The sequence below is a fragment of the Pelecanus crispus genome, chromosome 8 (assembly GCF_030463565.1).
Source record: "Pelecanus crispus isolate bPelCri1 chromosome 8, bPelCri1.pri, whole genome shotgun sequence".
Lineage (NCBI taxonomy): Eukaryota > Metazoa > Chordata > Aves > Pelecaniformes > Pelecanidae > Pelecanus > Pelecanus crispus.
In genome coordinates, this window is record NC_134650.1 from 3810036 (window position 1) to 4093334 (window position 283299).

At 46.3% G+C, this 283299-nt stretch overlaps 9 protein-coding genes across 16 annotated transcripts; 7 read left to right on the plus strand and 2 right to left on the minus strand.

The window, feature by feature from the left end:
- Positions 1 to 22771: 22771 nt before the first annotated feature.
- Positions 22772 to 35222, minus strand: SAR1B (secretion associated Ras related GTPase 1B). 3 transcript variants are annotated; one of them, XR_012831252.1, is made up of 8 exons: positions 35182 to 35222; positions 30277 to 30350; positions 26618 to 26737; positions 25741 to 25806; positions 25074 to 25177; positions 24779 to 24910; positions 23172 to 23358; positions 22772 to 22993 (listed from the first exon to the last, which is right to left on the minus strand). XR_012831252.1 is itself a non-coding variant. In XM_075715224.1 (7 exons), exons 2-7 carry the CDS (start codon positions 30332 to 30334, stop codon positions 23242 to 23244), a joined length of 597 nt encoding a protein of 198 aa, XP_075571339.1. In that variant the 5' UTR covers positions 30335 to 30350; positions 35182 to 35222; the 3' UTR covers positions 22772 to 23241. The 3 variants fall into 3 exon arrangements, 2 of the variants coding, with proteins under 2 accessions (XP_075571339.1, XP_075571340.1); XM_075715224.1 differs by having other exon boundaries at positions 22772 to 23358; XM_075715225.1 differs by lacking the exon at positions 35182 to 35222 and adding an exon at positions 34622 to 34772 and having other exon boundaries at positions 22772 to 23358.
- Positions 35223 to 35636: 414 nt separating this feature from the next.
- Positions 35637 to 61305, plus strand: SEC24A (SEC24 homolog A, COPII component). Of its 2 annotated transcripts, XR_012831246.1 has the most exons (24): positions 35637 to 35709; positions 41283 to 41804; positions 44116 to 44283; positions 45980 to 46057; positions 46378 to 46544; positions 47155 to 47327; positions 48374 to 48476; positions 49296 to 49422; positions 50061 to 50170; positions 50556 to 50668; positions 51369 to 51487; positions 52131 to 52186; positions 52507 to 52713; positions 53044 to 53164; positions 53758 to 53916; positions 54440 to 54613; positions 55021 to 55131; positions 55519 to 55694; positions 57132 to 57269; positions 57940 to 58044; positions 58185 to 58277; positions 58857 to 58960; positions 59367 to 59737; positions 59891 to 61305. XR_012831246.1 is itself a non-coding variant. In XM_075714945.1 (23 exons), exons 1-23 carry the CDS (start codon positions 35637 to 35639, stop codon positions 59479 to 59481), a joined length of 3312 nt encoding a protein of 1103 aa, XP_075571060.1. In that variant the 3' UTR covers positions 59482 to 59871. The 2 variants fall into 2 exon arrangements, 1 of the variants encoding a protein (XP_075571060.1); XM_075714945.1 differs by lacking the exon at positions 59891 to 61305 and having other exon boundaries at positions 59367 to 59871.
- A 3388-nt stretch (positions 61306 to 64693) lies between these two features.
- On the plus strand, positions 64694 to 70241 carry CAMLG (calcium modulating ligand). Its single transcript, XM_075715481.1, has 4 exons — positions 64694 to 64859; positions 66359 to 66813; positions 67497 to 67562; positions 69229 to 70241. The coding sequence occupies exons 1-4, from the start codon at positions 64694 to 64696 to the stop codon at positions 69418 to 69420; spliced, it is 879 nt and encodes a 292-aa protein (XP_075571596.1). The 3' UTR covers positions 69421 to 70241.
- Positions 70242 to 72910: 2669 nt separating this feature from the next.
- Positions 72911 to 98310, plus strand: DDX46 (DEAD-box helicase 46). Of its 3 annotated transcripts, none has more exons than XM_075715100.1 (23): positions 72911 to 72958; positions 75704 to 75892; positions 76172 to 76312; positions 78212 to 78329; positions 79226 to 79391; positions 79701 to 79852; positions 80177 to 80290; positions 81927 to 82092; positions 82464 to 82584; positions 82938 to 83113; positions 83559 to 83680; positions 84483 to 84561; positions 86384 to 86466; positions 87236 to 87400; positions 87765 to 87927; positions 88841 to 89034; positions 89607 to 89744; positions 90420 to 90569; positions 91233 to 91430; positions 92039 to 92257; positions 94367 to 94511; positions 95211 to 95284; positions 96061 to 98310. In XM_075715100.1, exons 1-23 carry the CDS (start codon positions 72942 to 72944, stop codon positions 96106 to 96108), a joined length of 3138 nt encoding a protein of 1045 aa, XP_075571215.1. In that variant the 5' UTR covers positions 72911 to 72941; the 3' UTR covers positions 96109 to 98310. The 3 variants fall into 3 exon arrangements, with proteins under 3 accessions (XP_075571215.1, XP_075571216.1, XP_075571217.1); XM_075715101.1 differs by having other exon boundaries at positions 78212 to 78317; positions 91233 to 91412; XM_075715102.1 differs by having other exon boundaries at positions 78212 to 78317; positions 91233 to 91406.
- A 5555-nt stretch (positions 98311 to 103865) lies between these two features.
- C8H5orf24 (chromosome 8 C5orf24 homolog) lies at positions 103866 to 114706 on the plus strand. 2 transcript variants are annotated; one of them, XM_075715175.1, is made up of 3 exons: positions 103866 to 103899; positions 112329 to 112758; positions 114666 to 114706. In XM_075715175.1, exons 2-3 carry the CDS (start codon positions 112332 to 112334, stop codon positions 114704 to 114706), a joined length of 468 nt encoding a protein of 155 aa, XP_075571290.1. In that variant the 5' UTR covers positions 103866 to 103899; positions 112329 to 112331. The 2 variants fall into 2 exon arrangements, with proteins under 2 accessions (XP_075571290.1, XP_075571288.1); XM_075715173.1 differs by lacking the exon at positions 114666 to 114706 and having other exon boundaries at positions 112329 to 112922.
- A 7333-nt stretch (positions 114707 to 122039) lies between these two features.
- TXNDC15 (thioredoxin domain containing 15) lies at positions 122040 to 125978 on the plus strand. The gene is made up of 5 exons (XM_075715142.1): positions 122040 to 122091; positions 122224 to 122663; positions 123523 to 123686; positions 123892 to 124022; positions 124863 to 125978. Exons 1-5 carry the CDS (start codon positions 122040 to 122042, stop codon positions 125057 to 125059), a joined length of 984 nt encoding a protein of 327 aa, XP_075571257.1. The 3' UTR covers positions 125060 to 125978.
- On the plus strand, positions 125066 to 150895 carry PCBD2 (pterin-4 alpha-carbinolamine dehydratase 2). 2 transcript variants are annotated; one of them, XM_075715143.1, is made up of 5 exons: positions 125066 to 125128; positions 130124 to 130255; positions 132433 to 132528; positions 148914 to 148994; positions 150453 to 150895. In XM_075715143.1, exons 1-5 carry the CDS (start codon positions 125066 to 125068, stop codon positions 150546 to 150548), a joined length of 468 nt encoding a protein of 155 aa, XP_075571258.1. In that variant the 3' UTR covers positions 150549 to 150895. The 2 variants fall into 2 exon arrangements, with proteins under 2 accessions (XP_075571258.1, XP_075571259.1); XM_075715144.1 differs by lacking the exons at positions 125066 to 125128; positions 132433 to 132528 and adding exons at positions 127006 to 127107; positions 128226 to 128276.
- A 935-nt stretch (positions 150896 to 151830) lies between these two features.
- CATSPER3 (cation channel sperm associated 3) lies at positions 151831 to 164207 on the plus strand. Its single transcript, XM_075715610.1, has 9 exons — positions 151831 to 151949; positions 153677 to 153735; positions 157206 to 157438; positions 160968 to 161144; positions 161531 to 161671; positions 162060 to 162182; positions 162796 to 162800; positions 163227 to 163388; positions 164204 to 164207. The coding sequence occupies exons 1-9, from the start codon at positions 151831 to 151833 to the stop codon at positions 164205 to 164207; spliced, it is 1023 nt and encodes a 340-aa protein (XP_075571725.1).
- Positions 164208 to 191697: 27490 nt separating this feature from the next.
- PITX1 (paired like homeodomain 1) lies at positions 191698 to 198294 on the minus strand. Its single transcript, XM_075715468.1, has 3 exons — positions 198132 to 198294; positions 194931 to 195136; positions 191698 to 192237 (listed from the first exon to the last, which is right to left on the minus strand). Exons 1-3 carry the CDS (start codon positions 198292 to 198294, stop codon positions 191698 to 191700), a joined length of 909 nt encoding a protein of 302 aa, XP_075571583.1.
- Positions 198295 to 283299: the final 85005 nt, after the last annotated feature.

A 283299-nucleotide genomic window follows, 5' to 3' on the forward strand; every position in this document is an offset into this window, starting at 1 on the left:
AGCAGAGCAGCAAGGCTGCCAGTCCTTGTGCCGCGTATTCCCAAAGACAGCTTGAGCCAGGTGCCACCCCGGGGGGCACAGGAGTCCTCGACACCCGCAGAGACCAGCACACAGCCCTGGGGTGGGCCAGTGCCCCCAAAGGGCTGCTTCTGGCAGCCCCTGGGGAACGAGCTGGTTCCAATCACCTTTTTAAATCCCCATACAGCGAGCACCCTCCGGAGCAGCACGGAGCCGAGCAGCATCGCTGCGCAGCCAGGGGCAGGACGGGGACAGGCGTCCCCTGCGCCCCGAGCATCGCCTCCTCGGCACCAGCTCTCCCCTAGCAGCAAAAGGCACCCGTGGCCAATTTTTTTAGGCTTTCTGAGGCGCGAGGATGCCGAGGCATCGTCAGCCGCAGGGCAGCAGCGCCGCCGTTTATCGGCACAGCGAAAGCCAGACGCGTGCCGAGCCATGAGGACTTTGGTCACTTCTCCAACCTGAAGCCTGCAAGCGTCTCCCCAGTCCTCTGCGTGTGCTAGACAACAGCTATAAAACCGGCTCGTATAAATACACCAGGAGGAAGAAGCACTATAAATAGCCCAGCTCCAGGAGCGCGGGCTGGGAGCGGCGTGGGCACAGCACGGCGCCGGCATCGGAGCCGAGCGTGTGCCGAGAGCGGCCGTGCCTCCCCCGTGCCAACAGCAACCGCAGCCGCCTCTCAGCATCCCACCAGCCCACCTGCGACGCGCGCGCAATATTTTCCATCCCAAGCATTAGAAAATAGTCGGTGAGGACGAAGTAACTGCCCCACCTGACACCAAGGGAGATGTCACTGCCGCCTCCGGCTCGCAGATGTCTTTTATGGTTGGAAAACATGACCTGAGCTTTGAAACTCGGCAAACCTGGTCCTCCCAGCCCTACCAGGAGGAGAAGCTCTAGTGGGAAATACCCTGCAAAGGTATTTCCATCCAGCCGCCTTCCATCCAGCAAAGGCGAAGCTGGATGGAAGGGAGCGGGAACGCAGCTGGTTTGGGAGCAACCAGCCAGCAGCACGTGCTACAGCGGTAACTAAATATAATTATCAATTGAAGACACCCTCAAGCTGGGAAAAGACTTAACTGCAGTGCTGATATAGATTATTCTCAGCATCGGTGAGTGGTTGCAGGTAAACTGAAAATCTCTTTGGAGCATTAAGTGTTCCCGCGGCGCCTAGCAAGAGGCGAGCAGGAGGTGGCTGCTCGGGCCGTCGCATTCTCCGAGGAAGAGGAGGGAGATGCTTCGGGACGGCGTTGGGGAAAAGCCCCGGAGCAGCGCGGGCGGCAGCAGTCACGCCGCATCAGGAGCGGCAGAGCTGCCCGGGTGCTTGGCACGGCACCGACAGCTCAGCATGGCGTGCGGCATCCCCTGGAAACCCAGCTGTGGCGCAAACCTGCCCCACCGCGTGGTCTGTCAGCCGGGATTGCAAACGTCTGGCGAGTAACTTGCCTATAAAGTCATTTGTCCAGCCTGTCCCTTACAAACCGCCTCCGCTGAACAGCTCGCCGAACGCTGCTGGGAGCAAAGCAAGGAGCAGAGATCGGCTTTAAACCTCAGAGGGATGATCTCTCCAAGCCTGGCCGAGCTCTACATACTTTCCAGCACTTTAAAATACAGTTAAATTAGCGTATCTAGCTCAGTCCACTCAAAGTTACCCAGGCTGAGCAGGAATGTGAACCCCGCAGGTGCCGTTCACGGTGTTGTTCTTGTTCTCGCAGACTTTGGTGTGAGTTACCTAATATTTAGATGTTGAGTGATTCCTTATTCAACCACGCCATCTTATCTGTGTGACACAAATCTGCAGCTGTGATATTTCAGGGTTATTGCCTTTGCAGCATCTGTAATGCCAGAAGGATGAAGAAAGCCAACATGTATATGGGACAAGGCAAATACGCGCTGAGTATTCGGGGTTGTTCTACACAGAGAGAAAAGATAACGGATGTTTCCCATGTGATGAGTATAGCAGTTGCAAGGGGAACATAAGGTTGGCTCTGGGTGTTTTTATTGCTCTAGCCCTCCCTGCCCGCCTCCCCTCTGGGTCTTGGCAGCGTCTCAGCAGGAAAGCTGGAAAAGGACCCGTTAAATGCAGGGCACAATACGCCAAACCACCAGGAAACCCAGCAAAGTCTGTGCTGAAATGTCCCTTTTGCAGCTCTGCTTGCAAGGTCGCATTTGGGTTAGGTGGTAACTAACAGGAGAGTGTAGAATAGAATAGAATCATCGAATCGTTTAGGTTGGAAAAGACCTTTAAGATCATCCAGTCCAACCATTAACCTACACTACCAAGTCCACCACTAAACCAATTCAGGAGAGAGTAGCAACCCCCACACCTCCTGGCTTGGTGGCTGGATTATTTATAATGAAAGTAAAAACCAGGAATCATTAAGGTTGGAAAGGATCTCTAAGATCATCAGTCCAACCATCAACCCAACACCCCCATGCCCACTAAACCATGTCCCAAAGTGCCACATCTGCACGTTTTTTGAACGCCCCCAGGGATGGGGACTCCCCCACCTCTCTGGGCAGCCTGTTCCAATGCTTGACTACCCTTTCGGTGAAGAAATTGTTCCTAATATCCAACCTAAACCTCCCCTGGCGCAGCTTGAGCCCATTTCCTCTCATCCTATCGCTAACTACTTGGGAGAAGAGCCCAACACCCCCTCCCTGCCCCCTCCTGCCAGGAGCTGCAGAGCGATGAGGTCTCCCCTCAGCCTCCTCTTCTCCAGGCTGAACACCCCCAGCTCCCTCAGCCGCTCCCCACCAGCCCTGTGCTCCAGACCCTGCCCCAGCTCCGCTGCCCTGCTCTGGACACGCTCCAGCACCCCAATGTCCTTCTTGTGCTGAGGGGCCCAAAACTGGACACAGCATTCCAGGTGCGGCCTCCCCAGTGCCGAGCACAGGGGGACAATCACCTCCCTGCTCCTGCTGGCCACACTGTTCCTGACACAAGCAATAGTAAGAGTAATAGTGAACTGCTCGGCTTTCATGGTGGTTTTCTCGGAACTTCTTCAAAGAGAAGGCAAACTTTGGCTAAGGTGCCTTAAGAGCAAAATTAAATGCACTTTTGAAGGCCTCCGCAGGAGGATGGTTTTGGACGGGAACAGGGGGTGCAGAGGCAGGGAAGCTCAGGGGTGGGACGGGTGCGTTTGCAGCCCCTGGCAGAAACGCCTAATGCCCCGATAGCCACCAAGACTAAAACAGAGGCTGGACGAGATGCTGAAAAATGTTCCTTCATTTTGGGGGAAATGACCCAGATAAATCAATGGATTTTTCTTTTTTTCTCCCCTTTCTTTCCTCTCTAGTTTTTGTCCAGCACCGGTGATGCCGGTCTCTGCCAGCAGCTCTGCTTTCCCTTCTGGGTGCAGAAGGAAGAGGCCAAGACACCAGATGGGAGCACGTCACCTTCGGGATAGCTCATCACCAGCGAACAGCCCCAGCCGCACCGTGCGCCAGGCCTGGCTCCTCCGGGACCGTGCACGAGCGAAGACGGAGGGTGCCTGTTGTATTAAGAGGAGGCTGAGGGGAGACCTCATCGCTCTCTACAGCTACCTGAAAGGAGGTTGTGGTGAGGTGGGTGTTGGTCTCTTCTCCCACGTAGTTAGCGATAGGACGAGAGGAAATGGGCTCAAGCTGCGCCAGGGGAGGTTTAGGTTGGAAATTAAGAAAAATTTCTTTACGGAAAGGATGGTCAAGCATTGGAACAGGCTGCCCAGAGAGGCGGGGGAGTCCCCATCCCTGGAAGTGTTCAAAAAACGGGTAGATGCGGCACTTGGGGACATGGTTTAGTCTAGTCTACCCTTGATTGGCTTAGAGTAGACTTGGCAGTGTTAGGTTAATGGTTGGACTGGATGATCTTAAAGGTCTTTTCCAACCTAAACGATTCTATGATTCTATGATTAATTGCAGTAGGGACTCTGGCTTTTTCCAAACTCTTGGCACCCAGGGACTGCTAATCTGCAGGGAGTACCTTGGGCCTGGCTGCTTTTATGGACTGTGCAGAGTAAGAGCAGATTTATTGGACTGGATGATCTTAAAGGTCTTTTCCAACCTAAACAATTCTATGATTCTATTTCCTGAATGAAATATTAACCTCTGTGTAACTCTCTGCTTTCTAATGAGGGGACATAGGATGCTATTTACCAGCTTATAAGACTGCTCGCTGGTTTTTTTTTTTAATACTTTCATAAAGTCTTTGGCATAGCTAAGGATTCCCAGCTCCTTACAATTAAGCGGACAACACCGCCCGCTTGGGCAAAGAGAATTACCTTGAGCTAACGAACGCGTGGCCGAGCGAGCGTGAGGGCAGAGCTGCCTGCCAGCCAGAAGGAAACGCACTTGGACCCTCGCAAAAATCACATTTCGGCCGATTTCCCAGTCTGAAGGTAGCGTTTCCTGGCTGCTGGAGAAGAGATGGGATGCTGGGGGCTGGCAGCAATGAAGCCATCGTGCATTTACATAAACTCGTTTTGCATTTTTTGGTTTCTGTATGTATCAATGAAAAGGATACGCTGGAAATGACGGAATCAGGGCACGGGGAAAGGTTTGCTGACTGGGGCTTGCGTGGATCTGGAGGGCTGGACCGCTGGGGTAAATAAGCGAGGAATTAGCTCGTTACTGAATGGCAGGAAAGAACCAGGAGCCAGTTCCCAGCAGCGACCGAAACACCTCCCAGACTCCACCGTCGACTAAACCCAACTCGAATGAGCTTTCGCAGCTCTCTGAAGGTAAGCGGCAGGAGCGGAGGTCTCGCTGGCAAAACATCTTCGTCCCCTGCGCTTCGCTTTGCGCCTCTTCGCCTTTCCCAGGGATGCGCATGGGGCCGGGGCCGCGTCCCCGCCGCGGGACATGGCACTCGTGCAGGGCTGTCCCTGCCTGGATGCTCCCTCGAGCTGGTACAAGCGGAAGCGCTGCCGCAGGCGGCAGTTTCGTCTACATTTTGCTCTGAGATTTTGACTCATCCCAACCTGAAAGTCAGAACGAAACTCATGGTGGGGGGGGGGGGGGTGGGGGGGCTGAAAGACCGAAACCTGGGGGAGGCTTGCACCCACGCCCGGGAGCAGAAGGCAGCGGGGAGGCTGGGGAAGGCCGACGCTGGCTCACCGCCCGGGACCTCCGGCGGTCAGCTCCCCAGCCCGGCCTCCCGTGGGTGCTGCAGCCCCTTTTAGGATGCTCTCGGACCCGATCCGAGCAAGAGGGCTGACAGGCTCAGCTCCTCCGTGGAGGAATTTGGTTTTCACCCTGTGGCACCATCAGATGTAAGGGAGGAAAAGGCCGGACTGAAACGCTGCTGCGGCTGATCCAGCCCCAGTCCCGCTCCTCTAATGACTGGCCCAAATTCCCCAGCCTGCACGCTGGCTCTGTCCCGCACAGCTGAGCCCCGCCGCAGCTCGGTGCAGCTCAGCAGCACGGGGGGATGCCCAGCTCCCGCTCCAGCGTGTGCAATTATGACCCCAAATTATCAAGGCAGGGAACATCACATCTCCTTCCAAACCGAGACGAGGAGCCAGCAGCGCTGCCTGTCCCAGCCAGGGCTCAGCCCCTGCCTCTCCGTTCCCCAGGGCTGCCATCTCCCCTCGGCGCGGTTTTGGCACCTTCACCTGGGGAAGGGGAGGGAGGGGAAGGCGTCGCTCGGCGACATCGAGAGCATCATCTTCCCCGCCAAACGCATGAGTCACCTCCGCGCCGCGCGGCCGGTGTCAGCCCGAGACCCAGGATCCCAGCGCTCTGCCCACACGCCGCCGAAGGGAGCCAGCCCGAATGAGCGCGCCTGGCTTCCCGGCAGCGCTCGGCCCCCTCCTTCCTTCCTCCCCCCGCCGCCGCTTTCAACAGCCACCAGCTCTGCTCAGAAGGATGCTGGTTTTCAGAAAGCTTTTTTTTTTTGCTTTTTTTTTTTCTTTTTTGCGGTCAGCCTGGGCCAGCTGGCTTCAGAAAGAAAAGAAATACGAGGCTTATCTCCCCTCTCCCCAAGTCACAGGCAGCTCTCCAAGCAGTTTGTGTTGGGTCTGATGCGGCGGAGAGGGGCTTTGCTCCAAGAGTTTCTCCTCACCGCTGCACGCACGCTCTGCGCTGGCAGCACGGCCTTGCTGAGCGCCTTCCCACCCCTGGCAGCGGGGACAGGGATTGGGACAGGGATTGGGACAGGGATTGGGACGGGGACCCCCGAGGCACACCGGGATGCTCAGCATCGCTGCAGCCTGAGGACCGTCAGCTTCCCCGTGCTGTGCGCGTGCAATGCTCTTTGCTTACTCATGAAAACAGCGTGAGGACGTTACCGCAATTATTTTACGATTTCTCAAGTTGAATTTGATGGCAAAGTGGCACTCCAGCCCTGCAGGCAGGCGGTCGTGCTGCAGAGCACGCCGGAGCCATCGCTGCTCCTCCAGATGACATGGGGTTGTCCCTCTGCATCCGTCCTGGTGGGAGCTAGGCTGGACCTGGCAAAATAAATCCATAAATAAATAAAACCCTCAGAAAAAGCAACACTCAGCCTGCTGCAGGGAGCGTTTGCTCCAGTCCGCTCCATCTCGCCCAGCCCAGCTGCTCCCGGGATGGACAGGAGCAGGAGTGACCCAGAGGGATGGGGAGGGGTGCACGGAGGAGTGCACGGAGCAGCGGCTTTTGGGGTAGGAGCACACGGGAATTGCTCTTTTCTGCAGGAATACGAGGCCCCAGCAAGGTCACGGGCAAAGCTCCCTTGGCTGCAGCGGGGCTGGCGCTGATGAGCACCAGTGACACCGTACCTGTTTGACCGCCTGTTAAGCCACCACCCTCGCTCCCTCTCCAGCGCCTCGCGAGAGGCGGCACGCCACAGCCACGCTTTATTTGCTGCCGCCTTGAAGACCGGTGGCATGACCCTTGGTCACTGTCACCTCTCCTGCCTTTAGCTGGGAAGACCAAATGACACGGTCATGGCCCAAAGTCCAGACGTCTCCTTGGTCGGTGCCTTTGAGAGACGCTAAAATGGGCTCAGGGTCTGTCCTGGTGAAAACCCCGCCAGGGCACGCTCCAGCCCGGGCACTGCAGCCTCTGGGCAGATGTCCCAGCACCAGGGAAAGCATTTTTTGGAAGTGCAGTGCCGCTGGGCTGGTTTGAAGCTGCCACAGGGATCACACCAAGTGCCTGCGGAGCGGCTTCATTCCCCTGGGATAGCCCAGGAGCAGCTGAAGAAGCCATCCCAGCGCCCGCTGCGGTGCCTGTTGGAGGGGCAGCTCCGCCGCGGCTCCCAGCGTCGGCACTTCTGCTGAACACCACATCGCTCTGCAGCTCCCGACAGGAGGGGGGTGTTGGGCTCTTCTCCCAAGGAACCAGCGATAGGATGAGAGGAAATGGGCTCAAGCTGCACCAGGGGAGGTTTAGATTGGATATTAGGAAAAATTTCTTCATGGAAAGGGTGGTCAAGCATTGGAACAGGCTGCCCAGAGAGGTGGGGGAGTCCCCATCCCTGGGGGCGTTCAAAAAATGGGCAGAGGTGGCACTTGGGGACATGGTTTAGTGGGCATGGGGGTGTTGGGTTGATGGTTGGACTGATGGTCTTAGAGCTCCTTTCCAACCTCAGTGATTCCTAGTTTTACTTTCATTAAAAATAATCCAGCCACCAAGCCAGTAAACATGAAATCGCTCCTCTCCCCTTAACTGGTTTAGTGGTGGACTTGGTAGTGTTAGGTTAATGGTTGGACTGGATGATCTGAAAGCTCTTTTCCAACCTAAACGATTTGATGATTAACCATTGGTTCAGCAAACGATGCAGCAAACCGCAGGGGAAAGGTGGGGAGACACTGAAATTTGTGGGCTCTTGTTAGGTACAAACGCTGCTTGGCTGCATGGCAGTTATTTACCCACGTGGTTTATGCAGAAAAATCGTGCAAATAAATATAAAGCAGCACTTGCTGCAGAGACTGAGCAGAACCTGCCCGATGGGAGGAAGAGCATCCTGTTTCGGCCACCCGGGAGCTGCCGCATCCCCCGGCTCAGAGTTACGCAGCTCGAAAAGCACTTTGAGATCTTTTTCGGATGCAAGCTGCGGGCAGCTCGAGCCAGAGGGAAATGGGTGCTTTGAAAGAGAAGCTGAACTCCTTCTGGAAGTAATTGCAGGCACTCAGCGCGTCGGAGCAGCAGGCACAGATGGAGGCTGGGAATAATACAGTAATAGCCCGAGCCTGAGCAGAAGGGGTTTCTATTAAGTGCGATGCTTAAACTGGAAATTTCCCACAATAACCTGCAATACCTCTCTTCGCCTTTCCTACTGCGGATGTGAACCGCAACGTGAAATGCCTTTAAAACACAAACACGGCCTAACACCTGCTATAACGTTTCCTATGCCGCTCTTGCCGAGAGAAAAACAATAACACAAGGCCGGATAGCATCAGCAACCACCAAAAAAGCAAGACTGTGGCGAAGCTACCGGGTTAAAGAGCATCTCCTTACGCAGCTCCCACCTGCAGGCGCAGAAGCTTTTCAGGCGTTACGGCTGAGCGTCCCACCAGTGCCAGCATCCACGTCGACCTGAAATTAAAAGGGTTTTTAGCCTTATAAGAGTATATTATAGGCACAACGGTATCAAATATCTTATAGGCACAACTGTATCGAATATCTTATAAGAAAAACTGCATTAATAGAATTTAAGGTTGAAAAATCCAATTCCACATGGGAAGAAAGAGAGGACTTGACTCATGCCCTTTGCAGCCATGACACATGGCATCGCCCATCACCAAGGCTCAGCCTCGGGGTGCTTGCAGAGCAGCGGGGTCCCTGCACCCACGTGGCAGTGGCTCATCCCGGGCAGGGACCATCCTCCGAACGCTGCTTCCAAGGACATATGGGTTCAGAGGGCCACCAAGAAGCTGGGGTATACATCAGTGGTTTGAATAGTGGCTTTTTTACAGCTATTTTTGCATTTTGCTGGTGTTCCTGGGCACTGGGAGCCCTCCTGCTGGGTGCTCGGGACCCGTGAGGGTGATGGAGGCTGAGGGTTTCCCCATCGTCCCACCTCGGGCCAGGCGGGACTGCAGGGAGCCCAGCTCCGAGGACAGCCACTGCCTGCACCGCGAATCCCCTACGTCCTGCACAAACCTGCATTCTATGCTGCAACGGATGAAGAACCGCTGTTCTCGCGGCCGTCTTGCATGGAAATTATTCCTCGGGAATTTCCTGCGGTGGGGAAGGGAAAAAGCCACCCAAATCTGGGCAGAACACCTCAGAAGCCCAGTCTGCAGCGCAGCCTCCACCACCCACGCAGGACCCCTCTCCCCGACCCCCTTTTCCCCCCAGGATGCCAGCACCCATCCGCATCCCACAGGCTGGTGGTTTTTAACCAAAGGCCGCTGCAAACTAGACTGAGATCACCAGCTCGTTTTATGTTAGACACTAAACAGACAGGAGATGATCACTTCAACTTAATTATATAATAATTAAGCCCTCATATTCCTGTCATCTGCAACTGTCGACGGCAGTCTGAGCGGAGCTGCTGCTCCGCTGGAAGAGCCGTCACTCATCGCTGCTAGCTTCTGAGAGGTGTCAAAATAGGGGTAATTCTGCCTGCAATGCCAGCTAACGGCTGTAAACAAGCGCTCGTGCTTCACTTCCGAGCTCTGCCGCGGAGCAGGCGCTGGGGCCGTGGGGATGGAGGGGTCCGGCTCACCAGCAGCGTGGGATAACACCCCGGAGCGGTGCAGGGAGCGAGGCAGCCTCGAGTCCCGGCGCAGGGACCCCGCGTCCCAGCGATGGCACCGGCATTGCACCCCCGTCGAGTGAAACCACCTCCTTGCCTCGGGCGAGCAAGCTGCGTGAAACACCCGTAGTATTTAAGCACGTTAGTAGGAAAAGTTAAATACAAATTGGCACGTGCTTTTCCCTACAGGAGCGGAAAATGAAGGCTGAGGAAGGAAACATGGCTTCATTTACTGTTCACCCAGAAGCAGATACAATTCTCGGAGGTGCAGCCGAGCACGGCATCCACTCCGGCGCGTGTGGAGAGCTGGACGGGCTCCCTCTCTGCCGGAGGAGACAGCGAGGAGACCACGTCCTCTCCCAGCTCCTCTGCTCACCAGGCCTGACCCTGCTCAATTCCTGCATCGTCCGCAGCTGAACCAAGCACGCTGTGCTGTCTCCCCTCTCCTGGGAGAGCCGACAGCCCAGGGGGTCTATACCTAAACCCAGGCTTTCTCCTTCCCCTTTGGCTGCCTCCCCTCCTGGCCGAGTCACAGCATACACACATGGCTGTAACTACCATTTTACTATTATTTAATTTTCACAAGCACCATGTACAGCTTCCAAGGTTTCATTTAGGATTGCCCTGCTGCCTGTCAAAAATCCGGCTACCTTTGTAGTTTCTGAGCAAGTCATTGCCATTGCTCCAGCAACACCCCAGCAGCTAATGGGCAAGCAGAAAAGAAGATCTCATTCAATTAAAGCAATGATTAATTTTTGCAGGAGAAGTAAAATGACTTCGATGGAGGGGTTTCCTCACCCTTGGCTGGTGCTGCTCCCGCATAGCACCCGAGCTTTTCTTTCTCAGCCGTGGCCCAGCCATGCTTTAACAAATTCCTGATTAATCACCCTGGGAGGCAGCCGTGACTCGTTGCCTCCTCCGAACAAGTGCCTTCCTCACCCTGCCTCGCAAGGAGCCCGCTGACCTCTCAGCCCTGCCTGCAGCCAGCACAGCTTTTGGCTGTTCCTTGTCAACACAGTCTGATTTGGCGTGGCACACAGGGAAATAAAAGGCAAACCGGAGAGAGAGAGAGATCCACCGCGCTCGCCGGGATGCGCCGAGCGGTGCTAGAGGGGATCTCCAAGCAGGGGAGGCAACCCAAAACTGCTGTGAGTAGAGACAGCTTGATGCTGCTGGCCTTCCTCCTTTATCTGCTCCGTCCTCGGAAGGGGATTGAGGATGGGGAGGCTGGAGGAGGGCTGGCTCGCGGCACTGCCGAGCCCAGGGCAGCCACGGTGTGATGCTGCTGGAGGTGGAGGTACCGGGATGGAGATCCCGAGTGCCCCGTACAGCTGGGGTTATCATCACCGTGGGGATATGTCCGCACGGAGCAGGTCGCACTCCCCGTGCCGCTGGAGCGTGAGCGGCCAGCCCTGCCCCGAGCCGTCCCCGTGGCCCCGCCATGCCGAGCCTGCTCGCTTGGCGATGCCACCCGCGGCTGACCCAGACAGCAGCCAGGCATCACCACGGGGGAGAGAAGAGAGATCCCCAAACGCAGGCAGACACACACAGAAAAATGCAAAAGCAAATTTGAGCAAAGCGGCTTAAATCGGCATCACAAATGTGACTTTTTGCATTCACGCACTTTTGCGAGGGAAAGCCGTTAACCACGTTATTTTTTCCTGGGTAACTTATCAGACAGAATCGCTGCTCTTTGCAAAGGTGTGCTGGCCCAAAATAGATGCTCGTCTGCCCTTTCTTACCCTCGTGTTTGACTTTCTATTTGTCTTCATCAAGCAATTAAGCGAACAGCTGCAAAGGACGTTTTGTTCCTTGAAAGCAACGCGCTCCTCTTACACCAGCTCCACGCACCAAAGTTCTGGAGATCATTGCACAACTCCCTGAGCTCCTAAAAAACATCAATGTTGAGAGGTTAAAGATTTTAAAGCCTGCTGCCACCTATGGATGGAAAGCAGTGAGAGCAGGAAAGCTGCCCGGGGGGCACGGCTGGCTGCAAGGAAGGCTTGAACTCCGAATAAAAGCCATCGGTAGCGGGGAGATGCCAGCAGCCCTGGCAAGACCTCGGCTTTCTCCTCCTTCAGACAAACTCAACAAGGGACAGGACACGAAGGGCTGAGGGAGAGTATTGGGGAATTTGCTACCCATCTCGTGAATACGTGTAGTACAAGAAAGGAAATAAGCCATTTTTTTGGTTGCTGGATTAATCTGATTGCTGGATTAATCTGATTACAGTGTTTTTACTGATGGACCATAGCTTGCCCTCCCCCTTCACCTAATTGTTTTGATGCAATTAAATCCTTCCAAAAAAATTGTACGTATTTGCATTCAGATTGTTAAGGTGATAATTTCTGCAGGAAAACTCTACAGAATATTAAAAATTGACATTCGTGGGGCCACGGAAAGCGCAGAGCAGCCTATTCCACCCTCGCCGGAGGAAACGGGGTTATCTCTAATAAAGAGGGCACGTTATTTGTACAGCACCATACCTAGCAGCGCTTCCAGTTCACGGAGGAGGCTACCCCGCGGCAGGGGAAGGGGAAAGGCCAGGCAGTATTTTCTGCAGACGTGGGACAGGAGCTCCAGCCACGTACAACCACGCGCGGACTGAGACAGCTCCCACCCCGAGAGCATCCCACCTGCGAGCGGGACCGCGCGGCCATGCTGCCCTCCGCTCAGCAGGACCAACCTTCTACCTTAAATCGGGCAAATTGAAGAGGATAGGGAGGATGATGCAGATGACTGACTGCAACCCAACGTTATATGAGATGCTGTTATATGTACATCATCTTTAATGCTCATACACATGGTATTCATCTTTTTTTTCCGCTTTCTTTATTGCATCTTTATCTGTGTGCCCGCTCCAAAAAGGGAATGCTAACTGAAAGCTGGCACGGTCTAATCCACCGGTCTCAGGCATCCACCACAACCACTGCATTAATCTTTAGGAAAAGATACTTTCAACACAGGGTTAAAGATGTCCCATTATTTTATTCCTTTTTGTATTTTCCTAGGCTTCAGCTTCTTGAAAAACCTGTTTTTCTTTTATCCTGAGTCATTTCGCATGAAGAAGCTATTGTTCTAATCTGTGACTCATCAAGTTTGCAACACCACTTTCCAAACCCCTCGGGGGCACGCGGGCCTCGAAGCAGGCAATGGCAGCCAGCCTTTATTTACCAATAAACAGGCACTTCATCGCTGCATTGACTCATCACTATTGAAGCCTCATTTTGTTCCTACTTCCCAACCGTGAACCAGGAGCGATCATTCCGTTCATTTTTGTAATCGTTTTTTACAAAGAGCATTCACACGAACCACGTCTTACTGGCAGTCTGTCTGCTGTTTTAATACAAAAACTGGTAAGGGGAGACAAGTGCCTAAATGCTAGCGCTGAAATACCTGGAAATATCAAGTTTCCAGAAACCAGCCTGCCACGAGGCAGAAAACACAACTGCTCGTTGCTGAGACATACCTCGTATACTAGAATTCATGGGGGAAAGGAGGCCACCATCCAAATTACCCACTTCACTGAAGCTCTTACACACGGATTGTAACCGTATCTTTTTGAAATTCAAGTCCAAAGGAGCTCTTTTGGAGCCAAACTCCCCTCCACCACCCAGGGATACATCGCCCCCGCCCGGCAAATGCAGCGCCAGCAGCAGCATGCGAGGGATGAGCGAATTTTTGCATGAGCAAACCCGAGCCTTTAGAGTTTAAAGGTGCCAATGAAAGGCTTGATCCCACTTTTCTTACGCACCTAGACCTCAGCAATTTTCCTTGTGTACTTCTGCTACTGAATAAGTATCAATAAAACCAAAGAAACTAAGGAGTTTGGATGCATTATTTCTTCTAAATCCCACAGTTGTCAAGCCTGAATGACACTCAGCACCTTACCCTAAATATATGATGCTGCACTTTCTTGTGGGACAGGAATCGCGGCTCAAATCCCCCGCAGCCGCAGTGCCGACTGGAGGCAGATGGAGTGGTGTTTGCGGAGAGCCCGCTGCAAGCTCGGGCAGCGCGCTGCTCCAGCAAACTCTCACCATGGCTCAGTTGGGTTGAGATTTATCTCACGGGCAGGAGGATTCCACAAGACATGGGGCAGCCATAACGCTACCAGCAATATCTGAGGTGGGGAGAAGCGCAAGAACATCACTTGAAAACCAGTGGGAAGAATAAAAAGAATGTCCAGACCTACGACTATGATGATTTCTGTTAAGTGCCCCAAAAGTGGGTTGCACAACATGATGAGCTTAACATGGAGCATAAATTCCTGGTTTTCTCTGGCAGCAAATAGCCTATTGATGAAATTTTACATAATTTAGTTTTTCATAGAATCATTTTCTGGCCTTCCTACTCTTCTATGCCAACCGTTTCTTTGTTTACTTTTAGAAGGCTGGTAAGAAAACCATTTGAGAGCCATCTCTAGCCAAATTTCCACAGCAGTCACCAACGCTTCACCGCTGACAGAGCTGCCCAGCCATGCAATATGGGGTACGACTGTAGTTTCACAGGGGAACAAACTGAATTTAGGGCTTGGGGGTTTTCTTTGGCTCTTGAGTAGCAGTAACATGCCAGCCTGGGCTCCTGATGGAAACCTCGTCAGGCACAGCTTTCCGCCAAGGACCTTTCCTGTACTGTAGAAGGCTTGTGGGGGGATGCTGCTCCTTCCACTTCACCTCATTTTTTAGTCCTAGCACAAAACCCCACAAACCTCCTAAAGACCAGGACTGGGAGCAGATCATTCCCTAGGGAGATATAGAAATACAGGCTAAAGGGAGCAGGCGCAGGGTTGCAACGCATGCCCTAGAGGCTACATCACGCAGGAGAGAGGCGAAGGCACGTACTGCTGCAGGAGGTTTGGGGATGTTGGGTGTGAATGGAGGGCCACCACCTGTTTTGGAAAGGGCTGTCTGCTCAGGCACTTGCTGCAAGGAGGCAGGAGTATCAATTGCCTCTTCTGCAAAATAAGAAAACCAGGAATTAAATAAATCCAGGATCCCACTGGTCTTTTTTTTTTTTTTTTTTTTTCTCCATGCTTTTGCTCTCCCTCCTTGCATGACTTTTTCACCCAGTCCCCAGGATAGGCTCTGGTTTTCCTCCCACTTGCCAGCACTCCTCTGCCTGCACAGGCAGGCAGGCTGCTGCTTGTCCTGACGAGCTCCTGCCCGGTGCAACCCAGCACTCAGCCCGCTCCCTGCCCGCTCACCCCCCGGCAACGGGCTCCGGATCCCAAGGGGGCTGCCTGAGCCTCCCCACAGCAGCAAGCTACGCCGAATATGGGTGCTGGACATGGATACCCTAGGCCAGGGCAGACTTACGGCCGCCCTGGAGCATGGGGGCATGAATTAAGCATCTAGGGTGGCGAACATCACTGACCTTTGCACCTGGGATGCAGGCTCAGCGCCGGAGCCGATGCAGAGCGGAGGTGCCAGGGACAGTCCCAGCGAGCGTGGGTGGGATGCATCTCCCGGAGAGGAGCAGCAGCAGGGGAGGGCATGGCCGAGGCAGGCTCCAGCAGAAAACTCAGAGCAGGACCAGCTCCTTGCCCACCGCAGCCTTGTACCGGGCAGGTCACCATCAGTACCACCTAATGAGTGCAAAAGCAAAGTGTACATGACCCATTTCTCCCGCATCTTCACATTTTTTTTTTTTCCCTTCTTTTACAGTCTTGAGACACTTTTTTTTTTTTAATTTTGCAGAAAGGATCCAAGTCTGTTTCAAGATGAATTTATTTCAAATCTGGACTGTAGAAAAGAAAACACGGGGTTTTTTAGTGGCTTTTTTTTTCTAGACGCTTTGTGAAGCACTCTTATGTTCACAAGGCTTGTAAGATATTATTACAGAAACTCACAGCACCTTCCCTCTTACCTGGTAACACACTGGGTGGTTTCTTTGCTTTATTGCTTGACCTACTTCCCTTTCAATAAACATCTTCCAGCAGCATGATGTTCTGCAGTAAGTTCAAATTCACTTTGTACTCCCAGAGAGGGGCAAGTCCAATGACAGTTGACCAGGTCAGACAAGGACTTCACCAGCACCATCTCCACGGCGTGTATTTCATAATTTCATGTTTACAAAGACATAAATAGACTCCATCCCATGGTCACATGCATGAGGATCTGTTACACATTCTTCACTGCAGTCGGACTTGCAGCAGGTCTGTGAACTTCAACCAGCCACAGTGACTGTAACTTTTTGTTTGTTTGTTTTCCTCATTTCTCACCCCCAAAAATAATGGCGAACAACATGCGTAAATCTTTTACTGATTCTCTCTTGCACGTAAATCTTTTACTGATTCTCTCTTGCATCCTGCCTGACAACAGCTCTGAAAACAGAAGCAGGATTTCTTCTTTGATAGAGGGCCCCCTTACAAATTTCTTCCCCAGGATTTTAAACATCAAACCGTTGAAGAAAAGCTCTCCCCAGAACAGCCTGGGGAAAAAAAAAGTCATATTGTTTTTTAAACTTAGGAGGCAATTCAAATTACAGATTAGGAAACAAAAGGATATAACAAAGTGGTAATAGCAGATAGGAGGACTAGCAGAGAACTAAAAGAAAGACTATAAATCAAAAGAAGTTCTCTTTACAGACAAGTTTTCAGGTACAAATGCCGAACCAACATAACCTTCTTTTGGGGATGTTCATCGGAGCTCTTCAGAGCCAGCTGCCACAGAGAGCAGCGAGCAGAAGCAAGTGGATGGGACATGTTTTCTAAAAATTGCTCGAGTAAACATCTCATTTTGTAGGAACACCCAAACTTCTTTACACCAATGCTAAAAGCGTCTCGGATGCCAGTAACAAAGCCTAAGCTCTAAAAAAGGCAAACTGTATTATTAGCTCTGCCTCCTCCTGTTCTGCCTAAACGCTGGCTCTGCAGGCAGCACCCAGAACACCAGCTGCTCTCCCTGCTGTAGCTGCACATCTGAATTTCTCCCACAGTATCTCCTGTAATTATTTATTCACCAGTAAAGCAAAAGCTTTTAATTTTCTCTACTCCAAACTCCTCCTGAATTTTTTTTAGCCTTTAAAACGTATGAGCAGACTTTCACTAAACGCCCTCTGCAATTTCATGCTGATGTAGCTCAGTAACATTTTGAACAGATTTATTTTAAACCTCTTGTTTGTGTATATGTATGTATACAAATATATTTATGTATTATAGATATATCACATGCACACACAGAGCAAAGAATAGAAGAGTTAAGTGGCACATACAGGAGTCTTCCTTTCACAGCTCAAATTTATTTGAACTTAAACCAAAATCCTGCTCAGAAAGCAGAGAGAAAATAGCATTTGGGCACTGGGGCTGGCACCAAGTTTAGGCTGAACTCAAAATCCAGCTCTGAGTGCCAACAGGCCCGAGAGAGCTCAAAACGTGGTTAAGTTTTGCAGCTTGTGCTTATCTGGTCAGAAGTCAAGAGTCAAGAGCCTTCAACAGGAGACCTCAGCTTTGTCCTTGGGAACAGTCGACCAAGGATCAGCAGTTTTCAGTGACTTAGAAAACCCAGCTTAATTGTAGGATACTGGACCGATTTCAAAATAACCTGACAAACGCTGGCGTTACCACAGCATGCACCGACTGATTGAAATACAGCTCCTATCACCAGCTAATTTCCCTCTCTCCCCTTGGCTTTCACAAGCACCAGCATTTCCAAATACCAGCCCCGGGGTCAGCCCACAAACAAGCTGTGGCAGAGCAGCATTAGGAGCCCCGTTCGCAATCGTTCTCCCTCCCACCTTGCTGGCAAGGGGACATTTTTCAACCCAATTAATTTCTCCCTTCCTCCATTGCAGAGCCAGGAACTTTCAAGCATTTCCTAGAGACGCTTGCGTAATCCTCACGGCAGACCCCGCGCCGTGGTCCCCAATGCCGACCCCCTCCTCTGGCCCTGCTCGCTTTGCTGCTAGCAAAGCTTTTAGGTTGCAACAAACCTTTAACAAAGATTTTTAACAAACCCTAGCTTAAATCAAATTCCGACCTTCCTCTCAAGAGCTGCGTTCTCATGAAAAAGCAGCTTATAAAATTCTGACCTTCCTAGAAGAGCCACGTTCTCACGGAAAAGCAGCTTCCTTTGCTCAGAAAGCCTGCATGCTACGAAACCTGAACCGCTTCAGATCCTCCCGAGAGGGTAAGATCAGGTTCCCCTCCTTCGCTCAGTGTCCCCATCTGCACACACTCCTGCAAGCACCAGCACCATCCCTTCCCAGAGCAGCAGCTTGTCACAGTACACCCCTTGTCAACAAAGCCTTGACACCTACTCCTGGCTTTGGGTACTCAAGTGTCATTAAATTGCTGAGATCAGGTCTCCAAGAGCTCACCTCTGCCCCACGCTACCGCCATGGGTTGGCTCCAGCTAGCGCTGCTCCGGGGAGTTAATCAAGCCAGTCTGACAGCAAAGTACCACCTTTGCAGGGGAGGAAAAAAAAAAAAATCTAACCAAACAACATAAATTCTTATTTACCTGTGCCAAAAGCAGGCATTTGGACCCAAATACTGAAAGAATGCTTTTACATTTTCTCCTTTTACAAGGATAGTGTTTATTTACATCGCACATTTAGGAAAGAGAATCAGAAATTACAACTAGATCCAAGCTTTGCACCCGCTCCACACATTGCAAGTTTTTGTGCCGTTCTTTTAACTTGTCTACTAAATATTGTCACAGTTGGGTGCAACACAGGTGAATGGTACATGGTTACGGCAGCTTTTTTGCTACGAACACAGGCATACGAGAGGAGGTGACCCAAAATGCCATCGATTTACACCTGGTCTGTGCAGTATCTTCAGTAGCCTGCATGTGATGAAGGCTTCCATCTTCTCTCTAGGACACTGACAAACAGCGCCCAGGATAAGGGAGGAATTGCTTCATTCGATGTTGCTGGTGGTTGTTGCGTTGCTCCTCTTATTCAGGCAGTCACCGAGTACAACCTAATCCCTCCAGACCTCACTTTCTTCACAGGGTAAACAAAACCCCTCTGCCTCACAAGGATGTTGAGGCAGCATTAGCAGGTAGAAAGCTTTGACATCCTGGAAAAGCATCAATGGCTCTAAAATATTAGGAGTTACCTTACCATGATGGGACACGTGCCATAAGAAATGGGGTCATAAGAAAAATGGATATGGTTTTGTAATCACTATTTTACCGCCACTGCTCACCACCAAACAAATTTCTAATTCTAGTTCAAAAGCAGTCAAGTAAGAAATAATTTGAAAAACGTAAACTAAGGAGAACATTAGGAGAACATACTCAGGACTGGAAACCAGTTCTCTATCACAGCAGGTTAATACACTTTCCCCGTGGGCTGTGTCAAACAGGGTTGAGTGCACTCAGTTTGATAAGCACCTAAACTCAGCAGCAATCCCCACTCGATACAGTCCCACCAACACTGCAAATCCTCGAGGGCAGCTGGATTCTAAGACACTATCATTCACCTCCAAGATCAGATCCTTCCATCTCATTTTAAAATAATTGCAACAAGGGAAATGTCATCTTTTCCATGCTCAAAGAGTTTTCCGAGTAGAGGATTTGCTTCCATGCACACATGAACAGAAACCCTAGCAAAGAAGAGACTGAATTATTACTATACCCAGCTGAAAAAACCAAACTCACTACTAGACCACATACTAAATCAGCACACTTTTTTCCTGGTTTTGATAATTTGACAAGAACTACCTGTTTAGAGTCCCTTTTCTTCAAACTCCCAAGTCAGATTTTTATTTTCTATTCCCGACAGCTAAATTTCAAGCATGGGATGGGATAACATGATAACAAACACCACATTAAGAACATGTTTAAGAACACATTCATCTTTAGCTTTTCTTCTGCAGTTTATTATATAAATTATGCTTTTAAACATTCAGAGCACTCACATTTCAAAACAGAAAGTGTTAGTTCCACACTGAGATACTAGTGCAAAGAGTGGTTTATCTAAGTGCAAGATACATGTCCCCATTAACAGCCAGTGGATCAGGCTGTTTTTAATATAACTAACAATGATGTTACTTACACTAAATCTAAGCATGTTGTAGTTGATAAAAATACTGGACTTTGGTTGGTAACAACCGAATACTCTGACAGTACAAGCAAGAGAAGAACAATTTGCCTTCAAGCAGACCTGTGAATTCACTGGGATTGGAGAGCACCACCATCATATTTATAACTAAAGTCAGGTCAGAAGAAAATGGATGCCAAATGTTCTATTTGATGTTCAATTCTAATTATTAAAATACAATAAAGCTCACATGCATGCAGGTATTGTATTCCAGGGAATGCCACAGGTCATCTCTGGCACATCATAGACAGTACCTGAACACTGAATACAGAAATATTAATGAAATATTAATGAAATAATCTCTATCTGGCAAGAGGATAAATGAGAAAGCTCAAGGATCCTTCCCATCTCCAATGCCAGTAATTGTCGCTGAAAAATTTATTAAACCAAGACTGAAATACAGCAATGCCTCTCAGTTACACAGTACATACTAAACCCCAAGTTTCATTAAATCCAAGCAAAACAGATCTTATTCAACCCACAGACGCTAGCATGTGGGGTCACTGCAGTGAAATACAGGCCACTTTGTCAGAAGTAGATATGAGTATCTTAGAAATCGGCATTCATTTCTCAAAGAACAGTTGTGATGTAAAAACAAAATGAGACACTTCATAAATAACATCTTTATTAATGAGTTTTCTTTTTCACATTCCTTAAAGTGATGTTTAATTGAAATCTGCATAGTCAAGGAGTGCAAAAAAAAAAAAGTCAGACCCAAATGTGAATGTTGCTTTTTTTAAGTTAAGTAAGACTGGTCACAATCATCGGAACAAGCAAACTCCAGAAATAAATGACCGGGGAGATGCGGAGAGCATGGGGATGAAAAGCACCAGAAAAAACTCTCACCGGTATATTTACCTATTAATGAAGTCTTCACACAAAGACACACAAACACCCATTCACATTCATGTGCACAACAGAACGTAAACTACAGAAGAAAGAGACTTCCTCTACCAAATGAAATGAAACAGAGCAAGATTATTGGTGTCTTCAACCAAGTGTCGATCAGCTATTCCCACAACGGGAACCATTACAATGCCCAGGTGGATAAGCACAAGGTCCAGATTTCTTCATGCCCCCATTACAACCACATTTAAACTAGCATCCTACAGTAGGAAACATGAAATCTGAGTAATTCCATAATACTAAGAATTACTCATAACACACACTTTCAAAGGAGTATCACCTCCCTTCTTTTTTAATTCTTAATACTATCATCCCTTTCCTTACTGCTAACGTTATTCACGGTTGGAAGAGCGGGTGAAGAGGACCTCTCGGTGCCCACGTAATGGCTCAGCCTGTGGAAGCGGTCTGCAGCAGAACACCTCCAGCTTCATTTCCATAAGCACAGGCAACACAGTCCCGAGTCTCCCACATCAACACCACAGTGTGACTGCAAGTAGTATTTTTAATATTTACACCATCTACTGATGGAGCTGTTGTTCTCTGCATTATAACCATCGTCAGAAAAATCTGGGGAGGCGGGGGAAGAGGCATGTCCCCTACATAATGGCTGTAAGTAGTAAAGACTCACGTATTGTCTACATGCTGGTGAGAGGCCATTTCTTACCTCCGGTTTTGACTCATGCAACAGAGACACTGCTCTACCGCTGAGCACTAGTTTAAATGCAGAATTCTTTTATGTTGGTCATTTGGAAAAGCTACCCGATACCATCACTCTGAACTTTACCATGCACAAACTAGGCTTAACACTTCGCGTACGACTGTGCAGTAATAAACTTCAGTTACAATTTACATTAGTTAGGTTCTGAATTATTCATCTTATTCAGATGCACAGTCTAGGACTGTGGGGAACTGATCATCAATATTCAATCAAACAAGTTCAGATCTGGGCAAGAAATGTCTCATTTATTTGCTATGAGCCTATAGGCTTTAAATCTGAGATTCAAGCCCAGCAGGTCAAGAGAGAAAGTTATTTGTGACATCAAACCAGTCAGACATACATTTGTTGCCATGGATATTGGAAACATAAGGCCTAAAGTATTTTGGAGAAGACCTACAACAGCGAGTAAAAGTATTCAGTAAAAACACTTGCAGCAGTTGGTACTCTTACAAGGGGGAAAACAAACTACACAGTGAAACTCAAATCCATCGCGGTGAAATGGTGACTCCAGGGCTGAAACCCTACCTGCATTCAACAGATCAGAGTAAAACATGTCCAGCACATGGAAACAGCTCCCCAGCAGTGTCAGCCAGCACCAACAAGACATTGACGGACATATGCTTCAACACCCCGTCTTCAAAAACAACCTGCTTTCTCCTCGGGGAATTAATACACTCAAAGACAGGGAAAACACAGTCAGAAGTCTGGAAACAAGGACCAAATTTTACCCCACAAATAAGCCACCTGGGCAGCCAGCAGCTGCCACACTGGCTAGGTTTCAGGGCAAAACCACAGAAAACAATTCATCTTGTCCCAGTTCAAACCACCAAAAATAAAATTGGCCGATTGGGTGTGGGCTGATAAATTTTCACAAACAGCAAGTGGCAACTTTTTTTTCCCCCTGGCAATTTCACAGGCAAATCTTCTGGTAGACCCCAAATCTAATTAAATTAGGAACAGAATATTTAGTGCAGTGGTATTCTTAATTTCTTCCGAAAATCCCCTGTATTTCTTGTATCACTTCAGGGGTTTAATTCAGGAGACCAGTAGGGTTAAGACCACTTTTGACATTAGTTCAAGATTTACATTGGCACAGCTGATTTGCATTATTTGTACTTTTTAAAGGTGGTGGTTATAAGGGCATTGGATTAGATTTTTCCTTTATTAACGCAAAATCCTAAAACAAATGCAATTTGGTAGTCTGAAAAAAACCCCTTACTCCAACATACAATGAAACTACTTTGTGGCCTTCTGTGTTTCAGGAAAATATCCCACATACTCAGATCATCAGGCAGCCTTGCTAATTAAGACACATTAAAATGAAACATTTTCCATTGAAGTTGCCAAAAACTGGATTTAAATTTATTGCATGACGTTGCATAAGAAAGTATATTATTGAAAACCGTAAGGCATCATGCAATTATCCATCAGCTAATTATTTATTATTCCTTGAAAGATGGTTATATACTCTAAAGTTATAAAACCAGTTTCAAAAAAGTACATAAAAAAATTTAACATAAGCATTAAATATCTTTCACATGTTCGTAGTTTTTAGCTGTTAAAAAGTGCATTCAAACATACTGTACTGGAAAGTTGCTCTGACCAAAAACGGTGCTGGAGACTTGTTAAATTAAAAGCTGCAAAAGAATGTTGCATGGGATTAGAAAGCTCACAGGTTGCAGTACTTAAACTTACAAACTTGCTTGAAATAATTTTTCAATCCTCACACTTACAATTTAGCATATGTGATATAATTGGCTAAAAAGGTATATTTTTTTTATAAACTAAACAGTCAAATGAATTCAAGTTACGTACACTGAGTGATCAAATAAGGAGCAGACTTAATATTCAGACACAGGACAGAATGTACGATGCGATTTTGGCATTAATCAATGTACTGTGCCATCCAACGGAAGCCTTCCCCATAGCCTTGTCTCTTTAGCACGCTGCACATAAACACTTCTAGTGGCCTTGCGTTCAATTCTTTCAGTGGTATACTGCCCTGCAGAGAGACAGAAATGTTCCAAGTTACAGTATTGTTATAAACAGACAGCTACTTTACAGGGACATTGGTTTCTATGGAATGCCATTGTTTAACTTGTGTTGGATACTGGAATTTTAGAAAATAAATTTATCTAACACTTGTACATGTGACCCTAATCTTAGTTACTTGAGAAATACACTGAGCATGTTTTCATATGCATCCACATCTGGAGAGGGTGAAGTACCTGAAACCAGAGTGCAACAGCAAGCGTATGCACAGAGAATCTGAGAGCTTATACTCAGTTTTCAGTCACAGTTCCCTGCTCTGTTCCCAATACCTTTCCAGCCAGATTAAGAACATTTGCTACCAGTTGTAGGACTGACCATAGCAAGAGTGCAAGTTGCTTGCTCGCCAAGATCAGCACAGTGCATTAAAGCTGTTGCTCAACTGGAGATTCACAACAGTAGTCACACTTCATAGACTATGTGTTGTAAGAACCAGGGCAAGACAAAAAAAGTCAGTAGTAACTCTTTATAGGTCGTTACACCTATCCTAGAACTCACCTGCGCAAATTCTCTTTCACATGGAAAACACAAAGGTAAAGATTTGTTTCTGCTCAACGTAAACTCTGATGGCACTGAACTTTAAGGGAAGGATCTAAGAGTAAATACTCTTAGAGAAAAAGAGGAATTACAAGATCAGGCGCCCTCCTCAGCAGAGCCACACTGCTGGTCATCTAATGGGAGCTGGGATGGCTTTGTCCACTGCAGAGAGGTGCCCTTTCAAGGGCAAAGGACAACGGAGCAACTTGTTTCTACTGCCCTGTATCCAAACGCCTCCTATACGTAGTACACTGTATTTACTTTAAATTAAGAAGAATTGAAGCATTAAAGAGCCATAATATAAATCTGCCTTGTTGCTACCGATGCCAGTAGGAACTTCTCTTTTTCCCTTCACACCCTACAAACTCAGACTTCCGCAATGGTGTAAATCTATGTCTAAGCTTTAGGTAAACATGTTAAGTAACAAATTGTACCAAGTCTGCACTTTAAATGAGAAAAGTCACTTACTAAGATACTTTAACCAGTTTTCTCTTATAGCTCTCACTAGAACTATGGCCTCTGAAAACTTGCTCATCCTTTTAAAGTACTGCATAGGAAAGTTGAAGTACTAAAAGTTATCCTAAGTACAATTAAGTTTTCCTCTGGAGAAATGTGGCATCAAATAGGACGTGAAAAAGTTGTAGCAGAGATGTATCTAACACACAAAAAAGACTCCACAATTCATTCATTCCATACACAGTTATTACGTACCAAGTACTTAATAAATTAAAACCCGTTTATTTTGTGTAGCTGGAGTGAACTGAAGTCAACACGCAAATAAGGCAAACAAAATCCCTAACAAAAAACCAAAAGCCGCCAAAAAAAAGGAGCATTACCTTTCCTGTTGTCTGGCCATACAGACCAAACATCTCTCGTAACCTCTCTTCACTAATAGCTTCAGGTCTGTCAATCTTGTTACCAAGAATTAGGATAGGCACATTAGCAATAGTTTCGTCTGTCATTAATGACTACAAAGGAAAGGAGAAAGGAGGAGAGATTAATTTAGAATATACAAGGGCCAATTGCTACTGCTCATGTCCAGGTGGCAGCAGAGCTCTGTTGGATACTGGGAATTTGAGCTTATTTCTTAGAAGTTAAAGTTAAAACTTTCAAAAACTTATTTAAACTTACATCAAGTTCTTCTTTTGATTCAAGCAATCTTTCATGGTCTGCACAGTCCACCAAGAACACAATGCCATTAATCGCAGGCAGATAGTTTTTCCACACTCTGCGAGCTACAGGGAAGATGTGAATTAAACACAAAAGGAAATTATCCCAAAATTCAGAGCAATGCACATCAGTAATTAAGAAGCAACAGGGTTTTTTTCTGAAGTCTCTTAGCTTATATTGCCAGTCTTTAGGATGCAATTTCATGTTTTACAAAACTTGAAATAATGGAGCAAAAGCATCGTTCCCTTTACTGTTATCACCACTCCATCTATCCCACATACACACTGATGTACTGAAACTTTTTGTGTTTCCCCAAGAATTATGTCAACAAAGGTAAGTTTGAAGCATAGAGCTTAAGGTAAAAATAAGTGATTCAAAGTACAGAATCCTCTTCAAAATACAGGTATCAGTCAAAAACTTATGCTCTACTGCAGCTCTTGCCAAATTGTATTTGGGATTTGTGATAAATGGTGGAGACGGACAACAGAGCAGTGAACCTTTCTTTTATACTGTCAAAGCAAGCGTGGGAAGTTGATCTCTGCAGCATGATCATATTTCTGATCTGAAACAAACGGACTGTAGCCAACTCTAACTCAATTCAGTGAACTGAGTCAACATATTCTCTTACCTTGAGCATGTCCGCCCAGATCAAAGGTAGTGAAAGTCATGCCAGCAATTGTCAGCTCTTCTGAAGCTAGAAATACACAAAATCATGTTCTCTGTGAAGATTATGCAGTGCATTAGAACAGTCTAACCTTCTAGCATGTAGATTTTACTTTCTGTCTTGGGTCTTTTCAGTATTTTGTTATTCAAGAAACAAATCAGAGAAACACATTTTCTCTCAAAATCAGTGACACGTTTGTTTAATGGTTAACAGCATTTTGCTGTTAAAACACGTGCAAAATATCTACAATGCTACGAATAGCAGAGAATATTCACATGTTATTTATCCCTACACATTACACAAACAACAGTTGGCTCTGGCATCTGGTTTGCCACAAAGATGGCACTTCATATACGATACTGTCCAAGGTTTCTCCTCTTCACATCCTTTCCCAGTTTCTCACCTCCTTTCTGGACTTCTCCAATCCACATTTTTAACCTGAGTTGAACTTTCTCCTTCTGTGAGGCTACCAGGATTACAATTACACAGCAACCTCTGAGCCAAAAAAATCAAAACCATGTACAGAAATGCTAATTTTCCAGCTGCACAGAGAAGCCACTCCCAAACACTCCAAGCCCCAATTTCCCACAGCTTCAGTAATCTAGACTCTCAGCTCCATCATTCTGCTTGTTACTCATCAATTACTTTTAAATATACCTCACTGAACTAACCTATACACATTTTTCTGGATATTACTTGAACTATCTACAGACTGCTATCCCAGAAATTCCTTTCTTTTTTCCCCAGTCACACCATTGGTCTTATGATGTATAATCAGATCCTGCTTTTCCTGCAATCCTTTAAATACTTCCTAGCTATGGACCCAGCAATATTAACTTACTGGGGTGTAACGTGGGGACGTGTTGTCCCAGCCTGTCATCTTTGAGCATGTGCAGCAGTGTAGTTTTTCCAGCATTGTCCAGTCCAAGAAACACTAGTTTGCCCGATTTCTTGTACAGTCCTAGAAAAAAAGAAGGACCTGCTGATTAATCAGTTAAATTGGTAGGAGTTAATTTCTAGCACTAGAGATGCTTTTGCTCCCAGGAGCAAAGTGTTACAGTCACGGTACAAAATACAGACCGGCCAAGCTCCGCCGCACTTTATCAATGCCCTTTATCTGTGTTCTACTCGTACAAACTACATTCACACTTGCTCACGTGCCTGCTGCACTATGTGTACCACACACAGCTTATGTGACACTTTGTGGGGGAGAGACACACAATTGATGGAAACGTGTCACTCGTGTAAATGCATTTACACCATCTTAGGAAAACCACAGCAAAACAGGACTAAATGTTGCCAGTGCAGCCTACTCTGCCCCAGCAAAAGGACAGTTTTGTTCACAGGTGATGGAAAGGGGGGCATGCAGGTACAATGCTGACAGCGGCCTCTAAAATACGGACCATCCTGAACCTGAACACAGGGTGTTTTGTTCAGCTACCTCCAATTATGACAAAAATCTTGTTCGAGGCAAAAAAGAAAGTTGAGACCTCAATGGGTATATTAGAGAGAAATTAATTTCAATGTCAACAGTCATAATTAGTATATATGTATGAATTCTTTTATGTTGGTTCATGTATTATTTTGACAAAAAGTAACATTCACCCAAATCTCCAGGTCAATTATATGGATATATCCTGAATAGCATCATCAGGGCAATTCTTATACACTTGCTGTCATATGATAATGCTTTTGTAACAGGAATAAGAAGTTTTATTTTCACCTATTGTCATCTTCATAAAAATGCCTTTTCCCCTTTTTCCTCTATTTGTAACGCCAGTAAATGCAAGAGTTGCTGTGAAGGACAGGAAGGATGTGTAAAACATGAACACTCTATTTTCTTAAGTTTGAGGTTATCAAGGAGTGATTCTCTTAAACCTGCCAACACTATATCCTATGCCAGGATTATTTTTCAATGCTTCAAACTGATTGACACTCAAAGTAAAACATTTTTAAGACAAATTTCATTTAAAAAAAATAAATCACATACTGTACTGAAAAACTACTGAAGTAAGAGTCTCTTAGCTTTGACTTTAAGGAGAAAATCTTCCCTTACTCCCTCTTCAAAGAGCTGTGGCTGGATACCACACAGTGCACATCTCCTTAGGAACCAGTACTGACCCACAGCCTTCAGGAGTGCTGTAGAGGGCAGAACACTTGCAAAAGAGGGTGGGAAAAAATATGTATGTATGTGCTGAAATTCCATCTTTTTAAAAGCAAAACTAGGCTCTGTTCCTAACAGAATTCTCTCTTCTTTCTGCAAAAGAACTGCAAGATACAGCCAAATATTGTACTGTGGGAGTTGTTAAGTGACCAGGATCTTTTACTATATAACGTCATAGTATTGTGGTACGTTGCAATATGCTGAAGAGAGTTTATTTTACCACCATGCAATGATACAGAAACATTTTGTGAAGTACATGGTCAGATTTTACTGTTAAAGCTCAGCCATCCCAGCCAAGCGGCTGGTAGCCATCCAAAGGGCACACTGACAGCTGCCCTGGGTCCCTCCGCATGAGGAGGCTAGCGGGCAGCAGAGCAACCAGTAACAGCAGTTTCTGGAGCCTCCTTTTTTTCAACTTGTGTAATGTGTTATCCTCATATATGTTTTATTTGATGGGATTTTAAGCAATGCTGCTGCACAGTGGCTACTCGGACAGCCCCGTTGATGCCGCAGCATCACGGGCGCACACGTGCCTCTGCCTGGCCGACCTTTACACTGCTGGTGTTTGCTCACCTCTCCCCCTGCCTTTAAGCTAATCTCTGGGATCGCATTCCAGCATGCCAGGTTTTGTAACTTGCAGGAATGAATATTATTTCATATTCCTCAGCTTATTTCATTAATGAACTTTATTACTACAGGTACTGTAGAGTGTCTTCACAGTTCCTTCAAATACAACAACTCCAACTTCCCAAACTCACCTTCTCACACTCCCAAATATATATAACTACTAAACTACAGAGTAGAGGAGAAAGTATTCATGTTTACAGAGAAAGGAGTGGACATTTTCATATATTAATTTATGTCACAGGAGAAACTCCAGTTCACACTTACCTTATGAGTTGAACAAAACCCTACTAAACCACAGTAAAACAATAATACTTCTGCCACTCTCAGCCTGGACATCCAGGAGCCTTTGCTCCCAAATCAGGTGCCGCTGCTTTCTCCGAAACATTTCACACTTCCCAAGTGTCTTTCATAGAAACACAGGACAAGCAAGCAGCAATACTTCAGCTATTAGCTACACCAAGACCAGAGTTTGTTTATATATATATATAAAAAAAGATTCTTTGTGCATTCTAGAAGTATACATGTGCAAAGATGTATTCCATAAAGTGATCTCATCAGCCTGCTGACAGGACAGCACAGGGAACTGCGGGGAGTTTCCCAGATATTATGATTGGCCTTTTTCAACTATAAATGTAAGTGAGAATGAAAAGGGAAAGTTTTTCTTCTAGAAAAGGAGCATATTGAAAGTAATTCTCCTTCCTACTTCAAGCTCCAGTATCTTTCACCAGAATTAGACTTTGCATGCACAGGAATGGGAAAGGAGGCCAGCGTGCAGTAATCACTGCTCGGCTAAGTAAGAGGAGATAAGAAAGATTAGTCAACTTAGTTAAAATTTCACTGGCTAATATTTTGATAGTAGGTCAAGGGTCTAACATTCAGTGAAAAAGTTTAAACTTTCAACTGATAAAAGGCAGGTGGCACAGCTTGCCATGATTCCTTAATCTCAAATGCTTTTTATCCACTTCAATAAAATCCTTCAAACTTGTAAACTGTGCCTTTTACCCATGTGATCTGCAACTTCTGTTCCTTTTTCAGTATCCTAACATTCCTTTTCCTCCTGGTTGGTTTGTTTCCCCCGCTACCACACTTTTTTTTTCCTCCTGTTTTGCACAAGCTAATATTTCACCTTGAATTGATAATAGATTGCAGACTCTTTTGGCTAGGGAATACTTTCCTGAGGCCCTTCAGCAGATGCCAGTGAAGTTTCACTCTGATTTCAGTGACACCAATCACAGAATAACGCACTGCTGAACGTGAGCAAGGCCTTCAATATCCAGCACTAATTTTTTTGCAGACAGTTCCTCATATTTGGATTCTCAAGCGATACCCTCATGTGCAAAAGAACTGAGCTAAAATAACTGAGTTCAGTTCTTTACAGCAGCGAAAAGAGAAACTCCATAAAAGTCAACTGAATTACACCAGCTTAAATGTGTATGACTGGGGGACAGGGGGAAAATCAAACCTATTATATTCATTAAAGAAAATACAATTTTTTTCAAGAGGTTAAAGGGTTAACATAAGATTGAGTGGAGAGCACACTCTGGCAATAGTCAGTACAGGTAAATGAAACTTTTGTTTGAGTGTTACTGAATATACACCAAAACAAATATTATTATTTAACCAGCAGCTATGTTTGAAGATAACAGAGGTGAACAGACATTTTATACAAGAATAACAGAAAGGAAAACCCCCAAACAATAAAAACTTACCTAAAAACTGTAATACACTGCTGAAACCACTGTAAATCCAATCAAATATGAAGGACATATCTGAATCTTATAGTCTGAAATAAACAGAAAATATAAAGCATTTAAGATCTGTCAGAACAGCACATTAAACACCGTAAGATATTTAGAGGTAACAGAAGTAATTCAAAGTCCTAGGTGAAAAATAAACAATTTTATTCTGGTAAACTGTATCATGGACCAGTTAAGTGACCCCACAACACATTAAAAAAAAATTAGCGTAGAAATGGAAAACAGAATCCAGACCTTGTAATTCAACAGCAAAGACCTTTTCCTCCCCTTGGAAAATGCTACGTGGACACAAGTCTTTGCAAGAAGTAAAAATAGTTTTATCTTAAGTACAGTTTGGTGGAGGTGTGTGATGTTCCCCTGAGGATTTCAAAAGGGATCTTCATATAAACTTTTAAACTGGGAAAGAAGTGGCACTTGTGAGAGGGCAATAGAGGGGTGTCAGTGCAGAGCCAGTGCTCCAGCCGCCCTTGGGAGCTGCTGGGGTCTGAAGCAGAAGCGATAAGAGAACAAGTTTTGTGAAATTGAATCCAGAGAGGTTTCATACCAAATAAATCCCTATTGCCTGCACAGAACCTGTCTGTTTGGCTTGTAATGGGAAACAACTACTTAGCACAAAGCACCAGAATTGCCATTCAAAGACCATGACCTCCTGTACTGTCCTGCACAGGCTGCCACAATTTACACCTTAAATGCAAAACTTATGTTTAAAAAGGGACTCTAGAACATCATATTTCCCACCGAATTCCTTCAGCTTAGATTCAAGAACAGAAGGTTGGGCTGAGAGCAGCCAGGATGACTATAACCAACGCTCTAGCTGCGCCATACAACCGTCAGCCAACTTCAGCAGACCATCGCAGGCAGGACACCAGGATGAAGCTCTGCTACTCCACAAATATCCCTTCTTTGTGGTATGGTTAAAAAAATATAAGGCTGCTATGCTCGTCCCTGGGAAAGAAGCAAGTGGCCAGGATGGATTGCACAGACTGATGAATGCGGTTGTTCCTGCCCCCCAAAAAAACCCCTCTGCCACCAAAGGCAGGGCTGCTTCCAAAGAAGCGGCCACGGCGGAGGTGTCGGGATAGCTTTGGCACACCTTGAGTGCCCAGGAGGACAGGTAGCACAGAGGAGCAACCGCCGCTACTGCCAAAGCGATGCTTTGGGGCGCAAGAATAAAGCCATTACTAGGTTCACTGCGCAGCCACGAGCGATTAATTTCTTAGCTTTCATCTTAATTTCCTCATTATCTAAAGTGAGGATAATCACACTGAAAGCACCAGTTTGACACAGTGAGTTAGTATCTAGCGTGAAAACCTCTTGAAAGACTGAAGGGCAACATCCTTAGAAGCGTTTAGCCAGCTAATTCCTACTGGAGCATAACCCCTGCTAACGTTGGGGGATGTTGGAGCCCGACTACCCTGGAGAAACCGGACTGCACTGCTAAGTGCAGCTGGCAGAGGCATCCACACCACTGCAGGCTGTCTTGCCGTGCTCATTTCGTCCCTGCAGCAGTACCTTGGTCGCAAGATGACTTTAGGGCAGCTCTGACCTGGAGCACAGAACACAGTAGTCGAAACACAGGTCAGAACCAGCTCAAAATCCAGGCATCTGTCACAGCAATTACACTCATGGCAACGAACAGAGTTTCTCCACTACACGACAACAGGTATATCACAGAAAGATAATATGGATAGAGGAGGAAAGAATATTCTAATTACGTTTGCTTGTACTGGAACAACATCTTTTCAGTCCATATTTGCATCCCTGGTTGAAGACGACAAAGCGCTAGGAGTCCTTGGTTTCTTCGTTACTAACCCTGAAACCCTTACCCACATCCTATGTTACTCTGAACAACCGATCAGCTGCAACAGGCACAAATTTTAAGAATGCAAATCAAAGATGCTTGTCAATGCGTAAACACCCAGTTACACAACGTCACGACTGAAACTGTCCCTTGCATGGCTAAAAAGCAAAGGTCAAGAATAAGCAAACACGGCAGAACATACACGTCAGCAGATTTATTTATTGCTTGAGCGAAATACCGGTCGAGAAAAGCCTCTATGGGGCTTAGAAAAACCGATCGACTCACATAACCTGCAAATCAGGGCAAACAGTGTGCTCAGATTACTGAAGTGAGAATAACTTCACAGCGTTTAGTTATATTAACCTTTTCCATCTATTAAACTTATGGATAAAACAAAAAAAAAAGCTTTATGGATTACAGAAAAGACTTTAAGGGGCAAGATTCAAATGATTCAAGTGAGAACAGGATTACTCTGCAAACACAGCTGAAGTGGCATTAATATAGGTTAAATTTCCATCACCACAAGAAAAGCAGTGTTAGAAACAGAGCTATCCAAACACAGCCAGAACAGCCTCTGTATCAGCTGGCAGCGCTTAAAGGGAAATACTTTTAAAATGGGGAAAAAAAAATGGGCAGCTAATTGTAATGGCACACTGGTAATATCTGAATAGAGATATTAAATCTACTCTTATCACATCGGAAAAAGTAACTACATAATTCACAGCAGTGTCAAATCACAACATTAAAAAGCCACAGTGGCTCCGCATTGGCAAGAGCTGTTACGCTGCTAATGTGTCCAAGTCAGAGCTACACCGAGCTACGGGGAGAGCTGAGGCTGCTCAATACATACGGACTCAAACCCTCACGCCCCTGTTAAAAATACCATAAAAGCAGAACAACAAAAACTCTGGCAATCGCTGGTCATGAGCCATGATGAAGACAAAAATGCTATTTTAAGGTTATTTCAAGGGAATCCTTGAAAATAATCAGTGGCAAGCAGACATAAGCTTTTAATGAGAAATTGTACTGGACACAAGACAATCTTCTGATACCATCTATTGCTACGGACATCACCAACTTGCTCATGCCTCCTTAACAAAAATATGAAAGTTAATTTTCTAGCATCACATCAACAACAGGTGGCTATCACTTCAGAACGTCTCCAACAACCCTGGCTAACGTTATTTCATCGGCAAAGTATGGAGCCCTGTGAGCCGCTCTATAGACCAAGGAGATGGGTTTGCTCACTGGAAACCACATCCGACTGTGGGGATGCAGAATTCCCACCCTGTGGCTTTGGTAACATCTTGAGCCAGCCTCCTGAAGGGAATGTCGCTGACAGCAAGGACTAGCAAGCAAACTCACACTTACTTCTTTTATATTCTGAAAAACAGGGAACTTTTTCCCCTACTCTTGACCTGCAATTTTCTAGCTAAAAATCCATCGTTTCACTTCTGAACCAGTTAGAATAGCGCTTACATCCAAAGTCTGTGAAACTTCAGATAAGAGAGGATATCAGGCTTTTAAAGACAGTTTTAAATCCCTTTACGGAATAATTAGGAAACAGAAACCAGCGACAGGCAAGCTGAACAGCTCTTGCAGTAACTGGACACAGGCTGCGCCGGGGTGGGTACGGTCAGCAAGAGCTCGGGAAGAAACCTCTGCCCAACCTAACGCACCAAGCCCGCACCCCAGCCCCAGTGACGCCCGAAAACACCACTTGGCAGCAAGAGCTTCAAGTCTACTGTTAAGGGTGTATCTGCAGTTTTTCAAGTGGGATCTAAACGCTACCACTTAAAGGTATAACTTCACATACGGTCATTTTAACATTGTAAAATGTTACCACGGACAACAAAAATCAAAATCCCTAAGAAACTTGATGAATAAACTGATATCTGCCTTCTACAGTTTATTCCATGATACAATACAGTATTTTAAAAGTTGAGGAAAGGGACAGAGTTTGAAAATGAGGTAACAGCATAGATTTTCTTTGGGTATTTTAATCAGTTTTTTGATAGCAAGTCATCTGAGATTACCAAAAGAGTAATCATTGAATCATAGAATCATTTAGGTTGGAAAAGACCTTTAAGATCATCCAGCCCAACCATTAACCTACACTACAGAGTCCACTCTAAACCAGTTAAGGGTAGACTAGACTAAACCGTGTCCCCAAGTGCCACCTCTGCCCGTTTTTTGAACACTTCCAGGGATGAGGACTCCACCACCTCTCTGGGCAGCCTGTTCCAATGCTTGACCACCCTTTCCATGAAGAAGTTTTTCCTAATATCCAACCTAAACCTCCCCTGCCGCAGCTTGAGCCCATTTCCTGGCCCGTTACCAATTGGATTGAAAACAAAGCTTACCTATTGCACGGCACAGGACTTAAATTTAGTTATACCTCACCTTTTACCCTGAGACAGCCTATTTAAATTTAGCAAAGGGCTTAAGCACATCTGAAAGAGCAAAGGGAAGAAGACAGCACCGCAACACACTCACGAATCCCTAAGGGCAGCCGATGCAGCGGTCCGGCTCCCAAAACCCCGTGGATAGAGCACACTGGCAACGCAGGGCCTACCGCAGCAGTTTACTTAGTTATTAAAAGATGGTCTTAGATGTCGTAATTTCTGAAGCAATAATAACACTTTGAATAAATCCGGACAGACGGGCACAACGTGCCAGAACGCAAGGAGGCTGCGGAGCGCGGGTGGGCTGTGGGGTGCCCCTCGCAACGCGCCCCTCAACAACGCGGGCCCCCGGGGGGGCAGAGCCGGGGCTAAAGGCGCTGCCGGTGCCCACGGAGGGCTCCCGTACCGGGCGGCAGCACACGGGCCGGTGCCCCAGCCCCGGGGGAGCCAAGAGAGGGGCCTGGGGGGAGCCCCCCCCCCCCCCCCCCCCCCAGCTCGCTGCCCACGGACACACGCAGGCCGCGGCCTCCCCGGGACCCCCGGCCAGGCCCCGCCGCGGGCCAGAGGCCGCTCCCGGCAGGGTACGAGGGCGGCCCAGCGCCTTGCGGGGCTCGCCCGGCCCCTCCGCCGCCCCCCCCGCCCCGCACTCACCCGCCGCTGCCGAGCCTGAGGTGCGGGCGCTGCGCTCCGCCGGCGCCGACACGCAACCCCACGGCTGCGCCCCGCTCCGCCCCCGCACGGCTCCTTCCGGGCCCGGCCGGCCGCGTCGCACACACAGCACGGCTGGGGCTCGGCGCTCCGCCCGGCGCACGGCCGCGGGGCCCTGCCGGCACCGCCTCTCCCGCCACGGACCCACCCGCAGCCCGGCCTCGGCCCTGCCCCTGTCCCCTTTAAGGCGCCAGGCTCCGCCCACTGCCGCAGCGCGACGCTCCCGGAAGTGCCACGTGTACGCAGTGCGCCTGCGCGCGCCGCCCGGTAGTTCCGGTGCGGGGCCGGCCCTCCCCTCTTCCTCCTCCTCCTCCTCCTTCTCCTGCCCCCCCTGAGCTGGGCCGGGCGCCGCCAGACGGGCGGCACCGCCGAGCCGAGCCGAGCCGAGCTCCGCCGCCATGGCCCAGCCCTCCAGGCCCCACACCGGCTACCCCAGCCAGAACGGCGCCGGCCAGCAGCCCTACAGCAACGGTGAGCGCGGCGGCGGGCCGCCTCGGCGGCGGTGGAAGGCCGCGGGGCGCGGCCGCGGGGCCTCAGGCGAAGGCGGGGGGGAGCGGCTGCCGCCCCGCGGTGCTTCCCCCCCGGGCTACCCTGCGCCCGTTCTCCCCGGGGCGGCGGGGCAGGCCGCAGCGCAAGGGGCCGGGGCCGGCGGGGAGGAGCGGGGCCGGGGGCCGCGGGCGCTGCCGGTGCCTTAAGCTGCTCGACTTAGAGCCCGTAGGAGCGGGCGGGGTGCGCGGTGGCCCCGGGGACAGGTTTGCGTCCGGCTCTAGCAGCGTCCTCACCGCCTCCCGGACAGCCGGGGTGCCGAGGGGAAGAGCGGCAGATTTAGGGAAAAGACAAAAAAAAAAAAAATAGGGAGAAAAAGGGTGGGTAGCGGTGACGGACTGCTTCTGTCGCCCCCGCGGGAGCCTCACCCGGTGCGTGCGAGGACACCGGTGGCTGCGGACCGCCCCGCCGGGGCCTCCCCGGTTGGGAAACGAAGGCTGCGGGGGCATCGCCGTGCCCGGGAATGGCGGCGAGCTCGCCGGGGAAACCGCGGAATAAACCTTCGCTCCCATCTGTTTTCATGACAGGAGTGTCCCTGAGCGTGTTTCTTTTGCGTGTCTGGGCTCGTAGCTCGATCCAAGCGCCTTTCCGAGCGCCCGTGCCTGTGCTAACCGGGTGAAACGGGCGGCAGGAGCCGCGCTGGACGTGGCTTTAGCCCGCATCCCTGACGGCGACGGCGCCGAGGCAGCGGTCTGGGCCTCTGACCCTTTGGAACGCAGCTGTACATGTGGCACCCTGCTTATTGCTGCGGGGAGGGGACCTGGCCGAGCGCAGGCTGCACCGCCGCCGGACTTTTTTTTTTACTTATCATTCACGTAAAACTGATATTATCTTGTTCTGTGTGCTGCGACCTGGGAAAGTCTTGATGACTTGCTTCCCCTCAAAATATTTTTTTTTTAAACAAGATATTGAAGGTGAAACTGAATAACTCACTAGCTGGCCTTGTAAGCTAGGAAGAAAGAAATACAAGGCGAGCCTTGTCTCCGTATCTGTTTTCTTTGCAAGTGTGGAAATCTGTGCTGTTGGATTTCCTGATTTCACATATACAGATGGCATCCTCTGTACTCGGTTCCTTAATTATACACTTCTGTGTTTCAGTAGTTGTGCTGCATCGTAAGCAATTGAGTTACGATGAGATCGTTTGATTTTTCTGCTTTACGTGTAATTAAATGGTTTGACTTGTCTTCCCCCCTCCTCCTTCACAGCACGCTTATTACTTTTCCTCAAAGTCATCTGCAAAATGACATTTTACAAACAACTGTATAGTTGCTTATAGGGTCAAGAAAGTGGGAAGTGTATGAATAGTCTGAAGAGAGAGCCTCTATTCTGGAGAGCTTAGGGTCTAAGCAGAGACTGTAGAAAGAGAATGTCAGCTAATGGAGTAAGCGAGTGGGATGATTTACAGAGTGGGATGATTTACAGACTGGCATTGCTTTATGTCTGCTGATTTCCCTGTAGTTGGATTAAGCACAGGATGGAAGTTCTGGAGAGGCAGTCAGAGGAGGAGGAATTTTAGGCTACCCAGCTGTCAGGTGTATGAAAAATAAAGAACTGAAATTTAGAGTTACGCAAATACAAGGTAATAAAATTAAACAGTTGTTAGGGTATGTTAGAGAGAAGGTTTGGGTTGCTGGCCTTTTGAATAAGTTAGATTATTCAAGTGTGGACTGTTCTTAGCATTGTTTAAAATATATGTTGAGAAGGTGCTGTGATCCTTGATCTTTACAGTAAAAATAAAACTTTTTAAAAACAGTCTAGAGCGTACTGAGAGCACTGTTGTGATACTTGCAGTGGTCTATGAGGAAAGCAAGCTGTCAACAGAATGATAAATTGTTATATAGCTGTCAGCTCTTCCTCTCAACTTGTTGCTTGCTTTACTGTTTGCAGGTAACTCCCCGAGCTTGCGTGTCCAGCGAAGGCAGTAAATTGTCACAGCAGCACCATGTGCTGACTGGGAAGTTTTTAGCACGGAGCATCGGGTTGCTTAGCAACAACCTTCCTCTGCTTCATTTCTGTTTTCCTTCTAATAGGACCGGTACTCTCTGTTCATTTAACTGCAGGTTACTAATTTGCTTTCCAGGTAATAGATCTGAAGTTCAAACAAGAAGGAGAAACAATTCGTTTAGACCCATTTTGCTCTCCTCATGTGATATCTCAGCATGGCACTTTGAGGTCATGAGATGCTTTAGGAGCTGTTGGGTTTGGTCATCGCTCTGTGTGCTTGGAGACTGGCGGGTCAAAGTCAGCCGAAGCGGGCACTGGTGGTGACCGATCCCATGGCAGTGGGGTTGGGAGGCAGCTTTTTGGTGTGTTTATCCTTGTGTCTCCCTGGAGGTTGGAAAGGTTGCAGCTGGTGAAAGTGATGTACTAAATAACTGGAGTAGGTGATGCTGAAATTCTGTATGGCAGAAAATGTGACTTGAATCCTAGACTCCCGTGCTAATATTTTGACCGCTCATTTTATAAAACCGTCAGGCAGCCTTCATCTATATTCTGGTGCCATTCCTGATCTCTTAGAAATGTTGAATGACCTTGTGTTCCTGTAGAGGCATGTCTTTCGCTGTTAAGTAGGTGGCCTTTCTTGTATTACTAACTTATTTCTGCTCCGAGTGTCGGTGGCTTTGCTGCCGTGCAGGTGGTCCAGCTCTTCAGTCTACGCTGAATTCCTTGTTAGTTCCTGGCGTCATGGAACAGTGCAGGAAACCAGCAGCAGTGTTTGGGGAAAGCTGGAGAGCCTATATGCTCTCTGACAGGCCTTAGTAAAGAGGTCAGGTCAAGACAGGTACCTGGCAGCAGCAAAATAGCGAGTTCTGAGAAGTCTTGGTGGACTGTGAAGCCCTTTAGAAAGGGTTTGCACCCCTCAGTGCTGTCGCTTTGGTTTTGTTGGCAGCTTTACGCAGGCTTGTCTTGAAAACATGAACTGCGCGTAGGTTATTGAGACTTTTCGTTGTGCTTCTGACTTTAAAAATAAAAATTGGGAACATTGTGCTGTGGTGAATTTGATTTTTAAAGCAAAGTGCCATGGAAAATACCAGGTTGGTCAGTTTTGGGTCTCACCTCGCTTCCATTGCTTTATCCTCAAACTTATCCCTCCAGCAGGGAAAATGGTGTGTAGGAGAGCAAGCCAAGTACTCTGATTCCTGCCTGGGCTACAGAGGCATACTCAAAGGTGAATAATCAAGTTGTGAAATTAATTTGCCTTTGTTCTGTATTTTTCATGCAGCTTATAGTAATGTTGCTATATCAGTGTATGTGGTGATGCAGTCAGGAGGCCTGGCATCACGTAAGAATTAATCATTCTTAGAGTTAGCAAGTTTAATTTATGACGGATTTTGTAAATCTATTGTTAAAAGCCCATCCGATAGGCTGCAGGGTAATTTTTGAAGGTGAGTCATAATTGTTAGCATTTTCCTGTTTGCAAGCTTTTTGTTTAGACACCATTGCTTTTAGAGAATTATTACTTACTAAGATTTATGAGCAGCATTGTAAGGACAGTAGGGTATAACTGGATTTCCTAGCTGAATGATAAGTAGCACATTGAGATTAATGGGTGGAGAATAATATGGTACGTACTTGTTATGCACAAATAACAGAGGCAGTGAGGATGAAGTCACTGGCACTGTGGTACTGCCTTGGCTGTGTAGTTAGCGTGGATATGTGTGATACTCTGTGATGCAACAGCTGTCTGTGAACCGCAGCCGAAGGCTTTCTAGGCAACGAGGAGCTGAATAACCCATGTGGTATTTGTCCTAACTAAGTATTTCAATGTATACTGTGTTTAGCTTAATTTATTGCCAGAAATGCCCAAGTTCAAAGTTATTTTAACTTGGAAATGCGAACTTCCTCACCTTTTGAAATTTAACTAGAATGCTTCAATAGGAAACCTGCTGTCTTTGTTTTAATATGTGAAATGCTGTGATTTCGTTCTGGCAGCAGCTGTTTCTGGTACTTGTATGGTAAATATATATCCACTCTCCAAGCTAATCTCTCTGGCATGTTTTTGAAAATTTAAGTGGTTTCTGGTCTGGAAAATTAAGTGCTTTTGTTTATCTGGGTTCAAAAAAAATTGTCCAAATCTTAACTAAATCTGGAAATCTGGAAAATAGTACAGGGTTGCAAAGAATAGAATCTTAGCTCTAAACAATGAAGAGGATCTTCTCTGCTTTCAGATGTTTAATGGTGTACGTGGAATGTCCCCAGTATTCAACGTGTGTTTAGGGGGGTGTGGGGAGCCACAGTGCGACTGGCTGAAATAAATGATACAGCATTGGAAAGCGTGTTAGTAATTTCTAAGGAGTCGTGGCTGGCTGTGGCACGCATTATCTGGTGTATTGTGCTCAGAAGGATTTCACTTGAAAATTTATAGTCTCCCTTCAGAATGTCCATTTTGTGGCAACGGTTTGAACAACCTGTAGTAACTTTCTTGATGGAGCTCTTATCGCACTGGAAATCTCATGGTATTCTGTCTCTTTGTGTTCCAGTGTAAAGCAGAAATCTGATGATGCTGTTGCCAGCATTGTTTACTGTTTGGAGAGTTATTAACCTTATTAACCTTTTTTTCCTTTTTTTTTTTTTTTTTCTTCAAACGAGTGAAACTTAGTTCAGCTATACCAACCAACAAATACATAAAAAGCCAGGAGGCGTGGGGTTGCTACTCTACCCTTAATTGGTTTAGTGGTGGACTTGGTAGTGTAGGTTAATGGTTGGACTGGATGATCTAGGTCTTTTCCAACCTAAACGATTCTATGATTCTAAATGATTCTGTGATTCTAAAAAGCACCATTAACCTGTGAAGTTTTATTTTCCTGATTGGTGAATTATTTTATGATAAAGTTACCCTTCATTGCATGTTCGTGACCAGTTGACCACTCACATGAGCAGTATGTGTGTGAATAGTTCCCTTACTAAAATTAACTGCAGAAACTTTCATAGATTAACTCTGACACTTGAGAAATAGCATGGTGACCTATGCTGAAACTGGCTGTTCGTGTCTCTGCCGTAAGCCTAAAGTTTAAGTCGGTGTCAGTCGTCAAGTGGAACCGAGTTATTACGTAATGGATGCTTCCACTTTCGGTCTGCTCGCTTGTACTGCTGCCAGCTGTGTGGGAGAGCGCTGCGCTTTGGTCGGCTTGCTTTTGGGTGTTTCTGAAGACAGAAATAGTATTGTGTGTGAATTACAGGCTAGGAGGATGGATTGCGCTCAAGTGCTGGAATGCTTAGTGGTTGCGAGGCTACTGTAAAAAAAAAAAACAACCAACACCCCCCCCCCCTCCAAAACCCCAAAACCAAAGATCTAAGCGTTGATAGCAAAATACTACCAAATTCATGTCCCCTGCAGCAGTACTTCTGCCACTTACACCTGATTGTTTTAAAAAAAAAAATGGCTTGGAGGCTAATAAAATCCTAAGGAAAGAGATTCCCAGGAACATCTCTTTATTTTCAGAAGTGATACATGACACTGACTTTCTAAAGGGTTTATTGTGTCTTTTTTCTTCCAGGTCCTGTTCAAAATCAACTGATGCATTCATCAGATGGCCAGGGATATAGCCCTTCGGTTCCAGGATCATATTCGCATCAGACGCCGGCGAAGGTTCCTCCGCATCAGGCTGCTGGACAGTATAACTATAGTGGCTCTCAGAATGTTTCTCCACTAAATAATTACCAAGGACCCGGGCAGACTCTCAATAGACCACCAGTGGCACCTTTCTCCGGGTCACCAGTACAACAGACAGGTCCTGTTCCACAAGTGCTGCCGCCTGCGTTGCAAAACTCAGCTGCTATATCATCTGCTGGTAGCTTTCCTCCTGGAGCTAGCCCACCAGTGCTTTCAAACTGGCAGTACAGCCAGACTCCTGTGAGTCAGCCGGTTGGGTCTCAAACAAGCCATTTGGCTCACGTGACGGGGACAGGGTCAGCTCAGCCACCGTCGTCGTTATCAGGAAATACAAATCGTCCAGCAAGTTACCAATATGCTGCTTCTCCGGGGGGTCCTCCACTTCAGAACAGCTACATGAAGCCAGGTAACCAGAACTTTTTGATATTTTGCCAATGCACGTTTCTCAGCGTCCTTTTTTTAAAAAAAAAGAATATAGAATTTCCTCTGCAGCAGCATTTTTCTTGTGGAGCGAGGTTGTCAAAGCAGATACTTTGAGAAAATGCACATCACAAATACTGGGGTGGTTTCTTTGGATTAGAAATGGAAGTTCTGTGCACAGGTCAGGCATTTCAGCTGGCTGAAGCAGGTAACTCCGGAATGGTGTCTCGTTGTTTTGGGAAACTGTTTGTAGGTAATGCTGTTTCTGTGACCTTCACCGTTCCTTGGGGCGGCTGTTGGAGCATTGGCGTGCTTCGGAGAGGGGACTTTGGGACTTCACGGCTGAAAAATGTAGTCCTGTTCAGTGAGCGTGGTCTTTCACAGTTTAAAACTTGTTAGCCTTTCTCTTAATCACTTGATAAAGGTAGTTCTCGGAACGGCCTCGGTCAGGTTGATGCAAATAACTTGAGCACAGCCTGGAAAGAAAACTGAAAAGCATTCTGTGCCATTGAAATAGAGGCCAGTTGAATGGAAGGCTTCCTTCCTCCAAACTTGTGATTTTCACTATCTGATAATAATTGTCAGTCTTTAGAAAGTACTCTGAAAGCATGAGATGCAAAGAATTACCATTTCTGTGTCAGCTGCTTGCCTGCTGGTATATGCAGTGGCGAAAAGCTTTTCTAACACTAAATAGCTCTCTTGTATAACTTGTGATTATTATGGAAACAAAGTTAATACTCACGTTTCTCTTTGCCAAGCTGCTGTTTGTTGTTACAGAGGTTTTTCTAACCATCTTTCTGAGCATGCTAATAGGAGTTACATACGGAAATACTTTAAATGTTAAAGCAAGTTTTTTTTTTCTCGTGAAGTGCTTTTAGACTTATTAGAGATTTTTCTTGATGCTAGATTTTTGTTATATGCCTGACTAATTTTGTTGCGATATTCAAACTGTCTTAAGCTCAAAGAATTTATTAAACTGTTTCTGGCAGTTTTTTGGAATAAACAATTAGTACTTTGGAATTAGTGAGGAAAATGATGAGAAATTTTGGGAAGTGGCATATGAAATAAGAGTGAGCATCTGGAATAGGAGAATTCTTATATCCATTCGACGGTGAATCCTCTTGAGCAATTTCCCTGGTAGTTTTTGTACAACAACAATCACTTTTAAAATGAATTTAGCTCATTTTGCTGATCATGCTCATTCTTAGAACAAAGGTCTGCCAGCTCTCTGCCTGTGTTGCCAACTTTGGACAGCCTCTCAGACACAGAATCTCTTCCAAGCTCTGATTGCAGTGTTGCCTGCATATAGCAATTATTAATTAGCTTTGCAGTATCAAACTGCAAACTAAGTGAACAAACAGATAATCACTGGATGTGATTTTTTTTTTTTCCCTTCCCCTCCTCCCTTAAATGTGACCATACTGTGCAGGCTCATGAAGTTGCATATTTTGTGTGGTGGGGAATTTGTCAGTATACTTTTGTGTATGGCTTACAGGCTTCTGTGCCATGTTGAGACCTCGTGATACTGGGCAATTTGGCCTTATCTTTTGAAAGGCTAACTTTTATATTAAAATACATTGGTGTCTTCCTAGAGTTAAAGGGCAGTTATACTGGCCTCTGGAATAATAGGGAACAACGGGGTGGAAGTACTCTTAGGATTTGGCATTATTTGAAAGGAAGAAAAGCAGTTGGGTTTCTAAATGTCTTGGCTTGAGAAAGCCCTAAAATTTTACAATAGAAGCAATTAAAAACTTTCCTGTGACTTTTAACATGGAGGGTTAAACATTTCAGAGGAAAACACCTCACACTTGCACAGCAAGTTTATTCAAACTGCACATTGCTGATGCTTTCCCAAGTGAAATATTTTTCCAAGTAATTTTCGTAGCTATAGAATCTGTACATTGCTGTTTTGCATCAGATTATTGAAGTGGAAGATGCGCATCCTGTCAGAAGGAATCTGTTTAGACTCTTACTAGTTCATTATTCTCTGTCTAATATGGGGCTGTACTATAAAGTCCAGACTTCGTAGTTGAAGTTGGGATGCTTTCTGTACCTCTAGCAACAAAAAGCTGAAAGAGATCATGGATAATACCTACAGGAACCCAGTACGAGATGAGCATGACAGAAACAATCTGAAGTTGTGAAACCTTCTACGCGCATGTTAGGATTTGTGTATCTTATGCTGTTTATCATTTGAATAAGAGGAATAATTGGAGTTCAATGTGTATGTTTTTGTAACAAAACTTTTGTGACTTTTAGCTGGGTTAAACTCCTCCTAAAAATAACTCTCTTTACAGGATCTGCACCTCCACCAGTGACTCAGCCTTTAACTCCACTCCACCCTCCTGCAAGGCCACCTTTAGGACCTCCGCCGGTTGGTGGTCCACCTTTAATTAGGCCATCAACGCTGATAGCAGGACCACCTAATACACAGTCTCTGCTAAATTCAGCTGCAAATCGAGAAAGTAAGAAATAATTTGCTCTTTTTGTTGAACTTGAACATTACAACCTGCTCTAATATGCAACCTTTAAAGTCAAATACACTGTTCTATTAGACACTCAAATAGTAAAATTGATACTAATACAGCAAAATTTTATCTGAAAGGAGCAGGTAAGGACCTGGAAGGAAGGAAAATATTTCTTGTTGACAGTTGTTAATAAAAGAAAAATAATTAACACTTCAAAATAGATTTCTAAGTGCTATTTAACATGTCCATGTCTCCCATAGTTGCCATCTTTTTTTATTATTATTCTATATTTATTTTATTTTTATTTTAAAATGACATTGAAATTCCAATTTCTCTGCATCCTTGACTGCTGTGGAGGACATAATCTGTGTATAACTTTCTGTATGGTTTTATTCTGCAGGGAAAGCTAAAACGTGAGCCCTGCAATTCCTTGCCTGTTTACGTAGCTGTACCTTATTCTTCCCTTCTGTGTAAAATCACTGAAAAGCATACCTTGGATTTGTTCATTTTCTGAAGGTTGTTAGCAGAGGCTGCTAAGCGTCAGCTGTTGAAGACAGATATCTGACTTTCTCCTGTGGGCCCTGCACAAATACGCCATTGTTTAAGAACTCATCAGGGCTCTGTATCAAACAGACCTGCAGTTGTATTGCATTTAGTGCCCATGCTAGATGGGGCCATGTGGTAGCTGGCAGTTTTATTTTTACATACGTAGTTTGTTCTGTCAAAACTGTGGGTTCCTTGCATGTTCAGATTGACAAGTTTCTTGCATGTGGTAGCTGTGTGAGTACAAGAATAGTATATGCAGATTTAGCTTAGTTTTGAACATATGAAATGCATTAGCAACTGCTTTTACTTAGAAAGTCTTTTCTTCATAATGAAGAGAAACATTTCCAGGGCCCTGGAGAGACAGAAATGTTTAATCTGTGAAGTAGGTTCACCGCTGCATACTAGTGAGATTCAGTGTATAATGTAAGTTCTTTTCATTGGGTCATCTTTGAACATTTTAATGATAATAAAAAGTAAATTGAGTACCTCCTTCTCCTTAGCAATGCATAATTGGTTTTGTATATTTAGACACAGCTTACAAAAAGCGGTCCTTTGGCAGCGCTCTCTCAATGTCAAGGTTTTTCTTATCTCAGCTGGAATTTACATCTTGACTGGTATGTGACCGTATCAGAACTGTTGGTGTTTGGTGAACAGTACTGGACTAAGTGTGTAAGTGAAGGGAATTTGGTGTTTCCATGAATTATCAGTGGAAAAAGTTCTTCAAGGAATGCAGTACCTTAATTCCAAGGTACTTTGAAAACTGCAGCTGCTTACAGACACCTCCTCTGATGAGGAGGAAGTGTTCCCTGACACTTTGCTGCATATTAGCTTGGAAGTGATGGCGAATACCTAATCTAAAGTAATCTTAAAAGATCATTCAATGCGAAATGTAGCGACTTCTGTTTTCCTTGAAAAAAGATTGTGGGATTTTATGAGTGTCCTTTGTTGAGGTCATGTCAGCAGAGGAAGGGTGTGTGAGAGGCTAAGATGTGTATTTAATTCGGTTTTGCCCCGGGACAGAAACAAAGTAGGTGCAAACTATACTAATCTTCATATTCATCCAGCAAGTAGGATTTCTTCACAGTTACCTCATTACAACTTCTTAGTAACTTGTGAAAATTTTTACTGGGACTGTCTTTCTTAACAGGTGATGCTACATCTGCTGCCAGTGATGGGTCTGTGGTCCAAAACAGCTATGATGCAATAGAAGGTGGTGGCCTCATGGGTAAGGCTTTGGAATTAAAAATATTTACTATTACATAACTTTTTTTAAGAATCTGGGAAAGACAGAAGTTTAGGCATTTATGTACAAACATATACTCAGTTCAATGTCCATCCTGAAACTATGAAATTGGAAGCATTGACAATCAGCATGTCTTTGCCCTTAAGTATGGTAAAGCAGTTGAGCACTTTGCAAAATTGACAGTTGTCAGTTGTTCACACTTAGAAACTAAACAGTAAAGAGCCTTCCTGCTCTATTAATGCATTGAGCAAGCTGCAGTTCTTCAGCAGTTAATTTTAAGTATTTGTCTGCTCTGTCTCTAGCAACTCCACATCCTCCTCCTGCACCCCCGAATCTTAAGATGAATAGAAGTGTTGGGTATTCTTACCCTACCTTACCTCCAGGCTACCAAAATACTTCTCCACCCGGAGCACCAGGAATGCAAGCATCCGCTTTGCAATATCCGGATGGATCAAAACATTTCCACCAGGTACAGGTTGTTTGGGTTTTATCTCAGTACTACCCGTGGCGCGCGTGGGTAAGGAAAAGTGTCGATTGGTGCGTGCTGTGCATCTATGGGGTGCCGCCTCTGTGGTTCGCTGTTTGGTGCGCCGTTTGTTCAAGATGATAGATGTAGCCTGAAATGAATGCTTTTGCTGACGCCTTGGTACCAGTTTGGAAAAGCTGCGTGCCAGCTCTTTCTGAAGTGTTCTATCCTCGAATCTGTTCAGAATGTTTCTCTTAAACTTTCAGCTGCTTTTGGCATGTTTTTCTTCCTCAGATTGCTATTGTTAGCTGAAGTATTTGCTTTTTTTCCCTGAACTTTCAAAGCGAACTGACCAACGCTTTTGGCAGCCGAGCCTCTGTATTTCAAGAGCTTTTAGGCAAATGTATGCTAATTTTTACCTCTATTATGTTACATGCCTAAGTCCAAGTTTACGTAACAAGTAGTATTTCTAAATGTATCATCGTAATACAATGGCAGTTAATACACAAACAAAACAAAACAAATTGAAAGGGAAATATGTTTGCTTTTTAAATGAACTGTGGGTTTCATCCAAATAATTGGTGTTAATTTCTGTAATTCTATTTGACTCTAGCCTGCTCTGGGCAGTAATCACTTAACTGCATCTATGGGTGGCCTGAGTCTACAGCAAGAAGGACTAAGACCTGTGAATCTTCTTCAAGAAAGAAATATCCTTCCCACGACCCTCTTGAAGGCTCCTGTCCCAAACTTGCATGAAGACATCCAGAAGCTCAACTGTAATCCTGAGTAAGATTATCTATTTGCTATAATCCATCAAAATAAGTGAAGTATACTTTCCTACTTCTAAACATAACTCTTCACAAAATATTTCCATAATTTTGTGAGTAGAAAACATTGAGAACGGGCTTCACTGTGTTATGATAAAGGTGGCAAGTGGTTTAAACTTTGAAATGAGGAAAACTATCGGTGTACAAAGTACAAGGAAAAATACATTGCTTGCAAGGCAGCTATAGACAGGTATAATACAAAAACTTTACAATATAGTTGGCAATGAGTATGACTGAGAAAAGATAAAATAGGAGTTAACTCACTTGAGTGAGGTACACCAAAAAAATTGTGAACGCAGAAACATGAGTGACCTCTGTATTGAAAGTAACCATTTAAAACAATGGAGTAAATGGAATGCCAAGCAAGAGGCTGGCAGTTGGTTATTCAAGTAATCACTCTGGGGAGACCAACCCAACTGTGTATAACAGGTACTGCTGGTTTGCGACCCTTTTATGATAGATAAGGGAAATAACAGTGTCTTTGTGAAGTTGTTCATGCAAACAAGCTGGGCTGGATTTGCAAAAGTACTCCGCACATGTGCACTTTGGAAACCACTGAGTTCTGACGCCTCTAGAAATTACTGTGGGGTTGTTTATATTTTTGTGTAGTTTTAAGACAACTTTTTAAACTTTGCTGCTTCAGATTTGTATATAAGGCCACATCAAAATGGTATTGCAAAATAACACTTAGTATATAAAGATTTGGTGCAACTTTGAACATTGTTAAGCTTAACTTTGACTTGAGTGACTAAAATGACACAGAGTTCTGTATAAAATAACGTGTATAAAATGTGTATAAAATAACATAAGAACTCAAAGTACGTACTGTGGGTCAAGCTCAGACTAAACCAGAATGATTTGACAGAGTTGGAGAAGACCCTTTATCTGGAAATGGAAATTCACCATCACCAGCTCTAGAAAAATATAAAGGATGCTCTGTACTACTGAAATCATCATTTTTTTAATCTGAAAGCCTCTGAAAATAACCCTTTGTCCTCCATGTAGGTTGTTCCGCTGTACCCTGACTAACATTCCTCAAACTCAGGCCTTATTGAATAAAGCCAAACTTCCTTTGGGGCTCCTGCTTCATCCTTTCAAAGACTTATCGGTATGACAAATATTCAAAACATTAAATGCTGAAATATCAACAGTGCCTTTATTAAAGTCCAGAGCTGGACAGTGAATTATAAAAGAAGGTCAAGTACATTGGCTGATCTTGGCCCAGAAAAATTATCCTGGTAACTGACATTTCCCTGTTCCATACAGATCATTGTAATTTTTCTGAATTTTTTCTCCCTACCGGTTTTGAACCTTCAAGCCTCACTTCTTAGTCAAAAAAACCTCCCAAGCCTCAAAAAAAACAGAAGCTGAGAGGCAGCACAGCATTTGGACTGTGACAGAAGGCAAAACATCTAAATTCCAGTATTGCTTAGATAGCTTTATCTTGTCACATATCAGTTGTAGTTATTGAAATCCTATACCAAACCTAGCACTAATTCTAAACTTAATTAAGAATTAACAAAGTTAAAGGATGTCCTCAGATAGCCAGGAAACTTTGTGAATTTAGCAGTGCCTCTTTTAAACATTGTTATTTTTCACAATTGAAGTAATTTTTCAAAGATGTGGGGTTTCTTCTGATTTTTGATCTGTATTGGGTGTAGGACTTGGTCTTAAACCATCAGTGTAAAATTCAAGACTTTAGAGGCTTGAAAAGGGAACCTACGCAGTCAAATAGGTTAGAGCTCAGTTCTGACCGGCCGTCTTATTCAGGAGTTGGAGGAGTGCTGTGAGGATGCAAAAATACTTCTTCCTTCAACAAGTATGCTTTGTCTAGCTAACCAGGAAGCGCAGTGTAGATAATGCTGTTATCGTAGATGAATAGCTGTAGTGTGGTGATGCTTTAAAACAGGAAGCTTTTCTTTTCCAGCAATTGCCAGTGGTCACTTCAAGTACTATTGTGAGATGCCGCTCCTGCCGGACATACATTAACCCTTTTGTCAGCTTTCTAGACCAAAGGAGATGGAAATGCAATTTGTGCTATAGAGTGAATGATGGTAGGTTTTAAATGTGCTTACTGCTTTAAACTGTTAAGGTTAACCTTTCCCACCTTGGCCTTTGAGACTGTAATACTGATAGCCATATCAGTACTAGGGTTCATAGTCAGTCATGCTGGGGCTGTGAGACATGAGAAATGTTTCCTGTGGGCAAAGACAGTGGTGTCACCGATTATAGAATCATAGAATGGTTTGGGTTGGGAGGGACCTTAAAGATCACCTTGTTCCAACGCCCCTGCCATGGGCAGGGACACCTTCCACTAGACCAGGCTGCTCAAAGCTCCATCCAGCTTGGCCTTGAACGCTTCCAGGGATGGGGCCTCCACTGCCTCTCTGGGCAACCTGTACCAGCACCTCACCACCCTCAAAGCGAAGAGTTTCTTCCTTGCATCTCATCTAAATCTACTCTCTTTCAATTTAAAGCCATTACCCCTTGTCCTATCACTACATGCCCTTGTAAAAAGTCACAGTGACATGGTCTCCCAAGGTACCCTAGCAGGTGATAAAGCAGCTGCCCTGCCTAGCAAGTTCTCCAAGAAGCGCTGCCCGACAGGCACAAAAGAGTTGACGTATTTGTTTTAAAATGCAGCTCGGCTAATACTAGTGTGAAGTAATAATATATAAACTTATCTGCATAGTTCCTGAAGAATTCATGTATAATCCTGTGACAAGAGTTTATGGAGAACCTCATAAAAGACCTGAAGTCCAGAATGCTACTATTGAGTTTATGGCTCCATCTGAATACATGGTAAGGCTTTATTTACTTTTAGTTATTTGCTCCCTTTGTTTTATTTCCAGAGGGAACTCAGAAAAAGCCTTGTTATAAAACTCAGTAGAACAGTTGCTGCCTCAAGGAGTGTATCTGAGAACTCTTGGGAAGAACTGCAGATAGTTCTTCATTTCTAAACATTTACGATGTCAAAGGTTTTCTGTATTTAGAATATATAGGTGTTTGTAGGTCTTCTGGAAGAAAACTGTGGTTCTGGAGTTACCCAATAAGAGACAGATGCATTCAGAAGTTCTAGCTATCATCTGTGTGCTGTTTTAATAGAGTTTAAACTTGCAGTGGAATGAATAAACCCAACCTAATAAGTGTCATTTTGAAAATTAAAGGTAATCTTTTCTTTGCTCAGCTACGTCCACCTCAACCACCTGTGTACCTCTTTGTGTTTGATGTCTCTCATAATGCAATAGAGACAGGATACTTGAATACAGTCTGCCAGACCTTGTTAGACAATCTTGACTTGTAAGTACCTCTTTCTTAGACTCTCCTATTTCTGTTCCTCTTATGAAACTTGTGATAGACATCAACATGCCAGTATTTCCTGTCTAGAAGAGAAATTTCCTAGCGTTGGCTAGCAATGGCCAATGTTATATTAAAATGTAGCGTAAAGCTGTAGTCTTTTTCCCATCACAGCTGCACCGGTATAAAAGGTAATTTTGAGGCTTGTTTCTCAGTTTGGTTCTTTCCTATCTGCTTCACTAATCCCAAAAAGGAATGAACATCATGTTTATGATGTCTTTTGAACTGTATTTTTCAAATGCTGAAATTTAGATAAGTATTTGCTGAAAGGAATGCATACATCTAACAAACTTTTCATAAAATATATGCTGTTTGAACTTACATAAATGCTGCTTGGTATTTTGCAGCATTTGGTATTTTGTTTCTTCCTTTTCTTCCATTTGTTATTACCCTCTTAAAAAAATTATTGAGAGTTGCTAGGTGACTCTACTATGGGCTCCGTTTTGGGGGGGGGGGGGGGGGTTGGGTTTGGTTTTTTTTTTTTTCCCCCCCTCCAAAATGACAGTCAAGCTGTTGCAGTGTAGCTGCTAAGCTAACTACTTGGTAACAACCTTGGACAGATGCACTGGATGTTTAAAAAAAAAAAAAAAAGCCTGCAGAAATGAAATTTCATCTTGCTGAACACCATATGTCTCATTTTTAGGCTTCCTGGGAACACTAGAACAAAAATAGGCTTCATAACATTTGACCGCACAATCCATTTCTACAGTCTTCAGGAAGGTCTCTCTCAGCCTCAGATGCTTATAGTGTCAGATATTGAAGGTATGCAGAAATAAATTCTGTGATAGTATCTACTAATGACTGCCGGTTTTGACAGCCTTTTTAAAGAATGTATCTGGTGGGAGTTTCTAGATCAGATCATTGGTGTCTCTAGTAAAGGCTTTAGAAGTAGCATATGCCTGTGTTCATTTATGAAGCCCCAGATGTCTGAGCAGTGCTGTGGCTGTTCATGACTTAAAACATGAAGACGGCCTTCCTAACTTCTAGTTTAACTTGTACAATTATCTAGATTTCTCTTATGATCCCAAATACTGATGCTTGGTAAATTGCTATAGATTCTGTGGTGACTGATGCTTGGTGCTTGTTCTTCGGCCTTTAGTTTCAAGTCACCTTTCACTGTATGTTATAGGGCAGGGCAGAATGAACACTAGAAAATCTTCACAATGCATTTTTACGTAATAGTCTTGATTATCTTTCAACCCTGTCGATTGCTAGTCTAACGTGGCATTCTAGCCACAGGTATGCTTATGAGGGGAAAAAAAGAAATCCACTTAATTATGTTTGTATAGGTTTACACGCTGGTGCTGTATTCTTTTTTCAGTAGGTATAATGGTTGGCAAATACAATTGGGGGAAGCTTGATGTGTTTTTAAAAAAATAACTTAAATGCTTCTTTTTCCTTCCAGATGTATTTATACCAATGCCAGAAAACTTATTAGTAAATTTAAATGAAAATAAAGAGGTAAGAACTACCTTAAATAACTAGTGACATTCACATAGTTTGGAATATGCTTGATAATTTCTGGATTACTTAATGCACTTTAACACCTACAGTTTAAATGCCAAGTCTGAGGTGGAAAAAAGAGGTCTTTTAATTTATCTGTGTGACTAAACTTTTGCCAACCTGAAACAAGACAGTACTTGACTTTTGCTAGGGCTTTTTCTTTACTACCTCAATATTAGAAGTGTTAATACATGTTTATGTATATTTAGCAATCAGCTCTATAAAGAAGAAAACTCCGAAGACTCCTAGTCTTAATACTTTTGTTTTCTCAATTGTAGCTAATTCAGGATCTGTTGAAGACCTTGCCACAGATGTTTACCAAGTCCCTGGAAACTCAGAGTGCTCTGGGGCCTGCATTACAGGCTGCCTTTAAACTGATGTCCCCCACTGGAGGTCGAATCTCTGTCTTCCAGACACAGCTTCCATCTGTGGGAATGGGAGCACTGAAGTCACGGGAAGAGCCAAACCAAAGAGCAACCGCAAAGGTTAGACAAGCAAAAAGGTTGAGAGAACTGACTACCCTGTTCTGTACGTGTAGGTGGTTCTGGAGTTGCCTGTTCTAGGCTAATTTAATGGTTCTTTTGTTGAGCTAACCTTCCTTTGTTAAAGTAGCAGAAAGAACAAAGAAGAAAAAACCCCAAACAAAAAACCCAAGCACTATAAACACAGATTAATATCTGTTTGTTTTTTTTTTTTTAAGATACCGCTGTAATCAGTGATGAAGAGTCAGTTGTTAGTGTCCCTGCAAACAGGCAATAAATGTGTTAATCTTTTTGAATTTGCTTGTATTTTGTAATACTCCATTGTATTAACAGGACATACATCTGACACCATCGACTGATTTTTACAAGAAGTTAGCCTTGGATTGCTCAGGGCAACAGGTTGCGGTGGATTTATTTCTTCTTAGTGGACAATATTCTGACTTGGCTTCTCTAGGTAAGTCATATTAAGCTGTTTTGGGGTGTGTAACTCTTGTACTTTTGGCAAATACATAGAATCTACATTAAAATTTAGTATATGAACCTAATTTGAATGAATCTAGTGTGTCAAATGCAAATTCATCCTTGATGAGCAGTGGCAGTGAATAGAATGTAATCTTTCAGTCTTTCCTGATTTAACCTAGCTGTTTTCATATTCTCCCTTAGTGAGTCAGTATTCTTGTGATCCTGGTATAAGTGGCTGAAATACTTGCCTTCTTTTATGCCTTTTAACTTAGCTATCAGTGTAAACATCTTTAAAGTAAGCTTCATTAGCATTTTACTTATTTTTTTTTCTCCATTTAACCAAACTTTCAAGTGACAAAGTACTGTAATTTCAGGCCAATGGAAAATAATTTCACACCTGAAACTACATACATACTTGAACATACAGTTGTGTTACATCTATGTCTCTGTATGCAGGTCTATAACTGTGTAACAGAGCTATTTGCAGGTGTGAACAGTTTAATAATTAAAGGGAATATTGCATTCATCTGGTATATTTAAAGACCACAGCAGCAACTCTACCAATGTATGTTGTTTTTCTTTCAGGTTGTATATCAAGGTATTCTGCAGGTAGTGTCTATTACTACCAGTCTTACCATCATAAACACAACCCTGTCCAGGTGGAGAAATTGCAAAAGGAACTGAAACGATATTTAACTAGAAAGATTGGGTTTGAGGCTGTCATGAGGATAAGATGCACCAAAGGTTTGAACACCATTTTTTGGATTTGGTGGGGGGGCGGAGGGGAAGTGTGCGTTTGCTGTTATTTGGGAATGTGTTGATTGGTATTTTGGCTGTTATGTAAGCTTAACTGGTTAAAAGACAAAGATTAGAAAAGTAAAATTCAGTAGCAGGAATCAGACCATTTATTGAAGACTGTATTTGCAGTATCTTCACTGGCATCTGAGTTCCATTTTACAATGGTTAAAACTGGGAATTTTGTTGGACTGCTATTTCAACAAGGGACTGTTTTTTATAGTCTAGAGACTTGCTACTACTCTGCATTGATTTGACTTCCAAATTCCTGCTTTCTGCTACGCTTTGTGGATTCTATGGATTAGTTGTCTGTTTGGGATATTTACCTTTCCTGAAGATACTTTATTTCATTGAAAAGGATCTTAACATTCTGATACAGAGACATCTTAACAGTGATGGCAGGTATATAAATGGTATCTGTACTTCACGACTATGAAAATAAAATTGATTCAATACAATGCTTATCTTGTAGGTCTTTCCATTCATACTTTCCATGGAAACTTCTTCGTACGATCTACAGACTTGTTGTCATTACCCAATGTAAACCCAGATGCGGGATATGCTGTGCAAATGTCAGTAGAGGAGAGTCTTACTGATATGCAAGTTGTTTCTTTTCAGTCAGCTCTCCTGTACACATCCAGCAAAGGTAAGATATACAGGTAGTGTTAGCTGCATTAACAGCACAGCATTCAGACAAGTCTTTTTGTGTCCATTTATCAGCCGCAATTCAGTTGTGTTGTTACACAAACTATTTTATGTAATATCAAGATCACAGCTGTGATGTCTTACTGGGTGTTGTGGATGTTATTGCTTCTTCCAGACCAAGATGTTTCTTGGGAAACTTAGTTCTGGTCTGAAAACAGGTAGACTTAACCCAGAAACTGAAAACTAACTGTTTTTAAAAGCTACTGGAAATGTCCTGATTTGCCATTTGTATGATAAATTAGATTAAATCTTAAATCTTTTTTTGCTATTGAGTAAACAGTGGCATTTCTTGTATTGTTTCATAAAACAAAAGTTATGTTTGGAGACTATAATTTTCTTTCCTTCCAGGTGAAAGACGAATTCGTGTCCACACTATGTGCTTACCTGTGGTAACAACACTGAGTGATGTCTACCTAGGGGCAGATGTGCAAGCCATCACTGGGCTGTTAGCCAATATGGGTAAGCATGATACGAGCATGTTTGGGTAGGTATGGATGATATCCCTAAAGCTCTGAGCAGTAATGCTCTGGGAAGTAACATCAGAAGAAAAGATTCTCTCTTTCCAAGAACGCTTTCTAAGTTGCAAACCGAAGAGGTGGGGGTTTTTTGATGCTTGGCTTAGGGAAAGTATCAGCATAGTTGTATGCAGTCACCTGGACTTAGTCTTAGTTTGGTGCATCGTCATGGGCCCCTGGCTTTTTTCGGAATCACTTGTCTTGACTGTGTAGTAAAAGCTCATTAAGATGCATGGAAGTACTTGTTAAAATGAGAAAAGTTAACCTATGTGACTGTATTTCTACCAAGGGAGGAAAAGCCTCTTATTTGAGCTTTGTACTCTCTTTTTAGCTGTGGACCGATCAGTTTCTGCTACCTTGAGCGATGCTCGGGATGCCTTGGTCAACGCAGTGATAGATTCTTTATCTGCTTACCGTTCATCAGTCCTAAGCGTTCAACAGCCCGGTCTCATAGCCCCCTACTCACTACGGCTCTTTCCGCTTTATGTACTGGCGCTCTTAAAACAGGTAAGAGTTAAAAGGAAGCCGTGCAAGAGGATGATTGTCTGTTTGGCACGTCAGCCTGAAGTAAAAGGACATTTCTTTGATGTACAAAATAGCATCTATTTTCTCTTTCAGTATTTTTGTAGGACTCAAAACAGAGAAGTTGCTTAATTTAGATAATTTAATAAAACCAGCCTTCCTGCAATTTGCCATTAGGCTACTGAGATATTTTACAGATTTGAGAACGGTCCTTCTTGCACAGATAAAGCTCTCTCAAGACAACAATTCCATTTTTCTGCACCCCAGAATTTGATGACCTGAAAGGTCAATGTAGAACAAAGCCTATTTAAATTGTTTCTCAGGCCTGAGTCGATAACATATGATTTTACAGGTTGTGAATGTGTGTTTTTATCTTGGGAGTCTGTTACGTTATGAAAAATGGAGGGATTTGGAGGATTTTATGGAGCAAATGTATCAGGGTAATAATGGACAGGCTTTCTGCTCTTGCCTGTGGAGGAGAGCCACAGGGGATAGCGATGATGTTTAAAGAATGTCACTAAGGAGAATGATCTAGTTGAGAAGTTGGAGTTTAGAAGTGTGTATAAAAACAAAAGTGTAAGCAGTATAAGCGAGGGAATAGGAAAATATTAAAGACAGTGACTAGTCTGGAGAATGTGGAAGGGTACTGGTAGAGTGTTTTTTTCAAGAATCTGATTTTTGTGCATTTCTGGAAATGTAGATCTGCACAGCAGTCCAGTGTGGGTTAAGAGAGCTACCTGGCTGGCTGTTCTTGCAAAAGGTGTAAAGCATTTCACAATATTTGCTCAATGTACTTTTTTTGATTGGATTTCCCAGAACTTACACTAGAAGTCATTTTAAGTGTTGGACAAGCTGCCTTCCTGTTCTAGAGAGAATTTGCTGATTCATACCTCTTGATAAGGAATTAACCAGCATGTTCCTACTAGTCCCAGTCAAGTGGGAGGAGCAAACCCTTGTTTCAGTTACAGCTGGGGTTTTTTTGTCCCAACAAGCCAGGACTATATGTTTACTGTAAAAATCACCTAAGATTGATTGTTGGAGCCAATTGTAAACCGCTCCAATATTTGTTCTTTTAAATTCCATCAAGTTGCATTTTTGAGGTATATGTTAGAAGAGATGTATTTCAAGATGCTTTCTTCTCGGCTGCAGTGCTCACTAGAAAGCATTGATAGTGCTCAAGGTCACGGCAAGTTCTAGAACTCAGAAATAGGAATAAGGACAAATGTATGATTTGTGTGTGAAGCACTGAAGAGAACTATGGAGAAGTAAAATAGCAGTGGTAAAGAACCATATTTTGGGAAAATACTTATGGCTTAACTCTAAGACTTTTAAGTAAGTTAGAAATGGGCAATAGATGGTGTGCTAAATTCTCCTTATCTCACTTTGCTTTCGTGGTCAAATTAAATGCCTGATTGTTTGCAGAAAGCATTTCAAACTGGGACGAACGCACGCTTAGATGAACGCATTTTTACCATGTGTCAAGTGAAAAACCAGCCCCTTGTTTACCTCATGCTTATGACACATCCCAGTCTGTACAGAGTTGATAATCTCACAGATGAGGTGAGTATTTGCATGGCTACGTGGTCTGTTTGTCTGGTCCCAAAGACTTGTATGATGTGAAAATATTTTTGTGTTAAAAATCTCACACGTTTTCCAGCTGCATAGCTAAAATTTACTGTTTCGTATTTTCCCATTTGTTGCATTTATGCATTTGTTATTTGGGATTGGATTGATGACTTATGCAGACAAGCTCTGCTCTGGCTAAGGACAGATGGGGAAGGTTTTGACTAACATTTCACTTTTTGCCTTGTGTCATTATCTTGCACTATAAATCACATGTACGTAAAGACAGTATAACATATGTTTTAAAATTTTGTCCCTCTGTAGCTTTCTTTAAAATGTCAAAGTAGTTCTGTGAACAGCGAGAGAACATTTATGGAAGAGCCTGAATAATTTTAGAAATCGCATCTTTTATACATAACAAATCTGATATTCCAGTTCTAGAACTAATTAACTAAGATTAAGTTGATGAAGTACGCCCTAAATAAAACATTAAGAGATTTATTAGTAGATCATGCACTTGAAGTACGACTTGAATTAAACTGAGGAAAAGGGTCCAGCTTCAGTATGCAGTGTAATACATCCTATTCTTATTTAACCTTCTATTCTCGCGCCTCTTTCAGTGCATCAAGATGTGAACCGCTGTTTTTCGTTTTGCTTTTTCCTTTAGGGAGCTCTTAACATAAATGATAGAACTATACCTCAGCCACCCATTCTCCAGCTGTCAGTGGAGAAGTTGAGTAGGGATGGTGCTTACCTTATGGACGCTGGCTCTGTAAGTTGTGCGGTGGTGGTGATTTTAAAAAGTACCCAAATTTACTGGACGGGTTCTTTCCGAGAACTCAAAATGTGTAGGAGACTGCTGAGGTGTTGTTTTACGTTGAATTAATGTTGTTATTGCTGGGTATCTTTCAGGTACTGTTTCTGTGGATTGGGAAGAACTGTGGGCAGAGCTTTATCAGCCAAGTCCTTGGAGTTCCAAATTATGGCTCGATACCGCAGAATATGGTACATGCTTGCTTTGCTGTACACCAGTCGTACAGTGCCACCAGAATATTATTTTCATGAGAACTAAAATACCGCTGTTCAAATATTAGCCCTCTAGTTATAAATCTATACTATAAAAATACACTATAAATCCACAATCAGGGGAAGAAAGAATTTCTGTTACCTCTCTTGGAGTTTCTCCAGGCTAAAACTTTATAGATCTTCCCATGAAAGCACAGTAAGAAGAGTCTGGCAGTGATTTAAGTTTCTCAGAACTGTGGGAGCAGACTGAGAATACTTGGGAGTAATAAGGACAGTGCGTTAGTGGGAAATCCTTTGGTTTCTGCAGTAAAACGGGTATTGATCACAGCTCAGCCGTCACTATTCTGACAGCCGACTGCTCATACCAGTTTAGTGCATTTGACTGTTTCAAGCCCTTTCAGAGGAGACTAGACTAAAACTATACATCACAAAACATATCTGTCTGGGTTTCCTTTATACCTGATTAGGATAGAGTTGGGCTATTTTAAGTGTTCCTTTTACTGTTGTTTTTTTCTGAAAAATACCATGTGTGTATTAATGATACCCTTTCCCTCTTAGACACATCTCCCAGAACTTGAAACTGCAGAATCCATCAGAACAATAGCTTTCATTTCTTGGCTGAGAGAACAGAGACCTTTCTTTCCTATACTATATATAATAAAGTAAGTGGTTTTTAACAGTCTTTCTGCTTTTTTTAGGGCCCTCTTAACAATAAATATTTGGATAGCATATACGGAACTTTCTTAACAGAATTTTTAACAATGGTGCATGCTGTGCCTAACAGATTTGACAACAGATAGGACTTGTTATGAGTTGCCTCCAGTTGGAATTTCCACAGACTAAAAAAGACCAAATGTCACAGAACAGTCTTTAGTTAATGGTGGATAAATGAAGTAAATGCTGATAAGTGCATTTTGTTGGGATGAATCACAAAGGCTATTTGAGATCCTCTTTTATATGTCCTTAAGCTGTTGACTTGCCACTTGACCTGTAAGTTTATTAATGCATTACACTGTAGATCTTGACGAATATTTGTTTCACTCAAACACTGATATTTTCATTTTTAAGGGACGACAGTCCACTGAAATCAAGTTTTCTGCAAAATATGATTGAAGACCGAACAGAATCAGCCTTATCATACTATGAATTCCTCCTTCATATACAGCAGCAAGTGAATAAATGAAACACTAGCCTTTGGCGCACTTCTTTAAGGAAAGATTTTGCAGTAAAGAACGATTGTGCTTGTAATACCTTCATTAAATCTGTGGCCTGAGGCAGTTGATGAGAAGTTCTCACTGTGATTTCAACAAACTAAAGCAAATAAAGGACCACATCTGAGAATCAAATGTGCAACTACATAATATTGTACCTTAAAAAAAAAAATCAAACTATTGGAACTGGTTGAGCACCTTTAATTTGCTGCAAATCATGTTTTTACTGTAAGTAGTTGCAGCATGAAGTACATTTACAAAGGCAATACTGAAAAGGTGAAATACATTTTGTAAAATAAAGAGTTCTTTGTTCAAAATGTATATTTCTGTAACTCTCTGCATTTTTTTTTTTTTTTTTTTTTTTTTTTTTGTTGCTGCTAGATATAAAACCTCACAATACTGATCATGATTTGCAGGGAAATTCTTTCTAAGTGCATCCAGTGATTACAGACAGAGCATCTCAATGTTCAACTTAATGCTTAAAGTAGCAATGAAACAACTGTTCATTGTGAAATGAACAAATACTTTATGAAGCGTAGAATCCAGTGCTTGGATTGGATTATGGCTAATAGGACTAAAGGTAAGCTTAACCCCGACAAGATGGCTGAATTTGTTAAAGCTTTTAAAAAGTTGGTATTCTAATTAAAAAATAGACTGGGGAGGAGCGGGCCCTAAGTGAGACACATTTTAAAAAGGCAGTGGCTGAGTCAGCAGCAAAAGTAGCCTCAGGTAGATGGCCAGCTTTGGTTTTCTTCAGTAAAAGGAATAGTTTTAAACTCAGTTTGTGAGTGGTGTGGGAGGGGAAGGGCAAGAAAAGTTATCTTGGATTTTTTTGTTTATGTTTAGTAGACTTTTGGCTCTTGTTTACATTAACTGAATGTTAGGCCCCTAAAATCTAGTGTGTTTCTGAAGCGAGTTTGTATGATGGCACTTCAGACCTAATGTTTCGAGACAACATTGAATATTCTGATGTTAAAATTGGAAAAGAAATTATTTTTCCAAAGACAAAAATAGTATATTGCATTTGAAGAGTCGTTTATGGTTTGAGACGCGCTTGAAGTTTTAATTTTTTTTTTTTACTGCAGCTGTGTAATAAGCCTAGGTCCAAAGCCAGTGTGCACCAAATAAAAGCTTTAAATAACTCTCAGATCCCTGCCAGAGCTACAGATGGAAGTTGACATTGGACTTGAAGTGCAAATTTATATAGACAAATATTTAAATCATTTTATAAAAGTGTATTGATAATTGTTCTGTTTTGGAGATTAAGCTATCACGTAAAGAGTGTTTAAGTTACTGTATCCCTTTGCCCGTGGAAATGTTTCATATGGAAAAATCTTGGTTTGCTTTTTTGTTTAATAGTGGTAAACTTAAAGGTCTTGCAAAACCTGCTTCCTGCGGCAAGTAACTTGAACAGCTAAAACACTTGTAAGTGGTCAAACGTACTGTGATTAGGCTAGGTAACTTGCATTTTGTGACAAATGTCAAAGGCCACCGTAGGGTAATCGTTTGCTGTCATTTCAGGCTGTAGCTGTACGTGATTGTCAGGAGTTGCCTTACTTCAGGGGAGGAGTTTCTTTGGGGAAATTGTTCTTGTCGCTTGAGCACAAGAAGCTAAAGTTCAGAACAATGTCTAAAATAGCATGAAAAGACTATTATAGAACCAATTTAAGCTTCCCTGTCTGCTGTCGCCATAGCAAACAGGAGTATATTTACTTGAACAGCTTTTCAGAGAATTGCACAGTTTCTAGTCATAGTGAAGAGATTTTTTTTAGGTTTTGACAGTCTGATTTTTTTGGGGGGGGGGTGGGGGAAAGGGGTCTCTTCATTTAAATCATAAATGGAAGCTATGCACTTGCATAGGTTATGACTTAAAACTCGTGTTTTGGGTATATTATCACTCAGATGTTGAAAATCATCCCTGCATCTAACAGTCCACCCAAAGTCTGTTTCTTACTATGACTGTATTTTGCTACTATATCCTTTTTTTTTTTTTAAAACCATAAATGTGGGAGACGGCTTCATTGCTTTATGTACACCAGAGTAATGGCTAAAGATGTCGGTCTTTGTGGCAATTAGCAACTTTGAATTACAGTCCCTACGTTTTACAGAGCAAAACATTATAAAAAGAATCAGACAAACCCTCTTGAAGTTCTCTTCACTTTGGAAGAAATTCTGTATTGAACTTCATTAGTGTATTCCCTCGCAGTGGGAAAGGCCTGCTGGTTCACCGTGTATTGCTGTAAGGGCAATGCAGGACTCATGAACACACAAGCTACCTATGATGTGTCATTTTTACCTACAATTGAAAAATGAGGACACTGAAGATGAATTAGAAAAATAGGCAAGAGTGGCTCTGGTACTTAGATCTCAGCACGACAACTCTACCACTGCAAATGTACTCTATTTTTCTAGTTGAAGACTTTTTTTTTTTTAAAAACTATTTCCATATTTGACACATAGTGTTCAGCCAACATTGTTACCATCCATTTTACTTTGCTTTCATTATCGTTTTTAATTTAATATATTTGAGTCTAAGTCCACATAGACTGTGTTGCAATAACTAGAATGATTTACTTTCTTTTATTTAGAACTAATTTCTTAACAGAATTTAATCAAAGATGCAGAATGGCTGTTAAATAAGGGACCATTAAATGTGATTTTAAGGTTCTGTTTACTATTATGGATGCAATCCTTATAGTAAATTTAATTTTGTAAAGTCGTGTATAATATTGTAATATTAAATCTTTGTTTTCTGAACTCTCAAACATTTGATCTTCAGTATGAAGTTAAATCTTCCCCCTTATGAATTTGAGACAGGATTTACTTGTCCTCCTTTTTACAGTTTGTAATTTTCACTGTTTTATTCCTGTACAAAGTCATTTGTAACACATGCAAATGCTTATTTTATCTGTGCTAATTTATCAGATTTGGCTACTCAATAAAATTAATTGAAAGAACTCATGCAAGTCCATCAGTCCTTTCTTATAAATAAAACTAGAATAATGTATTTGATCACTCGAGATAAATACCACGTACCAACAAGTGATAAATTCTACTTTTAGTTAAAACGTAATATTTAGGTGATACAAACTGAGAGGGAATTTGAGAAAATTAGTTCCAGCTGACTCCAACTTTTCTCCTGTCCCTGGCATTTTTGTGTCCCTCCAGCGCGTGTCTGTCAGTCAGCACTGTCGTTCAGCCCTACCTTGGGGTCTGTTCTTCCCGTGAGCCCGCAGCGGTGCTGCACCCCGCCGTGTGGTACCCCGCCACCTGGCTGGAAGCTGGTCTCGAGAGCCAGCTGACACTGATGGTTGGAATTTAGCCTTCAGCAGTGTTCCCAAGATGGTGATCAATTTTATCGTAGGTAATCCTGTATCTTCATTTAACATCCTATTTTTTTCAACGCCTTTTTGTAAAAGTCATTCCATCTTACGCTTGCCAGTTTTTTTATGAGCTGTCATCGCTGCTGCTTCTGGTTCATCATATATAAGTTAATGCATGAGCTTGGTACTTTGACCCCTGTATTTAACAGTTTTTTGAATACAGCATTCTGTTGTTCTCTAAATCACTTAGTATCGTGGAAATACTAATTGGACTTGTCAGCACAAAGCTTTTCCCTAGTGCACATAACAATCTCTGTCCTGTTGCTGAATTTTACGACTCCGGCTGGGGCTCGCAATTCAACAGGCAGCCACCCTAGCACTGATCTTCGGAAGTCCGAGTACAGGATCTTGAAGCCGAGTCCCGCTTCTAATTGAAGTGCCTGTGGCGCAGTCTGTGAGTTAAGGAGTGCAAGTCGTTCAGCGTCAAGGATGTTGAAGGTAATTTGTTGGAATTACTGATGGGAAGTATCCACATCGCTGTCTGCATTTGGTTTGGCTTTCAGGTACTTTTCCTATGCGTGTTACCTATGTTCAGCTAAGGGAAGAACGCTGTGGCCCAGTTTTATCTCTTTTTGTCACACAAGTAGAGGTGTGATGGTCTTTTTATTGTACATAAATATGAATATTATGCCAACTGTACCTTGCTGGAAATAACTGAAGATGTGCTCTGTTATGGTGATTCCGGAATCCTTGAGAGGTCCTTGTTCCCTTGTTTTTTGCCTCAGTATGCACAGTCAATCCCTTCAGCTGTATTGACAGCAGCGCAGCGACACCACACTGGGAATGCGATTTGGGAAGCCCCAACAGTCCCCTAGGCGGCCTTTCCCTACGTTGCGTATCCCTTTCACGTACACGTACATCGTTCGCTGGCACTCCAATAAACAGCATATTCTCTTCCCTCATTCGGAGCGTGCCCAGGCAAATTAACTTCCTAAATTCAGCCGTAGAGCAGCACTAGAAGCCTTTTTTTCTGACAGAAAATCTCAAGACGTGGCACCACGCTTCCTCCTCAGCGCGCGGGTCTGTTCTGTGAGAGGAGCGTGACGGGGGCTGGCACCTCGTCGTTTAAACGCTGCGCGCTGGAAACGGAACCGCTCCGGGAGCTGAGCCTTGCGAACACCGCTGATGTTCCGCGGCTTTCGCACGGTCACAATTTTAACCTGTTTTCCTAGTTTAGAGTGTTAGGTAAAGACTACTTTGGTTAAAACGTTGAATGTTCGCTTATTCTAATACTTGAAGTTTCTATATGGAGCACTGCTTTCCTCTCTGCATGATACGGAAAGCGTCACCATCCTGTGCTAGTTTTTACACTGCGTCGTTGGGCAGCTTTTCCTCGCCGAACGCGAGGTGGATGTGCCAGGCTCACCCAAACCCGAATTTTAAGCACAACAGGGAAGGAGCTGGCCAGCGCCGGCGCTCGGAGCGCGAACTCACGTCGCTGCTGCGTCGCTTTTCCTGTAGGCACGGCCAGCCCCTCGCCCTGCCTCAGGCTCTCAGCGTCCCCCTCCTCAGCCCCCGGGGCCGCTGCCGCCCGGCGGCCATCGCCCCCTCTCGCCCCTTCCCGCCTCCCGCGCCGTGATGTCACTTCCGAGGCCGGGGCGGCCATCTTGAGTGCGGGCGCCGCACCGTCCGAGAGCGCGGCGCAGCGGAGGGCTCTCCCCGCGCCCCGCCCTGTGCTCCTGCCCTTACGCGAGATGGCGGCGCTTGCTTCAGCGGTGGGGCGGTGCTGGCGCCTGCGCGCTGAGGCGGGGCGGCCCCATTGTGCGGCGCTGAGGGGGCGCCGCGGCCTTTCCTGCCGGGGATGGAGGACGGCGGCGGGGCGGGAGCGGTGCCCGCGCCCCCGGGGGCCCCCGCCGGCCTCTCGGCCTCCCAGCGCCGAGCCGAGCTGCGGCGGAGGAAGCTGCTGATGAACTCGGAGGAGCGGATCAACCGCATCATGGGCTTCCACCGGCCGGCGGCGGGCAAGGGTGAGCCCTGCGGCGGGGCTGCGGCGGTGGGAGGGCTCCCGGCTGCGGGGCCGGCGGTGACCTCCGGCTGCGGCCTCCTCCTGCGGCCGTACCCGCTCCCCGCAGCCTCCCCCCGGGCGCGGAGCGGCGGGCTCCCGGCGGCTGCTGTTTGTCCCCTCCGTGCGGCCCTGGGTTTCAGTGATGCTCGGAGCGAAGCACGACCTTCTCCGGGCCTCGAGAGAGCCGCCGGTAAACCCCCTGTGTCATCAGAAACGTGCCGAGAGCGGGGCCTGGGCCTGCTGCTGCTCTTGCCTGGCGAGCAGACAAGCTGTCATTGCACTTCAAGTAGTTTTTCGCAGTTGCAGAAACCGTGAGCCTCCCCCCCGTTTTCATTCAGTAACGGCTTGCTTTCATAGCCCTGCTTTTATATCAAAGTTTTCTCGCATTTGGATAATAACCAGTCGTTGGATGTTCGTGGTTGGCACACAGAATTTTCTTGCAGATTCCTAGGCAGGTCATTTATATTTCTCTGCATGCTTCGAGGAGGCTGGCTGCCTTGCCAGGAAAGAGTTCTCAGATTTCAGTTTACAAGGATGCCCATAAGCCATGAATCAGTCTCTTTTAATACTGAAAAACACTGTTTAAGCATTGGTTCTCCCTCCCTGGTAGGACCAGACCTGTTCTGCATGCCTCTCAGTGTGGTTTTTGTTCTCTTTCTCTGTAAGATGAGGTCTTCAGGTTTAAGACAGAGCAGGCAAACGCTGCTTTTCCTCTGACAATGCAGAAGAACAAGCCGAAGCACACTTCTCCTATTGCCTGCTTATTTGTCAGTCTTTACTGCTCCTGGGTGATTCACTTTCTGTAAATCTTCGTCTGTTTTTTTTATGTTGCTCCGTGCATTTGGAACATCTTTCCTCTTGTGCGTGCAAGTGTTGCTGCTTAAGGAAGTCCAATGTTTTCTTTTTTCCATCGCTGACTGACAGCTTCAGCTTCCCACCTGCATGGCACAGCTTTCTGTCTCGTGTCTGTGCCATTTCCAAAGAGTGCCCTGCCATGCAAAGCATGTGGTGCAGGTGGGGTTCTTTGTAGGCTGCTGGAGGGGATATCTCCCCCTTGGAGATATCTTAGAGTGTGCCAAGTCCAGTTGTGTAAAAAGATAATTTTGGTGAAGCTGATGAGCATTTTCAGTCTGGTCCATGCTGTGCTCTTCTCTTTTCATTGTCATCATCTCTGGTGTAACCTAAGTCTTGAGTATAAACCTCTCCTTTGATATAAACCTTTCCTTTGATACACAAGCAGGTTGTGTATCAGCTGAGCCCATTTCTTTTTAAAATGGGATTGCTTGTATTCAGGTATGTCAGATAGCTTTGTGATTAATAATTACCACATGTATTAATCATAAATCTGTGTTTTCACTTTGGAAGCAGAGACATCAACCCAGGATGCCAGTCCAATGTGGCTAAAGTGTTGTTCCGCATACCCGGTGTGCATAACTCTGTATTTTTGTTTCTCTTCTTTAGACGATGAAAGTCACACAGAATCAAAACTTCAGCACGAACAGGATAAATCAAACTCCCTTCCCATTCCTTCGGTTTCCAAGCGAATTGTGCTTGGTGATTCTGTCTGTAATATGGCAGGCATGGCTGACCATGCAGGCAGCATGGTAGACCTCAAAGGGGATAAGGACTTGTTCAGTAAAACTCCAGAGCTTGTCAATGAGGGTACAAGTGAGCTCCGTCACCGTAACAGAGGGGAACTATCATCTGAAGCTGCACCACGGCCACCTAGACATGGATTGGACCAGTACTTATCCAGATTTGATGAAGCTCTGAAGCTGAGGAACCAGCTGATGAATGAGAAGCCAAGCCAAGAGAATGGGAATGCAGTGGAGGAGTTTGACTCTTTCCGCATTTTTAGATTGGTGGGATGCGCTCTGCTTGCCATCGCAGTCAGGGCTTTTGTGTGCAAGTACTTGGTGAGTTCAGGGAAACAAACAATCCTATTCTGTTTTGCTAGTTTACTGCAAACTGACTGTGAAATACTCTTTTATCTAGGGCTGAAGTCTATCAGTAGTGACTGAGTTGGGAACTTGAGGCACTCTTTGTTTCCAACAACTGGATAAAACAGTGTTTGAGGAGCAGAAGCACTGGAATAGTTGTTGCAGCTTAAGTCCCCTGCAAGTTTATTCCCATCTTTGTGAGCCTGAGTCAATTGCTCTTCTAGTTTGGAGTCTACAAAAGAATAATAGAGTAAGAACAACAATAGTTGTCCCAAGATAAGCAGATCCTACTCATTTATCAGTCTTCTGAGCGAAGTAGTTCCTCAATATTCCAGGTGTCCGCCGGTGCACGGCACAGAGGAGCGTGGCTGGTAGGGCCTGCCGCCTCCTGGATCAGCGGGCTCCTTTTTACACGCTGCTGCGTGCTTCTGCCATTTCAGGGTTTTAGGCCTAAAGAAAATAAGGCAGAACCTTTTTTTTAACATATAACTCGTCTACTTAGGTTTGTAGTATTCAAGAATACTGTTGCTATTGTCCACAAATGATTTTTTTACCTACCTAATTTTCTTCTATGACTTGGGAAGCATTCAATTTCTGTGTTTTCTTAGCTATTACTTCTGACCAAGTTAATTTTCGTATATTCTTTTCTGTTCCTTCAGTCAATATTTGCACCATTTCTTACTCTACAACTTGCTTACATGGGACTGTCCAAGTACTTTCCAAAGGTAAAATATTGTTTTTAAGTATTGGATTAATTTGAAATGTTTTAAATTTAAACTTGTGCTTAGATTGTATTGTTTTAGGACCAATGCATGCGCAGTATCTTTCCCTTGTTTGAACTGTAGAATTGAGAGTTACCAAATGCTGATAGTTTATACTAGTTTTTAATCTTCCCAGATTTAGTCCAGATCGATTTTAGACTTGCTTTGAAAACGTGGACTAGCAACTTGTTTAGCTGTAGCCTAATTAAAAGCACCTGACCAGGAAAGCCAGGTAGTTCTTTCATGTATTTTAGGAAACTTTTGCTTTTCTCCTAGACCACGCTCTTCTGTGGTTAGTGTTGGCTCTGTCAACAACCGTTTTGCATATGATACCTGGACAAAATGTGAGAGGATGTTTTACAAAATGACACAGTCCTTGGGTTTTCAAGGGCTCTGCATTCCATTGCTAGTATCAGTTTGAAGGGCAACTTGAAATGAGACGTTTATTTGTGTGTGGAACTTGCTGCTTATTAGCAAGATTTGCTCTATCACTTGCTTTATATATTTACACCAGTTAATTGTGCTGAAGTATTTGCTTGGTTGATGATTTTGTCAGGTCTACAGTGCAAAGTGGGATTGAACGATGCTCTCAATCCATAGTTAAAAGGGAACATTTGCATTTTAAAAGGAATAATAGATTAGCTGTAGAAAATCAGAATAAATCAGCGGTGCTTTTGTAGTTAAGTATGTAATTGAAAACTAAACTTCATAGTAGTCACTCTAAGCTGACACAAAACAGTATAATTAGCTTTAGACTTGCCCTAGCTCATCTGCTAGATCTTTTTGATCTTGTTTCTGCTGTTTTTAAAATCGGCTCTTCAGCGTCAGAATTTAAAGAGGTGGTTCATTTCCACAACTTGCTTTTACTGCACTTATACCCAGATGAGCTCAATCAGCTTGTTATCCTTTATTTTTCTCTCATGAAACCTAGAGAGATTCTTGAAAGCTTAATTTAGATTGGATTAAATTAAGATAACCAGCAAGAATCATCAAATTACCAACATTTTCAGCCACTATCACCTTTTCCTGCCTGTCAGACTTTGCATCCTCGGGATTCGTCATCTTAAGGACAGAAGAACAGCTTTCAAAAGGGTTTTGGGGCATTTCTGAGTTCAGAGGATGAAACTGTCAAATGGTGTCCTACTAAAATAGAAAGGAACAGTCGGTTTTCAATTTGAAATCATTTCTTCTGTGTTAGAAAAGTAACAGTATCTTTCGCCAAGTAGTGTGATGAGATTAATCCTGTTCTGCCAGTGGAGATGCCTGGCTTGGCTTCTTATACCTAGGTTGCCCTTGTCTGGGACTCTTCCCACTCATGCAGAAGCTTTACAGCCTGCTTGGAGTGCCGGCGTGAAGTAGACATAATATCTGTGATGAATTTTATCTGCTGTTAACCAGCCCCTCGCTTAGCTCCAGTGGATTCATCACAGCATGAATCTGTAGCTAGAGTAAGTGGTGTGAATCCTGGAGCGTGTCTGGAGAGAATCAATCCAAACCTGCTACTCTTACCGATGAATTTGGAATGTGTCTGGCTGTGTGTGAAATTGGCACAACATTTGTGACACGTAACACAGAATTGGATTATAACAGAAGAACTAACATAATACTGGTTTTTTTTTTTTTCTTTTAGTGTGAGAAGAAGGTGAAAACGACAGTACTAACTGCTGCTCTTCTACTGTCTGGAATCCCCGCAGAAGTGATCAGTCGCTCCATGGACACCTACAGCAAAATGGGAGATGTTTTCACAGACCTTTGTGTCTATTTCTTTACTTTTATCTTTTGCCATGAACTTACTCTGTTTTTTGGTTCCGACGTACCATGATGGCTGTAGAATTCAACGCAGTAGTTACACTAAAGCTTTCTGGACTGTATTCCTGTAACGTCTGGCTGTGCAGAGAGGTTTAAACCTTCATTAAAATTCTTTACCTGTTCAAATGCTTGAAAGGAGCCTTAAATCCAATCATGTTGGGAAAGGGAGAGCAGGGACCCAGACTGCCAGTTGTATTGGTTCAGTTTATTTAAATACTGTGTCTGCCTATTACAAATGTGAAGAATAGGATGCAAGTGTCAGTGGATGATTTATTTGGTTTAGTTAGATTCCCTTCTCAGCCTCCTTCATAAACATTAACAAAGCTGCCTTTGTTTTCAGTGAGAACAAAGAGAATTCCTTTCAGCAAAACCATATATATATTTATATACATCTCTCCAGTATGACTATAGCTAACAAGAACTGCTCATTTTGTGGTGGTCCCGTTTTTTTAAGAAAGCTCTAAATAAAAGAAATCCCTGTATTCTGTTGTTCAAATTCAGAATGTTGAACCAAGTAGCTGCTTCTGGCGAATGTTGGTGAAACATGCCACTTTGTTGTCCTAATCCTTGCCTTGCTAAATATTATTTGTTGTGATTGTGATTAATTTCATTTTATGATGATAGTGCAAAACACCTAAGCAAAACCAATAACAAAAAAGTCCTGCTGCTTACAAAAGTCATTCATCAAAAAGTAGGAAGAAATAAAAATGTTAATCTCCCCTGTTTGTGAGTTTCCAGCAATCGAACCCTAGTGTAGCTCATTCACGTGCTTTCATTCTGATGCCTTTTTTTTTTTTTTATTTTAACAGTTCACCTCATGAGGGGAAAGTTGTGTATCTTGACAACCAACCTGCAGTATCAAATGTTTGCTCTAGTATATGTAAAATTTACAAGGGAGCTATTTTTTTTTTTCTAGCTCCTTGCAGGATTGCATAAAGACAACTTTTAATATGACATTAATTTTGGCAGTTTGTGTCTATTACCAGACATTTGCATGTAAACAGGATCTTAATTGCGGAGGAGTTCTGCTCCTGCTGTGTAATACTACAACCCAACGGTATAGAGTCTTTGATTCCGCGGAGCTATTTATGTTAACATTTTTGGTGCGTTTCTGAAATTGCCCCAGTGAAATCACAGCAGCCATTTCTCTTTAAATCCTGTGTACTACAAGTGACAGTGAAATAAAAAATAGTGCTTTGAGTTGACTGCTACGTGAAAATCAATGTACGAAGGGAGAATAGCATTTTGTATTTTTTGTTTCTGTGGATGTCCAGCCACATTGGTGAAAAGGAGCCAAATACAGATGAATCCTGTCACTGGGTAAAGTAGCAAGCTAGCCAGTGCTCTTGTTTTCAATCTCCTAGGAATTTTGCACAGTGAGAGGAAGGAAGTGTCATTCCAAATAGCTTAAATGCTGATAATATGTGAAAATTTCTATTGAAGCTAAATTTGGTATTATTTTTAAGTTTTCTGTTTAGAATCTGGACTCCCAGGTAATCTAGGCCAATGCCTTTTTTTAGCATAGGGAAACACCTATTTATCTTGCTGTATGTCTGCAGGAATTTTTTTTAAGGGAGCAAAAGTGTTTGATAATGCCTCTTCAAAGTAAATAGCCCTGCTTTCTGCTTAATCTTTTCTGTTACAGCTTCCTGCTATAACTTTAGCACTGCATTTCTGACCCTAAATTAGATCTATGTTTGTTTGTGGCATGAAAACAAGAAGCTTATGTTTTGATTTGACAATTTTGGTGTTTTTACTGATTATTTTACAATGAGTATCATGTTACAGGTGTCCGGGGCTGGGCTGCAAAGGATTCTGACTTAGGTCTATTAGCACAAATATTTATGCAGAAGCTTTGACTTTGTTTATCTTAGACAGGGATTTCAGCAAATTGAAATAGCTGTCATTTAAATTAAGGTTGAGATATGTAAATGATGAGTTTGCTCAAAAGTTACACTTGTTCTGACTCCCTATTTATATGCCGGAGCATAATACAAATAAATTGCAAAAATACTGTGTACAAAAAGCAACGGCTTTTTAATCCTCAGCATAAAAATTTTAATCCTAATCAGCTAAATACTAAGGAAAGAGCTGCCCCACCTGCTGTACGTTCACTCAACCCCTTGCACCGTCCTTACACGCAAGGAAAGGCGAAACGGGTTTTCTTCTCAAGCGGTGAAAGAAAATCTTGCTGCGAGACCTAACCTGGAACTTTTCAGCCCGTGAACGCTCGTTTTTGTCTGACGACTCGGAGGAAGGCTGGAGGAAGCCCCCCGGCCCTTGGGAGAGCGGCGCGGGGCCGGGGGAGCTTGTGCTAAACGATGCTGCTTCCCCGTTGGGCAAGAAGTGGATCCCTTGTAGTCCCTTTTTAACTTCTCTCCGTTCATGTACATAATTCTATTTAATGTTTATTGCCAAACTGGTTGTTTTTCTATTAAAAGTGGATTTGTTACCCCCTTCCTCGGCGGTTTGTCCTGGCTTGGGAAGAGAGGGCAGTGGCGCACCGGGAACGCCGCCTGCGCTGGGCAGCGAGCGCAGGGCCTCGGCCCCGGCACTTGTGATGAGCGGGGCGGCGGGCAGCTGCCTGCTGCTGCCCCTTTTGGGGTGCTGCCCATTTTGGGGCGCTGCCTGCTGCTGCCCGCTTTGGGGTGCTGCCCGTTTTGGGGCGCTGCCCATTGGTGCCTGTTTTGGGGTGCTGCCCATTTTGGGGCACTGCCCGTTTTGGGGCACTGCCCATTGGTGCCTGTTTTGGGGTGCTGCCTGCTGCTGCCCCTTTTGGGGTGCTGCCTGCTGCTGCGCATTTTGGGGCGCTGCCTGCTGCTGCCCGTTTTGGGGTGCTGCCCGTTTTGGGGTTCTGCCCGTTTTGGGGCACTGCCCATTGGTGCCCGTTTTGGGGTGCTGCCCATCGCTGCCCGTTTTGGGGCACTGCCCATTGGTGCCTGTTTTGGGGCACTGCCCATTTTGGGGCACTGCCCATTGGTGCCTGTTTTGGGGCGCTGCCCATTTTGGGGCACTGCCCATTGGTGCCCGTTTTGGGGTGCTGCCCGTTGCTGCCCGTTTTGGGGCGCTGCCTGTTGGTGCCTGTTTTGGGGTGCTGCCCATTTTGGGGCACTGCCCGTTTTGAGGCACTGCCCATTGGTGCGTGTTTTGGGGTGCTGCCCGTTTTGGGGTGCTGCCCGTCGCTGCCCATTTTGGGGTGCTGCCCGTTTTGGGGCGCTGCCTGTTGGTGCCTGTTTTGGGGTGCTGCCCATTTTGGGGCACTGCCCGTTTTGGGATGCTGCCCGTTTCTGCCCATTTTGGGGCACTGCCCGTTTTGGGGCACTGCCCATTGCTGCCCATTTTGGGGCGCTGCCCGTCGCTGCCCGTTTTGCGGCCCTGCCCGGGGGCTGCGGCCTCCGGCCGCCAGGGGGCGCGGGCGGCGGGCGGCGGGCGGAAGCGGGGGGCGGCCCCTTCCCGCCGCGCCTCTCCTCGTCCCGGGCGCTGGGGCGCGGAATGGCCGCCGCCGCCTAACGCAGGGACCGCGCCGCCGCCGCCATGGGCCGGGAGTCCAGGTGAGGGCAGCGGGGTGTGTCGCTGCCGCGGCCGGCCTGGCCCGGCCCACGCCGGGGCTCACGGCCGCCTCGGGTGGCGGCGCGGTGCGGGTGGCTGCGTGGTGAGGGGGGGAACAAAGGGCGGCGGCGGCGGGGCCCTCCCGGGCGGCGGGCACGCTGAGGGCCGCGGCGGCCGTCGTGGCAGGCCCCCGGGGCCGGGCCCGGGCCCGGCGCGGGAGCTCGGAGTTCGTTCTGCGGGCGGGGCTGGGTGGCTCGGGGCTCCGGGCCGGGCTTCAGGGCCCCGCCGGGCCGAGGCGCTGCGGGGAGGCTCGGCGCTCCCCGGGGGGCTGGCAGGCTCCGCTCCGCCGCCCTGAGGAGCCGGCGTGGGCCCTGGCCCCGTGTCTGGAATCGCGGGGGTCGCGGGGTGCGAGCGCCTAGTTGGGGTGCCCGGCCTTGGGTCCGGAGCGCCGGGGCTGGCAGGCACGAACCCCCGGGCCTCTCGGAGCCCCCCCCCCCCCCCGGGCCTCTCGGAGCCCCCCCCCCCCCCCCCGGGCCTCTCGGAGCCCCCCCCCCCCCCCCCGGGCCTCTCGGAGCCCCCCCCCCCCCCCCGGGCCTCTCGGAGCCCCCCCCCCCCCCCCCCCCGGGCCTCTCGCTGGTTTATTTTAAAATAATAACAATGGCGTAATTAGCCGGGTAGGCTTTTTTACCTGGATTAGACGGTTTTGCTTGTTGTTTTTAAGTTTATGCAGGGTCACTTATCTTTTGTCCTCTCGCAGCGTGTATGAACGCCTGATTAAGGTGTTGTAACCGGCTCAGCAGTAACGTGATCGTGTGCTTGGTGTGTTTTGGGTCAAGCCTGTGCTGCCGGCTGAGTTGGAGCTGCTCGCACCTTTCGGGCTTTAAACCAACTCCGTAATTTGCAAGCGCGGTCGTGGCATATGTCTGTGTTGCCTAGTTTAATGTAACCGTCAGATTTTAACACCAAAACTGTAACGCAACGGGCGCCGCATGCAGTTGTCCCTACCCTGTAACAGCTTCCTAGATCCATAACTGAGATATATGCTGAGAGAGGCAGGCTAGTTGAAATTTTAACAACCGGCTTGGCTTCAAATTAGTGATTCAGTGAAGAGCTGGGCACTCCCGTAGATAACTCTAAATTAGTTTCAGACTAGCTGGGGCAGCAGTTGTTGCCAACAGGACACCGTTAGCGACTCAGGCTGCAAAATCTCTTGGGAACTGAATGCCAAACTGCTGGCACTCAAGCTAGCGGGACTCCCTTGCTTATCACAGTACAGCTTCTCATAATGACAAGTCTTTTCCTGTTTGGGCTAAAAATAATGTTAAAAGTGGGTTTAAACTTGTATTAATTTTCTGGTTTAATACCTACGAAAAGTTTGAAAAGTGAGGAAATGGTAAGAGGGTGAGAGTGGGTGGAGATGGGTGGGGTGGGCTGCATGTGCTGGAGCTGATGTAAAGATATGTTCATCAGATTAGGGCTTTTGCAACCTGCAATCATATACTCAGCTTTATTGCACGCTGTAGAGGAAAACAAACAAAAACATTTTTAGTTTTCTAAAACTAGAAGATTAGAACGGGGGAAGTATGGAGCAGATCCCGTGGCATTTTGTGACAGAGATGGGAAAGAAATGAGATGGATCTAACGCTGACAGATGTTCTTGCATTCAGTTATACTGCTGGTAGGCAGTGTATGGGTATCATGCTGCTACTGTACTGATTCCAAATGTACATGGCACCTAAATATACCAGAGTGCTGAAATAAACTATATTATTTTTAGTGCCGATACCGTTGTAATACAACCCTGGGTGGCAATGATGGACGGGAAAGAAGGAGGTGGGCGGCTTGAGGTCTTGCCTTCTCTGCTTCTTCCTGCTTCCCCAGCCTGGCTGCTGGGCTTGTCGGGAGAAAGGGTCTGTGGGTCCTGGGCTACAGGAGGGTGAACAAGGGAACTATTCTGGCGTGGTGAGTGAAAATCAGGAGTCGGAGGAAGAGGAGGTGGTCACAGTTGAGGTCCCTCTGTGGCTTGTACACTCAGCTGAAGAGTTTCCTAGAGAATTCCCAGCCCTACTCTCTCCCACGGTATGGCTGGGATAAGAGAGAGCATTAATGAGGGGGGAAAAGGAGACTCCCATCTCCATCACACACCCCTCAAGCCTTGCTAACTTCTTAAAGCTTCTGTTGTGATGTTTGATGACGTTATGGAATTTCTTTCAATGTCAGCACCGTAAAGGCATTGACCATTCCTGTGTCACGTATGCTCAGGGGTTTATGTTTCTTCGATTGCAGTTTGACAGCTTTTCCATTGAGCAGAGGTATAATTTACCTAGCTTACCTGGATAAAAATTATATATTGTATACAATGCAACAAAGACCAGTTTTATTTGTTCGACAAATTTTGAGAGAGTTTCAAAGAGTCTTCGTCTTTTCCTATGTATAATGGAAAACAGTGGATTTCTAAAAAGGAAATTGTTCTTGATGTTCTAGTGTTCTCATGATGTGCTTATAGTAGCACTCTAAAACCAAACCAAAAATATGACCGAGTAATCCCTCTAATTGCATCATCGTTAGGAGTATACGTATATTAATCAGTTTGGCAAGATGATTACAAATGTTTAGAAATTTAAAAAATCCAAGACATTAAGATAAATCATTCTTTTTGGCCTGTCCACCTAAATATGACAAATATCCTTTAACTGCAAATTGTTCTCACGCTCACGTTCATCTTTTTCTGTGAATTTATGATGCAGGCATTATCGGAAGCGCTCTGCGTCACGTGGACGCTCTGGTAGCCGTTCTAGAAGTCGTTCTCCATCTGACAAGAGAGGAAAACGTGGAGAAGACAGACGCTCTAGAAGCAGAGATCGAGAACGTAGACGTGAGAGGTCACGCAGTAGGGACAAGAGAAGGTCTCGATCGCGTGACAGAAAGCGTCAAAGGTAGGACTTATCAGTTCCAGTCAAAGTAGGTAAAAATGCCTGTCATCTGAAGATTGATGTTCTTCTGCTATAATTAGTTACTCTGCTGCTGTTCGTGATAGATTGTACTGTGCTTAATGGTTTTGCTTATTAAATGGTTTCTAGCTGCTGGTGCTGGAGTTTGTAAGCTCTTAGTGGTCTTGATGATTGTTGGATTCCTTTTACGACCTGTTCCTCAATAGCAGGCTAAAATTATACTATGTTCACATGCTAAATAAATAAAATTTTGTTCTATGGCAGACGTTCAAGAAGTAGAGAAAGGGAACGGAGCCGAGAGAGGAGGAGATCCCGGAGCCGAGAGAGGAGGCGCTCCAGAAGCAGAAGTAGAGGGAGACGGTCTCGATCCTCCAGTCCAAGCAAGAACAGGAAAACAGAAAACAGGTATTTGTGTTCTCTAACTACAATCAATATCGTAGCGACAAAATACCGTGAAACTATTGGTAGCGTGGAGGGATCATCAGGCAAAACTATGCAAAGCTTTGGTTTGTCGAACAAGCAGAATATTATGCGAGTGTACTGTTACCATCTTTTCCCATTGCTTAATGTGTCTAACACAGTTTGTTGTGAGAACATTTCTGTAAAAGAGGAAGATCCAAGTTGTGGCAGCTAAAAAACGCAGTTAACTTTAAGACTGAACTTCATTCTGAAAGTTTTGTAGCGCTTCATTGTTATCTCAGGTTCTGGTATCAGTAAGTAACGTTTTGTGTCCCAGCATGTATGCCCAAATTAATAAAGTACAGGTGCTCTCTAGCACAGGCATTACGTTGGAAGTAAAACTTACTTTGAACTTGTAAATTACTGGAGAACAGAAAGTTTTAGTTACCAGATTTGCTCCAGTGCAGTGCTCTCAGTGATGCACTATATAGTCTTCTTTCTCAAATAAAGCACTTTATTTCTTTGGAAACATACAGGGCTTTAGAAAAATACAGGTAGGGTAGCAGCAGGGGATCTATAAACAGCATCGTGGTGACATCTATAACAGGAATTTCTACACTGTTGTAAGTGCCACTGGTTGTACCTGAACTCAATGTTTCATCCATTCCTTACACAAAAAGTGTTCTAAAGAATGTAAGGCAATGAAGTTCGGAATCTGCTTTTTTTAATTATGTTTTTGCAGGAAAATAAAATACATAGTGTAACTCTTCAGAGAAGCTCAAGAAGTCTGCTTTGGTAAAGCCACCACCTGTTTATCTGCTTTCTTGAATTCTGTAGGTGTGCTTAGTGCTGCAGTCAGTATAGATTTGACAAGTACTGGTCTTAAGGGTTTACAATTGAATAAACTGTCTAGTAAATAGACTTAGTAAAGAGGTGAACCTTTTAGATGTTGACTTTAGAAATGTGTAAAAACTTACCACAGGTCGTGTTCCTTTCAATATATTTTAATGGAATTTTCAGATACAATTACAAACAGCATATAATCATGCTATATTGTAAAATGAGTGGGAAGTCTGTAAGTTGTAGCAGCAGTCTGTATAAAGAATAAGCAGGTTGATGACAATCTAGAAGTTGTGAGAAGCTGGGATCACGAAGTCTTTTGGAATAAGTGTATGCTTTGTATTAGAATAGCCCAATGAAAAAGGATTAATGACATTTAATTGGCTAAGGTGAATTTTACATTTATTTTCATGAGTTAGCACATGTTTGGTTTGGATGCTTTTATTTTGCTTTTTTTTTTTTTTAATTGGAAGCAAATAAGGATAATAAAATCAGTGATAAACGGGGTTTGTATTAAATGCAAATCCACAAGTTACATTTGAGTTACATAAGTAACTTTTCCCAGGGAGAGGTGTTTTTGTCTTTCAGCCAGTACTGTATGCTCAGGAGGACGTTCAAATTTCCATGGCAAGATGCTAGATCACTTTACCTTTCTCTAGAAATTCAACAAAGAGGAAATTTTTAGTATCTCTTTTCTAACTGCTGTCTTCAAGGAGGTGTAAAATAAACTGCAGAACCACTAGAGTATCAATTGCAAGTGTTCTGGAAATGAAGTCTGCAACTTCCTCCTGTAAAGAAATGAGAAGAACAGAATCAAAGCATGTGAATCGGTGGATTGCAATAGATTCTAAATTTCTGGTAGTTAAAGGGAATATTTCTATGAAATGGAAAGATTCTTTGGGAGTCAGTGTGCAAAGATTCTTTGGGAGTCAGTGTGCTTTGTAAGGTATTTGAAAACATAAACTTGTACAGGGTGTTCATAGTTCTGTTTCTATCCAGCAGATGTGTATTCCTGCCCTGAGAAAAGCTGTGATGTTCTAAGAAATCTTTGATCTTACCTTTCAGATCAAGATCTAAAGAAAAGACAGAGGGTGTGGAAGTTTCCAAAGAAAAGAAAAAAGACAAAGAAGACAAAGAAGAAGAGAAGGATAAAGATGCTACCACAAATACCGTGGCCACTGAGGTAGAAGCTTTTAACACTTATAAATTTAAAAGATAGAATTTAAACCAGGAATTAAGTTAGCCATAGATTACTGCATTAACAAAAGAAAACCTGTTCTTAGAGCTGGACAAAATCCCCACTGAATGAGAGAGTATTCTTAGTAACACAGACTCCTGTCACAGGGTATGCTTCCAGTTCTTGGCATAAGAAACATCCTTCTCATTTCAAGATTTCGAACTACTTGGACCGCAAACCACAGACAAGCATGAAGGATCTCTCGTTTTTCACACATTAGGTGTCAGTGAAGGAGCTGAAAATTTTTTCTGGCCTCTGGACGCAGGCAGCAATCAAAGAACAAAGGGAGAGGGAAGCTCACTTTACCTTGTTCCATGACATTAAAAGATGTACCGAGATGAAGAATTCCCAAACCAGCAGTTTTAGCTAACTCTTCTAAACCAGCGTGTTGTTACTAACCCTCCTTTGTTAACAAGCGGCTGCACTGTCAGTTAGGGCTCCCCAGGCATAAACCAGTCACAGGTTTTTTTTACTAGAAGGACTTTTGGAAGTAGAGGGCAACATGATAATTCTTTAGTCTTTTATGGCTCAATGGCTAAAATGAGTTGAATCTCACTGGTGTTACAATATTTTTTTTTCTAGTAAATACAGGAAAGTTTAATTTGCTATTATCTTAAAAATTGTACGCCAGCTACTATAATGAAAAATAAAATTGGAAACTGCATTTGTTACTTGAAAATGTTACAGTTGATGTTAGTATTTTGCATTTACTTCTGTTGTGATAGGTTTGTGGATGTCCAGTCTTCTATGGCATGCTCACACAACAATTACATTTGTTTGAAGAAGCATAGGCTAAAGCCAGTGGCCACTAATTTTCACTGTTTGGTTGGTTTTTATCATAGAATTTTGATCAGAACAAATTAGAAGAAGAAATGAGAAAACGAAAAGAAAGAGTGGAGAAATGGAGGGAAGAGCAACGCAAGAAGGCTATGGAAAACATAGGAGAACTGAAAAAAGAAATTGAAGAGATGAAACAGGGGAAAAAATGGAGTTTAGAAGATGATGATGGTATTTAACTTTTTATATATAACAGTTAAAATACTTTTGTTCTTACTGATATTTTTATTACATTACCTTTAAAGCATTTAATTACTTTTCAGAATGTGAACTGTAAAATAACAAAGCCTAAATCTGGTCATGGCTTCAAACGGTTTAAGATACAATTGGGATTAACAAACTGAAGAGAAATTGTATGAGGAAAAATGATACAGTAATAAAACTGGACTGTGGTTATTTGGGTAGACTAATAATTTAACACACGTGAGCGCTTTTCTCTTTCCCTGTCTGTTTTATTCCCATCTTTCTTGCTCGTATTAGATGATGAAGAGGAAACCGCAGAAGGAGAAAAAGAAGGCAATGAGGTTGAAGATGAAGAGTTAGATCCGTTGGATGCTTATATGGAAGAAGTAAAAGAAGAGGTCAAGAAGTTCAATATGAGAAGTGTGAAAGGTGGAGGCGGGAGTGAAAAGGTAAAATCACTAAGATTTCTTATCTTTGTCTTTTAAAAATAGCTTTCTTTTAATATCAAAATAGCTTTGAAAAAAGAAGGCGGGAAACTGCAAAAAAGTAAGAAGTAAGTTAGATGCACTTAATGCCTGTTTGCCTTAACTTCAATTTCCTGGTGTTTTATCAAGCTGTTGTAGCAAGCATTATTCTGATAAAATTTCACTGAAGGAAGTGGAGAAAAAAAATCCTGCATAATGCATTCAGAAGTACGAATATTCTGTATCTTTTATACAGTATGTTTTTTGTTTTATAGATAGTGCAATAGTTTTTCTTAACTGTTTTTGTAGAAATCTGGACCAACTGTTACCAAGGTAGTAACCGTGGTGACAACCAAAAAGGCAGCTGTGGAGTCAGAAAAGAAGAAAGGGGAGCTCATGGAGAATGACCAGGATGCAATGGAGGTAATGGAAATGTCTTGTATTTGTACTATGAAAAGGCAATGTGCCTCTTATGAGAGGCAGGAGAATGAGGATAGTCCTGGGATTTTTCCATCTCCAAGGAGATAAACATTTAGTTATTTAATTTGCAGAACCATGGTCACAAGATTTTTGATCTTAGACAGTTTCTTGTTACTTGTACTGGTTTTTTTTTTTTTGTTTTTTTTTTTTTTCCAGAAATTGCCATCACAGCTTTATTGTTCAGAGGCAGTTATATACAGATGAGAACTGAATGAGTGCATCAGGTTGTCTGGCTTTGTAATTGTTCTTAATATGACTGGGCTGGCATATGTCACATGAAGTGTGTGTTCAGTTCATGTGTCCAGGTTACTGAAATTGGGCAGGCAGTCCTGGCGATCCTGTGTGTGAATGACCCACGAGCTAGTATGAAGTGTTTACATATGCAGCTGCTCAGTCTGCACGTTCAGTCGCATGTATCTAATCTGAAAAAAATGGGGTTTGTGTGTTACATTTCTGCTGAATTTCTTTGTAAGTATAAATATATTAATTTCCAAAACACCTGTAAGTTATGGATCTCAAAACACTTCATAAATCATAACGAGACAGCTCTTTTGGCACAAATGAGAGACAGATGTTCTTATTTTACAGTTTAGGAAACAGTAGAAAGGAGTCTGATTGTGCCTAGGGCTACAAAATGTTATGCCAAATCGTGTTCTAGTAGACAGCACCCTAAACCAAATTTATAAGCGTTTTCTGTTACACTGGCTGCAAATAACAAATGTGTTTTAGTAGGAAGAGGTGGTACAAGTAGATAAATGTCAGCTGCCCTCTCTGGATCTGGGTTCAATGAATGGGTAGATCTCCCTATAGTCTTTACAGTGTGCAATTTTTTGCATGTTGAGCGGTGGCAGATCGGCACGACTATTGAATTTTAACAGAACAGCGCTCTGGGATTCTCACGGAGCCGTCTTGCTTAGTGATTGGACCTGAACTTCTCAGAATTACCCTTCTGTGTCCAAACTGCCTTCATAAAATGCTTTCAGGAAAATAGGAATCCTGAGTACTTAATGTGGTCACATGTAGTGTTGTAGGCCTGAATAGTTGTTAAGGGTAGGGCTATGTTGCTGTCCAGGAGGTCTTGGAGAGACAGCCTCGCCCAAATCGTGGACTGGATACCCTGCTAGTGCTGTAGCTCAACTAGGTCATGCTAAACTCTGTGTTGCTGCAGTTCCGGTGTTAGTAGTAGCCAACTAGTTTAAAGCTGAGTTGGGTGCACCTGTCGGAGCTGTGACTGCAGCGGGACACAAATCTGTGGTATGCTGGCTGGATTTTTTTTCTTAGTCTTTTCCTACCTCTGTTGTATGGCAGTGATTATTTCTGAACGACAAGGCTGGTAGTTATTATTCATAAAGTCATGAAAGTGATATGGAACACGGTGAAAGTTAAGGTTTGGGACAAACTGAAAGAAATAGATGAAAGAATAATAGGGACTCTTAAATGGAGAGCGGGTTTTCAGTATCTGGCCTAATAAGGTAAGGAGTAACCGTTGCTTCTGAGTAAAGTTCCTTTAGAAATGAAAAACCAGAGCCTCTCAGAATACCGTTCATACTAATTTACACACAAATTATAACCTATACAGTATTCCTCAGAAGAGGAGGAAGTTGATCTTCAGACTGCCCTGACTGGCTATCAGACCAAGCAGAGAAAGCTGCTAGAACCAGTGGATCATGGAAAGATAGAATATGAACCTTTCAGGAAAAACTTCTATGTTGAAGTACCAGAACTAGCTAAAATGACTCAAGAAGGTAAGGACAAACAACAACCAGAACACCTTGGCTACTATTAAAGAAAAGAATGACAGATTTTGATGTGCAAAGAAACAGCAAATTCTTCTAGAATATAAAGAACATTTGGAGCAACATGGTATAGAAAAACACTGAATCGGTTAGATTGCTATTATTGATAACTTCATATAATTATATGTGAGGCTTTGATTGAAAAATTTACCCGAGTCCTTTCCACTTACCTCCTGTATTTATGTGTAACAAGCTAAAAGCTGTTTTTCTGGTGGTGTTAAAATCAGTATTTTATGTTCAGGGACAGATCAAGAATATTTTGACGAAGGTAGTAGAGAAATGTCAAGTTTGACTCTGTTGTAATATAAACTCTGTTTCAGAGGTGAATGTGTACAGGCTGGAGTTGGAGGGTATTACAGTCAAGGGAAAAGGCTGCCCCAAACCAATAAAAACCTGGGTACAGTGTGGTATTTCCATGAAGATTCTCACTGCCCTCAAAAAGTAAGCACTTTATGAACTATATCATGCTTGATTTTGCTCACTGTGTTCTGTCGTAAGTGTATGGGAAAAACCTTTTTCTTTGTGGCGTAATGCAACGTGTCATGTTTGTAGATGTTACATCTATGGCCATCAGGGTGTTTATCGCTCAGTAGTGAACTATTGTTACGAACTATTCCTTCTGCCATTTGTATCGTGCTTTTGCTGCTCATTTTTAAGCTGTGCTTTTTGAATGGCACCGATATGTATCTGTAAATATGAATATGCAAATTTTTTTAGCATGACTTTGTGATTCACATCTGTCAAATCCTATTTTGTTCTTAAAATATCTTTTTTTTTTTTTTCCTTTCTTTAAGACATGGCTATGAAAAGCCCACTCCCATTCAAACCCAGGCTATCCCAGCAATTATGAATGGACGTGATTTGATTGGCATTGCTAAAACAGGAAGCGGAAAAACTATTGCATTTCTGTTGCCCATGTTCAGACACATTATGGATCAGAGAGCGTTAGAAGAAGGAGAAGGTCCCATAGGTACAAAGCTTTTATTTTCAAAATTGGTATTTAAAGAAATGAAAACTCAAGCATACGCTTTAGAAGGGTCTTCAGTACTTCTCTTGGTTATAGGGAGGAATGCTTACTTACTAATGTCCATTAATGAGTGGCTTTTTAAAAATTTAGTTAATGATCACCATGCTGTTTAATGTTGTTTGTGATCACTGTGCTATCTAATGTTGTTTCAGGAGCACTTGCATGTCTGTATATCTGGAAGGGCGACCTTACTCATTTGATTTTGAAACTTTGGCCAGAGTTCCACCCCATCCTCATACTGTCTCAACTCTCTTTTTCTTGAAATTACGTATTTAAAAATACATATAAGTGAATTATTGTAAACATCACTAAAAAAGATTAATTTTTATCGTATAAATAACAACATCTCTCATATTACAACATATGATGAAAATGCTTCGCTTTTCAGCTGTCATTATGACACCTACTCGCGAGCTGGCTTTGCAGATTACCAAGGAGTGTAAGAAATTCTCAAAGACACTTGGACTTCGAGTTGTCTGTGTTTATGGAGGAACAGGAATCAGCGAACAGGTACGCAAAAGACGTGCCTTCCTTGTCAAATAATTCTTGAACTTTATTAGCTAATGTTACTTTTGCAGTGAATTTGGTTCCTTTCCCAGAAATCCAGTACATTTGCAGTCTTCGTTATGGATTTTCTCTGCATGAATGGTAGTAATGCAAAAGCTTAAGCTTTTGCACGTAACTTAAACTTAAACATACTGATCTTCTTGAAAATTCTCAAGTGTGGTCCTTAAAAGTTTCAGACTGTTTCTTTTTATGTATGTACTGAGCATGGCGGTAATTAAACTATTAGTGCGATGTGATACTTTGAAAGTTAGTGAGAAGATATATTTTTATGCGAGTTCTCCTCAAGATAACAGAAGCCAGAAAATGTTAACTTTGGTTTGTTGCATTACCAAATATTACATGTTAGAGTAAGTTAGAGACTAATTTCAAGGGGTCCGTCTCCACCCCCTCCCCCTGGTTTATGGAAACAACATCTGTGACTGAACATGGCTTATTTAGCATCAGTTGTCCCTAATATAACATGTGACATTTCTTACAAGCCCTTAACTGTATAGAAGTCATATCCCCATTACAGCTACTTCCAGTGGTAGTAACTTAGGTTGTCAGAGGTTAGTCTTGTGGAAAGCAAAGTTTTCCAAAGACTTAAAGAAATTGCTAAGTAAAATCTTCACATAAGCAATTCGCATTAGTAGACAGCTGTATTACAGTATGTTGTTTCCTTTTTTGCAAGGTGATACATGTTTTTTAAAAAAAACCCACAAAGCCATAAACCACTAATAATTTGTTTCCTATGTTTTAAAATCAGATAGCTGAACTCAAAAGAGGTGCTGAAATTATTGTTTGCACGCCTGGACGTATGATTGACATGTTAGCAGCTAACAATGGTGAGTAGAAAACCTTTTCCTACGGAGAATTTTTTTATATTTGTTGTGTAATTCTAACAAATTCAAAAGATCATGTTTTTTGATAAATGGTCGTATGGAATTTTCTTATATCTCTTCAGGCTGCACTATCTAGCTATTGAGAATATATAGCACTAATGATAGGTTTAATCATATATCGTTTTGACTTTTTTGGGGAGGACAGGAAATACTACATTCTTGAAGAGTTTCTGAGAATGTTTATCGTTGTTAAAGTGTGCTGGTCCAAATTTTTTAACTTCAAGTCCTTTAGATAAAGGTTGTATAACAGTTGCTTATTCTGTCTGCCCATTGCTCCTTTATTATTGTTAGCGTAGCTCAGCAGTTACCCGCTTGTACTTAAGAGCATCTGACTCTGCCTTTATCTGTTGGTTTTAAAAAACAAACAGACAAAGAAGCCCTCCCTAAATAACTCTTTGAAAGTAAAAGAACTGACCTTACATCAAATATTCAGCTTGATTAAACTGAGACACTGCAGCTTTAAGAGGTTTTGTCCTAGTGTAACCATTGCATGCTTATTAGATAAAGTTTTATTATTAAATTATTCCACATCAAAACCTCTACTAAACTGTTGACATTATTTAACTTCTGTGGAAAAAGTACCTTCAAGACATATAGAACTGGGCTTCCAAGACTTAAATCGTCAAAGGTAGGTACATTAATGCTGTTCCCAAGTAATTTTACAAAGTTATTATTTGGGGATGAAAGTGTTAAGATGTTAAATAGTTATGTAGGTTTTAAGAAATGTTTATTTTGTTCCTTAAGTATGAATTCCGTATCTTAAAAAAAAATGCAGTGCTAAATCTCTAAAAAAATAATTTGAGGATTCAGCTACAATTTGCTGAAGCTGAAAGGACCAAATTCTACTGTAGTTTGATAGGCACAAGTCTGAGCGATAGCTATAGAAAACGTGAAAGATCTGTTCCGTTCTGAGAGCATTTGACAGTGTCACTCCACAGTTGTTTGGAACTGAATGTGCTCACATGTTTATATCGTTTGAGAATATGATTCCTAAATCCCTTGAGTTAAATCCTTCTCATGAAAGGGAATTTCTTAGCTATTTGTTTGGGAAGGGTGCTAATTATCCTGTCCATCATAATTTCAAAATGTTCACAGACGTACAACTTACTTATTTTTGTTTCCAGCTGTCCCAGAGTTTGGGGTGGTTCTTAATTTTAAATTTAGTAGTGTTACTGGGTAGGTTTTGATCTTTGTGTAATCATTTTGAAAAGACTGCTTACTCTGTTTTATGCGTATTATTAGCTGTTACCTAGAAGTAGTGTGATTATCCTCAAAGAGTTATTTCTAGCTCCAAGGAAGCATTACAGATTATATGTATAAAAGGAATTTTTCTGAGGCTGCAACAGTTAGCACTGGACTTTGCCTTCCACACATGCGCTGTAATCTCTAATATGTTTTTTTCTAGGTGGCGCTGTCAGATAATGGCTGATGTGGCTCCTTGCTTCATCTCAGTCTTAGTTTTATGATGTGTTTTGGCGAGGGCAGTTTTCTGAATTTTACAGGTTCTTCTGGCCCTCTGATGGTATGCAAGAGAAGAGTTTGACAAAATAAAGGGCCTTGTGCATACTTACACATTTCCCAGAATGTATATGTGATTAAAATGAGAACATTAAAATTCACATTTAGTGAATTTTTTAAAAAATTAAGTAATGTCTTTGTTAGAAGATAGTGAGACTATATAACATTTAAAAAAAAAATATTCCTGAGGGAAACTAGATTTCCATTTGATTTTGTTTACCATGTGTTTTTTCCTCTCCTTTCACAGGTCGGGTGACAAATCTCCGCAGAGTCACATACGTTGTACTTGATGAAGCAGACAGAATGTTTGACATGGGTTTTGAGCCTCAGGTAATTAACGACATGAGCGATATTGCCACAAGACGTTATTTTCCACTTAAAGGGTTTTGCAATGCTACGTTATTATTACATTGCCAATGAGCGTTCAAAAAGATGTGCTACATACGGACAACAGTTTAAACTGACTCTTTAATTTTTCTGTTACCCTCACATGCTTTGTTTTCAATAAATTCTTGCATAGTTTAGATTTTTCTCCAATATATGTTTTTGGGGTTTTTTTGGGTGTTTTTTTTTTTTAACACACTTGTTTTGGATACTTGTGGCCATGTTGTAGCCCTGTGTAATCCCTTGGTGCAGGTGTCATTAGCAGCTGTAGCCTGCTTATAAAGTCTTTGACATCTCCTGGCAATGTCCTGCAGGAGACAGGAATGAAATGTTGGAAATGTTGGTGACGAATTACTTGCTGGCAGCTTTGGACATCCAGGACTCTTTCAGTTGTCATCAGGCTATATTGTCTTCCAAAATTAGGAAAACTCCCTTATTTCGTCTCTTGAGCTGTAGTGTCTCTGCTGCATGTGTTAAGATTTCTGCTGGGCTGTTGCCGGGTTGCATATTGCCACTCAACGTCCTTTCGAGTCCAGCAGGCTTTGCCCGTCTCCCGGTGCCAGCACCTAGGTCCCGTGAGCAAATCTGTAAAGAAATGTTTTGTAGTCTGTGTGTAGTGCAGATACCACGTAACTTTAAAGATGACAGCACTGTATGTGTATGGAGTTCACTTAACAGCACTTGGGTATTAACAGGGAATGTTCTCTTGAACCAGGTTATGCGCATTGTAGACAACGTCAGGCCTGATCGTCAGACTGTCATGTTCTCTGCTACTTTTCCCAGAGCTATGGAGGCATTAGCTCGGAGAATCCTAAGTAAACCTATAGAAGTGCAGGTTGGAGGCAGAAGCGTTGTCTGTTCTGATGTGGAGCAACATGTTGTGAGTATCGCATATCTGCCTCGCTTATCTTCTTGTTTGCTTGCAAAAGGCTATTTCCAGCAATATTGAATATAAACCAATATACCCACAGAGCTTTTTTTTTTTTAGAAGTGTAGTGACCTTATTAAACATGAACTCAGAATAAACTAACATCCTAATCTGCAAATGCATTGCAATGACTTGGTTTTTAAAAACTTGGTTTTATACTACTAAGCTGAACAACAGTTTTGCCACTAGCTGTGGAAACAGCCTGAAAAAGTCATCTCCTGTTCCTGATTTTTTTTTTAATGCACCCTGAATGTGTTTAATGACTTAAGATACAATTTATACTCTTTCTACTTTGCTTTTGTATGTCTTTTTCCAGATTGTCATAGAAGAGGAGAACAAGTTTTTGAAGTTACTGGAGCTACTGGGACACTATCAGGAGAAAGGATCAGTTATCATATTTGTAGATAAACAAGAACATGCTGATGGGTTGTTGAAAGATTTAATGAGAGCCTCTTATCCTTGCTTGTCTCTTCATGGAGGTAATCTGCAATCTTAAGTATTTATATTAACAACTCCAAACTAGAATGTTGGTATTCAGTAGCTACAAGGAGAAGTTACTTAGTTTCAATTATTATTTCTTCCTAAGCAGGCTTTGCTTTATAATTGGGAAAGATATTTGTCTCTTATTTTGAATTAGACATGATAGTTTTCCATAATTGCTCTTTATGGTTCCCAGTGAGATGTCATCAGATGCCAAATCTTGTCTCTGTACAACAAGATTGTTGCTGAGAGTTAACACCTCTCAGGGAATATTACTAACTACTTGCTATGGTAGAGTAGTGAATGCCACTGGGGGAGTATTGTATGATATTTTTACTTGAGATTCCACAATAATAGCAGCTGTTGTCTCACTTTTCTGCCATCAAGTAGTAATATAACAGAAGTAGTTTAGTAGCAAGAGGAGGAAATCTCTTTAGAGTGTTGTCCATCCCAGAGTATTTTAAAACTTTCTATATATAATGCTCTTAAAAATACAGTAACCAATAAGTACAAAACCACCGTTCATTTAGTGCAACAATGGAAGAGGGAAAAATATTCTCGTTCTTCTGAGACTTCTATTGCCTTTAGAGAACAGACAAAGCCTCCAGATGAGGTCTCAGTTGAATATAAGAAGTAAAATAGAAAATCCTATTAAAGAAACTTTTGAGGATCTTGGTGTGGGAAAACATCTTTTTGTAGTGGAAAAATCCAGAATAACAACACTTTTCATAATAGACTAAGAGATTTCTTATTCCAGCTAATGTAAGTTGCCTGTAAAAGTGTGAAAGTACTGAAATTTTATTTGCATAGGCTTTCGGTTGGTTGAAGTTGAAGGGTGTTTTGACCTGTGTACAAATTCTTTTGGCTCGAAGCAGAGCTTGATAATTACCTGTTTTGTCTGGTTTCTTTCAGGTATTGATCAGTATGACAGGGACAGCATAATTAATGATTTCAAGAATGGAATTTGCAAACTTCTGGTGGCCACATCTGTGGCAGCAAGGGGCTTGGATGTAAAACAATTGATGCTGGTGGTCAATTACAGCTGTCCCAACCATTACGAAGATTATGTGCACCGAGCAGGCCGAACTGGACGAGCCGGCAATAAAGTATGTATAATCAGTTGCCTGTTTTGGTTATTACTGAATTTTTTTCCTTATTTATTGCTTGATCAAGGTATTCCCAAGGGGATAGCTACAGAGGGAGCAGTTTACATCATTAGTTGGAAGAGGGTTTTCCTTTAGAGTGCATCTAAGGTTTTTGAGTGATCATGTGTAAAATACATTCTGAATTTTAGTATTGTGAAAGTTGGAACTTACATGTTGTTCTGACGTATGAATGTTCTTTTAAATCCCATTTGTGGCTGAAAGTTTGGGTGTTTTTCACTGTTGGAAATGCGCCCTACTGAATTTATAAGATTTTTATTTTCCAAACTTTTAACCGTGACAAGATTGAAAGGAAGGACTTCAGTTTGCACCATCTGTGGTTGATTATCTCTGTATCAGCTTCCTGGGAAATCACATTATTCATTCTACATTCCCACTAAAAAAAGTTTATGCGTCAAAATCACGGTTACTTTTGTTGTCCAGAACATCATCTGCGCAAGGGTGCTTCAGTAAATTTAGAGATAAAGTGTCTTTAGAGATTTTTCTTTATTATCTTTTAAATTAATTTTGACCAGGGGTATGCATATACGTTCATTACTGAGGATCAGGCACGGTATGCTGGTGATATCATTAAGGCTTTGGAATTGTCGGGGAATCCGATTCCTACTGATTTGGAGAAGCTCTGGGCTGACTTCAAAGACCAACAGAAGGCTGTAAGTAATTCTTTCTTCTGTAGTGGGCTTTGGTGTGGGTTTAATGCGTATGCACGTGGGTCCAGTTGTATAGCATACATACATGAGTCATCTCGCTGATTTCATTGAGAACACATACGTGTGCTTAGGTAAGTGTGTAAGTGTTTTCAGGATTGGGTCTTGAATGTCATTTACAGGACTGTTCTTGAGAATTTAAATGCTGTTAATCTCGTATGTGATAGAGAAATGCCTGCTGTATAAGGGGCACTTTGGCTTTTATCAAAATTCACGTAAAAGATAATGAAGTTCTTTCACAGAATTTGTATTATTATTTCTAGAGCTCTCGCCATCAGAGGATCTTGCTCATGCTGAGAAGAGTGACTTTGGAGTTTTTCCAATATAAAAACTGGAGGGTTTTTTTTTACTGCATTTGAAAAGCATTTAAAATGTATACTTACAGAAAATCCCACTACTGCATTGTTTCTATCTGCTGAATTAACATAGCTTTTTTTATTACGCTTCATTGTAAAATACAGTTTTTAAAATTTGAAGAGCTTTTTAAATGTGCTAGGATTTGCTTTTTAAAATCAATAACTTCAAAATTATTTTTATAATTTTATAGTTATTTTATGACTATCAGAATCGGGATTTTAAACTTCTAAGTATGAAAGTGTATGTGTTTGGTTTTGTTTTCAGGAGGGAAAGTTGATTAAAAAAAGCAGTGGATTCTCTGGCAAAGGTTTTAAATTTGATGAAACAGAACAGGCTTTGGCGAATGAACGAAAGAAGCTACAAAAAGCAGCTCTTGGCTTGCAAGATTCAGATGATGAAGATACAGCTGTTGATGTAAGCACCTGAAAATAAGATTTAAGTTGCTTAAGGATTTCCAATACAGTTGTTTTTTCCCCAGTAGGTTACATAACATGTTGCAGAATGCATGGATTTTGTAACTCCATGTCCCACACTGCTGACTTAATTAGTTAAATTCCATGAGTAGATCTGTATGTATTCTTTTATATCAAAGATATATAGCTCTGAAGATCAAGATCCATGAAGATCTTGAAAGTCTCTTTCTGACTGACTGGTAGTCTATACTTACTATATGTAGTTATGTAAATGTCACAGAAATTCTTTTCTTTGTAATACTAACCTTGCGTAAATGAAATAGGACGATTGCCCTCAATTACAAACGTGTTTTTACTTGCAGTGTTTTAAAGACATTCATAGTAGCATTTTCTATTTCTAAATCCTTATCAGAGTCCTTTCTAAATGTTTGTTAGGCTCCTTTTCATGACCCTGAACATAAACACTATGTTAAAACCTTTTCCTGGTTATTAGATCATCTGTTCCTTTTGTTAAGCTGTAGTTCTGGGCAGGCTTCTACCATTTCTACAAGATTTAATTTTTTAAAAGCATGTAAACTAAATGCACCTCAGTGTTTTCTTTCCTTAGGATGATAAGACTATCTAATGGTAAATGCAGTGATCTAATAATTGTTATTTTCTTTAGATCGATGAACAAATTGAAAGCATGTTCAATTCAAAGAAAAGAGTGAAAGACATGGCAGCACCAGGAACATCAAATGCTCCTACACCATCAGCTGGGAACGCGGAAAAACTGGAAATTGCTAAAAGATTGGCTTTGAGAATCAATGCCCAGAAGAATCTTGGAGCAGAGGCACAAGTATTGGTCCCCTTCCACTTTAAGGTCAGACTCTTTACAGAGCAATTTTTTTCTTTTTCTTTTTTTTTTTTTTTTTTTTTTTCCTTAAATAAAGGTTATTTGATTCTTTGTTCTGTGGCTGCCATTTTATTTAGTGTCTCTGCACACTAATAACATGCTGCATTATTTAGCTCATTTCTGCTGGGCTAAGTCAGTTCTAAGTTGCAGGATTTGTAATTGAGCTAATATGATAATAAGATTTAATACAGAATGGGAAATGCTTTGTCTGTCCTGGCAAAGAGTTAATTCATTACTGATAAAATGACATAATTAGGTTTTGTCAGCTTTAGCAGAGTTGCAGGACATCTTTCTCCGCTGAAGCATGGGATATACAGTCCATTTAGACTTAGGTTAATGTGGTCGGGAATGTCCAAAGGTACTTTGAGCTGAACATACAAAGACCAGTAAGATCTCTTCTATGCAGGTGTGAGGGGAGTTATCAAGAGGAAGGAAAGAAGAGAAAGAAGTTTGGAGAATGTATTTGTTATGTGGACAATTATATAACACAGAAAACTTTAATGAAACCCTTGTTGGTGTATCTAGGACTTCTTTTGGCTACCTTGTTCTCAGCTTGGACCTGGTTTTTTTTACAGGATGTGATGCAGCAGGCTACAAATGCTATCCTGAGAGGAGGCACGATTCAAGCTCCTACTGTATCTGCCAAGACCATTGCAGAGCAGCTGGCTGAAAAAATCAATGCTAAGCTCAATTATGTACCCATAGAGAAGCAGGAGGAGGAGAAGCAGGATGGAGGACAAAACGAATCCTTTAAGAGATATGAGGAAGAATTAGAGATCAATGACTTCCCACAGGCAAGTAACTGTTTTGCTATAATCAAGTGTAAATGACCATTATTTAACAAAGGCTATCTTCATAGCTTAGACTATGATTATAGCAATAAAATATTTTGTCTCTATTTCTTATCATACCTAATTGAAATTACCACATTATCTGTGACTACTTCTCAGTTTATAGATACACAATGTTTTGGACGTATTCCAGAGTATATCAGGAAAACAAGCATTCCTTATCATACAAACATGTCTTCACCCTCTGCCACTGACTTTTCTCGTATCCAAATCTTTGACACTGTCTGGCATTTTATTTCAAAGGCCATACTACTATGACTGATACGGCTCTTTTGCCTTTTTTATTACCTGAGTATTTTTGCTATTCAGAATACTGCTGCTCTAGTCTACCTCATCTGTTACTTTTGAGGTTTTATCTTGCACGGTATCAAGCACAAATTCCTTGTAGTTATCTTTGAGGTTCCACCCAGGTTTGCCTTATTTTATCAAGTTGTTGTGTTACCCTTCCTTCTCAGAAATCCTCTTAATTCTTATCCTTAGCGGTTTCTCATTCATAGAACATGTTCTAGATTTTATAATTTTGCTAAGGATCCTTCTAACCCTTCAAGGATACGCTTGCTAGGTACAAAACATTGCCTGCTCATAATGGCTAGACAGGTGACCATTCTGTTGTCTGCATGCGTGTGCCTGCAAATAAACAAATTGTAAATCTTTAGATTTTTTTTTTTTTTTTGTAGACCTGCACTAGAAAAAACAGCTCTCTTCTGATCTTCTTTTTGTTCTTCAATATTTTGTAATATCTTCTCGGAAACACTGATGCCTATATAGCAATTCATCAGTGAGAATCGTCACTGCTCATTATGTCCCTGGAAAATCTCTGTAAGGGAGAGGGACTCATCTTGTAACATATGCACATGCAATACTGAACGCAGTGCAGATCTGAGCTGACAGAGTTAGAGTAAGATAAAATGATCACCTAAAGCAAGAATGACAGCTGACTGTGTAAGCTGGTTTTTATAGAAGTGCTACACAACCATTCCATACCATCATGTGAGCTGTGAGATACACACAGGGTAACCTTCCTGATTGTGGGTGCAGTCACTTCTGAGAGTCACATTAGCGCTGAGAAGGTACCTCTTGTAGAGAGAATACATAACAGGCAAAATTTTGGTCCAGGAACATACAACTTGCCTTTAGAGGCTGTATTCCAAAGTTGGCTTCTGGAAAAGCAGTGGTTTAAGGTAGGATATATGGTAGGTTTGCTCAACTTACCAGAACTGAGAAAAAAACAAACAGGGACTGGAAGGGATCGTTCTTCCCGTCAGAAATAGCTTTGCCTTCACGCCAGGGCAGCATGAGCTTCTCCGGTCTTGTCCTGAGTCCTCTAACTCTGAATGCCAGACCTCACCACGACAGAAAAATGGTCTCAATCTACAAGTAACTGCCAACAATCTACTAGATACTTTCTAGTAATTTCATTGTCTAAATTAATGGGATGCATTTATCATAATGAAGTATTTTTGAGGGTATTGTAGAGATTTGGGACAATTTTTACCAGGTTCTGAAAAACAACTGACAGTGTTCATTCCTTAGGCTTTATTTATGGAGATTTTAAGGTTTACTTATTTTTGTCTTTAGCTGATGAACTTTGCAGAAATACACAGCATTTATTTTGTTAAAGGGAAGTACTTGCAGCCATTAACGGTATATGTTTGCCCTTGAAGTCTGTTCCTGTACAAGAAGTGCTAAATAAAATACTTGAGTGCTGCTTCAGAAAATCACAAGAAAAAATTACAAGTTTTAAACTTTCAGTGTAGCAAAATGGAAGGTCATTTAGAGTTCTTGCTTCAGTAGTGCTATGCATTCATTCTGTTTTCTCCTGCTTCTATAACTTTATCTCGTTGACACAAGAGGCAGATTTTTTTAAATAAAGTTGCATCAAAATAACTGGCTAAAATTTCAATATATGTTTTTAAAGTAGAATGCCGTGACTGATTTTCTTTCACAGTGTAGTGGTTGTCTTGTTTGTCTAATATGTCACCTAACCTTTGGACTGCCATTTTGTGTGATGCCTTTCTCCTTGTTGATCCTCCCATGTCCTTTACCTTGCAGACTGCCAGATGGAAAGTTACCTCCAAAGAAGCGCTCCAGAGAATCAGTGAATATTCTGAAGCTGCTATTACAATCAGAGGAACTTACTTCCCTCCAGGCAAAGAACCCAAGGAAGGAGAACGAAAGATTTATTTGGCGATAGAAAGTACGTATTCTTTTTATAGATGTTTCAATGAAAGATATGACTCTAGTTTTTTAATTAGACATGGAATCTCTGTAGTCAATGTGTCTGGATGCTCGGTTACAGACCCACTGTAGTTACTTTGCAAATTAATATAATCACTAAAGAAACACTTGTTTATCTCAATACACTTTGTCAAATGATTCATAGGGATCACAGAAGTGTGTCTCCTGAGAAGACTGTCCCGCCACAGAACAACAGCAAACGTGTGTGGAATTAGTTTGGAGGAGAGGGAGAGAAAAGGGGGGGGGGGGGGGGGGGGGGGGGAATACCAGAATAAGCACAAAGATGTCTGTGCCAGTGTGAAATAAGGAAGAAAAGGGAATTGTGTGGGGTTTGGCTGTTAAAGGTGGTAGAGATTACATCAACTACTACAACAGAAACATTGCAGATCTCATGATCGTTGAGTAGAGTTTTTCTCAAAGAAACCTCTAATCCTAGGTATTTCTGAATAGTGTAATTTATGACTGGTTTAAGTATCTTCCTTAAAACAGAACACAGTCTAGCTGTGGCAGTCTATACAATACTAGAGCGTTCTTCAGCAAATAGTTGAGGCTATTCAGCAAGTTTTACAGTGTTTCTGAAAATAGCCAGCAGTGTTTATTCTGTAGGCTTCATATAAAGTGTTTAAGATGGTAATTTTTTTTTTTTTTTGGTCTTCAGGTGCCAATGAACTGGCTGTACAGAAAGCAAAGGCAGAAATCACACGACTTATAAAAGAGGAGCTCATCAGATTGGTGAGTGAAATATCCGGAATGCAGAGGGAAAGTGCCTTAATTTGTGTTTTATACGTTTGATTTCTACAAACGTTGACACTCTGGCATACATTTTTATTAATATCAGGGACTGGAACTTACAGATCTCAAAACCACTGTTTTGTTGAACAGCCTAGAAAATATGTTCCTGTGTTCAGTCAGCCAGACACAGGGCTATTATCCAGCCAGCAGATGGAGATAACACATTAACAGAGCTTTTTCACCGAAGACCCCTTACCGAGTTAGGTCCAAATGCATTTCCTAATTTCAGCACCAGCAGGCAGGGGGGAGGAGAATTATTCCCTTCATTTTAATACTTTATATGTGTTGAGAGATGTATTTTGCCGTAGCTTTACGGCATAGCCAGCTAATAATCAGCTGTGTTCAGCACGGTCTGTTTTCAAGTAAGATATTGTCTTGAGAAATCGTGTTTTGAATTCTCTGGTTGAAGAAACCCTGGCTTTCTCTAGAATAACCTTCAGTGCTGCTACCTTAGACTTGACAGTGTCTTTGGCTTTTTCTCCTAAGTAGCCTTTCAAATCAGCAGTCAGTTCCAGTGGTCTTGCTGAGCCATTATTGATAGCTTTGTTTCTTTTTCAAAATTGTTGACCTCACCATAAAAATGTTTTCCAAGGGAAGGAGATTGCTGAGGAACTGCTTATTCACATGTAACGTGGATTTATTGTTTGTGGGGTTTTATTGCAATTCGCTTGTCCATTTTCACTTTTAACTGTGATTATTCTCTCCTTTATTTGCAGCAAAATTCATACCAACCAACCAACAAAGGAAGATACAAAGTTCTATGAGTATTTGGAGTTACCTGTCTGCCAGTGGCTGGTGCGTGAAACTTTGTGGCTTCTGTTGTTTTTGCTGTTTACACTGCTTATTGTAAATTAAGAATTTTTTTATTTTGTCTTTGCGGACATTTTTTAACAGAAAATTGATACTTGCTGAAACATCCTAATCCTCTCCACTAAAGTTATCAGTCTTAAAGCAGACCAGTTTTGGCGGAGCATGATTTAATTTAAAAGTGCGGTTTATATACTTTTAATCATAAAGAATATAAAATAAAACAGATTTTAATTTTCCTGACAGACTATACTGTTAAGTAAATTAAACAATGTTGGGATTTGTGTTGGAAATTGTTAGAATGTACCTGCTTCATATTGTGGGGATGGTTCACGCCATATCAGTTTATATTGGAAAAATGACAAAACACCAAAATAAAGGCAGGATTTTCTCCTGATCCATAGCATCTCTCTGGCTGGTTCCGCACACATTCGTTCCCTGTACAAATGTCCCCTTAAGGTCAGAGAGTCTTGCAGTGATCAGAGTAGAGAATTTTATCCAGAAATACTTGAGGTCTGGTTTTAAGATCTTCTTATCCTTTTCACATCCCATTTTGTCTCTATCATCCAGGTAATGGAATAACTCTTTGGGGTTTTTGTAAAGTGAAATGTTTTGTAGTATGAAAAGTTTTCTTGTTTTTTTTTCTAAACATCAGAATTTTAGGATTTGATTTTTTTTCTTTTCCCCTCATTCTTTGGCATAAGAATGAAAGCCTGTTTAGTTTAAAAATGAATTCTCAGAAAAAGAGAAACCTCTTTTGTAATGAAATATGACTTTGTCACTTTTTTATAGTGTTCTTATATACACGTTTAATGTGATCCCCCCCCCAGGGTTGTCGTCTTTATTACTGTTAGGACATGGCTTTAAGTAAAAATGAATAATGATATTTATGAGTGAATTCCACAAATATTGACTATCATTGCAGTCAGTAAGCTATTGGGACAGGCAAGACCTTTCTTTTTGAGGTCTCATCCCCATAACCATTAGTATGCACGATGGACACTTACTACTCTTAAGCATTTAAATTTCCTGTCTACTTATCTGGAGCCTAAGCGGTAGCAGTTTGAATCGTCTCATTCTAGCAGCTGCAAGACTTTTCAAGATGATGACTTGCAAAAGGACTTTTGTAGAAAGCTTTTCTTACCTGACACATTGAGATGTGTCATTTTAAAACAGCTGTGTATATACTGCTTTAACCCGGGTGAAGACAAATCATACAACCTGCATCATGGCTGTATAAATTCACAACTTCTGTTTCCCAACTTCAGGTAATTTTAATGACTATTTCTGTTTACATACAACTGTCTGTTACTCTAATGTCAGTGTACCTCATTTGCAGCTCATTTGCAGTACAGGAGAGGAAAGGAATGATTATACCACCGTAACAGTATACGATTAGGATAAGAACACCCAATTTGCCAATATTAATACACTGAGTAGAACAAAGAGAAGCAGCACAAACAATAACACTTCTCAAAATTTAAAAAAGAAATCTCAAACTAAAGCCCTATGGTTCCCTTTAAATACATCAGGTTTCCTTCTGTTAAGAACTGGGTTTTGATAATGCTTCATACAACTTGTTCATTGAATTGTCTGACTTTTGACAGTGTGCTCCCAGAACAGTGACAGGTTTTGATGTGTTTAATGAAGAGCACTTTCAAGTTTGGACAGTCTGACACTTCACTAAAAATCTTGTTTCAAAATGTTCATATATATATATATATATATAGGTATCTCCTAAAAAAGGCATGATGGAGACATTTTTGTGATTTCCAGCTTTGCACTGTTGGATTTCAGAGATGCAACAATGTATAATCTTTAACTTCCTGGGGTTTTTAAATGCAATGTCAATATTCCTATGTTTTTTAAATTCCAGCAAAAATAAAAAGAATTTCAATGTATATTTTTCAGAAACTGTCTTTCTGAATAGCTCATCTGTTTTCTGCACTTACATTGCTTCTGTGTTTTTTTGCTGTGCCAGTTAACCTTGTACTTTTTGAAGGAGGGTGACGTGCAGTAACTAGTGCTTGCGTTTTTCTGCTAGAAATGCAATGAGGTGCAGCTCAGGCTCAGTTAAGAAAGCTGCAGTGAAGGTGTTTGGATACATGAAAAGAGCAGCGAAATGCATATAAGCCAGAGGAGGAGAGACTCTTGAATTAACGAATACACAAGGAAAAAAAAAAAAAGTGGAAACGAGAATACAAGCTGGGAGAAGACACAATTAAGTAATGAAAAATGTTATATTTAGTTCTTTCCAAGTGTGTCCATGGATAGAGACAAGTTTTTTATAAACATCAGAGTTTGGCTGCTTTCCAGGGAATCTGCCCTGCATGGATTCCTGTCACCAGTTGTTGGAAGAGCACAGGGATGCTGTATTTCTTGGGGCTTTTTTTTTTTGATACACTTAAACAGAGCTTGTTCTGTTACCTGCCCAAGGTGATACACTGCCAGCTTTCTAGGCTGCCTTATGCTTTCAGTGCTTGAGTACAGTGGTGTTTTGGGTGGGTGATATGAGCATTGGATACTGGATCATGAATGAGTTTTTGCTTGCGTTTCGCAGTAATGCAGCCTTGTCGCGCAGTGGTGGTGGTGAGTGGTGATGCTCTGGGGGTGTTGCTGTTCTCAAGGAACGGGACACCGGCACTTCTAGCTGGCAGCGAAGTAGGAGAGAACTGCTGTGTAGGTGAAGGTCTGTGAATCTGGAAGAGATGGTGAACGCTGGGCGCGGCTGGAGGCAGACAGGGAGCCCGGCATCACCGTTTTCCATGGCCCCAGCAGGTCTGCGTCGGAGGTTAGGGGAAGGAGAGCTCAAGACTCGACCGCAGCCCTGCTGGCTCCTTCGTTCTCAGTGCAAGCACGCAGCAAAGAAAGATTCAAACAGCAACAGTCCTCACCACACCGTGAAGGGTTAATAAGCTCTGTGCCCTAGCCAGGAAAACAGGAGCTGAAGACTAAATCCAATGTTCTGTACGGGGGGAAAAAAAAACTCACAGCAAGATGAAAAATGTCTGCAATCACGGTTCAGAATTTTATACTACCCTAACTATTGCACATCGTTGCTACCCCTTGTTTTGTTAAATAGGCAGCTTAAGGCCTACTTTACATGTTAGTCTTTATGCTGTAAAAGTTGTAACCAAGATGTAATGTGTAGATCACAGCCTGGCGTGTTCTGTAGCTGTTCCCTGTCCTGGCTGCTTGAGATTTTACTTGTACAATTAAAGCAGTGCAGTCTATTTAATGTGCATTTGGCTGCTAATTGAATAAAAGATTCTGAGGCTCAAAGTGCCACCTGTAGGAGCTTTTCTCACTCAAGTCTTCCAAGTGGGAGAAGAAAAAATGAAGATTTTTAAGCAAAGCTTTGTTAAAATTCTGCCATTGTAATAGCCAACTATAAAACAAACACTAAAGGCTGGATTTGGGATCTTCCGAAAATAATAAGCAGAAGAATGCTGGAGTCTCAGGGAGGGTGTGCATGTTGGTATTTCAGTCCTTCAGGCATGTTTACATTCGTAAGAAACAGCTGTTAGTTCAGCGAAACTAGGGACAGGGTTAGAGAGACAGGTCTGTGTATCTGCACGCATGGAGCCTGCGTAGCTTGCCAGAATCAGTTTTTAATTTTCTGCCGTGTACACGTACTGTCGACAGCACATTGCTGAACACCTCTATTAAGAAAGCCTTTTCTAAATTTGCCCGAATGCCCTTAAATAGGCCGGTGAGTTTCTTCTCGGTGTGAACGCTGGTGTAAACCAGCCCGCTCGCAGCGAGTTACCGGTGAAGGTCGTGCGCAGCCTTCACTGTACCCGAGCGTGAGCGCCGGGCCCTGCGTGCGCGTTCTGGCTGCCTCACATGATGCTCGAGGAATGCACTTTCCTTTGATTATTTTTCTTGACCCAGATCTCTTCCAAATATGGTCTCAGCTTAAACAAGTTTGTGTTCTTACAGCTCGGGCGTTTGCAGAAGAAATTCTGGCTTTCAGCTAACTGTGGCTGTATGGGGGGAGTAGAGGCGGAGAACAACCTAAAAATGTACAGAGAAAAGGCACACAGCTGGACTCAAATTTGTCCCAAAATGTACATTTTGTAAAATGTTTATACAGTGCTAGGCAGGAAGATTTGTTTTCATAATTTTAGCTACAGTGGAAACAATTGTTTTTAAATAAGTGACCATTAGTCTGAGTGACTGCCACCCAAACATTGCTTCTCTGAGACTTCTCATCTGAAACAGATTTAAATATTTTTCTTTAGTCAAACCGAGAGATACAAAATTGTCAAGCTGACCAGCATAAGCAGAGGTAAATTAATTAGTATCTGAGAACTAAGCGGTTCTAGTGAGCTAAAAAATTATTAATAACCTGCTGTGGAGTGAGCATATGATTCTTAAGTTATTTTATACTTTGGCCGTTCTAACTACAAAGTTTATCATCACAAACATGTTTCTCAGAACAATAAATAACCACTGGGCAACTGTTCTGAAACTAACTGCTGAGCAAGGAAAACGTTACACTTGACAAAAATCCTTAATCTTAACTAAAACGTACATTTCCTCTGCCTGTGCATGTTAGCAAGCAAGTGTATTTGCAGAAATTGCTCCAGTAATTCATACTTTGATAGGAGGTCATGGCACTTACGGTCCTGAATCCTCCTGGCTTACTCGGCATGCTGTGTAGCTGAGGACCGGGGAGAAGCTCCTGCGTTGGCAGAAGGAGGAATTTATGCTTTTAGCCCCTTCCTCTCCTTGAAAATTTAGATCCACCGGTGAGATGTCCAGTGAGGGAGAAGGAGAATAGGACTTTGCAGCCTGGATGTAGGGAGGGGCAGCATTTCATTGCATCCCTTACCATACAGATAATTAGTTGTAACCATTTGTTATTGCTAGTGAGAGCAATCCTTTAGAGAAGGGAACAAGGGAAGCAGATTCATCACCTGACGAACGGCCGTGCTTCAGGCCCTGGGGAGCTGTCACAAAACAAGGCAGCCGCAGACCAATTTATCTTTTGTTTGGTTCCTGTTCTTATTAGCGCAGCGTGCAGATGAAGAAACCAGACCCCATTGCTACCAGATTAATATTTGAGCGCTGTGGGCACCGGAGCTGGCTCGTGCGGCGCGGGTTTGCCTGGAGCACGATACGGAGCCGTGACAGGGCCAGCAGCCGCACGGAGGCACGTCCAGCTCCAAGGTCAAGCGTTTACATCTCGCTCTGCCGGCGATAGCCTCGACGACAGCCCGATTCAGGTTTCACAGCGTCTTGGGATGGAACCTTGCGCTGCTTCACGTTACAAGTTCACTCCTCTCTATTATCTGACCACTTCTGCGTTCTGTCGAGATCACGATTTCTTCTAGATAAATCAGGAGCCTGAGCCCGGCCTGACTTCCACCACCTTCCAGACTAAGACAGTAAAAGTTAAATAACAGGATACCAAAGACATATCGAACTCTACCGCTTTTGATTGGCAGCAGCATTTCCAACAAGAGTTAGAAACAGCAGAAAGATGAGGTTCGTAAATAAACTGAATCATTTGCTAAATTAAGCTAAATAAATGCTGCTTTTCCCTGCTGCTTTCTTATATTGCAAATGAGGATTCCTGCATGCATTAGGAAGCACTGGCAAAAAAACGAGCCGTCGTCTTGGCAGGATGTTTCACAGCAATTTTCGGCCCAAAGAGCTCCAAGTATTGTAGAAATGGAATATCACAGGGTTGGAGTACAGCAGTCAGCTCCCCAAACAACAGCAGGAGAGGCAAATATTTAGAAAGACAGAATTAGCCATTTGTAAAAGCTGCATGTTCTTTTTGCCTGGTCTTTCTTGCTTTTATTTTCCAAGACCTCATCTGAATAACACAGAACACCTTTCGGACTCTTTCAGATGTCAGTCATTTAAGGACTTAGGTGCTCATTTAGACCCTGCGATTTGAAGGTGTATGTGCTACCGTCTTATCGATGGCCCAAGGGTGCTCACAGAGGGCAGGAAGGTTTGGATAGAGTATACAGTGACACTGATGCTGTTACAGTCATTAACAAATGTGGATTAAAAAAAAAAATCTGTTGGTCATAGCCTTCCACAGTGGGCTGTCATATTGTTTCACTAAAACTGACCTTGACGACAGGAGGTCAGGTTGTGAAAAGTGCTGGGCACTTAAAATTCCTGTTTCTGTGGGATCTCTTGAAGTTGCTGTTCCCACTTGAAGCCTTTTTTATAGTAAAGTGCCATTGCAATACCTGCACTCTTACTCAACGCTGTAGAATGCAGACGGATGAAATAGGGCAAAATCTTTAATAGTCGGCGGTACTTCATTGGAGCTGCTGCTGTAAGACACGAGTGGCTAACGGTAGATGGACTCGAGCCCGCGTGTTATGTTGGAAACGGCTGCCGTCTTCATTGCAGTGTCAGCAGTGAAAGAGAACTAACCTAACACATTATTTTAATACGGTCCTAAAGCTTGATTCTTCTGTAATGGATTGCAGCGTGTGTACTTTTGGGGCAGAAAGTGTCGCACCCCCCATGCAATTGAAAGTAATGGAAACACCAGGAATCCTGATTTTTCATGAACATGCTTAACCCTTTGGAGTATTTCAAGTGTTGAGGATGTGTTCTAGGGAGTTATTTTACTGCACGATAAATCAGGGATTTATCCTTCAGAGCTGGAGGTGAAGATGGATGTGAATAGTGATATTCATGAGGTGGAGAAGAACATGGATGGCGGCTAGTGATGTTCATGAGGTGAAGAGCATGGCTGGTTTTTACTTTCATTATAAATAATCCAGCCACCAAGCCAGGAAACATGAAATTGCTACTCTCCCCTTAATTGGTTTAGTGGTGGACTTGGTAGTGTTAGGTTAATGGTTGGACTGGATGATCTTAAAGGTCTTTTCCAACCTAAACGATTCGATGATTCTATGATGACGGCCCAGCGCTGGCCCTGCTGCTCGGCAAACGACGAGGCCAGGCTGAGGGAGCTGGGGGTGTTCAGCTGGGAGAAGGCTGAGGGGAGACATTACTGCAGCCTTTCAGTACTTAAAAGGGGGCCTGCAGGAAGGATGGGGACAATCTTTTTAGCAAGGCCTTGTGACAGAATGAGGAATAATGGATTTAAACTCAAGAAGAATAGATTTAGACTAGACATAAGAATTTTTTACAGTGAGGGTGGTGAGGCACTGGCACAGGTTGCCCAGAGAGGCGGTGGAGGCCCCATCCCCAGAACCATCCCAGGCCAGGCTGGACGGGGCTGTGAGCACCCTGGGCTGGTTAAAACTGTCCCTGGCACTGCAGGGCTGGGCTGGGCTGGGTGGGCTCTGAAGGGCCCTGCCCACCCAAAGCACTCCATGATTCTATGAAACGTTCCTCTGCTCCCCTGTCCTGTCACATCATGCTCAAGGCTGCTGCGCGCCGACCTGCCCGGCAGCCCTGCCTCACCCTAGGTGGGAAGCAAGGAGGCCGGCCTTCACCCTCAGCGCCCCCACCCTCTCCTCGCACCTCCGCCGCCTTCCCGCCCAGCCGCCGCCTTCCCGCCCGCAGGACAAAATGGCGGCGGGCGGCCGGCGGGCGAACGCCTGAGAGGCGGGAGGAGCCGCGCGCCGGCCCCGCCTCCGCGGCGCGGCCCCGCTCGGGAGCGCGCCCCGCCCTCCCGCCCGCGCCCGCCGCAGCGCCGCTCCCTGCAGCTGCCCGGCGGGGTGTGGGGGAGGCGGCCGCTCGCTCCCGCCCGCCCGGCCCGCCCGTCCCGCCGCCCCGCAGGCCGCCCCGATCCCCCTCAGGTAGGTGCGGGGCCGGGGCTGTGTCCCCCGGCCCCTTCTCCGCGCGGTGGGAGGTGGCGGGCGGGCAAGATGGAGACGCGGCCGGCGGGGGAGGGGAGCGGAGCGGAGCGGAGCTCCGCTCCGCTCCCCTCCCCCGCCGGCCGCGTCCAGCCCCGCCGCTGAGGGGGATCCCCCGCAGTGCCGCGGGAGGGGAGCTGCGCCATCGCCGCCCCGTCCCGCTGCCCCCCCCCTCCCCTCCTGGGCCGCACCCCGGGGCCTAGGAGGGGTTTGGGCCAGGCCCTGGTTCTTCCCACCCACGCCAGACAGGTGACACGCGAGGCCAGACCCCCCCCCCAGCACCGCCGTGACCCCAAGCGCGGCTGTGGTGGCAGCCGAGGCAAGGGGGGGGACTGCGCCCCCCCTTTGTCCCCTCAGCTGGCCCTTGGCCTCCTCAGGTGGAGCCGGGCCCCTTGCCTGGCCTCCCCGCTGCGCTCGGGAATCCCCAATTCCCTTCAGCACCCACGGCTCTCCTTGCGTGGGGAGAGCGGATACACAGTGCTTTTTCCTCGGAACGTATTTAGCGTGTGGAATCTTAACGCGTGCCCGCGGTCCATGGGTGTATTGCCTTGACGCACCTAAGCAGTGCATGCCTTCGTTCACCTGCGCGTCAGGGTACCCTCTGATGTGTTCCTTCCGCGCCCTTGCCTCCGAGCAGCACGCGTGTGAACGACGTATATACTCTTGCAGGTAGTTACAGATAGTTTAGTACATCCTCATTTGCACATAGCCCTTCTGGGGTAATTAATTAGTGAATAGTTGCGCCTTTAATTTGCACGCGTTTCTCTCTGGATCTCGCTCTACAGAAAGTCACGGTTATTTTGATCCACGTGGTTTTTATTTTTGTAAAATGAAAGAGTAGGAGGGACGCTCGGTTAATACATTTCTTAAACTGTGGTTTATTTCTATTTCAGTCCTCAGATGCCACAGTTTCTCTTACAACTTTTTGTCTGTACCCGTATCCTTCAGGCTTTAGATGCAACCTCAAACAAAAAAAGTCCCGCGTGTTTGTCCGCTGACCGCTGTTGAACAGATTCAACAAGTGGATTGTGTCTTTCTGCAGTTTAGCATAAGTACGCCGTCGTGGCTGCGTTCGGGAGTGTGGGCAGGTACCCGGAGCCTTTCGCACTGGTCCTGTCGCAGAGAAACGCCGTGGAAGCGCGCATCAGGAAGGAGATGTTCGATCCATCTCTTAAGCTTCAAAATCCTTTTTTTGGGAGGAGGCTAGGGAGAGAGGAGAGGGTAGGTGAGAACACCCACTGAGATGAATGAGCACCGCGTACCTCTCCGAGCTATTGTTCTAGACTACAGCGCGGTCTGTTCCCTGGGGAGAGGAGCGGGTGGGCGAGAACACCCACGGAGATGAATAAGCATCTCCAGCTCCCCAGAGCTGTTGTTCTAGGCTGTGGCGAGGTCCTCTCCTGTTTACCTGGGAATAGCTCCTTGAGGTGAACGGACAATTTCACAAACAGTAATAATCCTTTCTTTATAAAGATCTACCTCTAGCTGCTCCATCATTCATATGCATATTTGGATTGCCTTGAAGTTTGGTAATTACAGAACCACAGAATAATCAGGGTGCAGTTTCACAACCTTACTCCTCTAAGCCAGTCTGTCTGGCCTGATGACTGCCTTGCGTCTGCGCTGCCCCATCCCCAGCTCTGGGTTGGTTTTTTTTTTTTTTTCCCTCCCAATCTCCATTCCCTGTTCTCTGTTTGGGACTTGTCATACGCTTCATTCAGGTCTTCTAAGTCCATTAAGTTGTCGAAAAGTCATCTTTTCAAGGTCTGGTTAGGTTTTTAAGTAACTGGGACCAGGGGAGGGTGGGTCAGCAGCAACCAGCGGGTAACGTGGCTTAAGCTGACCTGGGACCTCAGTCTGTCTCTGTGCTTGTAATGGAAATGCGTTCCATTTCTGTTCCTCTTGCCTCCATGTCAGCCAACTGTTGCTTTTTCTTCCTTGTTGGATTAGTTTTCACCTGGGTCGGATCCCCGGTGTTGATTTGTCCTGCTCTTGCACAACAGTTAGTGTTGGCACAAGGAGCGGGAATGTGGGAGAAGAGGAAAGGGCAAGATTGTCCTATTCAGAAAAAATGCGGTTTCGCTTGATTATGAAAACAAACTGTCAATTGTGTCAGTGTAACTGGAGGTGCACAGTTAATTAGATCATTGACGTGATCTTTCTTAATTTTTGTGAAGCTGGCTTAACCCTTTCCAGTGTCATATTTCTCGTCATTACTGGTTATATGATCTTAATTTTGGGGTGGGAAGAAGTCAGCTGACATTCTTGCTGATGTTGGCATCTAGTGAAACTCTGTCTTAGATACGACTTGTTTTTTAAGGTTAGGGAGCATAACAATTACTTGTTTGCCTGGTTGTGCAATCAAATCGTGAATGATCGCTAGAAGTTCACAGCTTACTTGACGCTTAGCCTAGCTAATGCCTGACAATATCTAATCTTTGTGAGAGCAGCGCCGATCTCTGTCTTTTAACATGAAGATGGTGCTCAGGCTTTGGAGAGCACTGTTCCTCCAAGGGTTTCCGAGTCAAAAGAGTTGAACTCCCGAAGGCACAGAGATGCACCCAGGTTGCAGCTCTCTGGTAAGGAGCAGGAGTCGCAGTCCCCTTGCGAGGGAAGGCTCCCCCTCTGCCTGGCACGTCTGGGGAAGAGGAATTTGAAGGGGGTGGGTATATCTGCTCCAAATAACTCTTCCCTTAACTTCCGTCATGTAAGAAAATGACCCTGGGTCACCAGGGGAAGGACTGTACTTGTAAGTTCTTGTATTGCTTGGGAAACTCGTCATTTCTTAGTCTTTTTGCACTAAGAGTAATTGAGAGAAAAACTGTTTTCGGAATTACATTTTCTCTTCAATTTGCAATTCTCACGTTGTCATGTAGTAGCTCTAGCAAGCCACTGCTGTAAAGAAACTGTTTCTTTTATTTTGGCTGGTTTTAATATATTCTACCTAGTGTCAAATTATGAGAAAAAACATATTATGCAATCAGCTGCGGAAAGTGCTTCGTGAGCACATTTTTGAGAAACTGGTTATCTAACTTCAGAAGTAGATTAGATTTCAAATGTAGGTTCAGGTGTTACGGTGTGTGTTGTGCCACTGCTAGGATTTCATACTTAGTATTTTAAAAATATTTACATTTATGGGAATACTCAAGGTAAGGCGCAACATTGTGAAAACACGCAGTTACGGGTTTTTAAAAATGGGGTGAGGCCCTACTTTAGCAAGAGTTAACGTGTAGAAAAGGAGATGACGATAAAAGGGACACTTGAAAAACATTTAAATTAATGTCGTTCATTCTTTTAACAGAGTGATGAAAGTATTTCTCACACCCGCTCTCTTACGAGGGAAGAGCAGAACCAATACCATATCTGTTGCAATCTCGAAAGGGAAAATATCGCTGCTGCTGAACTCCCCCCCTGCAAAGAAAATGAGCCCTTTGGTATTCCCCAGGGCCTGCAGCCCCTGTGCCGTCGAACGTGGCATAGAGCGTTCTTTATGCAGAGACCTTGAACAGAGCTGGTCCTGTGCTCCACTCCGTCAGTTTTAATTGGTAGAAGCAACGCTCAGAGTACTAATGCAGAAATAATACTTGTAGCTGCTTGTGTTTTTAAGTAGTACGTCATATACTTTGTGTGTGTTGGACGATGATGAAAATGTACGGCTGCAGCCTCCTACAGCTCTGTCAATACTGTTGGAACTATTGCAAGCTCAGCAGGGAAAAACTTCAGAAAAATGAGTGGGTTTTATATACTAACCCTCATGAAAAGCAAAATTGTCCCTGTTGGCGATAGGAATTTACCTTTTCTGGTATTTTTCATTTGAAAAGCTGTAATATACATGTGCTTCCAGTTTTGTTCAGTTTTGCTCTGATTCAAGTGTGTTTTACCAAAAGTCAAAGGCACTTGCTGAGTCGGGTCCATTTTGGTGCTAACCAGGCTGTAGTTAGAGAAGGGTGAGACCAGAGCAGTTGCCTGCTTCTGATGGTGGAATTGATTATTCTGCTTAATGCCGGAAATGGGTCACAGGTCCAGTGCTCAGTGTAAAATATTTAATGAGCGAGTGCCTGGTCCGGCTTGCGTACTTTCTCTGCCCGTGAAAGTTTTCACCTTACCTACGCTGGCAGCTAAATTCTGCCCGTGAAGAAGGCAACGGGCATGATGTTTGAAAGCTAAAGACAGCATTGTGTCACAACCCAAGAGGGTTGTGTTTTTATGTAATGGGAGTCGAGTAGTTTTGATCTTAAAATTTTGTGTAGTGAACAAGACACAAATGGTGATTTTCTGCATAGTTTCAAGCCTAGAGAGAGATGGGCCATGCCAACAGAAGCCTTAGCAGTTATAAGCTAGAACTGTGCAGTATGTTAACCTGTATTTAGGGATAAAAGGATGCACTCTGTCTGTCCAAAACCTGTAATATCACTGGAATTAGGTGAAATTTCTTAAGTTCTGTGCTGCGTCCATATTGCCTATAATACGGTTTCTGTTTCATCTCCCAGCAGCAGAAAGCAAACGATACCACACTTGACTGTCAAATACAAAAAAATCTTAATGACAGCCTCATACATGGTGTATTGACTGACCAGTAGCCTGGCTGTCATCTGAGGAAAACAAAACTTCAAACTCGGCTCGCTAGTGCTAAGGCAGGTTAACTTTGCAGGTACTCAGGAGAGTGGCAGTGCAGCTGTGCTTTAAAAGGAGGGGCCGGTACCATGTCCAGAAATCCCCCTGCAGCAAAGCTTTGCAGATCCCGGGTGGATGGTCCTGTTTCTTTCTTTATTTCTAGCAGTGGTGGAGCTTCCGCACTTCATTGCATGGGAAGCTCTAAAGCTGCCTCTCTTTTCCCAAAGCTAGCTTATCCGGTTGTCTCCTCCCTTCCCTGGCATTTGTATAGAAATAAATTACCAGATAGAAAAGGATCTATACAGAAAATCCTCTACAGCCACTTTCCAGTAAAAATCTTTTTGAAATACGACTGAATTTCATTGCTACAGTGCCTCATCTTAACTATTTGTTTACAAGCAGACGTTCAACCAGTCAGTTGAAGCGGTTTAAAAACTGATTTAAGTAAACTGTTGCAAATACCTTTTACATATCTATTGACAGGTTTAAAACAAGTAAGTTCTATTTCACTGGAAACTTTTCTGGCCAGTTTTATTTAAGAATGCTTGCACACAAAGTTGTGTGTGTTTAGCTAAATTGCATAGCCAAAGTGTGATTTTTAAATTGGCATACCTTTGCATTTTATACCAATTCTCATTTATGCTGCGTATCTCCCTGCCAAGAAACCTGCTTCCACTCTACAGATAAGCTCACTACATTCTTTTATTCCCTGCTGTAATGTGAACGAAGTGAAATTATGCTGGAGATGTCCATGTTAGGGTAATTAAGCTCAATTGCAATTTCCTTTTTAAAACTTTTTGAAAAAAAAGTCTTAAATTAAAAAACACAGAATATAAACTTTGGCTACTACTTGAAATTTTCATGGTTTGATGAAAAAAGGTGCAGAGAGGAAAACAAACAAACAAAAAATTTAAAAAAAAGTCCTGTTGGCAGTCTTCCACCAAGATTGTGTTGGGGGTTTGTTTTTGTTTGTATTTTTTTTTTTTAAGCTTCCTCCTCTTGTAAGAAATTCTAAACAGTTACTGATTTGTACATCTTCTTTCATAAATTACAATGATACTGGCTGTTGCCAGATGGAAGGTAAACTAGCATCAGCCTGGTTTTGTACATAAGGTCAGTGTTGTCGAGAGCTCTCAGGGACGTTCAGTAGACGTAAAACAAATGCATATGGTGATGGAGCTCCAACGCTTGCTAGTTACAGCAGGATATATTCACTGTTTAGGAGTACCTGTGATGGACCTCCCCAGGAAAGATGGATGGCGTCTGTAGGAAAAATCCCCCTGACTGTAATGAGGAAAAAAAGCAGAGAATAAGAATGTAACATTAGACAGGAACAAGCCTGAACGGTGGCTGGTCTCCTGAGAAATACCAGGGGCCCTCACTTTATTCAGCGCTTTCTCCCTGGTCTAGTGTGTCCCTCGGATACTGGGCCGCTGAACTGATCCTTCTTTGTGGCAGTCGAGCTTGGAGCGGCTTTTTGGGGCTGAAGCCAGTATTCCTGCGTTTAAAGTGAGTACCGAGACAAGAATGCCGCTAACCGCTCCAAGTGTCCTCGAGTGCATCAACAAACAGATGAATAGCCTTTCAGAGCCGCTGGGCTTACTCTCTCGGCAGCAAAAGTACATTATCAAAACCCTTATGTTTGCAATTACGTATCATGAAAAATCTCAGGTATTTTTTGCGGTATTGTGGGCCCTACTCTAGTGGGGCTAAAGGAAGGTAACATTTTTTTTTGACTGCTATTTGTAGAAAACCTTAAGCTTCCTTTTTATTGCTGCACAGAAAAGTCTGTCTGGTCTCTTGACCTGTAGCTTACTTCCTTTGTCCTTTGCTAAGCAGAGGCTTGCTAATTATTCTTTGTTGTTTCGTTTGCTAGTCAACACCTGCACTAACAGCGGTTTCACGTTTGTTCCATTGTACCGCATTCAGCACACCAGAATTGTAGCACTCGGATAATCTCTGCTAGAACCATCTAATACTTATATTACTATCATAATTTCGCTATTTGACATAAAACCATATTCATCTATTTGCACAAGAGTAATGCATACACTGTAATGGGCATTTGACAAGCCAAAGTAAATTGGGTGTTAGAGCAGGGAATGTATCCATTGTAATCAGAAGAAAAGGGCACAGGGATTTACTCCTGAGTAAATAAACCGGCTGTGCTGTATGCTTTCTCTCTGGCTCGGAGGAGACGTTCATAACTGCCAAATAAATTCAGTAATCAATGGTAGAATTTAAGTTGGGTTGCTGTAGGTGATATTCCAGAGCTACTGCAGGGAAAATACAATAAATCTTCCAGACCTTATCTACTAGAGAAATTTACTGCAGGAAGAAATACTTGGTGTCCTAAGCATGACTGTAGGTCACAGAAATACTCTGATGTGCCAGATATTGATTGGCTTAATCTTGTCTTCAGCATGGCTAAATATTATTATCTTAAACTGAGTATTTGCAGCTCATTTAAGTTGTAGAACCAATATAGTTGAACGGGTGAAAATACCATCCTGTCGCTCCTTGAGTGGCTTGCTGGCTTCTTACGGTATCGCCACTATTAAGAAATCTGAGGGAGTATCTGTGCAGTTGGTGTTTAGAAGCATCGATACTAAGAAAGTTTAAGAATGCCAGCAATGCTGTTAATTGTTGTGATTCTGCCCTGGTACATATGCTGCAGGGATTTGATATGATGGATATAAGCATAACCAATTTATTTAGAAAGTATCGCTTGTAATCGTGACGGTGACCATATGGGGTTTCTAGCAGCTGGACGTCAGTTTGTCCATTGGAACCGGGGTCAGCCTGCCGTAATGTGCAGTGAGAGCTGCCCTTCTGCCATCCTGAAGATAGGGGTTTGATTCTTCTTTGAAGTAAACCTCTGTAAACAGAGCACAGCTCAAGTTATTTTTGTCTAGCGAAAAGAGCCAGCTCCATAAAAGAGTGGTTGACCTTCATGGGCCACGTTTGTTTTCCAGAATATTTGGAGATGTGTTGACAACGTGCACGTCTGTAACAGGAGACGTGTTGTTTTTCCCAAAGTTGTTATCTCGGAGTTGGCATTACCAGCAGTTTGTACCTGCTCTTCTGAGTAGGACAGCAGTGGCGTTTCTGCAATCTAGCATCTTTTACTTTGTAATAGATTAACTTGGTACATCTGCTTTCCCAACTACGGCACCATTGTCTTTGCTGAATGCCTTACCTGTTTCTTTTCTTTCACATTAATTGTGACAAGAAATGACAAAACTGATTAGTGTTTTATTACTTTGCTGCAGTTAAACAAAACAAAAAATCTTTAGGAGCTTATGCCTACTAAATCAAGAGAGTGATAGCGTATTTTTCCTTGGCTTACAGGTGATAGTTAATCTTGCAACTAGAACGGCTGGAATTTAGATGAGATTCAGTTAGGAAGGTTTTGAAATCGCGGTGGGTGAGCAGATATTATATATCCTAGTTGCTGAAATGCTCTTGTTCAGTTCATTAACGTACTTCTTCCCTAATTATACCTATCCAAATAATACATAGTTTAAATTGTAATTTTTATATGTGTAAAGGTTCCTATGCAAAACCTCAAGTGAAAGATCAATAAAACTTTCTGTTTAAAAAAGTAATTTACTGACATCAGTACTGTTTACTAAAACTAGACAAAGCAGTTTGGACTAATTTTAAGAACTCAGGTAGCTTTTGAAAGACTCTCACTTGTGGAATGCTGGAGTATTATTATATATTGATACGTATTTGTCTCCTCTTATTTTTGGTAGAAAATGATGCACCCTGTTGCCAGCGGCAATACAGCTTTCTGTGGGACCGGCAAGAGTTCTTGCCTTAATGAAGACAATGTGAGATCTGCCGATCAGTTTGACTTGTATGCCACGCAGCAAAGTAAATACAGCCACGCAGTCAGCCACAAACCGATTGCATGCCAGAGACAAGACGGGTTGAACGAATCGCACTTGCAGACCACAAGTGGCAGGAATATAGAGACAAAAGACGAACTAAAGAAAAAGAAAAACCTCAACCGATCTGGTAAACGTGGAAGGCCGTCAGGGACCACAAAATCAGCAGGGTACCGAACCAGCACAGGTCGACCCCTGGGGACCACCAAAGCAGCTGGATTTAAGACAAGTCCAGGCAGACCCTTGGGTACAACTAAAGCAGCAGGATACAAAGTCAGCCCAGGCAGACCTCCAGGTAGCATTAAAGCTCTATCACGGCTTGCAAATCTAAATTATACTTGTGGCAGTGCAGCTTTTCCCTATCCTATGGTGCATAACAGAGGAGTACATGCTGCTGGTGAGACCAGTAGCAAAATGAAGCAGCCTAATGAATGAAAGGAGGGAATTAGTAACTCCTTACTAATCCGCTTTACTCTGAATTTTGGCATGTTTCTTGCATTTTGTTGTAGTGTTTGCCTAAGTCTGAATTTCTAGATTTGATTTTTATTCAAATAATGCCATAGCCTACGGGTGCAATTCAGTAGTAACTTTGAAAGCAATGTTGCGAAGGCACTTGTTTAAAGGGGTTTTTGTTGGTTTTAAATCATAATTTATAAGAAAGTTTGAAGTGATGCATATGCCTTGGTGTCGATACTTAAGTAATGTCCATGTCCCTAGTTTTACGTTCAATTTCTGGTAAATCTAGTTAATGTGGTTATGCATTAAATAATTGAAATAAGGAGGACAGAGCTAGCTGGCTGTTGGTTCATGACGTGGCCTATCCCACAATAAGGAACTTAGCCAGATGAGTTCTGATGTGATAAGAAAAATTGATAAAGAAAGAAGCAAGCTACATTTTCCACTTCTGCAGGAGCTTCTACAGACCTCAAATAGATACTTAAAAAACACCCAAAAAACCCTCAGTCTTTTTCTAAAGTGCTGATTTCAGGTGGCTTTTGTTTCTGGAGTTGTAGCAGTTCGACAATTTCAACTGATGCTCCAAAAATATTTTTGAAAATTTTAAAGAAAACTGAGCATTTGTACAGCACGTTACAGCTTCACAGCGCCTTATTAATACAAGCTAATTTGCCTTTAGGTGATAGCTGTTCTTTTAGTTACGCTGTTAACAGGATTCTGCTGTGTCATTTTGAAATGCCTAATAGTACATACACCAAACCACAAATAATTCTTTGAAATTTGAAATATTTTATAATAAATTAAGTACTGTTCGTTCTAGTTACGCACTTGGTTAATATTAAACAGTATGTTCTTAAATCTGTAAATAGCTATTTACACTGGTTTTTGCCTTTAAAATCTGTGCTTAGGTGGCAACAGTTTAATAGCTTTTAAAGTATTAATCTATAATGTTTACAAATTAAACTTTCTAAATAGACACTGTTGCCAAGTTTTCAGACTCAGTTTTGCCAGATATTCCTGAAAATACAGTTATTTCATTGTTTGACACTTACACTATATTTAAGTTACAGAAGCTTATATATCTACCAAAGGATAGATCAGGAAGGATTAGGAAGTAAAGGAAAATCACCATTTTCATGATTTATAAAAAGCAAACTGTATAGCTGATGCAAACAGCATGCAGTTCACTGCACTGCTAGACCCCCCATATGAAGTGATTAATCTATGCATGCAAGCTGAAAAAAAAAATGTTGTTGGTTAACTATAAGTACCTTTCTTGGCTCCAACTAAAACCTTCCCTCCTTCCAAAAAAAAAGTTCAATTTTTCGACTGGGTGTGTTTAATTTTTTTTTAAGTGTGAGAGAGTGTGTGAGTGTGCGTGCAAAATAGTTTAATCTAGACTTCAAAAAAAATCAGTCCTCAATGTTGCGTATTGTTCTAAATTTATTTTACTGGAATTAAAGCTTCCCCACCCCCCAAGAAAGTTTACGTTTAAGTTGTTTCACGTATGATATGACATTATGATAAATTTGTAGCTTCAAATATCGGGGGGGAGAATATATAGTTTGCAGATTTGGGGGATCTGAAAAATTGGGGTTAATTGAGCTTGTGCTGAATGAGTAATGATGCTGATAACTTTTGTTAACATAAATGCTAGTCTGGCCTGCTGTCATTTAGATGAGAACTCTTGATTTCAGTGATGACAACTTAAGAAACAGATGTCATGTTTCATACCTTTTTTATCAGGAAAAAAGCAGCAAGCCTTCAGGTGTTCCAGTGATGCCTAACACATGTTGAGCTGGACTTTATGCTGTACTTTACAATAGGTGTGTTGAATTGTTTTGGGGGAACTGTGTATGCACTGGCAACTAAGACAATGAACCTCAACTATACTGGATGGCTCCTTAGTCAATAGATGAACTAATGGCAGCTAAACTGCTACTAAAAAATAGTTTCTTCATGCTGAAGCTATGAAATCCAGTTATACGTTCTGTTCCTCAACAAACTCGCAAGTCTGAAATTTAGCAATCTTTCTCAGAACGATGTAACTTCTGACACATGCAAAACGCTAATGTGAGTTAATTCACCCTCAGGATCTGTGTTGTATTGGCTGTTTTTAATCAGATGATTTTTCAACAAAAGACTGCTTTAAGTTCTTCCCTGAACTCAGCTGGGAAAGCAGTCCTCTTCAGCTGAATGTAGTAACCGCAGGAGTGTCGCACCTCGCTGGCAAGGAACGTGTTGCATGTCACCGCTGTACCTTGGCGAAACTCCACTTCTTACCTCCTCCTGTTTATCCTGTTCGCTCCCGTTCCGTTTCTCACTTGTGCATCTACTCGATGGTGCTGTGCTGTGTGTCAGGAGATAATGCAGATGTATTGCTGTTCTGCTAGTATAATGAATTTTGTATTCAAGTATGCTGATGAAATAATGAAATCATCTAAGCAATTTCTGTTCATTACAGTGTTTATTAATTGTATCAGATGGAATATAATCCCAGTAAAAAGCAATTAACGTTGACAATTGTGAAACGATGAGCATAAAGTAGAAAAGCCTTCAGAGAGTCTAATGGGCTGCTTGGCACTCCAGATTTAGCGAGGAGAACAGAAGCGCGCTGCCGGGCATTTCCCAGTTCTGGTTTATTTTATATCTGACTACGGTTTACCGGTGCCGTGCAGTGAGGGGAAGAAAAAAGAAGTTAGAGATTCCGAGTGAACTAGAAATGGAATTTTCAAATACTTCTGCTCTTCCTATGTCTGATCTGCAGAATACGTTGTGCTTTTTTCAACACTTTTCTTTCCATGGCAAACACTGAAACAGCATGTTAATGCCTAAACTTTATTAGCACCGATGGGAAAACTGGCCTTTTCCCCCCATAGTATGAAAACATTACTTGTAAGGTAAATTGCTTATTTTATATTATATATTATAATTCAGCTATTCATAAGCTAGGATCACTGTTGCCTGTTAACACTGTTCAGAAGAGCTACATGTCAAGTTTGTTTTTTAATAATTTCTTTTAATTATCGAGTTCCTAACGTTTTATTTATACATAAATGAAATGTATTAGCTTGCTATTATTCCTTAATGATGCTATACGAGTTCACTGTTTAATATACATATAGCAACTACTATTCAGTTTCTGATTAAATTTACTTAAACTTTAAAACCAAATAATTTTGCTACTATAAAGTCTTGCACTGGACATACTCAAGATGCTAGCACCATATTTCGGCAGGAAAAAATCAGATACCATCAGAAGTGGCTAACTTTGATATCAAAGATAGTATTTTTAAAATCAGCAGTTAGCTTTGTCATTGAAGCAATGTTCTTTGTATCTCGGATTTAGTTTAAACTAATCAAAATAACTGTGTATCGAGAGCCATTAAAGATCTCTGTTCTGAATGACTATGTTTTCATTTTGTCTGAAAGATCTTAGAGTTCAGTCAGGACAAAACCAAGCCTTGTCAGTGAAAAGTGATGTGTCTGTGAAAAGACTTACTTGGAATTACAATAGACAGAGTAATTCAGATGAGAACTTAACTCCCTCCCCCATTTTTGAAGAGCTTTAAAAGGCAGAGCAATGTGAAGTCATTTGTCCGATGGTTTCATTAGCTGTGACTCTGCTACTCTTTGTTATATGTATAATAATGTTTCACGCTATCCTTAGAGTTGACAGTTAAAACACTTGATAACAATCGTAAATACTTTGAACTGCAGACTTCATTTCTGACCACAAAAGAAGTTTATTCTTCTCTATTTTAATGCATATATTTTAACACTGCTTAAATATATTTATGACTTTAGTAGAGACTAGACCTTGTGATTTTTTTTTCTTCCGAATAGATAAATCTGTATTCTGAAATTTGAACCACTTTCTGATACTTTAATCTTTCATCATTTGCTTTTCCACAGGTTTACTTCGGGGGAAACAGTAATCTGTTAAATAACTAGTATCAGCACCCCATGCTCTGCTGTAAAAAGCCTGATTAGATACTGTGTATGTTTTTATGTCCATGAACTTGAGCTACTCGTGTGCAATTAACGTGTATGGGAATGGAGTAGTGTTCATGATCTGTATTTACATCATCATATGGATGTATATTTATTAATAAAGTTAATACTTTAAAACCTAACAATTTTTTCTCTGGGCTTTTTTAAATATCTTACAAATTCTGGCTGAAGATGCCTATTGACAGCATTACCAGATCTTCTTTCTCTCTTGTGAACAGAAATGCTGTTTGTTCTCCAGCTGTCTCGATGACACGGTGTTAAGCGACTCGAACTGGCGCTGAAATGTTTTGGTACACCTTGTACAGATTTCACTTAAAAATCTGTCGGTTTGTCATGTTTGTCCCTTGCCTCCCTGAAGTGTAATTGAATCTGGCTACAATAGACTGAGTGTGTTCGTGCCCCTGTGGACTTCAAAATGCACACGGGAGTTGGGAGGCCACTGTATTGTGTGATTTTGAAATTGAAGAAATAAGCCCACCCTTTCAGTATACTTTGCTTTCTGAATTTCAACGTGAGATGTCTATTGCTTGTTACAGGCAAGTCCCATATATTTGACTTAAGGCAAAAAGCCCGTATGAATTGCAAGGTATCAGAAAATAGCGGAACGTTGCTTATTTTTTAATAAATTAAAAATGCTGCTACAGTAACTTAATTGTTTGTATCCTTTCACTCAAATATGAGAAGAGGGGAAGAAAGGAGTTGTAGCTCTGTACGTATAAATAGTAAGCTGCTAACTTTTCTTTCCTCTCGCACATGGAAATCAATTTGAGAGTACTCGTAAACTAAACTTTTCATGGAATGGTTGTCATTATTCTGTGATGAATAAGATGTATTTATCCCTGTATTCTAGCAACATTTCAATTTATCTTTGTTGGTAAAGTGTGCTCTGCATACTACCCAACCCCTCTTTTTTTTGTTTTTTTTTAATTAATCTTTTTATCCTCTACTGAAGTTTTTCAATAACTTCGGGGGAAGATGGGCAGTCCTACCTACCAGAAGCTGCAATCTAGACTGCTAGGTCTGCATCCTCCCCTTGCTCTCCAGCACCCTCTGTTTTCTCTTCCATGTACTTTCACAGGCCCTGAATATATCTGGGGTTGAAATGTTCTAAATGTCACTTGCAGTTACTTTGCAGACTTTTAAGTTGCTTTTACGTGAAAAAGACATTTGATGCCTTTTTTGGGTTTGGGTTTGGTTTTTTTTTTTTTGTTGGCCATTCTGTTCATTCTAAATATTTGGCTTTCAAGGTGACTGGGCATGTGGGTATGTTCAGAACAGAGTTTGACTGCAGTCTGCTATGTCCTCATCTAAAAATCAGTTCCTGGACGTGATTCCTTGAGCAAAGTGGATTATTTTCTTTGTTGTAATGAAACCTTAAGTATTAGATACTAAGTCAGTCATAGATTGTATCACACAAGAATACAGGCTCTTCAGCTGCGTTGGAAGTTGCTTGACTGCTTCCATGGCTGTTGTGTTTTCTGCCATGTAACAAACTGAACGATAAAAGTTGCAATGCAGTCTGTTCCCTCGATACGCTCTTGGTGTGCGAGGCCGGGTGCAATTTTGGATGCCGGGACCGGTTTATGATTTATTCATGCGGACAGGCTAGCAGTGTTGGGGTGTCAGCTATGCAAGCTGGACATCTTCAAGGAGCCTTTAGGATAGTTACACCTTTTAGTAATTGCATTTCTGCGTATGATGAGACACCAAGGCTTGCTTTGGGGCTGGAATGGCATTTTTCTGCTTTTGTACCTCCTCGGTGCGATCTCTTCAAGTAGCACAAATAGTACAGTGTGAATTGGTGATATTGTACCTATTAAATATGCCGGCAGAGTGTGGTTTTGGACCAAGACAAAGAAGATTGTTCGGGCCAGTTAGTATTTAAAGCTGTAACGCCTAAAAGTAAAGGACTGACTTGCTGCCTTGCATTGCATACTATTTTTATCCGGGTTCTGCCTGTGGCTCTGTGTTTATTGTTTAACATTGAAGAGAGAGGTGCGGCCTGACCGTACAGAATTGGCAGCCCAAAAGCTCCTGCGTTCTGGAGCTGGCTCTCTCCCAGGTTCCCGGCATGGCCCAGGGATGGCAACGTCTCCTTTTCCCCATCGGTAAAAACGTGGCAAAAATATCTGCTTATCTTGCAGGGTTGCTGGAAGGAATCATTAGTTAACAACTTTTAACTACTTTGAAGCTGAAAGATGTTGTGGAGTTCTTAAGTGTTGTTTAAATGATCTGAGGCAGATAAATCTTGCCTTTCATGTTGTTTCTTTCATACCACAAAAGCTTGTTCTAATTGGTGAAAAAACATCACAGTTACAATTAGTGTAAGATTGATTACTTAGAGTAGGCCTTTGAGATGTGTATAAGACTAAAATGTGTATTTGCTGCTTCGAGTGGTCGTATTTTTAAATAAAAAATATTCAGCTGCAGCCATGTGGAGAAAACAAAGATTAAAGTCACACATCCCAAATATAGGTATACATTAAAGTTGCCCGTGCGACCTCAGCCTGTGAGGACGTGTCAGGATTATACAGGAGTGGAAACCTTGGTCTCAGAGAAGGTCCTGGCGTTGCCTCATTGTCCCAGTCCGTGTCCTCTTCCACTCCTTCTCTTGCTGTGAAGGAGCTTGTCCAGTGGGACTGAAATCTGGGGAGGGGAGAAGTCCAGCTGCTGAAATCTAAGATGCGCAAATGACCACCGAGTTTTGGTGTTTATTCACAGATGCAGCGAAAGACTCCTGTTTTGCAAATCCTCCTCTTCGCTAAATTTCAGCTCCTTCCCTAACAGAGAGCGCTTTTCTAATGCGTCCAAGATTTTTTAATAGAGGCAAAACAATGTATTTTTTTACTAGCCTTCTTCCTGAAAACAGACATTTGGCATTAAAAAACAGAAAAATGTAAGCCACTGAAAACAGTTTTGCAACAAAACTGGCAGGCAGTGTAAGAAATGTGCCTTCTCTGTAATGCCTAAGCACTGGGATAGTACCTTGGTTGTGAGTTAGGTATAATAAAGCCTGACTATCTGTAATTCTTGGGAGTTCATTTGTGTTCCATTCATAGATTACTCATAGCCACCATAAAAAAGAATGCAATTTTGCACAAACCTTTTGACCTGTGTTATGGTAGGAAGAATATTACGTTAGGATTAAATCCACAGAAGTGTCTCAAAGGGAGGTATGCTGCCGGAAAGCTGTGTGTTATTGGGAAGGGTTGGAATATCGTCACCTGTGTGCAAGATCTGACACCAGCCCGGGCCGCAGCAGGTGAGACGCCAGACTGACGGCACAGAGCCCAGAGCTGTGTGCAATCCTTGGCTAGGAGAAGGAAAAAAAAATTGTTTTCAAGTTGAAAATGACGCTTTGTCCAAACTCAAAGATAAGGACAATTGGGAATGGGGCTGCTTTTTACTGACTAGCCCGCACCGGCTTGGATTCCTTACGTCCGTTTGCTTTCAGGCTTGCTTGCTTGGTCTGTATCAGCTGGTCTAATTAAGTATTTTCTATGTGTGAACCTCATGTTTTATATCTTTATAGACTTTTATGTCCTTGATACGAATGCTTATGCAAAATGGACTTTGAAAGAAAAAAATTTCCAAGCAAGAAAATGTGTGCTACAAGAAAGGACAAAGTTGGAGAAGTGTCCCGTAGTAAAAACAAAGACAAAAATCCCATTTCTCTAATAAAGCTGCCACCCATCTTCATTTATATGCATGTAGAGTGTTTTCCTTGCTTTTTTTCTGGTGTCTATGGTTCAGCTCTTGTAGCTCATCATTCTCACTCACTGACAGATGCAGAGTTTTGGCAAAATCTGTGTGCGCTGCTGGCAGTTGGAAGAAACATGGTAAAAAAGGGGGTATCGGCACTTGAAGTACTATGTGTGTTTTCAACGTGCCCCAAATAGTCCTGAAGCTTCACTATTAAACTGAAAAGCAAGAACTAATTCTGTGACAGGAGGAATATTACCTTGTTGCCTAAAAAGAAATAGCAGAGTATTTATCTCCCCATTTATCTCGCTTTTCAGCTTGGGAGCTTTGGTGGTATGCCAATGGACAGGAGCTCATCTTTTCTTTTTAGCTTTAAAAAATACACCTTTCGTTCACAGGCCTTTACCCTTACCCCAGCCTGGCTGTAGGTTAAAGTTTAGCTTTCATGTGCAAACACATCCCAAACTGAACCTGTGCATCTCTATAGCGGGTGGAAGCAGGCAGATGTGGCCATGGGGAAGTCCTGGTCACAGCAGGCCCTTGGGGCTGCGATACCGGGCTATAACAAAACACGCTTTTGGAATGAATTACAGGGTGCGTTCACGTGTCCTCTCAATTACCCTTCAGTCATTAACACCCTGTCAAGTCCTCCGGATGACATTTCCCTCCTCGCAAGAATTTTCGACCGGAACTGATTAAAATCAACAGTGAAATGCCTGCCGGCCTGCAGCACATCAGCAGACCGCAGCTTAGCCCGGGCAGCGTTGTCCTGTCACACCGTCTCGTACCGTTGCCGGTGGACTCGGCCCTGGGCTGCGAAGACGGCGCAAACGAACCCGTGTCACTGCCGTGCTGGGGGGTGAGCCGGGCTGACAGGAAAAAAATTGGTTAAAAAAACCCCACTATTTGTATTTAATAGTGGCGGGGACTGGGACCTGAGCTGAGTTCTGCCCGTTCCCCTGTACTGCCCTCTGAGCCCCAGCAGCTTGCTGTCCCCTCGTCTGAGGGTCACGAACGCAGGGCTCCATGTGTGGAGCTCGCAGAGGAACGCGAGCTGTGGCGATCGTCACCCGCCGCTGCGGCCTGCCCTGCCGCCCCGCCTGGAGGCCTCCCGCCGCAGAAATACAAACAGGGCGGGCGGAGGAGGAGGAGGAATAGCGCAGGCTGGGCGCAGCTCGCCCTCCCGACCGCAAAGGAACAGCGCCGGTCCCCGGGCGGAGCCGCCGCCCGCCCAGAGCCAGGACAAGATGGCGGTACGCTGCCCTTACGGCGCTACGCAAGCACGCACGCACGCATGGCGGCGGCGCGCCGGAAGCGGAAGTGGGTCAGGGCTCCGGCGGAAGTGGCCGTTGTCCGGGGAGACGCAGCGCTGCCGGGGCCGCCGGGGCCGGGGCCGCGCCGAGGATGTGGCGGCTGCTGCTGGCGCTGGCCTGGCTCGGTAGGGCCCTCCCTGCAGGTGAGGCGATGGCAGCCGTGGCGGGCTCCCGGGGCCGGGCGGTGTGTGTGCGGGGGCTCCCCGGGGCGGGCGGTGCGCGGGGAGGCCGGGGCTTGGCCGCAGCGCGGAGCTGACCTCTCCCTCCCGGCGCAGGAGCGGTGACGGAGCAGAGCGCCGGCGGGCAGCCCCGCTCCCCCGGGGGCGGCTCCGCGGAGGGCGGTGGCGAGCCGGTGCGGTACCGGACTGCGGAGATGGCGGACGCGATGCTGGGCAGCGGGCTCCCCGCGCAGCAGGCCGCGGTGCTCTCGGTTGTGCCGGGGGAGGCGAGGGACGGCCAGGCGTCTGCCGTCGCCAAGGGGGCTTGCGATGCGGCGGCCGGAGGCGATGCGTGCGGCGCGGGGAGCGGCCCTGCGGCTCCCCCCGGGCAGGCGGGCAGCCAGGGCCGGGAGCAGGCCGTGCTGGAGACGGTGCTGCCCGCGCCTGCCGAGGAGTCGAACAGCACCGACAGCGCCAGAGCTCCCAAAGTGAACTGCGAGGAAAGAAACATCACCGGTATCGACCGCTTTACACTCCAGATCCTCAACGTGTCTCAGGTAGGCGGATCGCCCGGTTCACTCCTTGGCGTGACCTCGAACGCGTGAGGCTGGTGCACGATGCCCTGTCAGCACCGTGTGTGTGTTTGTTTCAGCGTTGGACGTAGTGAACTTCCTTGCGTAGCATCCTCTGTGCTATCGAAAAGAGGAAACCTCTGAGCAGGGAGGCTTTTTGTGTCATTCTGAGCAGAAAAAAATGGAGATACAGCTCGGCCCACATGCCTGCGTCTCTCATCTGTGTGCCTGCACTGAACTGTCAGCTTTCATATAATCATAGAATAGTTTAGGTTGGAAAAGACCTTTAAGATCATCCAGTCCAACCATTAACCTACACTACCAAGTCCACCACTAAACCAATTAAGGGCAGAGTAGTAATTTCATGTTTCCTGGCTTGGTGGCTGGATTATTTTTAATGAAAGTAAAAACTAGGAATCATTAAGATTGGAAAGGACCTCTAAGATCATCAGTCCAACCATCAACCCAACACCCCCATGCCCACTAAACCATGTCCCAAAGTGCCACGTCTGCCCGTTTTTTGAACACTTCATGCTGCATGGATTAGTGTCTCTCTCTGAAATTGTTAATGGTGCTTCCTGCCCATACCAGTGCCTATTTCTAGCTCATTTTCTTGTAATGATTATGTGTATATCTATTTTTAAGTAATAAACTTTTAAAACAACCTTTAAAAAAAGGTTAAATACGCTTCTCCATCTGTTTTAAAAAGGTTAAACAAGCATACAGCTACATGATAAATATTGGCAAGTATCTAACTGACTGCAGAATGATGCATTTCTATGTAGAATTTAACTCTGTTAAATATATAATTGTCCGTGTTTGTTTTTCTTCTGCTTTCTTGAAGGACCTGATGGAGTTCTTAAACCCAAACAGCAGTGACTGTACATTAGTCTTGTTCTATACGCCGTGGTGCCACTTTTCAGCCAGTCTGGCACCTCATTTTAATTCTTTGCCTCGAGCGTTTCCAACTCTTCGCTTCCTGGCGTTGGATGCATCTCAGCACAGCAGGTAATTTACGCTTCCTGTGCTCTGCCATCCATTTATTTCCATTAGCAAGTTGTGTGTTTTAAAAACAGGAGTGATTTTTTTTTTTCCTTATAAAGGGATAGTTTCATTTAGTAACACTGACACTTCCTGTATCGTAACTATTTTTGTTTCTTCCTCCAGTGGATTTCTTTTCTTTCATGCTTTGTATTTGCTTTATGCCCACCAGTTTATCAACTAGATTTGGAACTGTGGCTGTACCCAATATCCTCCTTTTCCAAGGTGCTAAACCTATGGCTAGATTTAATCATACAGACAGAACGCTGGAAACACTGAAAGACTTCATTTTTAATCAAACAGGTACGTAAATCAGCCCTGATGAGTCAGTAGGAAGAACAGGCTGGCTTTTAGCCAGTTTAGTTGTTTGTTCTTTAAAATTAATTTCACGAAGAACCTGAGAGGACCTGGCAGAGGTTTCTATAATCAGTTGCTGTAATGAGCTGGATTTCAGGGCGTGCTGAAAGCAGAGACTCATCTGGCTGCTGTCACGGAGTAGGGGAGAGCAGGGGGCTTAGCCAGAGAGGGTGCTAGCAGGCTTGAGCACATCTTTCTGCCCAAATACTTAATTTGGGAGTAAAGGCAGATGCACCTTGCGATCATTGCCAGGGCCATGTAAGGCTGACAGCAGCTGGGGGGAGAAGATGATTTTGGTTCTTGTGCTAGAGGAGACAAAAGGATTCCAGTTTCCATGATGTAGCTGGCCACGTTGTGAGCTCGGTGCCAACCAGCTCGCTGGTCCTTCTCTGCTTCTGTAAAGAAAAACAAAACCAAACCAAAAACACGTGTAGGCCTACGAGGGCCTTCGTTAGAGGCCAGAAATTGTTACGTTTGCTAATACAGCAGAAATACTCAAAACCTCCACAAACAAAAACCCCGCAAACTTAACACGAGGCTGTGCTGTGGAAGGACAGAATGAGCCTTCTCCTGTTATGAAAATGTACATTTGCATCAATAGCCTTTTTTTTTTTTTTTTTTTTTGCATAATAAACTGTATGCTAGACATATGTTAAAATACACCAAAATTTTAAGTCTAACAGTACATACGCCTTAGTCTGAGAAGAGGAACAAAGCTCCAAATACAACCAACTCCTCTGTATTTCATGATTATTACTGGTCTTGATCAAGCGCTTGCTTTTTCAGGTATAGAAGCTAAAAGCGACGTGGCTGTGACCGAGGAGGACTGGGAAGGCCCCCTGCCCAGCGTTCTGACAAAAGGCATAGACTGGCTGCTCCTGTTTTCTTTGCTCTTTCTGGCTAGCTTTGTCATGTATGCTACTGTTCGAACGGAGAGCATTCGGTGGCTGATCCCGGGACAGGAGCATGAACATCAGGAATAATCCGAGATGCTGAAAATAGGGACAGAATTTCCCACTTATTGGAAAAGTGGGAATTTGTATGGACTAGAAGTATGTAAGAATGAACTGATGAATTTGTTGGTCGTAACTTATAATATTGGCTAAAAATCTGCTTTATTTATCAACTACTGAACCTGTAAAAAGCAAATTTGTGGCGATTAACGCAGTAAGTAAACAAATACGAAAAAGCGTGAACTAAAAAAGTATTTATTAAGCTGCTCTGATCGGCTTATTTTTTCATGGACTTTAATGTAAACGGGTGATACAGTTCTGCTTTGCTCTTCCGAAGAGAAGAGCTCTTCTGAGCTTTGTAGGACGAGTAAGGTTTTTACAGCCCACTGGCCTGTGTGCGTGGCACTGCTTGGCACAGGAGCAGAGTTGCTTCTGCTGTGGCAGAATCCGAGGTGGTTCTTTTCCAGATCCTACAGACGTACAAACTAAAGCCTCTACATGGATGATGTGGTAAATACTACGGAATTACGACGTGTTAGCCCACGCAGATGATACGTGGCTTTTGGCTCATGTCTTCCCAAAATACAACACTTTAAACGCTGGTGAATGGTGACGTTGCTAAATTAGTTTGAGTGTCAGTAAAATGAACTCTGAAGAAAAAGATGGTTTAAAAAATAAGGTGCTTCAAATGAGTTTATTGTGTACCAGCAATAACAATTCAAAAGCGTGTTGTACAGCTCTTGACAGGGTGACTATTTCGCACCTTTGGTGCTGAGGTTAGATGCTGGTTTTCTTGTTCACTGTGCTCTGTGAGTTTTGACTTAGTGGCAGTTCTCGTTAAGATTTAGAATAACTTCCAAAGCTCACCTCATCGTCTGTGTGTGTATACACACCTTACTTACCGCATTCCTATAGAATTAAATTGTATTCATTGTCCTTACTCTTTTTTTTAAATAAACCGGGTTTTTAGTGTAACCTTTTAAGTCACTTTCTTACAGGATTAAAGCATGCAGCTTCTGAAGTACATATCACCGCCTAAATTAGCAAAGCCAGTTTTGGGATTTATTTAAATTTCTACTAACATGTTTGCTGGTTGCACAGTCCGCAGCTGAGGCTACGTAAGGAACTGATACGGGGTTTAGTTACAATTAGCATGGAAGACTTTGAATAAGGTATGGACTGGTACGCTGTATGTTTTTTTTGATTATTTGATTGCGTAGCATTTCTACGTGGTGGAGGCTTGCCATAGTACCCCGATAGGAAGCTTTAGAGTGCAAATTAAGCTTGGAGGAAACGGAGACAGTCGTTAAGATTTATTGTTTGACAAAGAGCTCGTATCCCTGCGACGCAATTCTTCCCGTATTTTTCTGGTGGCCCTATCTTTCCCCTTTGGAAAGCTGAGGTCCTGTATTATTTCTGTGTGTTGAGAGGAAACCGCGCTGATAGAACTTTGGTATTACTGAAGATAAAGCTAGGGAGTATTTTATTAATAAAGAGTCAAGGTTTTGAGCGATACATTGGGGCATTCCTGCCTCTGCCTCAGGTTAGTTTGAGAGGCCCAGGGCTGGATTCTCCCCGGGAATCACCTCGGTACCTCGGAAGAAATGGTGATGTCTTGAAAAAGGGGGCCGCCGCAGCTCCGAGAAGGGACTGTTCCATGGAAGCCCACCCCGCTCGCTCCCCTCTACAGAGAAGCCACCCACGGACCCGGCAGGCGCGGAATCACGGCGGGGCTGGGGTTGGAAGGGCCCTGCGGGGCTGCCCTGGCCCAAGCCCCGCCACCGGAGCTTCACCTGGGCCACCTCGGCTCGCCCGTCCCCGGGGTCGGGGGCCGTGAGGCGGCAGCGCCCTCCCGCCCGCCATTTCCCCGGCTGCGGCCGGCGGCTCCTCCCGCTGCCCGTGCGGCGGAGGCGGGGCGGGGGCGGGGGCGGGCGCGGAGCCATGCCAGGCGGCGGGGCCGGGGCGGGCGCGGAGCCATGCCAGGCGGCGGGGCCGTTCTGCGCCTGGCGCTGCTGGGAGGGCGGCGGGCGGCGGGCGCGGCGCCCCGGGGAGCCGCCGGCGGGAGCCGCGCTGCCATGGTGAGGGGCGCGGCGGGCGGTGGCCGCCGGGGCCTGCGGGGCCTGCGGGAGCGGGGCCGCGGGGCGCGGGCTGGGCCTGGGCGGGGGGGGGGGCACCCACAGCCCCGTGTGGTCGGGGCGCAGCCCCCCCCCCCCCCGCGACCAGCCCTGAGCTGGGTCAGTGTGGGCTTGGTAGCGTCAGGTTAATGGTTGGACTGGGCGAGCTTAAAGGGCTTTCCCAACCTAAACGTTTCGATGAAAACGCTGCCGGGCATTTCCTAATTCTGGTTTATTTTATATCTGACCGTAGCTTACCGGGGCCATGCAGTGAGGGGATGAAGAAAGAAGTTAGAGATTCCGAGTGAACTAGAAATGGAATTCTCAAATACTTCTGCTCTTCCTGTGGCTGATCTGCAGAATACGTTGTGCTTTTCTCAAAACGCTTTTCTTTCCATGGCAAACGCTGAAAGGTCAACTTGGTTTTAATTAGAGTTTGGGCTCTTTCCTCATTAAACCACCCTTTTCCCTTTTTTTTTTTTTTTTTTTTTTTACAAGAAGCTAATAATGAATTGCATGCGCAGGTGTAGACCCTCACCCCCGAATCATAGACTCACGGAACGCTTCGGGTTGGAAGGGACCTTTAGAGCTCATCCAGCCCAACCCCTGCAGTGAGCGGGGACAAATATTTTGCACTAATTTTTTTAACGCGATTAACGACTCTTCCCCTCAGCTTCTTTGAAATGCACGTTACCGATTACGCAGGTTAAAGCCGCCGTATGATAATAGCGGGTCAGGTGCCGCTGTCTCGTGTGCCCAGTCAATATTTGCACGTCGGTGCCCACGCTGCGCGTTTCGCCCTTTCCGGGGGGGTCTGCGCTGCGCCCCGTGGCGCGGTGCTGTTGGGCGCGCTTGTGGCAATGCCGACGGCGTCTCCCACCTTCCCTTTTTCCTTTTACAAGCAAGTTCCCGCTGCTTTCTGCTACGTTTCTGAACCTAGTTGTGATGCCTTGGAGGGGCTAGCTTGGGACGGGGCCTTTGCAACCTGTTCCAGAGCAAAATGCTGCGATCGGTGTGCTCCGGGGCCTGCATCAAACTCGGTGTCCCTATTTCTATTAAAAACTGTACGATGGAATTTCAAGTCACAGCGTTGTGTCGTCAACGCCTGTGCGTGTAGGCGAGGCCTGGGGAAGGTAACTGCAACGTCCCTAAAGCGAACAGAGAACATCTCCGCCGCCGGCCGGAGGAATGAACTTTGCGCTGCCTCCTGGTCACAGTCCTGGACTTTGCTATCGCAAAAAAACCCCACCCCCACCATTTTTTTGCAAATTAACCTACTAATTTCATCTCTTGCCAGATAAAAGAATACATTTCAAGACAGCCGATAGCTTTGGCAATTTTTGTATATGCTTGGAAAAAGAAGAATGTGAGAAATTCGTGCCTGCAGCTGTGGTTATAGCAACAACAAATCCGGTATTTGTATTTTTGCAAGTCCAAAGTTGTATTTGAAGCATGAAGAGCCTAAATTAGTTCATTATTCCTGCTTTTAATATTAACATAAAGGGGAGACTCAGACTGTACATCTGCAACACTTGGACTTGGCAGTGTTTGGTTAGCGGTTGGACTCTATGATCTTAAAGGTCTTTTCCAACCTAGAGGATTCTGCAATTCTATTTTGGGACCTGTAGAACCCATCTCTTGGACCGGACGTATCCAGCTGAACATCAGCGGTGGCAGTGATGCTGTTAGATTGATTTACGCCATTTGGGGGTTTTTTTTGTCCCTTATTATTGGTGAAAATGTTGCTGCTTGGCCCTCCTGCATCTTAAAACCTTGCTCCGGTCGCACTAATTGCGTTAATTCCAGCTCTGCTCGGGCTCGCAGCCCCATCTGGTGGCACTGGGGCTCCTGCCGGGCTCTGTAGCCGAGCTGCCAGCACTGACTCTCAAATCAAAACCAAAAAAATACCCTGAGCTGCTGAGCTGGCGCTGGGTACTCGCAGACCTGCGGTGTCTTAGTGAAGCTCTGGAGCAAAATTGCTCAGCCCCTTTCTGGAAGTTTTCACAAAGCTGTGCCAGCTGCTCATAGAAAGACGAAAGCAATCTGAATTTTGCTTTTCTGGGAAGAAACGTTCTTCCCATTAAAGCATCGCATTTATAACATGAGTTTGAGACTCATCTGTGAGAATACACCGTCTAAGTAATCGCTCACGCCCTTAGTCTCTGCGTTTAGGAAAAATATCAGACCTCTTCCAAACGCTCCGTAGAACTTTCCTGTCTCCGACCTCACGCACGGTTCAGGCACTGATTCAGATATTTAAGCAGAGCATGTAATCTGTTACGTCTGTGCTCCCAGTGCTTCACAAGGACTCCTTTTGCTTAAAAGAAGACACGTTTAAACATACGTGCTGTGCAGAATCTAGCGCTTACACCAGTAACTTGTAATGTCTCATAATTGTGTCTGTATTGTCAGTTTTTTTCTTTTCATTGTTAGTTAAAAAGCTCTTTGTTGCTCGCTGTCTTTAAATCTATTCCTGTTTTCTTAGGAACAGCAACATACAAGCTATGTAGAATACAATCTCCTATTTTCCTTCTGTCTTTTAAATTACAGATACTAACCTGATATCCCTTTTAGCCTTGTAATCATACATTCAGTGTATGATGTAAATACTCTTACATGGCAGAATGGAATGTTTGGAAATTTCAGTTGTTACAGCGTCTGGGTAATTCAGATGCAGAAGGGATGGGTACAGGTATGCTGGTGACCATGTTTGTTCCCGTGAAAGAGCCTGTCACTCTTGGCTAGTTTTGTAAAAAAGCATTTAGCTGAACTTAATCGACCAAACAGAAATGGTGTTTCTTGGCTGTTTTAAGTTATGCTGGTCTGTGAAATTAGTAAGAAACCGTACAGTGAATTCTCCACCTCTTTACTTTTCTACGATACATAACCACAAATTAATCGTGCGGTTTTCTTATTGTTGTACAAAAGAGAACCTCAGCCTCACTCGTGTCATGTTTGTGTTTTTTTTTTTCCTCAATAGTCTTCGCAGTCGCACTGGTTGACAGCAGAGGAGAGGAACCAAGTTTTACTTGATCTCAAAGCTTCAGGCTGGTCTGAGTTAGGCGAAAGAGATGCCATCTACAAAGAGTTCAATTTCAAAACTTTTAATCAGGTAATTATTGTTATATACCACTTTTAATATGAAGGAATGTAATTGCTTTAATTTCCATACAATCCTGATGGGAACATATTTATATTCAGAAATTTGGGAGTCTCCTTGTGGGGCCAAACCCTCTTGGGTTTGCCTCGATGGATTGCTCTCTGATTCTGATCTCATTAGATGGAGTAAATTAATTCTGTTTCGTAGCTGTCAAGTAGATTTGTTCTAATACTACAATTTCTTGATTATAATACTGGGGTCAAGGTCAGGGTTGATACTATGGGATTAGACAAATAATATTTGATCCCGATTCCCCCCCCCCTCCCCCCCCCCCCCCCATTACTATCACTTGTAAATGAATGCTGGAAATACTTAACTGATGGACAGTGAGGTTCATTTTTGTCAGGGAAAAATGAGAAACATGGATAAATATAAGAACAGAAACTTTTGGCAAATAAGGTGGGGAAAATATGATACGTTTCACCTTCTGAGCGGAAGACAGAGTTCTAGCGTATTCTTGAATGAATCCTGGTAGCTGATCTCGCAGTGCCTTCGGCACGGCGGACTGCTGGTTAGACCTCGTTGGGTTTTTATTTGGACTCAGGATCCTGAGCCATGTCTCAAACTTGCAAGAACACGTCTTGGACATCAGTTACAGACTTGCTTTAGAAATACTGAATTTATTTCAAGATCTGCGGTCAGCTACGTTCCCCTAAAAAATTGGCTTCTGTGGGAATCGTGACATTGCTTAGAAAAAAGTCACGTTCCAAAAGCATGCATTTCCCTTCTGTTTTATTTCTGAAGGAGAGGTGAGCGCTTTCTTGGCTGGGAGAGGAAAGCCAGGGTTTTGTTCGGGCGACGGCTCTCGCTGAGCTGGTTCTTTTCCTCGCTATGGGAGGGACGCAGCGAGCTCCAGGCTTCAGGAGGCCATGGGTTTGTTGGTGTGTGTAGGGACCAGGAGCTGTGCTGTGAGCTGTTTATTTACATGGCTATGCCTAAACCCAGACCAAGATTTTTTAGGAAGTCACAGTGAGCTAGATAAACAACAGTTTGCAACACTGGCTCCTTTTTTGCTGTTTCAGACAGTAGTTGGCATGGTAAGGAAAGCCCAGGCAGTAGAGAGAAGGTGGGTGAGGTGCTCCTGGCCCCACTGAGCTGGGTGAAAGCAAAAGAGAAAACAAGTGCAGAAAAATCCAGCTCACGAGCAGGAGGGTGCTGGTCCAGGGACCACGTCCGGAGCCCCGAGTACATTTCTTCCTGGATTGTGCTTCAAACGGGAACATTAATACAGAACAAATAGAACCGTATCCAATAATTCAGAGGTCAACGAAGGAGGGAAGCCCGTGAGAGGGAGCTCACCTGAAACCTTGGTGAGACGTGCAGGCAGCTGGGAGCTGGAGCAACCAGGAGAGACCAGCACGTTTGACATCGATGAGATAGAAGTAACCCTTGGAAGAGCTGAGATTTTTATCCTTTGTGCTTTGAATATTCATGAAACGGTGTCTCTGCCGGGGCATGGGCAAAGTCTTTGTTGGTTCAGCACAACTAGAAATGACTTTTTTCCCCCCCCTGCCCCCCAAAGTTAATTAAAAAGTGGTTTTGCCCACTGTAAATAAATAGGTCAATTTGATCAGATGGGCGTAGGCAGTGTGCCAGCAGGCAGGTCAAGAAACAAATCATTGTGCTGCACCAGCAGATACCTGGAAAACCCATCGCTTTGGCAAAAATTTACAAAGTTGCGGTTTTTTGACTGTGTAGATTTATCTTACAACATAGGTAGATATCCATATGTCTTCCTAATTTAAGATTGATGAAGCATATACCGGTATAGGAAGTTGAGTATATTTAAATATGCTCATTAGTAAATGATGAAGTATACATTTATACTTCTAGTACATGTCCTCTTAGAAAGGGTACTAAAAAAAAACTTCCACTTGAATTGTTTGGGGGATATTGGTACAGTCTTTTTCATTCTTGGTTGCCCTTCATGGGTGTCGGGTAAGGCAGAAATGAAAGCAGAGGTTGGAAATTGGCTTCAAAAGTGAACTTTCTGTGCCCAGGCAGGAGAGCAGGCTCGGCGGGTGGGTCCTCTGTGCAGCTCTGCTTGGGTCAGGGTTATATGCGAATATCTGAAGGCAGAATTTCACCTGCTGATTTGCAGGACCTGGCTGCAGTGTCCCCATGTGCAGTTGCGGAGGGCAGAAGCTGTTCCTGTTACCGTAGTCCGGGAAAGGGCTCAAGGTACAGATCCCGAGGGGATGTTCAGAGCTGGTATTAGAGAGCAAGTATTTGCCTTTTGATAAATTGAAGCTGAAAGTAAATTAAAATTATGGACGTATGCTTATTGATGCTTATGTTTATAATGACTATTAGCAAATATTGTGTTTATTACGACCTAGGGAACAAATGACAATAGCGGAGTTATACCTATGTTGTACTTTGGGAGAATTTAATGAAATGAAAAAAAATTGAACTTGTAGGTACAACTTCTTTCATTTCACGTAATAAATACTCTGTTTACGTTATTTAAAGTGCGAGTATTTAGTAAAAGTCAGAGCACCGAGAAATATCATTTCCTTGGTGATCTTCCTGCTGCCCTTTTACAGATGGTGTAAAATCAGGTGTGTAAAAAAAGGGAGAAAAAAAAGAAAAGTAGTTGAGCTGACATGAAAGGTATTTCAGATTTATGTTTTGCAGATGATATTGGTATGATTAATGTATTCGTTGCTTTTTTTTTATTGCTTCTCGCAGATAATGTTCATGATGCATGGAAAATTCTGTGGCTTTAAAATCTATGCCAGGTTTACAAAGTCTGTGTATGTCAACAGATGTTAAGAATATAAACACAACTTTTATTATAAAGTCGTGCAAATGTGTAGACATGAGCTTGGTTTATGTATATTATTTTCAGCATGAGAATGAAATGAAACTTCTGTGAAACAAGAGTTATTTAGATTCCTGCAGCTTTCAGGCTGAGATTAGCTTGGTTAAAAGCCATCAGCAACGGGCTGCCTTTGTAAGGCTGACAACCTAATGACACTTCTGGCTTATGGAATTAGTTTGTAACCCAGAACTTGAAAGCGCTGGTGCTGTTTGTTAGTCTGAAGATACGTTTTCATGAAAATGGGCTTTGGAGGTACAGTTCTCTGAAGCAAGCTGGAAACCAGCCTGGGGTCGCAGCTGAAAGCCCTTTGTGAGTTACGTGGCTGTGGGTGCCCACCACGCACTGGTCCCAGTGTCCGGGACTGGGCAGCGCTGGTGCTGCTCCGTGTTCCCGTTGCCTTTAGCGTGAGGCTCCTGGTGGGTGGGTATCCTGAATATTTTATAAAACATAAAATACACCAACAGTGGGAGGAAAAAAGAAAAAATGCAAACGCAACTGAACCGTAGAGGAGAGCACCTTGTCTAGAAGAGCTGCGCTGATCGCACCGCTGCGTCCGTTCCTCCTTACCTACACCTTGCAATTGCCACGCGTTATCGCTGCTGTTGAACTGCAGGTGGGCAGCGATGAGTTAAAATCGGAGTCTTTTACCCCGCTGGGGTGCAGTCGCTCAAGAGCTCCCTGGTTCAGTCGCTGTCCTGGGGAGTGCGCGCTTGGCGGAAACCTCTGACCACGAGCGAGGTCTCGGAGAGGAGGTGGGCTCGGACCACTCCATGGCAGCTCTCAAGCCCTGCCACGCGTCTGGGTGCTGGTGAGCCTCCGTAAACCTCACAGCCACGTCGGGGAGCTTGTTCAGGGCCTCTTTCCCTGTCTGCAGGGAAGAGAAAAGCAGCTAGCGAGGCTTTGGGGTGACTGTAGCATCAAGAAGCCACCCTCTCGTCCATTCGTGTCTGCGTGCTACTGAAACAAAACATTGCTCTTCCAGCTGTGGAGCAAGCCCCCTGCTTCTAGCCTGCCCAAGCAAAATTCAGAATAGAATTTTTCAGGATAGAAAGCTTATTTACACCTCCAGACCGTGCCAGTAACTTCTGAGCTTGCAGAACGATAACTGGGAGGAAAGAAGCTGCAGAAACGTTAGGACTATTGCTAAAAGTTGGTCATTGAGGGAGGGATGGGTTGCTGAGGGCCTGTATCTCAGGTATTTCCTGGGATTTTCTCGGCATTTCAGGTCAGTACACCTCGGGAGGGGTGATCCTGCAAAGGGGACAGACCTGGCTTAAAAATCTGAATTTCCCCCAGGTTCATCTCGAGCCCGGTCCCGGCTGAGCAGGCGGCTGCGAAGGGCTCCGGGTGATGGGCGCTGAGCGCTCGCTTTGGGTCCCTTACCCAGCTGCTCATTTTCACCAAATTTGCAGGAATGTCTTAACTTTGAGACTTCCATGTCTCTTGTCAAAGTTGGTTGGATTTGACCAGAGGGTTTAAGGGGCAACTGCCTGTGTGATTGCATTTCCTTAGGTAATCACGCAAAGGCAGAAAACGCAGTTAGGAAATTACAAAGGTGGGCATGTTTGCTGATGGTCAGGTTCAGCATTTACAGCTGCTTTCTTTTATAGGGTGAGTTTTTAATTAAGGTTGGTTTTTTTTTTTAAAAAAAAGCTTCACGTAGGAAGCCTCCATAAGACCTCTAACGTCATTTTTATAAAATGACAGGAAATCAAATGCTCGAAGAGTTTCAAAAGCTATTTTAAATACGTTTTGTGTTTTGGGGCTACAGGACACAGGCGAAAGATGAGCCTGAGCAGAGCGGACAGTAAGGAAACGCTTTGGAGGACGGTGTGTAGCGAGAGTAGAAGCATATGTGTTTCGTTGCAATTGTGGGCTCTGGGTTTTTGAGAACTTATTTAAAGATGTGCAAAAAATCTAGAATGGTTAAATAAATTATTATTCTCACTTTGCATTTCCTTTCCAAATTTTCTAGCTTTCTTGCTTGAAATCCAGGGGAAAAAAAAAAAAATATCAGACAGAGCATGGTATGGCAGATGCCTTTTTTCTTCCCCTGATTGAAATGCCAATTATTTTCCTGTAGCCGCAGGGAGACGTGCTCAGATTTGCCTCTTTAAATTGATCACCCTTGTTGGGATATCACAGTTAAACATCCGAACAAATTTAGTAGGGTGTGCAGTGAATGCTCTTTATTTGTTTTGATGGTGGTACTTGGTGCCAGTCCCTGTAATGTAATCTGTGTCGATACTTCTTTTTTCTGCTCCCGGCACGTTGCTTTGTCTTCTGCGTTGATCAAAGATTGGAAAATTTGTTTTTATATACGTAGGCAGTGTATTTCATTGCCACTTTATGTACTTAATCTTTTGGCTGTTTGGCTGAAATACATCCACGCCTTTTACGTATTGAAAACATAATATCCTTTAACCTACAATCTGCAGAGGTAAAATGAATTTTATGTTAAATATTCGGTTGTGGACCACATCTCCAGCTTTTTATATGCCACAGCGGTCCTGTGGATTTTTTTCTTCTCCATTGTCTGATAGTGAGGTCATTTTCAGTCCTCTGAGAAATTTTATTCCCAGCCAGATGCGGGCCATATATTAAAAGTAGCACCTGTGGCTAATATCACAGCAGCTTACCATAAATTTACATGGTAACTAGGATTATATCTGTCAAGACTGTTAAAAAATGTCTAGATTTAATTTGATTTCCAGTATTGAAGGAGCTCTCCAACATTTTGCTTCATAACTATATTTTAAAAGTTAAAATCACTCCATTGTTAAGTTTTATAGCACTCCCAGTGCCCATTAAGTTGATTTGTTAAATGGGGGTCAGAATAAAGCAAGTTGGCTACAGGAGGATCGGAAACCAACCCATTTGTGACAAATTTAGTCCTCGCGTGTGAATCTTCTCAGAGCCCGGGGACTGATTGGATTCAGGTGCAGCTTATGTCAGTTGTGTTTAACCTCAAAGCCTGAGCAACCTCAGCCCCCGACTGTCACTTGTGCTAATCAAAAGACGAAGCGGTTTTCATTCGTTTGGGGGGGAATTGCTATTTTTAATGTAGTATCGGTCTGCTTGCTCCCTCTGCTAGAGGGTTGCATTAGATTGCCTGTCGAATGAAAAGAATTTTTTTTTTTTTTTTATCCGCCTAGGTAGGTGCTGGTTTTCATATAGTCTTTCCTAAACTGCTTCGTTTTCCATTATCCTTTGAGTCCTCTCCCATATACTATGATTTGTGCACCTGCAAAGTTATGAAAGTATTTCTTTTGGTAGTTACGTTGTTCACTGACTTCCCTGCGTTTATGAATACAATAACCGATTTACAATAAATCAGAATTATTTACGAGTGGATTTACAGAGTTGAGAAAATCTTTGTATCTGAAAATAATGAATTTCTGGCATATCTGCCTGTTGACATTTGCCTTTATTGGAAACTGATAGTGAAGTTTTCAGGACTGGCAGAGGTTAACCTGCAGGCTGAAACGGAGTGAGTGAACTGGCTCAAGTGTCTCGGAGCGGAGCACAGTAAAAAATATATGATTCCTGGATGGTCACACCTTCCTTGAGTTTATTCTGGTGATTGACTGAGTAAATTAAACGCTCTCGCCTCTGAGTCGGCGGGTCAAGGTGCAGCTGCGGGACCTGGACCGGGTCCACCTGCCCGCACCGCTGCCTGGCACTGCCCGCGGCGGGCAAGGAGCTCGGGGTCTGGGTGAAAAGAAGGAAGTTCTGGGGCTGTGGCTTGTCGGAACGCTTCTGAGTCTCCTTCCCTGGCCTTGGAGGAGGAGGAGATGACGCTGTGCCCTGGTCAGCGTGTCCTCTTTCCAGTGATGCCTCCGGTTACCTGGCAGCCAGCGGTGGGAAATTCTGCAAAGCTAGGAAGTCCGTAGCAGTGGAAATATGTAATGGGGTTGTGTCTAGGCAGAAATTAAATCCTTGGTGCTGGGAGTTGCGAAATACGGGATTTATTTTCTCCTCATGACCAGTGTGGCTGGCGGGGTACAAAACCATATGTAACGTCAGCCGGGTGCTCCAGAATATTTTCAGACCAATGTTCTGCACTTGGCAACATTTTCCTGTTTGTTTATTGAATAGAGTTGCCTTAGTGCATCAGCAGCCTCTTACGCCTTTTAAAAGTCCTTTGCAATTTAGCCTTTGCTCATGTGCCTGGGAACCGTCGTTTTGTCCTTCGGTCCCTTTGTTACAACTTCCCTGTTGTAACGCATGTGAGAAATTCACGCCGGATAAGTCAGGCAGGCGATGAGCGGCGATGGCTCCTCTTCGTGCTGCGGGGCATCTTCTCTTCGGCCAGGGTCTGCGTGTACTGATCCCACCGCCCTCACATCCCATCTGCTCGTGCAAGTTACAGTACCGGTATCGTCGCGGCAGTACCACCAGTATCAGGCTGCCAGGATTATTTAAAATGTCACAACGTTAATCATATTTAAATACAATTAGTCATGTTTCAATTGAAGACTCGGAGTGGGCGTGTGTCCTTCAGCTCTAGTGGAGGTGAAATGCAAGATGTCCCATCTCGGGTGTCGTACAAGTTGCATCAGTTTAATTTTTCTCGTGACTTAACTGTAATCGGGGATCCTCATTTTCTTGATGAGCCGAGTCATATTTCTCCTTAGAATAAACCATTATTTTATTGTTTATAATTATTGGGGGCGGTTGTGTTTCTAATTGCTGAGTTTGCCCTGCCGAGTAGACCTGTTGTATCTCCGTTTAAGCAGGCCACTGCTTAAATCTGCCCAGCTGACCTTTGGGCTGCTCTCCAGTTGGCTGTAATACAAAAGCTTTCCTTAAAAGATGGATTTATTATCACTCAAGTAAAAATTATTACAGCATTTGCCTTATGTTTGTTGCATGCATTGATCTGAAAGTGCAAAAGAAATTATTTGTCAAAATGCCTTTTGGATTTCACAAGCTGTCTTCTAGATTTACAGCAGAAGAAATGTTTCTCCTTTTTTTTCAGCTGCACAAATTGATTGTTCACTCTGAGTTAAACAGAACAAACGTTCTATCAGCCATGCGGGAAGGGCTGCTGTACATTCGTACTGAAAGAGAGCAAATGTGAGCAGGTCAACGTGATTTTTAACTACAGTTTGGGCTCTTTCCTCGTTAAACCACCTTTGGAAAATGAATGGAAAATTCAATGGTTTTGAATTCAGTTGGACACCTTCATTTGGGAAAGTGTAAATAAGACTGAGGTTGCCTTTTATGAAGAAGATGGTCACTCAGCATAATTTTTTTACCTTTTCAGTTAAGGAAACCTGGTGTCTTGCAACTCTTGATGCATTAAAATTTATTTTTGTGGGGGTGCTGGGAAGATGCTGATTAAATGCAAACAGCACATCTCCCTGTCTTGGTTGTTTAACCTTTTGCATCCCCTCGCTTTTGGAATAACGCCTGACCTGTGTTTTCAAACCATTAGTTGCCTTTTAGGCTAGCAGCTCTCACTTTCTTGTACTCCCTTGAAGGAGACACACGCTTTGGGATATTATCCTCTGCAATTGTAATTAAAAATGGACTCTGGCTGGCAGAATAAACTAAAATAAAACTACAACGCCCCTATTTAAAAATTAACCATTACTCGCCAAAAGCACATCAAACCCACTTAGCGGACATCCGTTAATCCCGCGGTGAGCCGTTTCAGGCTTTAATGCACACTGTTTTACACGTTAAGGGTTTTGAAGTCGCGGGCCAGCGCTGACCTTTCGCATCTGCTCCTCTCGCAGTAGGAATCTCCGCTCGCTGCTCCCCGTCAGGGCGGATTAACGTGACGAAGTGCAGCGCTTCTGCTGGCTGCAATTTTGGGTTTTGATCAGAATTATTTCTTTCACAAACAATCACGTTTGGCTAAAACGTTACATCTGCTCTGAAAAGCCACTGGCAGGCCCGCAGTTTATCGGGGTGAGGCGAGCGTAATTTTTTTCATCCCTCTTTCATAAAGCTGCAAACCCGCTTCACGTAGGGTTTTTTGGGGGAGAGCTTCCCTTCTTCCTCTTCCCCTTGACCTTTTCTTCCTTTAATTTTGTTGGGCTGAGATGAAAAGTTGTTTTGGACGAACATACAGCTGGCTGTGATGTCTTGGAGGGGTTTGGTGGGGAGCCCCGTGCTGAGTCGGCACCGCGCCGTTGGGTTTATTTAGTGCTAAGGGTGCTTTGTGTCAACCCACCACAGTAGGAAAATGGTTTTTATTCCTAAGATCAGAGGGGAAAATCCTAATTTCATGATCTACTGTGGTTTTCCTCATGCTCTGATGAAGGTAAAGGTAGACAGTTAAATATGTATCTGTGTATGACCAGGGTGTCCCTGGTTGGGAGAATCTTTATTCCATGATACAGCGGGTGGGTGCTTGTAGCAAACAAAAATACCGTTAGCTGTACAAGCCCAGAGTGTTGTGTTTATGCATGTGTCTTGTGATGCCCAATCTAATAAAAAAACCAGAGGTATACAAAGAGGTTCCCTTTGTGGCGTGCTCGTATGAATTTCTAAAAGAAATTTGACGTTCACTGGAGGACTCAGAATTAGTATTTGTCTCCCTTTTTGAGCCCATCTCTCCGTTCCCAGGTGTATCGCTGTACAAATGGTGTGGGCTGCCCAGGGGAACCCTTATGTCTTAGTAAAAAAAAAAAAAAACAACAAAAAAAACCCGTGGAACCTCTCAAAATACTGCACATCGGATGTACTCTGCCACTTCCAGGCACGTGCTTGGAGCACACAGAGGGGTCTGAAGACAGTTGAAAATGCAAAGTATAGGTTGTCTGTCTAAATTGTTGGCAGTTAAGTGAGCCTGGTTCTTAATGATGTAACTTAACATAGCTGCCTTTGTCCGTGTCTCCATGACCTGCTCCAGCTATTCTTCTGCATACCAGAGACAGGAGATGGAGCACGGCTGTAGGTGACCTCCAGATCGTGCAGGGAGCAGTGGGCATGGCAAACCGGGCAAGGTGCCCGACTGCTCCGAGGCTGAAGGATGCCCCGAAGGGAAACATGTTGTCAGGGAAGATGCCTGCTCTCTCCTACTCTTTCTTCAAAGGATCTGTCACTTCTAGACTTGAAATGTCTAGCTTCAAAATAATAATTTGAATTTTACAATGCAATAGAAATGAAAAGCCTGCCAGTGCTGGCCCAGGTAAGTCTCCTGCTGAGTTCACTGTCCCCATGTATCATCTACTCTCTTCTACTGTAAGTGGCATCCAGACATGAAGACCCATTCTGACAATACAGCAGGATGCTTTCAGCAGCACGGTTGAGTGAAACGATTCCCTGACTGGATCTGCAGTAAATGTTCCTCAGTTTGCTTTATTTCATAGCATCCGGTCTTTTTAGATTCTGCCTTGGCCAAGAGGGTGATCGGAAGACCTCTTCAACTTCCTCACACCTCCGTCGTGATTTCTCTGTCGCATGTTTGAATTGTTGACCTTGCGTTTAAAAAGACAAACCAACATAAAAAAGCTGACAGCGTAATGGGTAGGAGGATAGTGGAAGATGAAATGGTCATGAGGCCAGCCGCTGCTTCTCTTAATCCATCATGAAGCAATGCCTTTCTTATCACTCTTTGATGTTGTCTTAGGATCATAAATGGCAGAGATTTAGAGGATTATCAGAGGCAGGATATGATTGCCCTTGGATACTCAGCAGAGAAGATCTTGGATATTAAACTGGTAGTATGTGTAATCTTGGCCGAAAGACCAAGGAAAATTTTGTCTGAGCGCTCCCTGTGTTATCAACAGCATGTATGGCATGTGAACTTCATTTTCACGTCTACAGGATGAAATAATTCCTTTGCATACAAGTAAAAAGAAACATTGCGGGGGAAACAGTTGTGTTTTGTTCTGCTGTAGCCAGGTCTGTTCCATCCAAAATGTAGTGCAATGGGATAATGAACTTCTCTGTTCTTCTACACCATAGCTGAGCTCTGTAAAAGCCAGAGGATTTGAGCACCTTTTTGAAGTGGAGCATTCGCGTAAATGAATTCTTTTTTGGTCTGGTTTACACTGGCTTCGTGTCCTGGGCTGGCAGCGTGTGATCGAGGGTGGTTTATTGCCCAAGTGGCAGCATCCTCGTGCAGCACGAAGCACACCGGTGAGCCGAGGGCCTGAATTCAAAAGGTTGGAACTGGGGACTGACTGCACCTTGTTACTGGTTTATTTTTATAGTGATTTGTGTGATGGCTTTATTACAGTACAGCTAGGGGGTTGATTTGCTGGGCCAAACATTTGCTTTAACAAGTAAAATTATCATTGTTCCTTCAGTTGCGCAGCCAAGAGAGTTTATTATTTTAAGTGACTGATTGCTTTAGCAGGTGCTCGGTTAATGGAGGCTTCACTGTATTATTTAATGTTTTTAGGTAGGGTGCAAAAAGTTCATTTAAAAAAAGTTATGTTTCTTGAAATAGCCATTTTATTTGGTGTAAACCTCCTAAGTGCAACCTTTATGTTCCGTTTTTGAGCACAAAGCACACACAAATGGCTTGGGAGGTGGAGAGTCAGCTTTAGCTGACTACGTGGCTGGAGGATTTCTTCCATGTTCTAGTTCAGTCCTGAAACCTGGGATTATTTTCCTTCTTTTTCTCTAAAATCTAATTTAGAGATCTACATTTTTTAATAAATAAAGTAATGCTTATGAGGCTACTTTTACTATGTTTATGTTTACCTAGAGTGCTAAGGAACTGGAACTGGGGGTGGGGAGGGGAGGCATTTATTTTGAATTATTTCTGTATGAAGTGATATATTACAAATATCATGGGACCTTGTTCCAGGTTTGGTTGGGATTTAGGATGTCTACTACTTATTTTGCAGTAGTCTTTATGGGCTACTGTAATTACTTTTATCTGCCTGTAAGCAAATGAATGTATTTTGCAGTAAGGTTGTATTGAGCCAGTGGAGTCTAGGCTTGAAACTTTTATTACTCACAGAAAGTTTTTATGCGGCTTTAAGGCATCTCTATGTTCTCTCGCTTCCACTCCATCAAGTTTATAAATCTTCTTGGTGGAATAGGTGATTAATTTTGGCGTGAAGTCTGTTCATTGAATCACTGAGCATATTATCTGCTTTCTGTTCATGAAATCCAGGTGCAATCAATCACTAACAGTAATAAAAATGAGAATAGGAAAAATGATCCGAGGCTGCTGGAAAAGTCAAGATGTGACGAGGAAGAAGGTGTAATAGATGTAACGTTTTGTGTCATATTATCACCAATAAGAGAAAAATAGGTCTAAATTCAGCAGTTATGAAAATCTTGATACAAACAGGCTTAGAAAAGATCAAGTTGGGGGTTGTCGTGCAGATTGCACGCGAGGTATTTCACACGCTTAGCGAGCGTGAGGGGAAGAGGAAGGCGAAGCAAGGAGAAGGCTTTAAGAGCAGGCGGTGCTCTCCGCCTTCCTCTTAGTCCCGTTTCTTGCATTGATCCCCATATTCCCTGGCCTTAGAAAATTGGTATTTGTTTTTCAGACCAGTCGAATCTCAGATGGGGCAAATGACGCTTGCACCTGCTTCATGACAAAGTGATGTCGTGGTTTAGGTCACTGCTGAGCTTGGGAGACGAAGCCTTCAACTCAAACCTCTTTTGGAGAGCTGCACCTCGAGCGTCATCAGGATGGTGTTGCGTCCGGTGCCGCGCTTGGTCTAGGTTGTGCCGAGCGAGTGTAAACTTCCGAGCGGCTTGCGCTTTTCCTAGGACAGCATTCCTGAAATTGCCTTCTGTCATCTCCTGCAGCTCTTGACATTGTACCGGTACCTGTGTAAGAAATGTCCCCATTGAGGAAAGGCCATGCCTCCGAGCTCCGCTTCTCTTTGCCCCCATTTATTCTTCATGTTCTTCAAATTGGTAAATCATATGACAATAAGCAGAAATACCCTCAATGAAGAGAGAAGGGGAAACTGTTGTTTATCTGGTCAGGTGGTTTAGATTAGCAGTGATGCTGGTCTGTATTATGTTACTTTAAATCATAGTGTCCCAACAGGACATAAATTATGAAGATTGTTACAGTATGTTTCATCCAATGTAAGATCAACAAATTGGAATAATTTTTTTTTATAGGAAAATCAGTGCTTTGGCAAGGTTATTGTTGAAGAATTTAATTTAACTTGAGCTTTGCTTGCATTATTTCTTAATATATAAAAAATATTTGCATAATGTATGAAGTATAAACATTTTTAGAATCAAAGGCAAGAATGCCTTTTCCAAGATTACATAGAGTGGCAAACTACTTAGAATAGATCAGTGTTTGTGCTTTTGCTGTCAAAAATGTTTGATATAGAGCTGGCGAGCTAGTTTCTTCACCGACATAATTGTAAACAAGTGTTGGGAGACAGAAAGAGCGTTCTTTGTAGAACATGGTGTAAAGGTTTTCGCATACGCCGCTGCAGATCTGACATGGAGAGCAGTGTTTGCAGTTACAATATGAATATAAAAGGTAGCTTTTTATAGAGCGCAAAGCAGCGTTTCACTTTTGTATGAATGATGTGTGCAGGTACGTATGGGGGATGCGAGCAGTCAGCTCTGGATGGTGAAAGGATATGGTAAACGCAGAAAAGCATAGACAAGTTGGAAATTGTAGTTGTGGGGTTGTTTCAGTTTCACATTTCGTTACGAAGACAGAAATGCCATCGCAGTACGTGCCACTGTAGTATGCCTCTTCCATCCTTTCCCTTTAGTAGTGTCTTCAGAGTTAGGGGTACCGCTTTCCCCAGTCCTGAGCGACACTTGGGGAATGGGAAGGTTGGCTGCATGCACGATATTTTGCTGCTCGAGCTATTAAAGAAGAGAAAAAAAGTTTATCTACCTGTGATTTGTTAGGTGGTGTTCACCTTCAGGATGGCGTAGTGGGGATGTGAATCATGTGAGTTTAGCTCTGTTTTGGGACGTGGTTGAGTTGCGTTCTTAAGGACTGTCCCGCTGTTCTTGGAATGGTATTAAATTGGGGAAGAACAATGGGAAGGTGTTCCCCTGGTTTACGTTGTGGATGAATCCAGACAGGGCCAAAAAAAAAAAAAAAAAAAGAAAAGAGGAAAATATCTAACGCAACATGGATCCAGTGTCCCTGGATGGTTCAGGCAGGATGATGGTGCCAGCAGGGAAGAATCCCAAAATGGGCACGTGGTTTTGAGATGAATACCTGACCTCCTGTGCTCCTTCACCTTCCAAAATACTAGCTGGATTCCTCTTCTTTTGTGTTTTAACCATATTGTCACTTTCAGATGAAGAGCGTGGCCTTGTGAGATGATTTTTGCATATTTGTAAGGTAAAAGTCTGTCTTAATGGAGTAAATAGAATTAAAATAAAACAAACCCTGGATTTTTCTTGACAGCACAACAGAAAACGTCGTGAGATTAAGTCAAACCCGCGTGACTAGCTAAACATAACTGAAAATAGCTCCATGTTAAAGAGCTTTTTTCCTTTTATCTGCTGGCCCGTAGCTCACTGTTAGGTAGTAACATCAGCTGGATACGTGAAAGCTTCTGGAGTTTGGAAGTGAACCTTAATGATTTGAGTTTATTGTTGTTCTAAGTGTCACACTGCTAAGGAGAACGCGTGCTATATATACTGTGCGCAAGGGTGTTTTTTACTTGGGTGATTGGAAAGCAAATGTGGGAAAGGAAATCTCTTGCCTTGTGTGGCAATGTCACTGTAACTTGTTTTATTTATTCATTTCCCACTGATAAATGATACAGATGCAGCCCGGGTGGGTGGGGAAGGGAAGACAGGTAGCCCTCGCACTGCAGAAGGTCAAGGTTAATGCTACCTCCAGCGTTATAATGACAGATGGGAGGCAGAAACTTTAATGTACTTGTGATTAGCATATGGTTTCCTTGGCTGAGCGTCCGAAGGATTTAGGAAGCCCGGGTATGCGCTTCGTAGCGTGCGCGTTTTAAAACAAATAAATAAAAAGTGCGTATGGTTATATTGTTGAGCCTTTCGGCTGTTTTTTCTTGAATACCTCCACTTTTGAGTCAAGTACTGTCAGCTGCTTTGTTCTGGAGATGCACTGGGGTAATCCATCACCGGGGACTCGCGGGTGGGTGATGTATTAGCACGACATATCGACCTGTGGCGCTTTGATGTGTAACTCATCAAGATAATGTTGGCAAGCATTGTACGAAAGCAGCATGTTTAAAAAGTATTAAGATGAATTGATTCCTTGCTTAAGAAGTGTGAAAGGAAGAATAATAGCAGATTAGCTCCGGGATGCCGCAGTTCTCCCGGAGCCGTGCAGCGTTGTGCGGTGCAGAGGGGCGGATGGAATTTCATCTTTCCTCCCACTTCTGACAGCAAAGTGTCTGGCCCTGGGTTTCCCATTCTCAGGCAATAAAAGTTGCATTAAGTATTATTTTGCGATAGCGTATTTTGTCGCTTTCAAAAGCAGTTTGGCCAGTCCCGAAACATTGTGCGATAGCTGAATTTTTTAAAGGTTTGGTTTTGTGGGTTTTTTTTTTTTGTTTGGGTTTTTTTTTTTTTTTAACTTTATTAGGTTAACTTGCTCTTCTAAGAGTAGCCCTGATTTTTATCTCATGGAGACATGCTGTGGCTGGTAGTATTTAAAAAAAACATTTTAAAAGTGATGTTATGACTGAAACACCATTAGTTTTTAGTTCCTCCTTTCATGATCTTAGAAGACATGAAGGGAAGAGACGTACTGGCACACCCAAGGCATCTCCTTGTCTTGCAGAATTGCTTCCTTCGTTGCTTGTTCTAGTGCTGTTTGTGGTTCATTACAGGGATTTTGCAGTCTGCCATGGCTTGGGCAATGTGATGGATTTATTTAGAATAACCTGTATGCCTGGATGGTATTTTAGCCCAAATGTCCTGAAAGGATAGGTTGAAAGCATCTGCCTAATGTGCCTGTTACTGAAATATCAGAATACTTTATAATATTTAGTACATCAAAATCTCTTTTAATACTTTGTAATGGCTTCTAGAAATGCTCAAGTCCTTTCTTTCTCCTCTCTTTTTGTTTTTCAAGGAAAAATCTGAAAAAGTTCTCGGTAGGGGCTGAGGGGCTGCAGAATTCTGTAATTAACGTAGCCAAAGTCAAGATTGTGTTGGGTCTTACTGTCATGAGTAAAGTACTTGCCCCACTTTCATCAAGAAATGTGTGATGGTCTGATAAACTCTGCCCACCAGTGCAGTCTTGACAATGATCTTGCACTGCAGACTGCTTAATAATTTTCATTATTTTTAATTAAAGTTGAAGAAGTGCAGACTCCTGCTCAAATTAAGGTTGGTTGTGTTGCCGGAATGTGGTAATTACTTTAATTGATCACAAGATAGTTTCCTTGATCACCAATTAGACCAAATTACCGATCAAGTTTCAAGACGTGAAGAAATGTCCAAACTGATTTTATGTAATAGTGTTTTCATATCTAATCAAACCTAAATATCTTTTCCTTCCAGAGCCAATTGTATTTTCTCAAAGAAAGGTTACGGCTCTACAAATATAAAGGTGATGCATAAACAATAGCGCTCCAATTCATTTAATTAGCAAAGGAAGTATTTAGGACCTTAATGGAAATTGCGCTGGTGAAATTGCTTGGTAGAACTGTAGCTCATTTTCTTAGGGGGAGATACTTTTTGCCTATAATTAAAATAAACTAAAATGCAAGAAGCAACTTGCTTTGGGTAATGTACAGTGAGGGAGAGCGTCTCGGAGCGGAGCGGGGCACGCGGGACGGCGGGCATGTCCAGCGGGCGGGCTTCGTCCTTGGCTGCAACACCAGATCGCCCTGGCTGGGACAGTCGTGGTCAGCTGGAGCAACGAGCAGCAGGACCTGTGCTGGGGAGGGTCCTCTGCGCCAGAATTAATCCCTCTTCGTGACTCGGACAGCCCCGAGTTGAGCGCTCTTCGGGAAGATGAACGGTGCTAAGGGCACCGACTGTTTTATCCAGCTGGAGACTTTCTGCTCTCGGGGGGGGGGGAAGAGGCAGTGGGTTGGCGTGGTGCTCCGCTGATCGGAGGGGATTTGGCGGTCCACCGACGGGGAGGATTTGCCGTCACAACGCGAGGGAAGGTCTGCAGAGCAGATTAATCGTGTAGGCTCGTTTGCTGGCGTAGTCCGCCCTGCCTGCCTTCCGCTGGAGCGGTGATTATTGTCACGCAATCCATGAGTCGTGCTTGTGTAGCGTAACCTGCGTATATACATAGGTGGGTGGGTTCCTGGGGTGGACAGACAGACACTGGTGGAGCATGCATGAACCTGGTAGGGTTTTCATAAATTTAATGTATTTTTCCCCTTGCCGCTTGTTTGCGCAAAGGCAGTCAGGTTGCAGATGCGATTGCTGTTTTGAACTTTTGGGGACATGTCTGTGTACAGATTGCTGTGTTGGAAATAGCATTCCTATTAAGCCCTTGGACACTCTAAAAACATTTACATCAAATATCTCCCAGAACTATTAACGCAGAAGCGTTCCAAATCATTGCTAACATCTAGTGCACAACTTGCAGCTTTCTGCTTCAAAGCGTGCTGCTGAAACATTTGCAAATTTTTAAAAGTAATTGTTCACTCGAAGTAAAACTAAACCAAGCGAGCGCTTCAAGGGAAGTTAGGTTTTCCCGAATTTTGGAATGCTCTTGGGTCAAAGAAAAAAGCTTTTTAATTGCTGACAGTTTGGTGATTTCCAAATGACAAACCTCATTGGAATGATTTTCTCTGATTATAACGTTTGCATTCATTTGACTGGCAAAGCGACTAACAAAGTCATACTTCATCCAGGCACCGATTCTTTTTTTACTTAAAGGTTTTTGTAATTTGTGAGAGGAAAAAAGACTGAAACTATTATCAACCATTATATGTTATTTGTTGACCACATGTTTGTTTGAAATGGCCATCGCTTGGTGGAATGCAGGCTATATACGTTCTCTTCCATAAATTAGCACTAAAAAACTGCCTAAATCAGGTAGGGTTTTGTTGAGCTTGTTGTATTATAATATGAACCAGACTATAACGGGGATGTTACTTTCGCTTTACATGTTAATTCAAGTCCTGAACCCCGATGGATGGAGCTCGCTATGAACAGAGCCCGCTGACTTAGAGGCATCCTGCTCGTGCACTGAGGCCCTTTGGGCCCTGCTGTGTAATTGCGTTCTTGATTTACATGGACATTCTAATTTTCTTTATAATGTAGTGATTTGCTCCTAAGCATTTTGGCAAGGGCCTACTATTATTTTCTTCTTGAGCCTGTGATAAAACCTGCGTCCTGGGGGAGCGTGCCGGCGAGAATGTAGGGGCAGGGGATTGGGAAACCTGTTTTAACTTATTTTAAGGGAAAATATTTTCTCACGAAGTAGAGGGGCAAACCCACCTGCCGCCTTTCTTCCCCCCCAGTAAAATAAATAGCAAAATAGTTACATGAAAGGATGCGTTTCTGGAGTTGGTATCTGTCTAGTACAGGAACACGGCGGCACGGTGCTTAATTAGAAACGGCGCGTTTCTAAGGTGCAGTAAGGGATGGGGGGTTTGGGATGGATGTTTAAAATCGCTGCTGAATGCCAAAGGTAAAATCATTACTCTCGTGCAATGGCTTTGAATCCTGGAGTAAGTAACATTGAGCAGAGTGATTTACCGGGGTCTGAAGGGGATGATTTCAGCAGTGTCGGGAAGCGCATCGGTGGCACGAGAGGGTGAAATGCTCCTTTAACCCACACAAACCTGAGGTGCGGCAGTCTTGGAGCATCTCTAGGAGCTTTTGAGATTTTTGGAGTGAAGCTTGCAGATCTGCTGCCAGTCCTGGCAGGTGGAGGAGTATTTTCCTCTTTGCTCTTTCTCTCCTTAGGCTTTCGGATTTATGACGCGTGTTGCTCTGCAAGCGGAGAAGATGAATCACCACCCGGAATGGTTTAATGTCTACAGCAAGGTAACGTGGCCACCGGCCCCAGTTACAGGCATGGCAAGTTAAGGAGACCAAACCACTGGCCCGTTCTCGCTGCCTTTTTTTGTAGCTTACGTACAAGATAAGGGAATGGAAAGAGGTTGTGTCTTTTGAAAGAGATTTGAGATTTTAAAGAGATGCTGAGATATTTGTAGTGGTGAGGAATCAGGAATCAAGCTCTTTGCAGTTGCTACCAGCCCCATGGTTTCGACCTGTCGCTTCACCTCTCTGGCTGAGATCTAAAAATAAAATAGAAGCCTTTAAACGCTTAGTTAGCCAACCTGAATAAAGAACTGTTTTGAAACTACTCACCAACTCTCATTCTTTTCTGTGCAACAAGGCGGGAGCCCAGCGGTGTAGGGCAGCAGACCGTCGATGTGTAGGTACCTAAATGGGAGCCTGGCAGTCTCAATTTAGGTTTGATTTTTTTTCAAAATTGTAGGCTCCTATGTCTCAACATAGCAGCTTATAAAATTTGTTTATAATATTACCTAACTGATGGTGGTCTCGTATTTACAAGGGTTACAAGGTATGCCGCAACCCTCAAATGAAGGGTGCTGTGTGAAGGGGGAAGCTCTTGCTCTCCCTTTATTTTTATTTTCTAATACTTCTCATTGCATTATATCGAGTTGTTTGTTTTAGCATTTGGTGAATACATGGCAATCCCGCTAAAAATACACTGAAAGGACATGTGGACAAGCAGCCTGGAACCACCACTGCCAGGGCAGGACATCCCCACCTCTCCCCCTAACAGAAGCGTCCCAGCACGGGCTCCGGCGGCCCTTTAGGTCACCCTCTTTAAGGGGACATTATATGATCACCAGACAAAGTCCTGATCACCTACTCTTCATGATTTTCTTGGCTTTCCAGAATAGTCAGAATTTATCTTTTCTTCTCTTCTCTCTTCCCAAAATCTCAGTCAAAGGCGAGACAAAGTAACGCCCAACTTGTCATCTGGCTTAGTCTAAACAAACCCGTGCAGGCAGCTGTGTCTTAGCAAAATGCACCAGTCCGTTTGTTTTTCTTTTTGAAATTAATCTGCAACAAGCTCAACAATTTTTTCACCTTCAGGGTGCTGGTTTTTAACAAAAAGCGTGAGCCCCTGACTCCGCTGTTGGCAGCTTGGTCACTGGCCCAGGTTCTTCGTGAAACCGATCCGTGGGATTTAAATGTAAAGAGTGAGTTATTTAATCGGACGCCTCTTCTTGGATGAAACCCAAGAATGCAACGCCTGTTTTATTCTGCGGAGGGGCTTGCTTTGGTTAGACTTCAGGCTCTGTTAAGCCTCCTCACCTACAGCGTCTTCTGGTTTGCGTGAGCAGTGAGCATCGTCTAAAACCGGCGCACTGCAGAGACGAGGCAGCGTTCCCGGTGAATTGCTGCTCGGCCTACGTGGCAGAGATCGAAATGGCTTTGTAACCCCTTTCTTTTCCTTTTTGACAGGTTCAGATAACCCTGATTTCCCACGACTGCGGTGGACTGACCAAGAGAGATGTGAAGCTGGCTCAGTTTATTGACAAAGCAGCTGCCTCGGTGTAACAAAGATGCAAAATGGTTTAATACAGTGTCTGCCAACATTTTGAATTTAAATGGTATCCCTCATTCCTTGTAACCCTGATTTCACAAAACCCCCGAGACAAGGCATTTTGTAGAAAGAGTGGCTTAGCTTGCTTTTGCCTTTTAGTCTGAGACCCCTCTGGATGCCTGTGCTTGTCCTTTGCCGTTGCTGGCTCTGCCTGAGGATGTAGCGGATAAACCAGCAACAAATAAGTTTTGAAGAGTCCTTTTCTAGAACCTAAAACACGCTGGAATGAAAGCAGGAGCCCACCCGCATGTGTCAGTTCCCCAAGCCCACGGGAGCCGAGGCTGGTGGGAGCTGCCATGCGAGCCTGCCCCGTGCCCGGCCGCTTCCCTCCTATAGATCCTATAGATGGAGACACTCGGTAGCAGGATTGCAGAGCTCGACATCTCTGCACGTCAAACAGCGTAAGAGCAGCCGGGCCGGATCAGTCCCCTCTGGCTTGGGCCCTCCATCTCTGCCGGTGGCCGCTGGCAAGCGCAAGGCACGCTGCCGAGAGCAGCGCGAGCGGCTGATGATCTTTCCTTGAAGTTGCAGCTCAACCAGCGGTTACAGCTTTGCGTTTTGGTGTTTATTCTGTGCCTGTCCGATGGCTCTTCAAACCATTCTGCCCTTTTGGCACCCGCAACCTAGCAGCTATAGCCAGAAAAAGTCTTGCTGCGTGCTTGAGAACTGTTCCCTATCCGAGATGCAGGGCTGGATCCTGCAGTTGCTGAAAACTTTAGCTCTGGTCCAGCAAATACAAAAGAATCCCAGTGAGCTCCAGTACTCACATCATCAAACAAAGCATGTGCTTAATTGCTTGGCTGGGCCGGCTCAGTGCTCAGCACCTTGCAGGATGGAGCCATTATTTGTGTTGTAACGCTCCCGTACCTGCCGGGTTTGGGGGGGAGTTGCTTGGCTGGGCACCCGGAGCACCGGCCAGAGCTGCCGGCGGTGAAGGAAGCGGCATTAGCAGGATTCTTGCTAAGCTGGGCTCAGCTGAAGCTATGCTCACCCTTTTATTTTTTTTTTTTTTTGTATCTACAATTACTCATCGCAAACGTCATTCCAAGAGCTGCAGATTCCACTGATGAGCTTTAAAATAATTTCTTCTGTGGTTTCAAAGTCTTTGTTTTTATCCTATGATCCTCACCGAGACAGATTTCCACTGCCGGCAGGGAGATTTCAACCTGCTTAAGGCTTGCAGAAGGGCCTCGAGCTCTGCAATCCTGCTACCGAGTGTCCCCAACGTGCACCGTCATGCCCTGCAAGCAGCTCCGGGTGCGGAGCTCCCGGGAGATTGACACCTCCGAAATGCCTGAGTGCATTGCTCGAATGGCACCGCCGGCACAGCTACCAGCTCCCGAGAAGCGAGATACGTACTGAGCGCCAAAATCTGTATCGGGTGTGGATACGAGGTGTGTGGTCTCTCAAATATCTGGGATGCAAAATGCCACTAGCTGCCACGCGAGTATTCGCGTCGATAAAATAAGAAAGGTATTTTTTGTTAATCTTTAGCAAGTGCGCTCTCACGTGCTAATTGGTTGCAGGAAGCAAGATGTAAGATGTTGGGGTTTTACTGTCAGTAACCCTACTTGGGATATCAAGTTAATACCTAAAAAGACCCAAATTCAGACTATGTGCTCCAATGTTCTTTGCTTACGAGCGCCTTTCCCCAGTGAAGTGGCGGATTTCCCTGATATGGTTTGAAAATGGGCACTGTTGTGAGGAATGAATAAAAACTAAAACAAACAACCGGGCTGTGACGTCTCCTGTTACTGGTGGGGAAGTGAAACGAGCTTTGCCCCAAGTTTGGACAACGTCTCTAATGAACTGTGAAAACTCTGGTGTTAGAAATTGATCTGTAATGCATGCGCTTTGAATAAAACCGATGAAATCAAATTCCTCCTTTGTAATTTGTTTCTTTATTATTGTACATATGTGACAAAGCTGTTTAGTTTTAAGATAAATTTAAGATAAATAATATTTAGTTACTGGCAGGTCTTTGGTTTAGAATATTGCTATTTATTTACATACGCTGAGAAAAAAAAAATCCCCACCAACTAATTCAGCTGCACCGTCCAGCTGTGGCATAGAGCTGTGCAGCTGTGGTGGTTTGAGGATCCCTGACCTGTGAAGAGGCAAAAAAGACTCTGAAAAGAGGAGGACGGCGCTGAAACACTCGTCGTTTCTAGGCCGGCGCTTGTTTAGCCACAGTTTGTTAACTTCTGGGGCATCCCACAGATGAGAGAAGCAGTGGTACTCTCCTGGGCTTTGCTTCACCTTGCAGGCACCCCGCAAGAAATAATTTCTTCCATTATAAAAGCATCTTTTATTTGGGTTTGTTTTGGGTGGTGGGGTTTTTTTTTCTTTTTCTTTTGGACAGAATTCCCAGTATTTCTGAAACACATCCCAAATCTGCAATGAACCCCCATTGAACTCCACCTCCTGCCCCATCTCAGCAGCGTCCCCAACTCGCTGCTCTCCGCAGAGCCGGGCAGGGGAGCCCCGTGATGCTGAGGAGCCCTGACCCCCCCTTTCATACAGCTCCCAAAATCCACAGCCACCAGCTTGCGCCCGCTCCGTGCCCCTGCATCTCCCCAGCTCTTCTCCACCTGCAGACGTGCCGTTGGCGCGGCGAGTGCAGGATGCTGAGGGGCACGGGGAGGGGATGCACAGGGTCCCTGACCGAGCTGGAACTTCACGGGAAATTTATCCAGCAAGGATTTAATGACAGGCGCTGGACTGGGGCCAAGAAACTCAGCCTAAGGCGCCTTCTCTTGCGAAGAGCATCGTCAGCTCCGCTCCGAACAAAAGCAGCCAGAGCGCAGGGTTTGGGTCTTTTCCAGGGTTTGGGTCTTTTCCAGGCGATGGCATCGCTGGAGCTGTGCTGCTCCGGGATGTTACGGATTGAGCAGCTGCCCAACATACGGCCGACTTCTCCTCGGGGTCGGTTTGGTGCCTCTGCAAGGTCACGCCCCAATGCGGGACGGTGCCGCTCCGGCAGACTAATCGCGTTTCCCGCTTTGCTGCGAGGTTCGGCTCATGGCTAGGAGCCACCAGGTTAAATATTGCCCTGGAGTGTTTGGGGATTTTTTTGCTTTAGGGCTGATGGTGGCTTGAAGTATTTGGATAATCCATCGCAGAACAGCCTTCTCCTTGCAGGTAACTTCCCTGCATCAAGACTGATTTAATTTGGCGCGTCCCATCGACCAACCCAGCCCACGGTATGTGGGAAACGCCGTTCCCTGGGAGCCCCTCCGATGGTGCTCTGCGGCCACAGGAAATTAAAAAGCAAAAACTCGAGGCTGAGAGAGCAGAGGAGGAACGATGCCTGCAGCATGCTGCGTGGTTGGGGTTGCTGCTGGGGTCCTGCGAGGCTGGAGATCACACCTTCACAGGACCGTCTCTGAAACAGAGCCAGCAAATAATCCTTTCCTTTTCCCAAAATGGGAGCTCAGGTCCAGTAAACCGCAAAAATCGTATCGGAAGGGGTGGCATCGGCATCGGACGTGCTCCAGGGCTCTGGGGATGGGGTCCCACAGGCAGCTCTGCAGGAATGGGTTGGAAAACAAACTCCTCTGTCTTGGTTTGTGAGTTACGGCTCCGTCCGACCGCGCCGGGATTCCTCCTGCCCTTCCTCCTCCTCCCAGCCAGGGCACGGTGGTGGAGTGGCTGAAGAAGAGCAGAGCCTAAAAGGCTAAAGAGGACGTGTCCTCACCCAGCTGCTTCTCGAGGCTGGAAGGACAGACTGACATGGTTATTTTTCAGACTCTTCTGCATTGTCCGTGACATGTCCCTGGCTCCGGGATGGGGCCGGAGGGATCGCAGCATCCCCTGGGACGTGTCCGGGCTGCTGTGCCGGTGGCCGCTGGCTCTGCATCGGCCTCACCTGGAGCCCTGGGAGTCCAGCAAAGCGAAACCGCAAAGCAGATCCCGTTGGACTGGAGTTTTCTGTTGGCTCGTGTCCCCCGGGTGGCTTGGCCCAGGGTCAGCCTTTGCAGCGTCCCCGGTTGTCAGTGACGAGCACGGTTTGTGGGTTTGCCCAGATCCCTGCTCCAGCACTGCCTTCCCGCTCAGCCTTGCAGCCTGCCAGGTCCTCGGCCCCGCGCTGCCTTTTCCTCGCCCGCCAGCGCTTTTCAATCATGCAAAACAATTTTGACAGCCTCGAGCTTTCTGCAGCTTCTGATAGGTGCCTGCATCTCCTCTGGCCTTTTCAGCCCCAGGTTAATGAAGGGCTTGCCAATTAACTGAAGCTAATGAGTTCTGCATGAGCTAGTTCCAGTTTTTCGCAATTGTTTGCTCCAAGAAACAAATATTTGTGGCTTACCCAAAGCTGCACCTCGGGATTAGCCAAACATGTGTGTGTCCTGGAACAAGTGCTCACGGAGCATCCAGACTGGGAAGTGCAGAGGTGCTGACTAATTGAAATAAATTGGCAATCACTAATACTTTCTCCTAGAGAACCGAGGCAAAAAGCGAACACGGATGTGAGTTACCCCACTGACATCAAAGGCCGTGTTTTCGTAAGCGCTGCTCGCGCTGAAGGTCTGTTGCAGGGCTGGACCCTTTGGTGAGGAACCGACAACGCGTTTGAACACGAACTTTGGAAAGAGTCCAGGCACGGCTGCTAGCGGTCCTCTGGTTAGAGCCAGGCCAGCCCGCGTGGGCTGCGGGGATGCTGGAGCCCCGGGAAGGGTCCCCAGAAGGAGCAGAGGTCTGCGCTCGGGCTCCTGCACCATTTCCAGACCGGTGGTGGGTGCACGGAGGAGGATTACCCCCCCAAAGCTCAAAAGCACACCTCGTTGCAGGAGCGCTCATCATTTTGTTGCTGTTAGACGCGGGTGGCGGGGTGAGGCGGTGGCACGAGGCTGCTCCGCGGGGCTGGCAGCGTTTCACCGCCTGCTCCTCCCGCCTCGGCACGGGGACGAGCCGTTCCCCCGGGATGCTGGGAGAGATGGGGCCAGCGCCCGCACAGCACCATCCCGGCTCATCCCCCAGACAGGAACGGGTTTATGCCTAAACCGCTCCGCGGCGCAAACCCACTAAATTAAGAATAATCAGTGTCTGCTTGTTATACTGCTAATGCAGAGCTTCTGTTTATCCAGGACTTGGTCTGGGCGCTCGCCTGCGTGGTTTCTTCTTCTGGAAGTGACCTCGTAAGTTGGTGACACCAAACAGCAAGTTCCACCCTCCCGCCCATGCCAAGGATCCCTTGGGGAAGCTGAGGAGCACCCGGCTATTTCATGGAGCGATCAGGGAAGCGGCACATGGAGGAACCAGACCCTTCCCAGAATGGACGAGTCGCCTCCAATTTTCTTACTAGATCCTTCCAGCGTCAGCTGGAGGCCGTTGCAAGCCGTGCTCCCTTCTGCTGGCTCAGGTGCACACGGAGCAAAGCCCTTTTGGTGCGGAGCTATGCCCCGGGAGATGTGCATGCTGCTGGCTGGGCGCCGGTTCAGCCGGGGTGAAGGGAGGACTCGGAGAGGAGCAGGATCTCCACCTGCTGAGGTGGGTCATGGGCAGAGCAACAAAAAAAGACAGCAAGCTGCAAGAGCTCCCTCCAGCTCTGCCGGTGTTTCTGGCGGGAGAAAGGACAGCAAGTTTTGTGCCTCCCCGTGCAGGCTGCTGGGCATTCGTGACGCTCATGAATCTTGACGATCTTAAAAGTCTTCTCCAACCTAAACGATTCTACAATTCTATGATCTGCATCATCCCCATCAACGCCATCTCCCAGGCCGTGGAGACCGACCATGGCTGCCGGTTGTGCTGGGGCACCTTTTTTGAGGCGAGGCATGGGTGCACCCCTCCCACGTGCCGTGGCCGGGAGGGGAGGGCTGGAGGGGAGGGATGGAGGGGAGGGCTGGAGGGGAGGGCTGGAGGGGAGGGATGGAGGGGAGGGCTGGAGGGGAGGGATGGAGGGGAGGGATGGAGGGGAGGGATGGAGGGGAGGGCGGCCCGGCTCCCGCAGCCGCTCGGGGTGGCTGCCAGCCCACGGTCCTTCCCCGCACCATTGCCTGCACCAGCCCAGGGCCTGGCTGTATTTCAGCTTCGGATCGCTTCCCTTATTCGATAATTATCGTTCTTAAAACGCAATTGTTCCGTCCTTTCCATGGCAGCGCTTTCCCGCTTCGTGGTTTTAGCACAGCTAGTTTTAAGCACCCTTTTAATACTCAATTTTCACATTGAAAAATCCCTCTTGGTCACACTCCTTGATTTCCTTGTCTTACACAAGCCAGCTACTGTATGCAAACCTCTGAGCCTTAATTATATACCCCAGTAATATATAGCCAGGCCTGGCTAATGTCAGGAAACCCAGTCACGAGCGTCGGAGGTTTCCGAGAGCTCTGGCTGCAGGACCGGGCTTCGTGCAGGGAAGCGAGCGGCGCGTGCCTGGCTCCGAGGGGCCGATGGGGTGCGTGGTGCACTGGGACGCGGCCAGGACCCTCCCACGCTGGGCAGCGACCCGTGATGATGGCTGCGGCGGGGTGAGCTCAGCTCGCGTTTGAAACGGTCCCCGTGGGCAGAGGGACGTTGTTGGGGACGTTTAATATGAAAGTGCCGGCTTGGGGCGCGGGGTCTGGCAGCCACAGGCAGCTGCCCGGGCTCACCTCCTCCTCTCTCCCGGTCAACAGATGCTTTCTTCCTCACCGTTTACACCACCGAGCTTTTGCTGAAGCTGTACGCGGATCCCATCGCCTACTGGAAGAGCGGCCACAACACCTTGGATGCCGCCATCCTCCTCATTGCCTTCCTCTCGCGTGTCTTGCCCGTGGACACCGCCCCACGCACCCACCCGGAGGGGACGACCAAAGGTCTCCAGACCCCCCGCACGCTCAAGCTCCTCAAGTACAGCCGCGGGACGAGGGTAAAGCGCTGCTCGCTAATTAAGTCGCAGCAGAGAGGGGGGATCCCAAGCCCAGGAGCCGGGGGAGGCTTCGCCACACCCAGGTGTCCGGGGCCGCCTGGCCCGAGAGGGGCTGATGCTTGCAAGAGCTCATGACTGAAGGCAAAAACTAATCATTCCTGATTTTTTAAGAAGCCCGTGGCTTGGCCATTGATTTTTTCCCCTGTTTCTCCTTCCCCCAAGGAGAGGAGAGATTTTCTTTTTCACTACAGCAGGGTAGACGCAAAAAAAAAGCCCCCAAACCCTATAAAACATAGGTCACGTCCTATTCTTGGTCTGTGTGTATTTTTCTCTCCAGCACACCATCTCCCACTTCGTTTTCTCCTGACAACTCTGGAGGTTTGTTTTTCAGCAAGGAGCTTATGTGGGCAATGAATGCTCAGCCAGCATTTCTGCGTGTAATTAATTGGCTGGGTAGCCCACCAGAAGTGGGATGTTTATGGGCACAGGGCTCTTATAATGTTCACTTCTGAGCCTTCATTCCTCTAGTTTGGATCGTAAACTTCACTTATCACCAGACTTTTATATGTTAATTATTCTGTGTCGCTGGGAGAAGGGAGGACATGTAGACGCGCGTGAAATAATGAACGGTTTAGGCGTGGGGGATCAGATGCTCCAGTTTGGTCTGGCCGATTCTAAGAGAGCAAATTGCTGCGTGGCAAAATGGGGAGGCATTTAACGCGGGGTAAGTGCGCGTTTGTTGGTTTGAGCTTCACGCTATGCACTTGTGGAACTCACTGCCGGGAGATGCCTCCTCCGGGGACCACGAGGAAGAAAACCTGTAGGATAAGATTTGGCACCGTTCCCCCCTGAGACGCTTAAAATGTTGAGGTGCTTTGAAAAAAAATCCCACTCGGCACAAATCTGCAAGTTTAAGAGCCTAAAGGCCTTTGGAAATCTGGGCCGTGCAACACTAGGTTTTGATGGAAGTCGGTGGGACTTAACACCTAAGGGACTGGGGCCACTGGGAAATTGCATCCTGGCCTTGTGTGAGAATGCCTAGAATGGCATTACTGGGGGAAAAAAATACCGGAGAGGAAAATTCTTTAGGCTCTCACAGTCCCTTCCTGTTCCAGGGATGCTATAAATATCCTGCAAAGCCCTGCCGTGCCGCTGCTTTCCAGCTCCAGGGGCGTTTGGTGCTTGCCCTTGCGTCCTGACCCGAAGGGACAAGTGCCCTGAGCTGCTTGCATCCCAAGAGACAACGCCTCTTTGCCTAAAATTTGTTTTAAAACGTGATAGGGCTGTCTAAATGCATTTTGCTGAAGCTGCGGGAGGCCGTATATGCCTCTGTGTGTATTGTAATTTATTAATTGAAGCCTAAATTAGCCCTTAACAGGTTAGCAGTATTTAATGCAGAGAGCTCAAACATGCAACACATTCTTGGCACGTTTCCCTTTATTAATTAAAAACCTCTTTAAAACACTCTGCCTTCCACCTTGGAGCAATAAATTTCCACCTTGAGGAAATAATTTCCTTGTTGTATTCCATACAGAGACGTTCTGTTAGCTGCGATCCCTGTTTTAGTGTAGGCCCCATTCATCCTTATTTCAATTTCAAAATAAACTTTCAAAATGCCAGGCTGTTCTGTTAAAAAAAAAAAAAAAAAAAAAAAAAGAAAAGAAAATCGACTTTTCTGCTTTTTTAAAAATATATTTGGGATTAATTCCAATGTCGTTTATGTCATTTACTACCTGTGCAGACTGTGAACCACAAAGCTCCTTCTTCATAAAAACTCACAGGACTCCGCAGCGGTTGCTGAAGCAGCTGGAGAAGCCTTGGCAATCGAAAATAAGGGGATGGTCCTGCGCGGGAGGCACTCGCCAGCCTGCAGTCGCTGGGAGCGTTTTACGGCCCTCCTGTCACCCCCAGCTCTGGGTGGCTGGTTTTCTTTATGGCCACGTGCCACAGCCCAAACCTGCCCAACGCCATGACATAATTTGGCAAAAATGTCACCTGATTTTGGGGGTTGAATGGTTTTTGTTTCCCTGCTAGTCCCGGGCTGCGCCTGCCGGAGAGACCTATCCGTGCAGGGAGGCAGGAAGACCCTCCGCCGATTCCTCCAGGAATTTGTACCGAACTGGGTGGGTTTAGGGCTGGTCTAGTTTGGATTTTCGGAGATGGTTCTGCAGATGCTGTGGTTGCATGTGTTGGCTTCTGTGTTGGATGCTGCCCTTCCTTCCCTGCTGCCCCATGCGTAGCATGGTGGGACGATTATCTGGAGCGGGCAAGACTTGCAGAAGTAAGGAACTGCTGCAGGAGTCCTTAACCCTCCTGAACAAGCTGGGGATGTTGGCAGCTGGAGGAGACTGGGAAGAGCCCCTTGCTCTAGCTCTGCCCAAACATCCCCTCCAGGCAGTACCATCTGAGCAGCTCAGCCGGCTGCCATTCAGAGCTTTAACCTGAGATGCTGTTGACCGTCAGAGGTGATGGATGGACAGTCCTTGAATGGGTGCACTGTGTGACACCCTCCTGGCACTAGCAGGCACAGCGGTACCAGGGGAGCAGCCAGCCCGTGCTGCCGCTGCTCTCCAGGGTCACGTAACCTGGATGCACGCAGTTGTCTGTGATTTGGAGTCAGTGGGAAAGTTTGCGTTTGCCTAAAAGTCATTACCAATGGCTCAGTTCACCAAACCAGCACTCCCATCAACTCCCAGGAGTGTCTTTTGTATATGTTGGTGTTGTATGCGGGTCTTTATAAGAAGTGAAATGGTACCCTTAATTGGTTTAGTGGTGGACTTGGTAGTGTTAGGTTAATGGTTGGACTGGATGATCTTAAAGGTCTTTTCCAACCTAAACGATTCTATGATTCCATGATTCTATGTCCCTTCCTGGCAACCCCAGGCTTTGCACGGGTCTTTCCCAAGCTGAGCAGCCGTGGAGGGATGAGAGACAACTGCGGATTCCTGTCTCCCATCCTGGCCCATCCTGCATGGCAGGGGAGGAGCAGCCAGACAGTGAGGGCAGCAGAGATACCGTTCGACCTCCCGTTTGTGCTCAGACCCCAAGGCATGAGGGTTAATAGCACTGCTCATTTTTATTCAGCTAATTTATTAATGCAGAAGCTTGGGAACAGCTGTATCCTTTATCAACAGGAATCCGTTACTCTGCTAGTAACCTGTCCATGTTTCAAAAGGCACTGAGAAGCTCCTGTGTGCTAGGTGTGATGCTTCTGGGACCAAGCAGCCCTTGCTCTTGCCACCGTGCAGCACTTACTCACCACTGAGCCCTGCAAGGGCCATTTCCCAGTCCAAGAGGCCGGTGCACGGCCACAGCTTCTGGATTTTGTCATGCTCCCGTGCATCCCGGTGGTTGCCCCTTCCCTCTCCTTCATTCCCAGTTCAGCCCCGTGGATGCACGCAAGGGAGCTGCTTCAGAGGTGGTCCAGGGAGGCTGTTGCCTCCCATGTCCCCAGCCCTGCTTCCCAGCCTTCATCTCCGCCGAGCATCTCCCTCACCTACAGAGCACGTGTTTGTTTTTCCTTTTGCAGGTTTTCACAGAGACTCTTGGCCAGACGGTGCAGACAGTGACGTATGCCCTCATCCTGCTGTTCCTGCTGATGTTTGTGTTTGACATTTTGGGACACGGATGGTATGGAGATCCCAAAACTGGAGACATTGAAAACTGGGGCAGCTTGAAGGCTGCCCTCTTCACACTCTTCAGTTTAGTAACTCTAAGTACAGCAGCATTTTCCAGTCTGTCTCAGCCAAATGACAAACTGCAGATTTTGGAGTGTTGCTGAAGAAGCCCTTTGATTAACCTGTGATTTCCTAATGAAGCACGAACTGCTCGGCAGTGAACTCATATTCCAGATCCTTGGGAAAATTTGCTTTGATAGACAAACTTCCCTACCCAGTGTTACAAACTCAGAGGGGAAAATCTCTGACGCTGACAGCAAAAAGATCTGTACTAGCTGATTTAAACCTGGACCTCTGAGGAACAGAGAAACTGTGCTCAGTTTTAAAAAAGAAAGAAAGAGGAAGATTTCATATGGCTTGTGAGTTATGCTGTGGTTTGGAACTAACTCTCTGGTCTGCTTAAATACATTTGCAGGTTGATGGTTGGACAGACTTACAGCGCGAGATGGATCATTATGGGTTTACGAGCAGCCACATGTTCATAGTTGTGTTCGTCTTGCTGGGCAACTTCATCTTCTTCAATATGTTGATTGCACTTGCGATTACCAAAACCCAGGTCATGCAAGCTCTGTGCTTTGAGTGTGCATGCGTGCGTGAGTGTGTGTGCTACCAGCTAACGGGCTCGGGTTGGAAAGCTGGTGCTTGGCTGCTTGCAGAAGTTGGCTTCTGGTGCAGCTAGAAACATTCTGGATGCAGAAGTCCCCAGTCCCTGAGCAGAGTAAGTGTATCTTTCCCCACGGTCCCCTTTTTGGGTCATCTCTACACTCCTGCTTTGACTATTTTTCCATAGCTGCCAACAGCTCCTGTTCCTCCAGTGCCGCCAGCCCCCAGGTCCCCTGGACTGGACCAGGAGTTTTTTGAAGCCCAAGTCTTCTTGACCGATCTCTTGACCCACCAGCAGTGCCTGGGGACTCACTCGCATCCCTGCGGTTCGGCATTGGCAGGGCTTGACTCAGAAGTACGAACAGGACTGCAAAGCAGCGAAGGCGGCTGCTGTTTGGGCTAAGAAACAAAAGATCCTGAAAAAGCAGGGCAATAAAGTGAGCAACCAAGTCACGCTCGAGCAGGTGGGCTGTGGTCAGCCGTGGGCGGATAGCACTGTCTGCAAATGTCAGATGTCGTTGAACAGGGCAAGATGTGGATGAACTGCTTTCAGTAGAGGAAAAATTGCCTTTTCTTCCCTTGCCCATTTTTATAATAATCCAGACTGTAGATCCTATATGCCTTTTAGGTAGGCTCATCACATGTGCAGCTAAAAGTATTACAATGGCACATAGCAGTTAAAGTATTATAAAGGTGGAGAAAAACTCTTAATCGGTTTTGATGTGTTTTGTCTGAGTTTGTTTAACTTCAAAGAGAAGTTTAAAAAGAAATCCTTTTAGGTCACATCAAGCCAAGAGCCCTGTCCAGAAATGGCTTGGAATCGCTTTCTGCAAGCGCTCGAGGGAGGTTGTGCTCCTTCCCATGCTCTTGCAGCCTGTTGATGCAACGTATCCAAAATGCTACTACGGGCTTGAAACACATGCTGGAGCCTTTGTAGGAGAGCTGTGCGCTGCTTGATAAAGGCTTTTTGCAAAGCTGACTTGAAATTAATGCAGTAAAGCTGTCACTGAAATGTAAATGATTAGAGCAACGTGACTCCCTGTTTCCACCAACTCTTCTGCTCATTCTTGCTTTCAGCAAATGTAATTTTAAAATAATCAGTTCAGGATGACTTGGTTGAGAGTGTTCTTGCCTTTGGGCCAGAAAAACACTGGTTCAAGTACTAGACTGAGTGACCGATTCGGGTCAGAGGTTTGGGTCCCACCCCAAGGGCAGGGGTGGGGATCCCTGCAGAGCTGCAGGAGCTGCCTGCCTGGCTGGGTGCTGGGGAGATCCCAGGCTGCTTCCCCTGGGACAGGCATCCCCATCCCATCAGAGCTCGGGAGCTCCTGCACCGCCTGGCACGTCTGGCCGCTCCGAAAGTGCATTGGGGACGGGGGTCACAGACAAGCCCGTTTCCAGCCCGCAGCTGGTGCAAAGCCCATGTAGGGGTCTGCAGGGTGACAGTCCCAAGTGTCAACTCCTTCTTGCTAACAGCGTTCTCTTCCTGGGCTTGTTCTTTTTCACAGCACAAAACTCACTCAAGGTGAAGATTTCGACGAGCTGCTGGATGGCATCAAAAAGACTTCGCGCCTCTCCAGTATCATCATCATGGAGGGGTTTTGTTTCACCATGCCATTTATTGATCTGTATTTGCCGCTCCTGGACCTCCAGGATGACACATCGAACAGGTCAGTAGCGGTGGAGCAGGTGACTGCAAGAGAGACTCCAAGTTACAAAACCAGATGCCCGTTTGATGTACTGAATTATTTTCTCTGAACAAATGGACATTTTGAGGCTGTTCTCCCAAGGGAAAATGAGAGTCTGGGAAGGCACCAACGTACAGCACATGCTAGAAATGGGACTGCTTTCGTCCCCCTCAGCAGGGCTAACGCCATTTCCCAGCACCATGCAGTGTCAGTGTGGGATTGGTGTCCATCACAAATGTGCTCAATTTTCTGCTGGAAAATTCACCGTTCTTCGCTGTTCTTCATTGCGCCCCAGCCCCGGCACGGCCTGGGGTTCACAGAGCCCCGGCTGTCCCTTGGGTGCACGGCCCCAAGCAAGGCTCCATCCTCCCGGTCTGGCTCTCATGTTCCATCCCGCAGCAAGCCTGGGAGAGAGGCAAGAGCACATCCCAGATTTATGGGGGCAGCGGGGTTGGCGGATGTGTTTGCACCTAAATTTGGGAGGTGAGGAGGACTTGCTGCCTTCTTACAGCAGTAGTCCAGGCTGACCTGTGCTTTGCTTCAGCGATGGATTTCTCTGGATCTTGTTTGGGGAAGGACTAACCCCAGGCTGTGAGTCTAAACCATGTAACCAGAAAAACCTCCCACAAATCCCCCAAATGGAGACTGCTGAGTTTTACATGTCTTAGGTTAGCCTTAATGTGATACAAGCCTATGATCACAGCTTGGTACCTATTGTTTAAAAAAAATGCGGTCTGGCCCGGAGTCCAGAAAAAATTCTCTGGATATCAAAAATATCCCTTTGCCCTGTTCCCCAGGTGACTGTGGTTACCGTCAGGAGTCCCTGTATTATTTTCCCCCTGTATTTTGAATGCACTGATCAGGACTAGTGCTTCTGAAAATGTTTTGCTATGCACGTGGCACACAATGCGGAGCCAGTCCTGGGTTGCACTTCTGCCGTTCTCCTCTGATCTTTTGGGAGAAAAATATTTACGAGGATGTTAAAGAAAATCTGCAGAACCAGGAGGCTCAACGTCATGCAAAATGCTTGGGATCTTTCCATTGCTCCTTGCCCTGCCGGGTGAATGGAAGGGTGCTTGCAGAGGGTGCGGTTCTCCGTATGCCTTAGCCATGGCACTTCCCATTTTGCATGGTATCTGGGGATCTCTTTACCATGCTCTTCTCTCACTGCAGGTTGCAACATCACTACTACATACTGGCATACTGAGAGAGATTGTGGAAATCATGACAGAAAAATCTTTGCCAGATCATGAGCAGATGAAAAGTTAAAAGCTCTTTAGGCAGAACAGGATCCTTGGTGGCTGTCAGAGCTCTGCCTACAACCTCCTCTTCAAACCTTCATTAAAATAAGCCAGAAACATTTACGATTAAAAATAATTCAGAAATATCTGCTCTCCTTTCTGCTCGCTGACCGGGTGGAAGCGCAGCCGCCGGTGCTGGCCCCGCGCTGCAGGCAGCCGCTGACGGAGGGAGGCACGTCACCCTCGAGAGCTGGAGAAACCGTGGGCTGGGAAAGGATCACAGCCCGGGTCCTTTTCCTGGAAACCTTGCGGCAAGGCTGGGATTAGAGCCTAGGCCTCCGGTGCTCTCCCTGGCAGCTCCCTCTTTCTAAGATCGAACAGCCTTGGCGTAGCAAAGGGGCTGCTCTGAGTCAGAGCAAACCACCGCGCGCCAAGGAAATGAATCGTAATATCTCTGAGCGAAGCAGCTCGTTTCTGTGCTCTGATGCTGATTAGCATCTTGGAGTAACCCGCTTGGGTTCGTGTGGCACTTTTAATGCAAACACACCCACGCGACTTTGGGTAATGGGAGAAGGAGAGAGGAGACCTGCGGAGCGGCAGCCGTTCCTCCGCCCGGCACGGGGTGTACAGAGCTGCAGCCCCAAAGCCCGGGCGCGATGGCCGTGACGGCGGCGGTCCATCTGCCTGAGATGACAGGGAACGAGCCACCCTGACCCCGTCCCGGTCGTGCAGGCAACCGGGATTAGCAGAGCGGGGCGGCATGGCACGGCCCCACTTCACCCCCGACACGGTCCCCCGTTAGCACACTGCGGCAGGAACCGAGAAATGAGTCTTGGGGGATGACGATAGGCAGGAAAGTGCCCAGGGGGGTGCTGGGTTTGGGGGTTTGGACCTCTCCGGGCTGGATTACGTTGCTGATGTGGGGAGAGGGGTGGGTGCCTCGTGTCGGGGACGCTGGGGGCTCGTGGCTGCTCCTTGGCTCCTGCGGCGAGCGGGCTCGGGCTTCTGACGACTCGGACATGAGGCTGCTGCAGGTTTTGCCTTTGATGGCCGTGCTGGTATAACATCAAGTGTTGAGTTTTTCCTCAATCTTGATTGGTTTTATGTGACCATTCCTTGTGATTCTGCATCATCAATGGGAGTTCAGTATTGCCGGAGGAACACCTAGAAAATATCCTGTTCGCTACTATGCTATGGCTTCCAGCAGCACAATAAATGAGAGACAGGCACGAGCGGTATCTAAGACAAGATTATGGACACATCCCTACGGATAGGGGTGGGTGGATTTTGCAGAGCTCTCTCTGCCGCAGCCATGGCCCTGCCTGCCTCTCACCAAACCCACAGAGCTCATCTCTGCGGTTCTTCAAAATGCGTTTTTGATATCAACCCCGGGGCTGCTGCTTGCAGTGGGTTTGCGCCCCAAAGCCTTCACCCGAGCCAGCCAGCACGAGGGAGCTGAGCGCTCTAACAGGAGCTCCTCGTAAAAGGGCTAGGGAGAAACCAATGACACGACCTCCTCCTCAATTTGGTTCTCATGTTCTTGTTTGTAATAATTTTGTGTTTTATGAGGGGTACTTCCTAAAACTTCCCCAACATGATGGAAACACATGTGGTGCTATAATACACGATGTGACCCTTTCGGTGGAGAGAGGAGGTGAAAACCTGCTTTTCTCTGACAGCTACACGTGATACGGTCCAGTGAGCCAGCCAAGCGCAGGGGCACGGGGCATCTGACCTTCCCCCAGCCGTGCCCACACTGTTCACCCTTCCAGAATTATTGCCTGCCTACCTTTGCATGCACAATTTCCAGGTGGACTTTCTTGCAAATTAATTTATTTAAACTTTTTCTCCTCCTTTTTTTTTGTTTTTTTTCTAGGGGTTGCCCAGCTCTGGGCCCATGCATATCCGTGTGTCCTCCCTGGGTGATACAGAAAGCATTGCCTGGAATTTTATCCAAAGCACAGGTTTGCTCCTGTGCTCACTTCAAGAACAGAGCCAAAGTGAGGGAAGCAAATACTGATCCTAGAAATGGTTTCAGGGGGCTTCAAAGCTCATAATGCCAAGGTCAAAGGACCTTTGCTTATTTGAATTAGCAAATCCCTCTACAATGGACGTGACTGGTACCAGCGTCACTGGCTGTGCTTGAGCCACACCACAGCAGGTGGCACTGAACTGGGCCAACTCCTGCAGTATTTGTGTTTGGGTGAGGGACGAGGGTCACCTTGCCCATCTGCCAGGACCGCTGGCATCCCCTTCCCCGCAGCGGTGGGTGCAGAGGGTCCCCAGAAACGCAAGGCTGGCTCTCACCAGCAGCACCCTGGCTCGGGCTGCCAGTAATCCTGGTTTTCATTATTTTAATGGTAAGATAAAACTTTTGTGTAGTGTGAAAAACAATCCTAAGCCTCCCTGTGTTTATAGGAAGGGCTCAGACAGGCTGAAAAAATGATGTGCAAGAGCCGGAGACCACAGGACCACAACGAGGGTGAAAGGACACCGGTCATAAATGGTCTGGGGATATTTTTTAACTGAAAATAAAATTCGAGTGGCAGGAAAGTGCAGCAGTGACATTGGTGAGTAATTCAGGATGAACGCAGAGACCAGCAATCACAGGCAGCAACCAAAAAGGTGGAGAGTGGTAAAATCCTCTAACCCTGCCGACGGATTTCCAGTTTCCAGCTGGAAATGGCAAAGCGCTGTCAAGGTTTTCAGATTCCTTAAAATAGTATGGCCTTGCTTGGTCATGAGAAACATTGCTGCTTTGGAAGAAGCCTCTCTGCCTCTTGTTTTGGTGCAGAATTCATTTTGGTGGTAGGAGCCTGGGAGGTGCAGAGGGCTGTGGGTGGCATTTTGGGTGCAAAAAGCCTCACTGCTGGGACCAGGAGAGGACAGGCTGCGGTAATGGCACTCGGGGACTTCTGGCACGTGCGCAGGGCGACCTGTAAACCAGGTAAAATAACATGCAGGGAGGAGAGAGGCTTGCTGGGAGACAGGCTCAGGGTGCTGGAGAAGTTGTCTGGGGCAGCTTCTCACCTCTGCTTCCTCGCTGCGGGGCAGGGCTCTGCTGTCGGTGGGCATTTGGGGTCTGTTTTTTCCCCATGAAAGCCTTTGCTTTGACTTGCCATGGGGGACCCATCCTTGGACACTTCTGTGCGTTTCCCACCTTCAGCTTCACCTTGCTTTTTCTTGCTACTTAATTTTCCCCATACCTCTGTGCACCTTTGAATGGGCTGACTTGGAGCAAGAACTGCTGAAGCCCTTTGAGAAATGCTCCGATTATGTCAGGATGTTGCTCAGCTGCCTTGGCCAGGCTGGGCAGTGTGAAGCAGCCCTCCAGCCAGTATCTTCAGTTTTGGGAGGTGCCGGGAGCCTTTTTGGTGCCCAACACGCAGCGTGGTGCTGCCCCTTGGCTTTGTGCTGGGGAGACTCAGAGAGCAACCAAATACGAAATGGGGGTTCTCAGCAAAGAGACCCCCACGTATTAATGAGGCAGATTAATGTACTTTGTGAGTTGGTTTCTCCTGCACTTTGGGCTGGTGTAAATTAGGACCAGGCCAAAGAAGTCAGAAGGGTTGCACCAGTGTAAACCGGACTTCATAAAATAAAAAGGAGAGGCCCCTTTTGTCAGGCGATGGCTTTTCCTCAGAAGCTAAATGATACATAATGTTTATATAGTGTTTTGCCTCTCCTAAATGCAGGCTAGACATTAATTGATTCCAGGTTTGCTCTGTGAAGTAGGTCAGCTCTTTCCATTTTGCAGATAAAGGAGCGGTGGGGATTGCCGAGGGGTGCACGGGGGGTCAGCGCCGGCGCTGGGGCACCTATACGGATCGCCGCCCTCGCCGTCGGACCACGCTGCCTCCCTAAATATACACTTCTGATGTATGTCGAAATCAGCTGGGACTCTGTAAACCCAGTTACATTAAGCCCAGTTCAAATGAAATCTGTTTATGTCTCCAACGCTCATCGCTGGTCAAAGCAGGACTTGACTAACCTAATGCTGTTTGTGTTAAACCTCTGCTCTGACCATCTTGAAGTGAAATATAAAGTACTCTCGGGGACCTGGCCGGAGTCCAGGGAGCCATTTCAGACTCCCCCCGCCTCTCTCTTTTGCTCGTGGGACCGTTTAGAAAAAGCATCGCACATTTTAAACAGTGATGGAAAAAAATTATTTTAATTCACTTCAGTTTACATAGCATTGGAAGCTTGTGAGGGTTTGTAGAGAGGATTATTAATGGTTTAAACTGGCGTGGTAAAAATGTTGCCTTGGTCTGGGAACATGAGCTGGCTCTCGAGCCCCTGGTGCTGGTTTAGCCAAGCGCTGGCCCCGCGGGTTGCACCGGGGGAGCTGGGGAGGGAGAACCTAATGGCTTGGTGGGTCCCACCGCTGTGGTTCATTTTGGCATCTTGGAAACAGCCTCCTGCCCATTCTGCTGATGTTGAACTGTTAAAACCCAAAGCCAGGATCTGGGGAAACACCTGGCTCTTGCTGGTTGCCTTCACATCTGGATGGCCACCTTGGAGGTGTTGGGGGCCAGAGCCCAGGGAAGTGGGGCATACCCATGCTCGGAGCAGCGCTCCTTCACTACTCTCTCAAAGCTGATCTGCAAAGCCTCCATCTAGCTTAATCTTCTAAATCTGGTCCAGCTTTTGGGGAACATGCCCCTTTATTTTTGTTTGGGACATTGCATGAATCAGACTGTGCTCCTCCGAAGCAGGTGGACTCATGCCCGAATGTGCACCAGGTGGATGTGAGGGGGGCACCGGGTCCCATGTAAAGTGCCCCGATCTTCTGAGCGGTGGAGGAGGTGGGGATGAGCAGGCACGGGCACGCCTGCGGCACGAGCCCAGCCCGCGTGTTACACGCATCCTTGCACGCTTCCACCAGAAGACTCAGACACAGTTTTACTGGTCTATCGCACAGCAGGATCTTGCACCTATAAAGCTCCTCTTAATTACTTCCTGAGTTACTAAGCAGGGTGATGTTGATTTTGTCTTATAACCCAACAGGACTTTGTCTATTTAGTATAAACCCCTGTCCACCATAACTTTCTTGGCTATGTATATTGGTGTATGACCATACTCTGCATGCACGTGTCCATGGCTGGTTTTTGGACACCCATAGACCTGCTCTCCGAAGCTGCCCGTGCCATTTTTGCTTTCCAGCCTGTGCCCACCACGCTGCAGCACTTCCACATGCAGAGCTGTGGTGCTGCTGTGGGGCTCTAGCAGGTTGGCACGAGGGGTAACACAGCCCAGGAAGGGCCTGGGAGCCTGGTTTGGAGGGTGACAAGCTCCTGGTTCTCCCTCCCAGTGTGGCCAGCTCACAGGGAGGAGGGATCATCCCCTACAGCTGTGGCACTGACTGCCTCTGATCCGCTTTCACTCTGCTTTGCCAGCTGAGTTTGAAGCAGCGGCTGTAGTAGCAAAGAAAATAGTAGAGAAAATGGTAGTTGGGAACTAAGCCCATGCCAGCATCAGTTCCTGCAGCATCTAGACTCTGCTTTGAAGCCCTCCACTCAAAATACTCCTTCTGTGATCCCTGGGGATTACCCTGCACGGTGGTACTCCTCCGAGTGCCAATATTACAAAATGCATAAGCATGCGATTTATCTGCCTACTTTGCAAGTCAACCTTGCACAACAGATTATGGAGGCGCTTAAAGGCATGTTGGAGTTAGAGGCTGGATCACTGTTATTACTGCCATTCTGGCTCTAGCTGAAACAAGTGTAGGACTAATCTGACCTCATTAACCAACTCTGATGTATCCTAAAAAAAAAATCTGCAATGCATGAAAGATTGTATTTAAAAGAGAAAAATTAATTTATGAGGATAAAGAAGTTTGGAGGCTTTTGCATATAGACCAGAGATTGGTCTTTTCTAGAGGAATGCCTCGAGGCGTTGTGACACGCATTTCTCCAAGGCTGCAGACCCTGAACAACGTTGTTGTATGACAGTGAGACACAGAGAGAGAAAGAGCTTCCCTCTGCAATCATTGGGTTGCAGTACGTTTTTTGCCTGCGTCGGGAGAAGGCGTTGGAGGAAAGATCTGTGAGTAACACACGGGCTGAGGAATGCTTCGTGTGTTTAGGCATCACCTGTGTGAGTCAGGCAAGAGAACAGCCTTTAAGCTGTGAGATGACCCCATCCCAGAGGGATTTTCCTTGAAGAAGGCTCAAAATTTGTTCCAAAAATGTGCTACTGCGTGGAGTCCAGCCTCGCCCTGCACAAGAGGCAATCTTCAGATGGATGCTGTGTTTGATACAAGGCTGATAGGTAGCATCATGCTCTGATACATAAAAGTTATGAGACCCAGAACCATCCCTACCACCTGTCCAGGCAGCAAGGAATATTGTAGGGGAGGGTTTGAACTCAGTGGGAACTTCCCCGAGTTCAAGGAGTGGAGAGTCCAGTTAGAAGGAGATTGAGAAAAGGCCTGAAAATGGGCTTTCTGTCATAATCGGGATAATTACCTGAACTGTTCTTCATGCTTCTCCTGCGTGCCCGTGCACCAGGGCTAATTCCAATTCATCAAGTTATTCTGGACCGATGCTGGCACGGGAAGAGGATTGCTCCCAGAGTTTTCAGATCTGACATTAATGCTCACAGGTGGGAGAGAGCACAACGGGAAAATGCAATTGGGGACAAGTGTGATCAGAAGCAACACAAAATCTGAAACCAGCACAGAAGCTGGCTGCAGGAACCTCCGAGCGATTGCAATGGATGTTTCATCGCTTACCATCCTCGGCATGGGGTGTACCCCAGGGGCCTTGTTTTCTATCCAGTTTTCCATTTTGCATCGAAATTGGGCGCTTCTGAACAGTTGCCCATGCAGCTTGGTTGTCCTGACTTAGCTGCCAGTCCACATGGCATGCTCTCCTCTGAGAAATTCTTCTCTTGGCAGGCTGTGCCCGTGGCTGGTGGCTGCCTCACCGCAGGGTTACTGCCTGTGGGTGCAGATCGGCAATCCAGACGGAGACCTTCGGGAGTCAAGTCCTCAGCCTCTGGGCTTAGATGCTACAGAGAAGAAAACGGTAAAACAAAACATTTGGAAATCTGTTTCTTACTTACTGTACTGCCAAGCTGCTGTAAGACTTGCTGGAATCACAGTCCCAGAAAAACAGAGTGGAAAGGATTTTCCTGCTGATATTGTTGGCGGTGGGAGAGACCTCACGGCCTGCTGCGGGCTGGGACATGTGGGGATGGGCTTTCTGCTTGCTTGTGAGGGTGAGGAAAACGTTTGCAAATGTTCCTTGTTTCTCCCCAACCCTTTCCGAGAGGGAAATTTGTTAAATATTGTGAAGAACTGAAGGCAGACTTGGAGAGACTCTTCACAGGTTAGTTTTTGGTGGTGATGAAGGGTAAACACGATGTCAGTTGATGGCGGCAGGAGAATAAATGTCAGATGCTTAGGCCAAAGTGGGTTTTGACATCATCTGAAAGGATTTCCCAGGACTACCTAACTGTGAGACATTGAGGGAGATGCCAAGGCAGCCTCTGCTCTGCAGGCTGTGGAGCAGAAGACGTTTTGTGGTACCAGGGAGCTCTTCCCAACACAGCAAGGTCTTGCGTCTGCCATTTCCACCTACAAGCGCCCGCACCTCTCCTGGGAACGCCGCACATCACCCCTGTCTGCACACGTGCACTGCAGCCGGGGTAAGCTGAGCAGGGAAAGTTTCCCAGAGACTTTTGGGCCGTGACGCCAGGAGTCATAACTGCCTTGGCAGAGGCGGCCGCAGTTGTTCGAACCTGCCCTCTCGCCCGTGAGTCAGAGTGGAAGTGCTGGAGTCATGGGATGGCTTGGGGCGAAGATGCAGAGCTGGGAGTTGCTTTCGGAGCTCTTTATTTCCTTGAGGGCAAGTCTGAAAAACGGTGAGGGAGCGAGAGAGACTGCAGCAGCCTCAGCTCCTGCCTGCAGCCCGCAAAGGCAGCGCCAGCCTCTGCCAGCTGGGACGGGGGGCAGCACCACGGCCCCCGCTGCCCGCCGGGGATGGGACCATCTCTGGGGTCCCCGGAGATGGCAATGCCGTGGCAGGGAAAGCAGCCATGCAGTCTGTGGACACCCGTGGGTGAGCCCCGGCACGGGTGACGTGTCCCGTGAGCTGTTCGGGGCATGTCTTGCAGAGGCAGCGTTTGCCTGGCAGCCGTCATCCTGCTTGGAGCAGAAGGGGACACAACCAGTCCCGGCAGTGGGACAGAGCTTTGGCTTGTGCGGGAAGGTCTTGGGGAGTGCTGAGCTCCCGTGTACGGGGCTACATACCTGAGTACGTCTTGTTTAGGTCAGAAAGCATCAGGAGATGGCTCAGTGGGGTTTTCTGAGGACAACTGGCTTTGGGCATCTTGGAGGATCTTCTGTAGTGAAAGCACTTTTGCTCTCGGGGGTATGCCAGTCCCCCTCTGGTCTATGCAACAGAGCAAAGAGCAGAGCCGAGCGGGGATAAAACCTCAGCATCACCAGCTCGGGGAGGAGGGATGGGAGCTGCTTGCTCTCCCAGCATCAAGTCCTTGCCCATGACACCCAGCTCCATCTGAGCACGGGGAGAGAGGCAGCAGGAAGGGCTGGGGGCCGAAGGGAGCGTGGGACAGGTGCCGATGGAGCCGGTGCTTCACAAAGCCTCTGTGGGGAGGACATTGGCGTGTGAACCACTTTCAGCACATGGAAACCATGATGGGTTACGGTCAACCTGGCTCCACGGGATGGCTGGTCAGAACCTGGTGGTGGCGGGGATGTCCTGAGGTGGGTATGGGACCAGTCTGGAGGCAGGTGGGAATGGAAACCCCAGTACCAAGCTCTCCCCAACCTTGGGGAGGTCCTGTCGCCTCCAGACTCCAAGTTCGTGGCTCGGAGCCATCTCTCGTTTAGTCCCAGCGAATTACCGAGCCCCAGGAAGCCTACCTTACTGAGGCTTTTGTAGAAGTCAAGGGCTCAAATTGAGCAGGAGCTTGGGGAAACCGTTTCCCTTGTTAAAATAAATGTATTAGTTTAATACGTACCAGGAGAGGATAGGGAGTTCTCCTTGTTAAATATTTACCAGTCAAACCCTGCTGAGGACTTACTTGGAGCAATTCAGCTTTAGTGATTTCCTTCTATTGTGGTCTAAGTCTCCAGCATCGCTGGGAAACCGCCCGGCAGGGCCGGGAGGGCTGGCAGCCGACCGGAGCCCCAGGCAGTGCAGCCATGGCCAGGATGGCTGCCCACCGCTCCCGGCACACCGCGGGCCCTCGGCGGGTCCCCAGATTCGCCCCGGGACCTCCATGGGGATGCTGGCACCGGTCTGGAGCGATGGAGCAAGCACCTTTGTTTCTGAAGGGGAGCAAGGTGCAGGAGAGATGCCCAACAACCAGGCAAAAATAAATTAAAAACCCCAGATGAGCAGAGGCACAAAATGTTGCTTTTGCCTTACCTGTCCTGGCAGCTCCTGAGAGCATCCCGGTAGCACTTTCCCAGACATGCCACAGTGAATTTTAACAAGGAGCATAATTTCCATGGGAGCTGATCCCCTTGGGAGTGTGTATCTTTGAAAAGAACCCAAATTGTGAATTATCTTCATTTCCCTAAGATGTCCCTCCTGCTACCTGATGGTGGAGTTAAGCCGTATTCCAATAATATTCTGTAATTCAGGATTTCCTGACACAGCTATTCTATTTATAGGAACAATTTTATCTTTATGTTATTTACATGTATATATACTAATTTGAGACACATTTACATTAATAATTTAATTGCAATTTACAAGTTTATATTCCAGCAATCTCTGGATGGCTCAAGATTTCTTAACACTGGTAACACCTTTTTTTTCTAATCAAGCTAAATTCAGACTATTTGTAATTTTGGTGACTCCACATTGTTTTGTAACCGTATTGCTTCCCCTTAAACTCCATAGAATAAAATGGAAGTACCAGAAAACATGGGGGATCTCTGTGGGGATCTCTATGGAAATGCTCAGGACTTGTTGGTCACTTGCTCTCCTGAATGCAGCAATTGCAGATTTGCAAGGATCGTGTCATCGCATGTTTTTTAAAGAATTACTCTATTAATAACGTTAAGAGAAAACAGATGCTTCAGGTTTGCAACCGGAAATGTGGATATTCCAGGAGACATCAATTAGGAGTAAACAACCACCCTGATTCAACAAAGCTCTTAAGCAGACACTTAACTTTAAGCATGCACTTAACTTGGGCTTCACCGAGGCGTTAACATATGTTCTGCTCTATAAGGAGGGACTTAAGTATGTACTTACAGTTAAGCTTGTGCTTAAGTGCTTTATTGAACTAGGGCCAATACTTCAGCTCTCCCTCTGTCTCCCTAACATTAACTGTGCCTGACATCCAGGAAATTCAAACAGGGGTTGCTGTATTCACCTACCAGCATTTCTTTTCCCTTCAGACGGTGGCTGAATCTATTTTGCAGCACGGCCAAAGCACTCTGGGTGGCAGGGTCAGGCCGTCCCATGCACCTTCGTGCCCCCGTCGCTCCCCATCCCTTGGCAGCCCCACGCTGCAGTGCGCATGGGGTCACCTGTGGAGACACTGAGAAATGGTCACACTTGTAAGTCTCTACGAAGACCCCACCTAGAAGTCTTTTGTGCCTTTATTTTTATTGGCTTTTAAATCAAGATATTTTTCCATAATATTTTCTGAGTTCATAAAAGATGCTTGCTTTCTTTGTGCTTATTTTCAGGTGTTTTTTTTTTTTTTTTAGTCCTGGGCACCGAGAGTTGCACCGTGCGATGATTTAGCCTCCCTGGTCAACCTTTATGCACAAAAACTTAAATTTGCAATTTTTTTCCTTTTGTAGCTTTTTCTCCTGTTACATCCCCCATCCACTGAGTTGTGCATATCAACAGATGAACGTGAATGGGACAGGCCTGGGTGTCTTCACGAGTTACTGATGACCCCCTGAACCAGCCTGGATGCTCTGAGATGCCCTTCCAATTCGCTTGAGACTCTTCTTGGCTGTAGGTCACCTTCATTTCAGACCGAAATTACTGAGGATGAAGGTCTTCCCATTCTGGTCACCATAATGGCACTTTGAATCAGCATCACTGGAAACCCCAGAGCCCAGCTGTCAGTCTTTTCCACAGCTTGGGATCATAATTTGTTGACTTTTATTTGCAGTAAACCAGATTTCTCTGAAAACTGAACAGATCTTGTTTCATGAGCCGGGGAGAGCTCAGGGAAAGTGGGAAGCAAAGTTGGTACCTCCAGACACAAATCACATGAGGCAAATCCTGAACCAAGCATTTCCAAAGTTTTCCTGGTCTGTAGGTGAAGTTCTGCCCTTCTTGCAATCAAAGGGAACTTTTGTACTTGCTTCAATGGGGCCACAGAAGCTTTCTCCCCAGAATTTTCCTTCTGGACAGCTTTTAAACTGTGGGTATGGCAGAGAGGAGCCTGTTGGACAGCAAACCTGCTGCCTTTCCCAGCTTTCTGTCTACGCCACCTCTTTACCCCAAAGGTCATGGCTGGAGAGGCATGGTCACTGCAAAAGAGGGGATTTTTTTTTTTTTTTACCAGTCAAAACCAAGTGTGATGAACCCGTAGCCTTCAGTTAGACATGACTCCGGGATCGTTGTCTAAGTACTATGCTAAGCTTTCTTGAATAAAAAAATCAATAAAGACCTCAAGGGCCAGCTCTCCACTGCTTATTTTCTTTGCAGATGGCAGCATCCAAGTTCCAGTTATTTCTGTCTTAGAAAATAAAAAAACGCTACCAGAAGAAAAAGAATGTGAGTTTGCAGCACAGTTTGGTACCTGGAAGACTCCAGGCTGGAGTGCACGCTTCTGATTTATGGCGTACTTGTTAAAACCACTTGTTCTTGTCATAACAAAACAGATCGAAGTGAAGCTGGGTAGAAGGTCTCCTTCTAGTTGGCACTTCATCATGGCTTCTTACTCTGTCTTAGGTTCTGGGGGTTTACAGTTATATAAAACTTAATGAATCAGTATACTTTAGATTTCCTTCCTAATGCATATGGGTTCAATTAACTGCACTGTTTGCTTATTTAAGCGTTTTCATTAAATTGCTTTACTATATTTTCCCGCAATTGAAGGGAAACATGGTGGGGCTGATGCCATCTGCCACCATCAGTTTAGCAGAACCTTTTTCTTTGTTCAGACCCATTCTTTTTTATTAGAAGAGACCCTCCTACCCCCAGTTTCCCGCGTGCCACGCACTTATTGCATTCTCCTCTTCTGACTGCAGACTGATAAATAAAAAGCTTGTGCAAGGACCTTCATGTATGGTATTTTTTTAAGGCTCTCTTTTACAAGATCAGGTTGTGCTTTGCTCCCCCTTCTCTCCCGCTGCTTGCAGATTCCTTTTTGCTCCAGCTTGTGAATAAATAATTGTTGCTATTGCAATAGCTAGCAGCTCTTGCTGCCTGGCTCTGTGGGGTGGGGGATTGCTTTGCCTAAACACCCGGCCAGGATACGGGCTCAGCCCAGGGCAGCAAGGACAAGGCAGGGGAGGGTTTTTCCTTGTTTTTAAGGAATAACTGATCCTAGACATCTCACCAAACCTTCCTAAAGGTCCTTTTAATAGCAGGGGGTGGTCTCCCTGCCAGTGTCTCTGCTTCACCCGTGGCTTCATTTTTGCATCTGGTGCCATTAGGACTTCCCGCCCTGTCCTCCCCCAGCACAGAGGTAGTGTTTTATTACATTCCTCCTTGTTGCTTTACTCCGTCCTTTCGAGCTGCATCTTGCCGGCGTAAGTGCTCACTGTGAGCGGCCCTGTGCTTCTCGAAGGGCTGGCAGTCCTGAGGGGGCTGTGGCCAGCACCCCTCCAAAACACCTCGCACCACCACGGGGGTGCCCATCAGGCGCTGACAATGCCTTACCCCCATTTTACAGACAAACTAAATTGACTGTACTCACCCACTTGATTTGGCATGCAATCTGCACCCTGTTACACAAAGCAAGTGCTTTACAGACATCACTAATAGGAAAAACACCTCCTGAAGAATATAATAGAAGAAATAAGAACATTCATCCTCAAGGAATCTCATGCAGAGGTCAGCTTTTTGATTTGGAAATGCAACGTTTGATATTGCCTCAGTTATCTGTCATCTCTCGGTTAGGGAGCAGAGGAAGGCATTAGTGCCCCCGGAGCAAACTGGTATTTTGCAATACAGTCTGGGGAGGAAAACGCCCTAGCGCTTATCATTTTGTTTCCTGCTATAGACATTTTATGTAAGGGAAGATGCAAAGAAAATAAATAACTTGCCCTAGAGGTACACAATGAATCTGTGGCAAGGCCAGCAAGAGAAATGCTTTGAACCGTTGCTTGCAAGAGCCTTGCTCAGGCAGTACTTTCAGGGAGGGGATCACAGCCCCTTGTCCTCCCCAAAGTCTAAGGAAACGGCTTTGGCTGGGAAGGACCAGAGGATGATGCTGTGGGACCCTCACCCAGCCTGTGCCTGCTTTGGTAGAGGGGTTTCCATTTGCGGAACAATGTACCAGACAGCTCCAAGAAGAAAAGAGAAGAAAAGAGAAGAGAAGAGAAGAGAAGAGAAGAGAAGAGAAGAGAAGAGAAGAAAAGAAAAGAAAAGAAAAGAAAAGAAAAGAAAAGAAAAGAAAAGAAAAGAAAAGAAAAGAAAAGAAAAGAAAAGAAAAGAAAAGAAAAGAAAAGAAAAGAAAAGAAAAGAAAAGAAAAGAAAAGAAAAGAAAAAAAGAAAAGAAAGGAAAAGACCCTCCAAACCCTTTCATTTTCAGTAAAAAGAAATTTAAGAAAAAGCAAAATGTGGCAAAATAAACTGGAAGGAAAAGCATTTCCCCCCCGCAAGTGTGTATGGACTTTTTTCCTTCCGTTTCTTATTTTTGAAAGGTTTTCTGATTTCTGGGGGCTTTTTTTCAAAGAAAAAGGCACCAAAGGCACTAAAGATTTTGCAAAACATCACCGAGTTGCCAAATTAACCTTTGGGCGGGGGAAGGATCAGCTGGAAAAACATCGGCTTGGACCCTTGGCTGCACCCCAGTCCCCCCTGCCCTCCCTGCCCGATGCCCGCTGGGCACGCAGACCCTAACCTCTGCTAACAGCCCCGCAAGCTGCGGGGACCCACATGCAACTGGCTGGATTTGCCAAAATCATAAGGAATCACCTGAAAAAACCAAACTGTGGTGCAGAGCCTGGGCTCTGGGAGGCTTTCTGAGAGAGTGGCTTGACAGCCCTGCCAGCTCCAACCTCTCTCTGGTGCCTTTTCTTCTTGAAGTGAGGCATAAAATAAATTGAAGCTGCTGGCTGTGGTAAACAGTCACTCCAAACATGCCTGTTCTTGATACCCCAAATGCAGATACTCAATTGTGGAAGAAAATGGAGAAAGGGGGGAAAAAAAAAAAAAAAAGAAAAGAAAAGGAGAGAGAGAAAAAACCCGACGCTTCCAAGACACTAAAAATAGACTCTGATCACTTACCAAATGGTAAAATGAAAATGATTTGCTTTGAATAGTCTCCAGAAAGGCTCAGATACAATGTCTTGTGGAGCAAAATTGAATCAGTTGAAAGTGCAGACGCCAGCTCAGCCTAATCCCTCCCAGCTGCTTTGCTTTGCTTTTTTTCCAACAAGCAGCCCCTAAAAGTCGTCTCCCTAATCCTGCAAACTGAAATTCAATCTTGTATTTTTTTTTTTAAATCAAGTTTCAAGCCTGGGGCTTGCAGGGTGGGGGAAGAGGAGGAGGGAGGGCTTTGGGGTTGCCTCCTTCCCCTCGCCCTGGCTGCAGTAAACACAGCCTTGAATTCAAGGAAAAGCTTTAGACTACAATTCCCTTGGCTTGAGCCAAACACACAAATCTGATGCCTTTAAAGCCCCTCCAGCAGACGGTAGATAGCTTTGAGATGCTCACTAAATGGCTGTCTGGTTGCTGCTTTTTTTGTTGTTGATTGGGGGCCCAAGGAGACCTTGTCTCTGGGTTGTTTTTTCTCTTTTTTTTTTTTCTTTTTTTTTTTTTTTCCCGGTGTCTGCTTTTATCAGTGAATTTGGGTTGGGCATTTACCTAATGCAAAGACCAAGAGAAACAATTTCTCACAGAGGCCGGTGATTGTGGCGTGGCCAGCAGTGCATGTACAGGCTCTGCTATCTCGGGGAATATCGAGAGGTATTTATGACACTTTCCCAAGAGTTTCCCGACTCCTGCCCTCCTTTTCCCCCAGCTCCTGCTGTGTGTGCGACTTGCAAGGACTCGGCAAAGGCTCCCGGGGCATCCCGGTCCTCAGCTCCCTCTGCAGCCCCTGGGAGCGTAACTCCATGCACTTCCAGGCTTGCCTTGTCAGTCTTTGCCACCTGATGGTTCACTGATCCCAAAATTTTTTTGGCATCAAGTGATGCTGGTTTGGTTTTGGAGAGTAATTGAGAATAGATAAAATAATAGCAAAGCATTCAAAACCAAATCCCGCGGCTCAGCATCCTGATCATCCAAATTCCTGGGTCTGAATACTTCCAAACTCGGGGCTGCAAAAGTTTTCACCCTTTCAGCCATGCAGGTTGGCCCTGCGAGGCTCATGTTTGAACCCAGGTCAGGGTCCAGAATTTGAGCAGAAAAATGGTTAAGCGTGAGACTAGGGAGGATATCTATTTTGCAGTATAGAAGCTCCCCTAGGAACAGTTGCAGGCACGTGTAGATTTTCTTGGAGTGCCATGAAAAAAACAGGAAATCAAACTTATAAGGAGACAGTGGCAAGCTCACATGGGAACCTTTGATATCAGTTCTCTTACCCCGACATATATGATAACAAAGACATACCTGCACAACAGCAGTGCGGCTGCCACACCCATGTGGGTATTTAACATCGGAGAAATCGGTCCCATACCATGAAAATCACACATCTCACAGATGCAGAGATGATTATTTTGTCTGTTCCTAACACCCACTTTTCTTCAGCTTGTTGGCATAACGGTCTTGACCCCCCTCGCCGTGTCAGGAGCAACCTTCTACTTGTTTGCAACCAACTTACTTCTGCTTTGAGACACCTGGGGTTACATGACATTTACTCAGGCAACATCCATTCTTGCTCTCCATATCCCTGTACCCATCAGTCTGATACAAGGCTGGGTCACGGAGGGCGATAAAGGCATTTTTACTAAAGTTACTTTAAACTGAATCACCTCTTGTATAATGAGGGACAGCAGGTTGGGCACCTGGACTGAACATCCACATGTGTTGGTTGCTGGATTTTTGTGGTGCAAACTGCTGGACAGGTTAGATAAACATACAGGAATAAATGGGTAGAGATACACAGGTACGTGGGGAACAGATGGATTAGAATAATTGGCATAATTACATAGACACGTGCAGGGTCTGTGCCGAGGATGGATAATTTGATATTAATACAGAAGAAGCGGTGACGGAGGGAAAGCATGTGTATTTGACATGGACTAGACAGCCTAGCCAGGGGTTTGGTATGGTAAGTGTGGTCTTGATGCACATCAGGATAAGTAGAATAGATGTGGGATGTGTTGTGTTAGAGCAAGTCCCCTCTGGGTGGGTGGAAAATTTATGTAGGTGCTGGCTGGATAGCTGGGTAGTGGAGCTAGGGATGAGGTGGCTGATGGGCTGCATAGTGAACCCATGGGATAAATATGGAGACAGAAGAGGTGCTGGCTGGATTTGCCATGAAATAGAAATATTTAAAAATGTGGAGCTAGGTATGGGACAAATATAGAGGGGAAGGAAGGAAGGAAGGAAGGAAGGAAGGAAGGAAGGAAGGAAGGAAGGAAGAAAGAAAAGAAAAGAAAAGAAAAGAAAAGAAAAGAAAAGAAAAGAAAAGAAAAGAAAAGAAAAGAAAAGAAAAGAAAAGAAAAGAAAAGAAAAGAAAAGAAAAGAAAAGAAAAGAAAAGAAAAGAAAAGAAAAGAAAAGAAAAGAAAAGAAAAGAAAAGAAAAGAAAAGAAAAGAAAAGAAAAGAAAGGAAAAGAAAAGAAAAGAAAAGAAAAGAAAAGAAAAGAAAGAAAAGGAGAAAGAAAGAAAGAAAGAAAGAAAGAAAGAAAGAAAGAAAGAAAGAAAGAAAGAAAGAAAGAAAGAAAGGGAGACAGAGAGGGGAAGAGAGAGAGAAGGAAAGAAAGAAAGGAAGAAAGAACACAGAAAGCTTAGAATAAGCCTGAAATTAGCTAGACAGATAAATATGCATGGGATGGATTGCAGCATACCTGAGCCTGATAGGCATGTTAAAATGAGCAAATAGATGTCTGTATATCACACATCGGTTTGTTGAATGGGCGTGGAACAGATAAACGTGGAAGAGAGAAAGCTGGATTGGGTAGGTAAAGTAACTGTGGGGTGGCTGGGAAGTTAAGTAGAGTAAACGTAATGTGGATAGATTAAAATATGGAAATGTGGACTATCGCAAGTAGGTATTGTAAGTGCGTAGCTATAATAGGTAGCAGGTAGATAAGTACAGATATAATTGAAAACTTAGCAGACATATGGACTAAATGGAGACATGAACTGATATCTGTATCAATTAATGTGTTTAGGAAAAGAGATATGTAAAGATATTCTGAGCTACATAAATTAAATAAAAGTGACATGAGCAGCAGTGGCACTAACAGACCTAAAATGGGAAAATGGACGTAAGGAGGAAGAGGTGATCCACTAGAAATACTGTGAATATTCTGGGGTTAGGTCAGCTGAGTGGAAATTGGATGGATGGGCAGATGAAGAGATGGGTATATATACTGACTGAAGAGATTATTAACCGAGTTTGTATTAGCTAGAAAGATTGACTAGATAAACCTGTAGAGAGCAGATTAATAAATTAAAAGCCAAAAGAGAAAGAGATTAGATTGAGATGGACAGGTTTACAGCAGACAGAACATGTTGTCTGGGTAAAGGGATGGAAAGATAGCTGGAAGGATGGAATAAATATATGACTAATACAACCAGAAAATACGGGCTGATAGGGTGAATAGGGCATTGCTTACAGGGAATGTGGGTAGAGGGAGGAACAGATAAAAGAACAATAACAGAGTTAACAGATGAGTAGTTAATAGAGTAATAGATGAGTAACAGCCATAGAAAGGGTATCTAGTCATCGAGACTCCCTGCAAACACAGAGAAGTGTGAAAAAGGTGGCGTACAAGACATAGATGAAGTATTGGGTAGTTGCTTACAAAAAAAAGATAAAGCGCACAGACACGAGAGAAGAGTAGATACGGGGAAAAACAAAAAGCACTTAAGGAAGAGTCACATAAAATAGGCATGGAGTAAATAAATTACATATGAAATTCCTACAGAATAAAGATATTATGCTGAAAAAACAAGCTTGGAACAATTAGTGAGCTAACAGGTTGGACTAGGTATTAGGTAGACAGAGGAGTGTTCATGAGCTGGGAGTGTTGACAGATTAGCCTGATGATCAAGTACCAATTAGAGGGATGTTAAATGGGGGAGTAAATCCTGGACAGGATGATTGATGAAGAAGGATGTGGGTGCACATGCAGATGAGTGGGTACCAGGAAGCTCGTCAGACTGGGTACAAGGGAGCCGAGAGATGAATACGGATGGAACAAGGAGGGAGATGAAAATAGTTTACCATGTGCTATGGAAATCCAGAGAGATTAATTAAAATTTGCATCAGATTGATCAGACAGGTAAGTAGTCAGAGGCATTAGCTTAATGAGTATGTATAAAAGAGATTGTGAAAAAAGCTCATTAATCATGGCAGTCGTTGCATTGATGTCTTAGGCATGGCAGGCAAAAGCAGAAGTGGTGAAGCCATTAGTGCTGAGAAAGGACGAGAGCAATTAGTAGATGTGAGATAGACTAGATGTGTGAGACATGAATGTATGCAAAATGGGCAAAGAGGTCAGGTAAATGAGAATACATGGGGAAAATGGATTGCTAAGTGTTATAAAACTCAACTATAAACACCTACAGGGATGTGCAGAAGAGAACATTAGGTGATCTGCAGTCCTAAGACGGACGGAAAGAGAACAGATCTGTTTGCACAAGAAATAAGCATAGAGAAATGACATGATCAAGGCTGAGATGTGACTCCCAAACCAATCCTAAAACTAACCCTAATTGTAAATTCCAATACAAACCCAACCCTAAGCTTAAAGCTTATCCTAACCCAACACTAAGCCAGACCTAACCCTAACCCAACGGTATCTGAACATAGCACTAGCCCATAACCCTAACCTCGCCTAAAGCTCTGCACCCACTACCTAACCCTGACACAAGCTGAGACCTACCACTGACCCTGATAGCAACCATAATCCTATCCTAAACCTAACCCATGCCTCACCCTAACCCAGCCGTAACCCAAACATAATCCTAAATGCTGAACCAACCCTATCTCTAACTCTAAACAATCTCAACCCAACCCTAACCCTAACCAAAAGCTGACCCTAACTCTAAGCAGTAAGCCTTAACCCTGTCTCTAACTTAATCGTAACCTTGCACATTGGAGGAACAGATGATACATTTGTATTTAGCTGATACTAAACTGTGCTAAAACGAAAGAAGATTAGGCAAATACGTCAGAAATGGAGTTGTCAGGTTTATGTATTATAAAGCGCTAGGGTATTCGCTAGCTACGGGGAAGTAGGAGGGTTGGCTAAATGAGTGGGTGTAAAGTAGAGATGAACAAATTAAATATGTCTGTGTAGAACAGTTACACCAGAGAGCTCGGAGCGTGCAAGTAAATAAGAAATTCATAGTTACGATCTCGGATCAGAGAGCAAATAGATTAAGATCTGTAGAACAGGGTGATACATGCAACCAGTGGTTAAATCACACACCCAGGTAGGCTTGAGGTAGACGGGAATTTGTATGGGACAGACAGGTAGGGGACGAGGGAGGAGGCAATGTAAGGCAGGTGAATACACAGAGAGCAGGGGAGCCGTGGGATGAATAGGTGGGTATGTTGTCAGAGCTTGTTGAAATGTATGGGGAGGACAGGTAACGGGGTGCATTTGGGTCAGGAAAGCGGACAGGGCTGTAGATTGGCAGCTTCTGCCTTTTTCAAATGACGACCCCTGCAAAAGTGACCAGAGGAGGTACCAGCCCCTGCCCAGTGAGCTCTAGCCCACGGACAGCAGGCGGACGCTGCTTACCGCTCTCCCTGAAGCCCTGGAACTGGGATGGGGGCCAGCGAGGGGAGCGGTGCCGCGCTCGTCACGCGGGGCAGCACGGCTGGGGCGGGTGTGCGGGGCAGACGGGCCACCCTGCGTGGGGGGCAGGCGGGTGGGAAGGGGCTGCAGGCTGACGGGCTCGGAGGTAAAACATGCAAAGCCACTTAAGGTAAGAGGCTGAGCTTTCAGACGACCTTTTTTGCTACCATGCCAGGCAGAGGGGTTGCACAGGTCCTGTGCTGAACCCGGTTCAGTGCCACCGCGTCGGTCCGTGGGACCGCAGAGCTGGGTCAGCAGCGGGGCCAAGACCCGTCTCAGCAGGCTGTGTGAGCGCAGGGCGAGAGGTGCAAGCGTGCTTCCCTGACACAAACAGCAACGAGCTTTCCTCCAGCTCCAAATGTCTCCGCTGACTCAGGGTATTTTATTCTCCTCGCTGCAGGGAGCAAGCTGGCGACGTGGGCACGGACCCACGTGGGACGTCCCAGCCCCGGTCTCGGCTGCTGCACCCGCCTTGGAGGGGATGCTCCCGAAAGCTGCTGGCTTCTGCAGAATAAGGAGGGGGGCTGCTGCCTGCGTTAGCCGGCTCCTGGGGAGGGGAGAGCGGGCTGGCCCCCAGCCTTCTCACTTGCCTTTCCAGGTTTGCTTTCAAGGGTTCAAAACCTGCCTCTGTAAATGTTTAAAGAGCGGCGTCTTGCTTTGTGAGAGCATAAGATTAAATTTAGGACCTGACTTCAAACACGGACTTGTGAAAGCACGACTCTCCACAATGCTTCCTTCACCTCGCTTAAGTTTATGCTTAACTTGAAGCAACTTTAGTTTGCTGACTTTAGTAGAGGGCGAGCAGCAGGGTGCGAGCAGCGCTGCGGTTATCCACGGGGCACAGCCCCACTCCCCCGCAGCCAGCGGCAAATCTCCAGCTGGCCTCCGTGGGACCAGGGCTTCACCTCATGCCTCGAAGCATTTTGCTGGGTAGATTCCTTGTGTGCTGAAGTACTTTCCTGAATTAGCCCTTAAATGAGTGAACCCTCCTTCTAGACTTTTGGGGAAAAAGAAAAGAAGGGAGTGGAGGGACAATGGGGAATTTTTTGAGGGTGCCTGAGCGCCTGAGGTGCCGCTCAGCCTCTGGAAGGGGTTTGGGTTCCCACAGTTTTACCGGGGCATTTAGGGGAGCCTCCGAAGGAGTCGGAGCAGATACCTCCGATAGACACAGGCACTAGGTGCTTTTAAAGAGCCCACTACGTACTTAGCTGTATCTTCAGACAACCAAATCCCTCTAAAAGTCTCACTCTTAGTGGCTAAATCCCAGGTGCCTAACTCACTTCTAGGAAAATCTCACACCAGGACCGATTCACTGAATCATTTTTTTTTTAAATCTCACTGGTCCTCACTCACATAGGGCTTTTGAAAATCCCACTGCTAATCTCCTATACCGGGGCACGTATCACTTTGAAGCCTGTAAAATAAATTGCTTTGCGCTCCTGGGGGACAGCAGCTACTTTGTCCCTGCTCGTACCAAGTCGGATTTTTTTGTTTCTTGCATCTTAACACATCGATTTTTGGGGAAGCTCTGAAGCTGCTGTGCGAGGCTTGAATTAGCAGCCCGGGTCGAGTGCCGTTTTACGTGTTGTTCTGGGGAGGCATCGCACGCTGCCGCGGGTTGGAGGGCTGCGTCGGCAGAGGTGTCGGGAGGAGCTGGTTCTGGGCTGCTCATTTACACCGGTGGGGTTCGCCCGTGGGCGCGAGCCTTCGCGCAGCTCCGCTCAGCTCCTGGGAAGATTCGTGAGCCAATTTGCTCGTCTCTAGCAGAGGCTGAACGTTGTTACCTGGGTTTTTGCAAGAAATGACTTGGGTGAAGAAGGGGAAAAATCAAATACATATGTTCTTTCGGTTTTCTTTTTTTTTTTTTTATTTCCTATGGGAATTGGTATTTGTTGGGAAGTTTTTTGGTGAATAAAAATTCTGTGCATACGATTTCTTCATTAGAGGAATTGGAGCTGGGGATAAACAAATTATTTTTTGCTGTTTTTAAAAAAAAAAAAAAAATCACGCCGCAAAAGAAAAGGCTGGCTGCCATTGAAACATTTTTGATAGAAAATCTGCCTGCAGCCCTACTGCTTAATCAGTTTGGAGCAGAGCGTAGCCTGTAGCTTGTTAATAAGAGCAGTTTGCCCGAGCGGTTCGCACAATGGTGAGCTGCAGAGGAGGCTTGTTGCGTAGCTGTGGATTTTATTTTGCAGCTCTGTTAATTAAGACATATTTTACTTTGAAGGAGGCTTTTACTGTTTTCTATGAGGGTGAGCAGAAAACTGTTCTCCTGGATAGATTAAAGGAGGCACATGAAGTATTTTTTTTAGAAGTAACAACTTAACTTTGTTTGATGGGCAAACTCTTAGCAAAAACAATGTGCAGTTTCTTATTTTTATTTGTTCTGAGTCCTTATATACAGGCTGGTTTATGAGTCTGAATATCTTGGCTGTTTTGCTAATATCAAACTAAATTTTCACATACAAGTTGCCAGACTGGAACAGAAAAGTTGTCACAGATTCTTCTTTAATTGACAAAGTAATTTTTACTTATACAAGGGTAAACTAAAATAGTAAGGCCTGAAACAGTGCCATTGAAGTTAATGACAAACCCTTCATAGGTTTCATATAAAGCCTGTATTTTTATTATCCCAGTTCCAGCGACTTTTGTTGCAAGTTTGCAGCAAAATGTTAGGGCATTTCTAAGTGTTATTTTTATTACACAAAATCCCATTAAAATCAGTACTGAAGCATCCCATTAATTTAAATGGGACTTTGCATAGTTTGCTGAGTTCCAGGCCACAGATAAAGAAAAGTATGCAATTTGGAGTTAAACTGACCACAGCTTTTTATTAGAAGACATTTAATGTCGAACGAACAGGGCAGTCTGAGGCATAAAGTCTTTGTGAACTGCGTCTGGGCCGGTGCGATGGGAGCTTTCACTGCGCAGCAACTTCTGGGTTGGTCGCCTGGGACCTCTCGGGTCCGTATAGCGTTCCCAAGCAAACCCCTAGCCCAGGTAGGTATGCAAAGCGCTCCCCAGGCAGCTTTGCCTTGGAAATGCTAATAGGTAAGCCAGCACACCCAGAACAAATGGAAAACTTGATTCAGCTATTTCTCTGGCTCCAAGTATCTGCTTGCCTTGACAAAGGCAAGGCTGCAGTGGGCGGGCAGGAGTCCGGGGGGTTCCGCAGCACCCGCTGGAAGGCAGAGTCCCACCGGGCTGGAGCCACGCGCTAGGTCGAAGCGGTGCGGCTTCAGAAATCCCCGCTTGAGCTTCACGCGCTGGAAACCGCTTTGAAGGAATGCGTGGGGTGAGGGATGGAAAAGCATCGCCTCCGGTGTGCGCGGAAACACCCACCAGCCAGGCGCTGGCAAGGGGAGTTCAAACGCCAAAGGGCGCAGCGTGGTGGGGACAGCCATTTTACACCTGGGACCCCCCCTTTGGGGATGCTGGGGGCTAAGGGACCGGTAAATGACAGCCCCCCTCGCCTGCCCCTGGCGTGGGCACGCACCTGGGCACCTCCAAGAGCGTATCCCTAAGGAAGCTGTGCTTGGGCAAGGCAGTCACAAGCCATGCCTCAAACACACCCAAAACCCCAAATAATTCAAGCTCTAACCATTGCGGGGGAGACCTAAAGGCTGCTGGAAGCCGGGCATCCGTAAAAGTGCACAGGGAAGGTGTAGGAGCTGCTTTCTGCTCAGTGTCTCCTTGGAATTTTTCCTTTCCCTGAGCCATAAATGTGTCAAGATGCCCAAATTTCGCCCAGCAGCAGTGGATCAGCTTTCCCTGGTACATTCACAGGGCGGGGGGACACCGGTGACGGCCACCGGCACAGAAGCCCAAGCGGGCTGTGTCCCTGGTCCCCAGCTCATTCCCGCAGGCTGAGTTTCGGGGCGGTTCAGGATTCCGACGACAACTGAAACTTGTGGCAGGCTTTGGCTAAACGTGAGCCCTGCACTCGCTGCTCTGATTTAGGACTAACAGTGCTACCTCCAGGAACGGGGGAAAATGAACACCGAAAATCCAGGCTAAAATAACAGCTGAGGGCTTGCAGATACCCTCCCGGATGGAAACCGGAGGGGAAAATCGGTGGTTTTCCTGGCCTGCTCCACGCTCCCGTGGCTATAATAAGTGATGAAGTAGCCGAGGAGACGCAGCTCCTCTCCGCTGAGCCCCCCAGGTTGGGGGGGGGGGGGGCACTGCGCACCCCCCCAGCCCCAGGGCGGGGGCTCCGCAGGGGCTGGGCTGCCTTGCGCGGCCGCGGACCCCCCCCCCCCCCAAACCCCGGGGGGCTCAAGCGGCTCCGCGCAGAGAGCTGCACCCCCCCGGGGGAGGGGGGGCATCCGCGGCCGCGCAAAGAGCGCGTTTGGGCGGGGGGGGGGGGCGGGGGGCAGCCCCGGCCGTGGCTTGTCCCGGCGCGGGGGAAGGCGGCGGCCGCCGGATCCGGCCTCGCCGCTGAGAATTTATTGTTTCGTTGGCCGAATTGCGGCGGTTTTCGCAAAATATTAATCGCCAGCCTAACAGCGAGGGAATAGGGATGAAATCGGAGGGTTTCGTGCTTGCAGCAGCTCGGGGGGGGAGGAAAAAAAAAAAAAAAAAAAAAAAAAGAAAGAAATCGACCAAACTTTAACATTCCCGGCTGTGGGAGAATTTGGAGGAGCAAGAGGAAAACGCACCTTGGCAAAACGGGGAAAACGGTTCGGCGGGCAGGAGCGGTCCCAGGGCTGCCACACGCCGACGGGGGGGTCTTCAGGGTGCGAGGATGAACTTTTTTGGGAGAAAAAGAAAAAAAAAAACCCCAAACCCCGAGCCAGGGCTCGAGGCGTTATTACTTGGTAGGAGCAGAAATCCAGGGCTGCCTCCCCAGACCCCGCCGCGCCGCAGGAACGGCAGCGGCAAAAGTCCGGTAGAAAATGGAAGGGGGGTGGGGGGGATTTCCAGGGCCCCCCTCCCCAAAGAAGGGCTCCTTCGCTCCCCCTTGGCCGGGAGGGGGTGAGGGGGACGCGGGGTGACGGCGCAATTACCGGGGGAAGCGGAGGGGCCCCCCCAAACTGCCACGGCCGGGCGGGGGGGAGAAAGCTGCTTTTCTTCTTCTTTAGTCGTTCTCTTAAACACAGGCAGAAAAGAACATTAAAGGCATTTCTAGATTTCGTTTCGGGTTTAGTTTTTTTTTTTTTTTTGCTTTTTTTTTTTTATTCCCATGCTCTTAATTTCGGAAAAAAAAAAAAATCACAAAACATAACTTATAAAACAATATATATACTGCATCCTTATCCACAACAGCATAATTGAAACATCCAGCGTAACGTTTACCACAGGTGTGAAATACACTGGGAAAGAAGTACCGTGTGCATTTTATATTATGGTTCTTTGTCATCTACAGGTAATAAGTATCGACAAAAATAAGCAACAAATATGCCTGCAATTAAACTTCATATGCGTTTTGTATGCGTATTAATAAAGATCATATTTATCATTTCCATGGGTTTTTTTGTTAGGTTTTTTTTTTTTTTTCGCCAACAAGCACTTGTTAAAGTATCTACATTTACATAATAACACCTTAAGATAATAACACCTTAAGATCGTGGGGTTTGGTTGGGTTTTTTTTTTTTTTTTTCGTTCCTTGTTTTCCCTTCACAGTCAGAAAAGCAAGGAACGCTTTCAGCTTTGCTAAGCAACCTTTCCGGACGCCGAGGCTCGCTGTTTCTCTAGCAGAGATGCAGTATCTGGATTCGCTTCATAACAGACCATTTTTCGTCTTTTTTTTTTTTTCCCTAGACTCTCTAAAAGGGGTTTGGTTTTTGCCCTTTTTTTCTTTTCCTTTTGTTTAAAAAAAGAGAAAAACACCCCCCTGCATTTAAATAAAGATGAATGATAATTTCATTATCAGGATAAGACTTTAGATGGGGAGAATGCTGAACAGTTTTCGCATCGCTGGAGGTTTTCTGTGCTCTCTCACAACCGGGGATACTGCAGTCTTTTGGAAAGGATGAAGAGGTAGGAACCTTGAGCTGCTTAGTATCAGGAATGCCTGGATTATAGCTTCCAACTAAAGAAAAAAACATCAAGAATCATGCATTTTAAAAACAGTTTATTCAACGGCCAAGGACAATGATCCGGCACAATGCAACGGTAGATATAAATATAACCTTATATAAGTGGTTGACCCTTGTCATTATTAGTTTTAATAGTTTCATACCTAATATTTTAACCATTTTTTTCCCGCAGAATCTACTCTGCGAATTAAATTTCCCCCCCGTCCTCCCTCCTTTTTTTTTTTTTTTTTTTCTTTTTTTCGAGTGTGATTCTGTGTCTCAGTGGTAAACATTAACCAAACTCTTCCCGTGCGAGAAGCGGCCGAGAACCGTCCCACCAGCTCTTACCACCGAGGCGTCTCCCTCCCTCGCCGCCCTCCCCTGGGGAAGCGGCCGCCGTACCAACTCCTGTGCAAGTTCAAGTAAACACATACAACCCGCATAATCCAGAGAAAAAAAAATTGCAACTCATCCATGTACCAGATTTCGGTGTCTCTTGCAAAAGTTTTCTGGTCCGTTTACGGTTTTTGACGGTTTAACTTTTTTTATTATTATTTTTAAAGCGCTGCTTTGTTGGTTGCATCGTTGGTTTGCATTGATTATTTATTTTTTTTTTCCTAGACAGTCGAAGTCCGCGGAGCTTTTGGGGTTTTGGTTTGGTTTTTGGGTGCTTTTTTTTTTTTTTTTGGGTGGTGTTTTGGTTTGTTTGGTTTGGTTTTGGTGTTTGGTTTGGGGTTTGTTTTTTTTTTTTTTTTTCCCCCCTTTCTCACTTGCTCGGGCTTTGCTTTTAATCATCATCGGGTTTTATTTATTTATTTTTTTTTTTTTTTTCTTTTTCCCTCCCCCCCCTTTTCCGTTAAACGTCGCTTTGCTTCTGCTTTGCTTTGTCGGCGGTGTTTGTCGGAGGTGGTTTCTGTCAAGTCTGTCAACTGTTGTACTGACAGGCGTTTAGACTAGAGCCGGGGCTTTGCAAACTGCTGTAGCCGAAACTGGAGTGCTGCTTTGATTTCAGTCTGAGGCTGGCTAAGCTGGAGTTGCAAGTGTCCCGGTAGACGCTGTAGGGCGAGCCCGGTGGCCCGTAGGGACAGGCGGGCGAGGACATGGCCGAGTTGAGCGAGGAGCCGCTGATGTTGTTGATGTTGTTGAGGCCGGAGTTGCCCATGCCCGGCACGGCCGAGTGGCCCATACTGGAGGGCATGTTCATGGAGGAGATGCTGCTGGGCGCCGAGAACATGGACTGCGAGGAGAGGGGGCTCATGGAGTTGAAGAAGGTGAAGCTCTTGGTGGAGAGAGGCGCCGGGGTGAGGCTTTTGGTGGCCCAGTTGTTGTAGGGGTAGCCGGCGTACATGTCGTCGTAGGGCTGCATCAGCCCGCTGAACTGCGGCACGTAGCCGTTCTTGCACAGGTCCATTTGCTGGTTCCGCTCCCGCTTTCTCCACTTGGCTCGGCGGTTCTTGAACCACACCTGCGGGGAGGGGGACACACAGGGGACACCGACACGGCACGGTGAGTGCGGGACCGCCGCCCCCCCCCCACCTTTTCCAAGCCCGCTGCTTTCCCCGCCGGAGCGCGGATGCGCGCAGGGCAGCGCGCAGCCCACCGCGGCCCCACGACCGTGGGGGCCGCCAAACGACCCCCCCCCAAACCCCCCCGCAGGCTGCGGGCGCCCTCCGCAGCCCCGCAGCCCCCTGCCCCCGCGGGACGGGACGGGACGGGGTGGGGGGGTCCCGCTCCGCGGGGTGCCTGCGCGCACATCGGCCTCTGCGCGCATCCCGCTCTCCATCCAGCGGGATGCGCCAGCCGGGATGCGCCTCTCCGCGAAGGATGCCTGCGCGGGGCTCCGCGCCACGGCACTGGCCGCGTCCCCCCGGGTCCCCCCCGCAGCCCCTCAGAGCACGGCCCGCTCTGATTAGGGCCGGCTCCGCCGCCTTTCCGAACGCTAATGCTGTGTAATAAAAGCCCCCTGTTACAGATCATAAAAAAGGGGATTGGATTAGTATGTTTAGGTTTAAAAAAAAAAAAAAAAAAAAAAAAAAGGGTCCGCGTATCACCCTTGGATGGATGCAGCCTCTGCCTTTATATCTAATGAGAATTTACAGCCCTGACGAGGGAACAGAGAAGCGGGGGCCGCTCCTGGTGTTTGATGCAAAAAACTGATCCAGCCCCTCTCTTTTTTTTTTTTTAATTTTTTTTTTTTAAGCCCTCAGAAAGCGTTTGTGCCCCTCATAATGGAAGCCGGGCAGCCCCAAAATCCTTTTTTCCAGGTTAAAAACCCCAGCATCCTCCTGCCTGCCGGCTGCTCCCGGCCTGCGAGCCTCTCCTGCTGCATCCCCCGCCTCGCTCGGCCCGGCTTTCTCCCACCGAGCCGTGCCCCCCGGCTCCCCCCGGGTCCGCTCCGGGCTCCCGGGGCCCCGCCGGGGCTGCGCGGCTCCGTGCGCCCGGTGCCGCGGAAGCTGCGCTCCCTCCGGGGCCGGGGCCCGGCGCGGGGGGGGGGGGGTAAACTCCGCGGGCCTCCCCTCCCGGCGCAGGAATGGCGCAACTCTTCCTAAACACCGGCCTCAAGGACGGAAATTTCGGGGAGGGGAGGGTGGGGGAGAATGGATGGCGGAGTCTATTTGAAAAAAAAAAAAAAAACCAAACAAAACAATAATAAAAAGAATCCCGTGTAAATAAACGAAAGCCAACATGTTCAAAACCTGTAATATACTCCTCGGAAGGTGCTTCCAGACAGGAATTTCCTGAAAATGAGGGTAATCGTTTTAATTATGGCTCCTAGACATTTTAAAGGAAGGCCCTCGTAGCAAATTAAGGTTAGATTTGCAATCTGCAATCTCAGAACACCAACCCAAACCATCTCCACACAGAGGGAGAACGAAATTATGTTAATGGCAACTCATATATTAATTTTATTTGCTTCCTGAAATATTCCAGCAATATTAATGCAAGTTTAGTCTCCGCTCCGGCTTTGTTTTGTTTTAAACTCAATTAAGACAATGCTTGCAGATGCATTTCCCCCATTGCAGATGGGTGTTTACTCTTGAAAGGTTTAAAGCAGAATCTCTGTAATCCGATTTGGTCACTCGCGGTTTAATTGCCAAGAACAAAAAAAAAAAGAAGGAAAAAAGTGGCTTTTCGGGACCCGTTTCGGGTTCCCGTTTTCTCCCGGGTTTCTCCCCTCCCCGGCAGCGTGCTCAGCCCACGGCCCCGGGGGACGGAGGATCGGCTGGGGTGTGCGGCCACGGCCGAAAAACCGCGCGGGGAGATGTCCCGGGGGGAAACGCGAAGGGGAGGTGGAGAAACCGTGCCAGCCCGGGCCACGGCGGATCAATATGGGAAAAGCCGCTTCGGTCCGGGCGTTCATTGCCAGGATATTTCACTCCTAAATCTCTCCGAGGAACTGCCGGGGCTGTATATGTCTGTGTATATGTATATGTATGTATATGTAGGTATATGTATATGTAGGTATATGTATGTATATGTGTGTATATGGTGGCATCGGCTCCGAGGCGTGGACAGCCCAGGCGCCTTCGCCATACGAGTGCGGGTCCCCAGCCCTTATCGCCTTCGCGGTGCGGTCGCTCGCCCTCCGCTCCTCCCGCCCGCGGCCGCGGAAGATGCGCGGCCAGGAGGGGCCGGCACCGGGGCGATCGCCGCGGGCCCGGGGGCCGAGCCGCACTCCCGCCGCCGCCGCGGCATCGGGCAGCGGTTTGGTGGGAGACGCTGACCATCGCCGGGAGAACTGGGAATAACAGGGAAGGGCCGCTGGAGCTGCCCCGCCGCTCGCCTTGCAATAGCTCCGCGCCGGGTTTAGGCCAAGCCGGGGGGGTTGGGGGCTTGAGGGGGTCTTCCCCGCAAAACAGCGCCCTTCCCGGTCTCCCCGCTGCCCCCTGCGCTGCTCGCCCCCCACTTTTAGGCCCGTCCCCGAGCGCCGAGCCGGCGGTCGCAGCCCGCTGCGGGCGGCATCTCTCGGCGGCCGGGAGCCGAATTCCTGCTCTCCGGCCTGCATCCCAATTTTAGTCATCCAACTCGAGCCCGCAGCAGCCGGCCGCTGCTCTCGAGCCGCCTCAGCGGCTCCCGAAAGGGGCATTCCCCCCCCCCCCCAGCACCACCACCCCGGCGGGGAGCCCCGCGCCCCCGCGGGCCGGCCGCCCCTCTTACCCGCACTCGGGGCTCGGTGAGGTTGGTCCAGACGGCGATCTCCTCCCGCATGCTCATGTCGGGATAGCGGTTCCGCTGGAAGGTGGCCTCCAGCTCCTGCAGCTGCTGGCTGGTGAAGTGGGTCCGCTGCCGCCGCTGCTTCTTCTTCTTCGCGGGGTCGTCGGCGGCCCCGTCCTCGTTTTTCTGCTCGCCGCTGCGCTCCTTTTCTGCGGTGGGGTGTCGGGAGTTGGTTTTTTTTTTTTTTTTTGTCTGATTGTTTGTTTGTTTGTGTCCCCCCCCCCAAAAAAAAAACAACCCCCAAACCAGAAATAATGGCACACAAAGGCAGCCACGCCGTCCCCGCATCCAGCCCTGCCCGCCCCGCCCGAGGGACGCGTGGGGGCACCCACGCGGGTCCTGCCGGGCCCCGCACCCGCCGAGCACCCCGCAGCCAAACGCAGCCTTTCCCGGGGAAGGAAGCTGGGGAAGGAGCGGCGGGCCCTGCCCGGGCCCAGGGCACCCGGGGAGGCAGCGGGGACCCCCAGGGCGGGCCCGAGGGGTGAGAGGGATCGGGGGGCAGCGGGGTCCCCACGGCCCCGGCCGCTCTGCCTTCCCACGGCACCTTCTCGCTCCCTCCCACCCAAGGCGCGATCTTTGCTCCGTTGTCTTTGTTGTGCTCGGCCGCGACAGGAAACTTTGGAAGGGCAGGGGTGTAAAACCCAGCAGCAATTAATTGCAAAAGGCACCCTCTCTCTTTGCCTCTGCACTCCCCCACTTCTTTCGTCCCTTTTTTTTTTTTTTTTGTTTTTTCCCTCCTTTTGCCGCTTTTAAGATTTTAGTATTCATTTTAACCCGAGGCTGAGCGAAGCCCTCTGCAAAAAATCATATCGAAAGAAGCAAAGGAAAAAAAAAAAAAACCAAACCAACAACAAAACCCAGGAGCGTTTTCGCGTCGGGAATTGCACGGACTGGAAGCAGAAATCCAGCCCCGGCCCCGCCGCAACGGTAGGACAAACCCCCGCTCCCTTTCGGAAGGGCCTTTCTGCTTCTCCCAGCCCCGGTTTTGGCCGGATTTGGCGCGGGTGAAGCGCTCGGAAAGGGGCTCAAAGGCCTGAACGAAACGTGCTGCCGGCCTGGGCCCCGGCGGGAGCGGGGAAAGGTGCGGCCGGCGGCGGGAGCGGGAGGCGGCAGGGGGGCCGCGGCCATCCCCCCCGGCCTCCGTCCTGCTGCTGCCTGAAGGAAACTCCGCGGGCAGTTTTCCCTTTTAGAGGGTTTTTTTTTGATTTTTTTTTTTCTTTTTTCTTTTTTTCTCCCCCTTTTTTAGAGGGTTTTATCCCGGCGGCGGCGGGCCCGAGGGCATTTCAACAGCCCCGACCTCCGCGAGGTAAGCGGGGGGTCTAAAAATAATCGCGGGGGCATCCAAAGCCCGGGAGGTCCCGTCCTTGCAAAGTCACCCCGCAACCGCTCCTCGCCTGGGCACCCTCCGAAGCAAAAAAAGGAGGGGGGAAGCGAGCTCCAGCGGCTCAGTGGGACCCCCAAAAGGGGCCGGTTGCAGCCTCTCGCTGCTGGAAATGCTTTGCAGAGCAAACAAGGCCGCTGCAGCGCAGACCCCATCGCCCCCCCGGGCCCCCCGGGCCCCCCGGCCTCTGCGGCCGCTGGACCGGCCAAACCGCAGGGCCCGGCGGCGGCGGCGGGGAAACAGAACCGAAAATAAGTCCCGCAAAGGCAGATCTTCTCGCTTTCGGCTGGGAAAAGTCCGGAGAAACCGGGCCGAGAGGGAGCGGTAGGAAAGCGGCTGCGGTGGGATCCGTGCCCGCGGCCCCTCGCCCCGCTCCGGGGTTAACCCCGCCAGGGTTGCATTAAAAATCCGGCCTCTGCGCCGGGCTGCGATACAATTTCAAATCATAAGGCACATTAGCTTTAATTGGCTTTTGTACCTTTTTTTTCCCCCCCATTTAAAAAGAAAAAAAAAGAAAAAGTGAAAGGTATTTTGCAGCTTCTCGGAGAAGAAAAGCAGGCAGGTCCTCAGCCCTCCTCCAGCACCGAGGGGTCACACGCAGGGGTAGGGCAAAACGCAGCAAATCTCCCTCTCTAATCTCAAATAATCCCCTCTAATCTCGGAGTCCCTTCCAGACGCCGGTCCCTAACTTTGTTTGCGAATCAGGCTGGGAGGCACAACCCAAACCCTGTTTATCACCGGGTGCCACTTCGGGACCGCCTCATGCCGCAGCCGCTCTCTAGGTTCCAGGACTTGCTAAAAACTCCGAAGAGCCGCAACAGCTAGTAGAAAATTACAATTAAATAAGAGAGAAACTCCCCCTGAAGGGGTGTCGGTGGAGAAGGGGTACCCCGCTCCTTCCTGCAGCTTTTGTTTCCTTCTCCTCGCTTCCCTCGTCAGGGATTAAGGTTAACCTTAAGCCAGAAATGGTGCTACTTTAATTAACTACGAACCGGCTGACCACAGCTCTCCCCGCAGCCCTTGCACACGGTGGGCAGGGCGAGGGGACCCTTTCCAGCGGGCAAAGCGCGCAGCCTCCGCGCAAAACCTCTCCGCGGCCGCGCAAGTCCCCTCCGCGGCGGCCCACGCTGCCCGCGCTCGGCCCCACGCCGCCTCCCCTGCTCTGCAGGACTTTTCCTTCTTTTCTTAAATTTTTTTTTTTTCTCTCCCCCCGACCCCCCCGGCGCCCCGGCCTTTGACAGAGAGATTTTTTTTCCAAGTCTGCACCACCCCAGCTGGAAAATAAACGCGGGCGAAAGCTGACATTATTTCAGAAACATCCGGCAAAACCGCACTCCCCGAAGACCCCCCCGCTCTTTCCCTTCGACCCCATCAATTAATAACTGCGTTTTGGGGTGGTTTTTTTTTTTTTTTTTTTTATATATATAAAAAAGAGCAGCGGCTGGGACGGGGCAGGGGAGCCGTGTGTGCCCGCTGTCAGCGCCGGGCACGGCAGCTCCGGGCGGGCCCCTGCCCCCCGCTCCGGTTCCCGGGGCTCGGGATGGAGCCGCGGGGGTCACCGGCAGCCCTTCACCCCCTCCCCCCGCCCCCCGTGCCCCCCACCATCGCCTCTGGTTGTGCGGGGGGGTGCGGGCACAGCACCACCGACCGCCCCACGAAGGGAAGGCGCGGTGGGGAGGGGGAGGCGGCGCGGGGGGGAGCGGGCCGGGGCCGCGGGGCGTGGGGGTGGGTGGGTGGGTGGGTGGGGGTGGGTGGGGGGTTACCTGGCACCTCCGTGTCGGAGGATTCACTGGCTGAGTTCTCGATCGGGTCTCTGGGTTCCGAGGATCTTTGCAAATGGAAGCTGGAAGCCATGTCATGGGAGGGTTGGGGTCTCAAGCTCTCGGGCAGTCTCTCCAAATTCATTCCACCTTTAAAGGAATCCATGGCAGGGGCGCCGAGCTGCCTGGGGGAGTTTGCAGGTGTTTATTCCACACAGAAAGGAACAAGCAGCGCGCTTTTTTTTTTTTTTTTTTTTTTAAGGAAAAAAAAAAAACCAAAACAACAAAACCAAAAGCAAATCCACTTATTACTAACAGTATTATTTTAAGGGTGTCGGAAGAAGAGATCTGGGCAGTGCCTGGCAGCCGGTTGTCTCTGCTCGGGGAGAGGCACGGCAGTCCGGCCGCATAGGCAGGGAAGTGGTAAAGATCCCTCACAGAGAAACGCGAGTTGCGAGTTGGACAGTTTAAAGCTAAAGAGATTAAAGTGACCTGCCCTAGAAGAAATGCCTTTAGTTAAACGGGGCTCCTCCCCCTGAAGGTTAAAACCTCCCCGTCTCGCTAATGCATCACTCCATCTAGCGCTCGCCCAGCCCGGCCGAGCGGGCGGACCTGCCTCCGCGCTCCCCGCCGATGCGCGCGTCTTGCGCGGCCGCGGCCAGGCCCCTGCCCGGCCCCCGCGTCTCCTCCGAGGGTGCCCTCCCCCCCGCCGCGTCTCCTCCGAGGGTGCCCCCCGCCCGCCCTCCTCCTTCCCCTCCCCCGCACCCCCCCCCCCCCCCCGGCCAAACTGGGTAAGGTAACGAATGGAAAGGTGGAAAATCACTCCCAGCCGCGCAGGGGGCTGCCCCGGACCCCCTGCCCGCCCCCAGCACCCCGCCCTCCCTCCGCAGCGTCCTCCCAGCCGGCAGCGCGCAGGTTGCGCCCCCCTCCGCGCAGCGCCGCATCTCCGCGGGTATCCCCGCAGCCGGCCCGGCTGGGCCTGCCGGCCCGCGGAACCTCCGCCCCCACGCCCTGCAGCGGACGCGCACCCTGCGCACCCCTCAGCATCCCTGCGCACCCCTCAGCATCCCTGCGCACCCCTCTCAGCATCCCTGCGCACCCCTCAGCATCCCTGCGCACCCCTCTCAGCATCCCTGCACACCCCTCAGCATCCTGCGCACCCCTCTCAGCATCCCTGCGCACCCCTCAGCATCCTACGCACCCCTCAGCATCCTGCGCACCCCTCTCAGCATCCCTGCGCACCCCTCTCAGCATCCCTGCGCACCCCTCAGCATCCTGCGCACCCCTCTCAGCATCCCTGCGCACCCCTCAGCATCCTACGCACCCCTCAGCATCCTGCGCACCCCTCTCAGCATCCCTGCGCACCCCTCTCAGCATCCCTGCGCACCCCTCAGCATCCTGCGCACCCCTCTCAGCATCCCTGCGCACCCCTCAGCATCCTACGCACCCCTCAGCATCCTTGCGCACCCCTCAGCATCCCTGCGCAGCCCCACCGCGCGTTTCAGTCCCCCGGGGAACACGTTCCTCCGAAACGGAGGGGGTTTCTTTTGGGGACGACGGCCTCCTGGGGTTGGGTGTGAGCGGGTTTTATCCTTTTTTTAACGTTTTTCTGGCTGCGGGGTTTCTAAGAAAGCGGCTCGGACCCTGCGCGGCGGCCCGGGGACCGCAGCCTGGGGAAGCGCGGCAGCGCGGACGCTCCCATCTCATCACCTTTCAGCACAGGATTAATGACAAATCATTTTCTTCCCGCAGCCGAACTGGTGGTGACCCTCCGGAGTCACCCAGCCCAGCACCCCCCCTCCCCCCCCCCCCCGCAGCGGGCCCCGGTGAGCCCCGTCCCGGTGCGGTGCCCGGGGCCGGTGGAGCGGGGCCGGTCCCCGGGGCTGCCCGCGTAGGCCGGGACAAGGCCTTGAGCCCTCCCGGATAACACCTCGGTGTTTGGGGAGGTGGGAAAAAAAAAAAAAAAAGCAACCCACGGGAAGCCCTCAGCCTCGGGTGGCAGGTGGGAAGCGGGGCTACCGGCGGGGCAGGCGGCGGGGTGCTCGCTGCACCAGGGAAGGGGGCGAGGGGAAGGGGGAGAAGGACCCTGGCTGCAACTCTGCCCGGGGAAAGGACCTTCTCTCCTCTTTATTTTCCCGGCTCACTTCAACTGATCCGCCCTGACACTCTATTTTGCTTTCAAATCAAGTAAAGATGTGGGAGAGAACTTTTGAACCGGTTTATGGAAAAGTGGAGGGAAGCAATGTTCCAGCCGCGCAGGCTTTTTCCTACCCCGCCGGGGTGATGCAGCCGGGCTCGCCCCACGCCCCCCTGCAGGGCCCCGAGGGGCCCGGGACCCCCCACCCATGGGCCCGGGACCCCCCCCCACCCATGGGCCCGAGGATACCGGGCGGGGAGAGCCCAAAGCTCCCAGCCCCTGCACCTCTGATCTCCAGCGCCTTTTGCAGTTTCGGGGATGTACAGGTGGGTGCTGTCGGGGTCAGGTCTACCTAACTCTTTCTTTTTCTTTTTTTATGTGTTTTTTTTTTTCCCCCTTTTTTGAGTGGCATATCGATATCCGTCTGTCCGTCTGTCCGCCGCTCCCCGCCTGAACTTCGCTCAGGAGTCTGCAAAAACGACGGGGAATTTCGGGCACCCGAGGTGAACCGCCCAATCTCGGGGCTGCTAAAGATGGAGGGGGTCTAAAATGCAAATATTTCCCCGGGCCAGGGCCTGTGGGCTTCCAGGGGCTCAGCTGGTGCGGGAACCCACGGCACGGGAAGGATGGAGACATCCCCCGGGAGAGAAGAGAGAGGTGGGGATGGCCTTTCTCCCGAGGAGGAGGAAGGTGACCGGATTGCAAAGGCGCAGGGTGCCTGAAACACTTCACAGTCCCCCTTTTTTTTTTTTTCCCCTCTTGTTTCTCTGGATTTCCTCGGGGCAGGTCTCCGTGGGCTGCCCACTCGCAGCGGGAGCGGGATGGAGCCAGGCGGGCCGTGCTGCGGGGAGGCTGCCAGCAGCCCGGCTGCTCCGCTCCGGCTATTTTAAACCTCCTGCTCACAGCAGCCTCAAAAACCGGAGGCGGGATTTTTCTTTCTTTCCTTTTTTTTTTTTTTTTTTTTTTTTTTTAATGCGCCTAATTTACAGTTTTTGTTCTGCTCTATAAAATACATTTAAAAAAAAAATAAAAATTCGTTCTAGGCTCAATTCCTCCTGGCTGGCTGCGGGGAAAGGCTCAGCCCCGGGCACCGGTGTGATTTCACCGAGGCGGCTGCCGCGGTCACGCCGGGTCCGGTTGCCCCCCTGGGACCCCCCGGCTCCTTCTGGGGGGTCCCCGGCGCAGCCACCCCCCGATACCGGCGTTCAGTGGAGAGTAAGGGGCCGGCCCTGCCGCTCCCGGCCCTCGGGGGGCGGAGCAGCTCCCTCCTGACCCCCCACGCGTGTCCGCGCCCGGGCCGTGGCGCGGCTCAGGCATTTACCGCACACCTGCGCGCGGGTCGGCAGGCTCGGGCCGGCGGATATATATATATGTATATATATATGTGTCTTGCGTACGTCGTGTATATGCCTCACGCGGATTTAAGGGCATCCTGTCGCTCCGGGCTTTGGGGAGCGGGCGCACTCCTGTCGCGCCGAGCCAAATCCGCCCGGTTCTTCCCGTTGCTGGTCGCGACAACACGTGTCGCGACAGCAGGGCGCACCCGCCGGGCGGTCGCCCCTAGATTTGCGCTGTCTCCTCTCTCCTCGCCGCCGGGCCCGCTCCGTTTGGGGATGCTGGGGACACCACTCCGCCGGCAAGCCCCTCCAGCAGGCGCTACGTCACGGGGCCGCCGGCGTGACGTCACGCCTTGTTTCCCTGACGTCAACGCCTCGCTTTTCAGCCAGGCCAGGACCCGAGGCGAGCCTTGATGTCCCGCTGGGAGCCGGCTGCTCTTCCCGCGACGTGGAGGCGGGACGGCGGCCCCACGGGCCGGGCCCCACGGCGGGGGCCGGGGCTCGGGCTCTGCCTTTCCCCCGCCACCCCCCGGGCTCGCTGGGGGCCGGAGGGGGCTGCGGGGGGGGGAGGAGAGGCCGCAGCAGACGAGAACAGCCCGGCCGTGGGGTCCCGGCCGCCGCCGGACCCCTCCAGGACGCCCCTGGGGGTCCGCGACCTGCGTGGGCGTGGGAAGGGCCGGGGAGAGGCGGAGGGAGGGGTCGGGCCGGGGGCCGAGCGGGCCCCACGGAGCGGGACGCGGCCGGTGTGCGCGGGTGGCGGCAAGGTTTTGCGTGGGCAACCTCTGCGTGGGGCTGGCCGGGGAGCACGGCCGCTCCGTGCCTGCGCAGCCGCCGCACCCCGAGGCTCCCCCCGGCTGGGGGCTGCATCGGGGGGCTGCAAAACGCTGGAAGCCCGCAAATGAACCGCTCCGCTTCCTCCTGCTATAAATAACCCGGGAAGGAGGGATGGCGCTTAGAAATAAAGCAGCGCTGGCCACACCGGTGACAACCCCGTGAGGAAGAGGATGAGAGGTGGGTGAAGGGGAGCGGGATTCCCACTGGCCCCGAGGGGTGCCCCGGGCGCCGGGGAGGGGACCTCTGCTTTCGCAGGGGGGCTCCTGGCAGTTGCAGCCAACGCAAAACCGCCTGGGCCGTATATCAGGCGGCGAAGCTCAGTCTCTGCCAGCTTTTCCTCTTCAGATTTATTAGCGATGTAGAAGCTCAGGTTCAGCCTATAAATTTTTTGGGAACTGTTACAAAAATGAAAGCATCTCCTCCCAAGCGCACCTCTGCCCAAGAGGAGAGGGAAGCCCTCTGAAAAATAGAGCTGCAGTGAGGCGAGAGAGGGGGGAGAGGCTCCCCAAGTCAACCAAACCCAGCCCAACCAAATTCCAGCCCAACCAAACCCAAACCCCAGCCCAACCAAACCCCAGCCCAACCAAACCCAGCCCAACCAAACCCCAACCAAACCCAAACCCCAACCAAACCCAAACCCCAGCCCGACCAAACCCAACCCAACTCAACCGAGACAAACCAAACCAAACCAAACCACGCCAAACGAAACCGCAACCGACGCAACCAAAACGAGCCAAGCCAAACCCAAACAAAGCGAGCCAAGCCAAACCAAGCCCCAGCCAAGCCGGGCAACCTGGTGCCCGCTTCGCGCAGCCTAGCAGCCGGGAGCTGCTGCAGGAAAACAATTTTTTTAATAACAAACCCATCCCAAAATTGCCCAGCGAGGGGGCGAAGGGCATCGCCGGGGCGGTGAGAGCGGCGGGAAGGGCGCAGCTCCCCCGTGCCCAGCGCCGGCAGTGCCGCGACAGCGCGCAGCGATATTTTCAAAGCTTCCCTCTATGAAAATGTCCCCCGCACGGGTGGCTGAGTGGTTTTCGGCCTCTGGCCGCCGCTCTCGGCCTTTGCTGGTGCGTGGCTCTCCCCACGGGATGCCCACGCGGGTCGGGAACAAGTAGAGGCCGGGGACGGGCGCAGGCGTGTGCGCAGGGCAGCGCGGAGCCCCGCGGAGCACGGACCCCCCCGGGGGGACGGTGTTTGTTGTTGCGGAGCAGCGGGGCGGTGGTGCCCGTCGGGGCAGTGTCCCGGGGGTGTCCTGCACCAAAAAAGCTTCGCCCCAAACTCCTCCTTAGGCGCAAGGTGGAGACCCGCGTGTACGCCCCCGCGCAAGGCAATGCTCAGCGCTCTCCGCAGCCCCGGCCCGGATTCGGCCCTAAGGGAAAAGGGAGCAAACCCCAAATAACGGCCACCACGAAACGAGCCCCGGCACCCCCCGACCTCCCGCCGGAGCCGCAGCCGGGTCCCCCCCCCCCCCGCCCCGGGCCGGGAGGAGCAGAGAGGGGGGAGAACCCCAGCCCAGAGAGCGTGTTAAATCGCTCAGGAGAGGAAGGTGGAAAATTACGCTGGCTCCCAGCCGGCCTGTCCTCCTCTGCGCAGCCAGGAGAGCAATTTTCCTAAGAAGCTGAGCAAAACGAAATCAGCCCCTTTTGGACCCGCAGCCTTCGGCCCTCTGCGCGCCGGCCAAGCCTCCGCCTTCCGCGGGCGCGCAGGGCCCCTCCGCGCAGCGCTGCGGATGCTCGGCGGGGGGGAGGGTGGTGGGAGGGGGGGTTCCAGTGGCCTCCCCCGGCCTCCCGCAGCCTCCCAAACCGCCCGGGAGCTGCTGCCCCATCCCGCTTCCCTCGGCCCGGCTCTCCCCGCCGTCGCAATCCAACGGGGGAAAGGGAATTCTCTCGGGGGGGTTGGTCCCTGGCACCTCTCGGGGCAGCCGGGGCTGCGGTTCGCCCCCCGTGTGTCCCCCCCCGCCCTCCCCACCATCCCCATCCCGCCTCGGGGCTGCCCCGGGCGGCGGCGGCCAGCGGCAGCGCTTGCAAAAACTGGGGATGAAAAAGTTGAAGGCTTAATGTTTTCTGACAGATACAAACGATACCCCAAGGCTTTCTTGAAATGCAGCGACTGACGGCTGGAGAAACGGTTTTCCTATTCGGGTTTCTGCAGCTGGAAGCAGAACGGGGGGGCGTCCCCCCTCCCTCTACCCTCACCCCGAAAATCAAACCACCCCCCAGGTGTCCGCCGCCCTGGAACAACTTTTTTCTCCCCAAATGCCTGGCGGCACGGTGCCACCCTGGCCCCGAGCTGCTTCCCAGCCCTCTCCGCATCCTTCAGACCGCAGGCGCTGAACTCTGCGCTGAGAAAATACGAATTTGCTGTCGGCGGCGGCTGGGGTTTCTCTCCGGCCGTTCGCAGGCTGAGGTGAGCGGGAGGGGGGCAGCGCCCTGCAATGCCAGCCCCGGAGGATGGACAGCTCGGGAATACGGGGGGTTGTTCCCCTAGGTGAGGGGGAGAGAGGGAAAAAGTACAATATGGTCCCACAATTCCCTCTCTGAGCAGAGGGAACATGCTTTTCTTATTAATTGATGGAGGAAGGGGCACCGGAGTTTGCGAGGCAGCCTGCTCATGTTACTCTGTGCATCTTTAGATCCCGAAATGTGTCTCTTTTGTGGACTAAAAAAGATGCCTCTGAAGCAGGATAATCAAAGGCCCGGGCACTCCGTTGGCATTTGCTGAGGACCCTTCTTCAGCAGAAAAAAAAGAGGCTGCGTTTGGAACCACCGATATTATGTTTCCATGCGGGTTTCCCCCACCTTGTTTCGAGCGCGCAACCTCTTAATTGCTCCAGCATTTGGATGGGGGAAACACATTTCCCTTAAACAGGACATTTCCTGAAAGGCTGAAATATCCTAATAACGCGCTGGGCTCTTTAATGTTCTCAGACCAGCAGCGAATCTCTGCAGAGCCGCACGTTTCCTGCTTTAAAATGCAAAATCGGAGAAACAATTAACCTTTGTGTGCAGTCAGCTTCTTCTCTTCTATATTTTTTATTTCTTTTTTTTTCCTTTTATTTTTTCTAATATTTTTTCTCTTCTTTTCTTTTCTTTCTTTTTCTCCTCTCTCTTTGTTTTGTTTTGTTTTGTTTTCATTCCCCCCGAAAGGCCGGGTTCGCCCCGCTGCCCGGCCGCACCGCGCTGCTCCCGGCGCGGCTTTGCCGCAGCCCCCGCTCGGCTCCGCTCCCGGGGAGCAAACACGGCCGAGATAAAGGCACGGGACGCTTTTTTTTTTCTTTTTTTTCTTCCCCCCCCCAGTTTCATTGTGGGAACGGCCCTATCTTAACGGGCACATCTCGGGGAGAGATAGGAACGTCCTGCCTTCCAGAGGGCTGTGCTAATCAGCGCGCCGGGTTAGATATAAAAGTTCAGGGCAAATAAAACGAATTAGTTTTATTAGCACGTTTAGGAGGCGGTCTAACGAAGGAATTCGGCTTTACTAGAGAATGTTTTCTCCTCCCCTTTTGTTATTTAAAAGCAACATATATCTGAGCTCCTCATGACGGGAGGGAAATAACGCATCGTTCCATCTGCCTGCATTTTCTCGGGGAAAGGCGCTCCCTTCTCGCCACCCGCTCAGACGGCTAGCTATGCTCCTGGAAATACGCGATTTCATAATAAAACCTGCGTGAACAATAAAACCGACCGTAAAGGACAGGCTGCGGAGCCCGCCGGGTTATCGTTCGGCGCTGGGTTGCGGTAGGGAATATCTGCCGCGGTCACAGGAGCCTTTAACTCGGCTCAAAGTTTCCCAGGGAAATATTGCCACCGCTCCAGCGCGGGATTTCCAGGGATTTTGTCCGTATTTCAGGCAAATGAAGGACTTTGGGGAGGTTCTGCCAGTGAAGGAGCTTTCAGGAATTATTTGGAAGTCGGTTCTTAGACCAGCGGCTGGAGTTGGCGCAGGGAATAACCCGAAGAACGTGGACCTTGGTTAGTTCAGTGGAAATGATATATTTTTAAATCGTTATATATAAAAAAAAAGCTGAACGGCGTCCCGGTCCCCGGTTCAGACACAACAGCATCGGTTTATGTTCGATCCGCGCCTCGGACTTCGCGTTCGCCTGCCGTGCGGTTGGCAAAATTTGGGGAAAAGGGACGAAATCATGGAAAACTCGCCTAGTGACAATTTTTTTTTTAACGTGAGACGTAAAAAAAAAAAAATATCTCCGAAAGATACCATCGGTCGAGAGCCCTCGCGTCCGTTTAAGCGGGGTTAATAAGCGGGGGAAAAAAAAAAAAAAAAAGGCTTTTCCCCCGCTACTCCGAGAATTTCATTCCCGCTGCGGGAAGCGTTATCCCGGAGCGGTGCTGCGAGGCACTCGCGCTGTGTGCAGTTCCTAAAGATGGTGCCTATTTTTTAAATTAGGAAAAAAAGGGGAAAAAAAAAAAAAGACAAGCAGGGGGTCTGTAGAATATTATTTTTCTGAAAAGGGAACTCATCCACGGCCCGGACTCCCCGCACCCGCCCGCCCCGCTCATCCCCGGCAGCGGCCGCGTCCCCTCCGCGCCAGCGCAGCCCCGGCCGAGCACCGCGGGGCACCGCGCACCCCCGGCCCGCACCGGCTGTACCCCGGCCCGTCCCGGGGAACCCCCGGCCCGTCCCGGGGCCGCCGAGCCCCCTCGTATCGCCGGGGACCCGCGGAAAAAGCCGCGGTTTGCTCCGCGCCGCGCAGCGCCCCGAGTAGAAGCGCTGGAGGCTGAAAACGGTGCGGCGCGTTAGGGACAAAAAAGAGAAAAAAAAAAAGAAAAAAATTAAACATACATAGATACGTGTAAAAAAAAAAAAATAAAATGAGGTAACCCCTCTGGAATTGTGTTTCCCAGCGCATTTGTCAGAGCTGACGAAGCGCAGAGGCCCCGAAAGAATTTCTCCGCGGTGTAAAGATGTGCAGGGCTGCGCGCAGCGCGGAGCGGCGCGGAGCGGCCGCCGAGCAGCGCGGGGCGGGGGGCGAGGCGAGGCCGCGGTGAGGGGCGCGCTCCCCCCCCCCCCCCCCACTCGGCACCTCCCCACGCGGCTTTGTTCCCCAGCCCCAAACCCCTCCGCACCCCCGGCACCGCCCGCGCCCCCGCAGCCGCCGGGTGGGCGCGGAGCAGGCGCGGGTGGGGGGCCCGCACGCAGGCCAAGGCGGGACGCGGTGGGACGGGACACGCGTGGGGGCACACGGCGGGACACGCGTGGGGTGGGGCGGGCCGGGGCGCAGGGGGCCGCCCGCGAGGGCCAGGCGGCGACACGCGTGGGGCGGCCCGGGCGCGGGGAGCGGGGAGGGCGACGGCGGCGACACGCGTGGGGCCATCCCCGGGCACTTACCGGGCGGCGCGCTCGGCGGCGGCGGGGTGCCGGGCCCGGCGGGCGCTGTGCGCGCCCCGGCCGCCGCTCCAGGGTTTTCTTGGGAGATTTCCCCGTCTCCTCCTGACGTCAGCCCCGTCCCAGGGTGCTGCACACGGGGGAGGGCCGGGGGCAGGGCCGCCCGCACCGGGAGACCGGCGGCGCCGGCCGCCCCTCACCTCCGCCCCGCCGCCGAAGGCATCCCCGGGCCCGGCCTCCCCCCCCGCCCCGCGCCCCGTCCGCCGGCTCCCGCCCGGCCGAGCCCCCCTGCAGCCGCCCCCGGCCCTCGGTGCGCGGCGGCCCGGCCCCCGGGGCGGTTTCGTGCTCCCGGTTCCGCGGCCCCTGCCCTCTCCATTTCCTCCCGCCGGTGTTCTTGTCCGAGGGGGCAGGGACAAGGAAGAACCACTTGCTTTTGTGGTGTTTTTGGTTTTTTTTTGTTCCCCCCCCCCCCCCCCCCCCGCCCCGAGGAGAAGCCCTGGAGTACGGCTCCCGGTTCAGGATTGCAGCGCGGAGGTGGGTGCGCAGCGCCGAGCACCCCGGGGAAGGCAGCAAACAGCACCCAGGGCTGCCCCGGCTGCCGCCGGGGACACGGGGCTCCGGTGGGCTGCGTACGTGGGTGACATGGCGCAGGCACGCTGCGCTGCCCAGCCGGCCAAACGCTCACCCCCAGGCCCTTCGTCCGGTTTAATTTTCCAGGGATGCTTCTGGAGTTTCAGACAGTTCGCTTCTCATACCTACCGCCCCGGAAAGGTCTCCTCCCGAGAGAAAAACACCCAAGTCATGCGGCGACCGAGCGGGGACGTGCCTGGTGTTTTCCTTAGGAGCGTGGGTCACCCACACATGCACGCACACGCAGGCTGGAGCTGGAGCCGAAAACCAAGGACAACAAATATGGAATGGATCAGAAAGATAAATAGCATAAAATCAGGAACAGTCCAGTCCCACACTTGCCATTTGTTATAGAAAGAAGAAGTAAATGGGATTCACATGTCGAGCATTAGCTGGTTGTTACTCTGTAAGATAATATTAACTTTAGTGTTTGCTGGTTTACTCCAGTTTTCCAAAGGCAGTTCCAGGAGGCGCCCAGCCTGTAATTTAGGATGGCACATACTGTGTGAAAGAGGCTTTGGCACCGGGGCCTACCAGCACATCAAGGTGATATTAACATAATAAAACGTTTGGAGAAGGAGTAGGAGCTCATAAATTAATGCATTCTACTGTTTTAATGCTGGGAGCTAACAATGCGTTTCCTGTTCGGCTGATCGTCCCCGCTGCAGCCTAACAGCTGTTTTAAAGGTGCTGTGAAATTAAAGAGAGGGAAGATGATTGTCTTTAAATCAATGTTTAATGATGTGTTATTAGGAGAAAAGTCTTCCTCCAGCAGATGTTTACATGCTGAGGATGGAGGGGAGCTTCCCAGGCTGCCTGCCTGCCTGAGGAGCGGGGGGGACGTCCCCGTGTCCCACCAACCTCGCAGATGGCCCCGACGTCCCCAGCACAGGGGCACAGCTTGCTCGGCACCGGGCTCAGCTGAGGGCTGGCACAGGGAAAGGTTTTGCCCAGGTCTTCGGGTGGGCGCTGAGGAAACTCCTCTAGGATGCTGAATTGCTGCAAGGTTTTCAAGTAATTTGAGTCGTGACTGCGAGCAGGTGACCATGGCAAATGTTCAGAACATCCTGCCCACGTTCAGCGCAGCTCAGGGCTGCCAGGATCTTTATCCCATAAAGGTCAGATATGGACGCAGGAATATCTCCCCTACGCAGGGGTGTCTTTCTGGAGGGACAAGCTCTGAGCGATCTCCTCTTAGCGGGGGCATGGACAGGCTCTGGAGAGGCAAACCGCTGGTCAAAGACCACACGGCACAGGGTTGGGGCTGGCCCATGGGCCTTTGGGCTGCAAGGGCAGATATATACAGACTTATAGACTTATATACAGACTCCGTCCCTCCTAGCCCAGGAGACCATCCTTGCTGAACGTGTGTTCTGGGCTGGAAGCCTGCCTGAGCGCTTCACTCATGTAGGTCGGTCGGACTGAGACACCTCCGGCCAGGCACTAACAGCAAGCTCCAGGAACTAGAAAAATAAATGTACCTTAGAGGCAAGACATAGGATCCTTAAAGAGATGTGGTGCCTAAAATAAGGTGGAAACAGAAGCTGTGAGTGTAAATCTTTCTGTAGGTGCCTAAGTCTTGTTATTTGCGCTTGATCCAAAGACAGATTAATTAGTCTCAGCGTCTGGGCTTCAGCTTCCAGTTTGAAAGCTGGTCATCACAAAGCTTCTCCCCCAGAGAAGTCATCAGATGGATTCAGGTGCCAACAGCACACAGGGGCTTGTGGCCAAAAGACACTGAGGAGCATTGCTGAGGGTCAGGAGGGAAGGGGCACCTCATCGCCAGGGGACCCTCCTGCTGCCAACCAAACCAGCATCAAATCGTCTCCAAGCCAACCCAGTTTCCACAAGTATTGTTTCCACAGCCAAGCCGGTATTCCGCATGATAGTGGCACAAATTGTCCCTACACAAACAGAAGAACCCTATGCAATTGCTTTTAATGGTCACAAACATTGATTAAAAGAAAGTCTCTCTGTCTTTCCAAATATATCAAAGAAATGACTCTCCGAGCTCACCCATTCCTTCATTTGCAGCCTTCCCTGTTAGTGCATCCTTGGAATAGCATCTAAGAGGCCGCACTGCTTCTCTGGGAGAAACCGGGGTGTTTGAAACATGAGTGGATCGTAACGTTTCTAAACTTCCCAGAAGAGGCAAATGGTAAAGGAATAAGCTTCTTTCTGTGCACGCACATTTGTTTTGGAGCCAAATGGAAAGGAGAGCTCGGAGAAAAAAACCTGACAAATTGTTTGGAAAATATTGTCCTTCCCAAAACAGACCCAACCATATGGGGGGAAGGGAGTCCATACTGACATTTTCCCTGTATATTCGAGTCCAGCAGCCCTCCCATTCACTCCGCTGGGAGGTTTGTGTGAGTCAGACCTGCAAGATCATCCATTCAGGGTAATATTTCCAGCACTTCAGTCCCCTCCCTGCTTCACTCCTATTCCCTGCTGAAAGAAGTGGGGAATAGGAGTGAAGTGGATGGTCCCCCCCCGTCAGATTTATGGTAAGAGCAACGGGATGGGACCCAGAGCTGTCCCTGCCCCTCCTGGCCTTATCCACAGCCCGGCATCACTGAAGATGAACGACAGCGAAGGAAAAGGCAGAGCAGCACTCAGAAAACGTATCTGTAAGTTTATGCAGATAATTGCGAAAAGCAAAAACCACACTGGAGCGAGGAAAATGAAGTGTGAGGACCGGGAGAAGTCCTCTTTCCAGCCCTGCCCGGCCTCCTGATGTGGCTCCAGCAAGTCGTATGAGGTTCACGTGCCTGCAACCAACTTCCCCGAGCAACCCCCGGGCGTGGGCAGGTTAAGGCAGGGAAAGGTGTCAGGTGAGTGAAGAAGCTATAAAAGAGCAGAGTTTATTGGCATTTTGATCCTGAGTGTGAAAGGCTGCTGTAGCCGCCCTGGATCAATGATGCTAGACCTGATTTCTTTGTGGACAAAATGAGGGGTGCGTTGCTGCCTGGGTGGTTAGATGGAAATGCAGAAAATACCTGTTGTGGCGAGGCAATCCTTTCACTCCTTTTAAATCACTGAATTTATCATCATTGGCATCTTTAAGTGATAAACAAACACGATATTTATGCATCCCCAACTGCTAAAGGTGGCATTTATGCAACAACAAAAAAAAAGCTGCAGCAGTTGTGTACATCGGCAATTAGCGGCGTGCAGAGCATGCAAGATGCTTTGAAAGGAGATGTTGGGAAATAGTTTTTTTTTTTTTTTTTTCTTTTTTTGTGTGTGTGGTTGTGTTTATTCCGTGGTGACATGCTGCTAACAAGCTGCAAACCAAGGATCACCCACAACAAACAAAAACAAACAAACAAAGTTTTGTAGAGGGTGGTAATACTTAGTTTAATTCTCTTAGGCCTTTAAAAATAATTATAGCCCTGTTTGTGACAACTGGAAAAGCCACATTTACTCCAATAAAACTGCTTGTTATTCTTCAAGAATGACATTTAAAGATGTTTCCTTATACAGTGTAGACATTAATGGGAGTAGATCTCAATCAATGAAATATTGATGCATTTCTCATCTTTGTACCAAGCAGGATTTTTGATTCTGCCGCTTGTGGTCAGCTGTTTACTTGCCAGTTAAATCGCAACACATTTAACAACTTTCTAGAGATCTGGCTGAGGACTTACTGCCAAAGAACAGGATCTTGGGGATTTGGGCATTAGCGAAAAGTTACTTAAGGTCTAGACATCAATCCAAGTATCTCTACTGCAGTTTATTCCATGCATTATAGATTTTGGGGGAAAGTGATAAACGGCACACACACTTTCAAACCAGCTAACACGCCTCCTATGTTCTCACAAGGTAGTCATTATGGCTGACTCCAAATACTCTGCTGTGCTCTTAGCATTATTCATCCGTGCTTTGACAGCACAGCCGTCATGTTTAACCCCACACATGCACAACACGGCTCATGCGCTGTCTGAATGTCGTACGGGATCCTAACGTGCCATCCATTAGACCTTGGAATCTGCTTAAACCAGCTTCTTAGGCCTTGGTGGAAAAAAATGCCATATAGATATAATATAGGTGTAGATCCTCAAGTCTACCTTCAGTTGAGAAGCATTTAGCTTTGGCCTTAACAGGGACCAAGTGTCTATTTAAAGGGTAAATTTGTGCTCGTTCATGAAGAGGTGGCTGAGGGCAGAGATGTGCGGTATTCCGGGGACCTGTCACAAGGTATGTACTTTATCCCTCCCTCTTCCCCATGGATTGGCTTTGGGCCGTGGTGAGAGGCAGGAGAGGGGACTTTGGCCTGGCCACTCTCCATTCCTGATGTTAAACAGTGCTGTGGAGCAAGGTTTTCTTAAAGCCAGGACTGCCTCCCCTCCAGCCCTGTGGGACCTTCTTCGTCTTGTATTATTATTGCGGTATCTATTATGATTAATGACTTCCAAAGTTGTTCTAAAACTATTTAAGTGCCTGATGATCCATCTGAAACTCATCTCCATTCTGTGCACAGGTCCCAGGCATTAATCTTTATAGGTGACCACGCTGGCCTGCGAGTAGAAATGAGGTAAATACATATTATTTGGCAGGAGCTATATATCGGACAGCGCTTTCTGGCAGCATACCCGGGGCCTCATTCAAATGAAAACTGATGGCTTAATATTTTGTTACATTTTTCCCACCAGAGTTATTACCTCCTAATTGCAGGGATGGATTAAACCGACGAGAGTGTGCTCGTTCAGGGAGAGGCTGCCATGTGTTAGCCTTGAGCTGTCACCCGGGGAGTGGGGGCCCGGGGGGGTCCCTCCCTGCTCCTGCTTTCTGCCCTGGCCGCGCTCGGCACCGGCACGTCCCACCACCAGTGGGGTTAAACACAGGCTGGCGTTGCACTAGGGGTGGCATTTCCAAGGGAATTTGCGCTTTCTGTGCCGTTCCAGGGACACGAGAGGATGCAACCAGCTCTGCGCCGATTTCTCAATACGCATCTCATTACTCATGGACCTACCATACCGAGCCGTATTTAGATGACCTTTTTAATTGCCAAACCTATCCCTGAGGTCTGCTGAATTCAGTGAGGCAGAAAAGAGAGGCAGCTTCCAGAAGGAGCCTGAGAGCAACTGGCAGAGCCGACATGACAAAACATCATTTTATACGCCTTTGTGCGTTTTACAGCAGAGCTAGGTGCCGGGCTGAGGATGCTCAAGGTGGATTTGGTAGTTGCACGTGTAAAGACCTGCTGGATCATGTTATTCCCAAAAGCTTTGGACTGCATGATCTTCCTCAAAGAGCTCCCCGTGCACCCACGGAGCTCCTCCTGCCATCCCGCCCGGCTCTCCCCATGGGCCAGAGGACATCAACCTGCCAAAGATGCCCAGACCACCATAATTCTGCTCTCCTGAGACCTCTCTATGATTTAGGCCACTGTTTCAAAGTTGGATTGGAGCTTTCTGGCCCACGGGCAGATATGTTTTTGTGTGTCCATCTCTGATTTACCATGATCAACAGCAAAATTTCAGGGGCATGTACCTCCGAAGACAAAGCAGCACAGAATAAGGAATCTCACCATCATCCCTCTGCTTGCTTTCAAAGTCAGCAGTGCCTTTCACCAAAGGGCAGAGACATTTTTTTGTGCCTGTTTCAACAGTGCAGACAAAATGACGATAGACCCTTTATAGAGACTGGCTTTTCCATGCCACGGGGCACAGGCAAGTTTTTATTCGCTGTGTGCATCAGGCAAAGCTGGATGGTTCCCGGAGCAGGGCTGTTCCAGGGACATGAGAGGGTGCAACCAACTCTGCGTTGATTTCTCAATACGCAGGGTACCATCCCAGGCTGGAAACCCACGCGGGGTCAGGAGAGAGAAGGCATTCCTGGCCACCGCAAATACGGAGCACGATGCAAATACATTTTCTCCAAAGGCATGAAAGGGCTGAGCTCTCCTCTGCTGAAACACCCCTACACTAAACTGAAGATGCTCATAGCAACGAAAGAGCAAGAAAATGAATGAGTTTGGGTGCAAATATTTGGTGTTTAGAAAGCAGATGAATTGTCCATGTGTGTCTATGAAAGACACCTTTAACATTTTTGGTGTCCCAAAGGGAACATCTACAGAAGAAGACTAACCTGTTGCTCTTCCAACAACTGGGCTGACCACAACATAATTGCCAAAACTGGGTATAAGGTTAGAATTAAACACCTGCGTGGGAAGTGTTTGCAGACGAGAAGTCCTGATTTGCCTGTGAGCAAGAGGATAAAGGCATTCATCCAGCTCAATGAACTACTGTGAGATCTATGGGTGGGAAGTGCTAAGTATTACAATTATTATTTACTATATGTTAGTATTTGTTATTCAGGAGGAGTTGTGTGGGGTGGGAACTTGGAAGATCTGGTCTGGCTCTGTGTGTGCTGGGGCTCTTGAGGGATTTTTTTAGTGTTGTTGTGATTTAACCCAGCAGGCAGCTAAACACCACACAGCCGTTCCCTCATTCCCCCCATGCCGTGGGATGGGGGAGAGATTTGGGGGGGGGGGGGGAAGTAAGATTCTGGGATTGAGATAAAGACAGTTTAATAGGACAGAAAAAGGAAAGGAAATCAATAACAACAACAACAACAACAACAACAACAACAACAACAATAACAATAATAGTAAAGACTATACAAAATGAGTGATGCACAATGCAATTGCTCACCATCCACCGACCGATGCCCAGCCTGTCCCCAGGCAGCCGCTCCTGGCCAGCTTTCCCCTAGTTTATATCCTGGGCATGACGCCATATGGTATGGAATATCCTTTTGGCCAGTTTGGGTTGGCCGTCCTGGCTGTGCCCCCTCCCAGCTTCTTGTGCATCTCCAGCTTTCTCAGTTGGTAGAGCACGAGAAGCTGAAAAGTCCTTGACTTAGTGTCAGTACTACTTAGCAGCAACTAAAACATCGGAGTGTTATCAACATTATTGTCATCCTAAATCCAAAATGCAGCACTATACCAGCTACTAGGCAGAAAATTAACTCTATCCCAGTTGAAACCAGGACAAGTGTCTACCACAATTATAGATGAGGACTGAGGGAAACCTTGTGGTTTTGCTCTACAAAACATTACATTCAACAGCCCATGTTTTCAGGGAGAAAAAATATAAATGAAAAAAAATCTTTCAGAATGTGTTTGAACAGTACTTCAATGGTGTGGCTGGAGCAGAGTCTTTTTAAAAAGGGATCACACATGGCTATGGGGGAAAACTGTAGGCTTAGACTCCTGGTCGTAAAATCGAGCACTGTCCACAAAGGTGTCAGGTATTTTAATCCTCTTTTGTCTCCCCCAGCCTGCAGAGATAATCCACCTGCACGTCCTGCACACAGAGGTGTTTTCATCTCTGTGTTGTTCATAGTGGTTGGTCTTTTGTGTAAAGATGTACCTGGCTGGGGCTTTTCTTGCTTCACCTTTTGGTACCTGCAAAGGAGAAGAGCAGAACGCTTCCCCATTGACTTGGGGCAGTTGGATTTTTGTCTTTTGAAAGGCGACACGTCTTTCTGGGTGAACTGCTAAAATTGCCAAAAAACATTGAAGGTGTGTTTGTATAATTGCTTACTGTATGTCTCTGGATTAGTGAGTGCATTTAGATGTTTAGTTTTAAGGACCAGAGTTTATTCTGCTCCATACTTAAGTAAACACTGGAAGTTCGGATCCTCCATACCGGATAAGACCGCTGGTTCATCAGGTCTGGTATCCTGCCTCTGGCAGTGACTCACATCAGATAGTGGGAGAAGCTGCCGTGCCGGAGCGTGGCGACGCAGCTGGGATGTGTGTGCACCGGGATGCGGGGACCGGCTGGGCACCGCGTGCTCCAATCCTGCCTGTCCTGAGCATCAAACCCTTTGGCTTCGCATCATTGCACCTTCCTTAGTTTTAACACACCGTAAAATGTTAGAAATGCTTCTTGAAAAGAGGTTCATCGTCTTCATCGATAGCGCCTGCAGACCTGCTGCTGCTCGGTCTTTTCCATGCCATGGCCATACCGTCACTCTGCCATGAGAAACCTCCTGTGGTTTCTGCTCTTGCACACCGGCATGTCCCTGCACAGCTCCTCCCTGGTGTGCTGGGGTCCTCGGTCGCGGCTCACACATAGAAAAATTGCTGGTATTAAAGACTGCAGGTGGGAAAAGCATTCCCCAGCTTTGCTTCAGCTTTCATAACCACCCCTCCCATTGCTAGGGTGCGTCTGAGCCGGGCTGTGGTTATGGTTTTTTTAAACTTCAACCCTTATGTGACATATAACAACTCTAAACTGCGCTACAAGCCAAGATTACAAGGTATAACATGAGGTGAAACAGTATATGGGAAATACGGATGCATGAAATGTTTTGTACAAAGGAAGTAACCCACTGTACATAAACTGGGTAGTTGCTCAGGGAAAACCTTTAGGATATGATGGATTATTATGCCTGGGATCTAGTGTTAAAGAGTGTTTATTTATTGTCGCTACCCAGTCCTCCTCCTCCCACCATGTCCCAGCCTTGGGGCTCCAAAAAACTCAGAAATGCCACTTCTCCCTGACTGCCTCTTCACCAGTCCTCGTCGCTTGGGGATCTCCATTTCAGGCTGGTGCTCTGAGCTGTGCTGCTCTCCCGCTGTCTACTCTAAATAAACGGGAGAAATATGGTGCAACTGGCATGATTTATCACTCCTGCCCTCGGGAAACGTGTGTGTGGTTGCTCTGTCCCCTCAACCCCTGTGCCCGGGTGTCCCAGCCCTGCCATCCCGCTGACACCGCTGCCGCCGAGGGCTTGCACCTGATGCTTTGCGCAAAGGCCGTGAAAGGTGATATTGTTCCAGTTCTGTTACCACCTAATGCTGCTGCTGAGCATTTCCAATCCCCTAATTACAAATGCAAATGCAGTGAGTCAGATCCCCGTGGGTAGCTCTTCCCAGATGCCTTCCTCTTTGTTGAGTGACTCTGACTCTTCCTCATCAAGGCTGGATGGAAACTCTCCCGTGAAAATGACTGGAAATCCTGTTTTCTGGAGGGGGTCAGTGGTTTGTGGGATACCAAAGCTTCCTAGATTTGACTGAGGGAATACTTTGATGCCGAACTGAGGCCAGTCCAGGTCCCTCTCATGACAAAAGAGGCAGCAAAAGAACAAGGATATTAGCTGTGAGCTTCCAATGCTCCCATTCCCTTTTTTTCCCCAGCGCTTCAATTGGATCAATTTCTTTTACGTTTCTCCATTTCATGCTGTCTAACTGTGAATTTCAAAACAGTGCAAATTTATCCAGCTCCACTTTTTTTTTTTTTTTTAAGTTCATGTTGTATTTGTTTTGGTTGGAATTTGGGAGAAGTGACTGTGCCCTACAGGCAAGAGGTGTGACTCGCAGAGCAGGGTACATCCCTAATCTGCTGACTGCAGTGACACTCCTGGCAGGGCTGGGAACTGGGAGTTTCTTTTGTCTCTGACAAAAGAAGCATCATGTTAGAAGCATGTATTACTTGATAAGATATTCCTCCTGTAGAGATGGAAAGGAAATAACCTTGGAGGCCAGAGACAGAAATTACATTATCCATTACGCCTGGCAGCACATAGCCCAGGGTTTAGTCATGGGTAGTCGGAACCATCTAAACTGCTGTGCTCCCATGGCTCCCCTGGAAGGATTATTCTGCAGCCTAACACATTTCATCGTTGGGAAATATTTCCTGATATTCAGCCTAAACCCTTCCTTTCTTAATCTCATCCCATTACTCTTAGTTATGCCCCATGTATAACTGTAAATAATTCCTCTCCCTCCTTGATGTTTACAGCCCCCAAATACTTGTAGGCTGTTATCGTGTCCCCTCAGTCATCTCCTAGCTGAGCTATACGTTTTTGACTCTTTTAACCTCTCCTTAGAACTCAGCCCACGCTCTCCATCCCGGCTGCCTTACCGCGGTCCTCTGCTTTTCTCCAAACCCCTTCCCATCCCTTCTCCGTCGCTGTTCTGCCGCGAGGGGCTCTGACTGGGATGCAGCCTTCCCTGCACAGCTCCCTGCAGAGCTGGGCGGGCAGGGCTGTCCCTGCGGGGTGGCCTTCGGGACACACACTGGTCCCCATGCCCTAGCCAGGCTGGCGCTCTTCCACACCTCATGCTGCTCCCTTCCCGTCTCCTGCAGCTTCCTAAGATAGAGCCGAGCTTGGACCAAATTGTGTTTTTAACCTGCTTTGCCTTTCCTCTTCTAGACCCTTTCTCAGCTCCTCTCCTTCTTCCCAGGGAAGAGAGAGCCGGGAGCCACTTCTTTCTCCCTGCCCTGGGCAGCAGGACTTGCCAAGCTGCTGCAGAGATCCCATCTTGCCATGGCTTTCATTTTCTCGAGTGTTTTTCTCACCCAGAGGAGAAGTTAAACTCCATAGGCTATCTGTAGGATTATTAGTGTCAAAGCTGGCGGCTGGAGAAGAGTCCCAGGATGTCCGCATTTAGAGAAGCACCTGCCCAGCAGCGCTCCTCGGGAACCCTCCCGCGGATTGCCCACGGGCTCGGCGGCTGCGGGGAGATGCTGCGAGGCGCGAGGTGCGGGGTCCCTCTTCCCCAGCACTCAGCTCACTCAGCGGCAGCCGTGAAACCCGAAACGGCTCCTGCCAGCCCAGGGCAGGCTAGCTGCTAATTCCTCCCAGTGTAAATTTATACCCGGAGCTGTTTTCTGACAGCGGGCGGGAGGGCAGGCCGGGAGAGGGCTGCCCGGCCGCTACAAATTACAATGCTGAGTGGCAGCTCTCGCAGGGATGCTGCTCCCTTCTCCTGACACGCTGGGCTGCCTCAGGCTGTGGGCTCTTGATGCTCATTGCAGTCATCATGGTATTTTCCCCTCGGTGCACCACAGTTAATTATTTCTGTGTTGGGTTGCAGCTATCATCTTCCTCTGACCCACAGCGCCTGCAGCAACGACAAGAACAAGTGCAAGCAGGTGACTGGGAGCCCTGCGTGGTGGGAGCGGGGCGGCTGGCTCCATGCAAGCCCTTTCCCTCCAGGATTGCTGTGTCAACGCTGGGCTGTAAGCCTCAGCAGTGGGACTTTTGCCTTCCTCCTTCTTCAGCACGTGAGGAGGATCCAGACACACCTTGTCGGTGATCGGAGGGACGTGCTGGGGCAGGGAGAGGCCCAAGGGCAAGGTCACACCTTGTGTTGTCTACAGATGATGCTCTCTGCCTTCCAGAAAGTGTCTCTGGAGGTGAGACTGTCGTGCCTTGTATGAAGCCAGTGGGGAGCTGGGCTGGGAGAGGAGATTGAGCCCTGGCTCAGAGCGGCAGCAGCCAGCTCGCATTCAGCATCGTGCTGGCGATGACTGCAGGGCAATGATCTTCCTCCTGCAAGCAGAAACCCAGCAGGATCAGGCCGTGTTGGAGTCCTCCGGTCCAACCAAACCAACCTGGGAGGACTCGCTGCAACCCACCACGTGTACCCTGCCAAGGGATAGCTAGTGTCTGCAGGCAGCGTGCTGGAGCAGAGCCTCCCTCCTGACAAGTCCATCCCTTCTACCAGCACCTCGTCTTGGGGCAGGTGGCTACAAATACGTAGGTCCCTCGCCAAGGCGCTGGGAAATGGAGCGACCGACCTTCCTCCCAGCGTAGCAGCCAGCTCTCATTTTGGTGGTGGCAACGTAGGTTGGAGCTGGTTGGATGAAACATCTGTGTGAACCCCAGACAAGGCATGCCCTCGGAAAGCCCTAGTTCACCGTTTGCCATTGCTAACCCCTCAAGCAAGGGCAGGAGCTCCCTGCAAGCCTGTTCGCACCGGAACGCCTGCCAAGGGCTGCGCACGGCATCACGGGCTGTCACCGCCGCTCTGGGAGAGGGCAGTGCCGGGGGCACCAGGCGGGCACAGCTTCACGGGCTCGGTCCTGCGGTGGTACGGGTGGTGGAAGAGGAGGCTTGGAGCTGGACACGGAGCATCGCTCCTTCCCGTAATCCAGCCAGCCCGTGGCAGAAATGCTTGGCATCATGGATGCAGCTCCGCACAGCCCGGCCAGTGTTGCAGGCAGGCTGGCTGTCAGGTCAGAAAGCGTTTTACCCTTCAAGGTGTTGTTTGAATAGCAGGAAACTGGCACCTCCTTATAATTATGAAGTTGGGGAGTTGTATTGACGATGTGAGTCACGCTGCCGTGTGCTTTGTGAAGTTGGTTGCCTATGTTACGTGCACATGCACTCACACACAGGCCTGGTGTGAAGGGCTGCTGTCACGCTTTCCTTTTCCTGATTTTAGCAGATTAATATTATGAGAAATGCACACAAGTTAACTGTGAGTGATTCACTTGTTTGGGAAGTGTCACTTCGCACACTTCTGTCTAAATTTACTGTAACGTTGCGTGTTTTGACAAACACCATTGCCGTGACTTTTTTGTTTACTTGTTTCAGGTTTATAGTTTGCAGTGAAATAAATCAACAGCTCTTGATTCTCTCAGTTTTATGCATCTGGACCTGACTAAATTTGGGACTTAATTTGCATTCTTCTCTTTTGCAAGAAAAGATTTCAATTTATTGGGGGCGATTTGCTTGACATCCGGCAGTTTTGTACAGAAAATAGTTTGATGTTACACGTGTCCTATTTTTCCAAAGGTTTTGCTCAGCTGCGTGTTTGTACAGCAGAATACTTTCTGCTGTTCTTCCTTGTACCTATTCTTTCAATAAATACCATTTCACTGTGATCTGACAAGCTCATACTGCTCCAGTGCAACAACTTGCCCATACATATTGTGGTGTTGTATTAAAGAGCTCCCTCATTATTTCGGTGCAGCGTATATCTCCAGCATTTGTCAAGGCTTGTTCCATTCAAACGTGTTTGTCTTATCAAAGGGGAAAAAAAACCAACCAATCCTTTAGAACTGTCACTGAGGACAATTAATAATGTTAAAAAAAACAAGAAGGGGAATAGCACACCAGAGGGAATGCCTCGCTGTTATGGCACCAATAAGGAAATAAGGTATTGGAGCCAATTTGGAAACGAACTCTGTGTCCCAGCCTGAACGGGCAACATCTCGTAAGGACATGGGTGATGCCTGGAAGCATCAGGGATGCAAAAGCTGCCGGGTGCCCTCCCTCAGGGGCCGACCCTGGTCCAGGCAGGGCTGAGGTCAGCTCTGCCCCTCGTCCAGGCGAGTGGATGGCTGAGAAATGAGCACTCCTCCTCCTCCTCACTGCCATTTCGGGGTAATGGAAGTATTTCATGAATGTTTAAGTCATTTGCCAGGAAAACTTAAAATCCTAGTGAAAAATCTCCAGCGGTATTCAAAAAATCCCAGAGTGCCACCAGCTCCATGACTGTTTGGAAAACCTACATTAAACATGGGTTTAATAGATAGAGTTTTTCTTATTAAAAATTCACACTTCTAGCCAAAAGTAGCTAAAAAGCTGAATTTCATGCTTTTTGACTGTTTTGTTTTTCATGCCTGCAGGTGGAACAGAGACAAGAATTTCAGTTCCTTTACCTACAAGGCTTAATATTAATCTTACATCACTAATACTAATTTTATACTGACATAGTCTCATTCCCATCACTGGTGCCATAGAAATTACACAGCTCTGCTCCAGAAAACTTCCATGGATCTCTGGTAAGGTGAGGAGGATGTGTCAATCTTCTGCGGTGGTTTTACCCCTGCAAAGCCCCGGCTTTGGTTGCTCTCCAGGGTGAGTGTGGACTGTCACTTCTTGCCTTTTTTGCTTCGGGAGCCTATCAGTAAAGCGGATGTCACCATATCCCATTTCAAAATGCTCTGCGGTGGCTGTTGCTGGTGTTACAAGAGTATTCCCAGGCGTCTCTCACACTGGCTTAATTTAATTTTCAGATGATAGAAGTATACAGCTTTTTATTTCTCAGGATATACTTTTATTTCTCATTGTTTTATTCAACCCCCCCCCCCCCCCCGCCCCATGACCCAAATCTGTGCTGTCCCAGTGAATACTATCAGAGGATTCAAATACGTGTGGGGCGCAATCTGAATAGTAGAAGGTAAGTGAGATGCCTTTACCGTTGCTAGAAAAAAGCAGGTCACTGGCTTTTGTTTAGCACTTGCTTTGCTCTTGCCATCGTGCGCTGCAAAACCAGGACCTCCCTTTCCATATGAATTTGAAGCTACTCAGCGTAACTCTCTATATTTTGGATCTGCTCTGAGGAACAGAAAGCTAAACTTTGCCTTTGCTTAAATCAGAAGATTTATGAAAATTATAAAGCTTGGCTAGTATGACTTGTTGAGCGTTTGGAAGAGGAGTGTGGTTGAACACCCTCAACTTGCAATCTCTCTGGTGTTTTTTGCCTGCTCACTTCTGTGGAAATACTTGCACTGTTCTGTGCTGTGCAGGAGCTGACAGGGTCCCTCTGAAGACAAAGGGTCCCTTTGCTTTCAAGACAAAGAGTAGACAAGCCCCCAAGGAGAGAAAGAAGATCAGCCCATAAGTACCATCCTTTCTAATTCACAAAGGACAGATTAAAATGGCCTGAACCAGATAGTGCCGTAGCACGGGGCGCAAGCGTGTGCATGGCTTCTTTTGAGCCTCTCTTTCTTTTCCTTCCTTAGCCTTCAGAGATTCCTGGCAGTGGGATGCAGGGCTGTTTGTACTACTGATGTTGCGCTCTTCTACTCTTACTAAATGGAGCAGAGCAATTCCCATTGCTCTCAACCTGGATTGTGTTGCCAGCGCTCAGTTCACTTGGAAAGCTTTGGTCTGATCGCACACATTCAGCAAATGCTCTTTTAAGTGGTTTCCAGCACTCTCCATAGAAAGAAGGGGAAAGGATAATGATCCTGTGGAGATTTTGGAAAGAACTGAGCATAACCTTGGTGTCCAGGCTGACATTCAAGATCTACAAGGCTATGTGCTTTGCTGCTCTTTTGTACTGCTCCACGGCAATGGACGAAGGCAAAGATAATCTAAGGTAGTTAAAGTCCTCATTTCCAAGTACATCTCCACATACAAGCCCACCTTGTCATCTGTATTTTGCTTATTGCTCTCAGTGTGTGCAGAGATCTGTGTAAAAACAACACCTGCTTTTTCTCCTTTTCTACCATTTCATCCCATTAGGTGCATTCTTTCCTGAAATGCCTCATGACTGCACAATTCCAAACCTTGACACACTTGGATTTTACTGAGTTCTTTGCACATGTCCCTGGCAATGGCCTGCAATACTTAATTATGATTGTTAGCAGAGGTTCAGTACGACTGAAGTCAAAACTTTAGCCCCAGAGCTGGTCTTCCTGCCTGAAACCATGATTTAGTAACTACTCCAAGTAGGTAGGGCTTCCAAGGAAGCAGGTCTGTGCTTCTCCAAGGCGGGCTGCTCCCCACTTCCCTATGACCACCCCCTTGGTGCCCTGGGGAGCCACCAGGTTCACAAGACCCAGGCTGGGTTAAACCAGATGAAGCATGAGAGAAAGTGGGAAGTTCCCTGACATTTTTTCCCCAGGGGTCTTGGACATGACCTGGAAAAAAGTTGCTCTGGGGAGGCTGAGCAGCGCTCTTACAGAGATGTGGCAAAGCCCAGTGCATGGTGGCTGGGACCAGTTCCCACCCTGCAGCATCAGGGGCCAGTGCTGGATTACTCAACCCTCCCATTTTTTACCAACCAGAAAATTTTCCAGTGTGCCCCATATGTACTGCAGTCCTGGTAGGGAACACAGTGACGGTGACTATTGCCTCAGAGCTCACTAAATTTTTCAGGAGTTCTGGGTATTTGGGCTCATGCCCTGAGGAACATTTCCATCCATGTTGCTGTTGCTGCTCTTTGGTCCTGCAGTGGCTCTGCTGAAGCCTTTTTCCAGTTCAGGTCCCTGTTCCCTGAGCAAATAGGTTGCTTCCCCCTGAGTGTCCCTGTATGAGCTTTGAACTTTACAGGAAACATTAGCAACTGTCATGAAATCTCAATCTCCTTTGTCCCTGAACAGCATGTATGCAGTAAATTGCACATCCTAGATTTTGCATCTTTGAAGCTGTAAGATGATTTGTGCCTTCCTTTCCTAGACATCAAGATCAGCTCTATCTTTCTCAGGAGGTTTGAATAGCTGAGGCTGTCAGTCTCTCCTTATGGAGGATGGTCCAGGTTTTGAAGGTGCTGTTCTTAAGTTCAACAGAGCCTTAGGCCAGGCTCTGCTTTGGAGACTTAATTCCCTTTCCCACCAGACCATCTGATTACGAATAACCGTGACTGGATGTTGTATGTCGAAATCCATAATCCCCTGCAAATTGTTTAAAGTCTTGTCCATTGAACTGCGGACCATTATCAGACAACAATTTATGGGATTCCATGTCTGGCAAATGCAGATATAATGTGTGCTGTGACATGTTTTGGTGTCAGATTCGTTGTATTATTGGATAATACTATATAGTTCCAGGCTCATGTGAATAATAACCCCAATTAAAATGTGATCTTTACCAAAAAGTATAAATAAATGTATTTTAGACAGCTCAAGTAATTCCTTGTCAAGCTGTTTTATTTTTAAGTCCCCATTTTTATTTTACAAGTTGCTCTTCTCTACACTAATCTGTGAGCAGCACACTGCATCAAGGGCTCTCCTTTCATTTTGCTCTAAGTGGCAAATGGGGAATAATAATTCCATGTTCAAAAATCCTTCCCGGTGCTTGTGCTGGATGACTTTGATCAAAAATTGTACAGTTGCACCATGTTGTAAAAGAACTTTTTGGGTTTTTTTCCTTTTTACTGAGGTTAACTTCACTGTATTGGGACACATGTCTAGTCTGTGCAAAGGGTTGTGGTGCAGATTTCCCTAAGCAAGACCTAAGCTAACGGCAAGTCAAAGGCAGCAGAGATAGACAATGTGTTGTTGTTCCAAATGAGTTATCCTGGGCTCCGGTGCTGTGTTAACAGCGCCATCGCGCTTTTGGTACCAAAAGCCTGTCGCGACAGGCTTTGGGCAGTGTGACATTGTCGTGGTTTAACCCCAGCTGGCAACTAAGCCCCACACAGCCACTTGCTCGCTCCCCCCCCGTGGGATGGGGCAGAGAGTCGGAAGAGTAAAAGTGGAAAAAAAAAAACCCTCATGGGTTGAGATAAAGGCAGTTTAATAGGTAAAGCAAGAGCTGCACGCACAAGCAAAGCAAAGCAAGGAATTCGTTCCCTGCTTCCCACGGGCAGGCGGGTGTTCAGCCGTCCCCAGGAAAGCAGGGCTCCAGCACGCGTAACCATGACTTGGGAAGGCAAAACTCCACCATTCCGAACATCCCCCGCTTCCTTCTTCTTCCCCCAGCTTTATATGCTGAGCTGACGCTGTATGGTATGGAATATGGTATGGGATATCCCTTGGGTCAGCTGTCCCGGCTGTGTCCCCTCCCAGCTCCTTGTGCCCCCCAGCCTGCTCGCTGCTGGGGTGGGGTGAGAGGCAGGAAAGGTTTTGACCCTGTGTAAGCACTGCTCAGCAATAGCGAAAACATCCCTGTGTTATCAGCACAAATGCAAAACTTAGCCCCATACAAGCGACTATAAAGAAAATTAACTCTATCCCAGACAAAACCGGCACAGACATATTTTATAGAGCCATCAGCTTGCTTGGAGCAAACTCACAGATCTCAAAGTACCTCATTTTTCAGTGAAGACGTGCTAAGATGCTTAAAATGATGTTTGCAGTTATTGGGCTGTACTCAAAAGCTGTGTAGATCTTGGGGGTTTACTTGGCAGGGGACTGTGCTACGTATAAGGGTTTATTGCCTGCTTTGTGCTTGGATGCTATGTTTTATTCTACCAGTAAATAATGAGGGCAGCAGAATTGCAATTTAAATTCTTAGAGAAATTTGGTTCTTAACCTCTTACTGGACGGCTGATCTTGGAAGAGCAACTTATTCCCTTGCTTAGGCAGCTAAAAATTGTGATAGAAATGAGCATTTCCAGTCATTTCTGTTTGTCTGAAGAGGTAGTGTGCACAAAGATTTCCATGAACCTTATTCTCACCTGGAGAAAAACCCAACTAGAAGGTGAAAACAAAAAAGGAAAAATGGGTCAAACATGCTGCAGGCGTAAACCCGAGTAGTGCTGTGCTATGGCTTAGAGCAGCTCTGGTTCAGTGTGAGAGCAATTGAAATGAGTTAAAATGCGTGGTGTGCTGGCGAGGTTGTGCATGGGGGAGAGACCCGAGGTCCTCGGCGAGGACAGAGACGGGAAGTCCGGCAGGACCGCGGCTCCGCAGGGAAATCCCAGCGCTGCTGAGCTGGTGTCACTTTCCTCTCCTTGGTATGCAGAACCATTCTGGTCCCTCAGGGCCTGGCTATGACTTTTTTTGCTTGCTGTGGACTCGAGTAATGCTTAGCTCTCCATTTGGGTTCCTGCTGGCTGGGGAGGGTATATTTTTAAACAGCATTAGTGGAAATTTTGATTCAGGGCTTTCTGAAATCCCTGGAACTGAAAGCTTGAAGTTCAGGCTGTTGCATGGTTTCCCTGGACACGTCCTCTTTTTCTGCCTGGAAATTTTATACCAGTGGAATTAGGGGATTTTACATATTTACCCAGGATTTCCAGCATCTGGTGCCTGGCTGGAGCAGTCACCCTGCCTGCCTGTCACTGAGACAAACTCCGGTGCGGCTGTGCAGCCCCGGGGCAGCGCGGTCCCTCCGGCATCACCGGACGGGCTGTGTGTGCTCGGCCACCACGGCGTTCGGTGCGGTTGACCCAATGCTTGCCTGGAGCATGTGCTACAAAACACACAGCTCACTTTGGGCAGATCCGCAGGGATACAGCAGACACGTTGCCGTTGGGTCACAGCTCAGCTGTTGTGGTGAAAAATCAGAAGCGATGCTGCTCCGAGGGATGTAGTTTGCCTGTGGGAAAGACGAGCATCAGCCATGGGACTGCCTCGTGCAACGGAGCGACCGAGAGCATTAATGACATGGGAACAGCCGGGTCTTTTATTCTCGTAACTCATCATTTGTTGTAGCAGCCCACGAAGCGCTTTATCCTCCGGTAAATTCTCAAAGAGCAATGGTATCCCCTTTTGCCTGTGGACAGTAGCTCAGTCTGAGCGAGCTAAAACTGAATCAATCAATTAGGGATAAGAGGAAAACCTGGTTCAAGAGAACTGATGATAAATTTACGCTGGACTTGGCAGAAGCCTGCGATGCCGGATCCAACCAAAAATTGGCTCCGTGGGTGCCGAGACATGGAGCTTCCTCAGCTTTTTGGCTCTGTCCTCGTGAACTGCTTTCAGCTTCAGTCTGAGAAGACGTGGAGGATTTCCAGTGCCTCCCCCAGCTCCGCTCCTCCCGGCGCCCATCCCTTGGTCCTGCCGGCATTTCACGGCACGAGAGAGAGGAGGTGCCATGAGTGCTGGTGGGCTGGAAAAGTCAAACCTTCTGTTTGTGCAAGGGATGATCTGAAGTCTTCTATTTCCAAAGTATTTTAAAAAGCCCCATTTTTCCCTGTTCGCCAGATTTCTTTGGTAAATTTTGTTTGACACTTTTCCAAGTTCTTGCAAAAACATGAAAAAAATGTTATTTAAATGGATCTAGAGATTTTACTTTATCAAAACTCTGTTCACTTTGTGAATTTGACAGCCATTTCAACAGAGTTTTCATAATATTTTGAAAACTGGAATAGAGAAAAGGGAAGCTTTTCATCCAATACAAATATGTCCAATACGACGAGCAAATTTTCCTTGTAGGTCGTTCTGGACGAAGAGCTATTGCTCAATAAGGAGTATTCACTTATTTTTTTCTTTCTCCTAGACCTGGCTGATTGTCTCTTCTGTGGAGAATGGTGTTGGGTAAATCTGGTGGCTTTGCTAATTCATAACCAAGGAGTAAACCAGAATCATCAAGCAATGGAAACCAGTCAAAGTCCAACCATCAGCTTTATAAATGCGATGGCTTACTGTCTTCTGTTTTAATATCAAACTAGATCATGCTTTCAGAACTGAATGCCTGCAGTTCATTGATACAACTTTTTTTTTTGGAGCCTTGTTGCACATTTTAGGCACAGCCTTGCTGAGCATCTGCTTAAAGCAGGTGGTTAAAAGCAGAAATCTCTGTGAGAGCCCTCTATTTCTATTTATCTTTCCTCCAGGTCCAGCATGGGCACTCTTTGATTTGTATCTTGCATTTTAGAATTTGAACAAACTGGAGGTTTATTCTTTTTTCTCAAAGTAGTGTTGAAAATGCTTTGAAGGGGCAGTGAAAAATTGTGATTTAAGATGATTTATGCTTTGAGTTAAGGAAAAGTAAGAAACAAGGTAGTTTTTATGTAATTTCAACTTCCAGGAAAGCTTTCTGTGTAACAGATTTATCCCATTCCCGTGGTTCCACAAAGGGCCATTCATTAATGTTTTGTGGGAGACGAACAAAATTCAGAGCGCTTTGCTAAATATGGGAACTGAAAACTAACACACTTTAAAAGAGACAATAGAAATCTCTTTAATGAGATAAATCTGACCAGAGATTAACTTTGTTCAGGATATTTTCTAATAGGAAAGAACGAGTGGGGTCACCCAGATCCCTTTGAAAATTTATTGCTGTGCTCAGGAATTCCTCGGACATACCAGGACTGGGAATCTGAGTAGCAGGCTGTTGTGGCAAGTAAAAAAATAAATGGTGTTATCTTGATAACCAGATAACACAGTATCTGCTCACATAAAGTCATTTGGAGAATATTGTTTGTGAAAACCTCTTTGCTTTGGATCCATTCCTTCTCCTTTCCGTTTTCTGATAAAAAATCCTAAACACCAAGCAGTTAAAGGCTGCCATAAAACTGAGAAGAAACACTGACACTGGTGCTTTATCATGCTCCATCTGGGAGGCGAGCCAGCTCTTCCTACTTCAAGTTTATTTCTCCTACTCTGCTTTACCTCAGATAATGTCTCATAAACAGTTAAGAGGGTCATTTATAAACGTCTCAGAATGGTTATTGCTCTCATCATAGGCTTTGGATCCTCGTGCTTTCAGCTAGCGAACATCAAGGTAAAAACCAAAACAAATTCCCAAGCCCAGGGCACTGGCTATTTGGGGAATAGAAAAGTTGCTATTTTCTCTGCCTCATTTTTTTAATTGTAGGCTTCATCTCTCAGATGAGGTGAGACTTGCTAGCTTTCCAAGCTTGGCATACAGTTGAACTTCTGCTAAATTAAGGACTAGGATACCTAAACCAAGAGCTTGATTGGAGCGTTTTAACAGAATATGGCCTGAAACAAGTGGCTTACTCAGCAGCAAAGCCTCTGAGGGGCAAACCACTAATTTCAACCAAGCACAGATGTGTTTTACCCAAGGTTTTGTCCCAGCTTTGTTAAATGAATTAAAATCTCTGGTCGCCGGCAACAGCAGCATGTGTTGGGAGGGCATGGAGGACCGCTTTCTCCTTCTCCTCATTTGTGCCTTGCTCATAGGTGCTCCTGTTTTTGGAAGAAGACAGACCCCTGCCTGCAGGTATTACCTGGCTGCTTGCAAAGCCCAGGTGCCTGTTCCCAGATCAGTCGGCACACGATACATCTTATTGTCCCTATAAAATGTTGCGTATTTATCCCCTGACTCTGTCCGTCAGCGCGCGATAGATGCAGCTGGGAATGCCGGTGGTGCCCCATAAGCCAGGCTCTGCGGTGCCTGAGCTGCGGGAAGCAGGCCAGCAGCACGCGGAAAGGAGCTGGTACAACACAACCGCACTCAAACTTCTGATGAGCAAAAATAGCATCCCCGTGCCCTCTTTCGAACGGAGGCAGCAAAAAGGGGTCCTTCCCCACGCTTCTGTGTGAGTCAGGCCACTTTGTGAAAAATCAGCATTTGGCTAATTTCTTGTGACTGTGTTTGAAGAGGCAGGCTGCATAAAAAGACATTTACAATAATCTTTCATGTTCTCCAAAGGAAAAGAATCCACCTGTGTAATCTTTTAAGTTAAGCTTCCCTCAGGTCTTGTTTAACATTATGAAAATGGCAGCTCGTATAATTTTATTACCTGAGCTAAATATGATTCTTTCTCTGTCTTCCAGCTATTTCTCCTAATCCATATCAATAAAACTACTAGGGTATAATGATTTTATAGGCTGCTGCTTCTTCGTCTTCTTTCTTTTATTACTCCAAATGTATTCTCTTCAAATAAACTAATTAATCTCACAATTAGAAACCCAAAGTAACGTTACGCAATGCATGCAACTACATCAGTCAGGAATGTAGAAGCAGAGATGACCAGATATTTACTCATGATGTCCCAGCTTCCAAAAGGATTCCTTGGAAAACAGCAAAGAGAAGAAGAACCTGCTGAATTGGGGGAGGAAACTGGGGACTCCTGGTATGTTTGATCTGGATGGTTTGAGGATGAGCTGCTGGGAGAGGTTCTGCTCTGAGCGGAGTGGGAGAAGGGAAGATAAAATATTCCCCAGATTTATTGTGTATGGAGATGGTGGTGGGTTGGTGGTCTGAAGCTCTGGGGAAATTTGCATCCTATCAGAGAAATCAAACTGCAGGAGGTGCAACAAATTAGAATTTTTTTATTTACTGCAAATACCAAGGAAAACCCAACTGCTTTGAATAATGAGATGCAAGGCTGGGGCTTGTAGACTCTAACCTCATCTCCGATGCTGGCCTTGAGCAAATTGGGTATCTTCCGTGGCTTGCCCCTCCCTCCATAAGATAGGAGTGATGGGAGATACCTACCTGAAGCAACGCTAGAGATTCCAGCTGATGTTTTTAATGCACCCTAACACTAAGTAATTATTATGCACAAATTTTTTTTCAGCCCAAGCCTGTAGTCTCTGCTCTCTTAGGGGCAGTTTTTGACTGCTGCAGTCAGTGTGGTGTCACTGCTAAAGTTGGCATGTGTGGATCTATCATGGTCTGAGCTTTAGTAAGGCAAAATCCCTTCTGGTGCAACACAATATATGTCATTGTAGGCAGGGCGTATTAGTTATCCTTACATACATGGAAAATAAATGACCGTAAAGCTTGTTAAGTCACACTGTCTGTATTGATTGCCTGTGTCTGCAGAGATTCCAATACTGGATCTCAGCAATTTAAAAACAAAATTAAATGCTCCACCTAATTATAGTTCTGTGCACGTATAGTTGTCTTTGAGTATTTGCAGCTGTCAGGTTCAAATATTTCTAATAACTGTGGCTGTGACATTTGTTCAACAGATGAGGTAAGAATAAAAGATAAAGGGGCAACAGCCTGGTTTGAGGAATGGAAAGAAGATCGGATACATAACTGGATGCCATGGAGCGTTGTAACATAAGTTTGAAGGTGGACTTGAATGCACCAGATTTTGCAACTAAAATAAAATAGCAGGTGGTATGGTAGGAACACTGGAAAACAACACGGAAAAAACACCGGGTGTAGGAAATGGCTGAGAAATGCACTGTACTCTCAGACCTGAGAAGCCTGAACGTCAAGGTTTCTCTCAGGAAGGGTTCAAGGTCCTTGGGTAGCTTCTGTCATGGTGTCCTGTGGAAGGAGGGCAGCAGTGTGCAGATGTTTGTCTTGCTCTAAAATATGTAAGCACCAAAACCTCTGTGCAGATGCATTCACCTCCAAGCTTTCCTGCAGAATGAGCTGGTGCTTGTACCCACTTCACCCTGCACCATTCATACGTTCCCCTTCCTTTTTCTGCACAGGAGTACAACTGCAAGATGTGCTGAAGTTTTAGGCCTGGAACACCCTGTGTCTTGCATAGCTGACTCTTCTCTTTATTTTTTTTCCTTGCAAATAATTTTTTACACGTTTCTGTCCTCAACTGCTGTGATACGCTGTGCGTAAGCCACAAGGTAATGACAGAAATATAGTTTTGCAAAGACTTCTGCTGAGAATTCCCATCATGGCATTGCTGACAGGAGATATCTTAAAAAGAAAGCACCGTAAGGAAAAACACATGTTTGGGTTTTTTTGGTGGGGGGGAGTGGAGGGAGGAAAGATTAGTAGACTCTTCTCAATGTGTACATCTTAGATCTATGATCTTTGCTGCAGAATCCAACTGTGCAGATCTATCAAGTTCAGCCACGCTGGAGTATGCCACACAGGTGGATGGTTTAATCTTGACAGTTGAGCTTCCAACTGAAAGGAGAAAGAAAGAATGAGATGAAAAAACATGCTAAAACTTGTTCGGCTCCCAGTCAGGCTTCAGAGCTGTGCTGCTGGATAACATTGCTGCTTGCAAAACAAAGGCATAGTGATGGGTGGCTCTGTCACTCGCAGGTAATGCATTGGTTTTCCTAAAGCAATTGCAAAATTGCAAGTACCCTCCCATCTCACAAAATAAAGGAGACAGGGTGTAGCTGATGGGAAGAAACAGTGACGCGGATATGCCCTTGGAGAAATTACGATTTAATGCAGCTGAGATCCTTGAGCAGAGTGTGTGTTTCACGGGGGAATGCTATGATATCCAAAAGCTGTGCATTTAGGGCTGGATCTTCAAAGCTGTGCAGGCCACGCATCCACGGAGTTCCCATTTCATCTGAATAGGAAGAAACATCCAGTTCTCAGCAGAAATATTTTGGAGCTGCCTTGCTGGCCCGCAGGCTTCACACCCTGCTGCCTCCGAAATGCAGCAGGTTTGGATGCATGTTGCATTTCTGCTGTGAACTTCTAGCCACATGCATAGAGTTAGCATGGCTTGGGTTAACATTAAAAAAGGGAAATGTTAATGAAATGCTTAAGCACATACCTATGACACAATCTGAAACAGGTGGATGCGGAGCGGTTGAAGGCCTCACGCTTCACTCAAACCATATGTGAAACTCCTATCGCCATCCTAGGAGCAATGATCAAGGGCAGGAGATGGCTGTTAGTGAGCATGATTTAAAACTGACTTTGGAAAGAGTAATTTATGCTTTGGAACCTCCTCAGATGTGTACCCAGTAGGAAATTTTGTAGCTACACCTGTTTACACATCTTTTGGCTCACTGAGATGCTAATGAGAAACCCAGCCCTCGTGGGCACAGTGAGAAACTGTAACAATCACTGAACTCCAGAGACAAAATGGGTTTCAGTGACTGATTTATCATCAGGCTTTCCTGTAGGACAGATAATTCATGCTGGGAGCTTCGAGGGGCCACTGGGCTGCGCTCAGATTTTGAGGTGCAAAGCTAGAGACTGCATCCAGCAGCCCTGGTAAGCACCCAGAGCTCTGGAGCCAGGGACCAGCTGAGCCAAAGCTCCCTTCCACCTCTCTCTCTTTTTGCTTGCATCCACGTTTTTAAATCTCTGGCCGCCCTTCACATTTGTGAAGAGTTTTAGACTTGTTGGAGCTTCAGATTGCTTCACGCTTTCTGTTGAGAGGTACTCTTCATTCATTTATTCTTGGCACTGTGTGCAGTTGAGGGCCTCACACTGCACCACAGCTCATTGGGGGGGTGAATGTCTATTTAACAACCCCCACGCCCTGAGCCCTCGCCGTTAGTGCTGCTTGTTAGTCTAAGTAGAGAGAAACCACTGTTCTTAGACTCGGGATGCAGGCAAGGGTGAGCTTCCAGCTCATCACACTCAGTCCCCGAGGGTCCCCCTCCAGCTGCAGACTGATGGAGCATCCTGCAACAGTGTGCTGGCTCTCTGGAGAGGTCTGGGTCCACCATCTGCAGAGAGCGCCTTAAGAAGTGGCCTTCCTTTGGTAGAAGTGAGCCACGGTGCATCTTCTCAGAAATCACTGAGCAGTGGCAACTACTTCCCCAAAGGACAGAAATAAGGCTCGGTGTTAGAGGACATTGGTCCTCTTCCTAAAATCCCCATGAACTTCTTCCTCCAAAACCTCACCAGCTCCCCAACGAGCTTCCCCAGGCAAGTGCTGGGGCTAACAAGAGAGACCCACTTTGAAGAGCTGTTGAAAACCTTCTACAGATGTGTGTAGATCCTTCCATTGGAGATGCCCAAAACTGGGGCCAGATTACAGGGCGGTGCCAGCACCCTTCTGCATGGCAATAGATGCCTGCACCTCTTCATGCATCAGGAGTTTCGGCTGAGAGTTGTGGGAGTGGGGAAAATGCTCGGCAAGGTTGCAGGATCAAATGGGTTGCTTAACTACTAGTCATTATAATCTTGTTTGTGAATCATCATTTTACTCTGTTAAAGATAAATACAAACATGGTAAAAGAAGAATAAGGCTCGGTGTAAATGGCCTTGAACATTTAAGAAACTGCTCCTGCAGTTTTTGGATGTGATTATGTGGCATGAATATGCTCCCATCAAAGCCACTTTGAGACTCCAACCCCAAACTCATCATTCTCCTTCCTAAAATCAGATTGCAAATGAGCAACAAGACTTCTGCTTAATTATAGCCCGAGGAGTGATGTTTGGGCTGTGAATCACGTTAGATTTCACACTGATAGACAAGGAGTACATGTGCTGATACCATCTGCAGACTGGGCACCGTTCACTGGCGGCAGCAGCCTCACAGAGGTGCATGCCATGGTGAGGAGGCTTCCTGCTGTGGTTCACCCCTGGCAGGTCCCCTGGTCTCAGTGGGAGCCACTCTGGGACCAGCAAACACATTTGTTTTCTTCATGAAGTGCAGTTTTCCTACCGTGCAGCCTTGCTACTCACCCTTCCTCTCATCTCTGAAAGCCTTGGGAATTGGAAGACTCCTTCTTCTCTTTGCATAAGCAGGACATATATTCAAAGGGTTCTGCTGAATATTTGTTAAGATGCATGTTTATGTCCAAAACCCTCCTTACCCCTCAGAAACCATTTAGTTAAAGGAGGATAAAGATGATTTACTTATGCCTTAGGGCTGTTGCTATTTAAACACTGCACATTTATGTCTATTTACTCTGGTATTTACTAAAAAAGCATAGTTAAATTAGCAGTTGTTGCTTCTCGTAAGCCATTTCTGAAGGCTCTTACAACACTTCTTTAAGGGAACAAACCGAGGGATGAATGAACTGCGTCATTCTGCTTGTGGGACAGTGAAAGCAAACAACATTTTCCAGTGGCCACAGGGAAAGAAAATGATGTCCAGGGAATCCTCAGTTTGGCAAATCATTTATTTTGGTGAAACACCCAGCTCTGCAAATTGTGTTGTCAGCACGTGACACATGCGGTGTCACTGAGATGGTTTGCTCTGTCACCCAGGTTTGCATGCAGGTTCCTGATATCCTATGAGCTCCATAAACAGTACATAAGGGGCAAAATCCTCGGGACTCTCCCGCTTTGAGCTTCACAGAGTTTTTTTCTGCCCAGGGATATTAGCAGTAACGACACCGGTGCAGTCGATAACTGGCTGGCTGAGCTTAATGACCCGAGGCACATCAGCTCCTCTCAGCTGGCTCCCAATCCCCAGGAAATGCACCCCGGCTTGATTACTGTCGCCTAAAGAGTCACACATGTACGCTGGGAACCTTCTTTTCATTAACTTAACCTGTGTGCAAAGAGCTACTGCAGAAACATATTTTTTCAATCAGATAATGTATTTTCAATTAAATGACTTGGTTTCAACCCATTTTCTCTTCCTTTCCTGCTGTACAGGAGCTATCTGTGCTTCATGTTGTAATGGGATCTTACCATAAAGTTGGCTGTGTTCTTCTGAAGTGATGGCAACGGTAATTAAGATGTGTTATTGTTTTCCACTGGGTATATTTGTACCATATGGACATGCAACATGACTCAGAGCAAAAAGAGCTCCCGAAAATTCAAGACAAGATGCGATGGATGAGACTTTTGTAGAGAAAAGTCTCTGAAGAAACTCCACGCAAGCAGGAAGCTACGTATTCCCATACCTGCCTGCCTGGAGTTCCCCTGCAGATGACTTTGGCAGTGGTTTAAGAAACGAGCACAAGCATTTGTTATAAGCATTATGAATGATATATGGCAAATGTTTGCAAAGCAACTGAGAAGAAAAGCTGCTGGGGCAGGGCTTTGGGTTTTCAGACTGCACCAGTGCACTAAGGAGTGTGACCTGAAGGTAATATGGCTCTGGGGAGTGCCAGCAGAATTGAATTAAGCATGAATCAGAAATCTTTGTTGAAGAGTGAAGTAAGATATAGGGAAGGATTTCCACTCCAGAAACCTTCTTCTTCTCCCTCTAAATGAGCATTTTCCAGAGGTGTTAAACCATGGCTGTTCCATGTTCCAGGCTTGCCTTTGGTGGCGGGTGGGAAATTGCATGTGCTCCTTGCTCCAAAATCAAGAACAAGAACAAAGCTGCTCTTTCCCAGACAGACAAAAAGCCATTAGCTCCCAAAAACAGGCTGGGGTGGCCCCAAGGACCAGCATCCCTCCTGTGCAGCTCTGCTGGGAAGCAAGGGAGGGTGGTGGTGCTGCCCCACTCCAGGTGCCATTCCCCGGGTTTCTTGGGTTGGTGGTGAGGACAGGAATGGCATTTTGCAGGTGAAGTGACATTCCTCTGGCAAAAATTTATCCCTCAGTCTTGGTACCCAACTACATTTGGTGAAACTGCTGTTGGTTTTCACCTCCACAGGCCCTGTCACAAACTTTGCCACTTGTCACACTTGGCATTGCAACGGGAGAATGACTCTCCAAGACCAAAGACATCTGGAAGTGGCAGTTTCAGGCTGTGCTCAAAAAAAATTCTTTTTTTTTTTTTTTTTTTTTTCTGAGCAGGCACCAGCTCTCCAGGACTGCAGAGTACTTTGGGTTGAAATCCTGGTTTTGTTTTGCTGTGGTTGGAGGATAGAAAAGAGACAAATAAGTGAGATGCTCTTCCAGGAAGGCCAGCATGCAAGCTGGGTGGCCCAGATACCGGCGGCTCCCGTACGGCTTCTTTGCCTACACGTGGGGCGAGGGAAAGAACCTGGGTCAATTTATTCTGTTTGCTTTTTAGTACCACCTAAGAGTTAGAGAAGATCCCTCATTCTGAAAGTGTTTTTTGCTTTGCTAATGTGACTTCAACAGTCTTCTGAAGAAAGTGGTACAAAAGAAGCAATTTCCTGCGTATAACAAGTTAAATAGCTCTGCAATGAAACGTGAAGTAAATAACTTTGAAGCATAGTTATTCTTTGTTCTTGGTTTCAGTGGTGAATTTCTTAGAGCTCGCATGGCATGGAGGAGATCTTTTTTCAGGAAAGAAACAGTAAAAAAAAAACCTTTGGCATGTTTAATGGAAATCAATCTGAATTGGAATTTCAACTGTTAGTAAATCAATGCCATCCCCACGCTCTCTGTGAATACTCACCCGTTCCTTAAAGATGATGCTTATATTTATTTAAAAAAAAAGGCTGGACAGTGTTTGGTGCTTGGTACATAGTGAATTAGACACCAACAGTGCTTTAAAGCAATCACAAAGGAGTGTGAACTCCTGCAACCCATCTTTGAGAGAGCAACCACTGCTCATGGCAGCCTGTCATTGCCTCCCTTGTAGAAGGTCACGCTGTGCGCTGCACCCGTGTCCCTGCTGATGGCTGCTCCGTGTAGGTGGAGAAGCTCTCCGCAGATCGTGCATTTCCCAAAAAATGCTTTTCCTGTGGCCTGAGACTGCTGAAATCAAACTGCCTGTAAGTGGTCCATGCTGCGCACTGCGGCTCCACCTCTTTAGCAGTGGAGCTTTGCAAACTGGGCAGTTTGCCATCAGCTCTCTGTCCTGGGAGGTTGTCACTCATCCCTCACAGCAGCTTCTGCCCAAAGCGATCCATCACCATATCAGCAGCAAGCCCTCGCTTGCTCCTTTCTATGGATCAGAAGCAAAAGAAAGACACATCCAGGGAAGGGAGGAAGGGAGGAACAGGTCTACGTGTCTTGGTGTCATACCCTCAAATGTGTTTTTTTCAGGGTGCATGATCCCTGGTGAGCACCCACCCCACCCACACCGTGCAGGGACAGGGGTGGCACAGCACCATGCACACTGGGCACGGAGCACAGACAGGTCTCTCGAGCTGATTACACCTTCCTTGGTACCACTGGGTACCACTGGCATGCCAAGGCCCTTGCCAGGTAGAGGAAACATCATGCAATCAATCTGCCACCTGAAAGTTACCTGCTGGTTTGCATGCTTGGGTTACCTGACTGTCTCTTGCTCTTATTTATTGCTTTTATATTAATTAGTTTTCCACATCCCACAATGTCACAGCTCTTGTCTTAGACATGAGCGGGACAGATGCCCAGGCTCTAGGAGATAGGCACCAACCCCGGGAATTAGGAATCTGAATGTCCTTGGAGATAGCAGCTTTTGCCCAGTCTCACGTAACTTGGAGGATTAGCCAGAGACATCTTAAAAGCACCATGGGAAGAGGGGTGCTGTGGGATCCAGTGCCAATGCTTTTCTTGAGTATTTTTCCTGCTGGAAACCTGCAAGGAAAGGGCATTTCTGGGCTGTTTGTGTAGGTATTCACATGTTCTGAGTGTGAACTGTGCATCCCTCCATGCCCGCACTGCAAGCCCTTACCTAGTTATTTGCCGCGTGCAATTTTTCCCTGTGGCAGCCTTCCTGTTGCCACAGACAGCACAAACTGAGCGAGGCTGCAGGAAAAAGTGGTCTTTCCCCCATCTCCGCTCCTGGAAGAGAGGCAGAAGGACTGCATGCACAGTTAACACTTGCATTATCTGCCCCATATGCAGCCATCTGGTTCTGCTGAAGTTTTTGATCTCTCAGCCGGGTTTGATTTATGTGGCAAGAGCAGCGGCATTCCCATCGTAGAAGTCGAGCGCGATGGTTAACGTTGCCACTGCTTAAGGGTAAAGCCGGATCCCACCAAGGCTGAGTTTTACGTTGCCCCTTATTGGACACATGTGGTGGAGGAAAGGCTTTCTCCTTGCCGCTGGCCCGCTCTGGCTGGGTTTGGGCCAGGCAACGTGAAACCCGTTTGCAGTTTGCAATGCCTGATGTCTTGGTTTGCGGGAATGCTGCTTTCCTGATGATCGAAGTTTGGGAAAACGATACTGAGGGGTATTTTTGCACCACAAAAAAAAAAAAACCTGAAGCAGGGATTTTCAACTTGGTAGAAGGAGGTTTCTGTCCCCTGTTGTGAGGGTGGCAGCATCAGGTTTGGGGTCTATATGATGAAGAGCCTCAAGGAAATGTTTTGTGAGGGCAGAGCTCCTGGGTGCACACTGGCATCATCAGGTTGCCCGTGGGGAATGTAGCAGTGCCTCACATCGCTCATCTTATGTCCTTGGTCATCCTCATGGACGTCGATGGTCTTTCTCCTTTTCCTTCACCTTGTGGAGGGTGTAAAATACCATATTCAACAGTTGCACACTTGAAACTCCTCTTTGTGTTTGGTTTTTTTTCAGATCTATGTCATTAACATCATATGATGCTTTATCATAGCTTTTTACACTATTTCCTTTATTACAGGACATTTTACAAAGTTTGTGAATGAATAATCATTAGTTCCAGCAAAGAGAGCCGATTGTTGAAGGGATTGTTCCTGCCTAGGAGGCTCTCCAAAGAAAATCTGAAATATGAAATTAGTCTGATGCAGAGCTCTTTATCTTCACTTCCTAGTGAAATCCAGCTGACTCTGGGTGAGACACATTGATTTTCATTAAAAGAGCATTGTACTGGCACGCAGTATTTCAGGACAGGGATTGAGGAGAGACCACTTTGAGTGAAATGTTATAGGAAAGTCGGGAAGGCAAAATATACTGACCCAACCTGGAGTGAGTGCAGCCTTCTGCAGCAGGCAGGGCTGGTAAGCCCTGCAAAAAGTGATTTGTTAAGGTTTGGGTGAGTTTCTGTGATGTAGATACTGGAAGGAATTTTTATGGGATCTGGCCCTGGAATCGAGAGGATTAAATAGCAAAGGAAAATCCAATGTGCTATTCGTAACTGATAGTGCACAGAAATGATAGTTCTTGTAGTAACTGGAATTTGAGTCGCAGTTGCCTGTAGCCAGCCATTTCCAACCATCTGTGCACAGAGGCAGCCTGGGAGTTGGGGCTGAAGAAATAAGCTGCGGTAGCCCTGGATTTCTTCATGGCTTCAGGAAGGATGTCCCGTGGTGGGAAAGGGGGGACAGCCCCCAGAGTTTTTCTGAAGCCATTAGTCCATATGGCAAAATATAGTTCATGTGGCAAAATTAGCCCGTGTAGCAAAATTAATGGACGTGTACTGAGTTGGAGGTGCCGAAGGAAGGTCTGCAGCGCAGTGTCAAACCCAGCTGGAAAATGCAGAATAACAGAAACAAATCATAAAAAGCTCTCTGCAGCGATGCAGCCCACACTCCTGCCCCAAGTGCAGCAACACGCTGTGTATCATGTGCTGCCATGTAATGCTGATCTGTGTTTCATCAGCAGGGTTTGAGACGCTTCTCGTACTTTTTGCTATTGGAATAAAACCAAAATACAGCAATGTTGTGGTCAGGCTTTCAGGAGTGAATAAAGGAGGTAATATTTTCTGCGGGTTTGAGCACAGGACCTGAAATCAGTTCAGGGTCCAGTCCTGTGTCCTGGTAATTCAAGGTGTTTTTCTGGGCTCAATCTATAACCTGACCCTGCTCTTGTTCTGTCCTGTGTCATCGTGATCTCAGAGCGTGGTGGTACTCAGCTCATCTACAGGTATTTGGAGGAATGCCTGCAGTCTGAGATGGAAGGTGGTGCAGAATGATCATCTCTTGCATTTTGCATATGCACTAAAGCTGAGCTTGAGTTTTGCTGCCAAAATGGACCCTTGCACTGGTGTCTGGTGCTGTCTCTAGGTCCTGCCTACGTAAAGAAGCTGGAGTGTCCAAGGGAGGGTGGAAACTGGGGACCAATCCCACCACATCCCCTACTTGTGCTGTGCTCGGGCACTGGGAGATTTCCCCCAGCGGGGTGAAGCTCACCTAAGCCAGAAATACTGGGATTTGTAAAGGTTATCGGCTGCTGCTGAGCCTCTGGGAATTGTAAAGGGTCTTAATTAAATGACTCAGCAAGCGACACGCAACTTTCCAGAATACCAAGAGCCCTGCGTCCACCACTGCAGGGACCAGCGGTCCATGTCTCCGGAGCCGCCTGGGATGGAGCGATGCTGTGGCCGGCGTGGCCGAGGGCTGCTGAGATGGCAGCGTTGGTCCCCGTTGAGCCTGGGCTGTTCTTTCCTGGAGCCATGGCAGCACCGGGGTGGGGAGCAGCAAACCTGCGGGATGCGTTTCCTGTTAGATATCTTGCATTTTGAGTTGGGCCATTGCCCCAGCTGCAGAAGGTGGTGGGGAGGAGGGAAGGAACGCCAGGCCTGCAAATTAGCATCAAAGGGTTGGTGCGAGGTTTATGGGGACATTTACTAGTGTTGTTTTCATTATTTACACCAGCCTTGATTCTAGGAGTTCTCATTAAAAGTGTAATAAATGTAAAAATATTTTACAGGCCAATAAAAGTTCCAAAGCAAAAATAACTTTATATAGTGTGATTTTTTTTTTTTTTCTTTTACAAAATACTGTGTGGTATCATCTTGAACCTGCTCATTGCTGATGGGATGAGAGAAGCCCCTCCATTCTGGTGCAGCGTAAGGGGACAGGCTGCGACTCAAGACTGCTTTCCAGCCAACTAATTTGTCAGGTAATGGGTAACTCTCATGGTCACTGACTTTGATGAGAGCATATTAGGCCAAATACAACTTTTTTTTTTTTTTTCCGTCCCCTGGGGAAAAGAGAGAAAACCAGATAATTTATATAATTTTCTTTTAATTTTTTTTTCTGGTTTAAAAAACATGAAATATATCCAGAAAGGCATTGGAAAATATGGGACTGACAAAGGGAAAATACATTAATGTTTTCAAGTTCCTCTATAAAATACGTTTGCATAAACACACTGTGTGTAGTCAGAACCAGCCTATAGTTTCTGGAAGTATGTTAAACAAGGAGAGTGACATTTGCCAAATCCTCTGTTATGTTTTTGGGATGTGCAGTCCTCTGCAGAAGGACAGAACTAAAACGAGGAAACACTTTGGAATGAACTCATCTTGGAGGTAAGCCAAAAAATCTTGTGGAATGGGTGGAGATGAAAAAAAATTGAATTTAACCATTAAATCATCCAGCAACTTGGCATCCGCGGTATTTCTCTTCTTGTCCCAAAGATAATAATGTTCCAAAGTCATAATGACATCTAAACATCTTTGATCACAGAGCAGACAAATTGGTCCAAAAATGCTAAATTTGGCTGTCTCACCCGGGTTATCCTAATAAATACTGAGTCAGTTTTGCTAACGGAGTGGTTTTCAAAAGTGTGGAATGAAAGTAGATGTGCTTGACCTAAAAGAAGCTGGAGGTGTTAGCTGCAGCAGGCAGTGGACCTCCACTTGCTTGAAAGCAAATTTATGATTCCTGGTTTTTAGGCTCTGGCAACTGTAAATGCTGTGAATATTTTTTTTAGACTGACTCTAAAAGCTGCCTTCATAATTTTGCATGAACAACGACTTTGCTCATACAGGGTTTTAGTCCCAATTTTCAGCACTTTGAAAAGCTAAGCCTGTGCTTGGGGAGAGGGAACAGGAATGAAACTGGTTTCTGCTAGAAGGAGCCTGTGCCTTTTTCCCTGCCCGCTTACTGAGCCGACCTGTTGCCGGGATTAGGAGAGCATTAGCTGACAAGCACCGGAGAGGTGCCATCATCACAAAGACCATTAATGGCACAACCAGCCCAATGCCATTTTTGAAATCCAGTTCAAGAACTGAGTGAAGCCAGGCAAAAAGACTGAAGAATTTGCATCCCACCTAGCAGGTATGAGCTGGAAGCTCAGGAAGACGGTGAAATTGTACAACAGATTAATTTGGGCTTTTGACCTGAATCTTCCACTGCTGGATTTTTTGTGACCAGAATAGAGAGTTTCTCTGCGAGGCTACTCAAAGGGGAGGAATGAGCCAGCCAAAAGTCATGCAATATTTTCTTAGCAGGAAATAAATTTAGATCCTTGCATTTTTTTTTTTTTTTTTTTTGTCTAAAATGTTGGAAGGAAATGTGGGGCTCAGAATGGGATGATCGCTGCAAGAAAACATGGCTGGTTTTACTGCACTTGCTATTACGCCCCAAGGCCACAATTAGGTCTGGAATCCCATTGTGCCGGGCATTGTCCAAATACAGAGGAAGGAACAATCCTTGACTTGGAGGTTTGCGGTATTGATTAATCTTTATTTGTTTGTGCAATTACTAGTTTATTATTAAACAGTGTTATTTGCTTTAGAAGGGAAATGTTCTCAATTCAGAAATAATTAGGCCAGGTATCCGTCATATCATAAGCCACACACAGAACATAGGCAACATGGAAATATTTTTCTCGCTTTCACAGGTGCCTCACTGAAGTTTCAGGTTTTCAGGCAATCTGGGGGAGTTACACTCACGGCGCCATGAAAGCCTGTGTGACCAGGACACAGAATTCCTGGCAGCCCCTTGGGAACCTGCATCCTAAAATGACATGCCCCTAAGCCCATGTGAGACAGCAGCAGAGCTGGGACTAACAGTATCCCATATCCCAAGCTGGTTCTCTTGAAATAGTATCTCTTGTTTCTGCAAAAATGAATATTTTGTGAATATGCCTCTACAAACCGTTTTACTGCAAAGTACACTTGATTTAACTTCCAAGACACTGGTAATCTATATGTCCCTACTTTGGCTGCTGGCTAAAACACCATTTTCTTATCCACACATTGATTTTGGCTTTCCCATTGCAATGCTGTTCTCTCTTTTGCTATCTCATAATTTACAGGAAATTCAAAACTGGATGCAATCTCAACTCATAATTTGAAATGTTAATCCTTGGCCTGTCACTCCAGCTGCAACACATACAGCCTGCTCTATTAAACTTTAATGTCTACCCTAATAGCCATGTGAGGCTAGAAATCCAGGGATTAGCTTTGATTCCAGTTTAACTACTGATAGGCGCCTGTAGTAATATAAAGGACTCTTTCTCTGCTGAGGAGCGCTGAGCATCTTTGCTTTGGTTTGTTTATAAGCTACTGAAAGTTGGTCTAACATAGATTTTCTCCAGAAAGGACTGCTATAAGCTGGGTTTAATCTAGTTGAAGAATGGTGCACTCGGAGCAGCAGTGACTCGATTTCTCACCCTGTGTGTATTGCAGGCTGCCTGCTGTAAATATGCTGTCTGCTAGGGAAAGAGGTGAATTTTCTTTAGCAGTGACATTCAGGACCATCTGGATTCTGTGAGTGGGTGGCAGATTGGGTATGTGTCGTGGTTTAACCTGGCAGGCAGCTAAACACCACACGGCCGTTCGCTCGCTCCCCCCACAGTGGGTTGGGCAGAGAATCGGAAAAAAGGTAAAACTCGCGCGTTGAGATAAAGACAATTTAATAGGACAGAAAAGGAAGGGAAAATAATAATAATGAGAATATCCAAAACAAGTGATGCACGATGCAATTGCTCACCACCTGCTGACCGACGCCCAGCAAGTTCCCGAGTTTTTTGTCCACCATGACATCATATGGTATGGAATATCCTTCTGGCCAGTTTGGATCAGCTGTCCTGGTTGTGTCCCCTCCCAGCTTCTTGTGCACCTCCAGCCTCCCTGATGGCAGGGCAGTATGAGAAGCTGAAAAGTCCTTGACTTAGTGTAAGCACTGCTCAGCAACAACTAAACCGTCAGTGTGTTATTGACATTATTCTCACCCTAAATCCAAAACGCAGCACTATACCAGCTACTAGGAAAATATTAACCCTATCCCAGATGAAACCAGGACAGTATGAAGCAACTGGATTGTGTAAGATGGGTAAAAACCTGGCCCTGTTGAAACCAAGTGTAACATTTCCACTGATCAGTAGGGCCAAGATTGCCCATGACGTTTTGGCTTGGGCTAATGGTGTTTGCATTGTCCAAATAGATGCTGGCAAGGGAGTTAATTATCGGTTTTGGTTGTGTCTCTCAGCCATGTGAATGCTCTCTCCATGTTGTGTTCATAGGAAGGCTAAGGAAGGTGTAAGAGCAGAGGTCTGGTGGTCTTCTGTGTCAAAAGTAGGTAGAATTCATAAGCACATAGTCTTCTGCACAGTTAGTACTCCTGAGTTATACGCTGGAAATCCTGGAATCATAGAATTATTTAGGTTGGAAAAGACCTTTAAGATCATCAAGTCCAACCATAAACCTAATTCTACAAAGTCCACCACTAAACCATGTTCCTAAGAACCACATCTACAAATAGGATGCTTCTATAATTGTTAGCTTCTGTGGATACAAGAAGACCTATTTGGATTGTGGACTGGGAACTCTCTTGGCAAAAATGTCTTATTTTTTTTGCAGAGGAAGATCTGTTCACTGTCCCAAAGAATGAGGTTGCAACCTGTTCTTCAGCATGGAGATCTTGCCACCATAGTACATGCCTGTGGTTACTCCAGGGTGTATCATTATAGTCCAGGCATCCGTGCAGCTCCTCCCAAAGACCACCAAGGACAAGTGAGGCAGGAGAAACTGCTCCTGCAGATACATTCAAGCACATTGGTAGGCAGAAGAGGACTGCAGAGGCTCAGCAGATCCCCAGTGTGGCTGGAGGTCCATCTCTGGCAGCAGTCTGCAGAGGTTGCATTTCTGTATATGGTCTGTAAAACCTCTACAGCTGGTTGGGAATGGAGTTTTATGAGGATGTTTTAAAATTTGAAACACAGCAATGAGTTGAACCAGGAAGTTTTTGTTTGTTTGGATTTTTTTTTTTTTTTTTTTTTTGGAAGAAATGTATTATTTTTTACGCAGCTTGCACTGGGAAATATCTCTTGGGACCAGAGTAACATCTCTTCCAAAGCCTACAAAACCCAGAAAGCTAAACAGCCTGACAGGGGTGGCACTTCTCTGCCAAACTTCCTGGTTCATAGACTTGCACTGTGTGGCTTGAGTAGGAAACACAAGTATTGCCTGGTATTGTAGCTTTGGGCTGGAGATACTCTGGATGAGGCAGAGTTTCCCGGAGCACATCATTCTTTCCTCACAGTTGTTCAGCAAAAGATTTTAGTTTTGCCTCAATTTGGAACAGGACCCATTACTGAAGCTTGAGATGTTTTTTTTTTTTTTTTCCCCAGAACTGAATTCTTGTTGTTCAGCCAGTCTCCACTCTCTCGAGGCTACAGCAACACCCAGTCAGCTCCAGGTCTTCATTTTCATACAGGATCTACCTTTTAAGATCTGGGTGCCCTTCCCTGAAGGAACAACTTGTCCATTGTACTCCAAGGCAGATGATGAGTTCAGAAGGGATTTTTGGGATAACTCACCAATTTGTTCCAAACCCTGACAGATTTTGAAGATGGCCTTTGGCTGTGAAAAATGCTCACCCCTCTGAATCCAGGCTTATGGGCTTCCCGAGTATTTTATAAGGATTCAGTGTTACCTTTTCTTGGGATTATGTTGGATGGGTACCTGAGTTACTGGTATGGGTAGATGGAAATTTTTAAGGACTGCCATATGTGTTTTATAGCTATTTTTGTGCATATTTTCAATAGCCACAATGGTTACGCCCATAAGCTGAAAAAAAAGAAACCGCTTTCCCATCTGCTGGCTTTTCTTGCGGCTCATGTATATTCTTGTTTATTCTGCTGGGCTTCCAAGATGGAAGTTTGTACAAACATTTTAAAGTTTTGAGAAACAACAACCAGAGGCAGAAGGAGAAAAAGAAAAACAAGGAGCAGGGCGATTGGCTCTCAAGTGGGTCTGTGCATCCTTTGCTTTATCGTCTGGAGCTTCAAGCTGGCATCAATTTTTGTAACTCTTGGGACATGTGGAAGCTCCTATTTTCTGCTCTGTAAATGAGCATGACATGTTGTTTCTTTCACATATATTCTTTGGAATCCATCCCCTGGCTGCATAGCTCCGTGCTTCCTGCAGATTATGTACATACGAAGGAAATAATCACAGCAGATGCCACCCAAATACCTGTGGGTGATCAGATAACCCAACCTGCTCTACAGCTTTCAAAAATCCTGAGTCAGGTGTTTGCTACCCAAAGACATTTCCTTAAAATAAATCATTTCTGGGATTTGCACACCCAGACTTGTTTCATCTCCTCTTGTGGCTTTTGCCACAGAGACACAAGCAATCTCCAGAGACACAAGGAGAAGGGATTAAGAAGAGGAAGACAGGTGAGTGAAAAACGCTCTCCAGCTGGCACCAATGGCTGAGAGTCCTCTTGTAAACAGATGAATTTTATACATAAAGGAAAAGCAAATGGAGCTTGTTCATCTGGCTTGCCACTTGCAGCTGATCTAGCAGTATCTGCAACGTGCAGTTAATGCCATTTTGTATAATTCATTGATTTCCATAAGATCTCCATCAGCCATGGTACCTATGCAGGGTGTCAAGCGTGCCAACTACTTTTTGATATTAACTGTAACTTGAAAAAAATAGCGAGTGTCTGATTTTCACACTGAATCACCTCAGCTGCAGGTAGATGTTGGCATTAGCCAAGGGTGCTGGCTTGGTTATGGTCTGCAGAAGCTCACTCAGGTTTTAGGGGACACTTTCCATCCTCTGCAGGTTTCATGCAGAGGGAAGCATGACTCGGTCTGGTTGCAGCACCATGGAGGCCAGGATCCATCTCAGCTCACCCCTCTGGGCACAGAGAAGCACCCACCACCGATGTGCCAGCGGCCGAGCCAGCGGCCAGTGTTGAGGGCACCGACAGACCCGAGCCGCCGAAACGGTGCAAACAAAATAGCTGTGTGGAGGAGAGCCACGTCCGATGGGTTGCAGCTGTCCCTCTGCCTGCCGGCCACCCCCACCCTGCTCCAAATGTAAATCATCACCCTTTTCCCTTTTAACATAACAGTTGTGTCATTTAAAAGCTCAAAGAGCTGAGAAAAAAGTCTACTTGTTTAGAGAAACCATTAAAACAAATTATAAGCATTTAATAAATGGGGAAAACTGTCTGTTTGTCATAACACAGAATTTTTCCTTTAAATATCCAAACAACCGCCCAAAAGGTTACTTGTAGATGGGTGTGTTGGGGGATATTTCCAGGGTCAGTCTGCACTGGGGTCCTTGTTGTGAGCCTTTGGCCCAAATCCTGGCTGTAGCGAGCACAGATGGGCAGAGGGCTCAGGGTGGGGTACAAGGCTGTGCTGAGCTCCCTCTGGGGCTGGCAATGGAGCACGGTGGCTTTCCCTGGCCTCGTGGTACCCAGCCAGGTTGGCACATGTTGCTTGCACCCTGGCAGAGGAGGGATGGGAGCACAGCGCCCATGTACCACATCGTGCTCAGCTCTATGGACCGCGCGTGGCTGCTCTGCGGGGAGGAGCGTCTGTCCTGCATGCAAATGGCATTTTTGTAAAGTGTTGATGCATCTGTTGAATAAACAGTAGTTTGGTGACTGCCTTTGGAGAGCAGTTCAGCGGTTTTCTCACTTCTCATGTGATATTTCTTTTTTCAAAACATTTCCCGATCCCGAGCTCCTTCCTCAGGTTGTGGGAACATTCAGGTTGGGATCTGCAGTGTGTGGGCTGGCCTCTCTCCAGTTGTTTAACAGATGATTGCTTTGAATAGGATTATCTTGGACAGGCAGAGAATCATCTCTGCAGTGCCGGGGCCGCCTTCACCCTGGGAGGGGGGAGCGACCAGACTGTGCTGCGAGATGCTCGGCTGGCAAGTGTCTCCTCCAGACAGTGTATTCAGGCTCTGGAGCTGTGATCTGATCTTTAAGACTATTAAGTCCTTGGTCCTTAAGAATGATTGATTACAGGCTAAACCTCCTTGTAATGAGTCTCTTTACCTTTAGGACCTACCAAAGTTTGGGAGAAAATCCGTTGTGTGTCTTGCTGCTTGGTGACTCAGGAGCCTGGGTGTAAATAAGTCCTCAGCTTTTAAGTGCACAACATTTTACTGTATCACAGGATTGCGGCTTCACTGGTCTGAAAATCTACCTGCTGGCTCCCATTTGGCTGCTGCAGGCATGGAGAGCTGTGGGGTGCCTGAAGTCATGTTGTGGACCAGCTCCTGAGGACAGCAGACACTGTCTGAGCCAACCCCTCTGCAAATTGGAAGCTTCACTGTTGCAGGATGCTTAGGAAAGGCAAAACCAGATAGACTCCAACAAAACATAATGCTGCCGAGCTCCTTGCTGCTGCCAGTCTGGCTGTTGCATCCCTGACACTGTTCATCCACTTCTGATGGTACCAGAGGTGACCTGCTGAACATTTGGGGCACACATGTCATACGCCCTATATGGAGGATGGTCAACTTGCTGGAGGTATCTCAACTTGTGGTTGGTACCCCTACAGAGTGCTTCTACAGGTTTCCTAAAGAGCTTGGAGCTGGCAGTTTTTGAAGGTAGTTGGCCAACGAGGGGACCACATTTTGTGCGGCTGTCATGCTGGGACTGGGCAAAGTAGAGGGCAGAGAAAGACCTTTCTGGGCCTGTCTCCACTTTGGCTGTAGGTTGCAGCAACACAACAGGGTGGGAGCCTGGTGCAGCTTGTTGGAAGAGGGCACGCAGGTTTTGCTGAATCTGTGCAGATACATGAATTTGGAGATGGTGATTTTTAAGGGTTCATTTTAAGACTTCTCTGTGGGGTTCATGGGGCACAAGTCCTGTGAAGACCAGGGTGAGAAACCAGCATTCACGCAAGAAGGCACTGCTGTAGGGGCAATGGAAATGCCATAAGTGTGAGCCAGCACTGGTTAAGGAGATCAATCAGGAAGAAGTGTGTATGAGAAAAGCCAAATAACCTGGGTTTATGATGAGGGAGATGGCAAAAGATACGGCCTGAACAGGACTTTGGGCTATAAGAACAGAGGGAGGAAAGGAAAGAATCGGGGAAATGGCATAAGGAAAAAACAAAAAGGTTTTGAAACAGCCTCAGTGTGTGGGCAAGAGTAAGATGTTAATCCCAGTTAACTGCTCAATTACAGGCTTTGTCATGGGCAGATGGAGCAGAGATGGCTCCACTCCGCAGAGGTGACAGCAGAGGTGGGGACTCCTCTCCTTGGATACTGCCAACAGCCCAAAGGTCTGGTCCCAAAATACGGAGTAAAGCATCTTTCTCCCTTGCATCACCCTCCTGTGAGCTGAGCTGGTTCTAGCCCAGCCTTCCGTGTCCAGCCAGCTTGAACCTGCCATTTGGCATAAAGCAAAGTGTGGAGACAGATAAACTCTGAAGGGCCTCACCTAAAAATAAAAACACAGTTGAGAGATGGTGATTCAAGGGGACACTGCCCTTTGGGCGCACCCTGTCCCCGGTGTGAATATTAACTCTCTTAATGAGAGAGGTGCTGTGTCAGACTCCCCATTTCAGGTCAATAATGAGTATTTTATTACCTCCTTATCATTAAAAAAAGAAGAAAATCCTTTTCTTTTAGCCTCCCCAGTTCTTTAATCTCAGAGTCCTCCTTGGTCAGTTGTGCAGAGACTTTTCTTTGTGAATCGGGAGCAAATTCTCCAGCTTCTCTCCCACAGGTTTTAATCCCCTCTTTTGTTTCACCATGTGGTTGTGTAAGCAGTTCCCTTGAGAACAGGGCTCCAGGAATATATAATTAAATCAAAAGTTTGGCACTAATAAGTGATCTTATCACTTTGTTGGGCTTTTTTTCAGGTCTTTGTGTGATATTCCTAGGCCACTCATTTGAAGTTATTTAATTACAAGGTCCCCACAATAAAGCCAGGGCCTTGGATGTTTTTTTTTTAATGGCAGGATGGTTTTTTTTTTTTTGATGGCGTATTATATCATGTGTTATGATGCTTTGTGTACCAGTCGACCTAGGAGGGGCTGACAACCCTTCAGGACTGTCACTGACAAAGCTGACTCTGCGGAGATTGTTTTTGCTATGAGTAATTACTGAGGAGCAACTCCTCTTCAAGCCCTAACAAAGCAAGTGGTTGAACCCCAGAAAAGCTGTCACCATCAAGTCAGGTGCTGGAGCCCACTGGGGACCATGCCCTGCTGAGGGCAAGAATAAAGGAAAAGGCAAGCCAAATCCTGTGAAAACTCCCATTCCCAGTGAGTTTTCCTGTGTTCCGAGCTGATCAGAGCACTGTGCTTTCTTCTGACATCCGTGGGCAGTGGAGGCGTGTGGCTGCCGTGACCTCTGTGGGGTGGGATGGTTGCCCAACGCAGGTTTCTCTGTGGGTTGAACCTCTCCATTGTTCAGCTCCGAGAGGTGGTGAGGTATCAGGGTGCAGCCTTCAGTCTTGAGAAGCCTCAGGGCCTGAGTTGACTAGGTGGGAAGTTGTTTAAATACTTTAAGATGAAGATAAGATATGGAGATTTTAAAAAACCCTATTAGAAACCTGCCGTCTGTTGAAGTGCATTCTAGGTAATGGGATATGTATGCTTAGGATGGAGCTAAAATTTATAGGAAACCAGTATTTGTAAAAGTCCCTCCTCTAGACTGTCTTCAAGTCACCCAAGCACCTCTCTGCATCTTTCAGTGCCAAAATAATTTTGACAACTGACCTGCATCGCCTCCCCAAAGAGTGCGCAATATGATAGAGAATGATGCGAAATGTGAGTGCAGTAACACAAAGGCAGGCATTGGTGTGGTGGTATGATTACATGGCAGCATGGGCAACATGGTGCTTTCAAAACCCCAAAGCATGTTTTGTTTGTTTGTTTTTTTTTTTTTTTTTTTTTTAAGGAAGACTATTCTTCCAAGCCTCATCTCCATTCTAGCTGCTGGTCCATTCATGGCTGCTGGTCTGCTGGGGAGGTGAGAGCTGGACTGCCATGAGCAGGGTGAGAGGTGGGGATGGTTAGCTTTCAACCTCAGGTAAGATCAGAAGGAGCCACCAGCCAGGTGGAGGCAGGAGTACAGGCTTCAACCACAGTTCCTCCTGTTGGATAATATTTTCTTAAATGCAGCCAAGCTGTATTTTCCCCTTTCGTTACTCTTTTGCCCGGTAAAATGTCAGAGAGCCCTCTGCATATCTGAAGTTTTAGGCTTTCAAACATTACGCAATCTGTGATGAAAATGGGCTTTTAAACTGATCTGTTTGCTTGAAAAACCTTCAGTCTCTCAGCGAAAACTGCCCCCGGGGAAACCCTTCCCCCTCTTTAAACAGCAAATCTGTTTCAAGAGCTTCAGCAATGCCAGCACTATCTCTGGGCATGGCGGTCGGTGGAAACCGCTCTGCTTTCCATTGGCCATGTGAGTTGGGGTAAGACCTCTCTGTTGTTTTAATCCATCAACTGAGAACCTGCTGATTGATGTCCTGCAACTGCCCTGGCATGGTTTGCTGCGCACCTGAGCCCGGAGCTGATTTTGGAGCTCCATCCCCTAACTATGTTCAGGCAGAAACCCCTCCATCTGAAAGTCAGGTGCTAATGAAATAATAACTGAGCAGAGATTAGCAGACCCTTACAGTGTCATTTTCAGGTCTCATGTTGTTGCTTTTCTACCCACTTGGAATGCTGCTCCATTTACTAACTTCTTATTTGCTTTACTTCCAGCTTGCTTACCTATCATCACTAATTACAGAACAAACAATTGCAGTAATACAGTAATGAATAGCAACCTTTTGGGTTTCTTTTTTTTTTTTTTTTTTTTTTTTGTAGGTGCACCTGGTTCAAACATTTAAGATAAATGGGAGTGACTTTCCAACTCTCCTCTCCTTTGCCTAGCAGCAGGATTTCTATCAAATCCATTCTGGGACGGTATGAGCAGGCAGCAGGAGGTTTTGCCAGGTAGGCAGAAGGAAAGGGTGTTCTGAGATCTCCCGTAAACACAGAGTTCAAGGGTTGCTGCTGAGCTCCATACACCTTCATTTTTAATTTTTTTTCCCCCTTGACTTCGTGTTGGCGTTATTGTGAGCTGTTCTCTGTGATCCCGGTGACACTGAATGACTTTGGCTGAGCTGAAAGTCCTTACAGCAAGCCTTCGTGCGATCCCAAATTCACAATTTCACCATTAATTCAGGAAAAGGAGAAATTCGGAAAAGAGACTAAAACCTTTCCTGTACCAGTGCCCTAACACAAGAAAGCACTTGGGTTAAGCGCAAGCACAGCTTCATTGATTTTGCTGCTGCTTTGTGTAAACTTATGCATAAGGGTATCTCTTCGATCTGGACTTGGGGTTACAATGGAACAAAAAGCAATGTAAATCCACTATTAAGTACATCAATAAAACCACCTCACAAATGAAGCTTAGGTAAGCCTTAAAATGTACCTGGAAATAGGAAATTACCTATTGTAAGTGAAATAGATGTTGATATAAAGCATTTAATTAAAATGGAATTAGTGTTTCAGTTAATCTTTCTGTATTTTCTTTCGTCGTTGTATGTGGTTGGGCAGAGACATGTCCCTGCCTGGACTGGGAATGGCTCTGACTGGGGACTGGCTTCTGCCTTGGACCTGCACAGCCTTTCTGACAGATATTTTGACCGATACGATACGATTCAGGAGAACAGTTTGCTTTCAGTGAGTTACCATAATTTTTTAATTTTTAAAAAATTCTCTTTTACTCTAATGATACCCAGGACCTCCACCCTCTGGAGTTACTAGGATTTCTGAAAAGCAGGTGTACAATTCTGCTATAAATCTACTTACAGGGAGATATGATCTGCTTAATGGAAACAACCCCTGAGTCACCCGCTGAACTGGCTTGATGTTGTTTTGGTGTAGTGCTACCTAGTTGTGCACTAGGATAAATCAAGAGTCTCTTTCTGAGGATGCACGCATCCACCATTTGCAAAACTGTAACAACTCACCCTCTCTATCTATTCAAATGGGCGATTAAAATTATTGCCAGCTCTAGAAATAACAAAAACATTTGAATGAGGCCTCAGAAAATTGTGAATTTGGCTCAAAGGTCTTGAGCTCCTCCTCCAGTAGTGGGAGGAAGGTGTTTACACCTTGTCTTTTCATTCCTGAGCCTACAGCTTAGGCTCAGGGCAGCTCTTTCTGCAGCTGGCGTGGGTAGAAATACGCCTTTGGAGAAAAGAAGGTCAAGCTGCTCACCTCTCCATGTGTGTCCAGCAGCTGAGGATTTAAGAAAAGTGCCAAATATAGGTGTCAATCCACAGATGCACAGCAACAGCTTGGTACAGTGCAGAGGATTGGGAACGGCTGAATGCAATGGTGCATCTTGCAAATTAGCAGCTATCAGGCAAATGGGGTCATCTATCCCCGAATGGTGGGGACCAGGTGGGATGAGATGCAGCACTTGCACAGTGTCCCCTTGGGCTCCTCCTTGCAGAGTCCATCTGTCGGGGCACCTTGTGCATCCATCACCTCTGTCCCTGGACTCCCCTCTTGCCCTCCCAGGGCTCGCAAAGCTAAGGCACGAGCAAACACCAGAGCAAAGTCAACAAGAGAGAAGGTTGCTGCTGCTTTCAGTGTCCCAGGAGAGGTTGAAATGCTCTGTGAGAGCCAGCCTGCAAAGTCGGTGTCTGGCATCTGGACACTAAATCATGTCACAAAACTTAACGTGAATACTGGGAAGGTTCATGGGGAAAGGAGGGGGTGTGCGACGTCCAAAGTGCAGTACCAGCACTTTAGATGTTTCTTTGGTGCAGTCTCCCAGTGGGATGTGGGCTGATTCGGGCTGCTGCTCCTTTTGTATCAGATTCTCCCTTCGGTTTGCTGTATCCACTCTGATTCCCTGTGTCCGTGATGTATAGTTGAAGGAGCACATCTGATATGGATATAACAAGGTCTCTGTTTCTGACTTTGCCGCTTTGTATGCCCTGGTTCCGTGTCTGTATTTTTACTGGTGTAAAGCACTATGAAACGCTAGTCCTGCTGCCGCCGGAGCCGTGGAGGAGTGCAGTAACTACCAGCGTCCTGTGCTTGCATGAGCCATGGTGAAATGCTGGACTGCAGCAAGGAAATGCCCGGGATGAGGCGGCATCTTGAGCCTGAACGAGGGCATGCTGAGGCCAGGCAGGAGGAAAGCCCAAGTGAGCGGAGAAGGAAGGACGTGCTCTCCTTGGCGGCCATTCACTCACACACCAGGAGTGGGAATCATGCGTCGTCCTTGGGTCACAGCTCCACCTCACAGGAACAGCTTTCATCACCTGGCCCCGGTGTTTCCCCAAGAGTTAAACACATCGACCTGCTGGGACGTGTCTGCAGCTTCCAGAGGTGAAGGAAAGACCAGGGCTGGGGTGGAGCCACCCGCGCCCCTGCCACCACAGTATTTCACAGGGTACGGCACGGACGAGGGCTCCTTGTCCCCGTGCCGGCTGTTTGTGCTGCTAGAGGAGGGTGCACAGGCTGTGTGCTGTGTGGGTGTTCCCCTGCACCCACCCTGGGTCCTGCAAGAGCTGTCCGGGTGTCCAGCCTTCCCCGGTGCCACTGGCCTCCGGCGATGAGCTACCATGCCTGCTGATGGTGCACCCACACGGTGCACAAGAAGGATAGGGTCCTCAGGCATTTGGAGGAGGGGGTCTCTGTGGACAGCTCCTAAACTTCAGCTGGGTTTGGGGCTGGAGGTCAGGGTGCTCCTCTCCCACGTGAGGGTGCCTGCCAGGCTGGGCGCTGCAGGGGCGACGGGTGGGGAAGCCTCTTCTGCAGATGCCGACACAGTTTATACGCGAGATAAGCCTTGAGCTGCACTGCGCAGAGAGGAGCAGGGAACTTCTGGGAATTTTAGACATCTGGAGAACTTTAATGTGGAAAACACAGATGTTTATAGATGCTTGCTGCAAGGTCAGAGAGGTTTGAAGATCATAATTTCGTGCTTGGGCATCTAAGTCCTTTTGCAGATTTCTTGGCTCCACCGTTCGCTTCTGCAATGGCAGAGGAATGATTTGAATTAGAGCAGTATACAAGCTGCTCAGGATAAATGGGCTTGCTACATCCACACGGAACAAATCTCTGTGCCTCACTTTCCTCCTAATTAAAATTAACACCTTAATAATTATAGAGGTGTTGGGAGGATTGTTAACGTGTGGCCAAAGTCTCAGACTCACGTGTGAAGTTGCATAGGAGTTCAAAGTGCTGTTACTGTCAGTTTATCACTCATTACATTAAGCTGATTAATTCATGACCTTTTTAAAGGTTGACTGGCAGGTATTCAGTGTCTAATATTAAATAAAGCACATTATGCTTATAGCCACAGTACTTCTCTTATTTTTTTGCATGAGAGCAGTTCTCACCATTTGGTCACCACTAGGACAATTAACATGTAATGGGGATATTTCAACAAGAAGCAATGACTGCAACTTCCTTGACCTGGATAAACAGCACTGGGTAAAAAAAACCCCTCCGACAGCTCCAGCGAGTGCCGGGGGGACTGGAGCTGGGACAGACATAAACCGGTTCCAAAGGGGAGCTTGGAGTTAACGCAATCCCTTTGCCAGTTAGTTACAATGCTGCCTTTTGCTTTAAAATAAGACTTAGATAGCGTATGTTCAAAATACTACCCGTTAATTAGGTAAAAAAGCTAAGCCCTCCTTTCCTCCCCAGGTCCAGGGGAGCGGAGGGCACCAGCCTCCCCGGCACACAGCGAGAGGTGATTTACTGTAGCCCCGGCACAACGGGTATTTTCTGGGGCCGCAGCACATAGACATGCCATTGATAATTCTGCCTTTGTTTTGATTGCTTCCAACTGCAGAATGAGTGAGATTTAATTGGCATAAATGACCTCATTCCTGGCTTGATTAAGGTCTCCATATGTGTTTTATAAATAAAGTAGTCTTTTCAACTGTTTTATCACTTGGAGGTTTCAGCAGACTAAATATGATTTATGGTGTTTTGCCTCTTTCCCTGAACCGGGACTACTTCTGATCATCCACCCTTCCTGCAGCCAAGGACACTGGCACATCGAGAGCCGACGGGAGCGTTGCCTGTGCTTGCTGCTGAGGCTCTGGAGGTGGCCAGGCATCATCCAACGTCTCCCTGGGGTGTTTGCCCAGGCCAGAGCAAGGCTGAGTAAAGGGTTTCCATGGGATTTGCGCAGAGCGGTTGGCGGCATCAGCCCCATCCGTACGGCGTGACCGAGCAGGGCTGCATGCTGCTGTCTGCAATGGGCTCCTTCGTGGCATGGCATCCGCTTAGTCCTCCCAAATCCACCCAACGGGAAGTCAGAGGCAGAGGTGGAAAGACGAAGAGCGGTTGGATGATGCTAGCTAGGCGCTAAGCTGTGAAACCTGCAACAGTGCTTTTCAAAGAGATAGTTAGACAAACAGCAATGGAAAAAAAAAGAATGAAGAGAAGGAAAATCAAGACCTTGTGTGTCAAATACGCCGCTTACTCCGCTCTACATCATTTCAAGTCTCTTCATGCAGCTGTGTTGCTTAATCCAAGCTTTCAGAAATCATGAGCTTGGCTTAAAATTAGAGCTGCGAAATGTTTGACATCAGGTTCTTTCATTTGTTCTCTGAAGGTTGAACATTTTGCACTCGTGTGCCTTTCAGGAAGGCTGGAAATGCGTTAACTAAAAAAATGAAAGCTTAAATTGTTAGGTTAAAAACTGATCTGAGCTCTAAATTGCCAGTAAATACGCATGCCTCACTATAAAATGGTGAGAACTGAAATTACATTTACAGAGATAAAGAGAAGAGGTATATCTAGTGGGATTCTTGTGTCTTAGCATTTGGTATTCTGAACTGCCTAGAGAGAAACATGTTGATTTCCTCGGATTACTTGATCATGGTTCACTGAGTTCAGGTTTTCTTTCCTTTCTTATTTTGCTGCTAATTCGGTAGCCGCAAATATGCTTGTGAACGAATTCACGCAGCTAAGCACATTTTTCAAGAGAAAGAATATCTTTCCTAACAAAGATAATTTCCTATCTGAAGTACAGGAAAAAAAAAAAAATGTTTTTATGTAATCGTTAGTTCTGAATTTTTAAAAAACACATGAAGTCTGGCCTGAAACATCTGGATGTGAAATTCCAAACAACAGAATTTGGGATTTTGTATCAGACTGGATGCAGCTCGATGGAAAAGCAGCAATTCAGAGCTGGTGCGGGAAGCAGCCAGGGAGGCTGAAGGAAGATCCGGACGGGGTGCAGGACAGGCGGTTTCTGCTTTGCACCCACAGCCCGCTCCAAATAATACTCCTGAAAAATGAGGTCCCCATCCTGTAGTCAGGTCTCCTGTGAAAGGCGCTGCTCCCATTGCAACTCAAGCCACAATTTTGGAAATTGGGGATCCATAGCGAGGATTAATGGCACCGCGAGGGCGTTTTACAGCTGTCATACACGGAGGGACAGCACGAGCAGTTTAACACCATTCCTCCTTGGGAAAACCCGTTGGGGCAGGACAGCCTGACAGACGGGCTTCTGCTCAGGTTCATCTCGAGGAGTGCTAAGGTGACACCGCCAAAAATGAGACATTACTGTACCGTGTCTGCAGTGGAATGTAAATGCGGTGTTTCCCCTAATAGAAGAAAAGCAGAGACACTACAGTCAGGTTTTCCACGTGCTTCTCACCACAAGGCATGCAGGAGGGAGCCCGCTGACGTTGAACGAAATCCTTCCTTTGTGGCTGGTGGGGAGAGAAGTCCTGTGTTATTTCTGTGCTGACGGCATATCTCCAGGAAGGTTATTTCGGTTTTGGCTCTCCTTCCCTTAAAGGAATGGCACTACGTGAAAACCCAAGGTCCATTCGTGACCAGAAGGTTTTTGGTTAGAGATGAAATGAAGCACGCTCCTGCCCTGCTGAGGTGGGAAGAGAAAAATATCCAAAGAAACCTCTGCTTTTGCCTCTTTTGGAAGTTACAACGCTAGCTTCCCAGCAAACGGCAAGCATTTCGAGGCAACGCTTGAGATGTGTGCTCGCCTGGAGCAGAATACCAGACACCACCAAAGAGTCCCAGCCGGATTTTTGTCTCTGTGTAGCAGGGGCTGGTGCCAGGGTGAGTAAGGGAGCTCTTCTCCTGAAAACCACCACGGACACAGCTCTTCACAGATGTTCTTTCACGGGGGGCTGAAGCAATCTGCTGGTGTTTCCAAACAGGTTTTTTCAGTGCTCTCCTGGACGCTCAGCCCAGGGAAGCACTGGTCCTCCTGGGTCAGGGCAGGCGGGTGTTTGCAGCGCGTGTCAGGGGACATGTCCTTCGGCTGGGGGACGATACGGCCAAGTGAAAAACTCCCTAAAAGTGGCAGTCCTCAGCAGTGCGCTCGGCTCCGGCTGCCCCCGGAGCCCCCATACCCTCCGCCCTTCCCCAGCCTGCAAAAATACTTACCGTCCTCCTCCATTTGGCAAAGGTTAACTGCTGGGGAAATGTAAGGACTATTGATTAAGATTTGCTGGACAATTCGCATGCCTGTCCCATGTGGATCGGAGAAATATTCTTCCTCTATCCCGCCCTTCATGTCGGAGCCGCTCTTTATTCAGCCTATTTCTCGGGAGAAATCTGGGGAGAGGGAGTGTGCCTGCCAGAGATGTGAGCTGAATAACAATCGTCAAATCCCCCTCCTGCATCAACTTCTGCTCCTGCTCCTGCTGTTCCATATTCTCTGTGGCAGAAACATTGGAAACAGATTTTCTGGGTGCAGAAAAAAGAAAAACTGAATGGCCGTCAAGATGCCAAACGACAAAATGTATTTTCCTCGCACAGATAACGTTTCTGATTTTGCCAACGAACACCCAGGTTTCCCTGAAACATCTAACCGTCACAGAGTTTTTATAATAATGTTTGCATTAGGCTTCTGGTGGGCTCAGGCTTTTGGAATTATATTTGAGCTTCCTTAGCTTTCAGCACCATTAAGCATATTTTAAAAACACATTAAAAGGAATATGTCAGCTTGGTTTAGGCAGAAACTTATGTTGGGAAAGGAAAAGAAAAGTAGTCAAAAGAAAGAGTTTTACAAAAATACAACTGAAGCGGTGGTGTTCTCGTTAAAGGAAAAAATAAAGAAAATACCTTATTCCAAAATAAGTTTCTTTCTCTTTTTTTTTACCTATAGACTGGACAACTCGAACACATTAACTTTGTGCTCATGAATGAGGAAAACTAAGTGACCAGAACCCAAACTGCTCCAGGTGATGTGAAACCAAACTCCTTGCTTTTGGGAAACAAACCAAAACAGGAACACCAAATGCAAAAATATGTAACATATCACCAGAAGCACCTGCAAGTTTAAACAGAAACATTTAGCTGAAAAATGGTTTGTTTCCTTGGCAAAGAATGTAGGAAATTTTCCTTTTATTTTAACGTTTCCATCAATTAAAAGACCCAGACTTTTCCCAAACTCCAGCCGTAGCCTTCAACCTCCAGGGACCATTACGGAGAAGCCCAAATTAGACCTTGCTCTGCAGAAAGATTGCTAAAACAAAGCCCCACTCCTTTCGCTGCCTTTTGTTTCTCTGAAGAATAGTATGTGCGTTGTTTAAAAGGAAAACGGGAAAGCAGCGCTGGACGGAGCAGCGTACGGGTGGAGGGGGAAGCCCAGGAGCCAGGTGCAGCGCAGCATCCTGCGGCACAGCCCTGGAGCCCTGCTCCCCAGCCCCAGCTCCAGCCCAAGCCTGGGGTGGGCACCCCGACCCGGTGGGGCGAGCCGGCGTGTTGCAGCTCCGTGGGTGAAACAGAAGGAGGTACGTGAGGGATGGGAGCCCTGGGGAGCCTCTCAGCTCTTGGGGCAGGCCGATGTCTTGGGTGGTTGTGTCTGGGGTTGGCCGCCCACCAGCTGCCCGTGTCGTGCTTGGAGGAGACCCCTCTGCTTCACCACTGAGTTCTCTTCTCGCAGGAAATTATTGTCCGAAAGCCCATGTGTTTTCCATGGCTCCTAGCTCTAACGGGCAGTCGTGACAGAAGAAGGGACAATGTTAACGACATTAATAACGGCACAAAGCCTCCAAGAAGGCATCTCGAAGCCTTGCTCTGTAATGAGCCCATGGCCTCCAAAATGCAAAGCCTCCTTGAAAAGTGCAACGCACCTTTGTGTGGCTGCCCTTTACCTGAGGTTTTTCTTTCAGTCTAGCAACAATTCGTGTAATAATTGATAAAAACATGTGCGGTGTTGCTTCTTCTCTGCATAATGCCGCTGTTTTTCTGTTGGCTTCACCAGCAGTCAGGTCTTCCTTCTGGCCTGCTGTGAAAGGAGGGGAGGCAAGATGTAACCGTCTCGCCCCGCCACGGCTTTTCATCTGCCTCTGATTTTTGTAACAGCCACAGTCAACAGCTCCCTGTTTGCTACCCTTGTGTATGGCTTAATATGGAAAACACAACACGGCCTGCCAAGCTCTGTGTGCTACCATGTATGGTGAAAAGGAGTGACTTCCACAAAGCAGAGGCATAAATTCTGCTTTCTACATATATGAAGAATAAAAAAGATAATATGAAGCTCCGGCCCTCTCCTTGTTTGGGTCAGCAGTATAGGAATGCCCAGTTATAAGTAGGAGAAAACGTGCTTTCGGGCAGATAAGGAAAGCGGCAATTTACACTGATCTAGGGAATAGCAGCTTTTTCCATGCGGAAAAATCTGCAGCTGGAAAATCACTTTGGATGTGTTAGAAAGGCAAGAATAAAATATAACAAAGATGATATTTTTAATGCCCCTGAATGTGTATTTATCTAAACATAGAAATTCAAGTTAAGTTTAAATATTTTATTATTATTAACATAATAATATAAATAGTAATATAGTAAATATATAATTATCTAATAGAGTATGTCACTTATATTCAATAATATATGCTTTTATATAATAACATTACTTTATTAATATGTGATATTATTAATATATTACGTTATATATTATCAACACATAACACAATAATAATATACATGCTGATGCTGCTGGGAAAAAGATAATGCTGGAAAAAAAGATGATAATGTAGGAAGATAAGTCAGACTTAGCAGAAACTGGTTTTGTGTTAGCTCTGTTTAGAAATTTGGCGTGATCAGAGCATGCATCTTAAATCACCAGGTTGGGAATAACTGCGAGTGGGAAGACTGATTCTGGTGTTGCTTGTTCAGATTTCGATGTGCACCCTTCCTGAATCGCTGGTGAGGGGGACGCAAGGTGGGTGCGGCCCCCGGATGGCTGCGTCGGATGGACGGATCAACGCGGACAGGTCAATGCACTGCTGTTATTCCCCAGTTTGCTTTTGAATTGTGAGGAAATGTCCTGTCCTGTTTGGTGAGGTTGCGGTCGTAGGAAAAAGCTGAGAAGGAAAGAGAACTCTTCCCCTCCTCAGTGATGCCCTGACCAAGGGTAGGGAGAATGACCCCCCAGCCTGGCAGGGGCTGAGCACAGAGCGGGCAGCTGCGGGTCCAGAAACACTGTCCAAGTGGGCAAGAAATGCAATATTTTAAAAAGCTGAGGTATTTGCTTAGGGATGAGCAAATCAGGTGTCTCCACAGATATGATCTTCTTGACATTTTCTTTTAGTAGTTTAAATAGTTCTGAATTTAAATTTAATTTTAAGTAAATTTTAATTTGAATTTTAATTTAAATTGATCTGAATTTTCATCCAAATTTCAGGAAAAAAAAAAATTCTCCTGGTATATGAATCTACCTGCCAAGCTGCAGCCAGGAGGAGGGGTTTAGTATGAAGCTATAGCATTAGAAACCTTTGTCCTTGGGGTGAAGAAGAAGAACTTAAAAATATTTATTCCCATGTGTTTACACAACAGATCCTAACAGCTCCAAGGGGGCCTTTAGAATTAATTGGGAGAGTGCTCTCTGCTGTAAAAGGTCCCTAAATAGGTATTTACCTAATCCAGGCTTTGAACACCGCTCACATGTTTGCCTGTGACCAGCTGTAATGGCTCCGGGGCTGCAGGCACCACGGTGTGTCCCGACAGCGGATCTGTCCCCTCCTGACAGATGGGTGTCCCCATCCCTGTGGGGTGGGTGTCCCCATCCTTGTGGGGTGGGTGTCCCCAAGAGCACCGTGACTGTGCTGGCCCTGGCTATTGCAGCACCCTTTCTGCACCCAAACCCCTGCACTGCCGGTAAGCGGTGGCTTCACCAGCCGAACAGGCTTGGAGGCTTTTTTGCCGATTTCCATGCATAACTTCACGAGTGATGGCTTCACTGCTGAAGGATCTCCAGCTTCACCTTGGGAAAAATTTCCTCCCAGCCTTCAGAAGTGCCTTTCTGAGCTAACTCCCAGCATCTTTAAGGAGAACTGGGGCAATTTCCTATTTCAGGGCTGGTTTTCTCTCAGAAGTGTCCCAGGTAACCCTTGCTGGTTGGGTTTGGACAGCAGCTGTCAAATCGGCAGTATTGGGTTTGGCAGCCTGTTTGTGTGCGTGGAAAGGGTGCAAAGCCTGGGGGTAAGGGGGAATTCAGCCCCTTGTCCATACTGGGACAAGGAGGCTCCTTGTTTGTGTTCATGGTCCCTTTGAGTGGAAGGGGATGAGCAGCATTGTGTGGGTCGCCGGGGCAGATGTCACCTGAACCGAGATGACAAACTTTGCTGAAATGGCAATGTGAACACCCACCTGTATCACATATAAGTATTACGCACGTTCAGATGATACAGAAATTATTTTGGTCCAGACTTGTTCTGCATAACTGAAATCCAAACTGAAGTAACGCCGTGCTACGGAGTCTATAAAGAAATCTTTGGTATGACCTTTATTGAGGACTCTGCTCTCTGGGAAAAAATGTATTCAGCAACAAAGTGGTTAAATCAAAATAACAAGGGTGATTTATCTAGTAGCTTTCCCTGGCTATACTCAAGGGGGGCATATCTACCTATTTGTCAAGTCATTGACAATAGCCTATTTCTTTCTTCCTACCCGTATGCTTTATTAAAGAAACACTTGACCTACCTGTCATATCAAACTGCTTCCTTTATCCAAAACAGAATAATATAGACGTTTCCCTTAAGGGAATCCTGATGCAAATATATAAGGACAGGTTGCCAATTTGTTGAGCGTATTAGGGTACAGAAAACTGTCAAGGGAAACAGCTGTAATACAGACTGTTCTAACAAGCTCATTTTTCTTTTTTTTTTGGTCGTACTTTGGGTCTCTCTTTAGTTTATATTATACGATTTGTACGTTACAATTTTTATGGACAGCTGTCAGCTGCAACCCATCTTTTTCACTCTGAAAAAAAGGAAACCTTCAGATTCCCGGCCATTGCTCTGATCTATTGTTTAGTCTTTGACAATAACTGTCACAAACCCTTCAGCTGGACATAGCTGTGAAGAAAGTTATGGGATAGGGGAAGGAAAAAGCAGAAAAGCTTGTGATGGAGAAGAGAAGGCTCTGACTGTGATTTAAAAGGCATGTGTTTTCACATGAAGCCACTTAAATACATGGTGACACTTCCCATTTTCACCTGTCTGGTTCTATGTTGCAGAAAGCACTCGCTGTCTTGCCCTGGAAGAGTGGTTTGGGCAATAAGTCAATTTTGAAACGATGCAGAAAGGTCCAAATGTGGTGCTTTGCACAACCAAGCTTTGCTGTGGCTGAGGGCTATAAATGGGAGCCAAGCTGCAGGAATTCAGGTTTCCCAGCGGCACGGTGGTTAATCCTGAGCCGCTCAGTCCCCTGCACTGGTTTTGGTGCACAGGTCCAAAACGTCACCGGCTTTCCAGCAAGGCGTTTTGGTGATGTTGTACAGACCCTCATCAGTTTCCAAGTGAAATCCATAATTTTCAGCAACTGGAATCTCCTGAGACCAGAAAAGATTAAGAGCCAAATCCATATAATTAGGGGTCTACTTTGACTCGTGGACAAGGCGAAGGCTGTGCTACAAGAACAAAGAGTAGATTAAAGATGTTAGTCCTCTTTCACTTTGGCTGCTGCTCCAGTGAAGTCTGTGGGGTTACCCTAGGGATTAATTAGTCAATTTATGCTTGTTTGCATAAAGGATGACATAGATCATCAGCTGAATAAAAGTGACTCAGCAGGACAGAGCAAAATTTCAGGCAGTGCAAATCAGGGCAAGAGGGGAGAGAATTAATCATGTCTGGACCGAGGTCACAGCTCGGGCTGATCCAGTCGCTGTGCTGGAGCATCGTTCCTACCATGCCTCTAACCAGGGACCTGCGATGAGAAGTGACCACGGGCTTCTGCATCTCAAATAAAAGTCAGATCACCCTAAGAAAATGTCTTTCAGGGGTTGTACAAATATTTGTGTAGAGAAGAAAAGGAGCACTGGGATCACCGTGCGAAAGGGTGCACAGCAATGGTCTGGTATTTCCCTTTGGTCTGAACTTCTGCCCCGTTCCTGCTGAACGACCCAGCAACGTGTCCTTACACCCAGCCTTGGGCTCGTCTTCTCAAAGGTGCAAAAAAGTCATTCCTAATCCCGCCTTTTAATGTGGGAGCACCCAAATGGAGATGAAGAGCGGTAGGTGGCATCCTGGTCCTGCTGAAATCCTGGGGAGTCTTGTGCCCCGTTTCAGGGCCAGGAGCTCACCCATATGTTAAATAATGGCAGCGTGGAAGGAGGGAGGTCTGGTGGGCTGGTGGCTCTGCCGGGGGCCAGGCTGCCGGTGGCTTTAGGGGACATTTTGGTGGCACATGGCGTATGGAGGAAAGCAGAGATGGCACTGTGCGATTGCAGGGTATATCCAGAGGTGAGAAGAAGATCCTAAAAGCATATTTGTAGCACTGACTCTGCCTTTAGAAAAGGACTGGATAGTTTGAAGTCATGAATAGGTTTTCTATAGCAGATGCTATCCGAGCCAGAAATGAAGTGTTACCACCAAAGTTTAACAAAGTGGAGATGTCAAAAAATAGCTGCCTGTTCCCTTGGGATACTGCAGAGAGTAGGGAAAAGGGGCCGTCAGACACCACTTTTCCGTTCTGGATTTGTAAATACACATACCCAGTACATGCTCACCAGCTGACGAGCATTTTCTGACAGAAGTGAAAACATTGCCTCATTTTTGTACACATTTTGAATCTGCAACGCATTTTCTGGGGCCAAACTGTAGCTCCAGCATAGCAAGAAATGCATATATCACTGGGACTGGAGCGGAGCCAAAAAATTCTCCTCTTTTACCCTGCCACTGACACACATGATGACACTTAATGATCTCTTGTCTAAATAGCGATGCGCTGGAAAAAAAGACTTGAATGCCCAGGGGGATGGCATGGAGGCAAATGCGTTAATGGTCACAGTGTTTTCGGTAAATCCAAATCCCTCGGTGCGGCCGTCTGTCTGCAGAGCATTTGGTTGCAGCATGTTCTGAAAATGGGGGGCAGCGGGACAAATCGGAGCGACCCCGGTGAAGGATGGGGTCGGGCTGCAGCACAGCCTCCTGGAGACCAACAACAGCAGCGGCAATTAAATGTTGATCAAATATTGTCCTAGGAGCTGCTTGCCCAAGTCATGTGAGATACCCAGTGGGCCAGATCCCCTGGAACAGACCCAGTATGTTCCAGTGAGGATCTGAGTCACAAGTCCTGGGGAAGAACTGCTAATTAGCATTAGACAACTGTTTCCTGGGGGAAGTTTGAAAAAACAAGTATGTCTCAACCGCGTGTTTGAAAAGCCACATCTTGCCAACAGAAGGGATTTTTAACACTTTTTCTCAAAGGTCTCCAGGTATGAGTCCTGAAATGTTCAAGCAACACTGGGGTAAACAGACTGATTCGGGGATTTTGCATTATGGAGGGAAATAGTTCAACTATTGCAGCATCCGCAGCAAAATCACACCAGACGCTGCTTATATTGAAAAGTAGCTCATTTGGTTTTAATTCATCCTGTACCATGAGGTTACAGCCTGTTTTAGTTCCTGCTTGCTTTTTAGCTGCTGTTACTTTTTTTTTTCCCTTTTTTTTTTTTTTTTTTTTCCCCCTGAAGCTTGTGAATTGCAAGGTCAAGCTAAAGTCAAACTTTACCATTTCAGTGATGAAATGCAAGCAGATGTGGCTGTTTCATGTGACACTGCGCCTGCCCCGCCGCGCTGGGGTCCGTGGGTGGTGCCTGGCACCCTGGACCACGGCCGCTCCCTCGCAGCTCGGCCTTGCCAATTCTCCGATTCGGATTTCAAAGCGGGTGCCAGGCTGGCCGCTGTTCATCCCAGGAAGGTGACCAGGGAAATTGCTTTAAACTTCAGCGCCTGCACGGAGTGTGGTGCCCACAGCTGCTGTTTGCTTGGCCTTGGGAAGGAGCGTAGGCAGGTGACCGATGGTTTGTGATGGTGTTTTCCTTCATAACATTTCGGAGCATCAGAGTCTGATTTCCTCGGGGACATCAGGCTCTGCAGGCTGGCAGGGAGCTACGTGGTACCAGACTGCCAATTATGCAGAGTTTCCCCTGGCTCCATCACTTTCTGCAGATCTATTAATTTGCTCTCTGCCTCTCTCGTATGGTTTGCAAATGATAATCGCTTGGTGTTGAGTCGGATGGACTCTTCTACCTGAAATAAAACTACATTAACTCGCCCAGCTGCAGGCTGCTGCTGAAGCCAGGAACAGTTTTTCATGGAGGTGATCGTGCTGCTCGTTGCTGTAACTGCTCGTGTCCATTCGTCTCTTCCAACCCATGAACTAAAACACTCATTCCCGTAAGGTCAGGCATACGGCTCAGAGCGAAGCGCGCAGGTACGCTGGAAGGATGGCATCGGCCATTCCTCCTGGGAATCCTGCCCTCTCCTCCAACCATCTCTTGCTCAGGGCATTGCCCTGCATTTGAGAGTCGTCGATGGATTTCACCACTGTAGCGCAAAATATCCAGAATCTACTCCGGAATTTGCTTCTAGATATAGAAATAAAAGGGCAGCCTGCTCACACAGCACAAGACGGGTTTGGCAGAGAGGATTCCCCTCACCCAGCACCTCCTGCACCGCAGGGCTGGGGCACTCGGTGCTTTTCATTCATCGGTTTGAAAAACTCATTAAGCTGTTCTGCACGAGACTGGTAAAGAGTTGAAACTTGCTGGTTTACATTCATGACCCCACGGTGTGCAGTGAAGCTGTAGTAATTGGAAATATTTCTCTTGCTTGTCTGGCTGAGGTTATTTATTATCTAGGCAGAAAACATACATAAGGTTGTTCTCTTTTGTGGTGATGGTGAGAAATACAAGGTTAGTAGCATCGCTGAGAATTAACAAATTTCCAAAGAAATTTGAGGACGTGTCCTGGAAATTTTTCATCTCCTTTTGCGTACACACGGCTCTGTTGCCTGTTTGCAGAATGGGATGTAAAGCTTCGTATCTATGAAAACCGTCCAAGTAACGCAAGGCAACGTATTCCTCCCTCAGAAAAATCACAACCAGACAATATTTTTCTACCTACTTTCAGCCTTACACTTTCCCAGGTCCGGGACATATTTTTTTTTCTATGTTAGCTAAGAGACATATTCCCAGAAGAATGACAAACCCCCAAATCCTGAAAATGTGAAGTAATCTCTAAACAGAGGGAAAAAAGGGGACGGCGGCTGGAGCCCTCTGCTTCGCTCAGCATGGATGCTGCGAAGCCAGCCTGCTTTCCTCGCCGCAGCGCTCTCCCCAACGTTTCTCTCCAAGGCCTTTTTGCTCGATGTTGTTTTGTTTCTGTTAGGATTAGTGTGACCCACTTAGTGGTCTCGGAGGAAACGCTGTTTAAGTCTGAGGGATGGCTATGTATACAGGGCAGGAACGATGGTGTCCCACGTTTCAGGAACATCGCGGTTTTCTCGCCGGGATGCGTGGAGCTGGAGCCGCTTCCAGACATGTGTTTGTAATTTCTTGTTTGGTCTGCCTCGGTTCTGAGAAATGGTGCATTTTTTGATTTGCCTGCTGAAAGGGTTTCACACTTTCGGATACTGGCGTTTGATTAGTTTTGATGATAACCACAGTAGTACAATTCTGACTTCCAGATTGCTTTCCAGCGTGACACTAAGCAGCCACCCATCTCCAAGGCTGAAGAAATTCACACGTGCATTTGATTTTTTCTTTTTGGAAGATACGAAAAAGTGTAAAATGCTTGCCACCAAAAAAAAAAAAAAATTTTTAAAAAAATCACGTTTCTTGTCCCTCCATTTAGGGTAATGTCTGCGTGAGCCTATTGTACTAAATAGGATGGGATCTATCAAGAACCGAGTAGCTCCAATTCCTTCTTTTATCGTCTTCATACACCAATTATCTGCCTGAGCAATTTTTACAAACTTTGCTCAATGAAGAGTTGTATTTGTCAAGCATGCGTGATTTAAGAGAGAGTTACCAGACTTTGGAAGGAAAATTACCGGGAATTCTTGCCCAGAGATAACATAATATGAAGATGACAGAAAAGAGCAGGCTAGCATTTCTATCACCCCTTTCCCCTGCCTACTAATGGTTTTGATTCTCATTATTTCTCAAATGCCAAGAGTAAAAACTCTCCAGAGTACCAATTAGCTGTGCCCAGTCTGGATATGACTGCTCTCATCCAGGACATATTTTGAGACGCTGAAGCTCTCTTTGGGAAAAGGCAATTTGTGTGCAGGGATGTTTGCTCTTTTTCAAGGATTTCATCTTCTTGGGAAATAGAGGTGGACTTGTACTTAATTTAATTAAAACCAAAACTTTTTATTAGTTAACTTTAAATATGACCAATTATCATAAATGGGAGCCTGGGATCTGTGTTTGCAGGTCATTTTTATCTGCCTTGCTTATATTTTTATTAGGGGTTATACTTCAAAAAAGACTAAGTGACACTTTGAATTTACTTCTGAATGAGCTTCTTGCCTTCTCTACAACCTTTTCCATCTGCCTTTGCAGTCTTTTAAATTTAGATGGTTGAACAATGACAGCAACAGAATTTATTAGCGTGCAACTATGGTGGTTTTTTTTTTTACATTTCTGTTGCTTAAGTGTACTGTATATTTAAGGCACATGTTCTTATTTCAAACAGCAAACACAGATAATTTAATGGTTAAAATAATAACCTTTTGGGTTACAGCTCATGGCTGATTTGGGTCAGGATGGCTGCGATGTGCGGCGTCGCGCTCGGTGACGAGGCGCTGATAGAGGTACGTTAGCTCAGCCTTTTCCCTGCATTAATTGCTGCCGGCAGCCCTCTCCTGAGGTAGCGCTCTCCCTGCTTTGGAGATTAGGAAGCAGATCTGCTAAGACTGACGCTTTACTCACATGAATAGCTCCATTGAGTCCAACGTGGCTATTAAGTGAGTTAAGTTCAATAATATATTAAATCTTTGCAGGGCCTAAGGCAACTTGGAGGAGGTTATTTAAAGAAGTCTGCCCTAGCCTTTCGCTTCAGCCACAAAACCATCCTTGTCAGAGCCCGCTGCTTTCCCACTCCTAATTTTGTGGCTTGCGCAGGATTTTGCCCCGTTCCTCTTGCAGAGGCAGCACCTCTCGCGAGCATCCCGCCTCTTTCTGTCGCTCCCTCCCTTGCCCGAGCGCAGCCTCCCCTCCGCAGCCCTTCGCATCTCTCCAGCCCACCTGTATTCCCTTGACTGTTATTTTTCAGTGCTTTAATGGGAGCAAACAAACAAAATACCCCAACCAGAGGAGCAGCTTCCACTGCCCGGCCACAGCCAAAATAGCTCCGGCTTTTATAAAATTGCAATACTGGCAAAAGCAATAGAGGGAGCTGCTGCTGATGGCCAGGGTCCAGCAAAGCACTATGAACTGTACTCGCTTAATCCCCGGCACCGATCTCGCCCCCAGCTCTGTCCTTTAGGATTCCTTGAAATGGAGAAAAAAGAAAAAGGGGGGGAAGGGGAAAAAGCAAAAAAAAAAAGCAAAAAAAAAGCAACAGCCTCAATAAGATTTCTTTGGATCAATATTTAAAATGCTGGAAAAATTAAGAAAGAGAGATATTTGTAAAATTCCAAAATATTTTCTTAGCCTTTGTGTAAATATTTGTAGAGAAAGCAATTACTGTGCATAAGAATTTTCTGTTCTGCCTGTTTCGGTTCTTTCAGTGAAATGATTTCTTTTTTGGCCTATCCCTGAATAACTAAGTAGAGGTGATTAAAAACCTTCAAGCCCTTCAAATTTATTGTAATGTAACTATTTTTGAAAGCAGATTTAATATCAGGACGCTATTTATATTACCCAAGAGCTAACATTTCAGAGACTATACCGATATATCAATGCCTGATGCAAAGCAGATTGCAGTGAAGATGTACAAATGTATACAAGAAGAAAACTGCTTATATTTAATAAAGAACCGAGATATAAACGTATTTTAATACAATGGCAGAAATGGCTTTGAAATCGCCAGGTTCCTACTGGTTTACTCCGTCTACCTCCTCAGCGTTTCTCTTCTGCATCCTGCGTGCAGCGCGGAGGGGCATCGACCCGAAGCTCCGTTGCACATAAGGGGCACGGTAAATGCAGGGCTGATGTTTCTCCGAGCGATGTGACAGGCCAGTTTCTTCTGTGCACATCAGGCTTATTTTTATCCTGGAATAGATTTTCGCTCCCACGCTCCTGCCGCCCGTCCCCGGACTGCACGCTGCCCTCGCGCTGCCTCTCTGCTCCTGCCCCTAAGCTCTCCCCTCGCCCCGGTCACCTCCTCCCTGTCCTGGGATTTCTCGAGGGGACCCCGCAGGCTCCTGAAATGCCGTCCTGGAGCTATTCTCGCCCACGGGCACCTGCCAGGGCACTTGCTGGGGCATCGCTTGCGGATGAAGACCTGGCCGCCCCGTGCAGTGCCAGGCTCTGGTGGGTGGGGTGGGGTGGGAAGGGGTGGCTGCATCCCAGAGCCTAGAAACTGCTCCAAGGCTGAAGGGAAGAGCAGGCGGGTAGCAAAGACACGGCAGGGAGGCAGAGGGGCCCGTTCAGGCCGCGCCAGCACCCAGCACCGAGGGGTTCCTGCCTCCAGGCTCGTTTCTGGGCTCTGAAGGGACTGGTTACCTTTACGGTAGAGAGTAGAAAATGTTCCCTTTTTATGCAAATATTTAATTCCCCTTGGCCTGTACAGAAAGCTATGGCGGTAGGGGTTTAAGGCCACCAGATCCAGCCTGGCCGTGCTCCACTGGATGTCCCCAGTGCCACACTTCGTGTCCATGGCACAGCAGATGGCTGAGACCAGGCTAAAACCTCCCTGCTGCGCTCCGGCTCTTTTGCATTTCACAGCTGCACTCCTGCTGCCTCTGCGCTGTGGTTTTATACTCAGCCGCCTCTATCTGAGATAACCAAAGACACAGAAACCTCTGCTCTCCCTGCTAAAAGCTTCCACGCTCAGCCCAAGGAGAGGGCCAGGGGCCGCGGAGCCTAGCTGAGCTGAGCCGAGCCGAGCCGAGCCGGGGCTGGGCAGCCCAGCAGCTGGCTGCAGCTGGCTCCCCGCTCTGCAGCCCCCATGGCCGAGCTCGGGATGTGCATGTTTTCACCCTTTCCCTCTTTCCAGGGAAGTCCACCCACTGCGCTCCTCCATCTCTCCGCTTTGTTCATCTGAATTTTGCTACCGGCAGCAGCCTCCTGCTCTTCCCAGAAACCTTCTCCCCTCCATTAGCTGCCCCCTCCAGCCAAGTTTAACCACAGCAGCGCCCTATGGCCCCGGGAAAATTTCACAATTCCCTCTCCTTTGGCCACGGATACTCCATCTGTATCAACTCCCTCTTTATTTCGCACATCGCTCCATGTCTGCATGACCAAGCAGTGAATCAGCCGTCACTGCTCCCCATCACTGCTCCCCATCTCTGCTCCCCATCTCTGCTCCCCATCTCTGTCCCCATCTCTGCACCCCATCTTCCATGGGTGCCCTGGCACGAGCATCCCCTCCTTGCCCCCAGCACCCTGGCTGAGCCCTGAAGAGCAGTGGAGACCTCCAAAGCCTCCACCACCAGCTGGTCCAAAGCAAACCCTTCCGGCGATCCCACGCGCGGGACGGTCAAACGCACGCCTGGAGGGGACAGGCGTGAATGTCCCAAACCCATAAGGCCAATGCCACCCCTCCCAGGACGGGCGGTTTCCACCCGGGCAGCAGCGTGGGTGCTGTTGGGACCCTCCAGCCCTCACCGTCTCCTGTGGCAAAGATATTATTAGAGCTCGGCGTTAATATTTCAGCTGGTTTCCAGCGGGGATTCCCTTCGTGCCACCTGGTGGACAAAGGCAACATTTTCCCCTTTTTTATTTCATACAAGTCGAAGAAGCACCTGGGAAAGCTCATTCTCGGTGGGGAATCTGGCTGAGCATCACCCGATTTAAATTTCGTGCGATGAGAAAAGGGGCTCCTGCGATATCGCGTACCCTGGGGTAAGCCCAAAACTACCCCAGCATTAATCATATATCTATTTCTTACCCATTTATGCATAATACTGCTTTTTAATTGCAAGTAAAAGCTGTTCAGCAAAACTCAATCCCTACAATCACCTTAACAAGCAAATAACTTTTCCCTTCCCTGAGCTGCAGACAAATTCATCCTTTTATTTAGGTTTGAGCAACTGCTTTCTGATTTTTTAACAAATGTGCAGTTTGAATCCCTCCTGTGGCCAGTCACAGGCAGGCTGCGAGGGATGGAAGTGCTGGTAAAAAGTCTGTGGAAATAGAAAAATGTAAGTAAATAATAGTGGATGTTCCTGGCAAGCGTTGTTTTTTTTTCAATTTATGAACACAAACATTGCATGAGAAACTCAGTTCTGAGAGATATTTTTGTTCGAGGATTAGAAGTAAATCCCAAATTGAGGTGCTTAATGAAATGAACCCAAAATGGCTTTTGCTCTCAAATCCCTGCAAGAAGAAGTGCCCAAACTGAGCTGCAAAATAGCTTCAAATCATGAATAAATAGCGAGAAAACTGCAATGTGCTCGGAGCGCATTTCAGAACAGCGCAAGATGTTGATAGCGGGTAAGGAAATTCATCGGTCAGAGTTTTCTCCCACTGTTAACAGTTTTACATCCCTCTGCTTTAATCCTCCGGGAGAAATCCTGCTTTAGCGAAGTCCATGGAAATTTTAGCAGCGATTTGACTTGGCCAGGATTTTGCCCCAAATCATTCTGTAAACTCAACAAAATGACTACACAAAAATATATAACATGGACAAAAATCACGACCGGCAGCTGTTGGTAGCTAACGCCGGGGATAACACGGGGCAGCGTGAAAGCAACGCTATAGAAAATGAAGAATTTCTTTGTGTACATAGCCCGAAATCTTCGCAGGCAGAATGAAGCTGAAATTTGGCTACAACCCTCTAACTGATACCCCGATTGCTGCAAAAAGCCTACCATAAAATCCCTCTGCCTACAATTAGCTTGCACCGCGATTTTATATCTCACTTGAAAGACGATGTCTTCATAATATCCCACGTAATCTTTCGGGGCAGTAACGCTTCTTCCCCTGGACATTCAGTTCAGCCACCCAAAGCCCTGGCTTTGTTTTTCTAAAAAGGGAAAAGCGAGCACAAATTAAAAATATTTTGACTTCAGAATGAGGAAAATCCTGTGCTTTACTTGGAAAAGAAATGAATTGCTTTTATTTTCTTCAGTGGCAAAACCCATATAACTTAGACTGTCCAGAAACGGAAAGCTTTTCATTTTCTAGGGAAAGAACCTCCTTCCCTCGTGAAGATTCAGTTTTCACTGACTCAGAATAACTTGCCCTGACTGAGATCAAACAAAATATTTTAGTTCATCTCAGACTTCTTAAAATCATCTGCAGTAGTTTTTTAAAAAAAAATCCGGCTAATCAAAAATAATACAAAGAATGAAATGTAAACACGTTTCACCTAAAAAATGCAGAAGTAAAGACTGTAGGCTTTCCTCACCCTCATTAATTTATTTCCTTCGCCCCCCGGAAATTTTTGTTTAGTAAAATATTTGCTCTGAAAGCTGTCGGAAGACGTAGCTGCGGGGCAGGGGCTGCTCTGCGGGGAAGCGGTGGGTGCCCAGCTCCCTCCAGCCTGGCGCTGGTCTCCGCTGCACGGCTGCGGAGGTGACGGCACCCGCGCCGGGGAGCAGAGCCACCGGCACCCTGGGACCCGCTCAGCCCGCTGTGCCCGGCCAGGGCCATCGCTGCCCGGGAGCCGGGGACGGGGGGGACGGGCAGTGAGCTGCGATGGGACGTGGGAGGTGGCAAAGGGAGAGGGTCAGGAATGACAAGGGGACATTTTTTTGGGGTGGGGGAGCACAAGCGGCTTAAGCCGGCTTTATCAGCGTGTTATAAAACGGTAATCAGCAGGGCTGAGATTTGGCAATCAGTCAATACCGGCTCAAAAACAACCTGGAGAAATGAACCTGGGACCCACTTAAGGTGACCTTTGGAAGGAAGAAAAACAAGTTTGAAAGAAAACAAATGTTTCGCAGTGGTGTTTTAAACAGCTCCGTTTAACTGAGGGTGTGTAAGGACATTTTCCCTCTGCGTGTGGGAACTCTTTGTGTGCCCGGAGCTTTGTGGTGACACGACACGCTTGCGGCCCTCGGCCGGCTGCGGATGCCCCACCTGCCTACAGAGGGGACCCACCGGCTCCCGGGGAGCCCCCCGGTGCCTCCCACCCCGCAGCAAAGCCGGGCAAAGCTGCTTCACCCCTTCCTGGGACAAGCCAGGGGCACGTGCTAATGAAGAGGCAGCTGTAAGTCTCCCCTATTTAGTCTCTACCCAAATGAAAGCAGCCCGTAACGTAGATCGATATTCGGGGGTAGTTAGCACGGCCGTTGAAATCCCAACCAAGCTGAGTCTCGGGTTTGCATTCCGGCTTGAGGCTGGCTTGCCGTCTTGTGGGAACACGGCAATTGCACAAGGCCGTTGCACAACACAGCTCAGGAGCAGCGGCTGATTTTCACCGCCTGCTCTGCTGCCCCGGACTGAATTCCTGACAAAACCCCAATTCCCCCCCCAGCTCTCATCCAGAAGATGCCAATCTCTTCCCCCCAAAACTGGCCTGCTAGCAAAAACTCAACAGTTTGAAACCAACTGCCCTTCAAATGCTGGATATGAAGCCCTGCTTCTGCCCGGACTCTCCCTAAAAATCTAATGAGGAATATGTGAAACTTTTGAAGGAGCTGAAATCGCCCAGCCGCGGATGGCGTGTAGCAGCCCCACTGAGATATCTGGTTTCTGTTACATGTTTCTTTTCCTTGCATTATCTGTATTAGAACTTATAAAATGGATGATTTGTATCAGCTGTCCTGCTTTGTTGTTATTGCCACGTTCTGCTAAAATGATAACGAACCACTTGTCCCAAATCTTTCCCTCCACAAAATATCCCAGCTATGTGGAAATAAAAGATGCCATTTTATTACAGGGCTGAAGAAAACTGTATAAGAGGCAAAATGAAGGGCCGGTGAGGGGCACGGCTCCAGGGAAGTGGAGGAAAAGTTGGTGGAGACGATGGTCACAGGAATGCAAAAAGCAAAAAGGAATTATCAGCTTGGAAATTATTTGTCATTTTACAACCACAATCAGAGGCCTCATACCTTCCCTCCATTGCATCACAGCCCGGCACACTTGGGTTTGAGAGGACAATTTTCAGCTTTCATATGGGATTTCACACTAAGGCATTTTTGGGAGAACTAAGAATTTGTGTTATGCATCTGGAAGCATCTGGCTTACCTGAAATTCTAGGTGCTGGGCAAACTTAATCCTTGAATGTACCTAATTTCATGAGGTCATGGAGAGTGGGAGAGTTTGGATCTGCTCACTCAAATGGATGTTCCTGATCATTCCCTGGCGAGCCTTGGGCAAGTCGTGCATGGCCAGGGGACTGCGATCCTGCATTTCGATACAGTAATTCCCTCGCTCATGAACGGGGAATTTTTTTCTGCACTGCCTGATGATGAGGTTTTTCAGGAGAAAGACAGCAGAGTCTGCATTTTTGTGTCTGTGAGCTGAAAACCCTCCCCGTGGGTGATTCATTGGATCAACAGCCGCGTTCCCCAGGCTGTAGGAGCCCCTGTGCAAACACGCTGTTGTGGATCATGTCCTGATTTCGATGGAAATTGCACCCCAAATCATAAGGTTTTATATGGCTTTGGTCTGGCTTCTCCGCCAACATTTTATGGTGTCCTCCTCTTTGGTAACCACAGTTTCCCTCAAAATATTTAAGGTGTTTATACCCTTTCCTCGCTTGCTTTCTTCTTGTGTTGTGAGGTTGGTGCAAGCAAATGTAATCTGGGTTTTACAGACTACAAAAAGGAGGCAGAGCTGGAGTGATTTACTACTAAAGGAACTGAGGTCACATCCAGACCTACAGCTCAGGAGAAGCCGTGAATATGGCTCCTCTGCCCAAACCATTGAGCCAGACCCTTTTTAGCTTTGGTAGTCCCACTGCAGGACCGCTTTTGGAAAGTACTTATCGTATGAGTTGCAAATACCATGACATTTCAGATGAAATCTCATCAAGCAAGTCTACTTTTCAGAGGAAATATTAAGGATCTTAACAACTTAACACTTTGACAGTGATAAAAACGTATTTGTCTTTTATACAGAAAAGGGCTGACAGCCAAATTCTGTAATTGAGAATACTTCCTTAAATATGTAACACTGAATGAGCAGCAAAAGGGCCAATTCATATTTTTATGAAAACAAGCAAAAGTGACTGTTCTGTTTATATTATATATACCTGGAGCGTGGGCATCCCACCTCTTTCCTGTCTTTGGAGGCGATGCGAACTGTCGCATAACTTAAAGAAAAAGCCGGAATGTCTGGGTGAAAAATAGACGCAGAAACTGATTTCCAGACAATAAAAGTAATAATTTATCATCAGAAAAAGTGACAGGGTCAGAACTTTTATTAGCACTTCAGTGAAGCTACACCAAATTGCATTGGTGGGAGAGAGGATTTTAGTGAGTATTATTTTAAGTGGTCTGGCTAAAGAATATGTCCTTGCATGGCTTTGCAGCAGATTATTAATTATTAGCTTTAAAATGCAGTAAAGCTTTTGTTTCTCCATCTTTTTGTTCTCAGCAAAAAAGTACCTTGTTATAGACCTGTTACGGCCCTTCTGCAAATAGAAGGTGCTATGTTTTCCACTTTAATCAGACATTTCCATTTGCATCTAACTTCCTGTTGAACATTATGGACTTCAAAGGATTAAAATTCCTAATTCTGGTCCAACAAGAAAATTGTTTTTTTTTCATATGATCAGAATGAGAAACTTCCTCTTTTTGCCCCTCCCCTCCCTTTTCTGTATATTTTAAAAAAGTCTTGCTTGGTAGATAATTTGGAAACACTTGTCACAATCTCGTTACCAGAGTCAAGAGCTAAATGCCCCAATAGCATAAAACCCTAATAAAAGACATGGTTTGTAACTATAAATTTTTGCAACTGTTTGAAAAAAACCCACACATTTTTTTATAGTGATCGCTTTGCTGATGACATCCATTTATCCTCTTTCCCCTAAAAGCCAATGTTCCTAAGCAGCTGCAAGTTGCCCCCTTCTACCTCATTTCAGGAGAGCCAAGACCAAATTTTCCATTAAAGAAAATTGGGAATTGTTCCTTTGCAGCCATGCTGCTGCCTACCTGCTGAACTGCTGGTCCAAAACGTCCTGGTTTTCCTTGCTAGGTAGAGGAACATTGCAAGGAGGTGGTGGAATTTGAAACAAAAACTGCTTGCGGGTCAGCTGGGAATTGCTCTGCAAATTTGTCTTCAGTTGTTGACAGACTCCCTGGATTACAAAGACAGAGGCAGAGGGGAGAAACACTGCTTAATCCCAAATGCAAAGCACAGGTGGAAACTATCCAATAAAATAGAGGTTGGGGGGGGGTGGTTGGAAAATTCTGTTTCATCAAATTGCAATTGTTTTTGCATGAACATGTTCATTTAAAAAAAAAAAAAAACACAACTTCACTAAGAAGGTTTTTCAAATCCAGGATGTAGTTTCCTGCCAAGGCTGGAAAAAGCAAGGACTGTCATTCTTCCTGCACAACAGCCCATCCAAACCACCCGCCAATGTAATTTCCCAGAGATAAGGGGACTTAGGTTTCAGAATTTTCCTCTGCCCCTATTTTTCCCTTGAAAAGTGCCAACCAAACTTGCCATCGCTTTGGGCTGGAACCAAAAGGTCAAGCCTTGATTTCCTTCAAGAAACGCAATTGCTTTGCAGCTACCCCAGTTTAGAGAGGTGCATCGAACAACAGGGTTTAAATTTTCATGCCAGATCATATGGTTCAAAATAAAGAAGATTCAATTGTTTCCCTTTGCTCTTCCCAGCAAGAATGCCTCCCAGCAAAGTACCCTGTGTTTGAATTTTAGATCAAAACAGTTGCTGCGCACCCAAAGCCTGCCTGCAGCGCGGTGGCTCAGCCATGCTTGCAAACAGAAAGGAGGCCAAAGGAGAAAACTCTTTGAGACACAAGTTGGAGCGGGGAGGGAGTGGAATAAAAGCTACTGCTTGAAAATCCATTCCAGAGGATGGGATTTGACATTCTGCAGCTGCCAAGCAGACTGCATGTGTGGCAATGGGTGTTGTCTCCCACGGAGAGCGAGAGGCAGGAGAACATGTGGCTGCGAAGGCGAGCCAAAGGCAGGGGGGAGCTTTCTGCAAAGATGCTCGTGCGTTGACTTGCTCCTGCAATGGCTCTGTCGCTTCAAGACACGGCAGCTCAGCCTTGCAGAGAAGCTGTCCTATACCCAAAAGGCTGGTCAGCCCTTCACGCCACCCAGGTCCTGTTTTGAAGCCTCCTTTTCCTCGGAGAGGTTTCCTTCAGGTGCTGCTCACTGTAAGCCTTGCCTTCGCAACGGCACCATGGGTTATGTTTCAACTGGATAATGAGCCAGGGAGGAATGTTTTCAGGAGGGATTTTTCCCTTTGGTGCTTAAAGGGAGCCAAATTATCAGATAAAATTGTAACACTGTACGTGAACATCACTCCATACTCCAAGTCACTGCTGAAGCCCTTGCTGTTGCCATACGAACGTCCGTGTCTCTTTCTAGAGGAGCAAGGGGACTTTCTAGAGTTTCTGTAGAATGAAACAGGGCAAACTTGCTTTTGTGACGAGAAGATCCTGCCAAGGAATATCTGGCCAGCAGCTATTTGAATAGAGGGAGCTGGACATTTCATGGTGCCCTGAACTCCATTCCAGGTGGAGCCAACACTTTGGCTACAAAGTGTTTATATGAAGATTTATTAATTTTCAAGCCATTGGATGCATGGCAGCTGCCCAATTAGGAAAATGGAAAATAGAAAAAAGGAAACAACTAGAAAACTGCAGGTACAATGTGTCCAGAGACATCTGGCAAACATTTGTCCCCAGTGCCCAAACTTTTCAGCAAGGTGCTGACATCTAGTTGTCAACTCTTGAGCACTCTCAACAAATTCTTTCTCTGCCACCCCCTCTGAGCCATTCTTTGTTCATTTTTTTTTTTTTTAAAGAGCATTTTCTCTATCATCATTGCCATAGTATTTTTACTTCCTTTTTTTTTTTTTTTTGGTTATCTTTACTCTTGCCATCAAGCCTGCTGAGAGAAGCTTTTCCCTAGATCAGATGCAACAGCAGATGCAGCTCTTATGTCCTCCAAATGCCACTGTAGCTTCCTGGACAACACATATACCTCACTCTTAATTATAGCATAAATAAAAAAGGAACAAGGCTCTTTGGGATACTACCTCAAGAAAGGACAAGTAAAATAATATTCAGAGACCTGTTGGGAGGAGTGTTATGCACAACCTGTTTTGATTTCAAAAGTAAGTTGAAATGCTGCAAGCCACTCTGTGGCTTCTCTTTGTTTTGGCAGTAGAATTATGGCCACATCAAGTTTTCCTGCAGTATTTCCATTTCCCATCACCACCACATATGCACTGTAATGACCGAACATTTGAAAAGGAAAAGTCCCCCGGCACTTACCAAAGAAAAGGTGTTTAACAAACGTTTGGGGTCCAATGAAGCGGGGACAAGAACGGCACAGGCATGTCCCAGCCCAACCTGCCTTTCCAGGAATGCAGGTTTCCTGCAAAATTGCCCTCCCCGCCTCAGGGCAACACCCCCGGCACCTCTCCTCCTGCCCTGCTCGGCGGTCCTTGTGTGCACAGATGAATGGCACAGACCCGTGCACTGGGATGTTATTGCTGGATAAAGCTAATAAAACATTTGACTCACTGTGAGGAAGCTTTCCCATTCCACTACATGCCTGATCTTCAGGGTTACCCGCGTTTGCCTCCTCACCTTTGCATTGTATGATGTTATTCTAACCTCTTTCATCTTTGGCTTTTGGCAGTCTTTTCTGCTTTCAGTATATAGTTATCTTAAGTTGAGCAAGATGTTTCAGGCTACAATAACTGGCTGATGTTTTAAATTGAAATCTCCTAATATGCATTCAATTTACATGTACTAAGGCTCTCATTCAATCTGAAATACCAACCAAGTATAAAATAATAGTGACACTTGACATTTTCACGGAGATTTACAACTTCAAAGGGCTCTACAATATAAACGAACTCTCTCTGTACTTATAAGATGGGTAAACAAATACTATTAAGATGGAAAATGGACAAGGAGGGATTGCAGAGCTTGCCCGAGGCCAGACATGGAGCTGGTGTCAGGGCTGGGGTCCTGGCTCTCTCTCATATACCCAAACCGCGAGGCAGCTGTTAGCTTTAAAAGCTATATAACCAACGCGGACGAGTCACACAGGTCTACATCCCAAGCAGATGCATGAGAAATTTAGGCACTGGAACTGAATGCTGTCATCCAACAAAACACACTCGGTCTCTGCCTTGCCCTGGGAGCTCCTGGGTGTCGTGGATGCTGTGGTTCCTTACTTCCGAGGTGCCCTGCGCCGGTGATGCAGCTTCAGCACCCAGATGGGGATGGGTGGGACGATGGCCACAGAGCAGATCCTGCTTGCACAGACCTGCCTCCGGCACAGCCGCAGTCCTACCCTGCAGGCGAATGATTAAGCTGGTAGGAAGTCCTACGGACCAACTGTCTTTACTAACAGCCTGTGCATTTGTGAGAATGGTTTTAGCCTATTTTCTCGTTTGCAAACATGGGCCGGGTCCCTCCCTTGCAACACTCCTTCATTTCGGGGGGAGGAGATGGGTTTTGTGCAGCGCCGTGCGCTTGCAGCGCCTGCTCCAGTAGCCTGAATTAGAAACCTGTGTGCTGCTTGATGGATGCTTCTATTGTTAACGCAAATAAGCGGGTGGATGCTTCATTAATCACAGTCCATAAACCATTTTGACTAACCGAAAAAATATTTCCTCTTTCTTATTCATGCAATAGTTTCTCTGAGCCTTTTAGCCCATTTGTACGGCCTAGAGAATGAGTTGCTACCCGTTATACAGCATGTCCTGCCCTTCCCTTTCTTTGTAAACATGAGCAGCTCTATTCCATGATGTGTTTTGATGAACTGCCAAGAGCCAGCTAATGTACTGTTTGCTGACAAGTATTTGTTATTAATCCAAAAGCACTGAGCTTGTGGGTTGGGATTTTATTTTTTTTCTTAAGAAATATAAAAACTAAATTAAACAAGGGTGTGGAGGTTCCTCAAATGTAGCTACTGTTCCTTCCGTGATGCAGTTGCAAATATGTAGCTCCTCCAGTTCCAGGGAGTTATTTAAGTAATTTTGTTGCTCTACCACATTTATCTTCCTGCAGAAATCACAAAAGCTTAACTGGGTGCCCACTTGTGATGATAATTTTCACTGAAGAGCTAGAATTTTAAAGCAGATGAAGGGGGATAAACCTGTGGTAGCACTTCCTTGTACACGTCTTGCTGCTTCATGCAGCTCCCTGGGACCACGTGGTGACAACAGGGTGGCAGCTGCTTGCCACCAGCTGAGAATTCCCAAACTCAACATCTGTGTGACCCACCAAGGATGTCGCACATCACCTAATGGGTTCTTTTGGTGTATTTTTGACAGAACCCCTCCTTACAGCCTCCATGGCTTTTTGGGATGTGCTCAGGACTCCAGCATAGAGCCTGGGATGCTTTGCTACCTGGATGAACACTTTTGCAGGGAGCAGCCCATTCGTTGCAGAGGTTGCAGCACCGACCACAGCTGGGACCATCCCCATCCCATCTCCAGAAATAGCCTATGGGAAGGAATTGTGTGGAGGAGGAGGAGGAGGAGGGGGAAGACATACTTTGAAAGCATTCCCAAGCCAAGCACGTTGGAGGCGAGCATCTCCACACCAGCCAGCGCGGCATGTCAGGCTCCGGTGCTCGCTGCACCAACAGGTTTGTGCAGCAAGACCCCCCACAACGTGGAGCAGAAAGTGCCCTGAGGGCAGATCAATTTAAAGCTTGATGTAAAAAGATGACAACTATATATGAGCCAAGTAGGCAGAAAACACAGGGGCTTTCATTTTCATGTGTAGGGCACCATTTGCCTTCCAAATTCAACTGACAGCTTTTGAGGCAGTTCTTTCAGGTGACAAATGGTAATAAAGCTCTTATTTACACTGGCTGTTGACTCATCTTAGGTGGAATTATGTACCGAAATAAGTAAATAGCTTCCTATTCAACGTGATCCATATACAGCTATGGGCCATAGTACAATGCAAAGCTCCTGTATAGACAAGACTCTTGTTTGTTGTGTGC

Coding starts and splice junctions, on each gene's coding strand:
- PCBD2 (XM_075715143.1), top strand. CDS start 125,066: ATGCTGAAAATAGGGACAGAATTTCCCACTTATTGGAAAAGTGGGAAT. Junction 132,529..148,913: donor GAGCTGGTATTAGAGAGCAA/GTATTTGCCTTT, acceptor TTCTCTCCTTAG/GCTTTCGGATTTATGACGCG. Junction 148,995..150,452: donor GGTTTAATGTCTACAGCAAG/GTAACGTGGCCA, acceptor CCTTTTTGACAG/GTTCAGATAACCCTGATTTC.
- TXNDC15 (XM_075715142.1), top strand. CDS start 122,040: ATGTGGCGGCTGCTGCTGGCGCTGGCCTGGCTCGGTAGGGCCCTCCCT. Junction 122,664..123,522: donor AGATCCTCAACGTGTCTCAG/GTAGGCGGATCG, acceptor GCTTTCTTGAAG/GACCTGATGGAGTTCTTAAA. Junction 124,023..124,862: donor CTTCATTTTTAATCAAACAG/GTACGTAAATCA, acceptor TTGCTTTTTCAG/GTATAGAAGCTAAAAGCGAC.
- CATSPER3 (XM_075715610.1), top strand. CDS start 151,831: ATGCCCTGCAAGCAGCTCCGGGTGCGGAGCTCCCGGGAGATTGACACC. Junction 153,736..157,205: donor GAACAGCCTTCTCCTTGCAG/GTAACTTCCCTG, acceptor CCCGGTCAACAG/ATGCTTTCTTCCTCACCGTT. Junction 161,672..162,059: donor TTGCGATTACCAAAACCCAG/GTCATGCAAGCT, acceptor CGGCATTGGCAG/GGCTTGACTCAGAAGTACGA.
- SEC24A (XM_075714945.1), top strand. CDS start 35,637: ATGGCCCAGCCCTCCAGGCCCCACACCGGCTACCCCAGCCAGAACGGC. Junction 50,669..51,368: donor TTGTTAGACAATCTTGACTT/GTAAGTACCTCT, acceptor TCTCATTTTTAG/GCTTCCTGGGAACACTAGAA. Junction 58,045..58,184: donor ACCTTATGGACGCTGGCTCT/GTAAGTTGTGCG, acceptor GGTATCTTTCAG/GTACTGTTTCTGTGGATTGG.
- CAMLG (XM_075715481.1), top strand. CDS start 64,694: ATGGAGGACGGCGGCGGGGCGGGAGCGGTGCCCGCGCCCCCGGGGGCC. Junction 64,860..66,358: donor CCGGCCGGCGGCGGGCAAGG/GTGAGCCCTGCG, acceptor TCTCTTCTTTAG/ACGATGAAAGTCACACAGAA. Junction 66,814..67,496: donor CTTTTGTGTGCAAGTACTTG/GTGAGTTCAGGG, acceptor CTGTTCCTTCAG/TCAATATTTGCACCATTTCT.
- SAR1B (XM_075715224.1), bottom strand. CDS start 30,334: ATGTCCTTCATATTTGATTGGATTTACAGTGGTTTCAGCAGTGTATTA. Junction 25,178..25,740: donor TCTGGGCGGACATGCTCAAG/GTAAGAGAATAT, acceptor TCTTCCCTGTAG/CTCGCAGAGTGTGGAAAAAC. Junction 24,911..25,073: donor AATCAAAAGAAGAACTTGAT/GTAAGTTTAAAT, acceptor TTTCCTTTGTAG/TCATTAATGACAGACGAAAC.
- C8H5orf24 (XM_075715173.1), top strand. CDS start 112,332: ATGATGCACCCTGTTGCCAGCGGCAATACAGCTTTCTGTGGGACCGGC.
- PITX1 (XM_075715468.1), bottom strand. CDS start 198,294: ATGGATTCCTTTAAAGGTGGAATGAATTTGGAGAGACTGCCCGAGAGC. Junction 195,137..198,131: donor CTCCGACACGGAGGTGCCAG/GTAACCCCCCAC, acceptor ACCCCACCGCAG/AAAAGGAGCGCAGCGGCGAG. Junction 192,238..194,930: donor TCACCGAGCCCCGAGTGCGG/GTAAGAGGGGCG, acceptor CCCTCCCCGCAG/GTGTGGTTCAAGAACCGCCG.
- DDX46 (XM_075715100.1), top strand. Junction 78,330..79,225: donor CAAATACCGTGGCCACTGAG/GTAGAAGCTTTT, acceptor TTTTTATCATAG/AATTTTGATCAGAACAAATT. Junction 95,285..96,060: donor AAGAGGAGCTCATCAGATTG/GTGAGTGAAATA, acceptor CTTTATTTGCAG/CAAAATTCATACCAACCAAC.